General features: G+C 37.2%; 9 protein-coding genes, 1 long non-coding RNA gene, 1 other non-coding gene and 1 pseudogene across 16 annotated transcripts; 7 read left to right on the top strand and 5 right to left on the bottom strand.

The window, feature by feature from the left end:
• Positions 1 to 2,374: 2,374 nt before the first annotated feature.
• Positions 2,375 to 10,755, top strand: LOC139961289 (GLIPR1-like protein 1). The gene is made up of 8 exons (XM_071960406.1): positions 2,375 to 2,881; positions 4,203 to 4,448; positions 5,915 to 6,033; positions 7,315 to 7,403; positions 7,814 to 7,846; positions 8,287 to 8,385; positions 8,813 to 8,929; positions 10,350 to 10,755. The coding sequence occupies exons 1-8, from the start codon at positions 2,588 to 2,590 to the stop codon at positions 10,397 to 10,399; spliced, it is 1,047 nt and encodes a 348-aa protein (XP_071816507.1). The 5' UTR covers positions 2,375 to 2,587; the 3' UTR covers positions 10,400 to 10,755.
• An 880-nt stretch (positions 10,756 to 11,635) lies between these two features.
• Positions 11,636 to 19,012, bottom strand: LOC139961295 (eukaryotic translation initiation factor 6-like). The gene is made up of 8 exons (XM_071960416.1): positions 18,814 to 19,012; positions 18,309 to 18,427; positions 17,205 to 17,290; positions 16,149 to 16,324; positions 15,059 to 15,169; positions 14,634 to 14,699; positions 13,766 to 13,947; positions 11,636 to 13,289 (listed from the first exon to the last, which is right to left on the bottom strand). Exons 2-8 carry the CDS (start codon positions 18,413 to 18,415, stop codon positions 13,280 to 13,282), a joined length of 738 nt encoding a protein of 245 aa, XP_071816517.1. The 5' UTR covers positions 18,416 to 18,427; positions 18,814 to 19,012; the 3' UTR covers positions 11,636 to 13,279.
• A 7,060-nt stretch (positions 19,013 to 26,072) lies between these two features.
• Positions 26,073 to 52,024, top strand: LOC139961254 (protein NipSnap homolog 3A-like). 6 transcript variants are annotated; one of them, XR_011790797.1, is made up of 7 exons: positions 26,073 to 26,488; positions 40,993 to 41,179; positions 43,905 to 44,066; positions 45,682 to 45,855; positions 48,390 to 48,470; positions 49,556 to 51,211; positions 51,397 to 52,024. XR_011790797.1 is itself a non-coding variant. In XM_071960343.1 (6 exons), the coding sequence occupies exons 1-6, from the start codon at positions 26,465 to 26,467 to the stop codon at positions 49,624 to 49,626; spliced, it is 699 nt and encodes a 232-aa protein (XP_071816444.1). In that variant the 5' UTR covers positions 26,073 to 26,464; the 3' UTR covers positions 49,627 to 52,024. The 6 variants fall into 6 exon arrangements, 2 of the variants coding, with proteins under 2 accessions (XP_071816444.1, XP_071816466.1); XR_011790794.1 differs by having other exon boundaries at positions 51,275 to 52,024; XR_011790795.1 differs by having other exon boundaries at positions 49,556 to 51,296; positions 51,360 to 52,024.
• An 11,814-nt stretch (positions 52,025 to 63,838) lies between these two features.
• Positions 63,839 to 63,910, top strand: Trnac-aca (transfer RNA cysteine (anticodon ACA)). The gene has a single exon. It is a non-coding gene; the product is annotated as a tRNA-Cys (tRNA).
• A 1,915-nt stretch (positions 63,911 to 65,825) lies between these two features.
• Positions 65,826 to 74,393, top strand: LOC139961283 (cytochrome P450 2B12-like). Its single transcript, XM_071960399.1, has 4 exons — positions 65,826 to 66,103; positions 67,438 to 67,749; positions 70,043 to 70,984; positions 71,345 to 74,393. Exons 1-4 carry the CDS (start codon positions 66,094 to 66,096, stop codon positions 71,524 to 71,526), a joined length of 1,446 nt encoding a protein of 481 aa, XP_071816500.1. The 5' UTR covers positions 65,826 to 66,093; the 3' UTR covers positions 71,527 to 74,393.
• A 1,386-nt stretch (positions 74,394 to 75,779) lies between these two features.
• Positions 75,780 to 75,990, top strand: LOC139965869 (U2 spliceosomal RNA; annotated as a pseudogene).
• Positions 75,991 to 76,133: 143 nt separating this feature from the next.
• On the bottom strand, positions 76,134 to 79,612 carry LOC139961281 (uncharacterized). The gene is made up of 2 exons (XR_011790800.1): positions 78,515 to 79,612; positions 76,134 to 78,481 (listed from the first exon to the last, which is right to left on the bottom strand). It is a non-coding gene; the product is annotated as an uncharacterized lncRNA (long non-coding RNA).
• A 3,635-nt stretch (positions 79,613 to 83,247) lies between these two features.
• Positions 83,248 to 168,271, bottom strand: LOC139961276 (C-Maf-inducing protein-like). Its single transcript, XM_071960374.1, has 17 exons — positions 166,921 to 168,271; positions 157,594 to 157,722; positions 145,826 to 145,948; positions 131,189 to 131,278; positions 115,263 to 115,451; positions 110,649 to 110,752; positions 110,223 to 110,324; positions 99,823 to 99,933; positions 99,328 to 99,393; positions 95,378 to 95,404; positions 94,282 to 94,330; positions 90,522 to 90,629; positions 89,965 to 90,081; positions 87,998 to 88,138; positions 85,884 to 86,078; positions 85,289 to 85,465; positions 83,248 to 84,444 (listed from the first exon to the last, which is right to left on the bottom strand). The coding sequence occupies exons 1-17, from the start codon at positions 167,143 to 167,145 to the stop codon at positions 84,364 to 84,366; spliced, it is 2,034 nt and encodes a 677-aa protein (XP_071816475.1). The 5' UTR covers positions 167,146 to 168,271; the 3' UTR covers positions 83,248 to 84,363.
• A 3,878-nt stretch (positions 168,272 to 172,149) lies between these two features.
• Positions 172,150 to 187,999, bottom strand: LOC139961244 (MTOR-associated protein MEAK7-like). The gene is made up of 8 exons (XM_071960332.1): positions 187,561 to 187,999; positions 186,612 to 186,845; positions 185,764 to 185,896; positions 184,513 to 184,652; positions 183,781 to 184,096; positions 182,854 to 182,972; positions 179,540 to 179,722; positions 172,150 to 176,726 (listed from the first exon to the last, which is right to left on the bottom strand). The coding sequence occupies exons 1-8, from the start codon at positions 187,753 to 187,755 to the stop codon at positions 176,571 to 176,573; spliced, it is 1,476 nt and encodes a 491-aa protein (XP_071816433.1). The 5' UTR covers positions 187,756 to 187,999; the 3' UTR covers positions 172,150 to 176,570.
• A 1,319-nt stretch (positions 188,000 to 189,318) lies between these two features.
• Positions 189,319 to 199,267, bottom strand: LOC139961240 (cytochrome c1, heme protein, mitochondrial-like). The gene is made up of 8 exons (XM_071960319.1): positions 199,156 to 199,267; positions 197,941 to 197,977; positions 195,458 to 195,603; positions 195,124 to 195,250; positions 194,215 to 194,332; positions 193,204 to 193,404; positions 192,003 to 192,103; positions 189,319 to 190,268 (listed from the first exon to the last, which is right to left on the bottom strand). The coding sequence occupies exons 2-8, from the start codon at positions 197,971 to 197,973 to the stop codon at positions 190,161 to 190,163; spliced, it is 834 nt and encodes a 277-aa protein (XP_071816420.1). The 5' UTR covers positions 197,974 to 197,977; positions 199,156 to 199,267; the 3' UTR covers positions 189,319 to 190,160.
• A 4,027-nt stretch (positions 199,268 to 203,294) lies between these two features.
• On the top strand, positions 203,295 to 207,359 carry LOC139961233 (cytochrome c oxidase subunit 4 isoform 1, mitochondrial-like). Its single transcript, XM_071960307.1, has 4 exons — positions 203,295 to 203,454; positions 204,141 to 204,355; positions 205,114 to 205,245; positions 207,135 to 207,359. The coding sequence occupies exons 2-4, from the start codon at positions 204,145 to 204,147 to the stop codon at positions 207,269 to 207,271; spliced, it is 480 nt and encodes a 159-aa protein (XP_071816408.1). The 5' UTR covers positions 203,295 to 203,454; positions 204,141 to 204,144; the 3' UTR covers positions 207,272 to 207,359.
• Positions 207,360 to 208,770: 1,411 nt separating this feature from the next.
• LOC139961227 (protein arginine N-methyltransferase 5-like) lies at positions 208,771 to 219,308 on the top strand. The gene is made up of 13 exons (XM_071960293.1): positions 208,771 to 209,197; positions 210,911 to 211,029; positions 211,839 to 212,056; positions 212,563 to 212,731; positions 213,684 to 213,847; positions 214,421 to 214,582; positions 214,909 to 215,045; positions 215,493 to 215,615; positions 216,205 to 216,380; positions 216,841 to 216,950; positions 217,244 to 217,451; positions 217,690 to 217,754; positions 218,163 to 219,308. Exons 1-13 carry the CDS (start codon positions 209,112 to 209,114, stop codon positions 218,313 to 218,315), a joined length of 1,890 nt encoding a protein of 629 aa, XP_071816394.1. The 5' UTR covers positions 208,771 to 209,111; the 3' UTR covers positions 218,316 to 219,308.
• The last annotated feature ends 280 nt before the right edge of the window (positions 219,309 to 219,588 follow it).

Below are 219,588 nucleotides of genomic sequence, written 5' to 3'. Positions count from 1 at the left end.
CATAGTTAAAGTCGCCGAGTAAAACAATTTTTAGAGCCAACCATATCGAGTAAGTGCTCAAGACACTGCTCCGCCAAAAATGTATCACTGTTGGCGTTTGGTGAACGATTGGTTGAACAAATATAGCCACACTGAACATATTATATAACTTCACTGAACATACTACATACATATTGCCTATACATATAGCCCATATATAGCACTATAGTTTACACACACACACACACATACATGTTGGATTTACATTCCAACCGAGGACCCCATTGTATTTTCCATTGTTCAAATCCACGTACCCTAACCTTAACAATACCCCATACAATAGAAATTCTTCCGAGGACGTGGTGATTCTTTAGAAATCACAACCGAGGACCTGGAATTCTTTTGTTCAAGTCCTCGGTCAGATAGAAAAACAAACGCACACACACACACATATATATATATTATGTGCTTAGTATATTGTAGTGTAACAAATATACTATGACGTATAATATACAGACATAACTAATTACCTCCATGCATCATACGGTGTTCGAAAAACCGATTACTCGCAGCTGTTATAGCGGTTTAAGGAACAAAGGCTTCTTGAAATCTCTACAGTGTAAGCGATTTATATCTTAAACGTATTCAGTATTCTCGGAGTACTTATAGGCTATTACAACTGTTCATCTTTCCTACACTAAACATCTTACAGCTGATGCAGGCGTAAAAGAGAGGAGGGTAATGAGGGCCACGGCCCCATGGTGAATTAGGGTGGCCTGGAAAATGTGGAATAAAAGGTATACTGTTTTCTCATTTACTGAAGCGGTAAATGCTGATTGGAAACTTTTTTTTACCTTTGAAATAGAATATAATGCAAGTATGTTCGGAATAAACTTGATTCATTAACGAAACCTTCCAACATGAACAATAATAGAAACAAGTAATAACATGTAGCACACTTATGAAAGATTTCATCATATAGTAGTTGAAACATAATAATGCATTATTATTTTTAATAATGCATCATTATTATTTTAACATGTAGCACACTTATGAAAGATTTCATCATATAGTAGTTGAAACATAATAATGCATTATTATGTTTAATAATGCATCATTATTATTTTAACATGTAGCACACTTATGAAAGATTTCATCATATAGTAGTTGAAACATAATAATGCATTAATATTTTTAATAATGCATCATTATTATTTTAACATGTAGCACACTTATGAAAGATTTCATCATATAGTAGTTGAAACATAATAATGCATTATTATTTTTAACTAGTTTTATTCTCGTAGTTGTTCACTAATAGTTTGTTTATTGTACGGTTGTGTTTGTATTCACTACTGTTTTATGTTTACTGTCGACGGGAAATAATTTCCGTTTTCTGCTTTCTGAAATGGACAATAAAGTTTCTATCTATCCATCTATCTATCTTATTATCATTATGAATTTGCCCCAACCTCTCCCCCTCCTCTTCAACCCTCCCTCTCCCCTTCTCTCCCCCAGCACCCTCATTTCAGATATATATATATATATATATATATATATATATATATCTGTTTAAGACGTTGACCTATTGTGGATGTAAGGAGTATATGCATGCATGCATGCATGTTTGAACAATGCTTACGTCATCAGATGACAAAGGTGATGATATAGGAAAATTGAGATTACTAAGACATTTATTGACCTCGGACTTCTTTCCGATGATTAATTATCCTCCATATTTATCAATAATAAGATTTTGTTATGGTTTTCAAATATGATGATAAAGCAAATATTGCATCACTCTCTATATGTACCACATCATCTACAATAACATATGACTGGGCGATATTACTTTTTCTGTTATAATTACTATTTTTCTTTATTATTATTATTTTTTCTTTATGGCTCAATTAACACAAAAATAAACTGCCGACCCATAATGTACCCTTATCTGAGTGTCACCTTTCCACCATCTGTTTTCGATGGAAATTTCTTCACACATTTTAGAAATGGTCAGTTTCAAATAAATGAGAGCCAAAGTTTTTCTCTGATAAATTCATCAGATTTGACATTGATTGAACCCATCGTCCCTTTTCATCCTAAATTCTATATTTTAAAGTTATTTATATTTTAAACAAGGTATACATTTATCTTGAACTTTGGCATGTATTAATCCAAATTTGTCACTTCCATGCATTGGCACTGAAGAGAGGGAGAGCGGAAGTGATATATCACTTCGTATCACTTACCATAAAGGAAGTGTTTGGTGTAAATTCCTTTAAAGATTTGCTTATCACTTCCTGTTTGACCAATACGAGGTAAAAGCGCGAAAAAAAGTGACGTCTACATGAGTCATCTGTAGCGACGATAGTCAATAAAAAGCACCAATAATCTGAGTTGAACATCAGAATTTGATTTGAGATGCTCGTGTTTTATCCAGTCGGCTCAGACCAGATATTTTGACACGTTCCTGTATACGTTCCTGTTATTCCTATATAATTCAGTTGTATAACATTATTTCCAAAATATAGATTTTGGCAATATCTCAATTCTCGGTCTTTGTTTTACCAGAGATATATATAGATTTTAAAAATAATTAATTAATATCATGGAGTCGTTTGTGATGTTCCTTTACGCGTTGATGACTGCTTTGTTGGCCTGTAATTTGCCCGCTGCTGCTGCAGTCTCCGTAGGGTACGAGGAATCGATAAATCCACCCCCTGTACCCCCTCAACCGCTTGATTTGTTGGAGTCGGTACTTTACTCCGCCTCTGAAACTGCCCCGGATGTACCAGTGTCCAGACGATCGGACTATACCGGAGAAGATAGAAGTGTCATAATCGGGGAACATAACCGACATAGACGCCAAGTTACACCCACCGCTGCTAACATGAACGTTTTGGTAAGTTTACTTTTATTCATTAGTAAACATTAAATGAAAAAAAGAAGAAAAAAAGATGGAAGACATGTTTTTATGTGACGTCAGACTTTTTAAGTCGCACGCCTCGTGCCGCGTGCCATTGGTAACTTCAGCGGGAATTGGCATTTTGTTTTATGAAATAGTGAAATTCTGTTTGACGAATCGGATGGGTAAGTTTTGTACATTGAAATCACTGTATAGCCTACACAAGTTGGTAAACACGGTCCTAAATAGCTCGTCAAAAAAGTTTGGAGAGAACAGACAAAATTAACAGCCTGAGAACTGTATACGAAGTAAGTGACAAACAAACAAACGGTTACAACATCTTTGTTATTCATTCATGTTCAATGTCACGCTTAAACAAGCCTATATCCCAATTGGAGGAAAGCAACCTATATTTCGGTTCCGATTTGAGACCGATTTAGGGCCAGTTTGAGACCAACAACTTAATGTTACCCAACCCAAGTCGCCTCGCCCCCCCCCCCCCCCCAACACATACACACCCGCGCGCGCAATCCCTATAGAGTACACCGTTAAAAAGTAAAACCATTTAGATTCATCACATCAAATAAAGATGCTCTCTGATTACACTGTGAGTTTTCTTCCTTGTGCTTTCTAGTGAGAAATAATTCTCTATCATCAAAAAACGACAAATAATCTCACACAACTCAAAGAGATTTCTGGAATCAAATTAGAACACATCGTTTTCATATGATAGTAAAATCCAGTACGGAAAATTAGGTCAGAAAAACACTAAATTAGGTTAAATATACTGTAACGGGATCGGCATATTCTGGTGAGATTCGGGGTATAGTTTATATCTCACAATGAGGTAATATACCGGTAAACCTCGGTACGGAAATTTCAAACGGGAAAGAAAACCGATCTATACATTATGATTACATCTATAATCTCAAAAAGACATTTGGCCAATTCTATGTTCTTCCCTTCTCACTTTGTCCGTTGTGTTCAATATTTTCACTATAATTAATAACTTTGTTCACGTAACATTTCTATCTAATCAAATCTCCAGTTTGTTATCATTTTTATGAAATTAAACTAATATGGAAGTTGAATGATGACACAGCTTTCAGTTTTGTCTAACATGTATGAAATTGACTTTCAGCCTGTAAAGGAAAAACAGATAAAATCATATTTAAAAAAACCCAAAAACATCATGTACCTTCCAATGCCCTTCCCAACCCCCTTCCCTTCCGCCTAAAATGGGAAGGTAAAAACCGCAACTATACCCTATAATTACTAATCTCATTATTTTGCTACTTTTCCCCCCAAATAATGACAGAAGTGGGATGCCGAGCTAGCAGCAATGGCTCAAGGATGGAGTGACCAATGTTTCTTTGAACATGGAAACCCTGAGAATACATCGCCATTTGGTTACGTAGGACAGAACCTCTACATACGGTATTACTCCAAGGCTGGACAACCAGCACCTAGTGCCGCGGTTCCCATACAGAAATGGTACGACGAGGCGTCTCAGTACAAATACGCGGATAGATCATGTTCGGGCGTATGTGGTCATTACACTCAGGTATGTGTTTGCCAATGTTTCTATAATCGCACAACGGTATACTCGTTTCAAACCGGAAGACTAAACGGTATATACCATTATTCCTTTATCATGCTAATATTAATATTAATTGTCGACATGCCGACATCGCATTTTTAGGTTATTTAATTCATTTTATAGTCATAACGATATTGATGTATAAAATATTTTAATTATTGGCATTCTGATTTTTTAAAGTGTATACTCTAAACTTATACTGCAGATAATATTTTGAAGAATTATAACATTTTAATTTTATTAGTATAGCATATCGGTTTATTGATGTGAAACTTTAAATCTGATGATTTATTCCGTAAAATAGTGAAACTTTTTCACATACATAATGACATTTTTAGAGTGAAAATATCCAATATGGATGTAGGAAATAGAAAGGTCAATACCGAACTTTCATGACATGAAATTCTCCATTGTCAGTTTCAAGAAATTTCAAGAATTTGCCACCAACTTTCTATAGGCCTACATCGATAGGTAAAATTTATATCCCGAAATTAAGTCTTATTGTAGAAATTAGATTTTTTTTCTTTTAAATCAAGGTTTGGTATAGTTTGCCTGACATAATGTACCCGACTGCATATAATGGGGGCAGGGGAAGGGGGAAGGGGAGGGGGATATTACCTCAGTAAACATTCAGTTGGATACGTTTGTCCCACATCATTATGGCCATCGAACGCTTTCTTCTTTACTTAGTCTATTTCTTGAAGTACCAAACAGCTGTCGTGAAAGAAAAACTGTCGCAAATAAACTATTTATTACGTCTAAGTGTGTCAGTGGCGTGGAACGTGAAGGTAAACTTCGCCACAGCTACAAATTAGAAAACCTCTTCAATCAGTATGTATCACTTTGGGTATATGCAAATATACAAACAAAAGAAACGTTGATGAATGCGGTGCTGCTTATTTACTGGCACTTCAAAAAACAAGAAAGAAAAAAAAAACATATAGGCCTACGGCAATACGTTTGATATTTTAACAGGTGTTGGTAACGAGGCCATAAACTTGACAAAACTTACAAGAAAGATAAATAGTCAAGAAGTTGATTTACTCCAAGTATCATTTTGTCGATATTTGAAGAAATTAATAACGATGGATTTTCTTTACAATCCCATAATAAGAATAAGGCTCAGCAATACCTTAATTTGCTTGGTCTTCTCCCTTCCTCGTTACTCCCATACGCCCCCACCCACCCCTTCCCCATAAATAAAAGTCATAGAAATGAAATGCAAGGTGAGCCAAATCGTTATAACAGTTTGCCAAAATCTGCTATCTCTTCAGAAGTCAACAACATCTTTTTCTTTCTTTCTTTCTTTTAAACATATTTACTGAGTTATTACATCGCCATATAACAAGCTTTTGAACATAACTCCGCGAAGAATCTATTGTTGGTTAAGAAATGTTTTTTATGATTAAGTTATCTATTTTTGTTTGTAGCTGGTCTGGGCGACAACTACTCATGTAGGATGTGGTCAAACTTACTGTGAGACAGCCTTGGATAACAACGGCAAAACGTACAACAATGCCTGGCTTATTACTTGTAACTATGGACCAGGGTGAGTCGAAAGGGTGGTATCACGAGTTGCCTATTAATGTGGGATTTTAGGGGCCCGTTAAAACACAGTGGATTAAGAGGCCGTTATCTGGTCAAACAACGTGGTTCACCCATCACGAACGGGGTCCCTCACATTCTTACGCCAACACATGCCAACATACGCCAACACTGGCAAAGGGGGTTGTTCAATAACAACTTCCCGACATGGACGTTAAATGGATGTGTGCCGAGAGATTGGCTTCGGTCAGCTTGCAAGTCTATAAGCCTCCATGGCTTCTTTCGCGAGTTCCTGCTGGCGGGAAGATCACATATACATACATACATACATACACATAACCTCTATTGGAACTGTTCTTGTGTCAGTCCAAATCTGTACGTATGGGATTCATGTATACCATCCTAACCTCTTTGCCCCAGATATCGCTGCCACATGTTTGTGACACCCCGCCATTACCCAGCGCCCCACCCCTCCTCCGACCGCTCGCGTTATAGACTTGTGCATAACGCATTCATTATTGTAGTGCGCGTGCGCGCTACAATTTTGGCATTACTGCCAAGTGAACGATACCTACAAGAGTGGACGCGTTGAAACCTAAAGTTTTATATATTCTCTGTACAATTGCAGCTTCAGAATCTAGCTGCGTAAACAACATATTCTGAGCCTGTCACTGCGCTCACAAGCGCCCTCACTTTGAAGGCTATGACTATCATCCCTGGTGTGTTGTCCGCTCAGAAAATAAGATCATAAAACAACCGAAAAGTTCTTCCTTATACTGCAAGCACTCCACGCGCACTACAATACTGCGTATTTGCAGGCAAATGCAGTTCTAGTTAATGTGTGTTTCCTATTGACCTGGAGTTATTAGCAACGGATCCAGTCTTTTTTTTTTTAGGAATAAGGGACCCGGGAGACAGCATCATTATATATCGAAATCACTGACCGAAGTCCGGTGCATGAAAAAAACCCCTGATGTATCACCATATTTACCATTAAATTAATTGTATTGAGCCAACCTATCTGCCACAAATTTCAGATGAAATGGCCCGGGCTCTTCGCGCGAAGACCCCACCCCCCCCCCCCCCGCTCGCCAATGGGTATAATGCCATGAACCAATACATTATGTTGTTGACATTGTCATGAAATAGCATTCATTATCGGGTACCGCATGTCCCAAACCGTTCATTACAATTAGTTTCTCATTTGTGTAAGCTGATACATATTCATAAAAAATTAAATCATTATTAATCATTGCTGCATCTGTCTTGTTTCTTTACTTTATAGAGGGAACTACAAAGGTCAGTTTCCTTATCAGGAGGGCGAAAAGTGCTCCAAGTGTGATTCGCGTGGAACGTGCAAAGGAGGTCTTTGCAGTGAGTATTTCGACAATAACTTTGAAGTTTATTTTCTGCATGGAAAGTTTACACATCGGTCAAAACCGTCTGTATGGCCATTCCTGGTATCCATGAAAGATTGGTAAAACTATGAATGCTTCCTTAGGTTGATCTCTCTTATTAGTTACTATCGTTCCTTTTCAAACGCAACTTCCTTTGTTGTTATGAAATTAAAAATCACACTGTTCACGCCCTCTATTTTAGTCCAAAAGCGGCTTGATTCTCTGGCTTTCATTCAACCGGAAACTTAGCTTATCTTTCTAAACCCTCTTAAATATGGAATATAAACATTACTTTATAAAAGAAAACATGTATTTGATTTCTGTGTAATAATTGGTGTTATTTAACCTCGTGTTTTACCTATTTTCGTTTTTTTCTCCGTTGCCTAGGGGATTGTGACCTTATGGAGGACAGTGCTTGCAGTAAGTTTAAATACTCGTAAAAGAATCTTGATAATGAAGCTGATTATTTTTGCAAACGACGGTTTCTTCTTTGTATACCCTACACTGTCTCTCATAAACGTGCACATGCTATTTTTGGTGACTATTCTTCTATTACAAAGTGTTACATAATTCCCTTGACATTTTCGAATACAAGAAAACTAACCATTCGTGATTACAATGTAAAGTCTTTACTGAAAAAAATGTATTGTTTTTTTGTTAAACCAAAGAAAATCGTTAGAAAGTGTACAATCGATTCATAACATTAGTATATAAAGGCTACCAACATTATATATATTCACTTTTGCGGTGGATTAAAATAATGATTTTACAGAAATTTCAATTATATGAGGATATAACTGTTACCGTAATATATGGTCCTATCATTTTTTATTATAATATAAACTGTTTTCTTTTTACAGTTTGCGGTTTACAATGCGAAAATTGTGGTTTCACCAATACAACGAACGGTGAATGTGCGTGTAACTGCCAGAAAGGATTCTGGGGGAACAACTGTGAAAGTAAGTTAAACAGTGGTGTCACGATATGGGGGGATGGTAGGGGGTATGGTGGGGTCGGGGAAAGATTATTTCGAGCCAGTATACATTCCTCTCTCACCATAGCCATGTTTGCAACTGCTTATGTCTTATGCATATCATTGTACATTATAAGCAATGTCACGTTTTACAAGGAAAACAACTTCTGTAGCGAATAACGAATATGTCTTATAGTGTAGACCTATGTGTGGGGTAGGGTTAGGGGGGTGGCTCTTCCCACATTACTCTTACTTTGATACTTCAATTTTATACTAAATGATAAAACTCTGCCATATCCTTTTTAATCTTGTTTTAAGAGTTTTAAGAGGGTAACCTCTAACAAAGTTTCTTTGAATTCATGGTATATAAGTTGGGTACATAACTTTAAAGGTATTTTCTTTAACATTTCTAGAACCTTGTGAAAACACTCATCGATACTGCGGTACCAGCCCTGGATGGCCGAGCAAAAAATACTGCGGAAGGCACTCATCCATCCCCAAGAATTGTCCACTAATGTGTGAGATCTGTGGTAAGTGAATACTATAACAGGTGCAAGCCAGCCCCCCCCGGTTCCTACGCCCTTGCAAAGCGTAGTAAGTGATTGGACCATATTCACGAGATTCTTTGTTGTATAGACCAACTCCTCTAAAACATGTTAAGGTAAAAAAAAAAGAAGCTATATAGGAATATAGATGACCGCATACTTGCACCCAAGGGCGTAGGAACCGGGGGGCTGGGGGGCGCCAGCCCCCCCAGTGAAAAACATCGAGGGGCGGAAGTATCATTCCGCCCCCCCGCTTCGCAAGTCAAAAAACCCCTTTTTCATTTCCAAATGAGAAAAAAATCTCATTTGGAGCACCAAATTGCATCTAAGGCCAGGTGAAAATGCAAAATTATATACAAAATGGAGTGGGTGTTGAAGTGTGCTATATTGCACCAAATTGCATCTGAGGCCACCTGGAAATGCAAAAAAAATCCAAAGGGGAGGGGGACACCCCCTCCCCTTAGACCCCTCCATCAGGCCAGCCATCAGTCTTCAGCCCCCCCCACTCAAAAGTACCTTCCTACGCCACTGACGCTTTGTATATGGTCACGTGGTAGCAGGGGCGCGCCCTGACCGGTCGGACATGATCGGTCAGTGACCAATGGGACAGATCAGATTGCCCATAGCAGTAGGTGACTAGTGCCTTCATGCCTCCCCCCCCCCCACACCCCTCCATTCCCCGTCATTAAGTCAGACATTCAGCACGCTTACCTATAAGTTTTGATCCAATTATCTAACAATAGGCGTGTAACATAGCTGTGAAGAAAGAAAACCGTATTCTGTGCTTGTATTTTGCCCCTTGTAGTTTCTGTTACTTGTCATTCAGCCTCTGGAGATGCTTAGATGCAACTTACAAAGCCTGGGAAGTGCCATTTACAGCGATCTGGGAGGCATTTTCGGCGAAAATTTTCTTGTCCGCTTCGCGCCAACTCATAGTGGCACTACGATAGTTTGCCCCTCCCTTGGCAAATTCCTCGCTACGCCCCTGTCAGGCCCACTTACTTTTACGCAGGAAAACAAAGGGAGAGGGGGGGGGGTGGTTGATACTCATGTCATATATTCTCAATTATTCCCAATACCGTAAATCCCATTTATAATTAATTTCTTTCTGCTTTTAATTTTTGCGTTTCTTCATACTGACCTTTGCAATTACAACCGAGAGTTAGGAATTAATCACTCATGAAATATAGATTGTATTCAGATATGAGTTCAGTTTTAAGTCTAAGGAGGCAAAGGGGTTGATGGGGGGGGGGGTGTGGGACAGAGGATGAGGACCCCTCACATTACCGGTCCGGGGACAGATAACCGTTATCCCTCCAGTATGTGGTCGTATTCCATTTATTATATTCTATGAGTTTGTGTCAAACTTTAACACCCAGATACATTATCCATTTTGTACTTTCAGAAAAAGTTGAACCTGACTTCGTTTGTGAGGAAAATGAAACTCCCGAATAAAAAAGAGACCATCGACTATGAACTCGGACTTTTTAATCTTCAAGCGTTTAAATAATTGAATGACGAAAAATTTGAATCGAAAAAGGTGGTGGGATTTTGTTTTAAATTTCATGCAGCTAGTTAATATTTATGTAACCAGAGGGTTTGTAATAACGAGTAAGCAATAATAATTCTAGGATGAAATTATATTATTGATTCAGTTTACGAGTAAAGACGAACTGAATTCTGAAGAATGCAGGCAGGACAAAAAGTGCAATTTTTCTAAGAGTTTGGGTGTTAACACCCCCCCCCCCCCCCCCGTCTCGTTATCTGTAAAACAATGCTCTCGGATTAATATATTAATGGTATCGAAAGTCAGAGAGACTTTCTGAAAATCAATTGCACAAAAACTGAGAAATTTACAATCACAAGAAAAGGAAATGACAGTTGGAAAAAATGTAAATATGTTGGAAGCTTGCTGGGGACCGAAGAAGACATTAACAGAAGAATTGGTATAACCAACGGTGCTTTCAACACACTGTCAAGCATTTTTAAAAGCAAAAACATCAGCCGGAAAATTAAGCTTAGGATCTTTGAGACTTTATTAAAGAGTATTTTTTTGTACAATTGCGAACTGTGGGGCACAACGAAGGATCTTGATCGCAAAATTGACACTTTTCAAAGGAGACTACTTCGAAATATTCTCAACATTAGATGGACCAATAATAATTGGTTATCAAATGATGAGCTCTACAACGAAACCAACCAAACACCTTGGTCATCGATAGTCGCACATAGAAGATTGAGATTTTTCGGTCATGTAGCAAGACTCCAAGAGGACGCTCCAGCAAAGGTTGCTTTAAGAGAAGCACTGAGACATACTGCTAAACCAGTTGGAAGGCCCGTGACTACATTGCTTGGAAAAATAAAATCGCAATTCAAGGACATTAATATTAACAATTTCGAAGAAGCAATAAACCTTGCGCAAGATCGTGATACGTGGCGGAGGTTAATCACTGAGCATGTCGGATAGACGAGACTCAACTTACTACTACTACTACTATCGAAAGTCAGAGAGACTTTCTTGCTCAATTTAAGTCACCATGAGAAACTTGAGGACACAAAAGATTGTTATAAAGTTACGATTACCATGTAAAGAGATTTCAAAACGGTAGAAAAATGTTTCAAAGTATTTCGTTTTCTACATACCTTCACGTTCCACATTTACCGGAAATTACTTAATAGATTCTTTAGTGGCTAAGAGAAAGGAAGAAGGATACACCAGTCTACCCATACCGTTCGTTGTATGAATACTTGTGTATAATTGTAGCATTTTCTTTTCGTAAGTATTATTATAATAAAAAAAGCAATAACTTTAGTGGTATAATAATTGAAATTAACAGGAAAAGGGGGAAGAAAGGTGTGGTTAGGGCGTTTATCGAATTCTTTCAAATAAAAAGGTTTAAATTATTGCCAAATAATTTATAAAACAAATCATCTATGTTTGAATAAAATGTTTAGAAATAGCGAAATAAATCAGAAATGCAATATACCATCTCTTTCCTTCTTTTCAGTTTTTTCTTAAGCCACAGTTGAGGAAATTATTAAATTTGAAAGCAAACATCCAGAGGTGTTCAATAGAGGGGCAGCACTCACCCCCCCAACCTCCCCCACCTCAAAAACTCACCTATCTTAAATCCTTATAGACTCTGTTCACCCTAAACAATAAACAAAAACCACTCCTGTTTGTAGAATCCCAGTCTGTGCCTGTCCCCAGCTACCCCCCTCTCCCCTACCTACTAATGAATCATGCCAGTGACAATTTCACAGAAAACTGGCTACACAAGTGAAAAGTGTTGTTCACTGTATCTCACATACCAATTTACAGCTATAGATATCTCTGACAATACAGAACAATGCTTTAGGACAATACTCATTAAAACAAAGTTTAAACAAGAGACTGTTTATTTCTTTATTTATTTCGACATAAGGAATAAAGCCCACATGATTTGATTTACAAGGCAAAGAGTGATATCAATGTGGCAGACATTACAACTGACCACTGTCGGTCACATGTGGGCGGGGAGGGGGGGGGAGTAACAAAAAATTCTGCATTTTGGAAGACTGTACAAATCTACAACGGTCTGTGCAATATTTACCAACACCGGTCATTCATAGTCATTACACATTTTACCTCAACGATAACTTTGTGAGAAAAATATAATGCAGAAAAATATCTTCTAGAGCAATTACAGTTCTACTGTAGTGTAAGAGACTTAACACATACTGGACCATCGATCATATCTGACAAAATACAATGAAGGGAAGGTTACGGTTAGTTATCTTTATAAGAAAGTGGTTGACAGGCTTGAGAGGAAATATCCTAAAACCTAATCTCCCTAAATGTTGATACAATGAATTGCTGTAAATGTTAACTTAGAAGACTAGAGTTGCTCTATAACTGTTCAAACAGGTCATTTTTAATATTTTTGTTTTTTTGTTATAGGTGATGGTGAAAGATTTTTCATCTATTTTACAAAACGTTTTATGCGAGGTATGATACACCAAAATGCTAATAAGAAGTGCTTAAAATAAAACAACATGATTTGTGTTTTTTTTAAATTTATAAACAGAATCACATTTCACCATCAAAGGCTTTGCAAAATGGATGCAGATTACTATCTGTTTTAAACCTTTGCGAAATGGAAGATTAATTGGTTGTAGAGATGCTCCACATGTAAAGCTGACACACAGAAACATAGTATAAAGTGCTTGTGTCGTCAACTGGTGTCGTTCGTTTTTATTCTCTACGAGATTTGGAACCATCTCCCACATGTCGTGGTACAAATCTCTACTGTTCGTTCACCGTGGGTAGCCATCATCACACCGTATATGGCTGACTCATGTCATGCTGTGAAAATAAAGCGATTTAAGGTTTTCTTTTACTCTATATAAAAAATACACACGTTGTCGATTCGAACAGTACTGCAAGTGGTTTCATCGAAACATACTACAATTTGCACAACTGAACCCAAGTAGCTCAGTGTATGAAGCATCCTGAACAGTCAACAATAATCAATATTTCCCAGAGCTATAACTAATAAGTTTAGGCCGATATTTCTTATAATCTCATCACCCAGGATGTTCATCAAACTTTAAGCACCTTGTAAGAAACATTATTGAAAAGGGACACTAATATCCCTGGGACAACTAGAAAAAATTAATAATTTATTGAAATTATGTTTAATTTTGAAGTTACAACATTTCTTTTTATTAATAACAATGTTCAACATATATTAAAGTCTGCCTCCATTGATATAAGCTGTTGTCCAAACAATTGTGTACTGTTTATATAATTTTGAATTGTTGTTAAAACTCAGTGCTTACCTGTCAACTAATGAATCTCTTATCTCTGTTGCGATGGCGCTAGGTTGCGCATCTCCTAACTTGAAGACGCTCTCGATGACGGACACCTCTGTAGTAGTTGTGTCGATTCCACAGAAGGCACACCAATCGTTAACTACCATGCCACCAGCCAGCACTTCACTTCCTCGGTTCACTGTACCTGCCTGTGTGTGATGGTGGTGGGAGGTTAGGGGAAAGAAGATTGGACGTAAGCAACTAAAGACATTGTAGACCATCGGCTTGGAATGTCCTATGAAGACTAACTCTTTTCTGCAGGTATTATACAGTTACAATGCAACAAAATAACAGATTTATACTGTGTCCCCATCTTTGTAAGTCGCTGTATAGTAAACAACATTAAAGACACAGAGAAACAGCTTCCGCAAGCCACAAACTAAAGCATCTTTTGAGCATCGATTGCGGCAATATATATTCCACCAGTGCTGATGTGGCAGTGGCATTTGAAGCAATGAGGCTTGGCAATCGGGAGGTTCCAGGTTCGATTCCAGGACGGGTCATAGTAAGGTGGGTTTTTCATCCAAGAGCAATCTAAGGTTTTCCCATCTGAAATGACTTTTTAAATTGAAGGGAAACCATCAGCCCTTCTGGGCTCCTCCTCCATTCCTGGTCGCCAGAGCGTCGTAAAAATAACTGCCTGATTATTATTATTATATAAGCATGGTACCGTAAGGTAACCTTCATGTGTGGAATGGCTACACAGCAGTACAACAATAATGAAAAACTATGAATATTTGCTGACTTTTATTGTTTGTTTCCCTTCCAAAAAAAAAAGAAGAGGTTCTGAAGAAGGAAGACATAGCTGTTGGAAAGACAGAGCTGGACAACTTACAACAAGGGGCACTTGGAGTAACGATGACAGTTCGTCTTGATCCGCTACCTTTGTTTTGGGATGAACCTTTCAAAGAAACAATAAATATATCACAAGTGGAACTAAAAGAAAAATATTAAATTTGTTCACATCATAATAAATAAAACCAATGAAAATGGCATAAATCTTGTGCAACAAAAAAATAAAGAAAGAAAGAAAAAACATGAGGGTTTCCAGAATCACTTTTCATACAAAAGTTAAACCTTTTCAAGCAATCTAATGATTTAATGCATTAATAATTTCATTCTTGTTTGCATTCTTTGCTTAAAAATTATGAACCACTTGTACTGCATTACTGCTGGCTACAGAAATGACCCAATTAATGGTCAGTTTTGCCAAGTCACGTCTTTTTCATCTTTCTATGAATTAAAAATAAAAGCACTTACCAATCCTCCTTGATTGCTAAATACACAATAACTGCCTACAAGGACATTCCCAGCGATAGTCTGACGAAAGACTTCTACTTTAAGGGTATCTGCTAGTATTTCTTCTGTTTCCTGAAAGGTTATAAAAATAAGAAAAGAAAAGCACATTCATTTAAGAAATGTTTCAAGATAACCAATCAGGTAATCACCCTGAAATCTGAATAAGGCTTATTAAGTCACCTTTTTTTTTTTGAGGAGGAGGTGGAAGAGGAAGAGGGAAGGGTGTCAGACTTCTCCTGATATTTTTTTTGTGTTTGCCATCTAAGGAACACAGTCACAAGTGTTTCGAACGAGTAATGGACATTAATATCATCTCGAAAAGCTACTTTGCTGACTTGAACTTTGAGGGGTTGGAACCATTGAATCAAATGCAGCAATCATTGTATTGTCTATCATGTGATTACATGCGATGATTCAAAAAGTACAATGAAATGTGAAGTGCATTGATCGTGGTGAGATAAGTAAGTGGCAAGAAAGACACCATATAAAAAGTATAAAACCTAGCCATGTGAATGTGTTTTTTTTTCTTATTTCACAAGGTCTTTGAAAGTTCTGCTTCTAATTAAGACTTCATTCAAACCCTAGAAGTTGTCCCTTGTTATCAGCTAACTGGGCGCATTATTCCACACATTGGTAGATTGGAGACACTGGTGGTGCACGCAAACTGGTACTCTTTTATTGGATCCCACTACTAGTATTGTCTTGACTATTCCTAGATTGCCTTGGCTACGTTTATGTGTTTTCTGTTATTTTTCTATAGTTATTTGCATTTAGATAGGACAAAAGATTTGTTTCAATAATGGACTGACTTACTTTGAAGGCAAATTGAACACGTCTCCTTACAACTGAAAATTGTGCAATGGAAAAAGCGTCACATTTTATAAACCAAACTTTCGACAAATTCACATCTGGAGTCACTCAATGTCAGCAGCAAAGTGACTGGTACAAGCCTGTAGCAACGACACAGTGACTCGAGGCAATAACAGTACCGATAACGACTCGACTGGACCCTGAAATGCGGCGACTCTTTCACAAATCGTTAACTACTAACCTTATCCAAATCTGGGTGGACCAGAGCGACGTAATCATTACAAGCGATTACGTTGCCGAGGGCTGACAGTCTCTCTTCAACTCTCTGTAGTTTCACACTGTCTGGCAAGCTGTTACGTAAATGCTGTAATTCTTGGTCTGTTGTGGTGTTAGGAACAAGCAGGCCATGTCTGTTACCTAAAATATTATATGTCAAGCAAAAAAAATATATATATATTGTGCAAAACCTCATTGTGGATTTTAAGGGTTGAAGCAAACTAGTGGAAATATAATCTGGGCATATAATCTGTTTTAAATGACTCTCTGGATTAATTGACTACTTAATTAATTACCACTGTAAAGGTGTATAATGGGATCTTCATTCATTTTGACATGGGTTTGGGGCTCTCTACATATAGCATTTTGAATGATTCATTGTAAATTTGGTATTTATACCTTTAGAACTCAGATGTTGTGCTTCCCTCACTTTGTTCAAAAACTTCTGAAAACTTATCTTATGTGTAAAGCATTCATCAATGTTAATTAATAAATCTTGTGTTCTTTTGTTTTTTCTTTTCTTTTCTCTCTATCCCTCCTGCACCTTGAGCACCCTTTTGCATTATAAATCATTATTATTATTTTTATTTAAACTGACCAAACCAGGCATGTAATAATCAAACAATCGTATATACCTTTCATCTACCTAAAAGAATATGTCTGGCTTCAACCACTTAATGGATCTTAATTACCCATCTATTAACATTTTAAGCCAATACATTTAAATCTGTGTCCCATAAAGTTTATGCAACATTTGAAATGTTTCGTTTGGAGGCCTTGCAGTGTGATGCATATTCCGTCTTTCCAGTGAAGGTGGAGTATGCTACGTAACATTAGATTGAAGCATATGGTTCAAAACTAAATAATGGCTTAAGTTTGGGGTCAAAACTACTCAAATCTTCAAACTATTACTTAATTTTCAGTTTAAAACTTTTGTTTGTTGGTTTTGTCAAAGATTGAATGAAACATCCTGGGGTATGAATGCAGCTAGGAAAAGGTAGTAACTGGACTTCTGACTCACCGACAGTTAACCTTCCAACAATTCTGCAACCTCCGATTTGACAATGAACCACGGGAACAACGTCAGCAAGCTCACCCTCAAAAGTACTAAGTTCAATAGAAGGAGAAATATAAGTTAGATCTATGTAGCCCAAAACCACACTTGTTCCCGTTCATGGAAAGCTATGAGCACATATGGACTTAATCTTGACGGTCCATTCTCTACTTGTGTACCCCTTTTACTAATACACCTTTACCAAATACACAAATATAGTTTGCAGTACACACTTTAATATGTCTATATGATTTTCTGTGGATTTTCTACTGGTGATATGTATTGGTTCCTATTCCAATTCTATGTATTCTGTCCACATTTATCAAGCGGACCTTCCCCAAGGCTCATCATGTTGTCAGACATCCACTGTCACCATTCATTTAACTAGTGAAGCTAAATCATGCAGATTCATCTTACATCACTAATTAGCTAGAATAATGTATTTTATTACAGATACCATATCTCTTTTACTCTCATGTAACATAGCAACAGACACAGCACATTCCTAATCCACCGCTTCTAGTGGCCTGCATAGATCTCTATCACACCAATATACTCCACACTTAGTAACTTGGTATGTACAGCATGATCCTATGCACACCTGTCACTCACGAATACATACTTCCGACCTCCTTACTTCACCCAACCTCCACCTTCCCAGCCTCCCATCATCAGTCAGAAGAAACGGTTGTTTTGGAAGTAATTAAAGACCACTGTTCCACCCCCTCCTCCCCAACTTCTGATTAGCATGACCATGCACCATATGTCTTAACTTATAGTTCTTCTTCTGCAGGAGGTACCCTAGACCTCCCTGTAATGGCGTGGGATTCAACAACCACACATATAAAACCCCTGACTCTCCTCTGGCCCTTCCATAAAAGTTCATGCCCCTTCCTTCATCGACCCAGTCAACTTTTAATTTATCCTCTCTCCACCCACCCCCTCCCCCACACATCCTCTCCCGATCACGTTTGAGATCCTGTGCACACCACTGCTTCATTCATCTGCAAAACTTCTACAATTGAAAAAACGAGTTCGGCAATATTGCTCTCATAAATGGATGAAACTCACCTGTAGAAATTTTCACAAGCTCCTACTGCTGTTAAACAATACGTATTAGTAAGCTTGGCAAAAACCCCAACTTCACTGCTGTTCTCAAACTGGGTTCTCACAGCCATTATTATTGACTTCTGTTGGTTGAAAATAGGAATATCTTCATTTATCATACAATACGTACCTTGCTCTAGCCCTAGCCTAGCACACGAAAGCTAGGCATAGTTCTGGACCTGCTATGGATGGCAAGAAATCATCGAAAGAGCACAGCCAAACCCCACTCCGCAAACAAACATGGCACATGTACATATCAGTATATACTTTGATTGACAGTATGCTATGCTTCTTGAGAGCCTAACATGTATCATCTATTCTCGGGTTTTGTATATACTGGAAAAGCCTAGGCCTATAATTTTGTCGCTTACTTACATAGGCTAGGCCTAACTAAGTCAGGCCTAGCCACAAGACTAGAGGCTCACATTTAAATGGCGTCTGAGGTACATAAAAAGTATAGGGTACTTACTTTTATTATATAATAAAGCTATGGTAAAACTGCTTTCACAGGTAACTATTTGAACCGTTTTCGAAAGCTAAGCAGTTCACACGCTGTTACACAACGGAATGAAAAGACACGTTCAGTACGCTTAAATTAGTTTGGTGATAAAGCCTGCTTGGTTTCACAACGTTTCGCAATCACTAAAAATTTCTTAGTGTGTCATTATCATACGAAATAAGCACATGTGGAATAGCATTGAACGCCGATCGAGACTTTTTGTGTGTGTGCGTATTAAAGAGGACATGACATGGTTTTCAAGTTAGCCTAGAAATTGCTTAAATACCGCGAAAACAACGTGAATAGTTAAGTCTCATGCAGATATCCCTCAAAATGATTCAGAAATGGAAGAAATGATCAGGCAAATTCAGTCCGAAACTGCGAGAAAGCGTAGTGGCCATGAAAACCCTATATCACGTGACAATTGGTGTGTGACGTAAGTTGAGGCAATTTGCCTCATCTCATTGTTGTTGTTTATGCACTGGGTTGCATGTAACTGACGGTTAGGCGTACGAATTTGACATAGAATTCTGTGAAATGGACAGTGATAACAACTCAAGTTCAAGTGACAGCGAAACTGAGTTAATTTTAGAGTGTTCCTCTCCAAGTTTTAACGAAGATTCAAACGAAGAAGGGGGTATTTTACATGAAGAACATCATGTTTTAGGGCTTGCTCCTTACCAGTTCGAACCGGAGGCTGAGCCATTTAAGCAGAGATCGATCATGACGAACTTCGTATAGTACGGGTTTCTAGTGGAACGTTGGGATTTTTGATACTTAGGGTAACTCTGATAGGATAACTGTAACTGGCAGTCACACTATTATCTGACATGATCCACAGTGCCTTTGCAAACATTCTTTCGAACATTTAGTCTGATGTAACTTTCATCTGAAGATGTCCCACAGTGTTCCTCTTGCTTGAAGATGGAATTAAGTTTAACTATGACCAGAGACACATCTTTTAAAGCTAAAGTAAAACCGGCCTCATCACATTTTAACAGTCTGTGACTCCTAGCAGGATAATTTCATCCATATCGATCTATCGGAATGGAGTACATATATTGCGTATTTCGTTAGCAGGATAATATTACCATGTAGGGGTGAGCACTCTAGGGCACTGTACATAGAAATGTTCGGTTGCTTTCATCACCACTGTTTTAGCCTCACCCACCAAAAATCAAAAGTAGTTGATATCACTGCCCTCATTGCCCTAGCTGGCTGATGACCTCCAATACCTGCCCCCCCCCCTCATTGTATGGAAAATCCTGGATACGTCACTGGCAATGGTTTCATCGACAGTACGTGCCCTTGAAAACATTATTTCGAACATTTAGTCAGGCTGTAACTTTGTTCTGAAGATGTCCCACAGTGTCGCTTTTGCTTGAAGATGGAAGTTTAATTATGTTATGTTTAAAGCTATATTTGTCGGCAAATATTTCAGATCTTTCGACTTTCCTTGCAGATAGTTGAATCCGATAAAACCACACCACTTTCGAAACAGCGCCATCATTTTCTAACGTTGCATCGACGGTTGATGTAGTATAGTACAGTATAGTACAGTACTCTGTTGAATATGTACGTACGGTTACTTTATGACGTTATCCTCTATATATAAGTCCTTATAGTTGGTCTAATCTTGTCCGGGTTATAAGTCTGGTATAAGTCCTTATAGTTTGGTCTAATCTGGTCTAGATTTTCTGACATCCCTGGGAGGTGTTTACTCGCCAGTTTCTCACACTCCATTATAGAGAAATTAATTGCTAAGATATGAACATGATCTAAAGTTTACACTTTGAGAAGTTCCAGAATGAATTCCGGCCAGCAGCTAATTATTGGCAGAGCGTGCGTCAACACCTATCCACCTTCACTTGTGACTGGTTCTTCAGCAACTGCTAACTAATTGCTCATTAATAATGATTTAGAGACTGAGACATTTAGAGGCTTTAATTCCACATACGTTAATTACTTGTAAAGTGCATGGCCAGTCGTCGATTAAGCTACGCTATATGCATGCACTTGAAGCCATAACGTCCACAGCTTTGATCAGATCTACCTTGCCCAACATAGAAAGGCCCGACAATGAAATTAAAGTTGGACGGAACATAATGTCGATCCCTGTGCCCCTTCCCCAGCGTTCATGTGGGATGGTAGGCTAATTTCCCTGACTATTAAAGACATTGAAGACTCGCCCCAAACCGCGTGCCTCGCTCTGAAAAGTAAACTTTCCGTTGCCTGCAAATGACGTTTTCTTCTTGTCGCTACAAAATGCAGACAGTAATGAAACGTGCATACCTTGTTATCTTTTATCTAGACCTGAGATGGCCACGCTGATATGTAGGCTACACTGTGTAGTGGGTATTGACCGTAGCTGCATGTATTGACTGTACACTAGTGTCTAGTTACCGATGGTAGCAAGCTGTGTGTGTATTTTCTGCGATCGATGGTGGTGTCTAACACTTCTGTTACACCTCATTGGAAGCGAGTCTTCACACCCTTCAAATGAGGGTATGAGAGTTAGGGCATTAATATGCAATGTGGAAAAATATTGATAATTGGGGTTAATGTTGATGTGTACTACACATGTTGCAGGATTTCTTTATTTATATGAAGGGTTCCACGTTACATGATAAGCGAGCAACCAGAGTGGTGCAAACGTGGTGCGTGGGACGTACTAAATGGAAAAATGCACCATGTACATTATATAGTATATATTATGTAGATGGTGCATTTTTCCATTCAGCCTAATATTGACCCAAGCCCACATATGCCATAATTCAAGCCTAAAGTATTCGATTAGGCTTTACAATTAATTGTCCATGCATGCAGCTTTCTTGTTGTACATACGCGTATACGTACTCATCGTATGTACTAACTAACGTATGTAACTAACTCACATGCGCGTCACGTTGCCCACCTCGTGACTGTACGTCCCACACACACCACGTTTGCACCACTCTGGTTGCTCGCTTATCATGAAACGTGGAACCCTTCATATAAATAAAGAAATCCTGCAACGATTTTTATATAAACAACAACCTTTTCTGTCATAATTTTCGCTTTCACTACTACACCCCGTCATGGGCGGCGATCATGGGGGGGGGGGGGGACATGTCCCCCAATATTTTAGGTGTGGGGATATAGTACGGTATCTAATATCCCCCTAATATTTGGTGGCATAGTTTTTTTTGGCTATAAATAGAATATAATGCGTGAGATTATTTATCCAAATCATATTTGGCGGTGGCTAAAACTTCATCCAACACATGCTGCATGAGGTACATGACACTTCGTGGTCGTTTCTGTGACCGTATAGCAAGTTGTCAGTCATGATTAGTATATCTGTACATCTCTTGTGTATTAGTGTAAGTACGTACAACCATATACCGTATATGATCCACATCGATATGGGTTAACTGGGTTTCCATTTGGCCTGTTTCCTACAAGATTTCTAACGGCAGGCGCGTAGCCAAGGGGAGGGGGGCCGGGGGGCGACCGCCCCCCCCCCATTGAGCATTTTTTTTGTTGATATTGCTAGTAATTTCAAAATAGAAAATGCTTAGATGCAACTTACAAGGCCCGAGAAGTGCCATTTCCAGCGATCTGGGAGGCATTTTCGGCCAAAATTTTCTTTTACGCTTCGCGCCAACTTATGTTTGCCTACAAGCTTCGCCCCTCCCTTGGCAAATTCCTCGCTATACTCGCCTGTCTAACCGTGTCACTAGTTATTACTAAATATCACCCATAAACGTCACAGATATTCACCGAAAGTAGTTTTTATTTTTTTTCGAAATGAATTAGCTAGACGGACCGCATCCGTAATGAAATTTGGTTTGCCGATAAATATATGTATATATGTATATATATATATATATATAAATATATATATAAATATATATATATATATATGTATATATATATATATATATATTTATATATATGTATATATATATATATATATATATATATATATATATATATATATATATATATATATATATATATATATATATATATATATATATAAAATATCACGAAGCGCGCGAACAATTTTGGGGATGAAAGTTGCTACGCGCCTGCAGTCCAGGGACGTAGCCAGGGGGGAGCAGGGGGAGCGACCGCTCCCCCCCTTTCAGTGTCGATTTTTTTTTTAAACTGCCGTTTTTAGCATGGTATTTTGTCAGTGCTCTTTTGATCTTGAATACTCGTCAGCTCCGTTAACTCGATTGTAATCGTAGTAACATTCACGCCTACTGATTCAACTACTTACTTAGTTTGGCAGATGCAATTAAATTAGCTAAATTTAGCTTATAGCCAATTACAAGCCTACAGTTGGCCACTGTGTAATAAAATACATATTGCCTACCTTACCGCACTCTATGGAATGTCACGAACTGTATGCACAACAACGTCGACAACGTTCGTTCTATGAGTCGTCCTAAGGTGTTGCACGAACAGCATGTTATGAAGCTAAGCTAGCAATCGTACGTGATACGCACTTCCTGTAATAATAATTACACTGCTAATACACTGCGATAACGATATTTGTTTTTAGGCCACTGCATATCTGGCAATATTACAAAATATGAAAGTTTATATTGTCCATCAGTTAAGTTCGTCAAATGTATTAAAGTCCAGACATTGGACAATAAACAAGAATCATCCTACTGGAAAAATTGTAAAAGAGCACTATTGTTTGTCTTTTTGATAAATTATGTAAAAGAATATGTAAAAGAATTCAAACAGGAAACAAAATCTGATTATGATATCATATGATCAGGGGCGTAGCCAGTATGTAGCACTGTAGGCCCGGGCCTACATTTTTTTTGGCCAAGTTATCTTTTTTTTAAAAACACCCATAATTCAAATCGATAAGCTTGCTGGACGAGTTTAAGAGTCTATAGACAGGAAAAACTATTGAAATGAACGTAGCAAGAATATGGCTAAATTAGGTGACCTATTCTTCTGTCATCTAGGCTGTCATTTCTATCGCGTGCCGTTTCATTCAACACTCTACCCGCCGAAAAAGACTAGGATCCGATCTTGTCAGTTTTTTAACATGTAGTTAAGAACCCGTTTACGCAGATAATATTTCAGTTGAGAAAACAGTTGAGAAATTTGCATCAGATTGCAATCGTCGGATACCTCTCGCCTTCTCTTATTAGGCTAACTTAAACATTTAATAGCTACAGTTATATCAAAGACAATTACTGGCTATAGTTATATCAAAGACATTTCAGGCCTATCTTTGTATCTATAAGTATCAGAAGTTCAAACGTAAGACTACTCTGTACGTGTACCTTGCTAATTTTAGATACATTATGTAGTATTGAATTAGACATTTAATAGCTACAGTTGTATCAAAGACAATTACTGACTATAGTTGTATCAAAGACATTTCAGGCCTATCTTTGTATCTATAAGTATCAGAAGTTGAAACATTAAGACTACTCTGTACATGTACCTTGCTAATTTTAAATACATTATGTAGTATTGAATTACGTACTATTTTAACTCATTTGTTTTTTTGGTTTAAAAGTGATATTGAATGAGGTGTCTCAAGTTAGCAAGAGGCCAGGGAACCAGAATGAACACTCGGGAAGGGCCGTTTCCGGCCATCTGGGGGGTTTGTAAAACCAAAAATTTTCTTGTACGCTCCGCGCCAACCGATGGCAGGGGCGTATCCAGGATTTTCCAATAGGGGGGGGGGGGGCGCCAGGCATGAATGATCGCCGTCCTGGGGGATGGGTCTAAGGGGAGGGGTGTACAAGGGGAGGGGTGTACGGCGATCCGTACTTCCGAGTGGGGGGGGGGGATATGACCTTGTTGACTATCTAAGCGTAGCGCCACCATGAGTTGGCGCGAAGCGTACAAGAAAATTTTGGGATTAACAAACCCTCTAGATGGCCGGAAACGGCACTTCCCGAGGTTTCCAAGCGGCATATACCCAACTTTAAAATAGGGATGTCATGTCCGAAATATCTCATAATCAGGATCCAAAATACTTTTTTTTTTAATTTCGGGTGTTATTTTGGGAAAATTGCCCCTGTCAATCTTGTTTCAGGCGCAACGTTAGAATGTTCGAGAGCTCTGTTATATTATTCGATGAAGAAAATGGCCTCATGCAGGCTATTATAGGCCTATACACATGCAATACACAATTACACATAGTTACATTCCTAGGTACCGATTGCTAGGGCATCCAGGTGAAACGTGTATTAAGCATTACCCTGGTTACATGAGATTCTCAGCTGTTCGAGGGAACATGTACGTGTGTAGGCCTACTATAGGGCCTATATGAATACTATGGGGGTGCATATATGTACTATATCAATACCGTGGGCGCAATAATACATTTTGTTGTTATAGGGCCAATGAAGCCTACAGTCAACTATTTTTGCTTTATAAAGACGCTTTATTTGAAAAGATCGCACTGCGTTTATGGTAGGCGAGAAATGAAGCTAAAAAAGAGCCGTACATTAACGAAGATGCATAAATGTAGGCATGAAAATATTCTTATCCCTGGCATTTGGTGGGGGGGGGGGGGGATATGGTGCATTACATCCCCTCCACCCATTTTCATGGGGGGATATATCCCCCCTCCACCCAGGATTGCCGCCCATGGCCATATGTGATCCATTTTTCGACCTTAATAATAAGCAACATTTCCAGTAAATATGGACATAAAATGCACAATTTAGTATGGCCATGGCTTGTCATTTAGTGTTTATAGTGATAATACAAACACAATTACCATCTATGTTTCTAAAACTATTATGCCGCCGAACTTCGCCAGAACCTTTTTTTGGCAAACAAAAAATAAAGCATACGGGAGGGGGGGGGGGTTGAGCGATCACCGACATCTCACATAAAGGTCGTCATCAATTTTTTTTTTTTTTTTTGCTAAACTTTTTTTTTTTGGTGACGGCCAATAGGGGGGCGCGCGCCTGTTGCGCCCCCCTGGATACGCCCCTGGATGGTGGCGCTCCGCTCAGATAGTCGTGCCTACAACTTTGAAAATCCATATCAATCGCAAAAAGTGCTCCCCCCCTTTCAAATTCCTGGCTACGTCGCTGGCCAGCACCCAAGCAAATGTACCCCCCCCCCAATATTTGAAACAAATCGCCGCCCCTGCACCCCGTTAATTGCACAAATCACTCTTATACTGACAAATTTTCGTCAGTTGGAACTGGAGAAATAAATTAAAAACCCTTCATAACGTTTTCATCTGTGTATTATTCACTTAAGCTAGAGACATCACGATGTGTCTAATTGTCATTGCCCTGACCACAACAACAACAACGATCGTTGCTCAACTGCTATCAAATCAGCTGATTTATCTCCAGCGTACGCCCGACCACTGCATGCACGTAGTAACCGTGCAGACGACAGAAATACAATTACTTGCTTTTACTTTGTACATATTTGATCAACCGTTGCTCATGTTCTTGCTGCCATTTCATCACAATATCAAAACTGCTGTGCAGTCGTTTATAATTGTGAAACGTCTCACGAATGTGATTATAAACAAGTTGCACCTGCAAATCTGACTTTCCGATCTAGAACACAGAAGAATTTCACCGAAGCTTCCGAACTCTTCTTAACGGGTACATCAGCAGCAGAAATGTCAGATATCACTGTAATAAAGGTAGGCTATATTATTGGCTTCTATACCTACATGTAGGATACGAGAGGATTGTGTGCTAGGTTTTACTGTTATCTTCTGGTAGAGGGGCCTATCATATTACTGTACATACTACAGAGGGCTCCTAAATAATGTCAGTTTTTTCCTCCATATTTAGCGTTTGACAAAGTTTATTCATATATAGGGGCCAAAGCAGTAGTAAATTTATACTAGGCCTAAAAATATGGAGCAGATCTGATTTTCAATTAGCTTAAGCACCCTACTGCCCTGGTACTGGTAGAAAACCAATTATAAACCCTGACTGGTATAGTGGTAGTGATCCATGGTACTTGGTAGTATTTAGATATCCAGGTCAAAGATGTGAAGGGAAGTGGGTGAAGGGGGGGGGGCAGGAGAAGGAGGGGGATGGGAAGAGAGAGGGAGATGGGAGGAGCTAGAAAGGGTCAGCAAGATAAAGGTCATGCATACAGGGGAGGGTGTGGGGGATGAGTTTGATTTCTGCTGAGAAATGTAATTTACTTGCATCAACCTCCAAAATTCTACTTATTTGATATAAGTTCAGGAAATGATAAAAAATAACATAAACCTCTGTCACCAGCTTGCAACCTCCCAACTTATGCCTCCCCCACCCCTGAATTTTGCTCTCGCTTTGCTGAGCCCCCACTTCCAAATGACTGACGATGCTACTGTTGGTTATACCCAAAAATGTGTGTTTCATAGCTTCATTGTCTCAATTTTTATGTATGTATACCTGTTCAGATGATAGTAAATCCACTGCGTATAAGTACTGTACAGCATTCAGTACCCTATGGGTAAGCATGCATATGAATATTATACTACTTTTACTTGTATTTTCAGCTATCAAATAAAAGATCTACATGTATCATACTGTGTACAAAGTAGCTGGTTGCATAAAAATAGTTAAAATTAAACAGCTAACCTTTTCGTCATTCAGCCATACCATATTGCACTGTATAGTTTTTTGCCCCATGAATACATTGATGTATTACATATATTACACCAAGTAATAATTACATTTAAGCTTAAAACTGACAAATATTACCACGAGGAAAGAGAAAATGACTTTTATGATATGCGTATATAGAGAGTTTTCCAGAATAAAAATTCCCCATTTCCAGAGGATTACACTGAACTTTTCTTTACCAGTCTCGATTATATTAATTCAAACGTTCAAATAGCATATTGATGATCATATTGATTTACATATGAAATCCATTTGTTTAAAGGTACTAATGACAAACGTGGCAATCCAATTTTGGTTCATAAACCATTCAAATCACAGATAAATTGTCACTCCGGATGCCTAAGGTGATGTAATTATAGTGTGTATCATCTGAGATATATATGGTCATTTTCACTATCAGTGGTGTAACTTTTGTACACTGAGGGCCAAAATTTCAAACACCGTACATACAAGTGGGTTCATTAGTTTGTAAAATCCACAACATCAGTGCAACAAATTCTGTAAAAGAGATTGTTTCAACTGATAAATGTTTCAATGTCATAGCCTGGAAGGACAAAACCATAATTTATGTCAAGGGAGGATCGAATAGAGGCAACGGTGACAATGACGGCAAGTGATGGGGTCCAACGATTATTTTTTTTTATTGTCTCCTTCCTTTAATGTGTCCTTGTTTTTTCTGTAGCTCCAAAATATTGTAGCAATGATTAATGAATCAAGTTTGTATTTTGCATAAAATTAATAAGATATTTTGGGGTATTTTGTCTCATTTTGTTCCTGTTGCTTTCTCTGTTGTTAGTCTTATTTTTTCCTATTGTTTTCTTAATTTGTTCCTACTGTTAGTTTTATTGTCTGTTTTGTTTATTTGTTTATTTTTATTTGCTATTTTTTTTTCTCACAACAGTTCTTAAAGCTCAATACAAAGTGATAGTAAGTTTAATAGTTTTCACAGTAATCTGTCACTCATTCAACATTAAAAAGAGGACTTTATACAACAAAGTAAAATGATTAATCAAAGAAACGTAGCCAGGGAAGCCAATACCTTGCCCAAACATCCTAATCCATAAAGATATGCTAATCACCAAGAAATTTACAAAAGCCGGCCACTGAAAGGAATGAAATTCTGTCCTTTATAACAGAAAATGTAAATTTTTATTAAAAGAAGAAAACCTGAGCAACGTCACCACCAAATAAAGGCAAGTTTGGCATTCGAAAGGTTAATGATCAGCTCTGTAAAAGATATTTTGTAGGAAATGCCAAATACTTTGAGCATACATTAGGAGTATAACAAACGTTGGATAGTTTGCACATGAAGGAGACAAAGGTTCCTTACTGGTGAATTTACCACATTTATATTGTATTTGCCGGAATAATCATATGAAAGTGCTGATATTGTGGAATCTACAAAGTTTTACATCCATGGTACACTTGAAAAGGTATAAGGCAATATAAATACCTTTCTTTGCTTGAAATTAATATACTTTCACAACCATCTTAGATGGGATTGGTTTGGATGTTTCAATGGTACTATTAATCTTTTGTACACAGATTTGCTACTAAGCTGATCACTTCTTGACAACACGTTTTTATTATAATGATTGGGTCACCATGCACACGATCATGTATGTTCAGAATTAAATTTGGCCACAAAGACTTAATTTCCTTTAACTACAACACCATAATATTCTAAAAAAGTGTGCAGGACCGAACCTAATAAATGTTAACAAATTCCTCAAGTGAGAAGAAGTCAATATTATGAGATGTGAGGTCTTAAACAATATGAAATCCTTTATCAATCCAATGACTGTAACAAACTGGCTGATTCCCAATCGGAAATTAAACTGTTGTTCCATGTAGGAAGACTTAAGGCCATCTGTGCATAATTGACTGATTCAAAGCACATTGTGTAAATGAGAATATATGTTATGTACTGTATAGTTGGTAAATGAAGTGAATAGTGCAATTCAAGTTACCTCATAATAAGGCTGCATATTTCCACATACAAGGATTCAAGATGTACTGGGAGGTGGGGGGGGGTGGTGGGGAGGGTTGGGAAGGGGAGATGTGCAACATTATAATAATGGAGAAATAACTCCCTCTCTAGAGGCTAGAAACCTCTAAAATAATTGGGAAATTAATGGTCAAAAGTGTGATTGGCATGCTTTCATTATAATCTTTAAGCATAAAAGGTCACTTGTTTGCATCCAAATTAAATAAAAAAGCATTCTCAATATTCTTGAAGTTTTAATCTTTCAGAGATTTGAAGTATACTTATTACATTTTAGCCAATTACGTGTGTGTTGCTAACAGATCATAGGAAGAAGACAATATTTCATTTGCTGCCAGACAAAAGTCCATTTTCACTTGCTTTGTGTATGCCCTAGCTCTTGAATTATAATATGTGGATGGATGCACAGCTGCTGGAACTTAGGATGAAGAAGGTGTGTACTGTACAGGTATCAAGGTGCAGTCAATTGTCTCTGATTCTGGTGCTGATTTACAACCAATGACTAACAGTTGTTTCGTTCCTCACCCCTCACACAGTGGCAGAGCTAGGGGTATTGGTCAGAGGGGACGAGAATGGTCTTCAGGGGACTTTTGAAACTATCTAAGCAGAGTGCCACCACATGTTGGCGCGGAGTGTACAGAATTTTTTGAGTAAAGATACTCCCTAGATCACCGGAAATGACCCTTTCTGGGCCTTGCTAATTTGCAGATAATCGAAGAATAAATAGGTGTCATCGCCTTTATTTGTGACAACTCGGAAGTCAAAATGTGACAAATGTCAATAGGTAGATGAGAGCGCAATAAAAAAAATCAATAATCAAGAATAAGTAAAAATTGGTGAAAAGCTGAAAAGGGTGCCAGCAGTCCATTTCAGTCTGTCAGGGGGGGCATCTGCCCTCCTGACTGTATGGACGCTCCGCCACTGCCCTCACATTCACCCCACTAAATTGCATTACTTATGTTTGTTACAAGTGGCTCATGTAACAAACTTTTCCAATAACAGTGACTATCCACTTAGAAAGCCAGACTTCCGATATTCCCTCAGATCGATAATTTGACTTTTAAAGTCAGTTTACACTTTTTGAAATTTGAATTTTAAGCTACATTTTGCTCAGCTTTAAAATATCGTTTCACATTTTATTGGTATTCAGCTATATATATATTGAAAACTTACAAATTAATTAATTCAACAACGAACACTACAGTAGTATCTAATTTGTCGCGGCTAACATCTGATGCCTCTGTGTTGTGCTACGTCCAATTTTGTGACTATAGTTACAAAAATTGTGATATATTGTGATTATCATTCCAACCCTTAGGCTACTTCAAATCAATAAAAGGATGCTTTTGGACAACCGTAGAAAGCTCATTTAGTCACAGTCACACATGATGTACAATACGCAAACAGCTTTTATATACTATATACTGTACTACATGGCTTCTCACCAGCTATATATGGCCATGAGATATGTTAGAGTGAACAGTTTTCTAGTAATTTAAAAATGCTGGTAAATCCATGCTATTTTTGGTGGATTCAAAACTTGGTGACCTTGGCATTATCCCACTAGATTTAATACGATTATCTACCTGAAGGTTTGCGGATTTGATGGGTAATTTACCAATCATTTTATTGATTGCAACATGAAATAAAATCAGAAGTGTTGATATAAACATAACAGCATCATGTTTTCACTTATTTTAAAGAGCTTTTTAATATCAGATAGTAAAATATGTATTAGACATAGATTTAAAGTTTAAATTAAATCTTTCATTCCATTCAAATTTTAATCTACTCATAGTAAAACTGTCAATGATACAGGATGTATACTAACATGAGTGTCAGATCACAGTATGTATGTGATGGGCACTAAATAAAAGGTTGTTAGTTTAAAAATACAAACTTTATATAACTTACAAAACAGAGGAATCAAATTTGAAAGTTTAAACTCAGTGAAGGCTAAAAGTAAATTTGACAAGTTGCCAACACCTGGTATAAATTTCCTGTAGCTTATTGTTTTTTCTCTCTCGGTTATGTATGTCTACAGCTGGTATAACTACAGGAAGGTTTGGATGTTGTACTCTTAAGGTACACTGAATTTTCCTGTTTTGCTATCAATCAATAACAAGAGTTGAGTCCTATACTTTTGACCGTGACGACGACATGTGGATAACATTGAATCTGGCAACATGCGACAAATTGAAGTTTTCAAAAGGCATGGATGCCACAAGTTCTTGTATATATTTCTTATGTGTTCAAATGATATGGAAAAGATACAATAGATTAATAAGCCAGATTTAATTTAAAATCTGGATAATGACAAGACTTAATTTATCTGACAATTAAATGTAGGTTATCAAGAGAGAATTAGGCCATCTGTGCCATCGGTTTGAACTATAGCCCTGAATTTTGGCTTCCGTGGTATTTATAGGCAGAAAGACTTAGCTGTATTATTGTTAAATTGTATTGAGGACATCAACGTTTCAGAGATAATAAGATTGAATTGGAAATCAAGTTCACTATACAGCTGGTAGAATTTACAACCTTAACACTTACTTTTTCTCTTCATTCTTTTTAGGTGAGCTATACATCCATACATTACAATGTTTGGTGATTAATTAAAACAAGTAGATAAACTCCTTGTACTTACATACAAATTTGAATGCTTAGTCTAATCTGTTGAGATCAGCTTGATGATATACATGTATTGCATGTTCATCATTGACTCATATATGTACTGGATCAGCTATCCTGTGTACATAACTTTGCTTTAGTTATGTACACAGAATATCTGATCAATTGATTTCCCTTTAATTATAGCACTGATATAAGAAGTACTATATATATATATTGAGCATAAAATCCCACTTAATGACAAAAGCTCTTATATGATCTTGTACCATTAAGTTTTTCTTCTGTCATTGTTTTGTATGATTCTATATTATTTGTATCATTTCTCATTGTCAATTGCGCCATGAACATTCTTCGAGTGGTGTGTGCGCATTATAAGTCTTATTATTATTATTATATATATATATATATATATATATATATTGAGCATAAAATCCCACTTAATGACAAAAGCTTTTATATGATCTTGTACCATTAAGTTTTTCTTCTGTCATTGTTTTGTATTATTCTGTATTATTTGTATCATTTCTCATTGTCAATTGCGCCATGAACACTCTTTGAGTGGTGTGTGCGCATTATAAGTCTTATTATTATATATATATATATATATATATATATATATATGTATATATATATATATGTATATATATATATATATATATAAACACACACACATATATATATATATATACATATACATGTACATATATATATATACATATATTATATTATATATATATATATATATATATATATATATATATATATACACCTGCACAAGTACTACCTAACTCTTATCATTAACTTATGACATCATCTTAAGGGGAAATAACAGCACTTAAGTGGTCACTTGTTCCATAACCACCAAGACAAACCTTTGCATGCAGTACCGGGAAGTAGAAATTTCCTATAACATTTCCTGTGTACATAAATTTCATATGCATAGATATGATTTTGAGACACTGGCATATTTTCTGTGCCTATAACTAGTGCTGCAAAATGTGCCCTATCTCCATGGTAACTGCAGCAGATCAGATCATAAAAGGCTATGGTACAGCCCTGGGACCCAGGGTCAAATTAGTGGGCCTGGGTTATATGTGATCAAAAATAATGTAATTGTCTTTTTCATAATTTGAATTAAAGAAAAAATGAAGGCTTCTAATAGGGAGCTTTTGATGCCACTGGACTAGGTTAGTAACACTTAATTATTTCTTTGTTGCAATTAAGTATTTGTGAATCCTGTAATTTAATTAAAGGCAATTATATTGGTCATCTTATTTTAGCTATATCAACATGAATAAAATTATTAACATGGCATGTGAAAGCATGTGCAATTTTCTTTTCTTTTGTTGATGGCTTCCTAGAAGAATAAAACTCATCTGTTATAAACAATTATGTAATTTTCTGCTTTAAATGTTGGACACAAATATAAGTTGAAACATATAAATCTCTTCTCACTTTAATATAATAGATTTCAAGGGCGTAGGAACCGGGGGGCGCCAGCCCCCCAGTGAAAATATGGGGGGCGGAAGTATCATTCCGCCCGCTTCACAAGTCAGAAAACCCCTTTTTCATTTCCAAATGAGAGGCCAGGTGAAAATGCAAAATTATTTACAAAATGGAGTGGGTGTTGAAGTGTGCTATATTGCACCAAATTGCATCTGAGGTCACCTGGAAATGCAAAAAAATTCCAAAGGGGAGGGGGACACCCCTTCCCCTTAGACCCCTTCCCCTTAGACCCCTCCCCCAGGCCAGCCGTCAGTCTTCAGCCCCCCCACTCAAAAGTACCTTCCTACGCCACTGATAGATTTAGAAAAAGAAGCATGGTTTATGCTCCTCAAGAACTCTTGAATCTCATCTCATCTTGTGTTTTTATATCATTTTTATACTGTCTGGAACTCTATGTTTTCTCTATGTATAGATGCCTCCCCCTTCCCCCAGGGCTCAATTAAGGTAATGACATTTTTAATAGATTTGACAGTTTTGACATTTAATCTGCATGCATGCATGCATGTTGGGTTTAAGCATAAGATTATACTCCCATACTCCTAAAGATACTACAAACAGCCTGATAACTAAAGCTTGTCAATGAATGCACACATGATAGGGTTTAAGCTTTAGATTATACTCCCATACTCCTAAGATACAAACAGTGATACCTAAAGCTTGTCAATGCATATTATCACTATCTATAGGCATAAAAGGATATAGAGTACAGTAGTTAATGTACATACAAATGTACAAAACCATATACTATTAGTGTATCCATAGTTTTAATATTATGGCATAACAGATTGTGTCAATGTCTACAGTAGGTGTAGAAGATACTAATATACAAGTTTCCTGGAACAAAAAATTTAATAATTGAGAGCTATTAGGAAAATACTCTTTGGATATTTTATGTCAAAATTTAGCCTTTGTTAAAATTTAGAGACCAGTGACTATTCCTAATATACTTAATTGAAGAATCATATCAGACTTATGAACCTTTGGTAAATTCTGTTAATATGTAAAGTTTATATCCATGGTAACTAGAGATGCATTAGATCAAAAGGAAATGCAGTCAATCGCTTTATTGTTGGTAAATTGCAGTTTTGATGTGAAAATTGATCATGCATGAAGCGCTGAGTGATTTATTTCGGAAGTTCATAATTTACATGTGCACAGTATAGATTGTAAAGTACATATTTACTGTACATATATGTACATTAGTTCTTTTAATACTAAGGCAGCTTAAGTGAAGATTTAAACCTTCAGTAGATACTGGATGTTTGTAGGTTAAAGATTCTATATATGATTCACACAGAGAATACATTAACACAATATACTACTTAAAAGAATCTAGTCCAGGTCAAAATTTCTTTGTTATATGTTAAAGAGGAACATAATCTAAGCATTCTCAGTGGTGAAATTTGCAGTCAATTCATATATATACCGTTTTGAGATATTGACAGTTGAAGTTGCCACCTTTACTACCAAAAGTGAACTTTGAGCAAACAGGTGTGACGTCATTGTTGCACACTGATAAATAGTGTTTAGTTTTCCTTTAAAATAATGAAAATACAAAACATTATTTGTCAGTGTGCAACTATGACATCACACCTGTTTGCTTCAAGTTCACTTTTAATAGAGTGTCAGATAATTTCAACTGTCAATATCTCAAAACTGGTACATAGGAATTGAATGCAAATTTCACCACTGAGAATGCTTAGATTATGTTCCTCTTTAACATATAGAAAACAAAATTTTGACTTGGACTATTCTTTTAATTGTCAAACTCAATCTGTGTCAATCTTCTCTTCTATGAAATGAAAGCCAAAATGTACAGTATAGTTATACGCATATGAAATCCTGCCAGGTTGGTCACATTGATTGGTGAAAACATGCTTCACCAGATGAAACTTGATAAGTCTGAATAATACTTGGCAGCTGGCTTTCTATGAGCTGGATCCACACATGCCAGTGATCGAGGTAGGGAACTCAGACCATATATAGTGCAGTTATAATAATTTTATTATGATCTTCCCTGCCTATAGGCTATTGCAAATACCAACCTAGTTCCCTGTTTTTGGCCAAAAACAGTGCAGATTTAACAGGGAGTTGTTATGGAACAAGTCCCTGGATTAAATAACTACCCGAGTTCTAGTTCGAGTTCATGATGATATAGCCATACTGAACACTCCTTTGCACATATTCATGATTGAACAAACAGTCTACTATTTCAGAGGTCAAGCCAACTTTCGTCTTCACACTGGAAAGTATAGTGCTAGCCATTAGAGCACTCTGTGTTTACAATCTTATGGTGGTTGGTTAATTAATTAGGTGCACTCAAGGATGAATCCTAATGGCAGTACTTGGGGTAGTTTATGCTATCAGGTAACAAGTTATTAAAGCTTGAGTGAGTTTGAGGACTGTTCATCTACAGGCAGGCTCAACAACATGTTTCATTTATTGTATTAGAGCCCTCTTTCCCTCTCCACTTCTCCCATCCCCCATCTTCCCTCTACCATCCTCTTCCCTCCTAATAAAAAAGTGCTATTTAACTAATTTCATATCTCATTTTGTTAAATCATATTCATGTAAGACTTGATGATTGCTTTTATTGGATGCAAGCTGAGCTCATCCATTTCTGTAATCTGGTTCGATCCGTAGGAGCTGCCTTCACTTGTTAATTTGCGTGTCGTACTTTAAGGAAAGCCACTTCAAAACTGCAGACACGTTGATCGATTAGCTGCCAGATTCAAGATCTGTGTTTGTAATTATTATACATCATGTTAGCTAGGTATAAAGTACCAAAGCCTGCAATTACTTGAAACTGCATACATGCATGTGCCAAACCACTTATAGTGTACGTATACCACTTGAACTTAGAGATCTGCAAATTTGCTGGCATTCATTATATATGTAAGTTTTCCACATAGAGAAGTAAAACCTGCATGGCTGAACAATGTTTAAAATTTTTAGACTTGCCAAAGTCATAAACACGCATAAATATGGCCGCACAGAACAAACACACACAACATTGGGTATAATTACCAACCATACACCTATATCCTGAATATGCCTGAGTGTTCACGATTTGACCTTTAAAATGTTGTTATTTCTGGGGGAGGACTGTAGCTCTGTACAGAGAAAATTTATATTGTGTTCAAACATGTGTGACTTTTTATGACAATGATGAATAGATGAGAATATTAAGCAGCTATTAATTCCTGATGGATCTGTAGTTATTAATAATCAGTGTGCTGTATATTCAAAGACACTGTTATATTGCAGCCAACAACAGAATTTTTCAGAATTTGTATTTAAATGATAGTCAGTCGGTTATTAAAGCCAAACGGGTTGGTTCGTTCACATTCTTCATCACATGTGGATGGACCATCTGTACATCTATGGGAATTATCTAGTGTTAATATGTTGTGTAGCAATTTTAAAAGCTCAGAATTTTGTCTCTTATAAAACAAATTAGTTCTGTACACCCTCAGCAAATGGTCAATGACCCTCGTTCTTTTTATTCTTCCACCCAAACCTGAGGGGGAAAAAGAAGAAGTTTAATGACCAGGATGAGTAAGACGAGGGCGATGGGAGAGAGGGAAGAGCAGGGAGGGAGGGAGAGAGTGAGGGGGAGAAGAAATATGAGAAGAAGATGGCTTCAGAAACCACAGAAAATGTGGGAAAAATCAAACAGTTTGTACGTACCCTACGTGCATAACATTGGAATCTAAGAAACAGTTTCAGCTGATGTGCGTAGGATAAATTCTTAACATGTGGAAGATCATCTACATAATATGATATTTAAATGTGTCAACATTTTATAGATGGAATTCCAACACAACAGGGAATAATTCATCCAGAATCGCACAGCAAAATGCTATAGTAGATGGTAACTATTTGATATAGGATTGTCAAAATGCTATAGTAGATGGTAACTATTTGATATAGGATTGTCAAAATGCTATAGTAGATGGTAACTATTTGATATAGGATTGCCAAAAAGCTATAGTAGATGGTAACTATTTGATATAGGATTGTCAAAATGCTATAGTAGATGGTAACTATTTGATATAGGATTGTCAAAATGCTATAGTAGATGGTAACTATTTGATATAGGATTGTCAAAATGCTATAGTAGATGGTAACTATTTGATATAGGATTGTCAAAATGCTATAGTAGATGGTAACTATTTGATATAGGATTGCCAAAATGCTATAGTAGATGGTAACTATTTGATATAGGATTGTCAAAATGCTATAGTAGATGGTAACTATTTGATATAGGATTGTCAAAATGCTATAGTAGATGGTAACTATTTGATATAGGATTGTCAAAATGCTATAGTAGATGGTAACTATTTGATATAGGATTGCCAAAATGCTATAGTAGATGGTAACTATTTGATATAGGATTGTCAAAATGCTATAGTAGATGGTAACTATTTGATATAGGATTGTCAAAATGCTATAGTAGATGGTAACTATTTGATATAGGATTGTCAAAATGCTATAGTAGATGGTAACTATTTGATATAGGATTGTCAAAATGCTATAGTAGATGGTAACTATTTGATATAGGATTGCCAAAATGCTATAGTAGATGGTAACTATTTGATATAGGATTGTCAAAATGCTATAGTAGATGGTAACTATTTGATATAGGATTGTCAAAATGCTATAGTAGATGGTAACTATTTGATATAGGATTGCCAAAATGCTATAGTAGATGGTAACTATTTGATATAGGATTGTCAAAATGCTATAGTAGATGGTAACTATTTGATATAGGATTGTCAAAATGCTATAGTAGATGGTAACTATTTGATATAGGATTGTCAAAATGCTATAGTAGATGATAACTATTTGATATAGGATTGTCAAAATGCTATAGTAGATGGTAACTATTTGATATAGGATTGTCAAAATGCTATAGTAGATGGTAACTATTTGATATAGGATTGTCAAAATGCTATAGTAGATGGTAACTATTTGATATAGGATTGTCAAAATGCTATAGTAGATGGTAACTTTTTGATATAGGATTGTCAAAATGCTATAGTAGATGGTAACTATTTGATATAGGATTGTCAAAATGATATAGTAGATGGTAACTATTTGATATAGGATTGTCAAAATGCTATAGTAGATGGTAACTATTTGATATAGGATTGTCAAAATGCTATAGTAGATGGTAACTATTTGATATAGGATTGTCAAAATGCTATAGTAGATGGTAACTATTTGATATAGGATTGTCAAAATGCTATAGTAGATGGTAACTATTTGATATAGGATTGCCAAAATGCTATAGTAGATGGTAACTATTTGATATAGGATTGTCAAAATGCTATAGTAGATGGTAACTATTTGATATAGGATTGCCAAAATGCTATAGTAGATGGTAACTATTTGATATAGGATTGTCAAAATGCTATAGTAGATGGTAACTATTTGATATAGGATTGTCAAAATGCTATAGTAGATGGTAACTATTTGATATAGGATTGTCAAAATGCTATAGTAGATGGTAACTATTTGATATAGGATTGTCAAAATGCTATAGTAGATGGTAACTATTTGATATAGGATTGCCAAAATGCTATAGTAGATGGTAACTATTTGATATAGGATTGTCAAAATGCTATAGTAGATGGTAACTATTTGATATAGGATTGTCAAAATGCTATAGTAGATGGTAACTATTTGATATAGGATTGCCAAAATGCTATAGTAGATGGTAACTATTTGATATAGGATTGTCAAAATGCTATAGTAGATGGTAACTATTTGATATAGGATTGTCAAAATGCTATAGTAGATGGTAACTATTTGATATAGGATTGTCAAAATGCTATAGTAGATGGTAACTATTTGATATAGGATTGTCAAAATGCTATAGTAGATGGTAACTATTTGATATAGGATTGCCAAAATGCTATAGTAGATGGTAACTATTTGATATAGGATTGTCAAAATGCTATAGTAGATGGTAACTATTTGATATAGGATTGTCAAAATGCTATAGTAGATGGTAACTATTTGATATAGGATTGCCAAAATGCTATAGTAGATGGTAACTATTTGATATAGGATTGTCAAAATGCTATAGTAGATGGTAACTATTTGATATAGGATTGTCAAAATGCTATAGTAGATGGTAACTATTTGATATAGGATTGTCAAAATGCTATAGTAGATGATAACTATTTGATATAGGATTGTCAAAATGCTATAGTAGATGGTAACTATTTGATATAGGATTGTCAAAATGCTATAGTAGATGGTAACTATTTGATATAGGATTGTCAAAATGCTATAGTAGATGGTAACTATTTGATATAGGATTGTCAAAATGCTATAGTAGATGGTAACTTTTTGATATAGGATTGTCAAAATACTATAGTAGATGGTAACTATTTGATATAGGATTGTCAAAATGATATAGTAGATGGTAACTATTTGATATAGGATTGTCAAAATGCTATAGTAGATGGTAACTTTTTGATATAGGATTGTCAAAATACTATAGTAGATGGTAACTATTTGATATAGGATTGTCAAAATGCTATAGTAGATGGTAACTATTTGATATAGGATTGTCAAAATGCTATAGTAGATGGTAACTATTTGATATAGGATTGTCAAAATGCTATAGTAGATGGTAACTATTTGATATAGGATTGTCAAAATGCTATAGTAGATGGTAACTATTTGATATAGGATTGTCAAAATGCTATAGTAGATGGTAACTATTTGATATAGGATTGTCAAAATGCATAGCAATTTATAACTGTAGAAGGTACAATTCTGAACCTTCAAAAGTGCTATATATTCATAAACTTTGAAAAAATGCCATATGTGTTACAATAATCCTGTTAATTGTGTTTACATTAAAGGTAGCCTGTATAGGCCCCAAATTATAGGATGCTATAATTGCTGGAAGTTTCCAAAAAGTACTTTCCTGGAGGTCTTTACTCTCCAAATTGTTCTCAGACATTTATAAGGAACACAAGATGACTGAATGTCCCTGTGAGGAAAATTTCGTCGAAGGTTGTTATACAAACGCATTAACTTATTTTGCCCAAAGGTAACCATATTTGAATATCTAGCATATTTGTGGCCAATACAGTATACCTTTAACAAATATTATCTTTGAAGAGACTCCATAACTATGCAGCTCCATCCAATATTACAAAATCTCCTTACCTTTATATGTGTCGTAAGTTCAACTACACAAGTTTGAGTTTAATGCACCTGCTGGCGGCTCTTAATTAGAGAAACAAATTGTTACTTTATTAAGATTACATTACATTGCCTCTAAATGTAATCCTATAATTCTACGATAACATTCATGTTTCTTTGATTTGAATATTTACTTCTCTTTTTTATTTCCAGACGCTTCCTCCAGGGACCAGTAAGCTGTATGAGTTACGAATATACAGCATCAAACCGTCCTGTATGGGAAATTACTTGCAGATCACAAAGGGAAAATACCATTTACGTAAAGCTCATTCAAAGTTGGTAGGCTCTTGGATTACTGAGATTGGTGACGTGAATGAAGCTTTACATTTATGGGAATATGGTAAGTATATATACACTATAGGGGCATGTATAGCCATAATGAATTGACTTTTTGTGGGTTCTTTCACTTTTCGAGGTCTGAGATGTTGTTCTTATTGGCAAAACATTAAAACAACAATAATTCAGGCAATAAGTTCAGTTCAACCAATACATTCATTTCAATCAATACATTCAATGAATACATTCAATTCAATCAACTCACTCAATTCATCCAATAAACATTCAATCAATATACATTCATTTATGAATTCATTCAATGAATACATTCAATTCAATCAACTCACTCAATTCATCCAATAAACATTCAATTCAATCAATATACATTCAATTCAATGAATACATTCAATTCAATCAATTCATGGCGTCTTATTTGCTATAGGAGTTCTATTGCAATAATCATGATTGACTTAAAATAAACCAACTATGCTCTTTGGCCAACCTGTGCACCCTTAATTAGTACAGTAATCTCAACTAAATCCAACAAATTGTCCTATTTAATTCATCCCTATGAGAGTAAACAGATCTTTACATTTAATAGTCAACAATGCAAATACACACATCTGTAAGTACTGACGGTCTCATGACACCTGGGTATCATACCAACTCAAACTAAAGTTATTCACACGTACCTAACTTTCAGCTGATTACTGCTCAGTATCCTTACAGGCATGACTTAAAGGTAGTCTGTATAGGCCCCAAATTATAGCACGCTATGAATTGCTAGAAGTTTTTAAAAAGTACTTTCCTGGAGGTCTTTTACTCTCTAAATTGTTCTCAGACAACTTTTAAGGAACACACAAGATGACTGAATGTCCCAGTGTGCAAAATTTCCCCGAAGGTTTTAATAAATACAGTTGAAGAATTTTGACCAAAGTTGACCATATATGAATATCTAGCATATTTGGGGCCAATGCAGCATACCTTTACGGTGTTTAGAGATATCTAATCAATGTATGCAATTTTGTATTTGAAAAAGAAACGGTATAGCCGGCAGAAATATATGCAATTAATGCAATATCCGGAACATAGTTAAAACCTTTTTAATACCGACAGCCATAGATGCCACATTTCATTTTCTTAAACATCTTGGTAGATTTCACGCTACTGGTAAAGATCTTTGGAAGCAATAAATATTTAGTTTCTAAGGAAAGTTTAGTATGGTAGAAAGATGCAGTGTATAGACCAGATAAGTATGGTCAACAGATACCAACAGCTGTATAGGCCCTCTAAGCTACAGAACAATAAATTTTGCATATGTTTTAGTGTATAAACTGAAGTCCTCCCCCCCTCCCCCCCCCAGGTGTATTGCTTGCGACTAAGTGTTTTGCAAAATACTTATTTTATGTGGTTTTTAACCACACCACTTGTTATTTATACTGCCTCCATCAATCCTCCTCAAGTAGCATATATACTATTCACAATATAGTGACTTATCAACTTACATATATATTATAAACCCATCTTTGAAAACTTTGACATCACTTTTGTAAATAATTGTTTTATTTACATGCATACTATACTGACTTCTGATCAATAATAAAGATTCCAATTTGTTTCTTTACCTTTTTTTTATGGAGGATTATTTATTAATGAATTAGCTACAATTAGTGAGCACAATGAATGATGCATCAGTGGTACTGTTGGTAGGAGACAAGCAATATTATACTTTCTTTTACATCATTAATGACTGCATTCAGAAGAAAGCTTACTATATTTTCATTACCACTATATATACATTACCATAAGAACTACAATCGGCTGCTTGACTGAGTGCTACACATCTAAAGCTCCTTTGCAGCAGACTAATTCCTAGTACAACTAGTGTATTAAAGGCATTGAAGACTCGCCCCAAACCGTGTGATGCCCTCTGAAAAAGTTAACTTTTCGTTGCTTGCAAATGACGTTTTCTTCTTGTCGCTACAAAATGCTGACGGTAATGAAACGTGATACCTTGTTATCTTTTATCTAGACCTGAGATGTCCATGCTGCTATGTACACTGTGTTGTGGGTATTGACCATAGCTTAAGGGTAAGGTGACCATATTTGCCTGACTGGAATCAGGGACATTTATTGCGTGACAGATATGGAGGGAGGGGTTTAAGGGGAGGGGGTGTCCCCCTCCCCTTTGGAAAATTTTCAAGTGCCTAAGTGCCTAGATGTAAAATGGTGATACTTAGAAGCACGTTTTATATCAATTTTATTTTCAAAAATGTAGCTTTTTTTAGATTAATTTTAATTACTTTACGTAAGAGTGCTAGGCTAGATCGATCTAGCATATTCCACTTTACACTGGCCCATCTGAACTATTGGTTAGCTCCGTTCTGCGACTGCACACTTGACTAAATTTTTTTTTTACAATTATTTTACTAATAATGTGGGATATTTTCGAGATTCCTGAACATTTTGACGAATCAGGGACATTTTCGGGGACACTTGTTCATCGGGGACAGCACACTGTAATCGGGGGCTGTCCCCGAAAATCGGGGACGTCTGGTCACCTTACCATAGCTGTATGTATTGACTGTACGCTAGTCTCTAATTACCGACGGTAGCAAGCTGTGTGTGTATTTTCAGGGATCGATGGTGGTGTCTAAAACTTCTGTTACATCTCATTCAAAACTAGGTCAAATTACCGGCATGAGATGTTTCTATGTGGGCGAGGCTTCACACCCTTTAATGAAACATGTTCTAAGCATCTCAGAAAATAAAAGATTTGTTTCTTCTAGACAATCTCTCACATCGAGCATCTGTCAGAGCAGCGCTTGGAGCTGACAGAACTTGGAAAGTAGAATACGCCAATGAGGCTCACGAATACTTTGATCGGCAACACAGTCAACTCTTGTCTGTACCATGGGGAACTGTAGCCACTGAACCATTTGTAGAGGGAGGTGAGTAGCTAGGTGGGGGATTCCTGGAGGGGGCATGCGGGGTTCTTCTGAGGGTATTGACATTGGTAATTGTGCATTGTCTTTTAAAATACTGTTTAATTTTATGTTCTTTCTTCACATGAATTCCTTAAATTCAATAAATTTAAAGGGTATTGACTTTGGTATTTATGCATTGTCTTTTAAAATAATGTTTAATTTTATATTCTTTCTTCACATGAATTCCTGAAAATTCAATAAATTTACAAAATTTCTCAGTGATACTTAGGATCACCGAATAAATGATTTAGAAGCAGAAAGTTTGCATTTATTAGGGGGCAGGGCTTGAGTTGATTTTGCTAAAAATAGCTTGTAAACATGGTAAGTTAACATATTCAGTAGGTAGGTCCACAGTCAGTGAGAGAACCTTGCTGATCAATATAATCAACAATGACGAAATCTTGGGATTATGATCTTAATTGGCAAGGAATCACAATAAGCCCATTGGTTTTGTGGTTTAATCAGCTGTACAATCTACACACAATTATCGGTGTTATTTATTGATAAAGTACCCCAAGCAATATGTTTTCTCTGATGAAGCTTGATTATTTTCTCTAGTCTTACATCCATAAATTTTAAACAAATGCATCAGTTTATTAATTATTATTTGAACAAGGGAACAAGGGAATGGTTTAGACTGTCACAGACACAGTGTGAATGATTAATTATTATAATGTATGGAGTACCTGGAATATAAACAGTCTGTCAAATATTTAACCTTCTTCTCCAGGTACGTTTCATAAATGAGATTTAAAAAATACCAATTAAGACAATTTTAAGGGTTTTGTGTCGGTTCTTCTGTGAAAAGGGGAGGAAACCAAGTTGTAAAACAAATTACCTCCATGAAATAGATAATTCTTACATGATCATTTGAAAGGCAGATAATAAAAATATAATCCCCATTGACTTCTCAGCTATAGTCGTTAGTATAGAGTATTAAGATAGCCATCAAGTTTTAAGCAGCTTTTAAATCACCATGTTAAAGTTTTTAATGGTCATCCCCTCGTCCGAGAGTGACCACAGTTTTGTTCTGGATGACCACAATCAGCTATAAAGCTCACCCAACGGATGACTAGTTGTTTACATTAAAATCAGATTGCATTATCACTATATAAACTGTCCTCAAATAGGTAAAAATATCAATTGGTATCGCCCCCAAAGGTGGTGTTTTACAAAAACCTACACATCTCTTCTACAGTGAACAAATCGGTCAATATTTCACTAAAACTGAAAACAAAAACAAACAAAAAACGGACACCCAAATTTGCTGTTCAGACAACTAAAAGGTAAGGCCTGTATGTCCAAGTGGCAACCAGGAATTTCTTTTTTCTTTCCTGATCACCACTTTATGAAATACCAAAAGATTTTGAAAATAGTCTGAGCTATATTTAAGACCACTGTACATAACTGTGCTGCAGCTGTGGTGGATAATTGACAGTGCAGTAAACATGAACATAGGTTAACCCTGATTTCAAAGCTCATAGCTGACCAGAAAGTAAACTAACTTCACAACTAGGCTGGCAGAGATATATTTAAATATGCTGTCGACAATTCTTATGTTTGAATCAACCAATGATAGTTGTTCTTACAGGAATTTATCAACTTTGTGCTCTCCAAGTGAGATCCGATGCGGCGAACATGGACATTGATAAATTCTCGCAGATAACCTCTATCCAAGAACGACTTCTTTCAGAGAAGAAGACAGGCAAACTGATGGGTGTCTTTACTACACAGATTGGTGACTGTGATACAGGTTTGTACAAGCGGGCTAATTGTACTCATCATGAAGCAACAGAAACCTTTGATTGATAATAGTACTTATATAGCGCGTTCATCAGCAACGCTGCTCGAAGCGCTTTACAGGAATTGAAACAATTAATATACAGGAAACATTTAAAATACAGGAAACAGTCAAAAGCAAATAGTACAAAAATATCGCCTAAAAGGTATATACCATAAAACTTATAAAAGGATAGAAAAATACATTAAAGCTATGGTGATACAAAAAATACTTTACAGGAAGTCTAATTCTGAATATTAAGTCCAATTGTTTTGAACTAATGAAAGAATAATGGGACATGAAAAAACTCCAACTTCAACTTCTACCAATTTTTTAAGGAATATTCCAGATAATTTAAACAGTTATATATGGAAAAAGAGAAATTTTCCACATGAGTTGTTAGTTGAAAAGCCCATCTCAGTTAGATCGTTAATTGCTAATCTTTGATTGTACGATTGAATGTAACCTATTTTGACTGGCTAAACCCTTGATATCTTCCAGGGATTGGATCACTAGTAAAGGTTCCTGATTAATGTCATTGCACTAAATGTTCTCCACACGCTATACTTTGTTATGATAATCTTTGTGTTTATTTATCCTTGAAATATGGTTTATCTTGAATGTTTACTTGGCCGTCAATAATCATCAAAATACAACTTTTTCTGCACAAATATTATTCTCCAGTGTGGTATGAATTAAAGTGGTATAAAAAGCAAAACAAAACAAAACATTTTCCGCTGAATTGCTGAGATGACATTATTCACTCTGCTGTTGCAAGATGTTTTCACAAAATACCACCAAAGTGAGAAAAAAAACTGTATCTTCAACCATACAAAATGCTATCAGGAAGTGGTTTTGACAAGATGCAGAAACTTTCCAGTTTTTTTTTGTCACTAAAGACTTTAACTTTAGTCACCAGAATAATCCTTTAAAGGCATTGAAGACTCGCCCCAAACCGTGTGCCGCCCTCTGAAAAAGATAACTTTCCATTGCTTGCAATTGAAGTTTTCTTCTTGTCCTACAAAATGCAGACAGTAATGAAACGTGATACCTTGTTATCTTTTACCTAGACCTAAGATGTCCATTGCTGCTATATGTACACTGTGTAGTGGGTATTGACCATAGCTGTATGTATTGACTGTACACTAGTGTCTAATTACCGGACGGTAGCAAGCTGTGTGTGTATTTTCTGGGATCGATGGTGGTGTCTAACACTTCTGTTACACCTCATTGGAAACTAGGTACGATTACCGGCATGAGACGTTCCTTTGTGTGCGAGTCTTCACACCCTTTAAGTATCTGTCTGGGGGCTGCAGCAGCTGCTAAATCCTGCTCAGCTAGGACGAATCAATATCAAATACTTAGGAGTATTAGCTCAGTGGTTAACGCTGGTGCCTTTCAATTATAAGGTCCCCGGTTCAAGTCACTGCCAGATTAATGTATGTTGTCCAGTTACAGAGTGGTTAACAATTGACAATTCATAGTCACGGACGTTAAATATGAATGTAAGAGACTGACTTCGGTCAGCTTGCGGCTTTGATAAGCCCATGAGGCTTCTTCGCAAGTTCCTGCTTGCAGGAGTATCTAAAATACATACATACATACACGCATACATATCAAACACTTAGGAGCTATCTCAGCAGACCTGAAGTATATTTCGTGTGAAACTGCAAAGCACAAAAGATATTATGTTCTATGAAGCCTGGCTGCGAGATGCTGCAGACCCCTCAGTATCCTTCTTTTGACATGATAGATATAGCAAATTGTTTTAGTTACATAGATAATCAGATTGAGTAATACCTAATTTTATATGAATATGATACTTATATGGCTTTACCACGTGGTGAACACAACGCAATATACAGCTCTTAACTTAAAATGCTGCAAACATATATATAATGCAGAGCAATATATAGCAATGGTGTGTGAATATTGCTTATATGGCTTTAGCATATTGTGAACTCAAAGTACGACCACAACACAACACACAGCACTTACTTTACAAAGCTGTGAATAAAATGCAAAAGAGTGTGCATAGTAAAGTATATTTGACTGTTGTATTTGTCAAAAAAAGCAAAAAGACAAAAAATATTAAACATAAACACAAATCAAAACAGGAAAACATCTATATCAGTCTTGAGATTATGATATTTTGTTCAGTGACTGAAATTTTACTCTTGCAGTAAATCCAGAGACATTTTACATCTGAATCATATATTATGGAATGGGACTTATTTTCTGCATGTAGAGAATCTCCACTTTTAATTTGATTCTTCTTCAGTCAGCCGATGGGCATAATTAGTTCTGGTCAATCAACCAAAGATTTGAAACTTAATCTCACGAGTAAACAATCATTTGTAAAATTTGCTGTATGCTGCTGCTGTTTTTTTTTTCTATTTTTTTTTTCATTCAGCTATATAATAAAGCAATTTTGTTTCAATGAAGGCTTGTGCCATTGCCATGGTGATATTTACCATTTTGCATGGTCTCACTCATTCTCGATGCAGTTTACCAATTATGGAACTACAAAACTATGGATGATGTTCTCGAATGCAAGGAAGCCTTAGACAATAATTCCTTTTACAGAAGTAAGTTTGTACAGCTATATTAACTTACAAGGTAGTTATTAAAGGTGAAGGTGTCGAGGTTGCAAGCTGTGGAAACCTGGTGGTTCAATTGGCCTTTCTGCTCGCCCTCTGTTTCAGACAGAAAGGCATGGCGAGGCTTTAATATAAAATAAATGAAAGTGAAAAAAATTATTTTGTTGATGCTAAAGCTAGTTTCTTTAAAAATTTATATCAGAAGTCAGTGCAGTAGGTGTAGTGTACATAGTACGATGCTGCGTTGTGTACTACTTGAAGTGAATGTTGTACTATACATTGTAGTGTAGTAGCCTACTCTGTGGTGCAATACTTTACAGTGTAATACTATATGATGCAGTGTAGTACTATACTGTGAAGTGTATTATTTTACAGTGCGGTGTAGGCTATTACTATACAGTGTAGTGTAGTACTATACTGTGCAGTGTATTATTTTACAGTGCGGTGTAGGCTATTACTATACGGGTGTAGTGTAGTACTATACTGTGTAGTGTATTATTTTACAGTGCAGTGTAGGCTATTACTATACAGTGTAGTGTAGTACTATACTGTGTAGTGTATTATTTTACAGTGCAGTGTATTATTATACAATGTAATGCAGTACTATACTGTGAAGTGTTTTATATTACAGGGTGCAGTGTATTACTATACAGTGTAGTGTAGTACTATACTGTGTAGTGTGTAACTTTACAGTGCCGTGTATTATTATACAGTGTAATGTAGTTAAACACTAGTGAATAAATTGACAGTGCAGTGTATTGCATATAGTGTAGTGGGCACTACACTGTATAGTAAAACACTGGGCTGGGTTTCCCCTTGCATTGAGAACCCCTTTGTCGCATACAATGTACTCAGCTTTTGTAAAAAGTAAAATTGTAATTTTGCTTTTATTCTATATTATATGAAGTTAAATTTGGGGTCTATTTTGGCCACTTACAACATGACTGCATTGATATTCTATTATTGTTTCTCCAACGAATACAGGTTATAATAACTAATAATAATTTTTGTGTCAAGTTAAGATTCAGCAGCCTAGTATTTCTTCTCATCCCCTATTCTCTCTTCCTACACAGGCCAAGGTGCTTTTGTCAAAGTCTCATCCAAGTTACTAACTGCCCTTACCTCCGTTTCACCGTTATTGTGAAGTCAACCAAAAAGCTGCCAGCTAAGGTGTTACACTACCTTGAGTGTCGTAAAACACCCACGCATGGAAGGTCTCAAGGAATAGTGCAACAGTATCGACCGGCATAAGATATAATTCAAATTCATGCAAGGTGTTAATTTGTTAATGTCTGTGGTTTGGTGGCATAAATTCTAGGTGGTGTATTTTAAAGTGGTGAATTGGGTCTAAACTTCAGACATTAACATCCGCGAAAGCCGCATATTCAGTGTGTGAAAGGATAAATGATGATACTTGGTCGAGAAGTTGCGCTGCACCAGGAAAGAGGACATCCATGTAATGTATGCATACATACGTATGCATACATATCCATATGCATACATACATATGTATGAATACATACGTATGCATACCTACAGTATGAGAGGATTGAAAGTCATTGAAATATTTGTCACTGACATTTCATGTCAGACAGATATCTAAGAAACAGTTTCAGATGACTTTTGATGATACCAAACATATCATGTAGCGCAGCCATTGTATGTGTTCCCCACCCCCCCCCCATGTTACTTATATGGCGATAACAAAAACATGGTAATTATGTTATTTCATTACTACAGTATATTCAAAGATTCATGTGTATGAACACTTTATTGAATATTCTTAGAGGTATTTATCAAAGAATGCTTGTGGTTACATGAAGTAATCAATTATATGATGTTTCATCAAGCGACCCAATCATTATACACGCATGTACAGCTGGGCCCATAGTGTATGTGTAGGAGGGCTTGTACTAGTGACACAGGCATGCATGTACAGCTGGGCCCATATTGTATGTGGAGGTGGGATGTACTAGTGACACAGGCATGCATGTACAGCTGGGCCCATAGTGTATGTGTAGGTGGGATGTACTAGTGACACAGGCATGCATGTACATCTGGGCCCATATTGTATGTGTAGGAGGGATGTACTAGTGACACAGGCATGCATGTACAGCTGGGCCCATATTGTTTGTGTAGGTGGGATGTACTAGTGACACAGGCATGCATGTACATCTGGGCCCATAGTGTATGTGTAGGTGGGATGTACTAGTGACACAGGCATGCATGTACAGCTGGGCCCATATTGTATGTGTAGGTGGGATGTACTAGTGACACAGGCATGCATGTACAACTGGGCCCATATTGTATGTGTAGGTGGGATGTACTAGTGACACAGGCATGCTTGTACAGCTGGGCCCATATTGTATGTGTAGGTGGGATGTACTAGTGACACAGGCATGCATGTACAGCTGGGCCCATATTGTATGTGTAGGTGGGATGTACTAGTGACATAGGCATGCATGTACAGCTGGGCCCATATTGTATGTGTAGGTGGGATGTACTAGTGACACAGGCATGCATGTACATCTGGGCCCATATTGTATGTGTAGGTGGGATGTACTAGTGACACAGGCATGCATGTACAGCTAGGCCCATATTGTTTGTGTAGGTGGGATGTACTAGTGACACAGGCATGCATGTACAGCTGGGCCCATAGTGTATGTGTAGGTGGGATGTACTAGTGACACAGGCATGCATGTACAGCTGGGCCCATAGTGTATGTGTAGGTCCATGGGATGTTCTAGTGACACAGGCATGCATGTACAGCTGGGCCCATATTGTATGTGTAGGTGGGATGTACTAGTGACACAGGCATGCATGTACAGCTGGGACCATAGTGTATGTGTAGGTCCATGGGATGTTCTAGTGACACAGGCATGCATGTACAGCTGGGCCCATATTGTATGTGTAGGTGGGATGTACTAGTGACACAGGCATGCTTGTACAGCTGGGCCCATATTGTATGTGTAGGTCCATGGGATGTACTAGTGACACAGGCATGCATGTACAGCTGGGCCCATAGTGTATGTGTAGGTGGGATGTACTAGTGACACAGGCATTCTTGCAGTTCGTGGTGTAGTCAGGAGGTACAGTGAAGTACCAAAACATCTACAAGAGGGGACTGAACACACAATAAATAGTAACAACATTCTATAACATATGGTAGAGACAAAGTTGACATATTCTATTGATACTCAGTGTGGACAATATTTGTGATGCTATTTTTAGACACATATGAACTCTTATGGTCTTACTCGATGTCAACCAATCCCCTGCCCTCAAGCATGTCTACTGACCCCTTTGATTTGCATAACGTCAGAAGTTGGAATTTGAGTGAACACAAGGCTCGGGAGTTCTAAAGAAAATTATTTAGTAGAAAGAAGTTTTTTTTGAGATGATGGCAATTGAAAATTACATTACCATTAATAGCTTTCTACTTATTGGCAAAGCTAATAATGTAACAGAAATTTCTGTAAAAATTTTTAATTTATTTATAATTTTGATTCCTTTTCAACTTTCTTATTTTTCATTTATAGTATTTTAGTCATAGTATTTTTTATTCCTTTTATTTTGCTTAATGCTACTACATGTGGCAAAATAATGGAGCATGAAATGTTTTAAGGATCAGCTCAAATCATTGGAGAGTGGTTTGTTTTTTAATCAGTTTCAATCTCTTTCAAGAGGTTTATTTGTTGGCCAGATGTACAGTGATATCACAGGTTACGATGTGTTCAACTGTTTAAAAAAAGCGAATAAATTTTGTATCTGAAATCTGAGTAACAAATTTTATTCCATTTTTACAGCTTTTCTTTGGGTGAGACAGAGGTACAACATTCTTTTCTGGTTGTCATTTCCAGGAGGGATCTCTAAGTGGGCTACCCGCATTGGGGATTAGCAGGCGCGTAGCCAGGAATTTGCCAAGGGAGGGGTGAAAATGTAGGCAAACTATCAGAGCCGTAGATTCGGCATGGCAAACTATCTAAGCGTAGCTCCACCATGATTGGCGCAAGCGTACAAGAAAATTTTGGCTGAAAATGCCTCCCAGATCGCAGGAAATGGCACTTCCCAGGTCTTGTAAGTTGCATCTTAGCGTTTTTCTCTTTTGAAATTACTAGCGATATCTTAAAAACATTAAAAAAAAATATATAAAAAATATGCTCAAGGGGGGGGGGCGGCTGCCCCCTTCGCCCCCCCCCCTTGGCTACACGCCTGGGATTAATAGTGACCATATAGGGAAGCGACTTGTGTTTTGGAAGTTAAACATCAGTGTGACATTCCGAGAGAGTTGCTTTCCCAGTAGCCTACTTGGAAATCATTCAAGTCAATCATTAATGTCAATATAAGCATTTGTAAACACCAATAAGATCAGTTATAAGAGTGAGACCCCTAGAGTGACTTGGCTCATTGTTTTTTGGTATCTTTGGCCTTATGCCTCAACTAGAGAAGTTGGTAAAGCTGTCTGTGTGAATAGTTGAATAGTTCCTGATTCTATCATCAGATGTACTATCATAGATGTACTAATCCTCCACTAATCCGTTATTGTCTGAGTGTGAGCCCTTGCGCTGCATGCCCCTATATTCATCATATCTTTACTTTGAGATTCTCTGAGACATAATGGAACAATACTCCAGCAGATACTAGGGCCATGTCGATGCCAAACTGTTAATAATGTGCCGCAGTGTCACTTTTCAAAAGTTAAAGTAGTAGCTATTATACCAAATCACAGCAAAGTAAATACAAGTCATTAAAAGTGACTATTACAAAATGTACGTACCATGATCCAGGTTTTTCAAAGTAGTAGGCACGACTATCTAAGTGGATCGCCACCATCAGTTGGCGCGGAGCGTACAAGAAAATTTTTGGTTTTACAAACCCCCCAGATGGCCTTCCCGAGTGTTCATTCTGGTTCCCTGGCCTCTTGCTAACTTGAGACACCTCATTCAATATCACTTTTAAACCCCCAAAACAAACGACTTAAAATAGTACGTAATTCAATACTACATAATGTATTTAAAATGAGTAACAGTGCTGCAGCTCTATAAAGTCTGTTAACCAACGATAGGATTATTTGACTGTGGAATGTTTCTCAACTGAAATATTATCTGCGTAAAGGGGTTCTTAACTAGATGTTAAAAAAACTGACAAGATCGGATCCTAGTCTTTTTCGGCGGGTAGAGTGTTGAATGAAACGGCATGCGATAGAAATGACAGCCCATATGACAGAAGACTAGGTCACCTAATTTAGCCATATTCTTGCTACGTTCATTTCAATAGTTTTTTCCTGTCTAGACTCTAAAACTCGTCCAGAAAGCTTATGGCTTTGAATTATGGGTGTTTTAAAAAAAAGATAACTTGGCCGAACGGTAGGCCCAAGGGCGGCGTAACCGGGGGCACAGGGGGCACGTGCCCCCCCACTTTTCCTCAGGTTAAAAATGTGCCCTTTTTCTACATAAAAATTTCTAAATAAATAGAGTTTACAAAGCGAAACCCACGTCGAATGAAATATTTCGGGAAGTTTTAAATGTTTACTACCACAGGAGTATAGGAGCCCAATTTGATTTTTTTTTGGGGGGGGGGGCTGTAACGACTTGCCCGAAAAACATTACCAAAGTTTTTCGCGCGCTACGCGCGCGTTCAACATGTTAACTTGCATATCATATAGGCATGCGTTGGTTTTTACATCGCATGCCAATAACATACAATCATTTGCCGTGTTATAACCCTTCCAAATGGGTTATAATTATTGGGATAGTCGTTACAATAATAATTATCATAATAATATCAGTTTAACCATTAAAAAACACATAGAAAAGTATTTTTCTTTCAGTATTTTGACATATTTCATTTGCTTTCATGCATGTATCGATCGCGTGTGCAGGGACTTGGACTTTGTAATGATTTTCCAATTTCCCAATTTGCACATTAGATATTGCAGTGCTAGTATGCATTGTTTACTTGAGGGGGTGGGGGCGTTCATGGAGTGATGTGTATACGCAAATAAGATAATACAATAAGAGTTATAAAGGGTACTACATATCAGGCTGCATCAGTCCAATCGAATTTCTGCAAAGTGCCCTTCGACGTTGGTGCCCCCCCCCCCCCAGATTAAAAGTGCTTTTGCCGCCCTTGGGTAGGCCCGAGCCTACAGTGCTACATACTGGCTACGCCCTGCCATCCATCCATCAATTAAACAGGTTATTTCTGTTAGGATGTACAATAACCTGTAATGACCAGCTAACTGTAAGAACGGCAAAGCATTATATTATTAGGTACTGATTCTTTGAGTCTATATTTAAAATGTAAGCACGCCCTCACTTCTGGCACACATTATTCATAAGGTGGCATACTCCTATTAGAGTCTATATCAATCCGCTCGATTGTTCTCCTATCTCAGGAAAAGTGCCAAAAAGCAGCGGGAGAACATCTTTTGTGACCTGTTATCAATCATAATGTAATTTTTTGTGGCTTGCATGTTGAAGAGCATGAATGGAAGTACATGTGGTGAAAAAATTGGGTCAATTGAGGAAATTTTAGACCCATTTAGGCCTCCCGGGAGCAGCGTAGGAAATTTGTTTACCACTGAGTGAAGAGGTTTGTTTACAAGTGACGAAAACTTCCGGCTCGGAAGCAAAAAATTTTCACGGTCATGGTACGGAAAATTGATGGTGCCATGAAAGGACAACTAGTCAGCTATCCGGTGATGGGTAGCGTTAAGCTAGTGAAAACTTCTATCTAGACTTAGAGACCACATTACTTTTGTGATTTAGTGTGTAAGTCAATGGGGCTTTTAATGGGCGTATGCTACCATAATGTAGGTCAGTGAAAAGATTGCCAAATGCAGCTAGGGCGGGGTGGGGAAGGGGGATAGGTCTAAGGAACACTGCGTTACTGTCATTTTAATCTGCACATGGAGATGAAATAAGAGCTAACAATGGAAATAATTTCTTGTCTTACAAATACAAAAACACGTAAGGAACAGGAAATACACATGATGGTACGTTATTCATCACAGTATTTAGGCTCACACAAATCAATAGGAATAAAGTATCAATGCCTCCAGGCTGTTGGATCTATTGTATGCAGCATAAAAAAAAACTGTTTTCAAAGTTGTTTATGCATGAAACTGACTAAAAAATACAAAAGCGTTTTGAATGGTTTCAATGAAAAATACGTTTATTGTAAAAGAAAAACAAGTTTCTTCAAAGGAACAAGAAATAAACTACTTTCCAAAAATGATTTCTTATCTTGCTGACTCGAATGCTAAAAAACTAACGGATACACCTCAAGTTGGCACCTTTTCACATTGCATACTAATAGTAATAACAATAACAATAAAAAGAGGATTTATAATGCGCACATAGCCACTCTGCAGACCGCTCAAGACGCAAAGAACAGAACGAGAAATATTCAGACACAAAAACAATCATAGAATTTAAGAAATGTCATCAAAAGCCTTAGCCATTTGAAATAAAAAAAAAAAATTCTTATTAAAAATTCGGCTACATGGAGCCAGTCTGATTTCAAGAGTTTAATTTGTTCCAAATTAGTGGAGCCGCGACAGCGAAAGATATAATTCAATACGAAGTCTCGAAATATGAGACTTATTACGGAGGCGTTAGAGAAGTCAGGCGAATTATATAGGCCCAAATTTATGATGAAGAGAATTGTCAGCCTTGTTGAAGGTCGTCATTGGTCGAGGGTTTAGGTGAAACAGAGATGTGTGGGGGGGGGGGTGGGGGGGGGGGTAAGTATATCCCGCTCTTTCTATTGAATCACCCTTAAATAGAAACAAGTGGAGTGGCATATTCTTGACGGTATATAATTATTGCGCTACTCATTGCTATTCACTGATGTCAATGTTCCTAATGGTGGGTTTACTCCATATAGTGTCGATCCGCCCATTCTTCCTCAGGAAAGGCAAGTAAAAGGGGCGTGTATATAATAATGAGTATATGCTAAGCCTATACCTAATATAAATGTCGGCTTGCTAACTACACATTCCGCACATGTTGGAATATTGAGTCTCTTCATACCCAAACACATATATATTCCTTTACATCTTATTTATAGTTGGTACTGCTTAACATATTCTTTTACATCAACTGTTTCGTTGTATTGCGATATAGCACCCGATTAGCAGCAAAAACAGAATCATGCAGCCAGACATTTTGGACGTAGGCTACTCTACAGTTACAAGGTTTTATTTACTTTTTGCTTCCTTTATAATTGATATGCTTACGTAAACTTGAAAGCTCCCAGATCAGTATATATATATATGTATATATATATATATATATATATATATATATATATATATATATATATATATATATATATATATATATATATATAGCGAAGTATATGATGCGTCATGCATGACTGTTCAGTGTACTAAATAATATTAATTGCGTTAAAGGCAATAATATCCAAAACACAAAAGGAACTCACAAAGAATGAAAATTTTTGTAGCTACCAACGCCAATGCGTATTTACGTACAGTGATATCAAATCAGGAACTTATCTATGAACTCCTTTCATAGAATTTGATTCCTCGTCTGTTTTCCCTACATATGTAAAAGGTTCAGTGCGGAAAATTCCCCTCTTTCTTCTTAATTACTTTCATGGTGTCACTGTGATATTCTGACATTTGAGTCATAATTACAATAATAAACCTGTTATGTTTACCTTCGCGACAATCGTTTTGTTTGACCCCCAACCCCCCCCCCCCCCCACCCAAAAAAAGACCAATGCAAGTTAAGAACACTCTCTATAGCCAGCAAGGGATAACGTGTGAAATCATGACGTCATTTTTCATTAATGAGTTTGTCTCTGACCTATTAGATCAATATTATCAACGCCAACGTCAGTGTTGTGTTAATGTTATAATAAGGTGCAGGTTTAACCTGTATATTTGGATTAGACTAACCATGTTTTAACTTAGATTTCGTAAGTATACGTTCAAGTAGCCACCTCAAGTAATTATACCTAAGTAGCAGCTCCCTGATTTGAGAGACGAATTAATTACCAACACAGCTGTGTTATACATATCTTCTCTTCTTTGGCATTACCAAAACGTCTGCGATAGCATATATAGAAAGAATCAGAAATAAGGTAAAACAAAAACAAAATCAACATTCCGGTTGAAGAGATCATAACCAAGGGAAATTCGATATTAAACTAACTAAGCTTATCATTTTCGGATATCACATCGTTTATTATCATGCTTTTATTTTATAGCACAATGGTGTGATCAAAATAGCCTTGGAAAAGAAAAAAAACGAAAAAAAAAACGATAAAATGAAAGCAATCCATCGTATCGCCGCACAGCAGCTTGCAAAAAAATAAAAACCTGCGCCAGATATCAGCAATCAATCACTGACATACTGATAAGATAAGACGATATATCATGATCGGCGCATTAGTTGACATATACTACCTTAATAATGTACAATAATGATTCAAATTAATTGAAATTTTATCATCCCTATTCAACCATATGGTTATATAACTTATCCGCAAGTAATTAAGATTAAAAACGCCATTTACGTTTGTTTTATTACATTATGTTTTGCTTGTAGGCTGCAGTCGGCTAGAAGTGTAAGTTTGAAGTTCGTGAAGTATACTTGTGCGGAAATGTGAGAACTCAATTACAGCCCGACCGCCCCCCCCCCGTCCCCGCCCCTCGCATACACACCCCTACTCCTATACACCGATGCCTTTCAGTTGTTAAGATCAAGCTCGAAAATTTGTGTGTGACAACTGATTTATTCATTTTTATTCTATAAAATGCTATCGAGAATTCTGAATGATCCCAACACTTAAAAGCATTATAATCCCTCTAGCGCCCTCTAAATCCTCCTCCAAGTAGTACCATAGTCATATATTTTTTTTTTGAATAGTGCAACTTATAGTACTGAGAATTCAAATGGTGTTCTCGAGAAAAGAAACTGTCGGTTTTGTGACATCTGTATCGCTACTCTCAAAGTGACCGCCGCAGTATGGTGAGACGCGGTATACCAACCCAGACCACCGACGTTACAACAGATGTCTAACAGATGGCTGTTAACTGTTCCCATATACAGACGTTATATCACAGTTAATTGCTCCATTTACACACTAACTTCGTCACTTTGCAAGGCCACTATATCATATATGTATAAAAATTTTCAACTGACGTGTCACATACACCCAGCTGATGGTATCATAGGCGATCATATATGCATTGATACATTTACCCATCATGACCGTTTTAGGAAGAGTTGTCACTTTAGCATAGTATACATTCCAACCCGAAGTGTTCGCTCTCTTAATCTTCCAGTTCCCCCGTGAACAACGAATTTCTAAATGAAATGCTTTACAACGTTTTCAATCTTCTTGATATTTACGCTGTTAGTATATAGTTTACTACATATAGTATACCCTTCAATACCCAAGCCAAACAAAACAAACCATCATGAAGAAAAATGACAAACCAGTCCCGAAAGTTGCTCCACTAGATCAAAATTATGGACCCTTTTTACTGACTAACTGCCACTACTCTACTTGTGGCTTGGTATCTACAGTTGAAACAGGTGGCACGTTCTCTACGATAAAGTACTCTTATAGTGGGTATGGTATCACCAAAGATCACATCTCATTGACACAATCCTGGTATGACGCATGTATTCAAACACACAGATCAGCGGAAATAACAATAACAACGCGGAGTGTATAGCCTAGTGGTTAACGCCGGCGTCTCCCAGTCATGAGATCCCCGGTTCGATCCCCCGCCGACAGCAATGTGTGTCGTCTGGCAAGGGTGTTGTTCAATAACAACTTCCCGACATGGACGTTAAATGGATGTGTGCCGAGAGATTGGCTACGGTCAGCTTGCGAGCCTATAAGCCTCCATGGCTTCTTTCGCGAGTTCCTGCTTGCGGGAAGATCACTATACATACATACATACATACATACATACATACATACATACATACATACATACATACATACATACAAGACATACATACATACATACACGCATACATACATACATACATACATACATACATACATACATACATACATACATACATACATACATACATACATACATGCATACATACATACATACATACATACATACATACATACATACATACATACATACATACAATAGATAGTCGAAATGGTATAACTTTCTGGTTTGGACCGCAAACCGAACTTGATAGGCCATTATCTGATGATTTAATGCTGGAATTACCAACAGGTCCACCTACTACCATACCGAACGCTCATGTCATACGACGGGACACCCTATATTATACGCAATGGGTAACGCACTTTTAGGCACTTCCGTTAAAATCGGGCAATACACACTGGCATGCATTCATTTAGATCTATTTATAGGTGACATAACTATGTACGTAACACCCCGGTGTGTTCGATGTCGATGATTTGTGATCGAATACAAAGGCGCTATATTTGTGGCCGGTTGATTAGAACTATACAGGAAACGCACTATTGAAAAGGGCAGTTGCAGTGACGTAATCAACTTTAACACAATAGTCTTCTATTTTTGTCAACGTTCTTGTCATATGAACTTTGTAAGCATATCTGTACTCTACATACCTCACAAGAGTGAGGTGCACAGAGATTGAATAAACTTGAAACTTGAATAACACAGGTATGGAACGCGAACAGGGCAACAATATTTTGTTGTTTAAACTAAGTTTGTTGCTGTCTAAACTACAGTTGTTGCTGCTATTTTACCATGTTGCTGTTTTTCGAAGATGTCTAAACTTACGTTGATGTCTAAAGTCACGTTGATGACTAAACGCGCGTTAATGTCTAAAAGTCACGTTGATTTCTAAACTTACGGTTGATGCCTAAACTCACGTTGATGTCTAAACTCACGTTGATGTCTACACTTTCGTTGCTATCTAAAGTTCCGTTGTTGTAAAACATTGTGAACGAACATCATTCTTTCTTTTCAACAAATTATAACAATCAACCGCAAGTTGCTTCCATGCAGAGCTAACAACATATCTATTACAGTGATTTTCATGCTAAATACAGCCAATGATGTTTTCTCAAATTTCCCGCGATTTGTTTGGTTTATAGTCCCGTACCCATTGTCCACAAACATGCTTGCACCTTCAGTGCTCAATGAACGCAAAGTATGATGGTTTGGGTACACGTTGTCAGTCCGACACGTTTTCAGTCCGAAAATAAAATCCACGTTTTTAGTCCGAAAAAACGAGTTTTCAGTCCGACACGTTTTCAGTCCGAAAATAAAATCCACGTTCTCAGTCCGAAAAAACGAGTTTTCAGTCCGACACTTTTTCAGTCCGAAAATAAAATACACGTTTTCAGTCCGAAAATAAAATACACGTTTTCAGTCCGACACGTTTTCAGTCGGAGCTTAAATATATACTGTTCATTATCCCTATATATATATATATATATATATATATATATATATATATATATGACTCATAATTGACAAATAAGGAGTAAAGTTTTAGAAAATATATTGGAATTTTCGGTCCTCCAGGGACCTTCGTCAGCAATACTTGGCAGTCGAATGAAAAGTACAAAATGTAACACAATGAAAGTTAGACGCTAGGTAAGTGTAAATTGCATTGATGGAATTAGAACCAAATAAACCATGACTATACAGGAAGCGGATTAAGGAGCAAAGAACGGATTACATATTTTGTAGAACTGATAGTTGTTTAGGTGTCCCAAGTCTTTGTTGAGGCCGGTGATGTGAGACTTAATAAAAAGATTCAATCGATTTCTTTACTACCAGTTCGGGCTGTCACTGTTTATTGGTGATATTATGGCATTAAAACTGCATGCCTTCATTCCCCAACTGAAAACGTGAATCTCATTTTCGGACTGAAAACGTGTATTTCATTTTCGGACTGAAAACGTGTATTTCATTTTCGGACTGAAAACGTGTATTTCATTTTCGGACTGAAAACGTGTATTTTATTTTCGGACTGAAAACTTGTCGGACTGAAAACTTGTCGGACTGAAAACTTGTCGGACTGAGGGGTGTACCCCGATGGTTTAACTATGGAACGCGAAAAGGGGAAAAATCGTTAACGTCCTGATTTGTATAGCAACAACCGTGTAAATGTCGTTAACAACCTGATTTGTCGAACAAAATCACGTTATTAACGATATTTATTTGATAGTTACTACAACCCCGAGGACGTTGGTAACGATATTGTTAACGTAATATTTGAATAATTTTTTTTTATCACAGAAAGTTATGAGTTGAGACAATCTATGAATTTTGCGGGAAGCTACCACAACATATCATGATACTGAAAAGGACTTTTCATCTCACAGTATGTTTTGTTCTCTCCGTATTGAGAGTTGATAATGTAAAATGTGCATTCATACCACAGTAACTTCTTCGTTTCAAACTTGCGTAAATTTTCGCGGTCCCGTTGACCACTTGCTTCAATTCATGATTCTGGCGCAACATTCGTGTGTATAAACTACTGTATTCATACACATAGGCGTAAGTGCGCAATTTGATGGGGGGGGGGGGGCTGTAACGACTTGCCCGAAAAATATAACCAAATTTTTCATGTTAATGTACATATCATATAGGTATGCATCGGTTATTACATCGCATGCCAATTACATACAATCATTTGCCGTGTTATAACCCTTCCATATTGGTTAGAATTTTTGGGATCGAGGGACGAAAACTTTTGTCTCTAGTAATAATTATTACTGTCACTCGTTTCACTTGATTGCCGACATTAACAACATATCCAGACATCATTTAATGGTTCAAATAAATAAGTTTTAAGTGCATGTATTTTATGCTGGCATTTTGTCTGGGCACTCGTTTTACTTGATTCCCGACATTCACAGCGTATATGCATAGCCTATAACATTTTAAAGTTGTTTACCGTGCAGCCTCCTATTGGTATGAGGCGTAATGATGTTATCTGATAGGCTGGCGGTGGGAGATACGGTAGCTTATAAAACAAGGTTTCCACAATTTGGCGTCTGGTGACTCCAAAGGACCTTTAACCTCAATAAAATCTTTTAATGAACGTGTTACAATTACATACTAAATATGAGATTCGTCCAACCTTCCCTTCTTGAGTTATCGTGTTTACAAGGTTTTCACAATTTGACCTCTAGTGACCCAAATGGACTTGGACCCCTATTATTTTTGATGGAGGTGTGTATAGCCACGTACAGTAGACTGACCTGTGTTTATAATACCTTAGTGTTACTGTATCAAAATGGTGGTTCGGGCTATTTATATTGTAACAGCTAGTTCTGCTTATATTACAACAAGCAGAAATCTAGTGCACTGAAGTCATCGAAACCTCAATGCATTTTGCATTCTGGTTTACATTACCCGATTGAGCAATTTTGAACAGCGCAGATGTCAACAACGTAAGTTTAGACAACGACGTAAATTTAGACAACAGAAGTTTAGACATCAACGTAAGTTTGAGCAACAACGTGGTAAAACAGCAGCTCACAACTTAAGTTTAGACAACAACAAACTTAGTTTAGACAACGAAATATGTTTCCATTTTCGCGTTCCATAGACAGGAAGCCATTTTCTAAACATGGTTCTGAATTTACTTCACTTTCTTCACGGCTGGGTGAGTTTAATGGTTACCCGCAACGCAATTCAGTAGGGGTAGTAAAAACATATTCACCACACGATATTCGAGGTAAAAATAAATAACAAATAAGGCAAAGTACATTTACCTAAAAATGTTGTCTTGTCCAAAGACGAATCAGAAATGGAATATTTCTACGTGTTAATTACGGGGGTTACTGTAAGCAGGAACCTGTGGTTTCTTGTGTGTTTTTTTTTACCAAGGAGCTATTTCGTAAAATATAGCTCTATGGTTCGACCTTCGTAACTGTCTAAGTCACTGTTAGCATCAGTGTTTAAACAGTACATTGTATATCTTGCAACGCTGTCTCTCTGTACTATGAGTATCTATTGCCTCTGATTGGTCAGCAAATCCTCATTACCTCATTCTAAAAACTGTTCTAAAAATGGATTCTTCTTTACAATTTAATATAATTATACATTTTCCCAAAAAGGACGAAACCGATCGTGAAGTGGAATTTGTCTTGTGTGATGATCTTTATTAGTTCAAATCAATTTAATATACACATATATAGATATAGATATATATATATATATATATATATATATATAGAGATTTCGAGTTGGTTAGCATCATGTTTGATCTCTTGAGTAAGGCAAAATATGTCACCAAAAACAGAACTAGTATTATTCGATACAGGTGACAAACGCCTACAGTGGAATTACGACCTTCCTTACCGGTTTCGAACCTCTGGACATACAATCAGCGTCCATAGCCTAGTGGTTAGGGCGTCCGCGTACAGAGCGGAAGGCCCGGGTTCGAATCCCGGTGGAGGCTGGAAGTTATTCACTGTTCTTGATTTTCCAACTCATTACGATTTTCATTTATATATATATATATATATATATCTATATCTATATATATATACACATATATATACATATAAATATATAGTTTATGACCACCTGCAAGCATGTAAACAAATGTTCTCTGTCCAGATTCAACGAGTAGGTTTCTTTCAGGGGTATCGGTCCATATCGTGTTTTCGTTCTATGTGAGTTCACTGAGCTGCACTGTATCTAAGTGTATGCAGTCTTGTATTGTATCGCCTGATGAGTGGATATATTCACGAAACTCTTGAGTAGCGAAGCAATGAATTGCTAGTCTGGAATATGCTCTATTTGTAATGCTCAGCAAAATGCTTAGAGCCTGTCGTTGATGTACCTGACATCTTTATTACCGTACTTAGTGTTTTAACATACACACACAAACACATATATTTATATACATATATATATATATATATATCATATATATATATATATATATACATACACAAATATATATATGATAGTTTACTTCATTATTTGATTATTCAAATTATTATATATTACTATTTTAGTGCACACAGTACACACAAATCAAACCACACAGTGCAAAGTTGTTAACACATTGTGATATCTTGATTTACCGTATATACAACACAAATGTATCTACGAGGCTACAACTATTGGCAGTTGTCCAATATGGCCATTCTATTAATACCAAAATAACAAACAATCACTGCAATGTGTTTAGTTAAATTTACATTTCAAAGCTCTTTCTCACAAAACTAATTTTGTTTACATATATTTTAACCAATTAAGACTCTATGGTATGACGAAATCGAAATTTCAAAATTCTTAAAGGTCATTATGAATGCAAAATTTGATCAAAATATTAAAGGTCATATCAATCTTGGTCCCTAATTCTAGAATAAACTTGCTAAAGTTATCAAGAGTAATTTCCTGGAGGTTTTCTGACCCTTTCCATTATTCGAAGACATTCACAAATACCGAAATAGAGAGGAATGTGTCCGCGGGGTGGAAAAAAAATCTAGTTTATGGCTATAATTTTATTTTGGAATGGTAACACGACTGGCCATTATTTCTTTGCCCTTACAAGGCATATTTAATTCCAAACTGATGACCGTTTAAAGTATTTCATATTTTCAACGTCTATGCCGGAGTATAGGTCACGTGGGTTATGGCGTAGGTCACGTGGGTAATGTGTCCTAAGCTCTTTGAAGAAGAGTGAAAGTCGTCAGTAGTTTTGCCAAATGTAATTGGTCACTATATTGTTCAAACTTCATCAAGCATGTTAATTACTGCAATGCCACAATGCTCAAAACATTTGACTTGTTTGAGGGCATTCTGAAACACTCCCCAATGTACGAGAATTAATTTGAAAAGTGACAAAATCCAAGAAAGTAACTGTCGATAACTTTTTGGCAATTTGCAATACCTTTACATAAAGGAGGTATTTTTTTTTTTTTTTTTTTTTTTAGTAATTTTATCTCAGTCACGTGTATTAGTGAAACCCTGTCTTTCATTACCGTAATAAGATATTTATGGAAAATTTAGAGAAAAACCTTTTGGAGTAAAATGACCAAATTTATGGTTGCAAACGTTATCTACCATAGGCTATGAGTGACGACATGGGATATTTATATCTAACGTATCATTTTATCGCGAAACGAAAAAAAAAATAGGTCAAAATAAAGGCAAACAAAAAACAAAGGAAGTTTGCACGTGACTTTAGTATATACATACAGAAGACCGGAACATTGAAAACGGTGTGTGGTTCGCTCTCTTTCCAATGAATAGGTCTAGGCGCAAGCATTATTATTGACAAATGCCTTTTCGTCGAAAAACAGCCTTTTTGTGTATGAACCAGTCTTTGTCATACACGAATGCTTCCTGATACTCACCGTATCCATCGATTTGTCAACATATCTCTAGACAATATTGATAGTGAGCTTGCGTGAATAAAACTTAACGGATGTTATGAGGGTTGGCTTCCTATGGTATATATTGATCAGCACGGAGCTGATTAAAACACAATTTATCACCTGTAACCAAAAAGTAGAGGTTAGAGAATCTACAATCTGAGAGAATTGAAAATAAAAAGACAGACAGACAGAAAGAGGGACAGACAGACAGACAGATAGAGAGAGAGTTAGAGAACACAACATTGCAACCATGATGGGCGGTAAGTTATTCTTTGATTTGTTTCTGATATTGTCATTTTTGGGGAGATGGGGGGGGGGAGGGGGACAGGTGTGAGGCTTGCGGAACGTACCGTATCTATATGTATCTAACATAAATAGGTTAGGTCCTACCTTTACCTTATATATTAAGGAATTAAATACATTTCTTGAGATGTTCTTTATGTTCAGTTGGCATATATACTATACGCCTCAGCCTATCGTATGCAGGCGATCTCATATACCACGAATGTCGACAATAGTAAACCACATTTTGCTAATATCGCAATCCGGGCATAACCTGAAGCTTTTTAAGGTTTAGTAGTAAGACAAGAATTAAGGGACAATTGACCGTTATTGTCGACCTGTGCATGCTGTACCCAGCTATAGTCGAACGAAACAAAATGCGTTCTTTTTATTTGATAGACAAATAAACTTGTTGATCTCAGAGTTTAGTGTCGCACGGTGTACAACAAAGTACTTCCCATGGTTACAAACAATAGACTATTTACGTACGCTTATATAGTTAGGAATCGAACATGTATGAAACATTAGATGATTCAAACTTACTGTTTGTCTGATCGGATCTAAATTAAAGTGATGGGCAGTTGTAAGTTAATTAAGAATTGTTTTTAGACATTGTTACGCTATACAAGGCTCGTCAATAAAGATTGTATCTACGTGATTCTATTTCAAGTAAAAGTGGACGGAAGGAGGGGGAGGTGGGGAGGGGAGGGGGGTACGGGAAATTCCTTTGATTTGTTTTTGATAATCTATAGTATATTAATTATGCTTCGAAGAATATGTACAGTTTATACAGTATTTACTGAATATAAACCATACGTTGATTGACTGCCTGCATGACTGATCTTTAGTATAGTACGATATAAACACCATATAGGCTACAGGCATATGTAAGATTAAGGTCTATAAACGCGCGTGAACAATCCGTGAAGGATAAAAAATGGCCTTTGTCACACCACAAAAGGTACGGCTCCGGTGAACAGAAATCTCAACTTTAACCGTCTGTAATTCGAATTCCTGGTTACAAAAGCCACGAAACTGGCTAATGAAAACACGTACCTTAGGCTAGTTGATCCTTATTATGTATATTCTGTGTAGAAGAAGGTCGCCCTTCCTATTGTAAGTGAGAGTACTATAGAGACGACATTCTACACATGTCACAAATACACAGAGCTGTTCTTTTTGATACTTACCACACCGTTGATCGAGGCATTGAAATTGCTATAGCTTTCATGATCGGTGGATCATTGTAAATTCTTGGCAGCCATGTTTGTTCTATTATTTTCAATTGTTGTTGTGGTTTGCTCGATTGCAGTTATAACATCTCGGCGGAGGAAGCGTTTAACTGGTCCAGAAGATGAAAACGCGAAGCCGTTACCAGAGGGGCCCCCTGGATACCCCTTACTCGGTCACTTGCATCTCTTCAGGGGACGAGCTGTCCCGAATGTTTTTCAAATGATAAACGACTGGGCGAAAGACTACGGCAAAATATATCCCCTGAAATTTGGACCAAAAACCATGTATATCTTGAACGGTTATGATTGCATCGATGAGGTTTTCAATCACCCGGACGTCGACGGGCGCAGCCAATCGCACACATTTGCGGCAGCTCTTGGTGAAGGAAAAGGTACGTGTTGTCATATATTCTATAAATGGTTACTCATTCAGGACAACGGAGTGACTTTCTATGTTGCTCTCAAAGATCATAAAAAAGGTGGCCTTAAAGAACAAAAATTAATTCAACCAATTTGACAAAGTTTCATAGGAATTCCCATTAATGTCGCATATGCATAAATCACACAAACACACACCCACACAAAGTTATCCTCATTTGGTAACACATATCTAAAAGATATCCCATCTTGGTTTTTGCAACTTTAAAGAGTGGCCAGTTCATACCGGCTCTATACATTAAATGACATATGTAAATCGCCAATGTCATTACTCTGACAAATATGGACCGAAGTATAACTTCTGGTCTGATCACGGACTTGCGCATTAGTACCCTAGCTGTTTCATACCTGTAATCTCGCTGACCAGTAACTATATTTGTGTCGAATTGGAAGCTTTCGTCTTTTGAAGTTTTTTTCATTCTAACTAATGAAAACGATGGTTTTCCGTCGAGTTCTGACTAACAGAAGACAATCTGAGGAAGTCTATATTGCAGCGGAAGTTTCTTTTTGAAGGGTCAGTTCAATGTCAAAACGGAAGGCCATTTTAAGTCGATTTTCACTCCATGGGTGTTATCACTATCGATCTTATAAAAATCCTCAAAACTGACTTATAGGATTAGTACACGTACGCCACTATACTAAAAGAATTCCTACATATTATCGACTTTTCCATCAACCAGGAGTTTTGGATATAATAGTTTGATCAATTCTACTGATAAAGCTCATTCGATGGTTCACTTATTTCTTTCAAATCATCCTGAAAGTTCGCCTTCATTTCTAAGACTATAGTTATGATGTTATACAATTTCTCTCCGAACTGCTATAAGTGTTACATTATGCATGCTGCGATATCTAACGGACTTCGCTGATTTACGCGCAAATACTTCAAGCAGACATAGTAAATCCCAGCCATCATTATTAGTCTAGGCCTATGTGGTAGAGGTAACTGTTATTCACAAAGTCCCCAAATAGCTGAGCAAACAAAGTTGATGTTTCTGCACAAGATCGAAAGACTTGACGAAGTCTAAATATGACATCATCGAGCCGCATGTTCAGTATTTTGATCTATTGTTTGTTCTTTATTGATTACAATGTTTAGTTTCTGCTATGGAGATTTTGGAGTTTTTGCAGATGCTGAAGTAAAACAATTTTGAAGCTTTTAAAATGACCTACAATGATATAGTATTGGTTTCAGTGTCAATTTCACTGCTAACAGTTTTATCCTATTTGGGCGACTTGTTCTTCACAAGAAACTGACGTCGTTATAAGCGAAAGCTAATGGTTGGGTTTGTGTATCATTTTCAGTCTTCTGAAGTATACTGTGTGCCCTTCAGTCGATGGAGGCTTATACTTGCCATAAGAAGCACATTTACGAGGGACAGAACATCGTTACTTGTCCATCATGAACAATTATTTTAAAGTTATGTTATGACGACGCCATACAATATTAATTCAAACGTGAGACTATATATGTCAACTAATTTGTCGGACAAATTAAGTAAGGCAACGACGTAGTTGACCAGGTTTGAACTGACCTGGATTGCGTTAGGAAAGAAATTTGTGTGTTTTCCTTATTCTAATTATAGTGAATGCAGTTTCCTGATTACATGTAGCAGGATATGTGGTCGATTCCTATCATCTTTTTTTTGGCATTAAATGCGAGATACACATGCTGCGTGCAATGTTAAAATACTTCCTTGACTGTTTGAGGGGTATGCAATGCCTGCTCGGACTAACATGCATAGCCTGCAAATCAAAAAGTGACAAGAATGACTATATTCACGATTTGGTACGAAGTCATGTAGAATTGACTTAGCTCCACTTCGTATTTAAGTTTATGTACCACGGGTTGGGATGGGGTAAGAGGACGGGACAGGAGGGGTTAAAGAGCGGTATAAGACGCGTTTCTACTTACGGAAATGATTTTCTGACGCGATTGAATAGGTCCACTGCAATTTAAGAGTCCCTCTGTATCTGGGTGCGTGCCTGGGTGCGTCCCTTTCTGTGTGGCTGGATGCGTGCCTGGATGCGTGCCTGGGTGCGTGCGTGCGTGCGTGCGTGCATGGGTGTGCTTGTTGGTGTGAGATTAAGAGGCGAGTCGAGTAAGAGGAATGGTAAACTTAAAAAAGGGAACCTGTCTTTGGAGGGGTAACTGCTTGTTTTATTTTTATAAAGACATTAATGAAATAGTCTGTATTTCAGTCAGAAGTAACCATAGTGATTCTCTATTTTCCCCCTACCCTGCAGGTCCCGCCTCCGCATCAGGAAAATCTTGGTCTTGCCAAAGGCATTACGCAATAGGTTTTTTCAAAAAGGCGTCAGAATATTTAGACCAAGCTGTCGCGGATGAAACAAAGATAATCGTGCAAAGGTTAACTGACCAATCACAGGACTCGATAGATATTCAACGGGACCTCTACCGACCAGCTTTGTACAACATCCTTACTAAGATAACTTTCGGAAAGAGGCTCGATTACTCTAGCGAAGATTTTAAGGTTTTAGTTGAAGCCATGGATACTGTCTTCACACAACACGGTCCAGCTACGTTATACTACTCACTCAACTTACCGTTTGGATCACCGGCGGAAATCAAGAGAAAACTTTCAGGGTTCAAGGTTTTGATCAACAAGTTGATCAAAGAACGCAAACATTACTTGGCTAATGAGTCCGCGACGCCATCTTGTTATATCGATGGCTATTTGCTTATGCAACAAAATAACAGTGAGTCCCTGGGACATCATCACTTCACTGATGATAACCTAGTCATGGCAGCCTTTGAAATGTTCCTAGGTGGCACTAATGTACCAAAAAACTTACTTTCATCGGTTTTGGTTTATCTTATAAATAACCCGAAAGTTCAGGTTAAATGTCAAACTGAAATCGACAGCGTTCTTGGGAAATCCTCTCCGACATATGAAGACCGAAATCGCTTACCTTACTTGCAAGCAACGGTCGCGGAATGTGCGAGGCTAGCGAATGTCACGCCATTGGGCGTTCCGAGAGTCGCTACTAAAGACGTCTCCTTCCAAGGCTACCGATTTCCTACTGGAACTACCTTTATGTCAAATCTTAACAGTATCATGATGGATCCACAAATATTCCCGGAACCAGAAAAACTGAAACCAGAGAGGTTCTTAGACGCCGAGGGAAAATATCACAGACCAAAAGAATTGATTCCGCTTGGAATGGGTAAGAAATGTTATCCTTCTTGTGAACCATGTCTGTACACGGCTTTTCCGCGCATAAGCTCCAATTCAGACGGCTGGGGGAGGGGTGGAGACTGAAGTGGGGGGGGGGGGGAGGTGGTACGTCGAAACCCATGAACCGGAAGCCAGTTCGAACTAACTTAGTACTCCTCGACCATGTGCAGATCAATAAGTCACCCTTTCACGAGCCCCGCATTCTACCCTGGACCGACTCTGCAAATTCATACGTATACTTTGCCATGGATTCATCTATTCGTATTTTATATTCTATCATTGTCTCATGCAGTTTGATCTCATCAACAGCCCTATATGTAAATATTATCTTTCTTTGTCCTGTCCACAGGTATGCGTTCCTGTATTGGTGAACAATTAGCGTGGAGGGAGCTTTTTGTGATAACGTGCAGTGTCTTGCAGAAATTTACCTTGAAAACACCCGATGGTCATGAAACGCCCTCAGTCACTACTGGTACTACCGGTGTAGCGCGATCACCTTTACCGTTCAGAGTCCGCGTAACGGAAAGATAAAATCGAAATCGCTGTAACACCCCAAGAAATGTTCCTATCGTCTATAGATAATACTTACTGGTGAATACAGAACATATGAACCATATAAAGAGTAACGGATTTCCTGGTTTGAACAACTATACTTGCAGTATATCGACACGGGATGCGGATTTCTCGTAATGTTTCAGAAGGAAATGGCCTAATCACAAACATTAATATAAGGCCTGAATCTTTGTTGTTATCTGTAAATGACATGAAAAACGCCGAATCCACGGAGAGTCCCTTCCGCTATCCCGCCCCCCCCCCCCACTCTGGTCTGCTTAGCCACTCTCACGTATCCTTTTCAAATGTATTAACGGACCATGAGTCCGTCAGTGTGGCCAATCTGAGGTACATGGCACAGCTGACATATAACCCACGTGACCTATGCCGTCATAGACACACGACCTACACATAGGCTATTCAAGCTATACGCAATATCTATGGGTCTCTATACATCACGGGCATATTTTGAAGCTTTTAAATAACTTACAAGCAAGGTCATCAGCTTTGCCTCCAAAAATATGCTAGAAAGCAAACTAGTCACTTATATGATCCAAATTCCAAAATTTCATTTAACAGTCTCACAATCAAGACAGTTTTTCCCCCTTCCGGTCGGTGGGCATTTAATTTTTCTAATTTAAAAGCTGTCAATTATCTTGGAAATTATGCGGAGGATCAGAGAAACCACAGTAAAGTACTTTTAAGAACTTCTAACAATCTTGGTCTGCATAAATGTGGGTGGTGAGTTTAATCAATGACCACATTTGCAACGTGTTGCACCAATATTGACTCTTGCAATCATAAGAGACAATGAAATATTTGTTATAATCGTTCGGTGGTTTCCTTTTTCATTGGGTGAAAAGACACTTGACCTTTAATTACTCATCCGTTCAGTCAGATACAAGGTCTTTTACGATACGATTAATTCTTCAAAATCCTTGGTCACTCAAAATGCAAACGATAGTCATAGTCACGTTCACACTTCCGACCGGGAGTTTTTACGGTGAATAAAAGGAAGACCTGTTGAAACCTTCATAAAAAAACACAATTCCAGTTCCGGGTTTTGTCGAACCTGTTCGGTTGACCGATCGTGATAACGCAATTCCGAATACAAATATACGTTTGATTCGCCTTCTTGTCGCCTGAAAGAAATGGCTGACAGTTTGTTCTCAAGTACTAGTAGTGATTTTGCGATTTTACCATGTAAGTGTATCGGTATGAGTGTTTTTTTTGTTTGTAATATCTATATCAATTGATAAACTAGCATACATGATATTTCGAAAATTGAACTAAAAATTTGCATGCAATTTACCAGAAATATCACAAAACAGATTTGTTAGATTTTCTTGATCCGTCTCATCGTATAATCAGAAATTTACTGGCAAATTGATGAGGAATCGTTTTGAAACTAGAGAAAATTGAAAAAGTATACAGATGTGACTATACTTTGTAAATGATATTTGGTTCAATTGGATGAATGTGTCAAGCCTTCAAATCAAACCTGCACAGTTTAATTCCAACTGGAACAGGTCCTATCAATGTTTGATTAATTATAGACCTCATTCACCTATGTATTACGTTACCTTTAGATTGCATTCACTTATGTATTACGTTACCTTAAAGGATTGGTTCAGGTGTCTGACATGTCTAGCTTGTATGAAAGAGCTTAAAAAGACAAATAGAATAGTGAAGAAACTACCATGATAGCATTCTCTGTTAAGGAGATATCACACTTTGAAGATTTCAAAATTTCTTTGCAAATGACTGGTGTAGAAAGACTAACTGTAAGGGTGTGATGTCACATCCTCACTTCCTTAACATGTGTCAATATATTTCATTAAAAAATAATTACATTTTTTTCTTCACAAATCTAAAAAAATATAATCAAACATTCTTCAGATGTTAAATCTCAAATACTTCCCTTGACACATATATGAGATCTCCTGACGTATCTTTTGGTTGTAAGTCATAAAATCTTACAAAATATTTTAATAAAATAACAAAGACTTTTCAGGAATGTGAGGATATGACGTCACAGCTAGTCTGGTTTCAGCAGTTTCTACACAATCAGATAGAACTTTAAACTTGAATATCTCCTAAACGGAAAAAGATATTGGAATAATTTCTTCACTATTGGGTTTCTTTTATTGTCCTCTTTCATATAAGATAAACATTTGTGACACCTGAACCAATCCTTTAAGAGTTCATTCACCTATGTATTATGTTACCTTTAGATTTCATTCATCTATGTATTTATGCTACCTCTAGAGTTCATTCACCTACATTCTGTGTTACCTGAATAGTTAATGCACTTATGTTTTGCGTCAGTATGTAACTATGGATGTAATTATTCATTATGCGTATGTATGTATTTATTACATTTATGTTTATCAATTATTTATTCATTAATTTGAACTAAAAATGTGCATGTAATTTACCAGAAATATCACGATACATATTTGTTAGATTTTATGAACCCGTCTCATTGTATAAATCAGATATTTACTGGCAAATTGATGAGAAATCGTTTTGAAACTAGAGAAAATTGAAAATGACTACTTTTTAAATTATATTTGGTTCAATTGTGTGTATGTGTGTGTGCGTGTGTCTGTATATATATATATATATATATATATATATATATATTTATGTATGTTATATGTATGTGTGTGTATGTTTGTGTATCCATGCATGTCAGTATGGAATTATGCATGTAATTATTCATTATGCGTATATATATATATTTATGTTTATCAATTATTTATTCATTAATTTAAATATTATTTAATCAAAGGGGCTATGCATGCTTCTAGAAGAAAATAAAAATTGACCATTGCACACTATAAGTTGTACGCGGTGACGTCTTTCTAATCGAGCCTATATGTAAACTAACTTTATACCTAAAGTTACTCAAACACATGTGAAATTATGTATATTTATTTTCAATCCCATGTTATTTACATTGAAGCCCTGTCAAAGCAATATGTACTACGTTCGATGTTATACTTTCATATTCAACATCCCCCTCCAAAACACAAAAAAACAAGAAAGGATGGTATTAACCTTACAGATAAGACTTTACGTGGTATTAGCGAGGTACTTACATAACTATGACCTCCATAGGTACACATCATCGGTATAAACCCGGGCATCATCATTGTAATATCACAATAAGCGGTGGCAATATGTACTACTTGCGATGTTATTCTTTCATATTCAACATCCCCCCCTAAACACAAAATACCCAGAAAGGATGATATTAACCTAACAGCTAAAGACTTTACGTGGTATTAGCGAGGTACTTACATAACTATGACGTCCATAGATACACATCATCGGTATAAACCCGGGCATCATCATTGTTACATCACAATAAGCGGTGGAAAATACCTGGCAAGCGTTAGCCTATGAGAGAAGGTGATCCTTCAAAAATTTTTATAGTGTGACAAGTGATGTATCGCAGGTACCACATCGCGCTTAAATTAATTTAACCCTATCCCCACCCCCACCCCTCCCACCCCAAAAAACAACAACACACAATTGTGTTGCGACACGAACATTGCTACCATGATGTTAGTCGAGTACGAAAATACCAACATCCGGTGAGATCACGGTAGCCATTGTTTGCTTTCCGGTATCGGTCTGTCGTCAATTTCCAAGAACTGAACGGTGATTATCAGTTCATTTGGCTGCAGTCCAAAGAGTTTCTGGTTCGACGAGTGGCAGGGAAGGGTGGCGAAGTAACTAAACTCCCAAAATGATCAGCTTCATTGACCTAAATTTGTTGCAATATATCATGCCATAATGTCATTTTTCTTTTCGATTTGATATTTGCGTGCGATTTATAATACTTAGATGCAAATTGCCCGCATGGGAAACGAAACGTTTAGAATCGAATCGGATTCTGTAATCCCGCACGTTTGACTGAGATCATTTACACCGCATACAGTAAAACATTCTGACCTCAATAACCTTTGACCTCCACAAATAACAAGAAAGAGACGAACTTCCTAGGTTGAATCTACACAGCATGTAATGAAGTTCATCTCATCTTTACTTTTGGAGTTATCATTTTTTCAGACTTTGACCTCTCTGACCCATGACCTCCAAAGACACCGATACATCGCTTCTCGGCCCGATGCAAGGGGACTGGGGCTGAGAGCGGATCAGTCGTTGGTAGTTTGGTTTTCGTGCCCAGGTTCTTTCCTGAGCGACTTTTCCTTAAAAAAAAAGTCGCTTCTCGGCCTTTTGGCTAAGATCATGTGTAGTATCTGTTCCCTTTCGAGGGGAATGGTGATGCACACCCGTCACAGTCCCGATGCAAGGGGACTGGGGTTGGGAGCGGATCAGTCGTTTGGTTTTCTTGGTGTATCACGTACTAACACACATATACGCGTATACCATTTGCACATTTGCATCCACACCATTTGCACATCTCACTTTTACTCTCGCCAAGAAATCGGAAGTTCAACAAGGCTTAATATCAAATGCATTGAGGCATACAGCCACACCGTTAGAAAGGTTCAATTTCTTTAATAAGGTTGACTCCTACTGCACAGACACCAAAAGATGACAAGACGCTGGTGTTAACACTATTCTTAAACGTCCATGTATTTTGATTTCACATAAAGAAAAAGAAGAAAAAAGAAGATCCTAGTTGTTTTCTTTATTAATAAATAGGAACACAGATTGACAATTTCCAATGAGCTTAATTAAAATCAATAAAACATGAAAAAATAATGAAATTTCTCTGAAACGATATGCACCACAACTTGACTAACATATAGACCATCACTCCAACTCCCTCCCCACAAAATTACCCAGACAGCACTGCAGCTAGACTTGTGGGCAAGCCAACTCACCAGGACAAACTAAACACTGGAGATGTCACAGATAATTAGTGGCTATTATGTGGGAAAGCAGAAAATTCGATTTTTGACACAATTTACATTACATACAACGCAAGCTAAACAAAACCTCACATCGCCTCGCTATTTGCCGGAAAAAACTTGGAATTCAGTGGTGACATCACAGGATGGGTAGAATGGGGAGGAGGGGGGGGGCGATGATTGAGGGTGGTTGGGTAACTTGTCTGTAGTGCAAATTAAATTGTGAAGCACCTCACAATTTTCTCTCTTATCAATGGCTTTCCACTGGTTGTGTCAAGTCAGGGTTTCATACCTAAACCAGATTAAAGCTCACAAACAGGGAAAAAGTAAATACATATTTTGGATAACCAAGTTCCCTCATGCAAGTGTACTTGATTATACGACTGTCCCTTAACACCACCCCCTCCACCCTTCCAATTACATTCAAGTATCAGAAAACCTTGTGATGCGCTTTATAACTGTCCATCCTCGTTTAACCAATCTTAAAAACAAAGCTTCTTTGTTCTACGGCTATTTTAAATCTGCAATCCTGATGAGCAAGATAAAAAAAGAGAAAAAATCCCAAGAAAACATTTCTTTATTTATTGTTTCCTTTCTAGAATTTGAGGGGCTATCCGTTAGAAATCAATGAAATTCCCTTTTAGAACTTGAAATGTTAATCTAAAAAAACTTTGATAAAGAGAACAGTAGTCAGGCAAAAATATGAGTGTGTACAGTAGCAGGTTGCAACCTAATTTAGCTAATCACGGTACACCCGTGACGGGAGTGTTACAGATGTGGGGAGACAGGTCAGCAAGGAGAAATCTGTATTACAAATATTAATCAGCGATTTACTTTTGTCAATATCTATGAATATATTATATTTATGTATCATATAATATTTCTTCAGGAATATTTCATCAGAGACACACACGTTCAATCTATACAGACATTCGACTGATATCTTTGTTTAATAACCGAATATCTGAGAATTCCTGCAAGGATCAACCAGAATTTGAGGAAAAAGTCATTAGTTTTACCATTCCACGCATCAAACTAACGATAAATATGTCCATGATGAATTTGGTGAGTGTGCAATGGAGGCAGGGATGGGAATGGGGACTGTTGGGAGAGGACAATGTTGCAAATGCATTAAGAATTGTTTAAACATATACTGGCAAATGTGGTCACTTGGTGGTCATCAGTCAAATCAGTGGTGAGATGATAACTGGTAATTTGGCAATTTTATTATCTTTCACCAGCTGCAACTTTACTAACAACCGTGAAGAACGTTTGAACCGGGGGAAAAAAATAATATTGATAATATTAATAATGATAGACAATTAGGCAAGATGTAACGTCACCTTACCATCAAAAGTATAATTTTCTTACAGCTATTAAATGAAAAAACTTCCTCGAAACATACGAGACTAATAGCTTAATTTCTTCATCTCTCCATGGAGATGGCTTTCACCTTTTCAAAACACCCCCTCCCAAAGCCATCTTCCCCTTCTTCAATCGAATAACATCTCAGTAAAATCTTGTATTTATAACAATTTATCTTAAACACACGTACCAAATAGAATTTAAAGCATTAATATGGGAAATGTGAATAATATTTTTCCAAACAGAAATTTAAGAAATTCTTATACCCCCCAAAATATATTAATAATAATAAAAAAAGGAAAAAAAAAAAGAGAGAGGAAAGCAAGAAAATAACATGCGAAAAGGGCTATTGCAGAAATGGGCAACAATTTCAGATTAAACTAGAACTTAAATTTTAGACAATAATTATCATAATAGTAACAATATACATTATACTGTATGTGTATGACTAGCAGCCAATGGCTACCATGATGACCGAAAAAAAATACAGTTTGATAATTCTGGAGTAAATGCCTTCAAATCAAGCCTGCACAGTATAATTCAAACTGGAACAATTTCTATCAACGTTTGATTAATTATAACTGTAGAGTTCATTCACCTATGTATTATGTTACCTTTAGAGTTCATTCACCAATGTATTACCTTACCTTTAGAGTTCATTCACCTATGTATTATGTTACCTTTAGAGTTCATTCACCTATGTATTATGTTACCTATAGAGTTCGTTCACCTACATTCTGAGTTGCCTGAATAGTTAATGCACTTATGTTCTGTGTTACCTTTAGAAACCATTTACCTATGTATAACGCTACCTTTAGAGTTCATTCACCTTTGTATTACGCTACCTTTAGAGTTCATTCACCTATGTACTATGTTACCTTTAGAGTTCATTCACCTATGTATTATGTTACCTTTAGAGTTCATTCACCTACATTCTGAGTTACCTGAAGAGTTAATGCACTTATGTTCTGTGTTACCTTTAGAGTTCTTTCACCTATGTATTACTTTACCTTTAGAGTTCTTCCACCTATGTATTACAGTACTTTACCTTTAGAGTTCATTCACCAACATTCTGTGTTACCTTTAAGAGCTAATGCACCTATGTTCTATGTTCTAAGTCTGCACTATTCTCAGGATTTTCTTGTAAATTTGTCAAAACCATGTGAAATGATGACTGCCGTGAACCAAGCTTCTCGTGGTTTGTATGTGACATCCTACTCAAATCTCAGATTTTCTAGAGGTAGTTTGTGAAACCTAAAAACGAAATTTTGAAACAGTAACTTTGGAAATAGCTGTTTACCATGGAACCATCCTTTAATAACAGAAAGGAATGCCTTTAGTTTTGTATAATGTCAAAGGTCATCAATACAGCCCCCCCCCCCTCCCTTCGGTCAATCCCCTCCCAAAGTTCCTTAGAAATCCAAATGATCATTACACACGATCCAACATATTTTTAACAGACATATTTCAGCCACTCTTAACCCTTATCCTCTAATTTGGCGCTCTGCAAAGCGTCTGATGGGGTCTCGACCTCCAGGAAAATACTTTTGAAACTTGAGACACTTTTTTACTTTTGCTTTTTTTAATTTTGGGGGCAAAACTGATGACCATTAAGGCTCCTTCCACATAGAGAAGAGGTACAGCACAGATGCTAATGCAAGTTTCACTTACAGTTCATGGATCAAAGGTGAGGAAATAGAATCGTACACCTTCTCAAGTTGTGCCCTAAAATGTATTTCTTTTTTATTGAGGTATCAAATCAAGTTGTAGGGATTCCCTGGATGGTGATAACGACGATGATAATTTTTATTAAACGAAACGTGCCAAGTGGACGTCTGTACATGTAAATGCGTGTAATACTAAAAGAGTTAAAAGAGGCAAAGATATGGAAGTACCTATTGCTGAATGAACCCGTAACAAAAAAAAATCCTTCTTAACAAGCCCACATGTCATCAATTCAGTTAAACCTAGAATGCTTTTGGATTGCCCTAAGGTAGGTTGCTAATCCAGGCCAAAAGTAAAATCCCCCCCCCCCCCCCCCCAAACACCTCAATTTATCAATTTATATGTGTTATATTATTTCTATATACTCTCTCTGATTTTGTAAAGACAGAACAATTTCAGATAATTTATTACTCTGAATGGAATTTTTCATGTCTATTTCTTGGTTGCCATAAGAGATTAATTAGCAATGTTTAAATACCAGCACCAAACATTAAAATATAATTACCATATTATGTTACAAGTTTTCATAATCCCTTGTTTCTTATGTGACATTTGCAATGATCCAATAAATATATTTTTTTAGCAACCTATTTTATTGAGATGGTCTTGGGAGTTGAGTGTTTCTACAGCAATACCTCTGACCTGGACCAGCAATGAAAGGTCAAGATTCACAAGCAAACCATAAATTGTATGAAAGAGCAGCTACACCCCTGCATCTTACCTACACCATTACCAGGAGATGCAGTCTGTATCTGACCTGGATCAGTAATGGCAGGAGGACATGCAAACATAGAATGTAACAAAGAGCAGCTCCACTCCCTACACTTCACCTGCAACATTTGTAATGAGATGTAATGTGTTTCTGAATGTCATTAAAAGCTAGGCACAAGCAGATACAAAAGAACAAACACGTAAACTTCACAAATTATGCGAGATCTCATAACGCTAACGTTTCGTCCGATACCACGACAGCTGACACCTCCAGCTGTCTCAAAAAAAATTTCCACCTCTGCACTGAGACCTTTTCATATCTTCAAAGCAGCTACCCAGGAAAGAAAATTTATATTACAAAATACATAATTCATATTTTCTTCAGGTAGGTCAGAACAAAACTTTATTAGAAGCCTTGAAAAGAATGCTACAATTAAAGCCAAATTTTGTTGGGTGCAGACAGAGAGTATGAAAACACATATTTACAAAGAGAAAAAAAAAAACACAATTGTAAACATATATGACCGAGCCTACTTTTCTGGCTGGGTGAAATCCCCAACGACGACTTTGCACAAAATTCTTGACACCACTGAAATCCTTATTATGAAAATAACCGAGAGCAAAAAAAAAAAAATTAAGATGTGTTATAAAAGGGAAATAGTATAGTAACTACGATAAACATACAGAAACAACTCAAATGAAAATAATGCAAAGAGAAAATTTGACAGACATGAAAATGCTCTAAAGAACAGCCTCTGTTAGGCTAGCTTCAAACAATTCTCCCTTTTTTAACTTATGTACAACTCACACATTTTCACTTTGACATATGAAAGAAGGAAAAGATACCATAGGTGATATATAAAGGCTTTCTTTTAATCTGATGAAAGTGAGTAAAGATTGAAAACAAAAAAATTCAGTAACACTGTGAAAATGGTCACATTCAGCACACAAATACCTTTTTTTTACTACACAAAATGTAGCATACACCAAAGTTTAAGCTCACTTTATTTTTTTACAAAGTTGAGTATATATGTTAATTATATATACAAAAGACTTCTTGGCAAGCAAGCTTGGACGACATTTTGTAGTTTAAATAGAAGCCTAATTATTCAATTCCAGTGCCACACTGAGGACTGCATCCCTTGAGAAGTAATGTATGTTCCTATTCTATCAATCATACACTAACTGACAGACAGTTCAATGGACATACCAACCAACTTGTAAAATAACTTTCTTCAAGTGTATTTGCCGGTCTCTTGAATATTCAATACTTGATTTCCTGCATTGCATGTTCATTCGTGATCACTGCCAATGCATACACATTTACATACATAAGCATAGGATTCAATCACACATACATTTACTGTGGTAGGCAATATAATATCTTATCATGCCATAATGCTGTAACTTTTCTCATAATGTTCTCAATCACAATGACTTTTATTCTCCTAACAGTCAGCTTATTCAATGGTATGTGCCCCTCTTTTTGTGGATCATAACTTTTGGAAGTGGCACTGGGATTGAAAAAGGAAACAGACATTTCCTGAAAACTCTAAATTATAAAGAAGACAAAAACCTGCAATGGCTTCTTAACGTCAAGGAAGTTACTCCAAAATATTCTTTGGGAAAGAAAGTCATAAAAATTTAAACCTTTCATCAATAATCTCTCATGCTATTTCACATTTTGGAGAACCTTTTCAACTCGTGAAAATCACTTCCAAAATCTTCTTTAGTCCACTAACATTTTCAGAACTTTTAACTTTTTTTTTAAAGATAAATTTTGATAAACTGAAGTTAGAAAATAATTCTATAATATAATTTTTTAATTTTTTTTTATCTTTTGATTTCTTTTGTTAGCTATACAAGTTTGATTTAGTCCTCATTTCAAGGAATTTCTCGAAAAGAATATTTGGCATGACAATTTTCAGTATTTTTAACCTTTACAAGTTCACAGACCGATGTAACCTTTGTAGTTTTTTGTTTGCAATAGGAATTATACAAATGAAAATTTTGCCTTTTACAAACATTTTCCGTCTGTTATCCACTGGTATCTATGTTGTAAATTCCGTTAAAAAAATTCATACCACATATCAAGCAGCAACATTATATCTATTATGGAAATTAAAATAAAGAGGAAAAAAGATTTGCTGACTTTTATTCCAAAGGTGCTTTACTAATGACTAACTGCTATCTAATCACAGTCACACATAGTATATCATGCCAAACAAAATTATATCATGTACAGAAAGAAACAAATTGAAGATAGAATTTCACTTATTTTACAATAACAGATTTTTAATTTTTTTTTTAATTAATATATATATAAATTTATATATACTGTCATTTTCATATATGACAATTGTTATCACAGAGGTCATTTTCATCATTTGAAATGAGAGCATCTTAACCGTGTCTGTGTTTTCGTCTAATTTCTAAAGCTTCTTAAAGTTTGAGCACCAAATATTTCCAGATGTCGGTGAGACCAAACTATAGTAAAGCCAATGATGGTGGACTGCACACCACTTTTAATCCTATTTGCAGTAAGAAAAAAAAAAAGTCTTTGATTTTAATGTCACTAATATATTTACATTTAATAATTTGTACGACATTTTAACCAGTTATAATGTAGTTTACGTGCCTAATTTCTTATGTACAGTAATATTCATTGGTTACTATGTGCCTGTAAAACAGTTAGTACATGAAAAGTGAAATTGATTAGATTATCCAAGTCAAAACAGCATTTACAAGAGAGTAGAAGAAGAAGAAGAAGACAAAAATTGAGAGTTTGATAATTTTTCCAGCTTTATGGGAGCCTTATTCTTTGAAATCCTTGGGAAAACGTTTTATAAAATTGTTCAACATTTTCTCCCAACTTCACTCAACGGAAAAGAGAGAATTTTTGTGAGTGTTGATTTGAGCACTGGTGAAAAATTACTGTGAGGTTGATATCTAGTTTCAAATGCAACTATGGAAATATCTTTACCCAGCGCGATTTTTCACAACTTTGTTGTTTCGGTTTCTCGTCAGCATGTTGCATTGTCTTCGGCCCTACAGGCAATATATCATCTAAGCACCAAAATACATAATATTAATCCACTTTCTTCTTCAAAAATTTGGTCAATACAACAAGGTCTATCACAAGAGCGGAATTCCTCATCTTTTCAGGAAGCTACAAAGATCTACTTTCCTATGAAACTGACAGTTACAGCTTTATCTCTTATCCATACACGAAAAATTTCATTCCAATGCTGTCATTGTTGCATCACCGTCAACTTTGTCATAACTTTGGGAAAATTCAATTATTCTCGTAAAGTATCTACGACGCTCCATCCATTGGCATGTGTCATAGACATATGAATAGAGAGGTGGGGTGATAACTCAGTATTTTGAGCTCATACCCCCTTTAGAAGTCAACACTGGCTTTTAAAGTTGAGCAAAAACATTGCATTTCTTTCCAGTGTTGACTGTATGACTCTACCGTTATCCGATATCTTGTAACTTTTGTTAGTTTTCTCGCTGGTAAGTTTGATAAATATTAGAAGCTAATAATTTACACATCAATTCTCATTTTCTACTCTGATGGCAAACTATGGTCATTTTTTTTTTTTCCATTTCCTTACATTTCCTCTACATTTGTAAGATTCATTACAATGCTGTAAGTTCTCAACATTTGGCTTTGGTTGAGCAATCTTTGAGATGTTTTTTTTTCTTTAATTCTCTTCTTAATATCATTTCCAGAATGTATTATAATAACTACCATTATAAGCAGCACCTTGAACCATACGAGAGCATAACATGTATACGACAAGTGAAAAAATATACTTGTCATTATGCATTCACTGTATGTTTCAAATCCTCTTTACTTCCATAAGTCAAAACCGTCACCCTTACCAAGAGTGATGAGCATGAACTTGCTTGCGATGTTGTTCCTGACGATCGACCAACCTATGCAAATATAAAATATAACAACGGTGTGCCAAATTTCTATGTGGTGGTACGTATATGAATCTGCCTGTGTGTACAAAAAAATATATAATAATTAAAAAAAAAAAAAAGAAGAAAAAAAAGGAGAATGAAAAAATTTCACTTTGAACAATAGACCGTATCTGGTCAAGGTGACAGCTAATCAGCAGAAACTGGCTTCCTCTCCCATATCAAGGACTTCTGTGTATCTGGTATCCATGGAAACAAGGTTCGGTAGTGTTTTCTGTCGCAGTAAAAAAAAGAAAATTGCAGATGCTAATGAGAGCTGAAGAGGAAGGCTTCATGGCTTCTTTCATAAATCAAAGATCGTTGAATTATTTCTTAATGTAGTTTCAATTATTTTGATGTCGCTTTCTTTATTATTATTATTATGGGTGGTATTTAAATAATCATAATAATAATGATACAAACACCCATGTGACTAATTGCAATAATTGAAAAGAGTGTTGAATATTCATTTCTCTTGGGAAAATGAGCGTATCACTGAGAAATATCACAACATGACCACATTCATGTTTTTAACATAAAAAACCAACAAATTAGAACCAGATCAGTCATATCGTAAAGTTTTGAAGGTTAAAATATTACAGATCACAGATTGCAAGCAAGCGTCTCACTTCTGACATAATGTTTAAATTCATCTAGATAAAGACACACGACCCCAATCCTTGTGACAGAAGTGCCAAATAGACCTACAAAATTAAAAAATTTAACAGAACAATTTGATTATTAAATATATATATATATATATTATTATAGAAAACCAGAGAAATAAGATATGACTCATAATTGACAAATAAGGAGTAAAGTTTTAGAAAATAATAATACTCCTTATTTGTCAATTATGAGTCATATCTTATTTCTCTGGTTTTCTATAATAATATTTTCTTTTGGAGTAAACGTTGATTTTCGTTATATTATATATATATATATATACGTGAAAGAAAAGAAATATTCAATGTTTTCAAATTCAGGGGATTGGTTTAATGAAGTTACTCTTTTGACATTGCTTAAACTTGAGTCGGTGGTGCAAGTTCTGAATGATGAGAGTATAGGCCACTACTCACCTGCAAGAGTCTGCATGTCCTGGTGGTGAGTGGGGTACTGTTCATATTTAAGTGGCTCAGCTTCTTCAAGTCCGATAAGTTTCTCAGCCCCTGGTCTGTCACTTGTGTCTCGCAAAGGTTCAACGATAACAGTTCTAGCATGTGTTCCGTGATCAGTTCGAGTCCGTCGTCTCCAAACTGTATCAAAAAAAAGGAAGGAAAAAAAAGCGTAAGGAAGAGTCGGAAATGTTTATGAAAGTTTGTTTAGCTAAACCGCTGACATTTACCTTGACAACGTTTTGCTGGCAACGAAGCATGAATCACTCACTACATAGCTTCTGTATTTGTAGAGAGTACAGAATGAGTTTTAGTGAGCCTGCCCTTCCCCTTATCACATGGATATTTCCCTTAAATTTTGAATAATGGTTTCGAAAGTTAACAACGATCGCTTCTTCCGACCGTTCCTTTAATGGTGAAGTATGTCGCATGTCAATTGGTGACAGCTTAAAAAACCAATGCAGATTTTTGCAGGGAGACCTACTAATTGCTCAAACAAATCCAAGTTTGTTTGAATTCCAGTTTAATAGCAGCTCTACATTTGACGGTTATGAAATACCTGAGTAGACCATAGGTTGAGATGTTTGAGGTTGGGCAGCTTTATGAGGATCTTAGCACACTGGCTGGTGACGTGGGTGAAAGCTAGGTTGAGGCTCTCCAGGTTTCCAAGAGGACCGTTACTGAAGAGGCGGGCCACGTCTGCATCGGTGGACTTGGAGGGCAGTGAGAGAGACTTTGGTCCTCCCTTTTCTCTCTGAGGACAAAGACAAAAGCAGGACAATGGCATAAATTTCACATGCAATGAACTGCGAGACAATTTTGTTATCAATGTTACCTTTTCCCAAACAAAATGTCTCTCGGATATTACATCAAATACCGTTTCAATTACGACTCTCTGTGAAAACATTTAGCTAGAATCCTCACTTGACCAACAACAAACTCGATTCATCTATTGCTCATTGTTTTTTGAGTAATGTCCTGCTGGGATAAACTTGTCTGAAATTGGTGACCAAAGTCAAATGACAATTGCCTTATTATTAACAAATATCTATCTAATATATACTTTATTGTTTAAGGATAAATTGTACTTGCGTTTTGTACTTTGGATAGGCTACTGAAAAAAATATAGCTGCTAGTGGTTACATTCAATTACGACAATTTGTACATCTTAGGTCTTCTTTGTTTTGCTAAAAAGTTGAGCTTCATTTTTTAAAATAAATCACAAGGGTTAGGAAGCATACAGAAGCTCGTTTGAAACCCTATGTATGCAGCCGTGGTGAATGAAGCTGTTTGCAAACACAAGGTGAAAGTACGGAACAACATCCCGCTGCCCAACTGGCAAAGCAGAAATACCCAAATCTACAAGAGTAGTAGTACTATAGCTAAACAACACTGCCAGCTTGGCAATAATTTTGATTTTAGGTACAGACGGGCTGACACATGGTGCTTGCGTGCAATCAAGCAACCAAAAAGATCACTTTCAGGTATTTTGAAACTGAAAAACATGTCACCACTTGTGAACTCAGTAGGTCTCCTTGAATTATCCCCTACTTGAACATTACATAAACCTTTACAGTAAAAATCCTAAAAGATCCATACATACATACATACATTCTGCTTAAGTACCATGTACACCACAGCATGCTTTGTGACTCTTTTTCTTCCAAAAAAGAGAGCTTTCTGAAAACTTGATTAAACACTCTTTCCTTCCTCTTTCAAGAAGGAAAAAGGCCAAATGTCAAATCACTCAGGACATGATTTCTTCAGGTTATCAAGTACCTTTACGACTGTTAGATTTTTGTAATGGGAGGAAAATTTAGCATCGTTTCCAGGGTAACTTAAACCTTTAACATTATCAGATGGTGAAAACTGAAACCTGAAAACGAGGTCAGGCAGGAACTCATATATGTCTTCTACACGTCAAGGAAAATGTGAATCAGGGAAGCATTTTAAATATTTTCATCACGATGAGGGAAACCTGTAAGTAGTTAGGCAGGTATTCTGTGGATTACCGGTACTGTAGGAGGTGAAAGTTGAGGTCTGTCTCTGTATGCTGAATCTCTCAATATATGCGTGACGGGATGTAACCATTAAGTATATATTGCATGTACCCTTGACGATCATATTGCACTGTGTCCTGGTGTGTGAGCAATGATGTGTTCTGTGCCCGTGTTCAGTTTTGCGTGACATCTTCCTCGATGTGTTCTGTGTTAATGTTTCCCGTGGTGTGCTGCTGATGTGTCGTGTGACAGCGACGGGTTTGTGACATGTCTCACTCTGTGTGGCGCATTTTCGTGTCATGTGTGTTGTGTACTGTGAAATTTTGACTTGTTTTGTGTTGTGTTGTGTGTTGTGTTACGTGTGATATGATGGGTGTAGTGATGAATTCAGCGATGTGCAGTTTTGACTGTGATGTGTTCTGCCACAAGATGTGTTTGTGTAATTTGCAATGCTCTGCTGTTTGTGATGTGTCATGTGCGTGTGTCTTAAGTGGGGCTTATTGTGGTATGTAGAACAATTGTTCTACTGTCATAACCATAGTTGATATGAATATTCAAAGATATTAAAATCTCTTTGCTGATAAGTTCCTGTGAAGGTATTTAAGGGAGATTATAGCAGACAAAACCCAGCTCTCCCTGGACGGGTTCCAGCTAATTGTGAAAGCAGACTCACCAGCTGTTGCAAGACCAGTTGTCTTTCGCAGAGAGCGTCGTACATGATGCGACCTTCCTCCGTACTCTTTAAGACTTGAATGACCTCTACTTCCTGTTCTGGTTTCAAGAGGATATCAAGCTCCAGCATAGAACACACAACCTGTGACACGAAAGATTCAAAAAGTGAACGTTAACCGTTAAAGTTGAAACATTTTGTTCACAGCATACTTGGTTAGTAATAGGTGCATGATTTTTACTTTTGTTTGGCATCCTCCTATGTCAGTCAGGAGCAAAAGAAAATGTCAGCCAGAGAAAAAGTAGACTACCCCTCTGGCGCCAGGACGCCCTGAGGTGCGATCCAGGGTACACACCTCCCTGCCCTCGTCCCCTTTTCAACCTACCGCAAAAATTAGTTATAACAGTTACTATAGTAGTTATTAGCGCAACATTGCATTTAAAGTCTAAATATGCTTCAAAAATCACCATATGACCTGACAATTTCATTTTTTCTTTGGCTTCCTTCTCCCACCCTGCCCCCCCCCCCACACCACCCCGACCTCAAATCAACCAATCCTATGCACTCCAAGGTGACACCATGTCTGGTTAACATGCTCTAGTTTCCTCTCAATTTGCAAATCTCAGTTTGAGTTATTCTCTCAAGGTTTGCTTAAGTTGCCGAACGAACGCAAGATGCTGATCACGATGGATTTGTTGGTTGATGCAATCACACTCTGTGAAGTATGTTCAACCTTGTAATGAATCCAAGGAATTTATCATCCTTTAAACGATACATGTCATATCCAGTGAAGCCATAATAAAGTTTGGTTCACTAAGTCGAAGATGTCGATTATTTCCTGACCAAAAGACACAAGAATTCAACTCTCGTATTAAACCAAACCTACAAACGGTTTTTACATTTCTCTTCCCCCGTCGGCCGGAGAAATTTTCTTGGAGACTGTTCGACCAAATGTCTAGCATATGATTCTGTGAAAGTCGGTACCAGGGGTCAGAGTCCTGATATATGCTGGATGTTCTCTTGTTCACGGAAGGGGAGGAAGAACGATGGCATGTTTTCCGTTGGCAGCATAGGGCAAGAGTTAGTTTGAAACCAGAGTGCAAACCCCACCTCGGTTCTGTCATTGCTACTGCCCAGGGTCGAGACCATTTGTCAGTGCAGGATCATATACCAGGTGGGGAAGTAAAGCAGCTTGCTATGTGAGGTCAACAAGTTTGATAAAACCAGAGAACTATTATCTTTAAAACAGGATTACGTTTGGATCGATCACTCTATTCGAAGATGGTCTGTATAATTCACACGTGATACTCGCATTGAGACAGACGTTGTTATGGGTTTTCAGAATTGAACGGTATTGAAAAATTGAATGAAATCGACAGTTTCCTTGCTTATACACAATCTGTGCTGCAAATCTTACCTGTACATATTTGTATCTATAGAACAAACAAACAAACAAATAGACAACAAACAAACAAACAAATAGACAGATGAAAATGAAGCAAGCAAGTAGACACACAGACAGACCTATCAGACCCCAACTACAAGTGTAGTTACATTGTTCATGTTGACACGCAAAACAACCTTTGACCTCCTCACATGGTTACAGCTAAGGTACTCCCAACTTAAAACCTACAACAATATTAGATAAAAACTGCACCGGATTTTAAAAGTTTTGCATATTCCTTTCACAAGGTTTTTTTTTAAAATTTTTATTAATTTTTTTATTAATTTTTAATTTTTAAAATTTTAAAATTTAAATTTTTTAATATATGTCGTCCAGTTACAGAGTTGTTGACAATTTACAATTCATAATCATGGACGTTAAATATGAATGTAAGAGACTGACTTCGGTCAGCTTGCGGCTTTGATAAGCCAATGAGGCTTCTTGGAGAGTTCCTGCTTGCAGGAGGATCTAAAATACATACATACATATACATACATACAATTTCACATTGCGAACACTACCGTACCTCGAGACAGGTCTTGTTGCCAATCTTGGCCAGCTGTACCACGGGTTCAAAAAGCCGAGGAGTAACAGACAGCAAGAAGCGTCTTCTTCTGCAACAACAGCTGATCAGCTTTTGTAGCTGGAGAAAAAAGAAGAAAAAATCCATTCAAGATATGCCATTATTGAGTGAAAACCTGGTTAGCCCTTGCTCTTTTTTGAAAGTTTATTTCCTGCTCCAGCTGCTTGATTTAGCTGAGATGAGGGAGACAGCTTCGGTTACTTCTTAGATCGTGTGATACCCGACAAATAACCGTTCTCTCCGGGTATAAACCAAGCGTGGGGCGAACCAGGTTGAACTTGTAATGTCTGCAAAGATAGGGATGAAGTAATGTCAGGTTGCTGCCTAATGCTGCCTAAATGAGTTGACTGCAGAAAGAGTCACTCCAAGGTTCCAGCAGGATACATTCCATAGAAGAATAAACAAACTGAATGCGTGCAAATGTAATCGACTGTAGTCGATTTGCTGACGTCACTTCGACAATCATGTGTTTTGAGTATAAAAGATTCTAATGATATTACCATCGTTGAGAAGAGTTCTCCATCATCGTCGCAAGCAGGACCCACCGGGCAGAATATATCCAGCCAACCAGCCTTTCCATCTCTGACACCACACACTGCCGTATGTACCTGATGACATAATACAAAAAATAATAGTAATAATAATAATAACCACAACAACAACAACAATAATAATATTAATAAAGTACAGATGGAAATGTTTGTTCATAAATAGGAACATGAACTCAGCCAATCACTTTAATCATACAACAAATCTAGCAGACAGATCAATGATGATGGAATGTATTTCTCTGTAAAGCATCAAAATTGAAAACAGATAAGCAGGTAGAACACAAAATAATAAAGTATATAAGGAGTATGTCATATGTTAAAGATATTACTCCTGATCACTTGACAAAATCCCCCCCCTAAAAAAAAACAGGGGCGGGGGGGGGAGAGGGGTGACAGACATTTTCCTTGACATTGGAAAGGGAAAATTATTACAAAACATTAAAACTTTTCAAAAGCTAGAATAAAGAAATCCAAAGGAAATGGGGAAATTGAATAAAAAAGTGATCTTGTCTCACCTAGATCAAATTAAGTCTTGGAAAAATCAGGTGAAGGAAAAATGCTTAATATCTTTTGTCTTTACAACTGTACATTTATTTAACAGACAGGTTCATTTGTTATAACTTGTGGAAATCTCAAATATTAATGAATGTATGCAAATATATATATGTATATATATATTTATATGTCTAAATACATAAATATATCTATTTCTATATAGATATATACATATATACGTCAATGCCACAATTAGGGGCACATCAATATTTAAGGTCCCCATCACACTGTTTAAGGCATGAAGTATATATATTATATTTAATAGTACCAAGGCCAAGCAAATATACCAGAGTACATTGGAAACTTATAAAAAAATAAAATTCTTGATACAGTTGTCAGATACAACCTTCACCGCGTTTGTCTATAACAGTGACACCAAAAAATTACAATGTATGAAGCAAAATTTGTATACAAACATCTTGCTGACTTTAACCATCCTTAAAAAGAAAGTAAAAACCATCAATTTCTCTGTTTAGTGAATAAGGTTTTAATTGATTATTGTTACACCACTTTAATATGTTGTCAATATAATTGAATTTGTGATGAGCTGGAAAATCCAAAACAGAGATTCAAAACAGGGCCTCCTGCTTAATATGCAGACACCCTAACCAACTACAGCCTATGGATGCTGATTGTGTGTCCAGAGGTTCAGGCGCGTAGCCAGGAATTTGCCAAGGGGGGCAAAAATGAAGGCAAACTATCAGAGCCTCAGATTCGGCTTTTCAAACTATCTAAGCGTAGCACCACCACGGTTGGCGTGAAGCGTACAAGAAAATTTTGGCTGAAAATGCCTCCCAGATCGCTGGAAATGGCACTTCCCAGGCCTTGTAAGTTGCATCTTAGCATTTTCTCTTTTGAAATTACTAGCAATATCATGAAAACATTTAAAAAAAATATGCTCAAGGGGGGGGGCAGCTGCCCCCTTCGCCCCCCCATGGCTACGCGCCTGCAGAGGTTCAAAACCTGTACGGAAGTTTGTCATTCCACTGTAGGCTTTTGCCACCTGTATCGAACAATGCTAGTGTGTGTGTACATATATACATGTATCTAAATAGGTTCATATTCAATATGTTAATATGTGATTCTCATGTAGCTCGGAGTAATTAAGCTTGCCTTTTATTATGTACTGTATCGCGTCATAGAGTTTAATCTTCGAAATAGAAATGCTTCCAATGTCGCTATACCCAGAGGCGATTTTCTATTAGGCAGGCAGCAGAATTAAGTTAATGAGATGTTAATGTTTGCCATACTACACAGGCGTGTGTACGCACACGTGCACCCACACACACACATTCCTGAATGTGGAGGTACACCGAAAAACCAATTCATATGCAGATGACCAAACATACTTTAACATAATTTTCATGATTTTGTATTCATTTCAACATGACGCAGTTTGTTCAACACAACAAATATAAACTGTGTGTATCAAAGAAATTCTACTTGGGCATACACATGTCACTTATTTTGACTTCTGATAGCAAAACTCGACTTGGACAGATGGAGGAGAAGAAGAAGAAGAAGAAATGCTAAACTCATAATTTGTCATGAGTATTATAAGAGTTACTGTTTGATGAATGCAGCAGATGTCAAAAGCAACTCACACACATGAACAAGCAGTATAAACCAACACTGCTTTCCATCCCCCGGTTTGACTCCTAAAAACATCTTACGCGGACATTTCACTGAATGGCAAGATTCCTTTTTTGAAAGATTAAAAAACTGGTAGACACCTTATTGTTATGATAATTAATGCTTCCGTTAGGCTTTGGTCTGTGTCAGTAATTTGAACTTTGGAGAGGTAGGGGACAAAAATATGTATTGAACTTAACGGCAACTGTTGATTGATAACAGATTTGTAAATGATCTTTCGACAGAAAAACAGCTCGGGATCATATTAAATCCATCCCAAAAATTGTAGTCATGGTTTACGTCATTCCTCTGTTTCTTGGTAAAACTTACTGCAAACTGTCAAAAAGATGATTTTAAATGCTACTTAGGACGTTCTGTAGATTTCTTCTTAATTGATCACACGTCATATTGATGAACGACATCTCACTGATATTATTATAAACCACTTTAGGATTAACATCATCTTTCCCTCTCAGTTTCTGATGGCAGCTATCTATAAGGTTATTCCTTTATTCCTTACAGCAGGATAAACATCATTGATGTTTTTGACATTTTCATCCACGCCAAATTGCAGTATTTAAATAATGCATCCAACATCCAACCGTCGAGCAAAGCCTGCGGGGGATTATTTTAACGCGCTAGCATGCCCATCGTCCTCAAAACATTCGCAAATGCGACGTGACAGCAGATCAAGATTAATTTAGAAATCGAGAGGAGAAGTGAAATCCCACCTACACCCCCCTCTCCCCCCCCCTGAATATGATTATTTATGGTAGTTACATTGGGCAGTATTTTTCATTTTTCATCGTTACTCATGTCTTACATAATCTTTACGAAAGAAATGTAAACTTGATTCGATTAGAATTTGACGGGATGAATTACGAGACAGAAATGTAGGTTACTTTGTGGAAAGGTCATACAACAATTGTCTCGATATTGACTGTGGGTTGGGCGTCGAGATCTTTCTTGTCGCGGGTCCACTACCTCCTTAAATTAGGCTGGCCCCAAGTAGCCGTACTTTTTAAGGAATAACGAAAATCTTATTTAATGGCTGAGATGTTTCATCAGATTTCTCAATTTTTAAGATTGTTTTTCGTGTTTGTTTAATTGGTCGTTCTTTGCTGTGCACCCTAAGAGTGGATCGTATGGGGGGGAACATAAATCCTTTGTTATCACGATAAATATGGACAGACGTGAACTTTGAACTTACTCTCTCTGGAGAGAGAGTTGAAACCGCTTACCGCCTCAGATCAGGTCCAGAATCCTGGCAGTCATTAGCTTAGTTCAACTCCATTTTGAGAATGTAAGTACAGTTAAAAGTTATGATGCGGTTTATAGAACAGGTCCTTCAGCAAATGAAATGTTGGAGTAAATCCATTAAAAAACAACACATGTTTGTTTAATGATGATAAATTCCAGGGGCATTTTGCTATTTTTAAATAGTGTCCTATTGATGATGGTTGTATTTTTAGATATTCTTTACACTGATTAGTATCAAGATTACCCCAGGCGGTATTCTCACCTCACATCTCGGGTCGTCGGCAAATTTTCGAATGATATATTTCAGACTCCTGTGAAATAGAAATAGAAATGGTTAGATCAAGTCTGAAGTAATAACAAACACATTCATTTATTACTGAATCATAAAATTGCTTCTTTGTCAATTTCATTGAAGGAATGGTGCAGTGACCTGGGAGCAGGAGGGTGGTTGGGGGGGGGGGTCCAATGATGGCCACGACAATATTGTATCCAGACAGATGTAAATTTAAAGTTTTCAAAATATTTTAGCCAATTCACAAGAATTTTGCAACTTTTTGATATGCAAGACCTACTGTACCACAGCTACACATCAAAGTAAAACATTTACTTGCAAGGCCAAACTGTCAAAATATTCTGTCGATATAAACTGTGGGTGATTGCTTATTCCTGGCACCCTGGCTCCGAAGAGTATGTGAAAATGTCAATGATATGTTAACAAAAGCTACAGCACATTTTCTTTTTCCTTTAATTTTTGGTTACAAAACTATCGCGAAAGAAAAAGGAAACTGACATTATTTATATTCAAGCAACGGTAAAAGACAAGACAACCAATAGACGCCTCTCTCGGCAATATCAATCTCTGGTTTCAGGAATTTGCCCTTCCCAGAGGCCAAAGGATATATCAACAGAGATGAGGAACTTAAGTGTTTAAGTTTTCGCAAAACATTACGTTCAGCACAGAGTGCTCAACGACTAGTTTCACAGAATCTGTTCAAAGAATTAAAGTTTATGATAACACTGCAAGCTAACAGAGACACTATTGCATGGGGCAAACTTAAATGTTTCACAAGGATAAACAAACATTGTTTTCTTTATATATTTTTTATCTGTCCATAGATATCACATTGCATCAAAAGGATTCCTTCTCATCAACTTACAAGGTCCTGGGAGCCATGAATTAAGAAGAGGATTGGTTTGAAAGTACAAAGTTGTAGCTTAAAAACCTTTTCTTCAGGAGATTTTACTGCCTTAAATGGGACTTCTAAGAACCCGGTCTACACGAAACCACAAATACAAAGGTCAAAGCATACAGAAAAGGCACACGTAGGAGAACCAAGAAAGCAAACACGAAGACTTACGTTGTTAGTTTCCTGTGGTAGAGCGCACTGTAGGATATAAAAAGAGATGTTCTTGTTAACAGTCTAATATAATGTCATGATAACATCCCACATAGCTGGGATGACAGGAAGTCATTGGATACATAGTAGGAGAGTCTTAAATGCAAAAAACCTGAAAGGCTAAATATCAACAACTTGAGAGCAAACCGCTACTGTTTAACTTGCATCATTTGTTGAAAAAACTGCATAATTTGTAACATATGTAGCTGTTAATAGACCACGGCTAACATTTGCAACCATTGTTAACTACAGCCCTTCTAGACACTGCTACTTGTCACATTTTTACAGTGTTGTAACATGTAAACATTGTTGGTAATTGTAACATACATATAGTGCTATGTATGAAATCTACAGTATCAAATATAACGTGTTGCAACATACACAGGTTTGGGACATGTGTAGTGCTGCTTGACACATACAGTGTTGTAACATGTATACAGTGTTGCTACTTGTAACATACATATTGTGCTACTGATCAAATCAACACTATCAAATATAACGTGTTGCAACATACACACAGTGTTGTGACATGAAGTGCTGCTTGACACATACAGTGTTGTAACATGTATAAAGTGTTGTAAAATGCATACACAGTTGTAACAATTAAGCATGGTGTTGTACAATGTACACAGTCTATAACATGTATACCGTGTTCTAACATGCATGTATCATGCAACTTAATTGGCACATCAGTGCAGCATTGTAACATGTAGGCCTATACTGTGTTGTTATATGCATTCAGTGTTGTAATAATTAAATCAGTAAAATGAATATTGTATGATGTATGCAGAGTTGTAATGATTAAATGTCTACAACTATTTACTAAGGTTAAGAGTTGCCACATTATTTTGGAAACTGCTGACAGTGTATAGTACTGAATACAGGTCATTGTTGGGTGTTACAGAGTGCACAGTGTCACTTGGTGGATTGATAAATAAGATAAGCCACAATTGATGGTGGATTACAAAATTATTGAACACAGTTTGACCAGAATTATATCTTTTACTTTTCAGTGTGTACAGCTAAATAAATCTCGAATACCAATGTACGGCTAAGCAATGTGACATTTTTACGGCCAAATTTAATTGATACTTTAATTATGGGTAAAAACGATGAGACCCTTTTTTTTTAGAGAAAAATTTATGCCAGCTCACAAAGTATTTACCAAACCTCCATGACTACGAAAGCTTCAGATGATTTTGTTCTGGCTAAGTGTCAACATGACACCCAAACATTAATAGTTTGAAAGATGACTTTAAAGATCAAATTGTTTCCTATTCTGAGAAGATGGAAGACCCAGTGTCTTCTTTTCTAAGGCATCAACCAATCAGGGTTGGCTACGGAAAAACCTGTCCATCTATATAAACGTTTCAGCCATTCTTGTACTGTTAACTTCACAGTCTTGCCAAAAGGTGCTTCTCAACATCATGTCTCACCGATCCTCCTCCTCCTCCTTGGCCCCAAAACATTTTTGTGCCGAAAGAGGATGTGATACCTACTGGCCCCAATCTCGGACAAAAGTAGGCCACAAAAATAGTCTCAAAGTGTTTATGCAAAGCAAAGTACACCTGCCCCTCCTGGAAAATATTCATGCACTGATTTCAAGGGCGTGAGCAGATTTGATCGAGAACGTATGACCTTAACTTCCTCTAAAGACAATCCTTTTGAAATCACTGAACCAGAAAGCCACAAGTCATGGGGAGGGAGGGGGGGGGGGGGAACAGGTTTCAAAATAAATCAATGTTTAATTGGATAAAGGGCAGATACCTCTGTACACACATAAGGTCACAGTACTAATATACTTTGTATCACATTTCTCTCGCACGTTTCATATCCATTACGAAAATTGGTTGCACTTTTCTTTATTCGTTTTTCTCAAAAACCCATTGCAAGAAATAAAGGCAATAAGATTGTCATATGGTGTCAAAGGTCAATTAGAAATAAACTTTATCTCATACATCAATGAAATTGAAAAAAAAAAAAGAGAAAAAGAAAGTAGTCTTTCCAGACTCACTTCAAACCCATTTCACGTAGATCTCGTATCACTTACTGTCACTAAAATACTAAGTGACTTTCAAATCATTTGTTCCAACATTTCACAATTCAGAGAGATAAGATAAGTCAATACTTGCGCTAATGACGATGGGCAAATAGCTACATTAATCCATGCAAGATATCTGAACCACTTACGATATACATGTATCCTATTTCCACATTTTAGCCCTTAACTCAATTCTAGAATTCTACTTGCAATGCAGTTAGCGGCACACACACACCGTAATAGTGTCAGAGGATTTCTAACTTTGACTATAGATGCAGATGAAGAGAAATCTATGTCATGATCAGAAGCAGCTCGTTATTATGATTTAATTACCGAATCATCAAGGTTTCTTTGTTTATTCTATACACAGTCTCTTTAGCTCGTACCAAAGCAAGGCGATATGTTTTTCGCAGAGTTTCTGCTCTTTGTAGGTCTTGAGCTTTGGTTTTTTTAAGACCTCTCTCTTTTTTTTTCATATGCCGGATCCCGATTGGCCATATATGATATTTTACCTTGTTTTATAGAGTATTAAGGAAGTCTATATGAGTCTATGGAATTTTATCTATATCTTGAGAGGTGTGTGTTTTTCTCCATTGGCTTATTGTCTGATGGAAACTTAAAGGGATATATGAAACACGGTGAATATGATACTAGAAACAAGGAAAGTACTTAAACAGTCGAAAAACAGTTTTAATGTCACTACATTACACAACACCAACTTGGAAAGGAAGGGTTCTCTTTTTCACACCACTACGATGAAGTAAAGTTTAGTCAGACTCGATTCTCCCGATTCTCCCCTTTATAGCTCTCCACTTAGAAACGGTGATTAAATGATTCGCACGGCATGTGAGACCTCGCATAGAAACGATTTGACTATATAGCCTCGAGATAGTATGCATGATTTCCTACATGGTTTCATTAGGAAGCACCAAGAAACTGTGATCGCAAAATAAATACCGTAAAATATTATCATCACGGACGTGAGCAAAATAACAGCTCAAAATGTCAGGACTGGGATTGAGAATGTCAAATGTGGAAGCGCTATGTTTATGGGAGACCACGGTTCACTCTTTAACTGATTGCACGAACGGCAAATTGCAGGAAGACAGCAGCTATTAAGTAATATGATAATATTTGCTAAGTGACAAATAAGTGGAAGCAGAAAATGATACGTTTCTTTTTTTTCTTTTCTCCTTCTGTCTCTATATTACTTGTTTACTATCCACTGTGCAACATGTAGCATTGTGATCTTTCAAATTGTTGAAAATTGGCTTGATGCCAATGATTTGAAAGTTGAAAAATTACTATGAGATACTGCCATTTCCATGAATAGTCAAGACAATTTCTCATTCACCCTTAAGAAGAGAAACTGCCTTACCCCTTGAACCCCCCCACCCCCTCTTTTTAGGAGACCATATGGGTGAAATATACTTACACTTTAGGAAAGGAATCGGCATTCATCCTTAAGAAGAGAAAGTGCTTTACCCCTTGAGCCCCCCCACCCCCCTTTTTAGGAGACCATATGTGTGAATGTACTTACACTTTAGGAAAAGGAATTGGCATTCATCCTTAAGATGAGAAAGTGCTTTACCCCTTGAGCCCCCCCCCATCCCCCCATCAGGAGACCATATGTGTGAATGTACTTACACTTTAGGAAAAGGAATCGGCACTTACCATTAAGAAGAGAAAGTGCTTTACTCCTTGAAATCCATCCCCCTCACCCCCTTTTAGGAGACCATATGGGTGAACATACTTACACTTTAGGAAAAGGAATTGGCATTCACCCTTAAGAAGAGAGAGTGCTTTACCTCTTGAGCACCCCCCCTCCCCCACCCCCCATTTAAGAGACCATATGGGTGCATATACTTACACTTTAGGAAAAGGAATAGGGAGTAACATCCCAGAGAGTGCTGGCAGCCAGTCATCAAAGTCAGCACTAGAGTGGAAAGAGGACAAAAATGAGTTGAAGAAATCATTTCCTCTGACACTAAATTGTTAGATCAGCAATGGTTGCATTCATCTGGAAACACTGGACGGTAGTCAGATAGGGAAATGTTATCGACAAATGTTGGACGTTATCTACACTCCAGGGTTTAAAAAAGGTTCTTATTTTGTTCATTTTTGTTTATATTGTATATTTTTACTAGCTATATATTTCCATAATTGACATGATCACTAGACATGAGTATCTTTGCCCATCATTAGTTATTCATTCTTTTCTTCACTTTTATTTTTCTTTCTTAATTTTTCCCAATTAAAAGACAAAATTTTAACGAATCTGAACACGTGTTCTATTCATGGACAAAGAATGACAAAGCAAACATGGAAAAGCAAATAAAACGACCTCAAATTTATTTCTACTTACGTCAGTTGTAACATTCTTAGAAATGTCATCATCACGTCTTCATCGTGCAGGACAGACTCGTCCGTAGAACTGTCGCTCTCTTCGTTGTTTATATCAGCCCGTACTCTGAAACTGACGGAAACGACGAAAGAATTGACATTATCAAACCTGGCATCGTCGCACACTCTATCGATAATATTGCTCTTTGCTTTCTCAGGTGAACAACACCATACACAGATCATATCATTTCTGTCTCCTTGCACTCAAAATGCTAATAGGTTTGTATATAAAGGCTTCAGGCTAAACTAGCTAATACAATTCTGGAGTAATAAATATACATATACTGAGGAGACTCAAAAAGTGAGAAAAAACCAGATAAAAAGTATTTACTGAGAATTCCACTATGAATATTACAATCAGACTTTAGCAAATTACAAAATGATAGTACAAGGATAAAGTTACCACCATCAGGGAGATAAGCAAACTTTGTAGTCGTAAGGGAAGAGGTTGGAAACAGGACTGTTAAGGAGGACAGAGGTGTTTAATCTCTTTAAAATGAAAAAAAAAATAGAAATGAGGGAGGGGCGAGAGGGTGCTGATGATGAATAAGTATTTCTCGATCTTATTTATGTCTAAACTTCACTTCAGCTATTATTTTGTTGTCTCTCTTCTAATGTTAAGGGACAGATGAGTGACAGTCCTCCTGTCCAAAATAGGACAATGAAATTAAGAAATTAGAAACCATGGTTTGTTATACCCTTATACCAGAATGCAAAGGTTGTCAATGAAGAGTATATTTTGTGTTCATTATAAACCATGGTTAGTTATACTCTTATACAAGAATGCAAAATCTGGCAATGAAGAGTATATTTTGTGTTCATTATAAACCATGGTTTGTTTATACCCTTATACCAGAATGCAAAGTCTGTCAATTAAGAGTATATTTTGCATTCATTAGAAACCATGGTTTGTTATACCCTTATACCAGAATGCAAAGTCTGTCAATAAAGAGTATATTTTGTGTTCATTATAAACCATGGTTTGTTATACCCTTACACCAGAATGCAAAGTCTGTCAATAAAGAGTTTATTTTGCATTCATTAGAAACCATGGTTTGTTATACCTTTATACCAGAATGCAAAGTATGTCAATAAAGAGTATATTTTGTGTTCATTATAAACCATGGTTTGTTATACCTTTATACCAGAATGCAAGTCTGTCAATAAAGAGTATATTTTGCGTTCATTAGAAACCATGGTTTGTTATACCCTCATACCAGAATGCAAAGTCTGTCAATAAAGAGTATATTTTGCGTTCATTATAAACCATGGTTTGTTATACCCTTATACCAGAATGCAAAGTCTGTCAATAAAGAGTATATTTTGCGTTCATTAGAAACCATGGTTTGTTATACCCTTATACCAGAATGCAAAGTCTGTCAATGAAGAGTATATTTTGTGTTCATTATAAACCATGGTTTGTTATACCCTTATACCAGAATGCAAAGTCTGTCAATGAAGAGTTTATTTTGTGTTCATTATAAACCATGGTTTGTTATACCCTTATACCAGAATGCAAGTCTGTCAATAAAGAGTATATTTTGTGTTCATTAGAAACCATGGTTTGTTATACCCTTATACCAGAATGCAAAGTCTGTCAATAAAGAGTATATTTTGTGTTCATTATAAACCATGGTTTGTTATACCCTATAACAGAATGCAAAGTCTGTCAATAAAGAGTATATTTTGCGTTCATTAGAAACCATGGTTTGTTATACCCTTATACCAGAATGCAAAGTCTGTCAATGAAGAGTATATTTTGTGTTCATTATAAACCACGGTTTGTTTTACTCTTATACCAGAATGCAGTCTGTCAATGAAGAGTTTATTTTGCGTTCATTATAAACCACGGTTAGTTATACTCTTATACCAGAATGCAGTCTGTCAATTAAGAGTATATTTTGCGTTCAATAGTAACCATGGTTTGTAATACCCTTACACCAGAATGCAAAGTCTGTCAATTAAGAGTATATTTTGCATTCATTAGAAACCACCATTTGTTATACTCTTATATCAAACTAACATGCACAAGCAATGGTAAAGCCATGAAGTAATGTTACAAAACCTATCACTTCTTGTAACATCCCCCTACCAGCCCCCAACCCCCACCCCATCATGACTACAGTACCCCCAATCTGTGTCACCATCATGCGTACAACACAAGTACTGTGCACCTCCTTAAATGTTTGGTGCCACTCCAACTCAGAAATCCTTTGGCTTCGGTCCTGGTTGTACATGGTGTTTTTTCGAGTAGCACAATCAGCCAAGACAAAGGATAATATTAACATAGATGTTATTCTCCAGCTGACAATTAAATTACCTGCCATGATAATAATACCAGGAAGCTATACCACAGCTTTAAGAGGATGAAGATAATAGAAGATAAAATAAGCAGGAAACAGCTATAACAGAGATCACAATCCCTTTCCTGCTCTTAATCAAAAATATTTACATCGCAAGAGAATAATACACGTGTGACAAGATAATAGAGGATTTTTAAAAATTTATTGCAAAGGAGATTGTTGGTTTAAAAGGTAGTTAGATAAAATGCCTAGCAGCTAGTGTACCACATGTATAAATGGTACTGTTTGGTTTTTATTTTCTCTCTCTAGGCTATATCTGTTATATATATATATGGAAGAATGGGAAGGGGCATGGGGTGATTGGGGGGGGGGAGATAAGGTATGAGCTCTGAGATGACATCTCAGCTAAAGTAAATGAAAAACTGAAAATGAAGAGAAATAGTGTGCAAATTAAAGTTATTTTATTCATTTTTGTACTTTTATTCTCTCCTTACTAATTTTGTTTGTTTGTTGTTGCCTATTTCCAAATTTATAATTTTTGTTTTGCAGCAACAGAATTAAGTTGAATTTATGTTGATTGAAAGGTGAAAGTTATGAAAAAAAAACGTATAATGTATTTAAAGACGGTCTATTAATGATTAAGATTCATTTCTGAAACCAGGAGTTTGCACTGACAATCCAGCAAGGCCAATCACAATCGAACAATTGATCACGTCATCGCACTGAGCCCAAGGTACGATGCACTTTTCCCGTGGATGGTTTTTAACAGTCACATTCGAGATCATTTCACAGGTCATTATAAACTTAAGAGTGTACTTTACATAAGAGGGTTGTATAAATCAGTCCTATTTCAAAACAACAATTTAAGAAAAAAAAAATTAAAAAATCTTTGACGAATTGGAAAGTGCAAATGGTTCGATACACAATAACGTCATTTTGTTAAAAGCATCTCGCTCCTCATGGAGTCTTTGCTTTCCTTTTCTTTTCTCTTTTCTTTCTAATTTCTGCCGAGAGTCGAATACGAACGCTTGTAGGCAAAACACCAAAACAGTACGTTCTGCTGGTACCGATGACGTACGTGCAGTGAGATGAGTAACTGAAAAAAATCCCAATAGCTGGTGCTAGTTTAATAGGGCAATGTGGAATTAAGTTACACCGTCATACCAGTGGTTAGATCCCAAGGTCGAAATCTTCTACCTCAACAGACAAATATCTCGCTTGCACTCTTACAAAGTCTTTAAACTTAGAAATCTCGGACTTGAACGCAAGTCTTTCTTTCAATAACCTTTGTATGACATTGCATTTTTGTTGTTGAGAAAACCAAACCAAACATTGTATGTGTGACACTTGCACTTAAAACCAGTGGTCTAATAATGTATTTTGGGGGTAGTCTGTAAATTTCCTAGAAGTATATATTTAATGATTATTTAACAATTTTTTTTTCTTTTCCTGGTAACGTTCTACTGGGGATTCTCTCCATGGTGGCAAAGGGCCAGCATTGCTCTTGTTTATTTTCTACCTTTGTGTTTGCAGGCTTCAAGGGATAATTAAGGATGAGAATTAAGAAAACAAACACAGAGTTTGTGAAACAGAGCACATCACTAAATTAACTCACATTTACTACAGCTCGTTGCTGAGATATAAATTCTTGCAATTGATTAATTTTATTGCACAATAGTTATTTGTGAATATATCATAACATGGACCACCCAGTCAACTGTCTTTGATTTCCATGAAAAATTTGATATAATTATATCATCTTGGAAAAATACTCACATTATTTAATATTGGTAATGTGTGTTCAAGTGATTTCATCACAAATGGAGAGTATTTTCAATTAATTAGGGGTATCCTCATGTGCACAATTAGTTCAAACTAATGGAAAACAATTTGTTAATGGCGCTGTCCGGGGTATGAATCTGCAAATAATTGAGTACTGCACTTATCTGACAAAAAAAAGGGGGGGGGAATTAATTTTTTTTAAATCTCAGCAAGTGGACAAACTATCAAGATGGGAGTTGCATCAAAGTGTTAGAACTTTTCCATTTGCTGTGTGTAATAAATTTTAGTCTAAATTGTTTTCCCTTTAATGTGTACCTTTAAGAAGGAATATAATTTGGTTGGATTTCCAATATTCTGATGAAATTGCAAATTTTCATGCATTTTTTTGTCAGATATGATATGTAACTAAATTTTTTGTCATTTTTTTGTTGGTTTTGTTGATCCATTGGTTTTCTTCTTTGGTTTCATTTTTGTAGAAACTCATTTGTTATCATTTTTTTTTTTCTTTCTTTCTTTGGGCTATATGACATATCATGACTTAAAATCTGCTTACTAAAGTGATCCTTAAACACTTCAAAAGTTGTAACAGTTTAAAGGTTTATAGGTTTCCTGCATTATCTGATCAAGACTTGTACCTAAAACAAAAACCTTTTCCTCTTAACGTGGGAATACCGACTATAAACTATGTACGCCTACCTAGAATTTGAACCCAAGAACCGGATTGTGAATTTAAAAGCCCATTCAGAATAAGCATGTACTAGATTTACTGGAAGTATCGCTGCTTTACAATAAGGAGGATAGATTCATCTCAATAACTCAATAAAAAATACGATTTAAAAAAAATGAGCATAAAAGATGTGCAATATAAACAACTTTCCCTGGATTCCACAAAATCGGTTTTCCTTAACGAGAAAGAAAAAAAAAGCCTGAATGAGACTTGGTTAATCTGAGAAACAGATCAATTTTTTTTGGACAAAGTTCAAGTAGTATCATGCTTGCAAGCGATACGTGCAATCCTAATAAAGCCGTTAATGAGTATTATCTCGGCTTACTGCATCGAGAAAACGTTCTCGGCAAGACAAAAAAACAAAACAAGAAAAACTGAAAGAAGTCCAAAGCTGTCGTGGGCACGATGCCACATCCAGCACAGTGCTAAATGCAAGGTTTTTTACAAGCAAACAAATTATTCATGCCTCCTCAGCAGATATTTGATCAGCAAATCTACTTTTCCAGGACAGAGAATAAAGGATTCGCTTGCTCAGGTCAGCTGCTGCATCTCGTTGCTACACGGGCTGCTTGTTTTCCGTGAAATCGGCATCGATTTTTTTCCGGAGCTGCTGAGTTTGTTATTCCGATTATTGTTCGTCGGGATGGAAATGGTCTGGTGTGGCCAAAGGTCAGCAGGTACAAAGACAGCCAATATCTATATATATACGACAAACCTCTCTTAATATCTAATGCAGTGTGATGTTGGGTTTGATTTTTGCTTATATTAGGAATTGATGTGCTTCAATACTTAAACATTCTGAATGCAGTTCAGTTAATAATATGCTTCCCTAGACAAGTTTCATTTCAACAGAACTAAACATTATTTTTTTTGTATAAAGTCAAAAGTGGGTTTTTGGCTCAACTGCAATCTTGCCTCGAGTTATAATTCGTGTTGGATTTGTTGGCACTGATAGAAATTGGCAACTCAGTGCAAGACAGCTGGCTACAGTTTAGATATAGAGGACAGAACGACCCCCTTGAGAGAAAAAGTGTGGAAACCATACAAAACAGGTTGATCCGAGAATCTGTGATAACCTGCGGCAAAGGAAATTCAGTATGTGAAATTGTGGGAACTAATGGGACTTTCTGTGACACAGAATATTTCAAGCTGTCTATGTATTGTATTAACTATAGGATTAGATTGACTCAGGTTTGCCACACTTAGAAACACATATTTTCACACTACGTCACTTGTTTTAAATTCACAGGTTTCCACACAGTTTTACATGTTTTAGGAACAAATGAGAACATGTGATTTTTACCTGGAAAAAAGGGCTCCAATATAACACAGGTATTCCACATATATGTTGATATGTATTAATTCTTTTGGGTTTCACTTATGATCTTGTGTGATCACAGGATAAGCTTGCCACACTTTTTATTTATTTATTTGTAAGGGGCTAGATGATACTGACACGTCTGAAGGGCAAATAAACTACAGTATATATATCATATAAAAATGTCTACTTTATATGGTCAGAAAACCTTCCCTCTCTGAAAACAATCAACCTATAACTAACAACTTACACATGCTTTGTACCATACGCCAATCACAGCCCCTCCCCCCAGCCCCCCCACCCCACTTTGATATCATCTCCTCTTCTCCTTCCTGCAAACCTACCATGCACTCATACGCACTTTTATTTTTCTAATTTGCATCTTATTCATAGCTCCAATGATTAAATATTCTCTTGAATAATTCATACATGTCCAGAATCATTACATTCAATAGAATGATTTAATAGTTATTTATTTAATAACACTTTCTGTGAGTACAAGCCTATCCGACAGACTACTGATAAAACCCATATATATTCTCAAGCTTTCCATCTACATATTCATTGGATTTCCAATTATTTTTCTTTGCATATTCATTAGTTCATTCTTCCTCGGGGGCACAAGCAGGTCATATACGTGGAAGGAGAGAGTTCAACGCAAACTGATCGTGCTAAAGCAGCAACCTACGAATGCCAAAGAGGAACTTTCCTTAATTAGTTTTAACTCGTAAATCAAGAACCTGATGACAAAAATCTCTCTTGAGATGCTAAGAAACATAATTTACCACTGAAACAGTCCCAGTATGAACATTTACGTCAATCGTTTTAGCGAGAAACTGAAGTTTAGTACCGTGCAGTGTTTTATAGTGTTTGCAACAACAACAAAACTGCTGCATCATCTTATCTTTCGCTGCAATCACATATGATAAGAATTTCACTTAATTGAATCCCAATCCAATTGCAGTTTTGATTTATAGGTTTGATTCTACCTGGCTGATAGAACACTGCACCATACTGAACAATTCTTCTGTAGCATATATACTGATTCAAATACCCACTACCCCTGTGAATTAAATTGAATGAATGTTTTATAGGTTTGATTATACCTGGCTGACAGAACTCTGCATCATACTGAACAATACTTCTGTAGCATATATACTGATTCAAATACCTACTACCCCTGTGAATTAAGTTGAATGAATGTTATATAGGTTCGATTCTACCTGGATGACAGAACACTGTATCATACTGAACAATACTTTTGTAGCATATATACTGATTCAAATACCTACTACCCCTGTGAATTAAGTTGAATGAATGTTATATAGGTTCGATTCTACCCGGCTGACAGAACACTGAATCATACTGATAAAAATACTTCTGTAGCATATATACTGATTCAAATACCCACTACCCCTGTGAATTAAGTTGAATGAAGTTGTATAGGTTCGATTCTACCTGGCTGACAGAACACTGCATCATACTGATAAAAATACTTCTGTAGCATATATACTGATTCAAATACCCACTACCCCTGTGAATTAAGTTGAATGAAGTTGTATAGAATCGATTCAACCTGGCTGACAGAACACTGTATCATACTGAGATAAAAATACTTCTGTAGCATATATACTGATTCAAATACCCACTACCCCTGTGAATTAAGTTGAATGAAGTTGAACCAAAAAGCAGCTGGTTTTTTTTAAGATGCGATACTGGATAAACTATTCCCTGGAAGTGACTTTTAGCTTGATTACCACTCGAGAACTGATTACCATTTTGGACTGAGACATGTTTAAATGCCAAATTTATAAGAAAAAAGAAAGGGCAAAGGTGGGTTGAGTGAGAATTGAGCACATGCCAAATCATATAGACAGAGAGTGGTCCAGAAAAAACTCGGGGGAAAAATTTATACTTCAAGTGAAGTGAAAGACTTCAATTCATTATTACTGTGCCGTTCTCTAAAGATGGACGGCTCTGATAAGACTCTCTGATATTTGATGGCCACTCCAGTCTTGTCATCTTCGTGTTTGTTTCAGCACTTCTGTACTACCTTCTTTTTTTTCCGTCCGAATTTGTTAAATTTTCATTAATTTCACTAAATTATCAACTCACAAATGTAATCTCTGCAAAAACTAGAACTTCTTGATAATCATCGCTGATCTATTTAGAATAGTAAAATTTCTATATTTTGTTTTTGTTTTTCCTTTCCAATTTTTCTCCCCATGTTTTTTTATTTTTTGAGGGGGGGGGGGGATCCTGGAAGATGTGAAATGGCTAAGTGATGATGTCAAACACTGATAAAACATTTATTCCTTTTTTTCCACCCTGTGGATTTTAAGACAACAAAGATTGCTATCAGCAATGGCTAGTCTGTCCCCTAAACAAAAACAATTTACCACAAAAGGAGCAGCTTGAAATCATTTTTAAAAGTAAACATGAGGCCTAGGGAAGGGGGAATAACTCTTCACAGAAACCTAAAGAACAAACAAGAGTCAGATAACAAATAAACAAAGGTGGGAGGAGAGTTTGGCATGGATGACGGTCAGCATGTAGCTAGTTGTCAAAACCTTTCAAGAAAGGAAGGTCTCAACCAGTAACAATGTTCTACCTCACTCGGCTAATTCTCGGAGATATGACGGCTTTCGGCAGAAATTGTCTCAAAATGAATGCACTGAAATGATCAAACAGAATAAATCCTGTTTAATATCACTTATTCACACTCGTATACAAAATACACCACGGCTGGATTAACCAAAGAATGAAAACTTTCAATATGGCCCCCTGTGGCCTCCTGATGGATCCCCTCCCCCTCCCCCTCCCCTCTTCGTATGCTGTCTGGAAAAATCAACTCCCCTAAGGGTCTCTTAATTAGGAATGAGGAGAACAGTGGTTCAATGAAAATGACTGTTTAGCCAAAACGAAGTGAACAATTTTGGAATGGTAGATTTGAAAGGTGGAGAAGGTTTGGGCGATGTCCAGGAAGCAAGATGTAGCGGAAGGCGGGGGGAATGTTATAAAGGTTTCCAGTCATGACTGTTTTCATAGATGGGACAGGTAGGAGAGGAGTGAGGTCAATGTTAAAAGAAATGTTCACTCCAATCCCCCGAACCCTACTACCCCCTTCCCAAATTTACCGATCTACAGTTCAAGGAGAAAATACCAACTTCCATCAATCAGCTGAGACTTTTGTATTTTGTAAGTTTTGATTGCAAATTTGGCCAAATCTGATGTACAAATGGATCACTTTAAAACACACTTGCTGATCAAGGCCTGTTTGTTTCTTTATGACGATTAATAAGTGATCGATTAAATATTATTTCCAATTTCTTTTTTTTTCTTTTTTAAATAACCTTGTTGGAGTGATATTGATCACATGGAAACATAAATTTAACACTATGTTGCAGAAGAAGCAGTTTTGTTATTACTGTTTTGGAAATGAAGGAGAAACCAATAAAAGTGAGAGAGCAACACTGTGATGGTATTATGGAACAACTCTGCAGAGTCAACCCAATCTACAACTCTAAAAGCAACCAATCTCATTTAAATACTGATTTTAAACAATCCCCCCCCCCCCTCCCCCACATGAAGATTCCCTTGTTTTGTGCTTGTAATGGATCATGGATCATGAAATGAATTATTTATTCCCTGCCCAAATGATGTAAACATCTACTTATTATCCTCCCTTTACTGATGACAGTGAAAGAATCGCCAACTGGGGAATAATTTATTTGATCTGGTAATGTATCGCAAATTGCTATGCACAATGGTCGTATTGCTACACGAAAGTGCAAAGATGAATACTTGTACAATTTTGTACACTGTAGGAACCATAGCATTTTATAGGAGACAAAAATTCAAAGCTGCTATACAAAATAAACATTGCATTATTCCCATAATCCACCGCAGAATCTGAAGCAACTATAGATTATATATATATATATAATACATATATATATGTACCGATAGAATCCTTGGCTGGTTTGGTGCTTGAAAGCTACTCCAGACAACATACCATGCTGGGGGGCAAAGTATATTAACAGGTTTTCTTAAAGTTAAACCTTGGTGCCAGTGACACCAAATACAGTTAGTATGTTGTGCTAATTGTATTTTTGTGGAGGGAAAGGTGAAGGGAGAGGAAGGGATAGCGAAGAACCTATATTCCTTGAAAACACAACCAGTGCAGGTAATAAGTATGATAACTGATGATGGTGATCTGAAAACTGACATACCTGTTGGAATCCTGGAAGTAAGTAGCCACTGAAGCCAAACATATGGCAACAAGGTTAGGCAGTACTCTTGGGTGGGGGCACTCGCTAGATGGTCCATGCATGCTACCAAGAAACGAAAGAAACAACATCAAAACATGTGGGTTATAAAAATGTACTTTTATGCAGATTTTTAGTCTTGTTTCCTTGCAACTGCTTTATGTATTTACAAAAACTTCCATGAAATACAAACAAAGTGAGTTAGGAAAGAAGTTATTAGAGACCGTCGAATCTAACTCTGGTTGTGACTTCCGTAGCTTTTTGTTTACTAGTCAAATGACAACCGTGAAGCTGCCCTCTTTTGGTCCACTTAGTACTTTTTGATGTCATTTTGAAGTCTTACGTAAAGTACTTTAGCACGACAAGGTAGTGTAAATAGTTTATCCTTACCATTCTATGAAATGCCTAAAAGCTTCATCTTTGTTCTCCTTGCTGTGTAGCGCCAAGATGAAATCACGGACGAATGCTTGCAGACGAGGATTCTTGCCAAAGTCCTGCCCCGAAAAGGAAGAAAGGAAACCAAGAAGAATGAGAGAAAGAAAAAATACGAAAACAAAAAATCAATTATAAATTGGCCTTGTCTTTTATTCAACTTTCACCAAATTAACAAAAACATATTCCACAATCATTGATCGGTAAGAGGGAACAATTCCAAATAGAGCCACCAAAATGATTCAAAACCGAGGCATAATCGAGCAGATGATATTAAAACCAAAGAGGATAACAGGCAAATTTATCTGGTACCACATTTCAAAGTGCTATATAAACTTGGGAAGTCGATGCCCCTCACCCACTCAACCCCCCCCATCCCCTCCCCAAACCCCATAGCTATGCCTCTGGATGTTAGTAAAATGAGCAAACTTTGAAATCATGAAAGTGGATTCTATGATTCACCATGTTTCCAATCATGTCAACATGTCTTAAATCCTAGAACCAAAACTTCTAGATATATGCTAAAATGGCCACACTACAGCCTTCTGTGGGTAGATATTGAAATAATTAGTTTGGTGATATTCATAGCTCTTTGAAAGAACCTTGTATTTAAAATGTTAAGTAGTTCCACCTATGGAAAAATGTCTATCTATCTATGATGGGATCATTGAAGACATATGATTTTCTTACGAAGTTGATTTTTTTACTTCATTTACTCTTACCAAGATTATAGCCATTACAGTAATTAATGGCTATAAGGTTAAATTTTTTTTAAAAAAAATCGAGTTTAATAAGAGCTGGACATATTGACAGATAATTTTGATGCATTATCACCACGAATATCACGAAATATCATGATCGGGTGATTCTTTCCCTTCACATGGATTCGCCGCTCACACGCATATATATCGCTTAGATCCCAAACAGTACTACGTACCACTCGTCAAAATTGTTTTTAAATAAATCATCATCCTGTTTAAATTATTAATTAAATCCTGGTTGCAAGTTTTCCTCGAATAATTCGTTAAGCTACAAGAGATCGTGACATTTCTACCCAGTTTCTCTCCCCTTTTGGTTTGCTCTGTATGCTAGTATTAATGATGATAGATTCTGCCAGCTTTAATGTCCAGCAGTTTGATCAAACATAAAGACTGCCTCGTAATCATCTCCGTCAATGATTGATCTACTCTTGGAGACTCGACATGTTAGATATAATTTATCGATCACGGAATCACTAATAAATTGAACATGGAAGTTTCTTGTGGTTTTCATCGTTTTAAAGTTGGCATCCGGGTGGTGCCTTGTTTTTTGGTCGTTTTTGTTTTTTTGTGTGTTTCAAGAAATCATGTTTCGAGGCTTGTACAGAGATAACGATACATGTGCATGGTGGCCATTCCAGCAATTTATTGTATTATATATCCAGCAGTTTTGGACACCCCTTTATGGACTTTGGTGTGGTCCATGTCAATTAGGCTGACCTTAACAGTGACACAGTATATATATAAAGTTATTTGCCATGTCAGGCAGTGTTTCTGACGGTAGTCGGGTGGACAACAGAGACTACCAAATTTCTGTCCTGACAACTGATATCGGCTTTGTAGGTCATCCGACGGCCAGATTGCACTATAACTATAAATACCCCCAAAATAGGTGATAAATTATTCATTAATTGACCTTATTCCCCAATGTTGATGCTCTATTTACACCAATCTGACACATCTCTCCTACAATGTACACATTTGGTCATTTGTATTTTGCTACATTGAGGGGGGGGGTGGGATAATTCAAATTTTGCTGTTTGGACAACCAAACATGGATCAACTCGCTACAGGTCTACAAACTGATAAATTATATATTATCACCCGATTCCGGCTTTAAGAAAATTGCTCTTCTTCTTGGAAAATGGCGGAGGAACAATTTCCCAATAAATTACAGCTAGGAGTAAATAAAATGTGATCTTGGATTTGTTAATAAAGTTGAGAGCTGCTTGAAATTTAACAGGACGACCATAAAGAGAGGAGTATAGTTAGGGACGAGGATGTCCGGCAGATGAACCTTGTATTGACACATGCGGACTCTTCCTTATCGAAATTGAAATCTAAACACTCTCAATATTTAAGACCCTATAGAGCTGATATTAATGAGATAAACAGGCAACAATTGGAAAACAAGATATTATACAAAAACAATGAGCGAGAGATTCAAGATGAAACTTAGGCAAGGAATTCCTATAATTTTGTATCCAACAAACTTGTCAACTTAATCCATTCAACAGCTAGTACTGTATGCGACTGTTTTCACAGAAATTATCGCAAATACAGTAGCATTAAAAAAAAAAAATTAAACCTCTGAGAAGTAAGAATTAACTGCAAAATTATGCACAAATTCCCCCAAAACTGCAAAGCATTGATTTTTACACAATTAATGCCATAGTGACATATTTGTCCATTAATTAAACTTAAACATGAAGGGTTTTTTTATATCTGGGTTAACATCTTCAAACCGGAATTTAAAGATAAGGTTGTTTTACAGTGTTAAAGTCCTGAATACAATTTTTAATTTTGACATGGAAGGCATGTATTTTCTATGAGATGCAGTGGCATGTGGTTAGAGATATGACAGTTTCCAATTGGTTGTGAGGTTCACATAGTCGCCGGTGCAACAGAAGATGAACATAACCTGTTTTATTGCTAGGCAACACCAAATTCCTAAGATGCCTATGTTTAACCTTTACCATCTCAACAATTCACTGGCACACAAATATATATCGACCTCTATGCAGTGATAAAGCACTGTGGATAGCTGTAGCCGTGATACACACTCTGTGTACACCAGCTGTGCGTGTTCAACATTTAAAACAGAGGATCCCGGCATCAACACAATGTCTCACAAACTCAGAATGCCAACAACCGAGATGGCATGCGAGCCAGTGACAGGTACTGACTAAAGTGTCGCTGGGGAAATATGAGACCACCAATAGCAACTCAGAGAGTGTGCTTTACGAATATCTTCATTAGTCGTCTAATAATCGGCTAAATAAAGGGCACGCTATTACCGGGCAAAGATTTAGCGAAATGATAAAACACAAAACCTAAACTAACTTAGGACTAAATAAAAAATATATGTAAATGTGATATTCAAACCCATTCCTGCAGGACATTGTTCCAATCAATGATGGTGAGAAATATGAGACAACCAATAGCAACACAGAGAGTGTGCTTTACAAATATCTTCATTAGTCGTCTATTTATCTGCTAAATAAAGGGCACGCTATTACCAGGCAAAGATTTAACTAAACGATGAAACACAAAACCTACACTAACTTAGGACTTATTGTCAAAAAAGCACAAAAAGACAGAAAAAAAAAACAAGAAGAAATATATATATATATGTAAATGAGTTATTCAAACCCAATCCTACAGGACATAGTTCCAATGATGCTCATTAACCTGTCTGTATTCTGTGCGTGTTTTTGTCCCTTCTGTTACTGTTACTTGTCATTCAGCCTTTGAAGAGGATCCTGCTAGGGTCGAAACGTCAGGCCAACTTACTTTTACATATTCTCTTACATAGGGCTCTCTATTGGATAAGCAGTTTGCTAACAGTTTGATTTCATTTTTATTTATAATATAATACAGGTATATATGTACCAGGGAATGGTGTATATGTCTGTCTGTACAAAGTTCCCTGAGTGAGGCATGAGTACCATTTCCAAAGATTGGTAAACAATGGGGAGGGTTATATGTTAGAGATATACAGCAAGCTTCATGAAAACTTTTTATTCATATGGCGTAATTTCTGATTCTTTGTGGGTTAAAAAAAAAAAATTTTTTTAACAAAGACCAAAGGCCTAATTGTTACTATACAAAAACTGCAGTCTGAAATCCAAAATCTATACATATTATAAACGACAAATTAATATACTATACAAAAGCTGCAGTCTAAAATCCATACATATTATAAACGACAAATTAATATTCTAAAGGAATGTTTTTGTAAACTTTAGAAACAAGGAAGATATTAACTGAGATATTTAACCCACTGCTGCTGGTTATTTTTCTTTAACATGATATCTACATATATACAATTAATACACTGCCAGCAAACTGTATGCATCTCAAGAAACAAAATATTCCAGTAAAAGTTTAAGAGACTCAGCTTATTAAACGAGACTTTAGTTGCTTTTTGGAGAAAGAGACTTTAAAATTAGGGGATGATGGGTTTCATTCACAATTTTCACCTTTTAAATATAGCATATTTTTTTCTGAACTGTTGCTGAACTTCTGAACCTCGGTCGTTTGAATTTAAAGAAATATATCTGTCGTGTTACAATCAATCTTTTTTTATACATCCTATCGTGATCATTCCTGATTCTTTAACCCAAATATTGAAGCTGATTTGTAAACAGAGACAACAAAAAAAACGGTTTCTATCTGAACGAGCTCCTGCTGGGATCCAAACGTTTACGGGCTTTTAACCTGTTATAAATTTACCACGCTTCACACATGCATACATACAGGCTCAATTTTGTTCAAGGTCAAGCTCTGGACAAGGAAGATCATAGTTACATACCATATTGTGTTTTAATATTCTGTAGATGACTGGTGTGAACATAGCAAGCACGACCGAGGATCTGGGTGAGTTACGGCAATGCTTGCTGAAGAAAGCGCAGATTTCTGGTGAAGGCTGGTTATTTTCGAGCAAGGGCGCCACCGTTGTGATAATGTCGCTGTGTACCACACTGTCTAGGACGTCTCCATTCTGCGAAAAATAAAAAAAAAGAGGAAACAGATTTAAGTTAATAGACAACTGCAGAGGATTCATGGATGATGGTTATTTCTGTTGAGGTGTATATCCATGTTCATTATGAACTTCTCACAGTGGTACAAGCTTCTCTAAATGTCATGCATACCATTCATAAAATCAAAATCAACTATTAGCAAAAATTATCAGTGATGGATCCAGGATTTCTTGAAGGGGATGAGGGGAAGGGGAGGGGTGAGAGGAGAGAGAATTACTATCGGTGGATATCAAAATGACTACCACGATAGCAATGCATAAAGGAAACATTGGTAAACTGTAAGGAATGCATGCATGTGTCCACTATGTACTTGCATCTTTAATTGTTACACATTATAATCACAATTACATGCCAATGGCTTAATTTTGGTGCCAAAAGAATTTCAGATGGGGAGGGGGGGGGGAAGGGGAGAGGGGGATGATCCCTGTAGCCCCTACCTAGATCAACACCTGATTAAAAAATAAAATTGTTAGGCGAGTAGAATTAGTAATCATGCAATGTGACCACAGAAAGGGATCAGTGACTGAATGAGTGACCTCTGGAATAAAGGACTGGTATTACCAATGGATTATCCTTTAGTTAACTGGTGGTGTATCCACCCAGCCATTAATTTAATACTAGATAGATAGTCAGATTAAAGCTAGATTAATCTCCAGGTATATCATGGTGGATCACACATTGTTATCAGCATGTAAAGTATTATGCAGAGCCACAGAAAGCACTCGAATTCAAAAGGTGCTTTAAAATTTAAAAAATATGAAAAAATAAAAAACTTTATATTTTGTAATATGCAATCAGTCGTTAACTCTTCATTAAAATTTCAATTGCCATGGTAACAGTCACGACAAAACAACAAGGGGGGTGAGAAATGAATCAGATCTTCACAGTTTGGCCAATTACGATCTTAGCAAACAGGATTGTGCACAATTATCCAAGGCCAATGAGGTTTCCTTTCATATTTCTTTCCTCTGCATTATAAACGTTACAAATGATGTTTAATATATTTATATGAACAGTTGACCATGCGTTCACACTTTATATTTATCGTGTGAAGAATTTGATGGATGTTGAGCAGATATTCCACAACATTTTCCTGAGAAATTTCGACCCAATACTTTTAGAGGGAGATAAACATTAAAACATTGTCAAAGCTGTCAAACATTCACCACAGGACAGTTTACCCCCCCTCCCCACCCCCTCATCACTCCCCATCCCTAGACATTTAATTTGAGATAGACGGTTTTCTCTGCGCTGATGAACTCTTACCCACCCTTTTCGTAAAGTATTTAGAGCAGCTGGACAAATATCGACCTAAATATTTTTACAAATATTGTCGGCTGCATATAAGCCGGAAGACTTAATTTGCATTACTAATTGATTCAGCAGATTTGCTCATACCAGCATATATATAGTTTTAAAGTATTACTTTATGAAGGTCACCTGACTAATAATTTAATATGCTAAATGTAGTTTCATTTTTTAAATTTAATTAGTTGAATATATTTACCATAACAGGAATACCTGGTTGTTGCCTTTATTACAATAAAAACTGATAGATTAACAGTATTCATTATTACAAAGTATAAATCTCATATAATAATGATAATGACAATGATAATAATAATAATAATCATAATAATAATAAAAAAAAAATTCTAACAGTTTTTTTTCTTCTAAATTTGACTAGAAACATGAATTCACTGTTTTATCAAAGTTTCCTAGGATTTGTGAAGGTAATGAAAATGATCATGTTTACTACACTACTAATTAGAAATAAAAAATAAATAAAAAGACCTTTTAGATAATGTTCTAAAAATATTGTCCCAGGGCATTATAATGTAGACAGATCTGCTTTTTGTTTCTAAGCTTAACACATACCCCCTTTAAGAAACCAATTTTCAAAATTAAATTTTGGCAGAAAATAGACCAGAGGGTTGCAGGACTGAAGATTGAGTGTTTTAGCCTTGACCATAGCAACTTAAATAGATCAATTGTTTATGGAACTCTGTCCATGTTGCCAGTCAAATCGAAACTTTATTAGACTGATACATGTAGTAACACCTACCTTAAAAAAAAATGATTGGGAAGGGTGGGGGGGGGGGGGAGGAGGGGATAGAGTGGGAGGGAGGGAAGGTGAGGGGGGAGCTTGCACACAAAAGAACTTGGTGGTTTATGAAATGGTCCATTTCATAAATTATCAGCAACCTGTAGATCGAACACATTTTAAGGTTGTCAAGAAGATTGGAACCATCAATATCATGGTTTTGGTTTCAATCATAAAAATTATTTTCAAAATGGCCGAATGAATTAATATATAGTGTATATAAACTCTTATGAAAGTAGACTGTCCAGCCATCACTTTGTCCTGATGAGCCTTTGATGTTCAACAAGCGATATCTAGGCAAAAAAAGAGTTGAATTCTGGGATCACTGGTTCATCTATAGCAGTTAATTTCCAGCTGAAGATGCCATTGTTCTTTCTTTCTTTCAAATTTTTTTTATAATTTCCGAGTCGGTTTTTATCAGGACGATATATTTACACCGTTCTTCATCTACATATAGATCGATACTCTGTATTCCAGTTCTGGAAGCTCTCTATTTCGGACTAATTACCGAGCAATCACAATGCAATTAAACAGTAATCTCTCCCAGCCTGCCAGGGTATCAAATTTTGATGAGGATCTTTATATCAATTACTTTGGGATGCAAGTCGCGGAAGTACGGAAATTGCAGACTCCAGTATCAGCTGCATCGAACATACACACACACAAATACATATATATATGTACCAAGCATCTTTGCTATCTACAGTATAATCTGATGCAAAATGATGGGTTTTCTGTGTTTTTGTTAGATCCACAGAAATTTAGATCCAATTAACTGGATGTGTATACCCTCAACACTCAGAGAGAGAGAGTGCTATGCGTATTAAAAAGTTTGTACTAGAACAAGGAAGAAAAACCAAGTCGGGTAAGCTTTAGCAAAATTCATTATTCAGATAAATCAAATAAATGACACTGAGAAAATCCCTTGAGAAATACCTAAGAGATGAGCTGCTCAACCACTGATATGATTTTCATTCTGCTGTGTTTTTCTGTTAATTTTCCTCCCTTTCTTAAATTAGTTGTAAATAAATTAATTAATGGATCCTCTTAATTTAGTTGTAGAAGGTCGATATGTTGCAATATAAGTATTGCGATCAGTATTCTGGGCGGATATATCCTTCCAGAGTATTAGGAAGGAAAGTCAAGAGATTTAGTATGAAACAAACACAGACAAGCTTGACTTCAGCCGAGGGGGCAAGGGGAGGGGGCTGCCCCAGACCTGGCACCATCCTCCCCTGGGATATCCTTCTAAAGTAGAGTCCACCCCAGCTGTGTGAATGTCCTACTGTAGCATTCATACAAGAAAGAAAGTTAAAGTACTGACTAGTAGTACAAAGTGTATACACATTAACTGCTGTATGATAAAGCAATGTTAGCAATGGATGCATCACCTAGCTTAAGCAGGGCTGCATGGGCATCGCCTTACCGGTGAGTGGGGGGTGGGGGTGGGCCATAGCCGCAGTGAAACTGTACCCAATTGGTATTTTGCACGATCATGTACATGAAATTCTCTAGAGTGAGTTCTTGCAATAAATATACATCAATCTTTAAAACTTATTCACATGCATCTCTTCTATCACGAGGGAAAAGTTTTACAGCTCTGCAAGATACAAGTCAAAACTTAGGTACTGCAGGTAACCAATTTGGTATTTTCTTTTCATCATTCTAGCACATTTTCTGCCAATATACGCAGTGGCAGTGAAGCAGTATTACTTAACAGTTTCGACTATAGGCTCTCACCCTTTAATAGGCAATTGAAAAAAGTCGTTTGTAGGAATTCTTTCCCACGCACTTGCTGTAACTGCCATGGATGAATGCTTTGCGCATAAATCAGTCGTTTATGAATACAGCTTGGTAACCCCTGGAGCGGGTGTGCATGTACACCCCCCCCCCAGGTTCCTAAATGCTGCTTCAAAAGCATTATCGCCTGATTTACTTAGGTTTTTTAAGAGATACGATTCTTTCTCTAGATTTCCAGCTGTACATGTGCAGTGCAGCTGTATAGCACAGTAGTATATGATGCAACATCCAAATATTTAAGGTCGTAAACTAACCCTGTTCACTTTTAAGTCTCTTGGCATTTTTCTAACCCTTTACATGCAGTTTCCAAACTACCACAGGCAAGCAAGATAGATGGTAAAATGGCAATATTTGCATAGTTAATTGGAAGGCTAATGGCATAAAACAAAAGACTGTAATCAGAGTATGCTTTCAAAGATAATTACCTCTGACGATCCTGCACTTAGCGATTGGTTTTTAGACAACCCTCGAGGAACGCTATGGTTTTCAGCATTGCTGTTTTCTCCTGTTACACTCAAAGATGTTTATTTTAACATTTTCTGACGAGAAACGACTGTTTGTTTTAACTACAATTCTTTTACGATACAAACAATTAAGTCCTATGTCCTTCCGTAATAAATTCATGTTTTGTGCCCCATTAAATTGGTATTTCTATCTGTGCAGGGCTTTTATTACAATTCTTTACAATGAAAGAAATGTATTCCAGTTTACTTTTGTAATAAATCAATAGTTTTTCAATATGTGCAGGGCACTTAAATATTTAACAGAAATATACAGAAATGTAGTCTATTTGTTTCTGTGATAAATTAATGTTTTCTACACCCCACAATAACCTGGTATTTCAACCCAAAAAAGAGCATTAAAGCTCAGATATTTGGATTGAATTGGGCAAACTTTTCTTTTCCTTTTAAACACTAAAATTCTCCCACTTTCATTTCAAACAATGTGTAAATAAATTCCTGTTGGGACCAGATCATATACCAATCAATCAGAATGAATAGTATCTGAGGAATCCATTTTGTAAGCAAATAAAAATCCTAAAACAACTACAGAAACAACCCACATGTTTACGGTTTCATTTCTGCCCATCACAAAAGTTGCCATCTCCACAATGCCCATGGCCAGATAGCGATACACAGCGTTAAAACAGAGCAAATAAATTTTGTACCCCATTCCGTGTTCATATTTCTAAATTGAATATCACATCCCTGAATGCATGGCTAAAACTATCATCAAATGGTCAAATGATCAAATAAAAGAAACCTATAGCTAGCTCCTAATGCTTAACTGCTGCTGTTTGGAATTAATTAAACAAAAGAAGACCATGACCTCTGCAATGACGATGACTTTGTAGCCTTAGCGCATGAATTAGGTCAATATTCTACCTTTGTTTTGACTAATATTCCAGAACCCATAGTTCCCCCCCCCCCAAAAAAAAGCAGCAGTGGGAAATTTTTGCAAATATATTTCAAGGGCCACTGTATATAATTATATGCTATAACATAACTTAACTAAAAAGAAAGCACCATTGCACCAATGGGATATTTTGAAAGTTAATAAATTAGCACTTTGAGATACGTACTGGGAGCTTAAAACTCTGAAAACCGTACATATGCCTGGCATGCAATCATACTGGTGTATTTACGTAACTAAACACGCCTTAAAAATCTAAGTTTTTGGTGCTTTATTGATGCTTGCACTGATAGACTTTGTAACAACATCATAGTAAATATACAGTGATGTTTGGGTTGGGTTAGATCCAAGAACCGTCTGCAGCCAGCAGGGAAAAATGTCAATTCGATGAGATTTCCATCAGTCAGAGTGTGGAGCCGGCCTCTCATTTGTCATCATAGATGCATTAAATGTTATCACTTAATTTACATGCTCGTCAACAGGGAGGCTACGACTTTCATCTTAAAAATCATATTTTTGGAGGTTGTTTTTTTTGACAAAACACCAAAAGCTCAAGTGCTTGGGATCTTGTATATGCTCATAAGTGACAGACTTAATATTAGGTCTGTAATCCAAATGTGGGTATCGTTATAGGTGGACGTGAACGTTCCAGCAGATCTTTTCCAATTTATCGTCTACTAGGATGAGGAGTGTGCGATGACGTGTTGCAGACAGGTGACAGAAATTCACAGTAAGTTAATCCATGTCTTAATTAAGAATGTTATTACCAAAGTAATATTCCCTTCTCACCCCCGGGCCAACCACCCCCACCCATGCACTTCTCCGCCCCTCTCCTCCGCCCCGCTCTACCACCCCGCTCTATCCTCTCATCATCGGCATGTAATGAGGTGGCTCCTTCTATATATTTGGTTACCTCAAAAAGTTGACAAAATGATTGAGTTTACTTTGCTTTCTAGCTAAAGGCAGACTATAGCTTGAGAATGTCAAAAGGAGTAAATTCAACATGTTGACAGTCCGTGCTGCACCCTAACCTTTCCAATTAAAGTCTTGATGGCTCTAACTTTGGCAGATGGACTGACAGATTTGAGGCCAACCATTAACAAAACAAAGAGAAGGAAAAAACAGGAGTTTTAATATGAAACCCAAACCGTCCCATTAAATTTGCAGAAAATAAAGCGACACAAATTCGGGAGTCGTAAAACACTCGAGGTTTAACATCCTGTCGAGCGAATGTAAGTGCAGGGCGGTGAAGAAATATGACCAATGCGACACATGCTTTCCTTTCAAACAGCAATCGATCTTATTCCCTTTTTCTTCTAATTTTTCTCCTTATTTTTTCTCTTTTTTCCCTCCTTTTATCAGGTATGTGATATAAAAAGGCATCACATATACTTGCACCGGGAAAAATGTAAAAACTGGACATCATATATAAATTTACATACTACATACATGTACAACCTAACATTAGGCCTAATGTTATACAAAGTTAAGTATTAACAGTTTATCGTCACTACCTGTGAGTCATTGCAGATCTTATTTAATGGTTGCCAATTCGTCCCCAAAATTAATTTGAAACGTACTGGAGTAGCCAGCTACCGAACTTTATCGACCAAACTGGAAAGGGTTCCTGTAAATATTAAAGTCAAATCATACTAAAAGATTTTCTTCTCTCATTTTCCATTATCCTTCCTTTATTTTCTTATTTAATTTTTGTAAACTGTATGCTTACAAATTATAACTCTAAATTATTTGAAAAAGATGGTAGCAGCGACTACTTGACATTTTTTGGTTTTAAAAAGAAGACAACTAAAAGTTTACGGATTAACAACTGTAAATATCTCTACTCTAACTATCAAGTTCTTATCTCCAATGAAAAATTTCCTTGACACTTGATTATACTCAGCTTCCTGTGAATTTCAGCAGACTTCTTATTATAAAACACATATATTTAACAATACACACAAACGTAACTGTCCCATAGAAACCCAAAAAAACAAAAGGTAATTCAATCCAGATTTGCTTAAACTCTAAATTTTTCAATTAAAAATTTGAATCCCAGCTCTGGATCTTCGTATTCCAGAATCCCCTCCACATTATCTAACCTAATTTCAGCTGCCACGAAGAAGAAAAAGCCTTTAAAATTTCCTTGAAATCAAGATCACCATCAACCGAAAGATAGATTTGATGCATGATCTAGTTCAGACAATTTGCATATTACATGGAGGTAACAGAGAGGAGAAACAATACACCTCAAACTCGATACTGATCATTTCGAGTTCGTGCTAAAGTGAACGTACATGTATACATGTAAGCAACAGACAACAACTGATTTCCTGCATGAAACTGCTTACAATAGATATAGATATATACATTATATATATATATAGATATATGTATATATTCCAACTCGCACACTTCGTTCGTCCAACAAATTGTATTTAACTGTTCCTAAACCACGCTTGAAGACATATGGTTACAGAAGCTTCGATTACTCTAGCTCTTATCTCTGGAACAATTTACCAGATCACATTCGAACATGCTCTAAACTTTCTACACTCAAAAGTCTACTTAAGACCCATCTTTTCACTTGTTCTTTTGTAAATTAATCTGTTTTCTTTGTAAAGCGCCTTGAGCAGTGGCCTTTGTCTACTGATTTGGCGCTATATAAGTCTCATTTATTATTATTATTATATATATATATATATATGTATATATATATATGTATATATATATATATATAGTGGTTAGGGTGTCCGCATATAAAGTAGGAGGCCCGGGTTCAAATCCCGGTGGAGGCTGGAAGTTTTGGTACATGCACACGTTTCCACAACTACGCATCATAGTTTGCATCGTTAATAGATTGTGACAAAGCCATAGCAACAGTGACTTACATAATTGAGGACTGCAATATATATATATCTCATCCCAAACACAATGCGATGATGATGCATGGATGAAAGAATCTTGCGGTGAAATTTCCAGGTTGATTTTTTTTGTGGTTCATGGCTCCGGCGATGCATCCCTTGCGCTGTTGCATCATCATTAATAGATTGTGACATAGCCAGAGTATAAATGTGTCTTAATTTACATAACACTGTATTAACTATATGTATGTATGGAGTCTCCATTTCCTGACGTAACAACTGTGAACATACCGGAACACGCAAATGCATATATATATTCCAGTCAGACATTCTGATCACGCACACGGTGAAATTTAAAACCCGATACTTCCCCCAAACCCCCCCCCCCCAATGCTGTGTTTTAAACCGACAATCACGTCACAGATCATTTATCTTGCTAGGAAATGAATCCGTAACGTACGGCCGGCCCAGGCAGGGAAATCTCTGCTGTTGGTGATGCTACATGACATACAGTCCCACATCGCTGGGATGATTGATGCAGACATCCTCTACCACGAGAAAAGACAATAACGAGAGGTTGGGAGAGAGACGACATCTTGTTGTTTATACGTGTCTGCGCATATCAGAGGGAGCTGGGGACAAAACTTCAACGTACACTTCAAGTATATATCATTTACGAGTGCCGCTTTCCACCGTCGTGATTCGATCAGCTATCCGGACGGACACAACCGATGCAGCACATTGTCTTTAACAACCAGATACCAGTATGTTTCCCGGAAAGTATGGAAACGGTTGACGTCAGCAGTCATTACTAAGCACTATCACCAAGACAACTCAACTGATATGTGGAAGAGTTTTCTTGGGTTTTCCTACCTGCATAAACATTTTACAGCCATGATGGAGACTCTTCCAACTCTTCTTTCAGATATATAGTCAAGCTTGGATGCATATTGCAGCTTCCTTCTGACAGAATCATGCATATTATGATTACCCTGCAATATATATATATAGCGACTGAATTATGAGGCAAACATTTCTGATAGATAGATAGATATATATGTAGATACAGGGTCAAGTTTCTTAATTTTTCAACCAATTTGTCCCGGTTCACACCCGGTCACTCTTTCTGTATATTTGCGCGAACCCGGAAGAAGAGTCACAGTTTATTTACTCATTTTTACCGTCTTTTTTCGGTATCATGAGAAAGGTAGCAATTGCAGCATGGTCGATATTTTCCCTGCCAGTGTGCATACAAATGGTCTTAAAGAAAACACTGACAAAATTAAGAAACCAGAGTGATTTTTGAGTGGAATAAAATCACCAGGTGAAAACAAAACTGTGTGATATAGTACCGTAGAATGGTAGATTTAGAAGGTAGACGATTCTTGAGGGCAGAAACTAGAAATCGATTCTAGGATAGGTGGGGGCGGGGGAATAACAGGTCTAATCACAATACTATGAAAGAGATGGGTAAATCTGGGACCATGTACATCTGAGAGAATCAGCTCTTCAGTTTGAGTAGATATCTGACATAACCTATTTTTGTAAGCTTATGCTTGGGAGCAACTAGAAGCCTCTACAAACTCTTTCCTCCTTCCATCCCTTCCCCCCCCCTCCCCTCTTTGTAAAATAAAACAAGCTGTACGGTGATAAATTAATGTCCCCTTTCTTTAAACGATTGTGTAATCATTAAAACATGCTACAAGAATGAGTATCTCAACCATCAAAACTACACAAAAAAGTCGACAAGAAATGTTGCCACATTTCAATTCATATTTTTTGCCCATGGAATATATCGGGATTATCATGTCTCCTGTTCAGTGTGGACATGCACACACTGCATTGATCATGGAAACCAAATATGACGTGATATGTTGTCTGTTTTAATGTTGAAAGTTAGTCTTAGGACTGACAAATGGAGGAGCGATCTGTGAATTTTTCTTTAATTATTCTGTAGAAAGAGAAAACAACCTGATTGAGGGGGAATGAATTAAAAGTGAGCGATGAAAAAGGTAAGAATAACAAAACATGACTGAGGAGATTTACATAACAATCTAAGGCGGAATCTGTGAAGACATTTTTGCGTCAAATACAACCGGAAGGATACAAAATGAATGAACTAATATATTATGAGGGAAGATCTGCTAATCCCTTTTTTTATGCAAATGTATGAGAAAATTTAACATGATCAAAAACCGTACATCAACAAATTAGTGTAAAACCAAAATTGTCACACATGTATGTAAATGCCGAGTCATATACCAACCATTTCAAAATACCAAGGGATCAGCCACTGTATGTAAATGCCAAGTTATACCAACCATTGCAGAAAACCAAGGGATCAGCCACTGTATGTAAATGCCAAGTTATACCAACCATTTCAGAAAACCAAGGGATCAGCCACTGTATGTAAATGCCAAGTTAAACTATCCCCCAAACATTATCAAACACATACCAACAACTACCAACAAAAAAATATTGGTACTCTCGTCCAGCAGGCCAGTCTTTCACAGTGCCCCCCCCCCCCACCCCACCTACAACAAAACCTTAAATTGAGTGGTTACAATGCAGGCCTGGAATAGAAAGAACCCAAGCAACAACATCCTAAAAGGAGAAAGCCCCCCCCCCTGCCAAAGCATAACTTGGTTCAACCCACCCTTCAGCAAAATCAAGCCTAGGGGCAATCTTTTCAAAACTCCTAGCCAAGCACTTTCCAACATCACACAGACTACATAAGATATATGCAACCGTAGTAGCTACAGATGCATGGGGACCTTGCAATTTATCATCACCGCACACAAAGTCTCAAAAATCCTTTCAAAATACACCAAACCCCCAGAAGGAATGCAATTGAAGGAACCCCCCTTGAACGGCAAATGCTTGGCAACAGAAATCGTATGTACAAGGCGTCGGTACGGCACAACAATACCTGTCATTCACATATTGGCATGTGAGGTGGACCATTCGAGACAAGTTTGTCTGGGATCTCAAAGAGAGCAAGCAACATTTCTTAATCACATGGTTTATCTTGAAACATGCCAGCACCAACAAAAAGACCTGTGCCTAGAAGAAAAGTTTCTGATGATCATCGCTCGCTCGCAGAAAATAAAAACAAACTGGACAAAAGAAAGCGAGCTTGTGTCCAAATAAGGACATAGAGGGTCATTGAACCGTGGAAGGGGAAAACTGTGAGATTGTTGGAAAGGGAGTTTCCCGGTGTTAGGGAATAACTTCCCTGAAGATCGCTATTGTGCATGAAACTCTAAGTAGCACGACTCTATCCTGACTCCATTATTTTATATGTACCCCTACCTGCAATCTTTGCGGTGTGGATCATACAAGCTGGCATGAGCGCATAGTCCGGAACTAACTCAGCTGTTTGCTCAGTGCGTATATAGACTGTATGGATCATGTAGGACAATGGCCTTTCCTTCAATTACCCTGTTTGTACTTGCATCTGGTAACCTGAAACCGTCCCGATGCGATGCTTTAGATATTTCTCTGTTTAATGGATACACTCATTAAGGGTTGTTGAACTCTTCCGCAAAAAGAACCCATCACGTATGGCACGAATCTGGTGGTTTCATCTACTTGATGAGGAAGGTAATGAAGATACATTGAAACACTTTGGATACAATGCAGATCATTACACTCCACCCTCAGGAGATCTGGGTTGCCGACACAGGGTCAAAACATGGCTGCACATCATTTGCAGAGAGAGTAATGATTACATTTTGTCAATTGCATTTTGTTAATAGTCCCTTAAAAATACAGCTACTGTATGCTCAGCAGTGAATTATGTTTCTTTCATATATTTGTTTTCCTATTAGTCAGATCTTTAATTAATTAATCAATTTATATTATTGTCAGTGTAATAAACTAAGAGTTTCAGCTGGTCAATGTTTTGTAACTTTTGTAGCTAAATTAGTTAGTTAGACAGATTCATGAAATTATGTATGAATCAAGAGATCATTTATGCCAGAAATTAAAACTAATCGCATAGTTTCACAAGGAAAACCCTAGTTATGGAATTAAACAAAACCTTTGCTCAGTTACGATAGAATGAATCATGTGAAAGTTACAACTGGATCCACTGAGTGAGGAAATTATTATAGAGACTGGATTCTCTGGCATTACAAAATTTACAAAGCCTTGTTCACTTTTAAGTTTTAAGAGTGCAAGAGGGGATCTTCATCTGACCTTGATCCTCTACCCATTCTTGAATATGGGGGGGGGGGGGGGTTTCAGGGTCAGCTTAATTCCCAACCAGAGGAAAGCGCAATATCCTGATCCTCCTTGCATTTTCAAATGTGAACGAGGCCCAAGTAAGGCTTAGTGCCAGAACCATGTGAAGCTGTACAATTATTGACTATAACATGTAAAAAGCTTCAATATATGGAGTATATATCAACCTAGATAAGCTGGCTTCTGTGAGGTAACAACTAGATCAGATACTGAGTGAGAAACATTGGATCAAGTAAAGTTACAATCAATTCAATCATGTAGGGACACAATAAATATGGATCATGTGAGGGTTACATTGAATAGGATGATCCTGTAAAAATAAAAATTATATACCATTTAACCTGCGATCACATGAACTTTACAACTAAAACTATACACTTTTGCTGTTGACTTCTAATATGGTGATACTAGGTTACAATGACCGGGCTTACTCAATGAGGGCTCCCCAAATTACAGACAGCTTATCGAGTTTTAAGTCAGTGTTTTGCCAACACAGTGACTGCATCCAACCTAGTTACGCTCACAAACCAAAGGCTCTGATGACAACCTCTGAGTTACCGATCCTCTCTCATCACTGCTGAAATAACATCGAAATGAGAAATCCCTGACGTGTTTACACACGCTGTAATTTATAAAATGGACTCAAATGAAACTAAACTGAATACAGACTGTTTTTAAACAAATGTAATTTTCGGGAGATAATGGCATATCAATCCCCCCCCCCCCCCCCGCACCGGGAAAAAAAAATGACTGGAGGCTTTGTCGAACATTTGTGTGGTTATCCATAGACACGAGAGGGAAATGATGTTTAATAAATGTCTATCAGCCTTATATATGTTTTCAAAATGCGCAGTTCTTTTGTAGATCTCACTATAGCTGATGTTTGGTACAAACAAACATATCCTACCTCGACGACGGAGATAATGTACGACAGTCCCGCAGTCACGGTACTCCAAAGAGGCTCCCATTTCAGCCGGTTGCCATGGCAATGACGTCATCATGTGTAAGAAGAACCTGACTTGAGGGTTGCTAACACAATACTTGATCCATAAAGATTGGTACAATGTGGATTTTTTTCCCTCTCTTTTTTTTTGGTTTGTAAGCACACAGAACTTAGCCTAGCATAACCCACAGCTGAATCGACCCACACTTGGAATTTAGCTGCACAAATCGATACTTGACTGAAAACTTGACACAATTTCAAAGGTTTTTTTTTGGTTTTTAGGTCTTAAATGTTTATATGGTATGAATAAGCTTTCTACCGATACTCGTCCTCCTCTATGCCTTGTAAATTCTTATTACGCAGACCCTGTAAAATCAAGCTCAGAACTAATCTTTGATTGTTCGATCGCATGCATGTCGAAAGAAGGCAAACAAACGGTAAACTGAAAGAAGCTTGTTTGCGTTTTCAATGACAAGTTTTCACGGAAAGTCCTGCCAAACTTACAGAGCAGACATATGTACACAAAAGTATTATATATATGGTTCCAAAAGATTTAAATCCATTGCAAATCCAGACATTTTCCAAAACCACACATTTTACTGTTTATTATGAATGCCTACACACTAACAGTGATGTAATGTTAGAATAGCTACAGTAGAGACAATAGTATGCCCCTTGCCATTGCAACTCTTGCTATGTGTATTGCTATCATTATATTGTAGTTGGGGAGGGGGAGGGTATGGTGGGGTGGGGGTGGATCTGGGAAAACATTTAAAGAGCCATGATCCCCAAACACGGCATGCTGTAGAATTCATTTTACACCATGGTTTGATGAGCTGTAAACCTGTTCTCACACTCCTTGAACACCTTACATGCTCATGTTAGACTTCAAAACAAAATTCAAGGACTTTCAAGACCACAATTTTTTTTTTTTTTCTTTACCCCTACTTTTCCCCAACTTTTCCTAACAGCATTCGAATCATGATTAAATCATAGTTGATCAAGACAACAAAATAGAGACACATTAAAGTTTAAGCTGTAACAATTCTCACACTAGCAAGTTTTTCATGAGTTTTCTTCAATTCTAACACTTATACAATTCTTTTTCCATACATTTATAGATGATTTTTTCAACAAATTAAGCAAATTGGCAGTATTTACTTTGTTCAACTTTTTTTTGTTGGTAGTATTTGAAATCATTATACTTGACCTGTAGACGGTCAGTCTATAAAAATGCTACCTTAAAGCTGTGGATATTGCAGTGAAATTCTCAATTCCATATCACAGGGAAACATATATAGGATCACTTCTGACCCATTTTGTCACAAAAAGCTCTCTATCAAAAAAAGTTTTGATCAATTAGGTTGAATTTGTTGAAGTAGTATGCAACTATAAACTAGATCCAACCACTACATTGTTTTCATTTTTTTATGTCTGTTTCCAACAAATGAAGGTTCAAGTTTACTTCATACGATTGAACTGACGGATATGTATCACCAGACCATGGGGGGGATATGTATCACCAGACCAGGGGGGGGCGTTATATGAACATGGTGACTGGCAAAAATCCTACGTAGTCTACTTCATATTGGCCAGCTAGCACCTGTTCAAAAAAGAGATGACATCACTGTATCCTATGTCACTAAAAATTTCTGTATATGAACCACCTGTCACATATATTTCAAGTTTAATAGATAAATGTCCCAATTAATGGTTAGACGTCATGATAGATTCAAGTACAAGATAAATAACCATCCTTTTACATCACATATTCCCCTACACGTTCATAAAACGGAGCGTATTATTACACCCGGTAAATTTATACACACACGTGTTCAGGTTTAAATTCCCCATTCATACACTGCAGTGATGCCAAGGCTCATGCAGATCTGTTGTGACTTTTTAGTACAGCTGGTTGGTTGCCTTTGTGTGTATATATATTGTATGGAAACTATTTAGTTTTATTGTTGTCTTTATGTCACAACTGACTTTTGAAGTCTAAGCAAAGTATTTTTTTCTTTTTCTTTTAAATCCAACATCAGTACTTATCCATGCCCTAACACACTTTCACAACACAAGTTGTCTAGCCTAGCTTATAATATAGTTGTATAACATATTCATTTAATCATGCTGTTATGGGCAGACATGAGACGCTTCCATATAGAACACAGCTTGAAATTTTCGGGGTGAATCTTAAGTGGAAATCATCTTCAGAAGTATCACGTGTTTGGCATGTATGTATCTGACCGGGAGATACAAAGCCAGTAAAAGGTCGCTTGGCAGGTTTATAAATTTCAAGAAATGTTTTAAACATGGAAACTGCTTTACCTGAGACAGGATGTCGGACACAATCTCCAAAGGAACCTGGTAAACTGCTTGGTCTTGCACGCAGGTATTCAAAGTCATATCAATCATCCCCTAGAATAATTAGAGAAAGAAAGAAACAGATTGTTCATAAAGTTGAGAACTTGAATAATCAATAACCATCTTTACAACAAGTTGTGATAATTCTCAGGCGTCGAAATGCTGGCTATTTACTGGCTTTATAATAATGCCAGTGGATTTTGCCATTGCCAGTAGAAAGGAAAAAAGACACTGGCAATTTTTCTGCCAGCTAGTGGACATTAAGAACTAAGCACATGGTCAGTCCGTTATCAATCCTCAGTCAAAGAATCAACATGGTTAACCTGTTATCAATCCTCAGTCCAAGAATCAACACGGTTAACCTGTTATCAATCCTCAGTCCAAGAATCAGCACGGTTAACCTGTTATCAATCCTCAGTCCAAGAATCAGCACGGTTAACCTGTTATCAATCCTCAGTCCAAGAATCAGCACGGTTAACCTGTTATCAATCCTCAGTCCAAGAATCAGCACGGTTAACCTGTTATCAATCCTCAGTCCAAGAATCAGCACGGTTAACCTGTTATCAATCCTCAGTCAAAGAATCAGCACGGTTAACCTGTTATCAATCCTCAGTCCAAGAATCAGCACGGTTAACCTGTTATCAATCCTCAGTCCAAGAATCAGCATGGTTAACCTGTTATCAATCCTCAGTCCAAGAATCAGCACGGTTAACCTGTTATCAATCCTCAGTCAAAGAATCAGCACGGTTAACCTGTTATCAATCCTCAGTCCAAGAATCAGCATGGTTAACCTGTTATCAATCCTCAGTCCAAGAATCAGCATGGTTAACCTGTTATCAATCCTCAGTCCAAGAATCAGCATGGTTAACCTGTTATCAATCCTCAGTCCAAGAATCAGCATGGTTAACCTGTTATCAATCCTCAGTCCAAGAATCAGCATGGTCAGTCTATTATCAATCCTCAGTCCAAGAATCAGCATGGTTAACCTGTTATCAATCCTCAGTCCAAGAATCAACATGGTCAGTCTATTATCAATCCTCAGTCCAAGAATCAGCATGGTTAACCTGTTATCAATCCTCAGTCCAAGAATCAGCATGGTTAACTTGTTATCAATCCTCTGTCCAAGAATCAGCATGGTTAACCTGTTATCAATCCTCAGTCCAAGAATCAACATGGTCAGTCTATTATCAATCCTCAGTCAAAGAATCAGCATGGTCAGTCTATTATCAATCCTCAGTCCAAGAATCAGCATGGTTAACTTGTTATCAATCCTCTGTCCAAGAATCAGCAGGGTCAGTCTGTTATCAATGGTCAGTAAAAGATGGTCTCAGTACCTCACATGAGCCCTGCATAACTGCCCTATATCAGCAAATATCATTGGGCTGCTCTCAAAAGTCTGCAAAGTAACTGATGTGTGTTGCTGTTCAAGAAAATGCCAGTGAAAACTTGATTTTAGCCAGTTAGTTTTTTTTGAAACATGAACCGGCCTTTTTTCTCTGGAAAACTTTTCCCGTCAGGAACAACATTATATCATTTTTCCTTCCCTGCTCCTTCTTCCCTTCTCCTGTTTTACACAACCAAATTCTTGGCTCTCGGGCATTTTGCATCAACTTCTGAACAACCTCCGAAAGCAAGTGTACAATTCATACGCAGAGAGAGGAATTGTTTAACTTACCATGTGGCATGCTGACATCATTTTCAAAGCGCTCTTGTTATTTAAATTAACATAATTGCTGCCAACACAGTAGTTGTGTTAGAAAATTCCTGGAAATTTGGGGAAAGGTAGTTTTGATTAGTTATTTCACAGAGGGTGTAAGAATATTAGTCAGGCTACTATGAGTTCACTGCAAAACCCCTGAGTTTTTATCTCCTTTAAAAAGTGAAAAAAGGCATATATGTCAGTCACTTGCAGTCTAGCAGCAGTATGGTATCACTGACACATTAGCACATTAGTCTGTTACATAATTGGTCAGTCAAGTGGGCTAGTTCTAAATTGTCTGTAATTGATACTATGCTTTAATATACAAACATCCTCTTTTTATCTCTTCACTAGCTATGCTTGAAAGTATTTTACTTGAATGATCAGTAACCATGTAAGGCGGTTACTGAATGGCTATGACTGACAATGTGGTGTTAACTGAAATGAGAGATATATTTCTCATGCACCGAAATGAGGCAATTTGTCTCTGAAAGGATTTTAGGCTACAAAAATAAGACAACTCAAATGGTATTAAACAATTCCATGCAGTACCCAGTGAACGAAATTTCAAAAGGGTCGCCCAAGAGATCTCGCAGCAGAAGTGAAGTTTAAACCATTTATTCCCATTAAGCATTACAATAAATATCTCAATATGAAGTACATATTGAAAATTTGAAATAATTAAAAATGCAGTCTGCTAATCTATAAGTATATATACCCTCATTTCTCCCTTGTGCTTTATATTATGTTCGAATTTGTTTACTTAAATCTTTGGAGGTGAGCATTGCAGGACCCTCCGACGGTGCCCCCTTCCCTTATGCACAGGGACGAAGGTGTTATTCATCTGCAATTTAAGTGTTATACCTAGTCCGCAACCGTCCTTTGAGATTTAACATCTGTCTGTGAAGGTTTTCTTCCTTCTTCTACAACATTGGTAAAATTTAAGTTGAACATAAAGTTCTTAATTGGCCCCAAAGTTTAGCATGATAAATTACTTAAAAAGCTTTCAAAACAATACTTTCCCTTGAGGGCTCTCACCTCTCCAAAGATTTTTCCCCGAGATCATGACGAGTGGTAAAATCAGACAATTATAAATATGATCTCTGATTGGTAAAATGCTTTGATAGTCACAGGCAGCAAAACTCAGCTTGCTGAAGTTTAATTTTGTGAACACGCAATAAAAAAATTGCTAGTGATACCGATGACCTGTAAAGGGTACCTATTATCACCCTTGGTAGGTCAATTTAGACTAAATATAACTTTGTTATTTAGTATGTTTACTAAAATTGTTATTTATTTTGCAAGAAATCTATGTCCAAACTTTCTATTAATACTGGTCATAGATCTATCAACTCTCCACCCCCCCCCCCCCTCCCCAAGCATTATACACTCCAGATAAACCAGTGAAGATGTCTGAATGCCAAATTTTAAACTGAGGACAAGCAGGAAATAACATAACACTGATTGCATTTGCTATATACACAACAAGCACAATGCTATGATGCATGTGATCCACACTTTCAATTTCCCCTCTAAAGAAAGTACCTTGATATTTTCTCAAGCTAGAGGTGAACAAGGTCGTCCCATACTGTAGCTTATATTCAAAAGACACACATTGTGTTAATAGCAGGGATGCTAGCAGGGTTTTCCCCTAGGGCCTTAAAGACTACAGTATCTAAGCAGAGCGCCACCCTGGTTGGCGTGTAGCGTTGCAAGAATATTTTGGCAAAATATCCCTCCCAGATCACTGGAAATAGAACTTCCCAGGCCTTGTATGTTGCATCTGATATATATTCTTATCTGAACTTTATTTGAGATATCATGTTTTGCGGTATAGGCTCAAATTTGCATATCCTACAGTGTATTAGGATAATAGTTAGAAATTCACGGAAATTCACGGAAAAAGCTCATGTCTAGCTGTTTCAACTGGGACGGAAAGATCGTGTGGAGCCGGAACTAAATTTCAAAATTGGGAAAAAGCCGGAATTCCGGCTTTTGCCGGATTTCTGGCATCGCTGTAATAGGCAGCTGTACATGGTTTGCAGTTGTTCCAGCTGAATGGTACCATATGGTACAGCCTCAACTATTAGTCCTGAGGAAACAACTTTAGAAACAACTTTAGAAACAACTATTTAATACTGATCGACAGCAGTTAATGAAACAAGCATTTTTATTTTCTTCTATTAGTTGGGGCAGTGTAATGGTATAACCTCAACTATAGTCCTATACTCCTGAGAAACAACTTTAAAAGCAACTATTACTAACACATATATGTGAAACAAGCATTTTAATTTTCTCCTATTAGTTGATGCAGTATGATGGTACAGCCTCAACTCCTGAGAAACAACTTTAAAAACAACTATTATTGACAGCAGTGTGAAACAACCAATTTTTCCCCTCCAACGGGACAAAAAGTATCTTTATAGTTATTAATCAACTATATGACAGAGAGAGAGAGAAGTACATGTGTGAAAACACTAGTACTCTTCAACTTTATAGCCTTGACCCTCAGATGACCTTTGACATACAGTACTGTACTTTCAATCCTGAACTTTCCAAGAATTCACATAATGTAATATTCACAGGCATGCATAGAAAGAAGTAAGTCATAACAATTAACATAAACAATTAATATTTATATTCCATCTAGATCAAGCTTTCATTTTTCTTTTAATGTATCATATTAAAGTTGAAATAAAATTTTATCATTAAAATTTCAAATCTTTCAGAGTCGACTTCAATATCTGGTTTAAAGATGAGGAATCGGCATTTTCATATCGCTGAATCGGCAGTTTTAAATTGCTAAAAATGATGATGATGCCAGACACCCTATTTTCCCACGTACGTTGTTTCTGTGACTAGTTCTCATCATTACCCATAGATGCTGTTTTTGTTTTGTTTTTACTATCCATATTTTACCTAGTATCGGCTCTCAATCGAACTTCAGAAAAAGAGAATGCTGTGATGTCACGCAAAATCCGGCATACAATAATATATCGTTGGATTTTTCGCCGAGACGACATATCATCTTAAAGTATATCAAATGCGCTTGAAAATTTACCAAATAAAGTATTCAAACTGCAATCTAAATTAATATATTCACAGAAGAATTCAGATATAATCTAAACCAAATCCCTGACCCAACCTCTCTCAGTTTATATAGTTTGATATTGTTTAACTATACAATAATTCAAGTTTTAATATATTGTTATTACTACCAACTGGGAGCTGATATAGTTGAGTGCAAATGGTTCTTCTTTGCATATCTCGTTTTATATTTCTTTGTTGATACATTAATTCCTTTCTCAACATGATAGAATTCTTCAGATCTATAAACATGTGCAATTTCCTTCCTTCTTTGTTTTCAACTACTGTATCAAGAGGGATAGGAAGTCTGAGGAGTCAGTGAATTGCTTTAGTTTATGGTCTTTGACGAAAAATACTTAGATGTAATTTTTTTGCTTCTGTTCAAGGTGCGTTACTTTCTTTCTCGATATATTAGAATTTTCCTGTGCACACAATCCGAAACTATTCTGTTTGGCAGTCACCATCTTACAGGTATTGATTTTGTTTCAAAGACTGACCTCCGTTTCACCTTCCAGAAGTTTAATCAAGCAAATGGAATTTATGACAGAAAATATTTCCAAACATGATCGGGGCGCAGAGAAAATAACTCTTCCTTCCTGCCGATTTAATTTGCCATCTCTCTCGCAATGACTTGCACACAAGGACCCGTAATACCTGCAGGCTCATATTCCTCAACATATGCACATTTCAAAATCCTCTTTCATCCCATTGACCCATCTTTATATATACGAGAAAGACCACAGTTAATACAGCCGTCAATCTTCCCCCATTGGACGATACCTGATGGGTGGACGAAACAAAACAAAAATGACCCTTCATACAAGCCACTGCACTGCGAAGCAAATTATTCCAGCCTCGAATTATCATCATGCGAATAATCTGTGACGTCAATTGGCTTCAAACTGAAAGCCAGAGCCTCAACGGTTTTTCCTTGGAAACTTTCCCCGAGCACAAATATGATCTTTGTGTGCACGATGAGACTAGTGAGCTAAGGTGAAGCAACTACTAATAAAACCTGATTGATACTCTAAGATTAGGTTTCATAGAGTAACAGATTTCCTTCTGTTCCGTTAGATCAGATCGTCTCTAAAGCCGTAAGCTGGGGACAGACTGAGCAGATTTGTAAATATTTTCCAAGCTTGGTTGGTAGTGTGTGTATGTGCGTGTGTGTGTGATGAGGGGGGGGGATTGTCTATAGATAAACGTAAACAGTTTCTCTTTGTAAGTCTGCGATACATCTTAGGGGCTTTACTGTTTATAGTAACGCTACAGCGCGATAATCAATTTTTAATTTGAAACTCTCCCAGTTCTGAAAAATTAAAATTGGACTCCATGAATTCACAGCTGTTTTATAAATGTTAAGGAAAAGTGGGAGGGGAAAGTTTTGCCTATACCTATACCAATAGTTGAAATGAGAGTGCATTGTATGTATATGCAGAGGGAACTTGGGCTACCTCTCCAAACAAGGCTGGTGATACACAATTTACACTGTGACTTCTCTTCATCGCCCACGGGAAAGACATTGTGGGATCGTCAGGGAGTATTAAAGAATTAAATTAATAGAAAGTAAAGCTGGTCCAACACGGGACTTGTATAAAAATCCCAGGCTCTAACCTATCTGAGTTTTGCAGCTAATGTAAATCCCAGAGGCAATCCCTACATACACACTGTACACTATACACGTATATATGATAAAGGATATGGCTGCATGGTTCAGACCCCCACAATAACAGAGCAATTAACAGATTTTTTTGCTTTAGAGATCATATGTAGTGCAGCTATTTTGTTAACACTGCCATGCTGGACTATGGATCATTACTTTCCAGAGCGAGTTTCCTCCAAATTATCAAAGCAGCACACGTACCATGAAAATAATCAAAGGCATCATTTACTTCAACCTATCGATGTATCCCTAAAGCAAAGCTCATTTCATGAAAATGAAACTCAAATCATTCTTTCTCTAGCTGACTTAATTAACATTTCGGCTTGTAACACCGATCTGTATGCATGTTAATTTGAACATTTCGGTTCATAAAAGAACCCGAATAGTCTCATGATCCACATTTTTTTACGCGACAATAAAATGCATGCGGTTTCAGAGATTGGTTTGTTGAATGACAGACAATGGCTAAAGTCCATCCAAAATTTGAGAGGGAGTCTGTCTGAGATTAACGTTACATACAAACTAGACGTTACTTATTGCACATCCAGGAACAACACCGTGAATTTATTTTATATTGTCAATTGAGGCGTGATCAGGTATGGTTCTTAATGCCAATTGATACGTTTTAGACAAAAGGGTAAAATAAGGATAAAGGCAGTCATTTGTTAGCTGTGTTCATTTATCGAGAATGGAAAAATTAACTCAGATGCTTCTTATGAGACCTTTCTTATTGTACACGTCATATTTGCATGGAACATTGGATGATCAAAGTTGTAACTACTTGTAGGGTCGGTCACATTAATTTCAACATGGCATTCAACTCACAGCATGCTCAAGGTAGACTTATGTGTTACTGTATAGCACTGCAGGTATCAAACCCATCCCATCAGGCTAATTCTCTTTAAATACTCTGAAATCAAATATATGTAACATAGATGTACATCTTGATAACATATACATATATATACTCCTACGATATCAATTATATATATATTCATTTGCCTTTGTCATTGACCTCCATTTCCTTAACAAAAATCTGTTCAAAGTATCTCTTTCGAGACCTGGCTTTAGGAATCACAAATGATTTCAAGTTGGTTAGCATCATGTTTGATCTCTAGAGTAAGGCAAATATGTCACCAAAACAGAACTAGCATTGTTCGATACAGGTGACAAACGCCTACGTTGGAATTACGACCTTCTTCACCGGTTTCGAACATCTGGACATACAATCAGCATCCATAGCCTAGTGGTTAGGGTCCCGAGTTTGAATCCTGCTGGAGGCTGGAAGTTTTTCACTGTTCTGGATTTTTTAACTCACTACGATTTCAATTTTTCATTTATATATATTCATTTGCCTTTGTCGTTTACCTCCATTGCATTAACATAAAGTCTGTTCAAAGTATCTCTTTCGAGATCCGGCTTTAGGAATAACAAATGATTTTCGAGTTGGATAGCATCATGTTTGATCTCTAGAGTAGGGCAAAATATGTCACCAAAAACAGAACTAGTATTGTTCGATATAGGTGACAAACGCCTACAGTGGAATTACGATCTTCCTTACCGGTTTCGAACCTCTGGACATACAATCAGCGTCCATAGCCTAGTGGTTAGGGTGTCCGCGTACAGAGCGGGAGGCCCGTGGTTCGAATCCCGGTGGAGGCTGCAAGTTTTTTCACTGTTCTTGATTTTCCAACTCATTACGATTTTCATTTATATATATATAAATATATATATATATACAGTAGACAAAATATATATATAGAGCTGTATATATATATACAGCAGACCACAAAAAATGAGTCTGATGATGAGTAAACTTTTTCAGTTTTCCAGAAAGTCTTGAGTACCTTCAACCCTCACTCCCCCTACACCCCCCACCCCCATCCCCTCTATGTTTTCCACTTTGTGCGTACATGAACTATATTTCATTTGGTTGGACTCTGCATAGTGTTTACTCCTAAACTTTGTAATATTTACACTCACAACTGCTGTCGAACATTGTCAGGTTGCTTCAAATAATTGTTTTGCTCATGTTTATAGAGTTGGTTAATTTTCACTGGATTTGTGTTGAAATTTTTCCTGGTTTCTGAACTGTATGACATTGTTTACTTTACGTCTTAACTGACAGTTTGTGTTTTCCCTTTTGCTGCCCGGGTACGAGTCTGGTGGGGATTTAAAGTAGACGTGTACGTACGCACAGCCACTGTGTACATATATATATATATAGTTGACCACGATTGTGTCTGTCTGCTTTAGTAACGTTATACAATCCTTCACCCCGTCAGGCTACGGACACATTTCTATTGATGAAAGTGACCTTCTCAAAGTAGATATATTCATGTGGGTAGGCGGACGGAAGCAAGAATCCTGTTTTTTTTTGCTGCATAATGTTTGCAATTTTTAAGTACTCCTCTAGACTAATTTTCTTTTGTAAAAATGTGTCCATTAAAGCTTGGTCCTTGGGTTTGGAATAATTTATACTCAATGATTGGGGTATCCTTGAATAATTGGGGGAAATATATGAATATCAATATTCAACACTGATGTATAGAATATTAGTTAAAGGGGACACTTGTAAGCCCAACTATCATCTTTTGCTGTCATGAGATAATTAAATAGAGTTTATTTTGAAGAACAACTCCCAAAGACAGCTAAGAAATTTATCATTCCGTTCGGGGAAATGTCCTACTGTAGCGTAAAAAGTAGTGTCTGGGAAAGTTGTCATTTTGTAAATCTGTGATGTCATAATTATGCAAACTCTCTGTTTTGGCTTGTAACATTTTCAAGGTAGAATGTTTAACACTGTGTGACACTGAAACCAATGTTATCATATAAGGTTAATGTTTAAGAAGTTCAATATTTTTAATTCAGCATAATTTGCAAAACCCATCTCCATTACAGAAAAAATTAACATTGCAATTAAATAAAGAAAAACATATAGAAATTAGAGCACATGTGGTTCATTGATGTCATATTTAGACTTGATCAAGTCTTTAGCCCTATGTGCAAAAAATCATTAAATCTGTGATATCTCACAAAAGGAGTAATATTTTTGTTAGCTGTTTGGGGAAGTTGTATAGTTATCTCTATCACATTAACCAATAATGATGGTTGGGTTCATGTCTCCTGGCTATGTGGAGGGTAGGGTGGTGGTGAAGAGGGAGTTGGAGGGAGGGAAGAGGGCCCATGGCAGTCATCCCTACCATATAGAGTAATAATGATGGTTGGGTTCATGTCTCCTGGCTATATGTGGAGGGTAGGGTGGTGGTGAAGAGGGAGCTTGGGGAGGGAAGAGGGCCCATGGCAGTCATCCCTACCATATAGAGTAATAATGATGGTTGGGTTCATGTCTCCTGGCTATGTGGAGGGTAGGGTGGTGGTGGAGAGGGAGTTGGAGGGAGGGAAGAGGGCCCATAGCAGTCATCACTACCATATAGAGTAATAATGATGGTTGGGTTCATGTCTCCTGGCTATATGTGGAGGGTAGGGTGGTGGTGAAGAGGGAGTTGGGGTATGGGGAGGGCTCATGGCAGTCATCCCTACCATATAGAGTAATAATGATGGTTGGGTTCATGTCTCCTGGCTATATGTGGAGGGTAGGGTGGTGGTGAAGAGGGAGTTGGGGTATGGGGAGGGCTCATGGCAGTCATCCTTATCATACAGTCTAATCATGATGGTTGAGTTTTTTTCTTATTTAAGTTTTATTCTTTCTAATTGAGGGGGGGGGGGGGGGAACAGAAAACATGTAGCAATTTGGGAGTATCGCATGAAAGGCTTGAAAGACAGCGAGCTGAAAGAAGGTGGAGAAAAATTATCAATTTTCCTTTGCTTTTTGTAGCATCCACTCAACTTGCAACAATGCAGCTTTAATGTTTATCACTTGTTTAGAATGACAGCTGTATTGCCCTGAGAGATCCAGTTCTGGGGGAGTGGTTCCATCCCCACCCCCCCCCCACCCCACCCACAATTGTTTTTCCAAGGGCCCAAAAAAGTCACTTCTTCATAAGGTCATCAGCAACCTCTAAAATAAAACAACTTTGAAAATGTCCAGGCTAAAACATGCCCAGAATATTCATCTTTCTTCATAACATTTTAAAGGTTTAAGATAATGCACACACACACAACAGATTTAACAGGATACCACTATTTATCATAACGCCATAATAGTGTAATAGTTGTGTATACATGCAGTGAGTGTTTCTTTTGTATGCTATACAATAATCCCCAAGTTAACACTGTCTTTTAAGTCTCTTAACAGCTAAAATGAAGCCAATAATGGAAAGTTATTTAAGTTTGTGTAGTTTAACTTCTTTATGCACTATCAAATATTCTCAAAATTAAGTTAAATAACAGTACTGTCGAAATTAGCTTAAGACAGCTAAAATTGAGCTAAAAATTAACGCAAATCAATAATATTTTAATTTCGTCAATTAAAAGCAGATTAAATTTACTATCTTGTACAGAATCAGAGGCTATATTAGGAGTCATCTTTCACTCTCTGAGAAGAGTACCGTATATCGGCAGGTGTTCAAAGAAGCCTACCACGTTTAATAATCAATTTATATGCATAATCAATGGGATGTACATATGTAAAGCGAATTTGATATTGAGGCAGCAAATTTGACTTGATCCAGTAAAATAATCCAAAGAGAGAATCCTCACATCTGAATTTAGAGAATGCTTTATAAAGGAGTAGTAAATCCAACCATTGTTTTAAGAAATCTATCATATATGATATCAGGGAATAATTTAGTGGACATTATAAGAATTTTGGGCTCTGAATTTTGTGTCATATAAAATAAAATACATGGTTCCTATGTACAAAAACTGCTATAAATACAGTATATCTTGTATCTTTGTACTTGTATAGCAATCTGCCCATTTTGCATAACATTTAGCATCTAGCACTTTGTGATTCAATGCTGGATGTAGTTATCCCCTGACTATACATCTTTGTAACGAGCAACTACAGATATATGCAAGGAAAATCTCGCTCTGTGGAGGAATTTGTAAGGAATGAAAGGTGTGTCAGGGCGCTTCTTTGTCGATATCTGATGGCATGGAGCACCACCAAGAGGTGTATATAATCATGATCATATTTGCTTTTTATATAGCGCTTTACACCAGCGATAGGTCTCAAAGTGCTTTACAGACGTTATATTACCCCTGGTCAATGATAACCTGTCCCAGAGACAATCCCTCCAGTCGGCAGCAGTTATATACTGCGCTCAATGACAAGTTACCTCACAGGTACCTATTTAACCCCTGGGTGGAGAGAGGCAAGTGAGATAAAGCATCTTGCCCAAGGACACAACGTAATTAACTAGGCAGGAATCAAACCAGCAATCCTTGGATCACAAGTCCGACGCCTTAGCTAATTGGCCACCATGCTCTCATATATAGCTGTAAGTGACAGTCACCTTATTCCCTTCATTACTTCCTCTTAATTTCTTTCTCATAACTTCAAGGTGACGAACACTATTTACACTGAAACACTAGTTTGTAATTTAGATCATGTGCAAAATCTTCCAATATTTCAAAACTTGGTCAATAAGGTAAATAGCTGATCTCTATGACAGAAAAAAATGAATGTTTTTTTATGAAGAATACTGTACCATGAAAACTTCATTTGTGGCTCAAAATGTCATAATTAGACTTGCATATTAAGACTTCAGTCTTTGAGTGTCTTGTGTGTTGAAGAACATAAAAACCTGTGATATGTTCCCAATGGTATAAGATTCTTAGCTGTGTGGGGAAGTTGTCCACCACAAGGATTTCTACGAAGAGCTATGATGATGTTTGGGTTTAATGAGAACTCTGTTAATTATCAGCCGTCAGCAAAGGTGCTTCGCAAATTGATAAAGTTGACAGTCTATGACCTGGTATAAACACCAGACTTTTCATCAGGTCATGAACATACAGTACATGGCAGGATTTGAGCAAGAGCTCTGGGGAGGGAGAGGGGAAGGGAGAGGGGGGTGCTCAGCTTTCTAGGTACAAGTGATGACGTTGTGGTCAAGTGGTTAAGGCAGTGGACTTGTGATCTAAGGATTACAGGTTCCAGTCCTGGCCGGATCATTGCATGGGGCCTTGGGCAAGGCGCTTTATCTCCATTGCCTCTCTTCACCCAAGTGTATAAATGGGGACTTGCGAGGTAACTTGTAAATATAGTTGGGTGCGCCGGTTTGTGGCTGCACCCTATGGGAAGTCCCCCAGGGGACACGTGGTTGTAGTACACTGTGGTGCCCCAGGAGAGCTTGATTGAATTGTGCACACTTTGGTGTGTAGGTGTGACAAGTTACCAATGACCAGGGTTAATTTGTAAAGTCATGTGAGAGGGCCTTGGCCCTGAACAAGACTGTAAACCTAAATATAAAAGTTAGATCATGACAGAAGAACATGGAGAGCTTTATTTTGTATGAGCTGGACTTGGACGGTGAGCTACACCTGGAAATGAGTAGCTCTTGGAACAGAAATCGAGGAGAGGTAGTGTGGTTGTGTGTAGACAGGTAAGTGAGAAGTCATGTCAATGTACAGACTTCACATACGACGCAGTTTTATGCTTTCATTAGAAATGCTTGCTTTATCTTCCATTTAATCCAGTGATGTATATAATCACATTCAACTAAGTACTACACTTAAACTCGCTCACACTGTAATTATGGCTACTTCCAAGTACCATGAGCCACAGGCAAAGGTGAGGGGAGCAATGGCATAGCCAGGGGGAGCTGGGGCCCACCAAAAAAAAGTGAGAAGAAAGTTTTGTTTTTATTTAATAATTCATGCTTGCCATCATACCCTCCCCCCAGGAATGGTCTTCCTAGAAACAGAAGTCTAGTTACATCCCTGTGGAGGGGGGGGGAGGGGAGGATTGCATACATGTGAAAGCAAACACAGATTTGGTTGGAAAATTCTTCAAGATTCTGTTTTTTTTTTTTTTAATGACAAGCATACTTGAAACATAATGGTAGGAGTGATGCTCAAAGTTTCCAAGGAGCTTGGCAGCTGGTCGTTTGTGTGTACTAAATGAAAAGCCATCGAAGACGTTAATTAGCAAAACAATTGTTCCTGACACGCTAGTTCCCTACCAATTATGCACTGGATAAACTTCCAGCTGTCTCACTGATCTTCTCCCTCAAGCTGTTACTAGCAGAAACTGCACTTATAATACAATTAAAGGGACTTAGTATATAGACAGTGAGGCAAAAGTGGTTAGAATAAATACATATGCTTAAAACGGCCAAAATGTCAAAATCATCACACAAATAATCGACACAGTTTGGACCTAAAAGCTGCTTGTACGATATCAACACGTCTGCTGTGACAATCTTTTCCATTCGCAAGTTTTCTTTCCGACTTCAAACTGACGGAATTATGGTACTGGCATATAATGCTTGTTTTGCACATCACATGTTCTTTACTGGACTTACTTCCCTTGGAAGGTGAAAAGTCAGCGACATCAAAACTTCTAATTAAAACAATATCCCTTCATTTGAATTGTGACTTAATTTTTCAGATCTGAGATTTCTAAGAAACTGAGAGTAACACTCGTTATTTGTCGTGTCATACTATCTTCTGTTGATGCAGACAGTTTTGCACAGACAACATTCTCGGTCGCCGTACCTGATCTTTGGAACGAGTTGCCTCCCGGAATTCGTATGATCACAGACTTCACCTCCTTCAAGTCACACCTGAAAACACATCTCTTTCAAGAGCACTATAAAGATGGTTTCTAGGATTTTTAAAATTTATCTGTTGTTCTGTCGTGTTGGTTTTTAGGTTCTAACTTCAATTGGAATTTTCACTTTTTAGCATTCAAATTGTAGATTTTGTAGTCAATCTGTTTTATCGCTTTACTTTTCACCAGTGCTTTTTTTTTTTTTTTTTTAATTTTTCGATCTCATATTCCTGTATATATCTGTAGATGGTATGTGTATTTACCGTTTTATTGTATTTAATGTTTTATGTCATTTGTATTTTCTAGATTGTTTGTAAAGCGCACAGATGCATCGCGCGTAGTGCGCTATATAAGATTTTATTTACATTACAGTATTTACATTACACAACAGAGGAGGTTAAAATCAAAGTTATTACATTCTATCGTAGAAACAGTTTCAAATTTCTACAAGCTGGCAAAGTCAAATTTTCGTACCTGGACTTCCTTGGTGATCATCTCTGGGATGTTGGTGCTGCAGAGAAGTTTTCGATATCTGTGAACGGCCCTCTTCCACTGTAAAGAATGGAGCCATTGGTCTCGGACATAGACATTGCTGGCCTATCGAAATAAAAATTTAAAAAAAAAAATTAATTAAACATCAACTTAGAATTTAAGAGATTGTCAGTATGCAACGACCAAAATTGGTGAACACTCTTGCAACAGAAGGGTTAGCAGGCATTGTAAAGTTGTTAAATACTAGATAAAGAGTCATCGGTCTCAAGTATATACTCCAGCAAACAACACAAAAAACGATGCAGAAACTGTGAAACTTTTCTTCATGATAGCCTATATGTTATGTACTGTACTACACAAACTATAAGTTGAATGACTCAACCTTAATCTGTAACACCCTTTTAATGTTTGATGAATGATCTTCACTGACAGTTTTAATTCAGTTCATTTGATAAAGTTTCTCCGTGTATTTCTTCTTTTCCCTTCCTTGTTTTTTCCCCCCTTCCTTTCCAATGAGAGGTAACAGAATATTTACTATAACCCCTCTAAGGCTGACAAGTTTCTCACTTAGCAGGGAGTCAAATGTTACCTGACAGAAACTGTCAACCTAATCGATTGAGCTCCCTCAAATTCAATATTCTTCTTCGGGGAGACTGTGATAATGGGCAATAAAGATTTGTTGATTCAGAGCAGCTAGATGAAACTTGTCAAAAGTTAAGAAAAAGAGTCTGCAAGAGGTACGGTAAAGATATATCATAGACCAAAGGAAAAATAGACAGAGAGGTGGGGGAAGGGGTAGGGGAAGGGAGGGGGTGGGGGATTCATTATTGAATTTAATATATATGCTTCATGGATCATATCTGCTTTCTATGTAAAGCGCCTTGAGCAGTGACTTTTGTCAGATACTGATTTGGCGCTATATAAGTCTCATTTATTATATTATTGCTAGATTTCCTAGCACATACTGTACCTGTAAAGTTATAACTCTAACATTGTGATATTATTGTGGAAATACAGTAAGGTTTTATGTAAACCTTAATTCCACAATATATACAGTAATATATCAGATTCTGATCAGATTATATATAATACATAATAATGTTGCATCTTAGGAATGGTTCAATTCCAATAGTTCCATTTTACATGTTCTAACTTGATCTCTAACTTGATCACTAACTGAACATAACTGTACAATTTTCACTTCCAGGAAGTCACCATGTCGCACCAACACACTAAAATGTTATATATTATGGCCAGCTCTACCCATGCTCTACCCATTTTTATGCAAATGAAGGACCAATTACAGTAACACAGAAAGTCCATGACTGGAAACTACTGAATGACGAGACCAAAACCCAACCAAAGTATTCGTACAATTGAGAGTGTCACAGTATCCCAAGTGGCCAAGTTCCTTTGAACTGCATGCATATCAAAACTACTGATTATGCAACATAAGTGGATACGAGGTCAAATGTTTTATTGATTGGATGCAAGTCAAATCCCTAAATTAAGTAATTAATATAAAATATAAATATAAAAAATGGGGCCCCGTATTTCATTCTGACCGTTATTCTGCAGTAGAGGATACATGTATTAACGATACAGTGCTTCAGCCTTTAGATAACGGAACTGCTAAATGACATTCCTAAACTAATTAACACACAAGAGTAAATCAAGAAGCACCCATTCAAGGCTCCAGTCCCATAAGTTATAAAACTTACTGGTTTATATATTTACGAGTGACAATATATGAAATCAAGGATACTCCCGTCTTAACATGAAAAACAACGAAACGAGCCGACTATCTCGACTAGTTAGGAGATATCGGAACGTGGCTACAACTACGCTACAAAAGTGAAAACCCACACTGAAAGCGTAAAAATTAACGAAGTACATGAAAGCAAAACATCTTATGCTAAGTAAGAAAAGCTGAAACACATGTACATACGGAAAAACATGCCTATCCGCGTAAACAAGGCGGTATATATATGCAACGCTACAAATTACGCTACGAAGGGGAAAACCCACACAATAGCGTAAGAAGTAACGAAGGTACATGAAACAAGCAAAACATCTTATTTTTTGAAAGTAAGAAAGCTGAAACATGTACATACGAAAATATATGCCTATCCGCGTAAACAAGGCGGTATAGGCAACGAACGAAGTAGTCTCGCAGAGCTATTACCTGTTACCCTAAAAACGTTACGTAAGAAAAAACGAACGCATGGGCGAGAGTGTACACTAAAAACAGCCCCCAAAAACACCCTTCCCTACAAGAAAAGGATACTTATCAGGCTGGAAAAGATCCTTGGAAGTGCAGAAGTCCTGATAGGAAACTTCTAGAGTATAAATCCAAGGTAATCCGGGCGAATTTCGCGAAAATTTTTCTAACTCCGAAAAACACAGTGAGACACTTTGTGGGTAGAAAAATGAAGGAAGGCCATTAGGGCCAGTGAGGGTGTACAGTGTTAAAAGATTACCAGGGCATTCTAGACATGGTAGAATGCGGTGCATAGGTTGTGGGGAGACAGGTAAGTGGGGAACGAAGTAAATCATAAAATACGAACCAACCCTGCTGCGACAGTACCTTGCACTCTTGTGAGCAATTTTTACCTCAACAGCTCATTGTTGACCCAAACCTTTGTTTCACCCCTGTGGACAACCCTCAACTTTAACATCACAAGTATATTTCCAGGAGGTTCATCTCCAAGATTTTAATCACAAAGATATTCTTCTTATCTATAGCCAGAAAGAATCAGACATGTTTCGTTCCCTCCCTTTCCTAACAAACAAGACCATGCACTGAACTGCACTGGCTTGAACACAATTAGCCAATTTTTTTTTATTAATTTATGTTCAGATTTTTTTACAATTTAAACAAGCTGCTAACTTCTTTCATATCAAAATTATGAGACTCTTGTCCTTGGCATCTCGTTTAAAGTACATCTAATATATTACAGCAATGAATGCAGTTTCCATGAAATAATCAATCCAGACTGTTATTCATAAGATATGATTCTCAAGAACCATTTCCATGTTGATAGTTCTTCACCCAGGCTGCAACCATTGTAATCTAAATCTTTTATATCAAATTTCATCTCTGCTTTCTTTATCTTCCCCATGTATGACTAAACCACAACAATGCTATAAATTACATAATGCAGAATTTCTAACTTGGCAAAATTCCAAGAAACCAGTGCTCTCTCTCTCTCTTATGAGTGGACACTTAGTGAGCATACCTGTAATTAGTAGTTGCCGAGGGAGACTGACTCAGAGATTTGCTAGAACCAGATCAGAAATCTACGTATCAAGTAGGCTAAATGCAAAGCCATGCAGATGCCGAGAATTTTTAAAAGCTACAGTATTTGCTTGATTTTAAAATTACCTATAGAAAGAAGTCTACAACCAGGTTAATGGACGATTAATGTTTTCACAATGCTGTCATTATCGCTGCCCCTCCACGGTACATTCATGTTACTTTACAAATCCCAGTGATTTCCCATCTTAGGAAAATTATTTTCCCTGCTCTGAGTTTTCCGGTTATCGTTTGTTGCTAGGAAATTGTAGTAATGGGTAGTTTTAAAAAGAGGGTATTAATTCAACGTTCTAAATTGCAGATACTTCTTGGTTTTACAGATGGGAGAAGAGAAACCTGATATATATACATTGAAACAGAATTGGTAAGGCTAATAGATAAAAATCTTCTTCACCAAATGTAGGCTGTAAGAATTCAGGTCAAGTCAGCAGGTACTGTACAGTAGGCTTGCAGCTGTTTTGGTTTGTTTGTTCCTCTGTTTGGATTTGTAATGTAAATTTAGTTTGCAAAAGCAGTAACCCATAAATAAATGATTTCAATATTAAGTGTGTGGAATGTTGCTGAAATTCAAAGAGATGACTCCAATGAGCTTTGAATAAGAAGAAAGGAAATCTTCTTTACCTTCAAAGGCAGGGAGATTTTAAGAGAAGAATTAGAAGATTCACTATTAAACCAGTTTATAGGACCATATTGATCTAATTTACTAACCCCCATAGAACTGAAAGTTTTGATGTTCTTTTAGCACTTAAAACAATGTGTTTTTGGACTTAATATTAACTACTATCTCTAGGAATAATGGATTTTCTTGAGAAAAACAAGCTCTATATCTCTTGACTACATGTTGTCCCAATTTTTTTTTTCTGTTTTTTCTAGAGATTTTCCAAATGGCAAAAGGTGATAAAGTTGTTAAACACGATGAGTGTATTCATCAGATAAAAGGTCTGTACGAGTGATTTTAGACTGTGCTTACATTAAGAATCAGACCCAGCGCTTGGTGTTCAGCTTTAAACCAAGGTCTACTGTTTCTGCGGGTTGACATTAGATCCCCCCCCCCCACCTTTTCGACATCAGAGCCTGCGTGCGCTCACGATCACTGAACAGGGAGTTGAGGTTGGTTTGCTGACTGGAAGAAATGTGCGGAGCAGACAAGCTAGATGTGTGTCGTACAACCTGCTTCATTTCAAATAAATACGTGCTTAACAAAAGACAAGGGAGGTATAGTGCCAAAGCACAAGATCTGATCCCCCTTTGATCCTAATCTACAGTATAGTGGGATCTAAGTTGTAGGGTCTGATTCAACAAATCAAACCCCAGTAGGGCGGGGGGGGGGGGGGTAAATGGGGTTCAGCACTGCTCTGTCTGTCTCAAGTATAACAAAAGCGAAGAGAACTGGTTTATCCTCCAGATAACTCAGGACTGTTGGTATGCCATTTGCAGAGATGTTGGGTAAAGACTGTGTGACTATACAGTAGTTACAACACAGTAATTTAATATGGTTCTATAACTAGAAGCCCACTTCCAGTCGACTGGAAGCCAGCTAGTCAATGACTTTGATTCATACACACAATAATCTATATACAGCCAGATCCTTGAACCATGGAAGTAATTATACAAGTCCATGCTTGCATGAACTAAGGCAATCCCTATAGAATATAAGTAGGGATATGTAGGCCTATAGATTAGCATGCTGTTGATCAAACACTTAAAAGTCCATTAAGCCTATAACCACATGACTTAAATACTGTTGATCGAGTCAATGTTTGTCTCAGAAATTCTCCTATATACAGTACTAGTCTCCAGTCAATAGTATTGGACAAGCTTAATTATTCCAATGTAACTTACACAACTGCATAGCAACCAGTAAATCACAACAACATCATTTACAAACCCAATTGAATTGTCCAGACTCCAATTCCTGTTAGTAAAAGAGATTCTGGCTTTCTCAAGTGCTACAAATATACAAAAGAAGTGCCGAGTCACTAAAAAGGCAACAGCACACCTCACTAGAGTCCCTTCAGAGAAAGTAAGTTAAAAGCAGATTTCCCCATTAATTTGCCAATTTCTAACAATCTTACCAAACCGTAGATGCTAAGTATTTTATTCCAAGTAAGTTTATGTCAATTCATCAAACTAAAGATACCCTTGTTAGATGGATATTGTTTCTACCAAATGAGCACTAATTATTTAACCATCGGACCATGGATACTCCGCATTCTGAAAATCTCCATCAACTAGAAACTTTTTACAGTAATGATCGCATGCAAGCACCATTCAGTTCCAATTTAGTGCATTTTATTGGGGGAGGGGAGGGGGGAGGGTTTGGGTGGAGAGTTTGTTTATCATCATTTCTTCATTACTTTGAAATGATAATTACGCACAATGAAGACATAAACTGTGGATTTTAAAGTAAACTGTCGAACTATGTTTGAAAACTTACCAAAATGAACACAAAATGCATGTTCATATTAAACAAAGAGAATATTTTTGTTACCTGGGGAAAACAAAAGCGGGGATCTTCCAACAATACATTTCGAAAAGCTAGGGTTTCTGTTTAAGTACAAACTTGTTCTAACAATGAAGTAAATGGTTGCTGACCTAAATTTGTCTATAGATGCTTATTAAGTGAACAAGGAAATTCATGCGGAAACTTTAACTATGGCTGATGTCCCAAAGGAAAGTAAAGGGTTTTTATTTTTAAAACAAGGAACCTTTTGACTATGGAAGCTGTACTGTACATTATCACCGTTATTATTTTGAATTTAAGTGCACTTCCTAGTGTCCATACACTGTACAAACCAACCTGAGAATACAAGTTTCCATTTTTGTTCTAACATCTTCATCTTCTAATTTGTTATTGTTTTTGTCTTGTTGATTTGAATGATGTGGAGAATACAATGCCCCCTTTAATAGTGCTGCTAGTTCTCCTACTGTAGGTCTACCGGTTCTCCACTCCAAAATAGTCACGTACTGTACCCATGCAAGCATTTAGAGTTGTCATATAAAGTCTGTTATGTGACAGGAAGAGAATGGTAACAGCTAAGATCATGCTCATATGGGAAGAACCATGAAACAGTATAGTCTACAATCATGCCATGGACTGACGGATTTGAGAGACAAACATTCAACATGCCCTTCGCGTTCATTCCACACTAAGTTCCCATTGGGCCATTTCCCCTGTTCATTCCTGGATCCTCAACGCATATAACTGATCTGGCTGTACCACTTCCTCAAACCAATCACATAGGTGGAGTAAAGTTGCTTTTTCCTTGGCTTAGGCTACGATCATTACAAAGTGATCCATGTCTGTGTCCAAAATCGTCAATTCTCCATCCTCCATCCCACCCCCCCTCTATCTTCCATTTAGTGCAAAACTACAAAACTTCTCACAACAACACATAGGTTAGGAGGTGTACTCTGCATGCTGCAGTACTAGTCGAGACTAGAGAGTGGTTGAGAGGTGCACTCTGCATGCTGCAGTACTAGTGGAGACTAGAGAGTGGTTGAGAGGTGCATTCCGCATGCTGTTAGTCGTAAATTGAGAGTGTAGAGTGGTAAAGGTGTACCATATTTATCTAAGAGTCCTGTTAGGGTACTGTCCGTATGTATTTAGTGTATTGGAGAGCAGGTACTTGGAACCCCATGGCAACTAGTTACTGCACACACACTACTGTACATATGATATAAGCAGATATCTAGCACAGCTGATGTTGTGTACAACAGCAATAGATCCAAAGAAACTCACTTCCGTACTTGCAGTAGATACTGTAGCATCAAAATATGTTAATCTAGATTGCTTTAACTGTTTCCCTTCCTTGTTCCACTTTCATTTTTGGTTATTAATCCTTTCTGCACAAAAGGATATCCTGCTATTTTGACTACTCAGAATCTGGTTTGCAAAAAGCCAGCTAAAACCAGAAAATTTCCCTCCCCTTTCGAACTTTCTTTATAATATTTCCCAAAGAGCTATCTATTTACTCCAAACTACAATGAAGCTTAACAAGTCAGTGGAACAATTAAGCTTTGAATCAAACCAACAACATCAAACTGTAACTGCTTCAAAATTTACCACTTTTGAGCATCATGCTCATGGATGGGACTTTGAACACTGGGGATATTTCTATATGACAAAATTGGTCTAGAATTTACAAAGCTTACTAAAATTACAATCTGAAATTTAAATCATTAGGTACATCATTCTCCCCCCCCCCCTCTGCCTTCACTCCCCATCCCCCTCCCCTCCATTTTCCTTCTCTGCTTTGTAAGCATCCTGTCACTGATAATATAGCTGAGATGGAACTAACATAATTTTTATATGCACTGTCGCTCAACTCTTCAAGCAATATTAAAGGTTAGGTACTGTCAAATCTGAAAACCCATCTGGTCAACTTTCCATTAAATTTGAATTTAAAAAAAAAATATTGTAAATAAATTTGAACTTGAACATATGTAGTAAACATAGTTTGTAACATTTTATTATTTTTTATTTATAGACGCACTCAGTTGGCAGATTATCCCATGGAGAGTTTTTTTTTTTTTTTTAGATATGTATCCAAGGTTTGCCCCTCTGACATTTTGAAATGTAAAACAAAACTGTTCAACACGCACTGCTACTATGCAAATCGTGCATGTTCGCCGGATCGGATGATTCAAAACCATTATTATTCCCACAGTGTTTCCATTAAAAACACCCCCAGCGGTGAAAATTAATACATTATCGATTCCTATATGCCTTAGGAGTGCTGTAGCTACTTTTGTCTGTCAGTTTAAGCTAACTACTTAACGATACCATCTTCTTTGAATATCCCTTTGCCTCTGAATCGTATTTGACAAAAATCTGATTATAATTAAATTCTGAATCACTGGCATCTTTCTCATACATGAGCAAACTTTAAAACCGCTGAGATGGAAACAATTAAGTTGCTATAAATTAGAACAATAAATTTACTACTTTGAAATTATCAGGTCTATGAGGTGTGCTATATTCTTTACATAATCAAATCTTATCTAAAACAAAAGACATTTTCCGAGAAAGCCAGTGACTCTTTCGACCAATCTAGAGAATTCCCTTCTACCGTTGGTCTGCTTTCTGTTCCACGTTGTGTGTTAATTAATGAATCATATTCGATCTGCACACATCTAACTCATGATCCTCTTGACTGTCGTAAATATTTAAGGACGGCACCGGGAATTATCAAGCTTAAAGGGGACACCAAGAGATTTTTTAGGTTTATGTAATTCAAGACTGCATGGCAATTAATTAAAAACTGAACAAAGTTTCCCCCCCCCCCCCCCAAAAAAAAATTGTATGCTTTGAAAAGAAGTTGAAACAATTTATCTTTATCTTTATTTTGCAGGTTTAAGGAGAGACAAAAACACAACCACTATCATCATGGTCATATAAACGCATGTACAACTTCCCCAAACTTCTGAGAATACTCTTATTCAATTTCGGGATATATCTAACGTTTCTACACACACATGCAATCACACACACACAAAAGGCTGAAGACTTGGTCAAGTCTAAGTACAAATCATTGAGTCACATGTGCTTCTATTTCTTCTATTTGTCTTTGTTTATTATGTACAATGCTGAATCTAAATTATTGAAGCTGTTTGTAATAAATGACCTAATGATGACATTAGTGTCAACACTGGTAAAATTCTACCTTCAAAATTCAAAAATCTACCTTCAAAATATGAAAAGACGAACAACGAGGGAGAGAGTAAACGGTTTCAGATCCAAGTGGCACGATGACTTCATAGATTTACAAAATGAGAGCTCCCAGATGCAAAGTTTAAACCAGGATACCTCCCAAACGGAAAAAGATTTTTGTTACGGTAGCTATTTTGGGAGAGCCAGTCTTCACAATGTTCATCGTCATATTTAAGCCAAAGATGATGGTTACAGGTTTGTGTCTCCTTTGAGGGCAGATTAAAAGTTTTGAGCTAAAAATTTCAAAAGATTATACCCTCCCAGCTGGTACCTCCCCTTTAAGGTCTTTCCGGTGGGAAGAAAATCGGTAAGGTTTTACAATATCCTGGCAAAATGTGACACAAATCGGGATGCATACTACCAAACAATGCTGATATAGGTACACATTAATACAGCGTAGTACCATCACAAAAAGATTGATACTATTCTTTCTGCCAATAACATTGATTACTATTTTCAATAAATAAACCATAATGAATATATACACAACTGGTGGAAAATTTATATTTCTTTTGTAAAGTATATATACCTGTACAGTACATGCATGGTCATTAATAAAAGCTGAAACATTTTCTATATAGGCCTAAAATTTTAGATGAATTCAGCATAAAAAAAAAATCCCCAAACATAACCCATCAATTGTTCTGTAATATTATGAAACATGACATCTTCAAACTCTAGCTTCTTACAGCTTCTAATCATGAGTTTATCAATATATACAGGCCCCCTCGACTCTTTCGATAAATAAACAAGATTGGGAGAACTCCTACAGCAATCTCTTAGAGTATGTACAGTATATACTGTACGCCTTTTGTTAAAGCAGTATGCACACTGCATATTTAAATAGCATTGCAAGAAGCTAAAATGGCATGACATAACTCTCTGTTTACACTTTAGGCCTAATTGTGGGTAACATTTCCGGCAAGCCTTGTAGGGGAATCATACAAATTTAGCAACTAAATGCCGTACTTATGAATAATGCCAGTGATTTAAAATAAAACCCACTGGCTACAAATCGAGTCTGCAAAACTGGGCATTGTTTTTGTTCTACTGGCAAATGACAACATCAACTGACTGTATATTTAGCCAGTCAATAGAAGCCTGACTTTCCCTTCATGTTTCCTCTCTTTATTTTATTTTTTTAATATATATGTCCAAACTCCAAAGTGTTAAATCTTTGACCAGTACCAATTTTGTATGCTACGCAGGTCACAGTCTATATGATGAGAGGAGACCGGTATTACAGAGAGAAATACAGTGATTCCGGAAATTCATGTGATTTTGAGTTGATTAGTTTGATACAAAAAATATGAAATGATCCCTTTAATCACCAAGACGAAATGACAGAACATCATAACTTTTCAATCATATGAGAGTCAATAAATTTTGACTTTTTTTTTTTTTTAAGCCAGAAAAACCATTAATGTCAAGCACAAACGTGTCTAGCTCTCTTACATCTGGAGTGCCACAAGAAGAAACTTCTTGCTTTAATGGAATAGAAGCAATCACGAGGAAACCTGCTGTATTTAACGGATCCATTAAATGTCGCAAGTTCATGTACAGTACGACATCCTTCCTCCAAATGTGATGACCTATACAGAAGATGCAAATCTACCCCTGATTCCACGAATTCACTCCCAGTAAAAACACATCCAGTTAATATTCATCATAAATAATTGAATGTCAGAGATAGCACACAGCATTAGGTCAAGGGCAGAAACTTGTCTGTTTAAGTTTGGAGTGTATACAGTCTCAGACTAACAATACCTGAGTCGCAAAGTTACCAGGACTTACGCATAGCTCACCCTCAAAGATTTGTACCTCTAGTCGTCGTTCTTTGGGCCTTCGAAAGTCTTAAATACAGATACTTATAGATGCATTAACTAAGTTTAAGTTATGTAAACTTCATCTTTGCATTGAGGCATGCATTCAGTATATCAAAAGCTTTTACTATACTGTACTTAAAACACGTCACACACACATATACAGTAAGCACACACACAGCTGTGTTTTACATTCAGACCGATCACCCCATTGTTTTCTCCATTGTTCAAATCCACGTACCCTAACCTTAACAATACCCCATACAATAGAATTCTTCCGAGGACGTGATGATTCTTTAGAAATCACAACCGAGGACCTAAAGGAAATTCTTTTGTTCAAGTCCTCGGTCAGAATACGAAACAAACGCACCCATACACACAGCTGTGTTTTACATTCAGACCGAGCACCCCATTGTTTTTTCCATTGTTCAAATCCTAACCTTCACAATACCCCTTAACAATAGAATTCTTGTGAGGACGAGATGATTCTTTAGAAATCACATCCGAGGACCTGGAATGCTTTTGTTCAAGTCCTCGGTCAGAATACGAGACAAACGCGTGACACACGCACACAAAGTAATAATACCAAGCCATTCTACTGTACCTCTATGAATAGCAAATCAATTTCCTTTCTTTGTTTTTCCAATTACTTGCAGATATTTTGCTCTAGCATCAATTAAAAAGAGATCCAGTTTCTCCTGCAGTGGCCGTTGCACACCGATTTTGAGCTATCAATTTAACACGTTTCCAATATTAGCCAATGGCTGCACAGTGCATGATAGGTGTAAACAAAAACAGATTAATACCATAATAAAACACTCTTCTTGTGCTGAAAAAAGAATTTAATTATCTCTCTCTCCCTCTCTCTCTCTGTCTCTCATGTCTCTATCTGTCTTACCTGCAGCAATAGAGACCCCGTGTGGAGAACAACTCGTAAACAACAGTTTTGACCTGCTTCCCATCTCGTGAGAGCGTGAATGTCGTGTATACTACAGTACGGTATGGGACACTCCATATGTCCCTCAGGCTGTGGAAATGAAAAGAATAGAGAATAATGGAGATCTACCGGTATGCTGATAAATGAGAACAGCTTCACAATACAAATTTAACAAGAAAATATATAAGCCCATGTTAGGAAATTTATCAACAAAAGTCGATAGTAAAGCAAAATGTTTAGACTTCACTTGTTTATTTCTGTATATAAATTTATATCAAACAAATTCTATAGAGAGCAAAATAAGAGACCGAAGAAGGCAAAAAGTGCAAAAAGGGTGATAAATTGTAAAAATTATACAAACGTGTACGAGAACTTTGAGAAAGCACATCATAAATGTATCAAAATGATAGGATTGTACTCGTATATAAGAATGGTTCTGAAACATCATTAAATGGGCAAAAAGATAAATTTATTTTTGTACGTAAATGAACTTTTTTAAAGAGAAGGACTTTAATAGCCAACCGGTGTACTTGCAGGACTCGACGAAATTTGGTTTGGCTTTTTATCGCACAAGGAGATTACTCAGCAGTGATCTTTGAATCTCTGTGGTGTCCAACTTTCATTAATTAAATAAAAATTCAGTTCAGTAATGGTTCTACAATACTCCCCCACAGAGTCGATACTCTTAGATGGGTCCCATATCGTAGAGTTCCTCATAGCTAGGATCTGCGTTCATACTGTACGAGAGCACTGATGCCCTGCAAGCTGAGCCCAACTATCATATGATGGTGTAATACTGCAGGCTGGCAGCTATGATGGGTACATTGACAATATAATTTAAGAGCTAGTTAACTTCTTGAGATATGGTGAGTTTAAATTAATAATAATCATAATAACAAATGGTGATTTATAACGCGCCCATATCCACCAGGAAGGGTGCTCAAGGCGAGGGAGAGAAAGAGAGAAAAGGAAGCAAAAAAAAATACGAATGGAGAAAATAATTATTGTTTAACATTGATGAATGCTTGACGCATTAAATGGGTTTTCAGAAGTTTTTTTTTTTGGGGGGAATGAGAGAATAATTTGGATAAGAAGGACGGGTATGATTATCAAAAAATACAAAAGAAATAAAATCATAAATACATGAAATATTGCTAAATTCAGTATACAATAATATAATGAACTACTATACTGAGAGAATCTTATGGTGAGTGTTGAATTGCAAACAGTTTAACCAGAGAAGAATCACTTAATATCAAAAAGCTACTAAAAATAGAAACCTATAATACAACCTCACCAAGACTACACTGGCTAAACAGTGCATATTCTGTTCCAACTTCCATATGTACAGTATACTCATTATATTCCTTGTGGACCTATAGGCTTCTACTACATTTACATTGGCAAACAAGCAGCTTACGCCGTCGTCGTTGACATCGTTTGATGAATATATACTGCGCATCTGCATCCAGCTCAGAGTATCTCTACGATGTTGCCGTAATTGAATAAACCATCCTATCAGCGTGCACACAGTCCCCCCAGTACTGTACATACTACAGTAATTAAAAGTGTATAAACTTCAAAGGAAGAATAACATATATTGTGTGACTGACACACAAGTCAATGGTGTTGAGTGTGAGAAACACAATCTCTGTATTGAAACGTGTGATACTGGGTAGGTTTTTTTTTTTTCCCTTCTTCTTTTTTTTCTTTCCCGTACAGTAAGGCAGCCGCGGGCAAGATTGAAAAGCAAAAACTAAAGACGAACATATTCTTGCAATTGATGTCAATTACTTGTTTCCCCCCTCGCTACTTCTGCATGTGAGCATAATGTAGCTTCCATGTCATGATCGTGAAACCGATGAGGGTAATTTTGACATTCTCCCAGCGAGCGTTCGTGGGTGTGAATATTGAACAGAGGAATAATGTGCAACTTACGGACAGATTATCAATAATCTAAATGCATCTGATAGCCACAATAACAACTCAAAATATTTCTTTCCTTTTTTTTCTGCTTTTTTTTCCTCTCAATTTCTTTGCTTTTAAATTCTTAAACTTTAGTCAATCATATCATATATAAAGTTGGATTGCTTGCCAAAGGAAAGAATTAAACAAACAGTGATCACCAATTGGCAACAGGAGAGTGAATTTTTTCTTTTAAACTGAAGATACCGTACGTATCAAAGAAGTTTTTGGTTTTCCAATTCTACACTTCATTATTGAGATACTGTAGTTCCCTTTAGCAGATCACTTTAAACTTCAAAATCAAAAACAATAAGTCAAATCAGGAATTTTTGACTGTTTAATTATATACTACTTAAATTTAAAAATTCATCCATTCCCCCAAAGCTCCCTACAAAAAGGAGACATATATAAAGATGTTGTGTGCATCATCAGTTTTAACAGCAATATATACAGTATTGTTAAACTGACTGGACAGTTCCCAATATTACAATTACTATAATCGATCAGAACTGTCAGCATCAATTGCGATTCAAAAGACTATATATAACTGGAATTATTTTAAGCTTTTACACCTTTCAATGTTTCATGACTGTGCTGATACATGTATTTAAATTACACTGTTGTCATATGACTGATCAGTTACTGTACAACTACTTTAAGCATATATGCCATGGTATTGCACTTCTTACTCGTGTAGTTGTTATGCACATTAACCCAGCAGGGATGTAATGATTTCTTAGTCTGTCAGCTTTCATTCACTCATGATCATTGTGTTTCTTTTTTTTTCTTTGATTTAACCACAAAGTAATACTCCTTCTGTTTGCTTTCAGCACCTCTGAAAGTTGCCACAGAAGTAGACCTTGCTTACCTTGGGCTTGAAACACTAGACCTCTCTGCAGAAATTGTCGTACATTTGCATATCGATATGTAAAACATGCATGAGTGGTAGATAAAATACTTGTTATATCCCATTGCCATGTAAATCAGTTGCAGTGGACTTTTACATAGGATCAGTTGAATATTTTAAAATTTTACAAATTAGATTTTACATAATTTGATTATAAAAGAAAACTAATATTATGAGAAAGTGTTCATGTGGCAATGGCATGATAATAATAATCAAATTACATTCATTTATTTATCCTTATTTAGCCTTTATTTTGGTGAGCAAAAACAATCTACGGTAGGAGCGTGTCTTAATTTGGCATGCAATCTTATTTTAGAATAATATTATCTGCAATTTAATAAAATTTGCAAATAAAAAATTAACAAAATTTTATGATTATGATGGCATAATAAACCTAGCGGTATATTTTTGGTCACACAATATAATAATTTTATGCGGTTTGTTTTGCTATTTTATTAACTCTAGGTGTCCCTTACATTGTAACACCTCAGAGCTTTTCTCTAAGACTGCACTAAGCCCTTAATCCTCTCATCACTCTTTCCTTTCATCTTACCTCTCCTTGTTTGTGTCTATTTTTGCTTAATTTTGTCCAATTTGAACTGTCTGTCCTTCCGGGTGTCTTAATGTGTTCTTACATTGTTTTCATTCCAGTTAGCCTCTGAACAAGATCCTGCTAGGATCAAAACGTCAGGCTCTCTAAATTTTTTTTTCCTTTCTTGCTTGTTAAGTTTCGGTTCATAAACAATTGAGCTGTTATTTTCAAAATAAGGTGCCATCATTGGCATTGCAGGCGCCATTACTTTGAACAGGGAGTTGTTATGGACAACTCCCTGCTTTGAACACTGAGAAAAAGTCAAAGTAGATGTGCATGCCCTAAACTTCCCAATTTATGAAAACTTAACGTTTCCAAATTCGCTGTTAAATGTTAACTTCACATATAATACAATTGATGTCAAAACAGTTTAATCTTTTGCTTGACAAATGACAGGTACACAGTATGTGAGAACATCCACTGAGTCTGCATGCACTTGTTCAGCCAGAAAAAAAAGAAAAAAAGAAATAGTGGTGAAACAGAGTTATAAGAATATCACTTTTATGGGCAACATATGTGCATGTATCATCTAAGCAAAACAACATACTGTACGAAAGAAAAGAATGAAAAAAACTGTTCTGTGAATATAATTATTAATAACCAAACATCTACATTAATATTAAATATAGAGGACAGAACATATTTGCCAAATATGCCACATGTTGCGTGACTCTCTTCAAATTTCACACTTATTTATCCTCGTTCAAAAATTTGTATTTAGGGTTTAATGTAAATAAAGTCATAACTCAATCTTTGTTACATTTACATCTTGTATTACATGTTAAATAGATAATTCCCTGTAACGGAAAGGGTGTGTCATACAGTCATGCAACCCTCTACTAAGAATAAAAAAGAGCTACACAGAGTGACTTAGTAGTTAAGTAGCTTATTGAAGCTGGGTATAATTAATTCATCTCATTGCCATTAAAATGCAATGCAAAATAATATTAATAATAAGGCAGTTATATTTACAATGACTTGAGCGACCACAAATGTGGGAGAAACTCGCAAGGGCTTATGGATTACAATATACACGTCGGGTGGCTTCCAATTCAACTTAAATTCAAATTAACTCAAATTTGGAATCTTTTCAAATTTAGAACTTGGTCGTTTCAGATGGGAGTTTAACCGTAGATTGCTCTTGGATGAAAAACCCACCTTACTATGACCCTCCCGGAACCTCCCGATTGCTTAAGCCTCATTGTTTCAAAATGCCACCACTTTTATCCACTCGGCCACAGCAACGGTAGATTTATGGTAAAGTCCAAAGATGAATAGCAGTTTGTTTCCTCCTTTCACAGAGGAATCATAGTATTTTGTGACAAACCAAAGTTTGGAGCCTTCAAAATGGCTACAGTACACAAAATTTAAATACAAAATTATTCCCCTGTGAAATTCTATGCATCCTCTTATTATGTGTACAGTATCATAAAGTACTTTACCATAGTGTAAAGGCAGACAGGTGATTGCATATATATACAATTTCTCAAAGTTAGATTCACTATCCCCTAGAACTCACACAAATTGCAATTTATATGTCATTGCAGCTAATTTTCTATATCAACTCTTGCATAAATTTCTTCTTGTCCAATAAGATGGCAATTAATAGGGGTTTTTAAAGTGGGCTCTACATGTTTATCATGACCGAGAACATTTATCATGACCAAGAACACTTCAAGTGTCCCACATCTATCACAACTATAGATATTGATATTTGCCTTAAAAAATATATCTTTCCAGAAACGTTAAAATATGTGTTGTTACACAAGCAAGCTACGAATTCATGCAAACTGATCTTCTGTTCAAACATATTTAATTTCATGTCGAGGGATTCAAAGATCGCAACTAGAAGCTCTGTTTTAAAGTAATGGATGTAAGTACAGTAGCTGACCCCATGATACCATGATGTACATATATATATACTGTTACAGTACTAAATATGCAATACACCTTCATTAATTTAAACCTTCACTCTGTAGACGAGGAATACCTTCGGAAGGAAGAGGTGGTGATCCAGAAGAAGGTCTATGGGGGCGCTGTGATAAACAATTACCATTTCTACCTTGCTACCTTTACTAGTAGAAGGACTGCAACCTAGGACTCTTGATTTGCAATACTAATTTATTATTAAAGACAAATGCATTTAAATTACAATACAACAAGATCCTTTGAAAATCATTCTAGGCATTGTATACTTCCACACATATATACACACCCACACATACAGTAATCACACACAAACTAGCAGATACCTGTACATACACCACCCGCACTCTGGACAGAGAAGAGTCATAAATTGTCAACAAAATCTGGGGGGAAACTAAAATATATAAATCTTAGCTACTAACTATGGGTACAGTAGTATAGGTAAGTCTGAACTACCTTCTGTGGGTGCACTGCTACATGAATAATAAATTACTCATTTCATAAGATCTGTTAGCAATTTTACTAGCTAGTATCACAGAGAGTGTACAGTATAATGCATCACTTGTAAAACTGAACAGGTACGTTATATCAATGGAAACAATATTGAACTTGTGTAGTTTGAACCATTGAGATATGACTTCCGGGTTTAGAAAGACTAGAAAGAGCAGACCTTTATCTTTGCTCCCTGCACCAGACACCGGAACTGAACCTGGCCTGTGGTTCATAATAATATGTTTATGCAATGATCTCATATTATAAGTATGGTAGGTTAATATACTGTGCGACAGAAGGTGCCTGGATATATGTAATATATCATGCCACAAATCATTCAGTGAAAGGAATATCAATTCAAGATCGAGTCTCACGGTAATATCAGGAAGTATAGGATTTAGGTTATCTAGACAAATAGACAGTGACACACTGGTGCCTATTGAATTTAACCTTACAGTACTCTTCTGTACTATATTAGTACAGAGAACACTGAACACTAAAGTACAATTAACAAATACAGTTCGACACAGGTCTAACATGGCTACATAGATACAGTATGTTGAACTTTCTTTTCAGAAGTAATGAACTGGCTAATTGATTTCAGTTTCGTGTGAAAGTAATTGTAAACAATGTAAGCAATTGTTCTGTTGTTGTCATTTCATTTAATGTCATTGTGAAGTGCAAAGTGACTAAAATACAGATCATTATAATTATATTGTACAGATGATCTATTGTCTTGTTTAAAGACACAATAATGAATATTGATTAAATCATGTGAAAAACTAGGCATCTGTACTATACTGCATGAATTCATTCATTTGGTTATATATGCTTTATAATGTGTGGTTGCACATTTTGTTTTTCTTTTAACTTAACCTACCTATCCTGTATTGGAGTGTCCTACTGACATGTACCTAATTGTTCAGTCCCTCGGCTTCTATAGAAAGTTCCATTGACAATTATGACACACATGTATTAACTAAAAGGGTTTCTTATTGTGGAAAGACATCAAATGAACCTTAAACTGGAGAGTTGTTGTTAATGAACCTCAATTTCCTCCTCAAACTACTGTAGAGAGGTAAATATTGTTTGGTTTGTTTCTTAACTATTTCCTTATTATGATAATCTGGGGAAGCGACTAATAATGAAAAGTTTTGCATTCTACAACAACAATAGTATGTACACACTAAAAAGGGACCACAGAGACTGTGCACCATGCGAGATAACTCTGTTAGCTCAGTTTGGTCCCTTGCTTGGTGTAATTTCACAGCTGTTTTGCCTTCAGTAGGTCAGACATCCTGCCAAGATGGCCAAGCCATTAGCCTTGTAGTTTTACTTCCGCATATTACAGCCTGAGCACTTTACATCAAGGTGGAACTGCTTGCATACCTTCAGTAGTTCTTGTTTTTGTTATATTTAGATCTTAAAAGTACCGACTTGCACCATGGAAGTATCATCTTGCTTCCAGGCTAACGCATGCTGATACCGTACAGTCGGTGAATATGTGTACAAACTATACATCCATCTGCAACAATGGAGAGTATTAGTACTGTACTTCTTATCCAACTACTCTTCAATTCTATAACCCACGCTACACTAAGGATTATGTCTTCATAAATTATTCCATTGACGTTTTACGCTGTACACACAACGCTAAATTTCATGTAGTACTGACGACTGGCTCGGTAAAGATATTTTAATGACAATTCTGTAGCAATTAACCATCATTTTTAATGAAATTTTCTTTTAAATTTTTTAATGCAATTTTGCAGACCTGCTGTTAAGGTTGATTGGGTGTAATAAAGCATTGAGCAGCCCAGAATAATTTATCCAGTATCACTTCACAAACTGCTTTGCAAGACTGTCAAATTGCTATGCGAGTGTAAAGATGTACTGTACATGTATACATACATACATAGCAGTTCTGTACACAAAAATCACAGTATTTTATGATACAACCTTCAAAAATGTGTCCTCTGCACTGCATGAACCACATTGTCCCCTGTGGGCTACAGTATCTAAATGTTGACAGTGTATGTATGCGTGTTTGTATGAATGTACCATTATTATGGGACATGAATTATGTTAACTCTGATTCCGACTAAAGGGGTGTTATTGTCCAATATCTGGAGTCCTATTTGTTTATATATTGACATTCAACAGTGTGTGTCATTGTGGGAGATAGTACTGTATGTAGTAATCTCAACTGTGTACACAAGCAGACTGCTGACTGACAATTGATGTGTGTTACATTAACACAGATGCACAAACATGTGCACAGTATGTATAAATACATACAGAATGTATTGCCAGCAGTCACAGTAATGTACACATAATTTGTCAAATGTCAATTAACCAACTGATAGCCAATTGGCCATATAAACCATTTAAAAGCACACCCTCCAGTATCAGTAAATTCAGCAGTAAAACAGACGGCCATAATAATACACATTGTTTTTAACAGATCTCTACAGAATGCACAGTATATATTGAAATGCATCACTCTCAGCATTAACTGAAATACCCCTATGTACAATGACTGTTGCAAAAAAAAATTGTTAGCAATTACAGAGATCTTCATAATTAGAAACAACTATACATGTGGAAACACAAGTCCATACTAGTACTTTACACATTGCCAGAAATTAAATACCAAATATCTCATTGTGGTAACTAGTCCATTATCAGTACTGACATTGCTATGTACAGTACAGTACACTACACTCTTAGTAGGGAACCATATTTGTTTAAAATCCAAAGGGGATATCAGACCGTCAACATAAATTCCTCATAACACTGGGCTCAGTGATATAATTGGTCAATTAATTAGGTAAAGTTCTATCAGTATCCTTTGTACTTGAACGCTGCAGTTCCATTAAAGCCGGCTTTACTTTTATAAAATGGTTTGCACTGTATCTGCTTTAGTAGGCTACTTGGGAAATATGTGAATTGCAAAGAGGAATTAAAGCATCACACAGTGTTTTACTATTGCTATGGTGAGCCTAGTATTACTGCTCCTAATCACTGGTCATCTCTGTTGAATCAAGATACCATTTAACCATCTTTTAATCTTTGAATATCAAGTTTCACAATCCATCAAAGCATGGCCACACGGAGGGAATTGTGTGCTTGCATGGCCAATTGAACCAGCTTGACCATCCACGTCATGGTGATTTTCCTGATGTCCAAATTTAAAACTAAATGAAAAACAACAAACATAGATCGTAATCAAAATTCATTACCTCACTCCCCCTCCTTCAGTTGGCCTAGGCTAGGCCTAATACCACATACCTGTAGCAATACAGTATGTCTCTGGTTTATTAAGGCTTCCATATGTAGGTATGGTTCATGTAACATACATTTCCCAGTGGTACATAGCCTATATTAGCAACAAGAAAACACTTACCGTTCTAGAATATAAAGTGCTATCACCCAAAACCAATTGATGTGTTTCCCATCTCCTTAAAAATTTCATGTTTAATATTTTGTATACAACTGTACTTGTATGGCTGATGCGACATAGTTGTATGCTGCTTTCATGCACCAGTTTATATTTCAGCTCACCACTATTATTGTTTGTTAAACCATATATATTCTGCAAAGAAGAATAATGAAACGATTCCACCTTCATGATGTATTTGAATTGTGTTCTCTTTCCTTTTTGGTAAATTGCTTATAGGCCTAGGCCCTAACACAGTTTTTAATGTAAGCAAAAAGTGGTAGAGGTACTGGCTTGGAATGCTTTCCACAACTTGGAACTTCAGTCACACACATTTGATAAACAACAAGGCTACTGTCCTTTTTTTTCTTGGCGACAACTAAATCAAGGTTGATGAATTTTAAAATTGCTTTAACAGCCCGTGCTATATCAACTTGGATAAAGTATATCCATATCTAAAATCAATTGATATTGTTCCATCCACAACAAAATAGGCTATTTCTGACTAATGAGTCCCGCAGTTGACGAAAGTATTGGCGATGATAACGTCTCACAAGTAATGAGGATCGATGACAACGTTGGTTGGTAACTAGTACTAAGAGCCAGGGTATGGTGACGGGCTTTGGTAGAAAAATGACGGCACACTTTTTCTCAAAATTCCGGCGACATGAGAAGCGAAAATGTTACCCCAAATTTACAACATGAAAGTTAGCCTACTTAGGAATAGGCTAGTTAGGCTAAATCGTGGCATCAGGACTTCGCATTGGCTTATTGCGTAGATTGTACCGGAAGACCGATTAAATATATCCCATTAATCCTTTTAATCGCACATAGAGTCTTTGAATCTCGAGTACACAACCATAATTTATGCCGATGGTTTTCGATTCTTCTTGTATACAACTTCACTTTGCAGAAAGATCTCTTTTCAGTTCTTTCCCTCGCTGTTGTTGACAGTCTTTACTAGTAACAACTCTATACTATGTTCGTTCGTATTACTCGTTCGTACGTACGTAAACGTCGTGCGTACATGTCCGTAAAATATGTATGTAGCTGATTTCCCTCGGATTGCATTAATTACCGTGCAAAACATACGGACATTATGTGTAAGAATCGGACTGATAGTACATTACTGGCAGCATGGCTTCGGCTTTGGTACCACGGCTATCGTACACTGTGTATTTCACTGTAACATTATACCAACGTTACATTTATTTGGTAACTGTAAAACTTGTACGTAATCCAGTTGAAACCATTTCTCTCAGTGGTCGAAACCTTAATTTCACATGCTGTACAGGAAGCACGGTTAGTTTTAGTATGAACTCCCCGAATTCGATTGTAATATTGGGCTTATCGATTCATAACCCAGAGGATGTTTTTCCTTTCGAAAATTAAACGGCTAATTTGAAATCAGAAGAGCAATTTTTATTTGATAGTTTTCACCCCTTCTTGAAAATGTAACACTACGGATTTTGGCCTTGGCTTTTAGTATTTTCATGACGTCAATTGCAGTGGTCGTAAACTCAACCACACTAGTACTACTGGTAAACAGATATTAGTGAGGGAGCTTGCCACAAATACAGCACCATGTACGTGAATCAAACAGCCGTCGGTTGTAACTTGCCACAAATAATGTTTGACAGCCCCAAATTTCAGAGGAATATCAGAGATATTAAAAGTGAAACACAAGCAAGTGGTATTGAAATCGCGCTGCTGTTGGAGATATTTCTTACTCCTGAGAGCAAATTTGTAATGACGGATCGAGAGGAAGTAAGATATTGTTAAAATCGCTACTGATGGTACCGAATTTCAATTTCACCGGGAAGTTTCCCCTATATATTGGTTGTAACGTCAAAAGTGTGAGCAGACCGTGTTTTACTGCAACGGTTTAATATGATTTTGATATATTTTGAATACTTTTTTACACTACAATCACCAAGGATGTAGTTGAATGACAAGGTCAAGTTTCATTTAAAACTGTTGGTGAAAACCTTAGCATTAATTTGGTCAGCTTCATCTTAGTAGTCCTATTCGAAAGTTTTCGCGCGCAATAGACATGCGTAATTAGTGTGCGTCGAATGGCCGGTCTCACCAAATCATTTCCCACCCGCTTCCATTACTGGACAGTGCCATCTGTCATGACAATGCGTATTTTATTATCAGCATATATTCCGTATGGGGTCACGAGCGACGTTTTATTGCAAATTCCCAACTAGTGCAGCAGTCTCAAGTTCGGTGCAGTATAAATAGAAATATCCTGTCAGCTGAATAAGTACTATACTGCTTGGAAATGAACGATATAGTAAGGAGTTCTAACTGAACGTTTGAAAGAAGGGGGTCTAATTCGACTTGTTTGCAAATCGACTTTCCAGGTATACCATGTGTATTGTTAAACAATGGGAACGTTAAATGTTTATCCGGCGGCGGGAGGTCCCTTGAAGACCAGGGAACTGTAGCCTATATACTGCCTCATACTCCTTGTTGCACTACATGAAATTGATATTCAACGTTAATCGAACCCATCGCTTCCCCTTACCTTATAGGCCACGGCCACGCCCATGCATGAGAATGAGCAGATTTATCAACAAGTATATTGAAAATGATTAATAAATGATATTTGATCGCAAATGTATATGAGCACAGCGTTCGGCCCAGTCATGAAATGATCGGTATTATGACAAGGCTGTTTCTTCAAAATGTCTGTTAATAGATCATGTAGAAACTGCTATATCCCAAAATATATTTACAATGCACCCCTCCGCCCCCCCCCCCCCGAGACATAGGGGTACGTTCTGTCTTGAACTTTTGACGGGCAACGAATTCTTAAAATTCATGTGAATCTTCACCGGACTGCACGTATATGACTATATATTCCTTAAAGTATCAGTTTTAATGAATTAGATCATTTTCATTTTCTGAGTTGATTTGATATAAAAACAATTACCGTGTTTTAAGGTGAAGTCTCATATCAATAGAGCTCGTAAGCTTGACTGACCAAAAGTTTGATTTCAAACAATGGAGTCCAAAATTTTGAAATGTGTTCATATAGCTTTTGATTGTATTTACTGCGCCACTATATATGAAAAGTGTCCGGACGATAAAATACTGAATATTGAAACCCAGTCTTACACTCATGTACCCTGATTTGGTGGGAAAGCCTAGTCAAGTTTCACTAGTATGATCAATTACAATTACATTATATGAGTCATACTTATAGGTTTAAAAAAATATCACTTGCCGACAAAATGCAAAGAAGCTTCTTTTGAAGTGAAAGAAATCTGTTCAAATAAATGCTGACGCATATCGTGCCAAACGTAGCAGTTGCCAAGTGAGAAAGATGAACCCAAAAAGACATCTTCCAATATACTCAGTATAAATAGTAAGATATCGAATTTCGTTAAGTAAGTATAAAGAAAGATGACAAAGCAATAAGAAGGAGAAGTAGAAGAGGATAAGAAGGAGAAGAGAGAAACCCCAAAACCAAAGTGGTTCTATTTTTACGATAGTGAAGAGCTGGACGTAAATAGTTCGTACACGGTCACGTAAATTTGATCTCAATAGCTTTTCAGTGACGTCACAATTTTCTGTTTCACATGAAAGAAATTGAAAACCTGCCACCGCCTTCTTGAATATTACCTTACTATTGTGTGTGTGGGGGTCGGGTAGGGTTGGGGTGTGGGTGTGGGCAGAGTGGAGGGGGGGGGAGTGGGAGATGGTGGAGGAATTAGAAAAGAAATAAGTAGGCTATGTGGTCAGAAAGAATGCATTAAGGTTGCAACAATATACCGGTATTGCGTGTGTATATCCATGTTCCGTTTTTTAAAGTCGAACTTCGGACAAGCTTCAGTTCTTTCTATTCCACAAGAAGTACCATATAATCACTGTGCGTCAGACTTAATAGTAAGGATATCCGGTAGAGAGAGTATTTCCATGAACAAAAGAACACACTTCCGTCTCAAAATTCTTTTACAGAGAAGAACATTTCCTATACGGATATACATGTCCTAGCTATGTTGTTGATAATGGGAGGGGTGGTTGGGGGGGGGTGGTGGAAGAACCATATAACTAATATAGTTACAATCGATTCCAATATTGTCGCGACGAAAAGTTGTCAACATTTTAAACCGTATCAACCTTCAAAAAACCAATATTTTCTGTAGAGCAAAACTATAAAAACCCACCATATTCTGCCAGTCTATACTGTAAAGTCAATTATAAGAAGCTATATACATTAGGCATATTAAGTCGGAATACTGGAATCAGTGTGCAACATTGACCGCAGTTTGCTCATGCTATATCCCCTATTTTACAGTGGTGTCGCCAAGAGGACAAACAAAATATCACTCCAAATAAAATAAAAAGGCCGTATAGGTTGACTTTTACTGACTATAAGTACTTACGTTTACCTCCATAATTCTGCTGATTTGAAGTTACGAGTTTGATTAAAAAGTGATGGACAAACTATAGAAAGCTGCAGGCTATACCGTACCCCCTAGCTTGACCCCCACCAAGGGGACATGGCTTCTCGCTCCGCACTCGCGCATACGGTGGTATTCTCTACCCACCAAATGTTGCTCTCATTTTGCTGTACCTCCCCTCCCCCGCTCACCTTCCAATTATCTGGTGATGCCCACTATAACTTTCACCAGTTTCATTGCAGATAATGAAATAAACGTCTCTTTTGTTCATTTTAAAGCTTACGTTTCCATAACAACTCCTTGGTTGTACTGTGATGTGATTAATGTTAATAGAAATACTTACCCAGGCGACGAAATGGTGAAACTGAACCAAGGCTAGGACATCAAAAGTCGATGGATAAAAGTTATTTTGTTGCCGTGAAAAGGGGAAGATTTTGCCGGTGCATGACCTGAGAGGAGAGTGGGTCGCAGGGGTGGGGGGGGGGGTGGGTCCATCAACTTCACTCTAGCTGGCAGTTGAAGATCTCATGTAGGGCCCAATCTTCTCATGCTATCTCTACACCCCCCCCCCCAAATAAATGATTTGTTCTTCTTGTGAATTGTTCTAATCATGCAGTTTAATAGTAAATAAAGATGTTTTTCTTCTCTTAAGCTACAGGGTGCCGGACTCCCATATGTTCGGTCTGGTATAGTGGATCAGGATGTGAGGGGGGGGGGCGGTGGGGTGGGGAGTACTGCTCTAGTACAGACTGAACATAGAGATGAAAAATATGACAGCATCTTCATTTGAATAGCATTTTTATTTACCACATTCCCCTCACTCCAACAAATATAAATAGTATAATATATTGATAAAGCATGATTAATGTAAATGCTAAAAATTGCACTTGCTCATACATAGAAGGCATTCGGTCATTAAACCCTAATCTGTGAAGAAAATGTTGACTATAACAATACAACAGAAAGTTTATGAAGAAAAAATTTACATCATGCACATACCTCACAAACCAAGATGTAACTAACTTAATTAGCAATTAACATCTAAATTGAGTGATTCATCCCATCTTGCGTAGAAAACCTCCACACATATGCATATCAATTACAATAAAAAATATGGAGTTGTAAATAATAGACTGGCACTGATTGTTTGAAGGTTCAACATAAGCATTGCATTGAAGGAAAAATGTTATGGCAGACATTAATTTCATCCAAGTATCATGCAGATAGTTTAGTTATTGGTGAGTGTGGGTTTGTTATAACATACACAATGACTAATATAGGACCAATCTCCCCCACCCCAACACCAATTTAAGATTGAATATTTAGCCTTTGGTATTCAAGGTACAAGCACATCTAACGTAGTGATATAATATAACACTTTTAGAAAACCTAACTATGTATTTACACACAGTAAAAAAAATCTTCCATTCCCTTCCTTTACCCAACCTTTACCCCTGTCATTAAAAACATTCACCCCAACTGATACAAAGGGAAACATTGCTTTTGTGATTGTTCAATCTGTCATAGAAATGTAAAGATGTCAAAAATAATCAATTTTATCACCTCTAAAGTGATATTGTAGTTCCTCGGTCCTGTTACCAGTGGTAAAAATTAAACTGACTAGATCCCTGAATCCAGACTACAGGATGTCATCTCGTCTACACTCACTTTAAATCTTCTTCTTATCATTTTGTGAATGACTCATGTCTACAGGTAAATGTACACATCTTGTGGAGAGAGAGACAGAGGGAGATGGAGAAATATTTAGGTGGAGAGAGAGACATTGAGAGAGAGAGAACGAGCGAGGAGGAGAGAGCTGAAGACATATGTAAACTTTGACCAGCGTGAGACGACATCATTTATGTCTACTTCTCCCTAGAGACAAAACCTCTCCAATGAAATATCACATCTACATCTCAGAGACAAGAAGATTAAGAAGAAAACTACCACTGCCTCAATCCTTCTACCACTGTGTATTAATTACCTCTCCAAAAAAAAAAAGGGACCAAAATAACTGCCGCAGGAAAGTCTACAGTCAGAACCGTAACACAATCCCTCTCATCTGCGATGTTACAAAGTCCTGTGACGTCGAGGGTATTTTTAGCGCTACGTATTTAGAAAGATGGCTTACATCAATCCTCAGAGATGCGTTTAACTTTTCTTGTTGTTTTACAAATGGAAGTTAAGTGCAATGGAAAATATAAGTGGATTAAGAAACGGTTACTGTCACAAAGATATAATAAGCCTACTTCATTTCTACAAAAGTGTATACGTGTTAAAGAGATTTAATTCCCAGAGTCAGCGTTACACAAAGGCTTAAATCGACACGTACAATAGCGATGAATCGGTTCTGCACCATCAGATCATTTTCAATTTCCAACATGGGACTACATGACAAGATGAATTATTACGTCCTATAGGTGATACGAAACCCTTACTCTTGTTAACGTTCAGGGTCTGGCGTTTCCACCTGAGCAGTGTTCATCGGTAGAAAATCCTGCTCGAATCTAATTTAAGTGACAGGTCTTCTAAACTTTCAGACATTACATTCACAGGCTTTCTCTCGTAGAAAAGCAATTTGTCGACAGTTTGATCTTTTTTCGAATCCATTACTTTAATTGCGATCACCAAAGCGGTGCAGAACGTTGTAAATCTTTCACATGAGAGAAAAGCCAAGAAAATGTTCACAGTCACCGTGAAATGGTCTTTTAAAGTTATGTTTCACCATGATATTCCATTAAACATCATATCACCTGGCCTTAAAAGAAATCCCTGATGCTCCTTTAACGTTTACGGCAAGTAACATTTTCTCGATAAATCGAGTAGTAGTCCCATTTGCCATACATCCATGTATCACACAAAGGCCAGTTGTTAAGTTTTACACTGACATATATAGGATTCTTTTACAGCGTCAAAGTACATCATACTAAATTTGGGAAGATACTTCAAAATATTTCATGAACAGGGTAAAAGGACATTCATTGGTAATTACCATATTTCTCCATATTTTGGAGAAATATGGTTAATTACCATATTTATAAGAACTCTGTTCATATTTAGGATAAACAAATTCACTTGTTTGTTGCTTATTCCTTTACTTTGACCTGATAAATGGATAAAGGTTTCTTCCGATATGTCAACATTCTTTAATTGGATCGATTTGGCTACGCACGAACACATTATGATCCATAGTCAAATTACATAACCTAAGGGTAACCATGCAGTGCAATTTTCACTAGGGTTCAATTGGTTTTTTTCAACCTCAAGTTACCATCCTGTTCTCTGTCAGGAAGCTATCAACTGCTACTTACCCTACCAACTTCAATTAGTTAGGCCCAGATACATCCATTGGGATAGTTATTACAAAATCAAATATAAAAACACTAATCTATCGGACACTATAAAATGTCTTGGATCAAGCTTAAAGCATCTGTTGAAGAATCAAGTAACAAATATATTTAAAATTCAACTTTTTGCGTAGGTGAAAATGTTATATCATAAACAGCTACTTGGTACGTATAACGAATGCACATATTCTCTTTCAATGGCAGTCATATAGTATTCCCAGCAGTTAAAAATTGCAAGATGTTTATCAAAAAGAAGCTACTTGAAAACTTGTTTGTATAGATTGCTTAAAATTGTTCTGTTTGACAAATTTTGGACTTAAAAGTAAATAGAGAATTCAAACATACAGAAGGATAAAAAAAAAAAAAATTAATTTAAAATTACTACCAAATCCCAAAATCATACTTACAAAACTCTTTCCACATTTTTTTCAACGATAATTTAGAGACTACTAATATATTCGTTACAGTGTAAATTTCCAGAAAATGTGGCACATTTTTAATATACTCTGCATGATGTAACAAATATTTATATTTTTAAAAGACATTAAATCACAACATTACAATACTGTAGCCTAGTATAGCACACATTGGCTAAGGTAGGTTAAAACCTGTATACATTATAGATATAAACAAATGCAGTAATTAACAAGGAGAGACACTTACTTAGTACTAGCTTTAATTATTAAATTAATAAACTCTTCTTTTCATGAAACTACACTGATCTTTCTTTGTCCTCTAGGAATCTTCTCAGAGACCTAATTTTGCAGCAGGATAATAAGCCTAATCCCCTGAGTATATGACAACAGCTACATTTGATCAAACATGTTACAAGCAAAATTAGCGGAGACGGTTTTCTTGGCTCTTCGTTCCGATTATTAATTTTTCTTTTGAGCAGACTTCTGATCGTGATCCACAAAAGTACTGCCATTATGATTACGATTGCCAGATGGAAATAAAAAAGGAGACACTTTTAGGCAGAAATATAAATATTTTGTACATAAATATAACTGCATGGAGATACATTAATAAATTCCAACCATCTGCCAGTTTTCTTTGTAAGTTCATTTCCATATCCTCCTTGTTTATTGGGGGGAACAAATTGAGTCACATCCAAACCGCTATCCATTCATATTTCTTTTTCTCTTCGATGAAGTAAACCAGCTTCGATTATTTTGTCTGCACAATCATCTCAAGTACTGTCAGCAGTCTTATTTATCTATTTCTATATTGTCTATAGAAAGAAGCATCTCCAAAGACCCTTTGCATCAGTGTTCATGCAACGGTAATAAATATTGTATAAAGCAGCATCTTCTAAGGAGAATGAATAATACATTTTTTGCTATAAAGAAAGTCAATACTTTTGCAGGTTTTTTCTGCTGTACATGATCATTCTCAATTAGTCCAGCTAAAGCTCTTCCCTCTTCGCTCTAAGAGATATAAATATTTTTGACGACAGTTTGATCACTGTCAACTCAAAGTTAACTTTCTTTCATCCGTGTATCCTTGTGTGTGGAGTAGGAACGGAGAATACACACTCCATCTCGCTACGATGTGCGCTCTTTAAACTAACGAGTCGAGTGTAGAAACTGAAATGTGCACTGGAAAGGACTATCGGCTGACAATATTTCCAAATAATTTCACAGGAGTATCTAGGATATGAAAGTATTAGATATTGTGCTTTATAAACTCTGGAATGTTTCAGTTTTTTTACACTTTCTTAAAGCTTTTAGATTTTATAGGTCACCATCCTGGAATCCATATCGATGGCTCAGACGTTACCATGGAAACATCCCAAATAGACTGGGATGATTATCATCGAAAAAAAAAGCCTCTAGTTACAAAAGCTAACAGAGATCTACATAGGAGGGAGGTGGTGTATTTCTGGGATGTCGGCATCCTGTTCTCGTAATCCTTCACTTTTTCTCTCCTTGCCAGCCAGCTCGAGAATAGCCTGGGCCTCCGGATCTTTGTCCAGAATGCTCTTCTGACCAATGTCTTCATCTTCTGAATCCTGGACGAAAATAAAAAACAAAACAACATCAGGAAAAAAACTCCCTAAAAGTATAAACTTTATAGAAAGAATAAAGCTTACTAGTAAATGATGCAGTTTTCCCACATGATCATTAAAATTAGAAATAACCCCTGCACCCCCAGCCCTCCTTAGCAGTTACTTGAAACATTAAAATGAGTTGATGAAAATCTATTCTAACCACATTTTCACGGCATAATTATAAAGGCATGCAACTTTCCACTTGTGTAACCTGAAGTAACCTATGAAAACAAACATGATCCAAAGGAAATAACAATACTTTAATTGTACTTCGAAACTTCTTGTTAAATACTGCGACAATATCCTGGGACAATCTCCAAGACCAAAAATTACCCAGTGACATTCAACATGATCACGAACATGGCCTTTGCTAGTAAGGCATTCCTCAGGAGAGGGGGGGGGGGGAGAGAAACATTCTTTCATTTCATTTATAGCGGTCTGTACATGATACCACTACACACCCCAGAGAGAACTTACAGTACAAATAAAGATCAATAAAACTGGGCCAATTTTTTGGGCAGCTGTTGAAAAGCTTCAAGATGACAAAGAGAGTGACAAGAATCACCGTAGAAATGATTTAATAAGAAAGCTAAAAGAGAAACGAAAGCAGCAAAGTTTCCTTTATTATGACAAAACATCAGATGCAGAGTTTAAAGCATTTTTACTTGTGGTTTTAATTGATTTTGGGCCCGAGAGAGAAGAAAAACAAGCGCCATCAGATCACCCTCCCGATCTTAGGTTGGAACTATCAATTGATATGAGTTTGAACTTTTACGTGATTTCAACTTTTTGGCATGCAAGGAGTATCACCAATGGTGTTGGTCTAAGCTGCTGAAACATATGCAAGGGTTCTGTGTTTGTCTAAGCTGCTGAAACATACTCAAGGGTTCTGTGTGTTTCAAGCTATGCAGGAGATTGGACTGATTGAAAAGTTTGAGTTTTATTTCGAGCTTTATGATCGAGATCTATCTTGATGTGATTTAAGCATTTGGTTCTCCTCTCCAATATTACCAACCGGGACCATGACCCCTTCCACTGGGTACTTGCCATATTATGGAGATTAAAACCAGCATTCCAAGTAGTTTGATCTTTGAAAGGTATTATTAAAGACGCCCATTATCTGAGCACTGTTTGACTTGTTGCACACATCATCAAAGCAAGTCAGTATAACAATCAAGAAACTTTGTCCCAGTCTTGCGTCCCAGATTCTTTGTCCCACATTCTTGAGATGATAAAAGCAAGTTAGAGATTGTCACATCTTGACCCCTGCTGACCTTAAAATGACATTTGATTTCCAGCAAAATCAACAGCAACCCTGTACTCATCATGGGCAAGCCACATGTGAAGTATCATATGTGTTAAACTTTCCCTTGAGATGACACGCTTGCACGGTTTTCCGGTTTTACCCCTTTGATGACCTCAAATGTATTTTGCCCACCACACAAAACTGCAGAATTATTGTATCATTGGAACTATTTATCCTACGTAGAAACTTTCCTGAATTTAAGATTATGAACTAGATATGACATTTTTAAAATTATTTTCACATTTTGACCTCTTCTAACCTTTAAATGCACCCACCCGACAGCATTCTTTCTGACAAAATTTTAACTGAAAACTTTTCATTAATAAAAAGTATCACAACAAAATTTCATCTTTCTAAAATGTGTATGTTGACTGTCAAATCATGATTAAAACCAAATTGGAAAGTATAGTTTCAATATTATGTCACAGTAATGTGTTGATTGAGCACCCTCTTACGCTCTCTGATTAATGAACATACTTCTCAAAACTGAGAATGTAAGTGTCTTTACAGTTGCCGAATATAACTCAAGTAATGTTCTAATGGAAAGATCATTATGTTCAGTTCCCCTAGGGATTGTTCTTCGGTATAAACTGCTGTCTAATGTTCATCAAGAGCTGTTAATTGAGTTGTCACAAATGCAGATCACTGTACAGAGTATATAGAATAGATTCACTAGCAAGAAGTCAAATACAGCTGGTTGTATTTTAATGAAATGGTAGAAAGAAAAAGAAAAAAACATGTTTCCTGATATAACATAAATAAGTCAGCGCAAACGACATTCTTAGTTTGTTTTGCAAACGCCCGCAATTAATGTTTCCAGCCTCAAGAGATTCTACTTAATTGATTGAAACTGAATATTAGGACTTAAGGGAAGCACACGATATATAATATATAGGTATATATATATATAGGTACAGGTATGACAGCCAATACGTAGGCCTATCCAAATTTGCATAAAAGAATCTGGACAGCATTTAAGGCTAATCAGTACAGAATTACATCTTTTAGAGCAGGATAAAAACCTTCTTTTCATTTTTCTATGAGGTATTACTGCAGTATCTACCTAACTGAATCTAGATTGGAAGTGGCTTTGTGTAATGTTTGCAACAAAATACAACAATCTACTTTGAGCCTGCAGCTTACTAGAGTAAAAGTAATTATATATGTTTTTAATCATTTCACATTTTGCTACCTTAAAGACACACTGCTAATCAATTATTACTTCAGGAATAACTTTGTATCTACCTGTCATATAAAGCTGACAAATTAATTTTTGCATAGTATTTTCTTCCAGAACTCAAAATGTGTCTAAACTATGGGGGAAGTACAAGGTTAAAACATGATGTTAAGTTTAGGAAGGATAAAGTTATCTGTGATGTTAATATTTACTGTCATGATACAAGTTGCCTATTTTGTCATGGACCTTTATTTACTAAATATCAGCAGAGACAGTATTTTGATAACTCACTGGTTTTTCGGCCTTGGGCGGAGGTCCCAGGGCCCAAGCTTCTAATACGTCCAGATCGAAGCTTTCCTCTGCCGAGAGTTGTGGACTATCAAATGTCGTACACCTGGGCGTTCCTTTACTATGCCCTTTGCCAAAGTCCTGAGATAAGTAGAAACCAAAGTGATAGAGCTGTCCACCCATACCCTGCGAAAGGAAAGAAAAGGAAGGAAAGAAAGTTAGTGAAGAGTAATATTTTTGGATCATAATCACATTTCTGACCTTCCTGAAATCTGTGAACATTTAAGTGAAAATAACCTATTCCACCCCCTCTCGGATTTTGGTCAACGTCGAGCTGCATGAAGTGATTCTGGAGTAAAAATTCTGTTGGTCCTTTACAGATGCATAAAGATTTTACCAGGCTATTAGAGAGAGTCTGTTGGTCTATCAGTGGGACTCACCAGGCCATTAGGGAGAGTATGTTGGTCTATCAGTAAGACTTACCAGACCATTAGGGAGAGTATGTTGGTCTATTAGTGACACTCACTGGGCCATTAGGGAGAGTATGTTGGTCTATTAGTGAGACTTACCAGACCATTAGGGAGAGTCTGTTGGTCTCTCAGTGGGACTTACCAGGCCATTTGGGAGAGTATGTTGGTCTCTCAGTGGGACTTACCAGCCATTAGGGATAGTCTGTTGGTCTATTAGTGTGACTTACCAGGCCATTAGGGAGAGTATGTTGGTCTATCAGTGAGACTTACCAGGCCATTAGGGAGAGTCTGTTGGTCTATTAGTGACACTCACTGGGCCATTAGGGATAGTCTGTTGGTCTATTAGTGTGACTTACCAGGCCATTAGGGAGAGTATGTTGGTCTATTAGTGACACTCACTGGGCCATTAGGGATAGTCTGTTGGTCTATTAGTGAGACTTACCAGACCATTAGGGAGAGTATGTTGGTCTATCAGTGAGACTTACCAGGCCATTAGGGAGAGTCTGTTGGTCTATTAGTGACACTCACTGGGCCATTAGGGATAGTCTGTTGGTCTATTAGTGTGACTTACCAGACCATTAGGGAGAGTATGTTGGTCTATTAGTGACACTCACTGGGCCATTAGGGAGAGTATGTTGGTCTATTAGTGAGACTTACCAGACCATTAGGGAGAGTCTGTTGGTCTCTCAGTGGGACTTACCAGGCCATTAGGGAGAGTATGTTGGTCTCTCAGTGGGACTTTCCAGCCATTAGGGATAGTCTGTTGGTCTATTAGTGTGACTTACCAGGCCATTAGGGAGAGTATGTTGGTCTATCAGTGAGACTTACCAGGCCATTAGGGAGAGTCTGTTGGTCTATTAGTGACACTCACTGGGCCATTAGGGAGAGTGTGTTGGTCTATTAGTGAGACTTACCAGACCATTAGGGATAGTCTGTTGGTCTATTAGTGACACTCACTGGGCCATTAGGGATAGTCTGTTGGTCTATTAGTGTGACTTACCAGGCCATTAGGGAGAGTATGTTGGTCTATCAGTGAGACTCACCAGGCCATTAGGGAGAGTCTGTTGGTCTATTAGTGAGACTTACCAGGCCATTAGGGAGAGTATGTTGGTCTATCAGTGAGACTTACCAGACCATTAGGGAGAGTATGTTGGTCTATTAGTGACACTCACTGGGCCATTAGGGAGAGTATGTTGGTCTATTAGTGACACTCACTGGGCCATTAGGGATAGTCTGTTGGTCTATTAGTGTGACTTACCAGGCCATTAGGAATAGTCTGTTGGTCTATTAGTGTGACTTACCAGGCCATTAGGGAGAGTATATTGGTCTATCAGTGAGACTTACCAGGCCATTAGGGAGAGTATGTTGGTCTATAAGTGAGACTTACCAGACCATTAGGGAGAGTATGTTGGTCTATTAGTGACACTCACTGGGCCATTAGGGAGAGTATGTTGGTCTATTAGTGAGACTTACCAGACCATTAGGGAGAGTATGTTGGTCTATTAGTGACACTCACTGGGCCATTAGGGAGAGTCTGTTGGTCTATTAGTGAGACTTACCAGGCCATTAGGGAGAGTATGTTGGTCAATTAGTGAGACTTACCAGACCATTAGGGAGAGTCTGTTGGTCTCTCAGTGGGACTTACCAGGCCATTAGGGAGAATATGTTGGTCTCTCAGTGGGACTTACCAGACCATTAGGGAGAGTCTGTTGGTCTCTCAGTGGGACTTACCAGGCCATTAGGGAGAATATGTTGGTCTATCAGTGAGACTTACCAGGCCATTAGGGAGAGTATGTTGGTCTATAAGTGAGACTTACCAGACCATTAGGGAGAGTATGTTGGTCTATTAGTGACACTCACTGGGCCATTAGGGAGAGTATGTTGGTCTATTAGTGAGACTTACCAGACCATTAGGGAGAGTATGTTGGTCTATTAGTGAGACTTACCAGGCCATTAGGGAGAGTATGTTGGTCAATTAGTGAGACTTACCAGACCATTAGGGAGAGTCTGTTGGTCTCTCAGTGGGACTTACCAGGCCATTAGGGAGAATATGCTGGTCTCTCAGTGGGACTTACCAGACCATTAGGGAGAGTCTGTTGGTCTCTCAGTGGGACTTACCAGGCCATTAGGGAGAATATGTTGGTCTATCAGTGAGACTTACCAGGCCATTAGGGAGAGTATGTTGGTCTATAAGTGAGACTTACCAGACCATTAGGGAGAGTATGTTGGTCTATTAGTGACACTCACTGGGCCATTAGGGAGAGTATGTTGGTCTATTAGTGAGACTTACCAGACCATTAGGGAGAGTATGTTGGTCTATTAGTGACACTCACTGGGCCATTAGGGAGAGTATGTTGGTCTATAAGTGAGACTTACCAGGCCATTAGGGAGAGTATGTTGGTCTATTAGTGAGACTCACTGGGCCATTAGGGAGAGTATGTTGGTCTATTAGTGTGACTTACCAGACCATTAGGGAGAGTATGTTGGTCTATTAGTGACACTCACTGGGCCATTAGGGAGAGTATGTTGGTCTATTAGTGAGACTTACCAAACCATTAGGGAGAGTCTGTTGGTCTCTCAGTGGGATTTACCAGGCCATTAGGGAGATATGTTGGTCTATTAGTGAGACTTACCAGACATTAGGGAGAGTATGTTGGTCTATTAGTGACACTCACTGGGCCATTAGGGAGAGTATGTTGGTCTATTAGTGAGACTTACCAGACCATTAGGGAGAGTATGTTGGTCTATTAGTGAGACTCACTGGGCCATTAGGGAGAGTCTGTTGGTCTATTAGTGAGACTTACCAGGCCATTAGGGAGAGTATGTTGGTCTATCAGTGAGACTTACCAGGCCATTAGGGAGGGTCTGTTGATCTATGTTGAGGTACACATAATTGTCATTCTGTCCACTTGACTCAAAAATACCCAACGCAGGTGAAAGCTGGAAGAGGAAACTTTGCGGTGAGCCTGGAAAAAAAAAAAAAAAAAACTGATGAAATCTGACCTTTTCTACATGCTTTAGTGGTAACCATAATCCCATGTAGCAGAAACCCTAGAACAAGCATAATCAAATATTAAAGTTACCATACCAAATGACCATCCCATCTCCAGTTAAGGTCAAAAGTTTTTGGGATAAATTGGGAGCTATCAGAGGAAGGAACAACAAAATTTCATTTTCGATTTGTGTCCTAACTCTGAAAGTATTGCGCATATTAAATGTAGAAACTTCTTCTCATGTAATAGAATGGTTTGATACTTTTCATGTCTTATGATAAAATATAGTAGAAACTTGTATTATTTTCTTAATTTGTCAAGAAAGCAAATCCAGTCCTCGTACAAGCTGTCTAGACCCGGCAAAACCTTTACCTTGGCGGGTAAGACATCCTAGCCACAACTCTGTCACATTAGCACAGTAATTCAGTCAAATTAACATAATTGTTCAGAGAAGTGTGTCTGTAACTCCTTGGTCAAAAGGTCACTGCTGACCATGGTACAAGATACTACTTGGAATAATCACTATGATTGGTTTACTTTCTTTACTAGCTTTGCTAAGGATCATCTTAGAAGCACAGCATCCATTTTAGATGATAAGGTTGATAATAACTATAATAATCAGCAGTTATTTTTTAAGACGCCTAAGCGACCACAAATTTTAGGAGAAACCCGCAAGGGGCTTTATATGGATTACAACTTACATGTAGGGTGGCTTTCCAATTCAACATTTTTAACTTAAATTTGGTTAGTGTGCAGAAAATGTGGTATTCAGTATACATACCTGTGAAAGCTGGACCGAGTTCTAAGCTCTCCGAGACAAAACTTCCAAAGATGTTTCCGTTAGAATCTTTCACGACCAGAATGATGGGACCTTTATCTTTAATGTGAGACAAGAATGTAGCAAAGCTGGCCCCGTGAATCAACGAAGAATATAGAAAGCGCCACTGGAGGCGAAGCTGATGAGGCAGATGGCGATTGAGGAGGAGCAAAGATGGGACGTCCAAAAGAGAAGACGCCTTTGTCCAAGGAATGTCCTGAGCGACAGGTAGTAGAGACGGTTGAGTGGTGAGTACGAAATCCACATCTGCATCTGATGTCTGTTTTCGGTTAGATGAAACAGATGCGTGGGGAAAAATGAATTAGAGTTGTAAGAAAAATGGAGAAAAGAGACTAACGAGTGGAGAGTTTGGCTACATTTTACTAAAATCTTGACCGGTAAACAAAAGGAAATGAATGATTGATGTAAACAATTATATAGTAACGATTAAAGCAAAGCCAGAGAAAATGATGAAATTTATATATGTGGTGAGGAGCCTTGTTATGCAGAGCCCAATTGTGTTTGTTGCTTGCGATAGACTCTTCCGGCAAAGGTGGAACACTAAATTGGCCAGTGGATGTTGAACACGAGAAGTGCTTACAGTACATCTACTCAGAACTGAATCTTGTTCCCCCGTTCTCCCTACCCCCCCCCCCACCTGCCATGCCTCTTTATCTCAAGTCATCTAAGGCTTACCTCTGGGAGTGGTTCTGTTTTTGTCTGGGAGAAACACAGGTAGAAGACGTGGGTGAACAACAACTGAAACATGGCAGTGTGTTGAAGCCAAGAATGGACCTCAGACTCCGTGAGGATGCTAGGCTCCTCGGAACTGGATTCTAGGGCAGACAGAGGATTGAAAAAAGTCATCCCTTAATGGAAAACAAATAATGTTACATGAGACAAAGACAATATTCTGTAACATACTGACACAACAGAGACCATCAAGGCTCTATCCCCTACCCTGTCCCCCACCCCCGCTCTATCCTCCCAACCATGCTTACAAAAACAAGAAGCGTAGTGGGTAGAAGGTAGAAAACATGTCACATTAAATTTAAAGACTTTCAGGATGTAACCTAGGCTGCTTTCCTTTCCTTTCCTTCTTCTTCAATTTCTGCATAAATATTATTCTACAACTGATCATATGCATACTGTTGGTTAAGGATAATGGAAGCTTGCCCAGCAGTTTGCACTACTTTTTGCTTTTGCTGATTTTTGCAAAATTTTGCTCATTACACCTTTTTTATTGCAGGATGTCTGGTTTTGTGCTTTGGTCATGGGATTTACTGGAGGATCTTTTTGCCAGGTAATGAATCTTTTTTTCCAAGTAATTAATCTTTTTTGCCAAGTAATTCAACCAGGTTATAATTAAAGCAGTGTAAAACATTTAAAAAGGGTAATAAATACAGTGATATGAATATTTTGCAATATACTACTGTACTTGTATAAACATAACCATTGTTGTCTAGCATATGTGGGCCTAGTCAATATGGACAAGCCAACATAGCCTGGCTTATGGGGCAAATTGGGAAAGTTGAGGCAACTAATCCAAATGTTTGACTCTTGTTGGCCATTTTGTTTTAGCATGAAGGTGTGTCATGCACAAGCTCACAAAAAATATCTGTTGTGTTCATTAAATATTTATATACAGAAATATTTAATATGCTTAGGAACCTTGTCTATTTATAAATAATGAACATTTCTGCAGCTGTACATTCAGCAAACTGCTTACATGTATCTTTTTTAATACCCCCCCCCCTCCCTCCACCCCAACCTAAATTAGCAACCTCAAAAATGTGGCTTTCAATGTTCAATCTGATTAAAATATTAAGGGATGGATGGCAGCTGTTTTGGAATATTGATTGATGCAATTTTTATGCCATAATGGATTTAAACCACAATTTGACCTGAATAGTAACATTTGGTTTTTCGATGAATTATAGTTATCACCTTCTACGATTTCTTTAATGATGTAGTTAATAAACCTCTTGTTCTGTTCCTCTGTAGCTCCGACTCTCCAGCCTCTCTTCTGGTCTTCATCGGCGATGATCTTTTCGTAGGAAGTTAGAAGATCATCAACCAGCTGGAAATGGATCAAAATTAAAGGAATACCGAAGTTACAGACCTGTTTGAAACTAATAATATAATACGAATATAGATAATATGAAGCTGTTTTGAGACCAGCCAAAGAAAAAAACTAGACCCCCCCGAGATATAGTCTATCATTCAAATAAAAGATATGATATGAAAGTGTTCTAGATCATGACAATGTCCATAAAAGCAAAAAAATATATATATTAAGGGACTTGTCTTGCTACACTCTTCATCTCTCACTCAGTTGAAGCTATAATGTCTTCAGGATAATATTATGGCAGAGATACACAAAAGACATTGTCTTTGTAGTCATTTTATTTGATGGTGCTATGTCCACATAAAGTGAGCATACATTACAAAGGGCATATTTTACACAACATTTCATTTTGGGGTTTTAAAAGTGCAAAGACATTATTCGCTTGAATAGGATTTGTATAAGTACGTAACTCTGGGTATACAAACCTTTCTGCACAAGTTACTATTAAATTAAACTTTCCAAACATTACTTTGTGCATGATAATTTCCCTATCTTATAATTTCTATGCTCATAAATTTTAAAATGATGTTATAATTTCCCAGTTACATTTCTGTCATGATTTGATGACACATGCAACAAATTATGTATACTGTAGAATGGGTGGACAGAAGATGCTACATTGGAAAACATATTACCATTCACAAGACTACAGCATGTATACACTAACCTTTCTGATACCATTCCTTGGGATACCTTTAGTGGTGTCTGCATCAGTTGAGAGAGCAACAATGATGTGTCCCTGCTCCTCTACGGTACCTTTCATAGCTTTGCCCAAAGTGATGATAAAGGCTTCTTTGGATACGACCGCCTCCTCTGGTTGTTTGAAAGCCCCTTGATGCAACCACATCTGGTTGAAAAGTCGTCTGCTGAGCTCAGTAGGAATCTTATCTCTAATAAATTTCTGTAGAAGTGAAAATTAACCACAAGCGTTGTTGCCATGTTAGCATATATCTACAACTCTGGGGCCATCTAAGTAAATTGTCCTGTGATTTAAGAGATTTGTCAGTTGTAAAATTTGTAGAGAATTTTCAAGGAAATTTTGTAGGCTAGTACGTACAGTAGTGTAATTGCAGTTGTCCTAGGAGTGTATACCCAATCATGCAGTCCCAGGGGTATGTGTATCTAATCCTGCATGAAGCAGTCTTATAATTGCTTTAGAAATGCCTACAAGTTTATGTGAGATGAGCATAGTATAGCCAAGGTTTCATATTAAAGGTAGTATGTATAGGCCCTAAATTATAGCGTGCTTTAATTGCGAGAAGTTTTCAAAAAGTACTTTCCTGGGGGTCTTTGTTCTCCAAATTGTTCCCAGACATTATAAATAAACACACAAGATGACTGAATGTCCCAGTGAGGTACATTTATTTTATTCCAAGCTGGTAATAAAACCAGTTTAAGAATTTTGACCGAATGTGACCATCTTTGAATATCTGGCATATTTGGGGCCAATAAAGCATACCTTTAAACCCCACCTTCCCTTACTCCTTAGGCCTACTCATTACCATGGCATGAACACCCTCAAGCTCATTGCCCAATGGCACATCACACACTAACTGTAGATATGTCAAATGGAAGCAGCCACTAGGTTGAAAAATGTGAATAAGGAAACTACATACCTCCAGCTGGGTGAAGGTGAAGCCTTTATACGATGCTTCATACGTTTTCTCTTCAGCTTTCGTGGAACAGATTGCCTCAAATGACTCTTGTAATTCGTTCTGCTCCCCAGCATTGAATAGTGTTAGACTTGCGTCGTACTCTGCCTTCAAACCACCCTGTACACCTTTATTAGCACTGCTGCCAGAAGCACCCATGATTACTTTTTGTGTCTTTTGGGTACCTTGAATATACACTTAGTTCTTTCCACTCGAATGGCAGAAGAATATTTCCTCCGTGATAAATTCAATTTGTCATTGTAGGCTACGACTACGAGTATGTTGTTGTTAACGCACTGTATACATTATAGGCGCAAGTCATGGTTGATTTTACTGTTTAGTTGGAAAACTGTATACAAACAGTTTCCGGAATCGGCGAGTCAGCTGATAAGTGACCTAGCTTGACCTGACCATTCCAGCAATTTCTATAAAACATACAAACGTTGGCAATTGCTGAATTACTATACCTGTTTCTGGGTTATATGCCTGCTTGAACCTTGTTATAAGATAAATGATTGCTCACTAGGCTACTGTAAATGGTATGTGCAAATTACTCTTTGTCAGCAAAGATAATAGGTGCCAAAGTCCTGCCTGTGAACCTTTGGCATGAACTTCCCATCCAAGAATGCTGACCCAATGCATTAGTATGAGCTGAATATGTACCCCAGTAGCATTCCTTGAAAAAGATATCCCCCCACCCCGAACAAATTTTTAGATACAACCAAGTGGAAAGCAGTTGTCAAATGCAGCAGGCATGCACTCTGTGCCTCAGCCAGAGTTCAAAGTTGAAGAAATAATGAGTCTTTTGACAACTATAGTTCATTCATGGGTTTCAAATCAGGTAATTATTCTTCATAGTGCAATAGTAATTAATTCAAAGCAATCTATAACACTCATGTATTCTCCACCATGACCATCTAGTCAGATTCCTCTCTCCCTCCCTACCCCCATACCAACCTTTTCCCCTACCACTTCCTTCCCTGTCCTAAACTGCCATTCTAAGAGTGATCAAATTTTGAAAATTGCTTTCTTGCAATAGCAAGTGATGCTTGTTCATCTGAAACGGAGGGTTGGCAGAATAACTTTTCATGCACTTTTCCAAAACAGAGATCCGCAGTGTGGTATATGATCCCTTTTATTCGGGAAGTAAAATCTTGCAGTTATGCATATGTAAAGCCATCATCTTCAATGTGCTAATAAAAATCAAATAATTATCATCTAAGGTTACATGTTATCACATAGCAGTAATGATGTAACTTTCCATGGTGAGGTACACAGCAGTGAGGGCATGTTACCAGGAAGTGGATGGAAACAAGAAATATTTTTTTTATTTTTTTTTAACTTCATGCACCCATGGCCCTCAAGTTCTATGTCCAACCATTTTGGGGTTGTGGTCCATTTTTGTTGGGGGAGGGAAGGGGTGAGGGGGAGGGGGGTGTGGAGCTTGAGGATACAATGTTATAGCAACATTCATCTCTACGACAAAGTCACTTGTAAGGCCATGTTTTGTGTTAGTGTAAATCCTACTAGTTACAATATAGTGTCAACTCTTTGAATTGCGGTCAGGCAACCATCATTGGCTGCTTCATTTATCAACTTAGAGTGTCATGTGGAAACAGCGCAATCAAATTCCTATACTCGCTTTTTACTTCATTAATTCCAACAGGAAGACAATTCAAGAAACACAAACGAACACACAAAAGAACACAAAATAGAGAAATATATAATAAAACCAAGCACACAAAACTGTATTCATTTGTTAAGTATGTTTCTGCACATAAACATGTTTTCAATGTGACCTTTGACACAAAGATCACAAAATTTCCAAACAACAGTAGAAATATCACTCTAGGAAAGAATGCCACATAAGTCAATCTAGATAATATGAATATTCAAATCCACTACTCAAACCACAATCGTTCACATCGGCTGTCCCACAGTGTGTGTGGTATGCATAAATATCTCCTTCCATCCTGAACTTCTTTCAATAAACCAATATACATCAAAGACAGATACAATCATTTCCTGACAATACCTCTATTTTCTTTATTAAAAACACCTAAACAAACAAAGGAAAAAAAATAATAATACTTCAGATGAATTTGAGGGCTATCGTAGGTTTTTGCAGTTTTCATTTACTTTTGAATATCTTTACGACTCAGATGAAGTTTTCGGGAACATTTCTGAAAATGGAAGTGATATCTAAAATCAACACTTTCTTACATTAAAATATCTCTGAAATATTCATAATTTACTGTACAAGCATTATCTGATTCTCGCAACAACTTGGACAAATCTGAAGTGATCTTTGGTGGTGAAAAAGTGGTTCATGAAACGCCATTTTCCATAAATGGAATTGTTCTGTGTTTGAAACAGAATAGTGTGTGCTTGACAATATAAATACCGGTGCAGAACGACCGGTAACATCAGAGGGTTGAGTCTGTAAGTATCTCACGAACGATGTGAGGATCAATGACCGGACATATGTCCAAAACTAGTAGACCCTCTCTGGCTATCTCTCCTTTATCAATATTACCACACAGGAAGCTAAGATTCATTAGGGGTTAATTTGGTGGTGGTCTGTAGGCGATCTTTCTTGATTTCATGACTGTCCATTTGTGTCTCTTCAAGTAGTAGGCGGCGCTGATCAGGAGGGAGAAGATCATCAACATCTGTAGGACAAAGTATCAAAAAATGTCATCAAAACTTGGAGAAAAAAAAAAGGGGAAAAATGTTTCAAATCACACACTACCATCACATGGGTGATAGGAGGTATATTGGCCTAGTGCTTACTTCTGCAATTCCCAAACCACTGGTTTTGATCGGTAATGAGCTTTCTTTCTTTGTTCTTTTTTTTAAAATTGCTGTTATGAACGTTTAATACAAAGAACTAATACTATTAGTTTTGTTTAAAGTATTTGATTGCATTCCTAATTTACTGTACAAGAACTATCTCATTTTCGCCTCAATTTGCAAAATCTAAAGTGAATAAATCTGAAGTGATCTTTGGAGGTGAAACTTTGGATCAGGAAATGCCTTTGGCTTAAAGTGGAATCGTGTGGTGTTTGAAACAGAATAGAATAAACGACAAAGAACTAATTATACAATTTGTTCTCTTCAAAGTATCTGAAAGTGAGAGAGAGTCCGCAGAACTCACAACCAGACGTATTCACTATTTAGTTCTTCACTTTTCAAGAGTTCCTTTTAGGTATATTACATATTGGTCCATCTTTTCAAAAACCATCCCTTCAAGGAATGGCAGTACACAATCTTTTCAAACCTGATACATGGTTTAGTGTAGTCCATGCATGACCTCATTAGGGCAAACTCTTTTGGCAGTGCCACACCTGACACATGTACAGTGCTGCATTAACAATTACTGTAGTGCGCTGTAGTATGGTAGCCAAACGTTAACGTTAGGACTAGGCCAAATTTGACAGAAGATATGGTTGAAAGTTTTGAAATTCTAATAATTCTTCATTAGTAGCGTTGTGCTGGATCCCGGTAGTAAAGTGAATCCCGGTATCCCGATCCCGGTATTGACTAGTCCCAATCACAGTGCAATGTGTTAATACTACCGGGAGTGTAAAAACAACCGGTTACTACATTCGTTTTGGCATCATTCCCGGGAATCCCGGACGTAATAAAAATATCTACATGTTACTATTTTAAACAAAGCAAAGAAAACATGTTATTTTTGGTGTCTGTGTTCTTAGTTTGAATAACATACTGATCAATTTACGCACTGGCCTAGACCTATAAGTTGACGTATCAACTTTTCATGTAGTAATTTGGACCTAGGCTACACCAAATATCTAACGTTACTTGGGATCAGCATGTTGCGGGACCTCAAAGTTATTCGGAAATTTTCGTTATTTATTCTTCCTTCATACAATGATTGCTAATCTGACAGTATGACTTTTCAGTGTAAAATCATTTATAAAAACATGCAAAAGACATTTTATTATAGTCATGGTTGTTACGACAGGAATTTTGCCAGTTATGACCAGATTTTCAGTCCGTCTTAAAGAAAAAAGAATTTTTGTTTTTTGTTTTTGTGACAAAATGCGAATCCTGCTCCAATGTCATGGAGGGTGACACCAATTTATCATTTTACCAAATTGTGGTCTTAAAAGTTACAAAGTAATCTGCAATCCAGAGAACTTGCAAAGCTGATTCTGGTCGTCTCAAGATAAATTTGGTATTCTCTGACAATTGGGCGACCATTAACATTTCTATCCTGCTTTACATGTTACTGCACAGTCCACTCATTCTAATGAAATGATTAAATTTCATATTATTATAATCTCTTTGGCTGAAAATTGGACCCCGACCTTCACTTCACAAAGCTCTGTGTTTTACATGTTAGACATATTCAGACTGTGCTTTTCCCTGTTTTTACTTACCTTGAGACCCATCCGTTTTCTCTGGTCGTGTTCTGGTTCCGCAGCCCACCTCAAAAACGTGCAAACATCTTTAGTTAATTGTCCTAATGTTGCTGGCGTCCCTGTGAAGATGCAAAAAGTTTAAGAGCTCCTGATAACTATAAACCACCTGTCTCACCTGAACCTTTATATGAAAATCAAGAAGCTTAATATTATCTCTAGAGTGGGACATCCTTTACAGTAGCTAGAAATTACAAGTGACTTTCTTTCTTTTGATTGTAAATAAACAGAGGAAGGATTAACTTAATCTGGTAAGAGGAATGAAAGGTTTGGCTAAAACTGAATTTGAACTGGTGGACTTGGTCCTGTGCTGACTTCAATTGAGCCATCCATCATAAAGTTTGGGCCCACCTTTATTCACCAGTTCACTGAGCCATCCAGCATAAAGTTTTGGCCCACCTATATTCACCAGTTCACTGAGCCATCCAGCATAAAGTTTGGGCCCACCTATATTTACCAGTTCACTGGGCCATCCAGCATAAAGTTTGGGCCCACCTATATTCACCAGTTCACTGAGCCATCCAGCATAAAGTTTGGGCCCACCTATATTTTCCAGTTCACTGGGCCATCCAGCATAAAGTTTGGGCCCACCTATATTCACCAGTTCACTGAGCCATCCAGCATAAAGTTTGGGTCCACCTATATTCACCAGTTCACTAGGCCATCCAGCATAAAGTTTGGGCCCACCTATATTCACCAGTTCACTGAGCCATCCAGCATAAAGTTTGGGTCCACCTATATACTCCAGTTCACTGAGCCATCCAGCATAAAGTTTGGGCCCACCTATATTCTATTTGCTCTTTCAAACAAAACTTGTACCAAAACAACATTCAGCACTGCACTGAATTAAGAATAAAAGTTGTTAAACTGTAGGAAATACTATCTATTGAGTCAAACCATTTAGGTTTACTTCATCGTTTCCCAAATGAGCTTTTGGGGAACATTGACGATGATGACATTACAGACCACCTACCTTTGACTAAGGATGAATATTCCTGGTACACAAAAAAACGTTTACATTTCAAACAACCATTCACAAAGTTAGGAATAAGGTACCGAGATCGGGTTTACGACTGACAATGTACCACATCTTCTTCTTCCCGTACGAGTGGGACACTGTCTACCAACGCCGTAATAGAACCATTAAAAGATGTACACTTACCATCCTCATACTCCAGAATTTCATTGTAAAGAGGCGGGGCCATTCCGATTGCTTGTCCGGGGAAGTACGGATTGTAGTATAACTCATCCCTGATATCCACTCCAGCAGGAGGATCGCAGTAACCTGTTAGTAGCGCAAATATGTAATCCTCTCCTCCGTGCCTCGCCAGTGCTATGTAACTGAGGTCCGGGGGCAATGCACCTGTCGTCATTGAGAAGGAAGATTAGTGATATTAATTTTCAAATAATGCAAATACAAATAGTTCAACACATTTGATGAAATTTAGGCATATGTGAACCTGAAACCAAAAGCACACCCCCTTCTGCCACTCCCCCACCCCCCCCCAAAAAAAAATATACATATACTTTCTATTTATGCTCCCCATTTTGTGCTAAACCACATCACATCAGTGCTAACTGATTCAGTAAACCTGATTTCCACACAACACTTTTGTAATGTCTCCTTCAAACAAGTCTCAAGTTTCTGGAATATGTACATGACATCCACTTTTGTCAAACACATCCCCTACTTTTGTCACAATGGTGGTTACCAGTTTTGTCACAACGCTGGCTCAATTTTGTCACAAATTGACGGGTCCCCGCTTTTGTCACAGACATCACCCACTGTTGTCTCAACCTTAGCTGAGTTAAAGATGGTCAGCATATCAGGTCATTCATACACTTTTTTACAATCAGTGGATACATCATCATGTATCTGAGTTTCAGTAGATCAGAAGAAATTCATTGACAAGCTAAATATCCAAACAACATTCTTTACTTTCCTGCTTGTAGACTTGTGTACTTATTATTATATCCTCGTCGACACCTTCAACAAACACCATGCCGTTACTGTACATCACCGCCACTTACCACCACGATGAACTCAATGGGCTAACATTACCTATCCCTTGACTCCTTCATCAAATACAAGCTCTCCATACAAATAGCCATGTATTGACTCAACTCAAAGAAAAAGAAGATCAGAAAAGAGAGGCCTAACATCTGTACTCACCGGCGTTGGCAGCTCTTGCTTGCTCGTCATTTTCATACGGTCTTGGGAAGTAATCTGACAGTTTTCCCGGTCTATCAAACAAGTTCCCTTCCTCATCTGGACCATCTTTAAACAGGTACTGTTACATAACAATGCAAAACAGAGGCAGATCATGAAATATCATAACAACGGAGAAGTTTGCTTCGATATGGTCTCTGTTAGTCATGTTACATAGCAACCATATATACCACCTAGAATATGTATTATGAGTCAAAGTTCAGTTTGAAGATCAACCACTATTCCTATTATATCCAACCAAATAACCACCCCTGTCGCTAAAACAAACATACAACCATTTGAGGTACATGGTCAGGACTTAATTTGTTCTTTCTTATTGGATGCAACCAGAGCTGTTCTTGAGTCTTACCAAGGGGTGACCAATTTCTTCACATTAGAGTGCTCTGTCTTACCTGCAATAAAACATTTTGTCTTGTTGGACATCAAATTTCAGACCATACTTGTGCGTGTACAATGTCTGGCGGTAGCAGTATGAGTACAATTTCACGGTCTGAGTACAAGTAAGTGTACCACTCTATGAGTATGCTTACAAGTTTCTTTCTTTGCGGAGTATGAGTGAAAGATTAAACCCCATGAGAACAAGTAAGTGTACCACTCTATGAGTATGCTTTCAGGGTTCTTTCTTTGCCTCGTAGAATTAAAGTTAAACCCCATGAGTACAAGTAAGTGTACCACTCTATGAGTATGCTTACAGGATTCTTTCTTTGCTCAGCAGGAGTTAAAGTTCAAACCCCATGAGTACAATTATGGACTCTAGTACCAGTCTGGGTCTGATGACCATTAAAGGGTGGCCAGGTTGTTTATGGCAAAACTAAACAGACTACAGGGCAGAAATAAGAGCCAAATACTAACCTCTTCAGCTATGATTTTAGCTTCTTCTTCTGTGTGGGTGACACCGATCAAATTCCTGAAAGCCAGATACTTCATACTATGACACGTAGCACAAACCTGTCTGTATACTTGGTAACCTCTTCGAATACTGCAAACAAAGATTTCAATTCATTACAAGTAACTTAAGTCAGTTATTCATTTTCAAGGTCGAGATGGCATGTATGTACAGTATGCTCAGTCATGTCAAAAATGTATTCTTTAATCTAAGCACCTAGCACAATGTTATGCTCTGTATAAAAATCATTTTTTTCTTTTTTTCCGATATCATACAAGCCAAAGAATAAAAATTAATAACCTCTTATGATCCAGTGCATTGAAGACACCATTGTGGCTCCAGTCAAGGGAAGGAGGGTGCACGTTCTCATCAGCATTGACGGACACATGAAGAGCTGTCACCACACCAGCTCCACCCGCTGTCAGAGCACCGAAGGCCCCGAGAAGCTATCAAGAACAATATTAAGAGGGGAAAAAAATATTAAATTTAAAAGCTAATTTCATATTTCTTGAAGCATGAACAAGGATAATATGATTGCTCTTACAAGATGCCCTGCTGAAATAAATGCTCACATGTGATCAATAATAGGCAGTATCTTCAGAGAATCTTAGTAATTTCTGAACTCAAACTTCAGAAAAAAAAAGAAAAAAAAACATTTATCAAGTCTCATTGGTATTTCTTAGCATGTCATAACACTACTCCAAAGGACTCATAACATGAACATTTATCCTTACGTTGAGAACCCACCTAAATGACACAGAATTTACACAAAACTTGAAGAAAATTGATTTTATCACACATTAAGCTTGCACGGTTTCGTGAAAACTTACAACCGGTTTTTCTCTAGCAAAAAACCGAATCTGGCTCAAAAACCGGTTTTTTTCCCCCTCCTGAATTGCATTGAAAACATCCAAATCTCGATCGCTAAGATGCGTATTTTTGAAGCTTTATCAACAGCGGGTTCAAGTCTGTTCGTTCGCAGTAAATTGTTAAAAATAAGAATAATAAATTCAAGAAACGTTACTGCCTTCATGACTCTCATTTTATAACCCACGTTAACTAAACTAAAGTAAATATGTCGAAAAGAAATGTGTTAGTGAAATTTTTTCTTAGTTTTAACATCACGTACACGTATCGTTTGTCTTGTGTTTACTGTACTTCACGAAGTTCAAATTCGTGTTCAGAAAAAAATATGACGGTCATGTTATATTATATGTTATATTTTCGGAGATGAGGGCCGAGCATAAACCCCATTATGACCAACTGGATATCGTAAAAAAATGCTTTACAATATGATTGGTCCAATGAAGGTACCAAATTGCACGAGGCTCTAGCCATGTTCGCGGGTGGTATCTTGGCGGTAAAATAAATTTCTCTTCAAAGAGTGAAGAGAATTTACCGTCTACACTTTCAAGTACAAGTTGAAAAATATCACTGGCAAAAGCGGGATTAGGTCGGCAAAGAATGTAAATTGTTAACGTTTAAGTTGGAAACATGTGTTCATCAACGTAAACGAAAAACCACCTGAGAGACGCCTTGTCTGATAACTGATAAGAAGAAAGGTTTAAAGGAAAATTACAAAGAAAATAAAATCCATTAGCGTACAAAGGAGAATTGTCACAACAGCAACAGCTGTAATTTTCAGCCATGTATGCAACATTTTTACTCCTTTAATATTCCTTGACTCAAGCCTGACGCCAGGTGTCTCTTGTGAATAATGGACTGTGATTGTTCTAATGTTACTTGTTGCATCTTAGTTGTTAAACTCAACCCCCCCCCCCGCGATTGTTCTAAAGTTACTTGTTGCATCTTAGTTGTTAAACTCAGAGCCCCCCCCGTGATTGTTCTAATGATACTTGTTACATCTTAGTTGTTAAACTCACAGAGCCCCCCCCCCTCCCCTGCGACTGTACATGTCGTATTGTATTGTGGATTGCGCAATGTATCTTTCAAGTTTTAACGTTCATTTTTTGAACACGAACTGTGATCAATGTGTTTGAAAAGATTTTCTCCATATCCTCTACTATTTAATTGAAGTTAAATAGTAAGAAGAACACAAAGAGGACAAACACTTTGATTGTAACAATTTATTTTGAACTGCATCTCGTCATTTGAGTGTATACTTCTCACAACTACTAACGTTGGCCACCAAGGTCAGTTCAATACTACAAGGTCGCCTAACTGATGCACGCATATATGGGCTGCATAGCCTAATGTTAGGCCTAGCTATCCACCCTCAAGCACTGGTTATGGCATGTGCGGATCGTAGCTGACAATGTCGTCTATCAGAAAAGCTTTCTCTTGTTGCAATTTACTTTCATATTGCAAAAAGAACAGTAAAAAGGAGAAACCAAAGTCAACAAACCTTTTTTTTTTTCAGTTTTTGCAATTCACATTTCGGTTTTTTCCGGTTTTTTCGGTTTTTCGGTTTTCTTAAAATAAAAAATAGTACCGAAATTCGGTCGGAAAAAACCGGTTTCGGTACTAAAACCGGTTTACCGTGCAAGCCTATCACACATGACTTCCCAAAAGAGATAAATAACAGACACATGGAATAATTTAGGGGTTCATATTATGTGTGGTAGTTTTGAACACTCTGAATTTGGTCTTTCATAAAGTGCTATGGTGACTGTGTAAAAACTACAATATGTCACTGTACTTTATTCTATCGCATTGAGCTATGTGATAACAGGACATAATATGCCCCAATATATTGTTTGAACTCTTGAAAACTTGGAGTACTGAATCAAGGCAATTCCTGCATAGTTTTTAAAATGACTTACCACTTTCGATCCCCGTGATAATCTTGCAAACATCACTCTGTAATAGAATTGTGAGAACAATTTTCAATAATTTCTACCTACATCAATATTTTTCATCAATTTTGTATTTGCAAGTTGATTAATATTTTTTATCTCTGCAAAAAAAAGTAAGGAGGATTTGGACTTGCCTTAAGTCATGTTTAAACAGTAACTGTACTATACAAGTCATGGACAAGTTCAGCATAAAATGCCAAAGCTTATCCTAGGCTACACACAGACTGAAAGATCACCATATTTGATCCAAACTGCTATGGACTGTTAACCTTACCTAACCTCATAACATGGAAAATAATCACCAAGCATTATCTTTTTCTAGAACAGTTTTTTGATATAGCAGATAAGAAATTGTGGCCTAACTTGAGAATCCTAAGCATATGAATGGGAAAGCTTACTAGGGGCTAGGAATTAGGGGTAGGAAGTAGGGAATAGGGTTAGGAATTAGGGTTAGGAAGTAGGGAATAGGATTAGTGGTTAGGAATGGTACAGATTCTAAATTAGTACCGAAATTGTTCCTACCAAAACATGATATTGTTCATTCTTGCTATGTGAAAATTGATCATTAAGAGATGGAACATTAGAGATGATCATTAGAGATGGAAGTGTAATATACATCAATGCAATCACAAGAAGTGGCCTAACTAAATCTTAATAGTCTAACTAAAATCAAGCTGCATTTCTGTTATCCTTTAAGGCTTAATTTGGATGGATAAACCTGGCCTAGCCTAGGCATAACCAGTTTGGCCAACTACAGATAGTATAGCCTAGACTATTTTTCATCACATTTGGTGATATTTAGCTAGAGTAGCCTATAAAACTAACTATAACTAAGAGACAACACTGGAAATCCCTTGGTTTACCCACTTTGTATAATCATCAGTAGGCCTAGAAGCCTGGTACTGGAATTCCCTAGACTGTAGACCAATAACTTAGTTATAGGCCTAGCTTACACTACAGTACTTAACTGTAGTTTTACCTTCCTTGCGTAACAATTTTGAACCTATACAATTGCCTAACATAAGAAATTACCGATAGGACAGCCTGAACTTCTGATAAACCCAGGGTTAAATTGATACACAATTTTTGACATTTGAAGAAGCAATCTTAATTAAAAAATCATAAAACATGGAAAGACAGTTGTATTGAGGATCGAATCCGCGAAGATCTGACTTAGCTTACTTCTTTATTCAGCCCTCCACTGTGTGAAAATGTTTGATCTACTTTCCGCTAGCCCTCACTCTGACTGAGACGAAAGTCACGAAATGGCAATTACGTAAATCATAGAGATCAGTAATCACATTGCAAATGGAATTACTATAAATTAAGAAGGGGATATCAACAATTGAATAGCATCGTAAATTTTGCCTACTGTGATATTAATATCAGACTTTTTCATGAATTTTATGTAATCATCTTATTGAAATGGCTTTTCTAAATATTGGCTTTATGTAAAGTTTATGAAGGTAATTTTTGTTCTTTTTCGGGCTACAACACTTGCGAGCCTTCCTTGCGTAAAAAAGGTGGCGCTAAGTACAAATCATTTCATCGCGCCTAATTCACCATGCCAGCTGAAAAAAAGCAGAAGTAAAGCTGCATGAGCCAAGTAAATTGTTACCAGTGGAGTCATCCATGTACCAGGGAGTTGGTTCCATAACAACTCCATGCATGTACTATCAGCAGGGGCGGACTGGGTCTTAAAACCGTCTCGGGTATTTTCACCTAAACCGGCCCATTATTCATTGATATGTTACTTAAATAGTGATCGCCGTCCTGGCCAGGGATCTATTTTGTAGGTTAAGTTAATAATCCTTTAAAAAAGACCCAAAAATAATTTTCCAGAAGCAACACTTGATTAAACTGAAAACACATAATAACGTAAACAAAAAAAGACAAAAATATATGTTATTTAGACTAGATTTTATTTAGGTTTTCAAGCATTTTGTGACAACCGTTTTGCTCAAAAAAAATGAATAAAACAAATAAAATCCACTAAAACATATATGTTCAATAACACGAGCACACGTAATGTCTACGAGAGTAAAAGCCTACGCAGTTCGCTGCCTCTGGTATCCCATCCATGATATTTTTATATTCTTTTTGTCAAGTTTGGCCAAGATCCCCTTTTCCACAATGTTGACCACTGTTCTCCAAGGCTTCGCAGTTCTGTATGTAGTTGTTCCGCAGTGACAGCCTCATCAAATCTAAGCAAATACCTATGCAGCTTTTCCATAGCTCCTGATGCCACTTGAGCAAAGTTCCTTGGATGAAGAAGTGTAAGATCAGCATAGAATGACGTGACGTCCCTCTCTACACGTCCCTCTATAATATACACATGTGTGTATCCAGGAGGGGATGTTGGGGGCGCGCGCCCCCCCCCGGGTAAGAAAAAGAGGAGAGAAAAAAAGAGAAGAAAAAAGGGGAAAAAAGAGGATGGAGGAAGGAAGGGAAAAGAAAGAGAGAAAAGGTAGAAAAGGAGGGAGTAGAAGATAAACGCCAAGACACCGGGAAGAGAAAGTGGAACAGTCATAATTACAACGCTGATCCCTATAATATACACAGGGTAGCCAGTGACGGATCGAGGATTTCGGAAGGGGCGTGCGCCTCACCCTACCCCTAACACCGAGAACTCCATTTTGACGTTCCCATTTTTCCTTTCTCACTAATGTACATATACTATATATGGTCTATCATAACGCGCGCGTGTGTGTATGGACGCCTTAAACAATTGTGCTATGTGGCTGGTCTCCAACTCGACCGAGTCGTCAGGGAACATTTCGGTGTTAGACCAGGATCTATATGCCAACTGCACTAGACCTATGTCCTTCGATGCAACACTGCCATCCAGAGATAAAATATTATACACTCCGACCTGAATGCTAATTGTTACCCCAAACCAGTAGTACCGTAACTCTTACAATGAATCAAAAATAAATTCCGTATGCGATTGGAGAATTGAACACATCTCCTGTGAATATCATGTAGTGGATCCAAGGGCGTATCATGGGCGGGGGGGGGGGGGGGCGGACGCACCCATCACTTCTTGAGATTGTTTCCATCTGCATAAAAACGCGCGCCCACAACCCTACGCCCCACCCCTCTAATCGCTTCCCGATGAATGACCTTAGCCCGTAGTACCAAGACCTTGACAAAATCCGGCAACACACCACTTCATCGATAACAAGTGATCGGTTTGTGTATTAGTGACGTCTAGAGGTCGTCCACTGACCAACATAGAGTGCATGTGACCACTCCCGACTTTGCAATTTCCCAAGATCAGGCCCCGAAAAATCCAAGAAATCTCAAGCGCACTGTACGGTATGGATATCTAGCAATATCTAGCGAAATCTAGGGATGAAAATCCCAAGATCTTCCCTAAACTGAAGGCAGATAGAGAATCGAAGCGTGTGTAATGAACTTAAAACAGTGCGTCTTTCGAAATGAAAATAATGTGGGGCAAAGTAGCGTAACTCCTATGGGCTCGGACCGTGCGGAGCCGGTGGCCCCGACCAAAAGAGGGCCCCGCTATACTGATGCACAGAAAAAGGGTACCTCTTTGGACAGGGAAGGCCCGTTTACTGGGGAAAAAATTTCATGCAAGACTGAACAAGACAATATACATATTTTCACGTGATACGGAATACGGACATCATGATCATGTGCTCATTGGGTATTAATGTCTGTATCGAGCTAGTTGTGTTATTTATTATTATAATGAAAACAAAGTATATAACTTAAAACCCAATCTAGCAAATGTTGTACTGAGTACAACATCGGAACATATGATTTTTTGAAAAATTCTAAAACAATAACCCAACACCCAACAGACTTGAAACTGCGTTCATTTGAAAAAAGAAGGCAGGAAATTAGGCTTAGATGGAGACAAAGTTTCAGCCGAAATTAGGCCTATGCTTAGGTTTGATTACTGTATTTGTACAGTAGTCTCCATTATATTCCATACAGCAGGGGGGGGGGGGCACTTGCCCACCCCTCTGGAAAATCAAACATTAAAAAAAGAAAAAGTTAAGCATTTGACATTTCAATGATTTCCCCCAACCAACAGTTCTCTAGTTATGTTCATTGCATACGGACCCATAATACATTACTGAAATTATTGAAAGTCAAATCCTATGACATTGAGATCTCAAAATAACCGATGTGTACATGCAACTTGAACGGGAAGTGTCTTTTCCGACGATCTAGGAGTATTTTTTGGCAAAAAAATCGTCGTACGCTCCGCGCCAACCGATGGTGGCGCTCCACTTAGATAGTATCAAGTGGTATGTCACACCTATATGACCTACTGATCTCCCCCCCCCCCTTTGTAAACATTTCTTCGGACGCCCTTGCTTGGACCTCCTGATAGGGGCCCCTTCGGGCCAGGAGCCCCCCCCCCAGGCTCATCGTTACGCCACCGGTGGAGCATTGCACAATGAACAGATAAATTGTTATTTATTTCAGTATCATTTCAATTATTCGAATTTTTAAAGCAAAGAGCAGATATCACATCATATCAGTTAGCATGAAAATGGCGTTCCGGGATGAACAGCCTCCAAACTGTAGATGTGTGTAGTGCTCGGTTTCGGAAATATCTGGTATTTTTTCATTTCCTTCAACGAAGTTTTATAGTAGCCGTTATACGAAGTTTTAATATTTGTACACCAATAAATTAACTGTGTCTGAATTTTCGAAAATTCCCTGACCACCATTCTTCATCATACTACCCTCTACTCGTGCAATTTTGACCGGTCTGTTAGGGGTTGAAGGAGGTTTTTTTCTATATTGGTTGTCCATATATTAAGATGAAATTTTGTGCAATATTATGGGTATGTTTTGAAGTGAATTTATTCACGAGAATAGTGAATTTTAAAATTCTGAACAAATAATGGGCTTAAAACCTTGAAAAGTGGGTCTTACGGGTATTGTGGGCCGCTACGTAGAATCACGTACAAAAAGCAATGATCTAAAAGAGATGCGTTGAGGTCGAACATGATGTGTGACTGGTGACAATCTTCAAAAAGGTTATGGATGAAAAAAAAAAACTATTGGCAAATTCTTGGTTCTCAGGCAAAAGTGTGCATCTGGTTGGTCATTTCAAGCCCGAGAAGTGCCATTTCCGGTGATCTGGGGGGTATCAAAACCAGAAATTTTCTTGTACGCTGCGCGCCAACCGATGGTGGCGCTCCGCTTAGATAGTAATTCGCGCCCCCGGGTTAGAATATCCTGGATACGCCCCTGACCATGACTTTCACTGCTAATCTGTCACCAACAAGGACAACTTGAGGCTACCTCGTTTCATGTCGTCGAAATTCCCTTGGTCTCGAACACAGAAATTGCACTCCGATCTAGCATTTTGGGCCGATATTAATTTGGTCATCCGCTCGAAAAAGTTCCCGTCGGTGAAGCTAAAATTCCGTACAAGTCGATCAGAAGACCACGGCGTTTCCAGTGTAGAAATCTTGGTCTCTGTCTATATTCACGGTAACATTTAATCTATAATTTGGCATGTCTGTATTTTTGGATACTTAAGCCCATTTGATTATTGCTGTTTGCACTGTATTTTTTTCAAAATAACGGCATATCTATATTTGATCTTCATGTTACTTCGGTCACGTAGGCTAACACATCTTTTTCTGTACAGTAAGATTTTGCCTATCATGCGAAGTCCCTGCTTACAAATGGTTAGGCCACATGGTACACCCATTGCTCGAAATTACGAGTAAGAACATTCGCAACTTTGTAATTAACGTACGTTAGACAAGATTGAAACAATAGCGGGACAAACAGGAATGATAAAGTAAGGAGATGCCATCGTGAGGACCCTAACATTAAGTTTCTCGACACAGCATAGACCTAACAGTAAACAGTCAGGCCTCAATTGACTTAGGGTATAGGCCAAGGATTCGTAGGAAGTTGAACCATTAATTTGTTCTTGGCCTATGGCCCGAATCTATTAACTGTTCACTGTGGAGCCTATTCCCTAGTTTCGTGTGTAGCTTTACTAAGGCGAGTAGTAATTAGAACAAGGAAACATTAATTTTTTGAGATTTTAACCTTTCACTGGGCCTGACTGAGCTAAGTTGTCCATTTTAACTTTTGAAAGGCATGGATTGGTATGACTATGAGCCTATCTTCTCAGTATCTTTCTGTGTCTTTGATCTCTACAGAACAATGGCTGCAAACCTTTTAAGATTGTCCAGTCGTCGGGTGGTGGGTACCTTAGCCCGCAGAGAGATGTCAGCGGCCTATGTTGACCGCCTGGATTATCCGGCCCCACCTGTACGCTACGTGGAGGATGCCTCACTTACAGATGAATCCAAAGCTCTTAGGGAAAAGGAGAGAGGAGATTGGTCATCCTTGTCTGCTGAGGAAAAGAAAGCTTGTAAGTTATTATTTTGACTAATCACCAACACATCGAACACCCAGAGGCTGTTTGTCGTCATGTCATGTTCATGGTCGTCATGTTACCCAAGTAGTATTTTAGACTCCGACATACTGTCAAATATGAACAGTGTTTATCAGTGAATACAAATATATAGTCAACCTTTAACACTAAGACATCTCTGTCAAAAGTGAATAGTGTTCACAGGTAATTAAAAGATTGTTTTCTGCAGGCTGTGAGAAAATTACTGCAGTATTCTGATTTGAATCAAAACAGTGACTCCCGTATGAGACATACTTTATGAGATTAAAAACATTAGAAGGACTCACTCATTAACGTAATATGCAAAATTGTAAATGATGAATAGTTCTGTATGCAAATGATCCTCCAGTTGTAAAACTGCATGAAAAACAGAAGTTGATACATATGTTATGTATCAAAGATTCTATCAAAGATTCAAAGATGTTATGTATCAACGATTCTATCAAAGTATCAAAGATTCTATCAATTTATTTTTAACAAAGCTTGAGTCATAGCCTATGATATTAAGTTCATACTTCTCATACATGATACATGACACCTCTCAAATCTACCACTTTTCTATCTACCTAACTTGACAAACCTGGTAGTGTGTCAACACAGTACTCCAGATGACCCACAATTTCGGGTCATCCCGCACTGCCTCCTGCCTAATCATGAAATATGAACTTTTGCTTGTTCTCATTTTAACTTTGTCTTTCTTTCCTTTCTGGCCATAGTGTATCGTCTGAGTTTCAACAAATCATTTGCAGAAATGAATACCTCAACAGGCGAATGGAAATACATTATTGGTGGCACGTGCTTAGGTCTCGCCTTTGCTTTTCTCATATACGGTTTCCAGAAGCAATTCAGTGAGTACAGCATTTAAAACCTTGTCTCTCCATAAGTATTCATACTGAACAGAAACCTATGATCCTGCCCCCCCCCCCCCCCCTCAATAGTCTAGTGATCAAGTTTCTGGGGTTTACCGTCTATGGTCTTTTGAGCGTACATAGAGTGATTTTCTAATAGCAAGTATTAATAACAACAAGAGAAAAATGAAATTGTCAGAAAAGCTGTGTTGTCTTATGATGAATTCTAGTCCAAAGGAAGCTGTGTGATGAGTGAGTGGAATTTCTCAGTCAAAATCTGTATTCTTGACCTTCAGTTATTGGGACATTTCATGTCAAATCACCCCCAAAAAAAGGGAAGATAAATACACCACCATCTCAGAAATTTCTTCAAACTTGGTATATATGCAATTATTGTCTACAAATAAGGCCAAAATTCAAACTAAACTAAAATGGTTCCACAAAGTCATTTACAAGGTCAAAATTAAAGGTACAAAGGTCAATCATTTATTAATGTAGCCTTTATATGATATCAGTGGATTATTAATCCTCTTTCCCATCTACATTTGACCTTTACATTTCAAGTTATGTGTCTTTAAACTTTCTGGTCCAGACCCATTTTCACGATTTTTCCGCAATATTCGGTGGTCGAAAACTTTTGATCCGTATGCCTGGTTTCTCTAAATATCGGAATTTGACCTCTGTAGTGGACATACACTTTGAAGAAATTCTGAGATGGTGGTGTATTTTTCATTGGGTGAATTGACATGGAAATGAACCAATTACTAGATTAAGAAGCCCAGTGCTAATACCCAACATGTGCCACATTAAGAGGGCCATTTGTATAAGCTGTTTCAATGGTGTGCCCAAGTGGGTAGCTTGGAGAATTCCTTTCATGAATAAACTTTTAAAACACATTACTAAGGTGGACAATATCTCATGTGGTCCTCTCAGATATTCTTGTCATTTAGCCTTGATTGTTTTGAAGGAGTGAAAAGCCACACCAGACAAACTCACATCTGTGAGAATCCTGAATGTAGTCTTTGCATCCTAATAGGTGGTATATTTATATGCAGCAGAGTTTGTTGACATCACCTCTTCATGGTAGACATATCCATCAACTAAATTGTAAAGGTCATCATTACTGGCCCCAATTGTTGACATTCTTAAACAATTTGAGTACTAAAAGTTTTCAAAGTTATATTCCTAGAGGTTTTCCTCTCTTAAGTGTTCACAGGCATTGAGGAGTGTTTAGTTCCATGATTTAATGTGTCAATATAAAGACAATACCGTGGATGAAGGCAGTTAATTTGCTTGTTAGAGTTCAGTTTGTCCAAATGTGATAACTATTTATCTGTCAAGCATATCTAAGATGATACCAAAGCTATGTCATTCAGTATGGGAACAAAAAAAATCACTATTGATATATCAGTCCATCTGAACTAGTTTGTACCGGTGGCTGACGATACATATGTACATTCAAATGTCGCAGAACTAGTAACTACACTTCAAATATGGCTAAAATTATCAGAATTTCATAGAGCGCTGTCTTCATCTATGTTCAATAAGATGCCTTGCCAAAGCAGTACTGCTGTTATACTCAAGCTTTGGTAACAGTATTAGTGTTTCTTATTTGCCAGCTGCTAATTTAGATTCTCATTGGTTGGATTACAGCAGAGCTGTGTATGAATGTCTGGTGTGTACGAGAGAGGGGGAGGGGGAGGGAGGGGGGTGTCATACAATGTAATCATTTATTTGTTAATATGACATTACAAATTTAGAAATCCAGTTTAAAGGATTTATTGAAGATTTGAAGGTTTGAGATCAGTGTGCATAAATGTTTTTCTACTGGTGGTATTGATATGACATGCATATGTTGTTACATTATTTGCTATTTTACATCCTTACAGTTTCCCCTCCTTTACCACCTTCAATGACGTCAGAATGGCAAGAAGCACAGTTGAAGTACAATATAAAAATCAGGAACAACCCTGTCACAGGACTGGCTTCAGAGTGGGACTACCAAAAGAATGACTGGAAGAAATAAGCATCTCACGACCGTTTTAAGTCGTTCTTCACATTTGAAATGATATAGGTACAAGCAGTTACAGAATGTTGCCCCACAAGATCAATGTGTGTTTTTACTTTGGTCTTTGAAGTTTAAGGTATCTTTCCAGTATTAGGATATTGGAATTTCTGCAAATATTATTAAAAATACCAAAAAGTGGGAAGAGAAAGCTGGACTGATATTCATTTGCACGTACTGTAACGGGTTGGAAACGTGCAACAAAGTTTTATTCTAATATCAAATGTACTTTTTTGACCAACTGTGTGATTTCTTTGAAAGTATGAAATATAAATGCTTGTATTGAAAGAAAAAAATGCTTATCTGTTTTTCATTCTTGATGCTACCTGTTGGTTGAAGAGAGAGGTGGATTCCTTACAGTATATAGATTCTACCAAAACATATCTGTGATAATGCAGTTGGGTGGTTTGGGTCAGCTTTGTGGTACCTTCACTACAACAGACAATGGTTCACTACACCAATGACAAAACTCGTAAAAATAAAAATTCTGGAAAACATTGAGGTGCCGTAAAAATGTTTGCAGTTTTCAAGTGATGAATTGGTTAATTAATATCTCAACAAGTTGCAAAACCTTGGCAGCAATATGTTAGATTGGTCACATTCAAAAGTCATGGTGTGAAGTATTAAACATCTAGTTTTCTGGCACACTCAGACTCAATCATGGGTAACTTTTTGGTAACAAAAAGGAAGCTTGGAGATGCCAGTTTGCTGGTTCTATGGTTGGAGACATGTGTGGGCTTATTTATACCACAGGGTAGAAACTGCAAAAGTATAGAGCCACACTAAGCCCAGGGGATAAATATGTCACCAGGTTCCCCGGACAAGCAAAATATCAAAAGGTGAAACAAAAATTGTTTATTATTAAAACCATAAGGCAAACTATGCTCAAATATGATTAGATGACTATTTATCGCCGTTATAAATTACACCTCTCGCCAAACCCTATCCTCTCCCTCACGCACAAGACTTTTAAAAAGGGGGTGTGGAAATATTTTTAAATTGCCCTGACGGTTATATGCGCCAAACCTTTATGGAAGTGGTATTTGGGTCGTTGAATTCTTCCCTGGCTGAATGTTTAAAAATCTCCTGACTGAATCATGTTCTAATGACTGATTCATGTTCCCTGGACTGCATAACAAACCCTGACCGCATCACTTCCTCGACTGAAGATGAGAGGTGATGGGTGGGGGGGGCATGGCCATTGATACCCTACTGCATTTTCCATACTTCCTATAAAATCAAAAGTACACTGTAAAGTTGACTAGCATACAGTGATAGAACTAGACATGGCACCTGGAAAACGGTCACTTGTTTTGTGATTGGGCTCTGATTTCACTGTTTTGGTATATTTCTTTCGTTTATGGGTACGGGTGGGTGTAAAACGGTTCCGATTGGAGACAAACTTCATTTGCGCTAGGGGGTGAAGTGAACAAATCTCTTTACCCGCCCCTGTATGTGTATGCCCCTGTAACATGCAAGTACAGGTACCTGGATATCCAAAATCGAATTCATATCAAGTTATTATTATATGGCCACCATTCTGACGGAAAGAAATTTGGGAATTTTCCGTATTTTTCATTTTGGAGGATAGATGTCGGATTTTTCCTGGGAGAAAACACTGACATTGGCAATCATTTCTGTCTTTTTTCTTGAAATGTCTTCATCGCGAGAACTGTACGTCACAAGGCAATACATTACAGTTATATACAGTCATCGGTGATACCGGCTTCGATTGACTAGACTATAGTCGAACGTTCTCTGTGGTGACACGGTACGGTTTTACCGTTAATATTGTCCGATAATGGCAAATCAACATGTTTCATGTGGAAGGGACCTCATCTGTGTCCCTGATATATCAAATTCTCTTCAGATGGCATCTTATTCCGGGTAAGCTCTCCTCGTGCATCCTTCTCCCCGTTGTACTAGAGAATAGGCCTAGCCTACATGTCAATTTGTCAGTATTGTGTGACAGCGAACTGTTGTCACACGTGGGTAGGCCCACAAGTTTTCATGTTGTTTATTGTTATATGTACAAGTGCGTACTGTGGATAACGAACTAGCTAGGCTAGTCTACCTTTATTTGCGAGCATCAGCTCATCCTTACAACCCCATAAATTAAAAGGAATAAAAGGATCCTTCAGTTGAATCTAGCATGGTAGCAAGGCATGAAAGATGTACTAAGTTAGCCAACACCCTTGTTATACTATAATTAATTAGCCTATCTGCTATGTAAATATGAAACATTGAAATGCATGCCACACTCATATTATTAATATGGTAACGATGTAGAAGCTCATCATATTAAGTGGCAGCTGTAGGGAGGGGGGGGGGTCATACATGTAACATGATTTTATGAATATATCATTTGATAGTATAATATAGCATAACCTAATATAACATTATTAGCACAACATAGGATTTTCTTATAGTAAGTTCCTAAACCATGGGATTCTAAAGTTAAAGGGCATGAAGACTTGCGCAAAAAGAAACGTCTAATGCCGGTAATCTGACCTAGTTTCGAATGAGGTGTAACAGAAGTGTTAGACACCACCATCGATCCCAGAAAATACGCACACAGCTTGCTACCTTTAATTAGACACTAGTGTACAGTCAGTACATAGGGCTGCGGTCAATACCCACAGCACAGACTGTGTACAAACGATACAGTGATGGACATCTCAGGTCCAGCTCAAGAAAACAAGGTATCACGTTTTATTACTGTCTGCATTTTGTAGCGACAAGCAGAAAACTTCACTTGCAAGCAATGGAAAGTTAACTTTTTCAGAGAGCGGCACACGGTTTGGGCCGAGTCTTCAATGCCTTTAAAGAATAACTTAATTGTGTAATATACTGAGTTTTCAAATATATTTGGCTTCAAAGTATAAATTTTCAAGTTTACCCAGTATTCTAGTAGTACTATTGCAAGGAAGGTGTGGAGGAGAGTACAAGAGGGGAAAGGGGGAGTTGTTAAGTACTGTTGTAAGTTGTGTATACATGTGTTTACCTTTCCTTGTAAATGTAAGTAATTTCCAGGTGTACGTTCCGTTGATTTGCCATTGGTGATGCTGATCAGTGATATGAAAGATTTAAGATTAAATTAAAATATGAGATCAATGTCATTTTGTATTACAGTAGTGAGTTTTGCATTACATTATTAACTTAATGTAATTCTGATCAATCAACATGGTTTTATTCACATATAAAATAGTTGAGAATATTAAATTCATTGCTGCCTAAAAAGTGACCTATAAGTTTTCATGCATTCCTAATGATTCAGAACAGATATTAATTCGAACAAAAAAGTTGTGTTATGTTTCATACTTTGCAAAGTTTTGATTGTTTTGCATACTTTGAGTGTTCCTAGTATGATTTTGATGTGTTTAAGTACAAATTCATTAGTGCATTAAATTTAATAGTTGTGATTGGCACGTGTATGTATATCAAATTCAATGCAACATATAGAGCTGTAACAAGAACTGTACAATTTAACCATGTCTTGTGGAGTCAAGATTAATATCATATTTATAAGGCACAGTTAATAAACTTCTTGTTGTAATTAAAATTTTAATTTGCTATATTTCAATTGTTTTCCTTGTCCAGCTTTGACTTTATTGCAATGCCAATTGTGCATCCACGGTTCAAGAGAGAATACATTGAAGGCAAAGCCAGGGACCGCCAAGGAGCTTTTACAAGACCAGATTTGATCTTGTCCAGTCAAGGTAAATATTCTGTTTATCTACATGAAGAGTTAGGCTAAAATTAAGGTATATTGGAAGAAACCTATAATGATTAGTTTGAAAAACAAGCTAAGGAAAGTATGAAAAAGTATTTTCATTTAAACATCATGTGTATCATTGTAAAACATTGATAAATTAATTACTTAACTGACGATGATGTCTTCGGTAACAATTTAGGGTGATGCTTTTAGTTTAATTTAATTTGAGCTTGTTCTTAAAACATAGTGTGTCGTCAGTTTGACCATGGCAACCACATTCTTTGCTTTGACAAGGTTTGAAAGAAATAGCAGGGCTAGATTCCACTTACAATTACGATAGAAAACAAGGAACCATTTTTGTCCCGTCTTTGAGCCATGTTTGTAGTCTAGTGTTTTTCCAGTTCTGTTAATTGAACGATTAAAATCTGCTATATTGTTATTATTATTGCTTAATGTACATACTGTAGTAGATCTGTGAAAAGCGAAGTTCTTGAAATACTGTGTTGTTCTGATCATTTAAATGTGCTTCAGGCTCCAGAACTCTGACTATAAAGTTTTGCTTTGCAACAGATACTGCCATCTTGGCTCAACCGTATCAATGCATTAATGAAGGCATACTGCCATATAAGGTCACATTTGTTCTGCTTTGGTTGTAATTAATCCTTCCTAGTATAGGTGACAATGCAAATTTGAAGGCATTACTGTATGTATTGCATGTCTAGGTTCCTGCATTTCATGCATTTCTACTAGTACTACGTAGCTTTTATTTCTCCCTGGTCAGGCTCAGATATTTTATTTTTCAAATTTCAAAAGACTGGAGCTCTCTAGTGGTAGGAAAACTATCCTCATGGATCCAGGTGGATTCCCCGGACGAGGTGGTCCGCAAAAACTCTGAAGGAGCGTTGATGGAGGAACTATTATATGGAGCTCATCTGAGCTTGCCAGCGCTCATGGTTCCTCTAAACGGTCCAGAGTGTGTAAATCTAAGCAGGTGTCTTCTCAGTCACTTACAAGGTCACAGCAATCACCAGGTATGTAGAGCTCCTGAAAAACATGTCAGATCAATATATGCATGGTTCAAAATAAGCCATATATCCAAAATCAGCCCGATTAGATCATTGACATTGTCATAAAAGGTCATTTCTTTTTTCTTGAAATTTTTCATTTGCCCTTAACCCCCCCCCCCCCCACCCCTCGCCTCCTTCAGTTAACATGCACATCATCAGTTGTCCACCCTTTGTCATACTAATTTCCAGGCTTTCAAGATGAAAAATATTTTTCTCGATCCTGTCTCTCATTCCATATTTCCATTATTTCTGACGAATTGGTTTTGGTAAATTTTATGTTATATATTGCAACCAAGTCCTTCTGGCAATTTTTTACCATCATCCCATGAAGTGATCTTATCAACAGCTAGTTCTGTCAAAGTCTGTCAAACTGCATCAAGCTGTTCTGGAAGCCAAGGTGATTTGCAATGCCTCTGTGTATATTTTTTTTCGTGAAGAACATAATAAATTTTCTTGAAATCTGTCTCAAGGTCTGGATTCACGTTCCCATGGTGGCCGAGACTTGTGCGGAGGGATTGGTGGAGAATGAGGTGAAACAGAAGCTGGATGGTAGCGATGGGGACCAGTCAGAATCGGACTCTTGGAGGTGGTGGAGTACCCTGAGGACAGTGTGTAACCATAACAAGAGGCTTGGCATTGGTGAGAAATGTTTCATTTGGTCTTGTTTACGACCAGTACTCACATTCCTCTCAGCAATCAGAATCCTAGGTTGGATATCTGACCGACCTGTTCTGGGTTTTAAGATTTTTACCTAAGTTAAAAGATTGGTCGAATCCCTGGAAAGTTTCCTCAAAGGCTTAATTGATGATGGTGTTGGCCCCCCTGCTCATATACGGGCCTAAATGTTAATATTAATCCATTGTTTTCTTTAATTGTAATAACTGAACCAACCAGTGAGAGAAAATCCAGGAATTATAATATCCAACAGGTTTTTGTCCCTGACAAATTTATGATGCATTAAACTTCAAAAGTCTTAAGAACATTTTTGTGTTGTATCTAAGGAGCTGACCTAAGGGGTCTTTGGGTAGACTGAGAAGTCCAGCAACTGTAATTGATAACCAGCTGATGTTTAAAGGATCTTTTATTAAAACCTAAATTATTTACTGGCTTCGACTTTATCAAGATTAGTTTTTGCGCCTACAGTGCATCCTAAATTACAATGATTTTCACATTTACAGCCTAGTGTCTACTTCACCATTTTACTCATTTAAATGTTAGTCCTGGCTGAGAAACTGATTGAAGCAGGTTATCATCGGGCTTCAATTAATTACGGTACATGTATACATTGATGAGACAGTTTTCACTTTCTATATTCACATATCAATAGTAGTCATGAGCTTTCCACATGCTCTATATAAAATGTAATTAAAGCATTCTACCCAATAGAAGATTTAAATCAGTTTGTTATCTTAAAAGTATTTCTTACCTGTCGTGACTAAGTTATTATTATTATTCATTTTTCGGTTATGATTTCTTGCCAAACGAACTAGGTGTCAAAAATTTTTCCGTATTGTGACTGATGTTGACAATGATGTCGTCGGTCAGTGCCTTTATTCAGTAATTAAGTTTATTAAATCATTATTTTATACAGCCCTAGAAATACCTGCAGATCTTCCCTCCAGCGATGTCATTGACAGGTGGGTCGGAGAACCAGTTAAATGTGCAATCTTAAATACCAACGTATTCCTCACCAACAAGAAAGGTTTCCCAGTTCTCTCAAAGGCCCACCAATCTCTTGTGATGAAGTTATTTAAAGTAAGTCCATGGTCGGTGGACCACACATCGCTGTTATCATCGGTTGGATTATTAGAGACAGCTGTGGTAACAGTGATGTAGCCCATACTGTAGTTGGTGGAGTGGGTGGGGGCGGGGGGAGGGGGGGAGATTGGAATTCATGAGGAAGTAGAGTGTATGGGTGGAGAGAAAAATGGAAGGCTGGCTAGAAAAGACCCTTTGTGATGCATAAACATGAGTACATCAATATATGTTGTGAACGGTGAGCTAAAAGCAAACTTGTTTACAGCGTATGTTTAAATTCTAGACAACTCTCACTTTTGTTATACGCACTGTGCTCGCGGTGTAACAATTTTGGTGGCTGAAGAAAACAAACTGTTATGCTGATGTCAGTCTCAAGAAGAAAACTTCGAAAACTGTTTTAGTAAAATTCATTGATTGGTGAAGGGGGAAGGGATGGATGTAAAGAAAGAAATTTACCCAAACGTTTGAAAAAGATTCGAAGAAATGTATGCGGTAAGAGCAACTTAGGGAATTTGAGATGTTTTGTTTGTTTTGTTTTGTCTCTTTACCTGCTTTCTCCGTTTCCTCGAGTTGGATGTACAAATGATGATTGCTGGAACCAACCATCACCCAGATAAAGGCATCAAGGCATACCAGCAGTACCTAGACCACCTCTACCAATCACAACCTCCACTGAGTGGCGTCGATGCCTTCGCCAAAGGGTACGAAGACTACCTGCAATGTCCACTACAAGTAAGCTTTCGAATCATATTTACAGCAAGTTTCTGTAAATTTTACTGGCAGGGTAGACTAGTCTTCTTTTCTTTGTGGGGATTGGGGAGGGGGGAGGTGGTTGGGGGTTGGAGGAGGGGTACAAGGCTATCTGTACCCTTACCTTTCAATGCAAGTCGATGACTTGGCATCTGTAACCACTCGACTCGACTACTTTTTAGTTAAAACTTTGCGTGGCCCGCTGACATGTGACATTTCACAGGTACCATTTTGTCGTTGACCGAAACACAAGTTTGCTGCATACATCTTGTAAGAAAGTGTGATGCTATGTTCAATCTGTATTTCAGCCTCTCTCTGACAACTTAGAATCGCAGACGTACGAGATATTTGAGAAAGATCCTGTCAAGTACACACAATATCAAGAAGCAGTTTACAAGGCTCTGCTGGATAGGGTACCCGAGACGGAGAAAGACTCCCGGACAACGTGAGTACACATCTTCCTTTTTTGTCCCATCTCACCGAAGGCTGTCTCGTTTTTAAAGTTTTCTGACGTTCTGCTTAACAACGCCATATAACCTTTAAAGGGTGTATGCAAGTGGAGTATTTCGCCACGCAGTAATTTGTTGAGTAAAGAAATCTCCAAATAATTCCTCTTTCCTCTTCATGCATTTTTGTGCTTGAAATTGCTATCAAGAGAACAAGAATATATAAAAATCTTTAAAAAAAATCTGGCTGGTGGCGCCCCCGGGACCACCGGCAGGGTGCTCCTTCCTTGATGGGGCCCCTCACACTCAGAGCCAATAACAGTTCGATCTTTACCGGGGTAGACCATGATAGGTGAAGTTGTTTGCATGTTGACATATCTGCTTTGAGCCTTCATATATGACATTATCAGCACTTTATTTCTGTTTGATGTTTTTTCTTTCTGCAGTGTAGTCATGGTCCTTGGAGCTGGTAGAGGTCCATTAGTCACAGCATCATTGAAAGCAGCCGAACAGGCGGAGAGAGAGATCGTGGTCTACGCAGTCGAGAAAAATCCTAACGCCGTGGTTACGTAAGTCCTCAATTGATATATAAATTCTCACACATTCATCGTCAGTATCAGATCTTGGGGGGACAAAGAGAAATTGGTAAATTGACGATTCACGATCTGCATCACATTTTGCTTCAAAAGTATGAAAAGACTTTTCAAAATAAAGCTGCTTTGAGTAATGCTCCAATTTTTTGATTGCAAACCGATTGGGATGTGATTAGAAACTTGATGGGGTTTAAAATGGTTGTGTAAATGGTTTCAACTTTGTGTAGTATCTAAACTCCATGCTCATAGCAGGGGGAATATTAGAATCCAAGGTATCAATGACTTAAAATTATATTAATTTATTTATTGCAAAGAAAACAAGACAACTTTGATGAATTTACTTTTATATTATTAAGCGTATACTTTGATGTCTTGGTGAATGACTTGTACTGTACCTTTATATTGGTAGGATAGCCTCTAGTCGAACGCGCTTAATTGTAACCTGCTCTTGTAGGTGACAAATGATTGTTTTGAAATGATATCCAACTGCTCTTTATCAGTGCGGTACTGATTGTGAAGACAGTCCCTCGCGTTTTGGAATCGTCTCTGTATTTTACTCTGTCAGGTTATACTCGCTGAAAGAAGATAAATGGGGGGACAAGGTCACAGTGGTCAAGACGGACATGAGAGAATGGGAAGCGCCCGAGAAGGCAGACATCATCGTCAGCGAACTGCTCGGGTCATTCGGGGATAACGAACTCTCGCCGGAATGTTTAGACGGAGCGCAAAAATTCCTGAAAGGTAAATAGCGTGATCGGTTTCTAAATGGACAGATACAAGCTGTTGTTGAGCGGCCATTGTGAATGCTATGGCTGTAAATTCTGCCTAACGTTTTCAAGAGTTATTCTCTGATTGCAGATCAAATTTTTTTATCATTGGGAGGTTTTTAGAGTCATTTCTTTGAAGTAACTTGGTAACAAACTACCGTTGAGATATACTGAAATGTAGCTAGAAATGTTACTTCTACCAGAGATGTGAGTGTAGTTGAAATTTGGTGTTTGGATGGTCCAGATGTTGGTCAATTTGAAGGACCTTAGACCAACTTTTGTTGAGATAAATGTCCAATGTGGACTAGTAATATCTCTCAGCTGTGTACCCGTTATTTTCTCCATAGCCACGACTGACTTCATCAGCCCTAGGATCGGTATTCCTAACCTATCATATTTGAGTTATAGTCTACAGTGTTTATTTTGTTTTCCAGATGACTGCATCAGTATACCGTGCAAGTACACTTCACACCTTAGCCCTCTGATGTCACATAAACTGTACAATGAAGTCAGACTATGTAAGGAAAGAGATAAGAACCCCGAAGTAAGTAACGTAACTACTCCACCCTCATCCCACAGAGAAATATGGGATATCATGTTCTACCGTTCACAAAGAATGGATAGAAGTCCTCTCAATGCAGTGTCCTATTTGTGAGAGAATATTTTAAGTGACTTGAGCTCAGAATATATTGTTACTAGTGTCATGCACACGAAGCTTCAAAACCAGTTATTTGAAGTTTGAGAGAAATTTTACAAAACTTAACGAGTAGCTAAATCTGTCGTGTCTGTTGTGTTAGATTATTTTTACCCCCTTTTTTTTAACATCCCCTTATCTAGGCTCACTTTGAAACACCCTACGTGGTCCGTCTCCACAACGTCACCATACTTGCCGAATCGAAACCAGTATTCACCTTTGAGCATCCGAACCCGCCTCCCACAGACAACTCTCGCTACAAGAGCCTCGCATTCGAAGTCGAGATGGAGTCGGAGCTGCACGGGTTCGCTGGGTACTTTGACACAGTGTTGTACGGGGACATCATGCTCAGTGAGTAATACATCGCCCAAGCTGTATTAAAGGTTCTGAATAAAGAACACATTTTTGACGAATTTTCTAGTAGAAGTTGGAAAACTCATGATTATTTTACTAAATTCGGTAGACTTTCTCTATCAGAAAGGCTAGTTCTGTGATCTGAATCTAACAATTTTTGTGATTGCATGACTTTGTTACTTTGGGGATATGTTTGGTGTGATAATTGCCTTTCATTGTCTATCATCATCCACAGGCACAGAACCGAGAACATACTCAGAAGGGATGTTCAGCTGGTTTCCATTATTCTTTCCCCTTAAGGTAAGTAAATGCCAAAGATTAAATGACTGAAATTAAAATTGTTTTTTTTTAACCCCATGATGAGAAATAAGTCAAAAGAGAGTTAGTCATAGACTGTTAAGTACAAAGTGTTAATATGTCAGGAAAGACTAAACTGCTAGTTGATTCTGTTTGTATAGTCTTTTTGCTTTGTATTCTACCCTACCCTACCACTTCCCTCTCCCTCCTCATGGTGTAGTATCTTGTCTCCTTTGCCCATGTACTCCACCAGCCTCTTTGTTCATTGATGGAGAGTAGCACAGGACAGAGAAGTTGGTTTTTATCGTCACGTCCTACTCCTTGTCTAAAGAGCTCTTGAAGATGGAGATATTTTGGAGCGGAAGTGAACATGGCTCTTTCCCTGAACATTTTTGTTTTTGTTTCCACCAGGAACCAGTTCATTTACAATCGGGGACCAGGATAGTGGTCCACTTTTGGCGCAACTGCACCCCACGTAACATCTGGTACGAGTGGTGTCTAACAGAACCTGTGGCCACCCCCCTCCAAAACATCAACGGCCGATCATATACCATCGGACTGTGAGGAACTGTCGAGAGTCCATTAAAGGATTATGATCACGTGTCGGGCATACCTTTATTTTGTGTGGACCCGAAGCGGTATAAATGTATGGGCTACATGTTTGATTCTATATTTGTGCCTCGCGCTGTTTACATATCTGACAAGCCGCAACCTCTTGAAAAGGAAACCGCATCGCGGGCAGCTTATTTTCTTGTTTTTTAAGTGGAAGCGTCGCGACCCGTACAGTCAACAGCTGTCTATAACCTCTCTCCGTGTGCAACTCTTCTTATTCTTCATAAAAGTATTTGTAGAATCTTTTTACAATGTTTTGACTATATTTATAGAAGTGCATGATTAACTGTTAATGAGCTTAGTTTTAATGAGGATCAGGAAGAACACAAGGAAACAATTTGAAGTTTCTTGACGGCCTGATCGCAAGCGATCAAACTTGACTTATTTCTGGCTGAAGAGGGTAAATCGTTGTTTAGAATAATGTGAAGTTGTGAAAAGTGATGTATGGGTTAGCTATAGTAAAGGTGAAATAAAAAGATTTCAATGTGTTTCATGGTGTTAGTTCTTCTAATAAATCCAGAAACTTACTGGCAGATAATAGAGATGTGAACCATCCTTTGAATCCCGTCGTAATGGCGAAACAAACTTCTTTTTTTCTTCTTGTTTTCATTTCTGTGTGTCAAAGAAACTTGTGATGGAATTACAGTGTGCAGAAGAAACTGTTAAAGAATTCTTACAGAATATTCTGCTTTTGAAACTGGTAGCATTTTTGCATGTTGTTACTGGCATACAGCAAGGAACTGTTAAAGTACGGTTGCTACGGAGATACCACTCAAAGGTAACCATTAACTAGGGATGAATTTAATGATGATTTGCTCAATTGTGATCTAGTTTTGCCACCCGGATGCTTTGTAACATTAGTATTAATAACAGCAAACTGTGATGCCAAGGACTGTTTAACATTTATGCAAATGTTTCACCTTGAATAAATAACCACAAGTGAAATGTTTTTTTCTTCTTTGTTTTTGTTAAAGGTGCTTCCACTCTTTGTAACCTTAAAAGTCCTAAAAGAAGATAAATTTGATTAATGTCAGTTATTTTTTGATAGTATTACAACCAGTTTTGTATTGTAGCTTTTCAACATCATTCCATTCTATTCGATTTTAGTTTTTGTATTGTTTTTTGTTGTGCTCCATTAATAAAACTCTACATTGGGTATGGTAAGTTGGTAACAATAATAGAAACTGATGTTTTGTTGCTTAGAGTAACCAGTTCTGGCTGAAGT

Source organism: Apostichopus japonicus, chromosome 3 (genome assembly GCF_037975245.1).
Source record: "Apostichopus japonicus isolate 1M-3 chromosome 3, ASM3797524v1, whole genome shotgun sequence".
In the NCBI taxonomy this organism is placed as follows: domain Eukaryota; kingdom Metazoa; phylum Echinodermata; class Holothuroidea; order Aspidochirotida; family Stichopodidae; genus Apostichopus; species Apostichopus japonicus.
Note: the sequence above shows the minus strand (reverse complement) of the source record. Positions and strands in the feature narration are given on the sequence as shown.

Excerpts from the sequence above, each read along its gene's own strand:
- LOC139961289 (XM_071960406.1), top strand. The coding sequence starts at position 2,588 with ATGGAGTCGTTTGTGATGTTCCTTTACGCGTTGATGACTGCTTTGTTG. Across the intron at positions 2,882-4,202 it reads CTGCTAACATGAACGTTTTG|AAGTGGGATGCCGAGCTAGC; the intron begins GTAAGTTTACTT and ends AAATAATGACAG. Across the intron at positions 4,449-5,914 it reads TATGTGGTCATTACACTCAG|CTGGTCTGGGCGACAACTAC; the intron begins GTATGTGTTTGC and ends TTTTGTTTGTAG.
- LOC139961295 (XM_071960416.1), bottom strand. The coding sequence starts at position 18,415 with ATGGCTGTGAGAACCCAGTTTGAGAACAGCAGTGAAGTTGGGGTTTTT. Across the intron at positions 15,170-16,148 it reads TCCACCCAGATTTGGATAAG|GAAACAGAAGAAATACTAGC; the intron begins GTTAGTAGTTAA and ends ATAACCTTTCAG. Across the intron at positions 14,700-15,058 it reads TTAGCAATCAAGGAGGATTG|GTTCATCCCAAAACAAAGGT; the intron begins GTAAGTGCTTTT and ends TTTCTTTGAAAG.
- LOC139961254 (XM_071960343.1), top strand. The coding sequence starts at position 26,465 with ATGTCAGATATCACTGTAATAAAG. Across the intron at positions 44,067-45,681 it reads TGAACCATTTGTAGAGGGAG|TTGTTCTTACAGGAATTTAT; the intron begins GTGAGTAGCTAG and ends AACCAATGATAG. Across the intron at positions 48,471-49,555 it reads CAATAATTCCTTTTACAGAA|GCCAAGGTGCTTTTGTCAAA; the intron begins GTAAGTTTGTAC and ends CTTCCTACACAG.
- LOC139961283 (XM_071960399.1), top strand. Across the intron at positions 67,750-70,042 it reads AGCTCTTGGTGAAGGAAAAG|GTCCCGCCTCCGCATCAGGA; the intron begins GTACGTGTTGTC and ends CCTACCCTGCAG. Across the intron at positions 70,985-71,344 it reads ATTGATTCCGCTTGGAATGG|GTATGCGTTCCTGTATTGGT; the intron begins GTAAGAAATGTT and ends TCCTGTCCACAG.
- LOC139961276 (XM_071960374.1), bottom strand. The coding sequence starts at position 167,145 with ATGAAGGTGGAATCGTTTCATTATTCTTCTTTGCAGAATATATATGGT. Across the intron at positions 157,723-166,920 it reads GCACTTTATATTCTAGAACG|CCTGAGGGACATATGGAGTG; the intron begins GTAAGTGTTTTC and ends TCATTTCCACAG. Across the intron at positions 95,405-99,327 it reads CCTATTCCTTTTCCTAAAGT|TGCGCTCTACCACAGGAAAC; the intron begins GTAAGTATATGC and ends TATATCCTACAG.
- LOC139961244 (XM_071960332.1), bottom strand. The coding sequence starts at position 187,755 with ATGGGTGCTTCTGGCAGCAGTGCTAATAAAGGTGTACAGGGTGGTTTG. Across the intron at positions 184,653-185,763 it reads CATTAAAGAAATCGTAGAAG|AATCCAGTTCCGAGGAGCCT; the intron begins GTGATAACTATA and ends TGTCTGCCCTAG. Across the intron at positions 184,097-184,512 it reads AAACAGAACCACTCCCAGAG|ACATCAGATGCAGATGTGGA; the intron begins GTAAGCCTTAGA and ends AACCGAAAACAG.
- LOC139961240 (XM_071960319.1), bottom strand. The coding sequence starts at position 197,973 with ATGTTTGCAAGATTATCACGGGGATCGAAAGTG. Across the intron at positions 195,604-197,940 it reads TATCACGGGGATCGAAAGTG|CTTCTCGGGGCCTTCGGTGC; the intron begins GTAAGTCATTTT and ends TGTTCTTGATAG. Across the intron at positions 194,333-195,123 it reads CTAAAATCATAGCTGAAGAG|TACCTGTTTAAAGATGGTCC; the intron begins GTTAGTATTTGG and ends GTTATGTAACAG.
- LOC139961233 (XM_071960307.1), top strand. The coding sequence starts at position 204,145 with ATGGCTGCAAACCTTTTAAGATTGTCCAGTCGTCGGGTGGTGGGTACC. Across the intron at positions 204,356-205,113 it reads TGCTGAGGAAAAGAAAGCTT|TGTATCGTCTGAGTTTCAAC; the intron begins GTAAGTTATTAT and ends TTCTGGCCATAG. Across the intron at positions 205,246-207,134 it reads CGGTTTCCAGAAGCAATTCA|TTTCCCCTCCTTTACCACCT; the intron begins GTGAGTACAGCA and ends ACATCCTTACAG.
- LOC139961227 (XM_071960293.1), top strand. The coding sequence starts at position 209,112 with ATGGCAAATCAACATGTTTCATGTGGAAGGGACCTCATCTGTGTCCCT. Across the intron at positions 211,030-211,838 it reads TTTGATCTTGTCCAGTCAAG|ACTGGAGCTCTCTAGTGGTA; the intron begins GTAAATATTCTG and ends AAATTTCAAAAG. Across the intron at positions 213,848-214,420 it reads TTGTGATGAAGTTATTTAAA|TTGGATGTACAAATGATGAT; the intron begins GTAAGTCCATGG and ends CGTTTCCTCGAG.